This window comes from Jaculus jaculus, unplaced genomic scaffold (genome assembly GCF_020740685.1).
Source record: "Jaculus jaculus isolate mJacJac1 unplaced genomic scaffold, mJacJac1.mat.Y.cur mat_scaffold_35_1_3033546_arrow_ctg1, whole genome shotgun sequence".
NCBI classification, from domain to species: domain Eukaryota; kingdom Metazoa; phylum Chordata; class Mammalia; order Rodentia; family Dipodidae; genus Jaculus; species Jaculus jaculus.
This window is the reverse complement of record NW_025423491.1, coordinates 838,473-1,075,963: the sequence shown is the minus strand read 5'-3', so window position 1 is coordinate 1,075,963 and position 237,491 is coordinate 838,473. Positions and strand designations below refer to the sequence as shown.

The 237,491-nt window shown below is 40.7% G+C and overlaps 1 protein-coding gene, 1 non-coding gene and 1 pseudogene across 23 annotated transcripts; 2 read left to right on the top strand and 1 right to left on the bottom strand.

Moving 5' to 3' along the window:
- Positions 1 to 114,211: 114,211 nt before the first annotated feature.
- On the top strand, positions 114,212 to 115,734 carry LOC123457308 (annotated as a pseudogene).
- Positions 115,735 to 116,021: 287 nt separating this feature from the next.
- On the top strand, positions 116,022 to 116,125 carry LOC123457316. Its single transcript, XR_006634993.1, has one exon. It is a non-coding gene; the product is annotated as a U6 spliceosomal RNA (small nuclear RNA).
- Positions 116,126 to 126,687: 10,562 nt separating this feature from the next.
- On the bottom strand, positions 126,688 to 220,165 carry LOC123457310 (zinc finger protein 809-like). Of its 22 annotated transcripts, none has more exons than XR_006634985.1 (7): positions 219,906 to 220,157; positions 205,393 to 205,459; positions 197,563 to 197,719; positions 170,040 to 170,166; positions 168,820 to 168,925; positions 166,296 to 166,481; positions 161,752 to 164,452 (listed from the first exon to the last, which is right to left on the bottom strand). XR_006634985.1 is itself a non-coding variant. In XM_045141283.1 (6 exons), the coding sequence occupies exons 2-6, from the start codon at positions 197,623 to 197,625 to the stop codon at positions 164,418 to 164,420; spliced, it is 519 nt and encodes a 172-aa protein (XP_044997218.1). In that variant the 5' UTR covers positions 197,626 to 197,719; positions 219,780 to 220,165; the 3' UTR covers positions 161,752 to 164,417. The 22 variants fall into 22 exon arrangements, 4 of the variants coding, with proteins under 4 accessions (XP_044997218.1, XP_044997220.1, XP_044997221.1 ...); XR_006634973.1 differs by lacking the exons at positions 166,296 to 166,481; positions 219,906 to 220,157 and adding exons at positions 164,895 to 165,373; positions 217,283 to 217,388 and having other exon boundaries at positions 168,833 to 168,925; positions 170,025 to 170,166; XR_006634972.1 differs by lacking the exons at positions 166,296 to 166,481; positions 205,393 to 205,459 and adding an exon at positions 164,895 to 165,373 and having other exon boundaries at positions 168,833 to 168,925; positions 170,025 to 170,166; positions 219,906 to 220,164.
- Positions 220,166 to 237,491: the final 17,326 nt, after the last annotated feature.

Below are 237,491 nucleotides of genomic sequence, written 5' to 3'. Positions count from 1 at the left end.
CAGAGAGACATGATCATCATTGTACTGCAGATGAGCCTTGAGGAGACATGATCATCAAGTTTTAGAAAAGATGCCAGGGTGATCATGAATATCATTGTGCAAAAGATGAGCCTGTGGACATGACTTAATCATCATTTCGTTGCAGATGAGCTCTACATAACATCATTGTGCAAAAGACAAGGCCAGGGGAGAATTTATCATCACTGTGTTACCAACAAGGTCTGGGGAGACTTTATCATCATTATACTACAGATGAGGGCTGGGGAGACATGATCATCACATCATTTCGCTAAAGAAATGATATGGTGTGAGGAATTTATCATCATTATTTTACAGATGCAGCTTGGGGACATGACAATCATTGTGTTACAGATGAGGCCTGGGGAAACATGACCATCATAGTGTTACAGATGTGGCCTGGGGAGACGTGACCAACATCATGTTACAAAAGAGGCCTGTGGAGACTTGATCATCATTGTGTTACAGAAGAAGCCTGAGAAAACATGATTATCATTGTGTCACAGTTGACACCTGGGAAGTCATGATAATGATTGTGTTACTGATGTATGGTGTCAACTGTGACACAATTATTTTTTGGAGAAGAGGCCAAGGGAGACATGAACATCATCTGTGTTACAGATGAGGCCTGGAGGAACTTGATCATCATTTTTTTGCAGATAAGGCCTGTGAACATGACTTGATTATCACTGTGTTACAAATGAGGCCTGAGAAGACATGATCATCACTATGTTATAGTTAGAGGACTGGGGAGACATGATCAACTTTTTGCTACAGAAATAGTATGGTGAAACAAATTTATCATTATTATTTTACAGATGTGGCCTGGGGGACATGATCTTCAGTACAGATGAGGCCTGGGGAGACATGATGTTCATTGGTTTACCGATGAGGCCTGGGGTATGACATGATCACCTATGTTTTTCAGATAATGCCTAGGGAGACATGATAATCATCATAGTGTTATAGATGAGGCTAGGGAGGCATGAACATCATGCTGTTACAGATGAGGCCTGATGACACATGATCATCATCATGGTAAAGATGAGGCCTGGGGAGACATGACTATCATTGGGTTACAGATGAGGCTTGGGGCATGATATGATCATCTTAGTGTTTCATATGAGGACTAGGGAGACATGATCATCACTGTGTTATGGATGAGGTCTGGGGAGTCATGATCATGATTGTGTTAAAGTTGAGGCCTGAGACATTCAAGGCTCTTTCAAGTTACTTGGAAATCAGGTGGGTTTAAAAAAAAAATTTTAGGGGGGTGGACATGGGGTAGGGGAGATATGAGTGTGTAGAAGGTTCACACAAAATGAGCTCTGTAGAATATTTGTGAATCTGTTTTTTTTTTTTTTTTAACGTTTCATTTCTTTATGTAATGTCTGGTTCCTAGGCAGGAGTGTGGAGATACAGAGATATTTTTATTGGAAGCATTTCCACTGCACCTGCTAAGATTGTATTAAATGTTTTGTTGGTTGTTGTTGCTGTTTGGTGGGTGTGTTTGTGTTGACAATGAAGAGAAAAGATGGGCAATAGATGATTATTATATTTTTAATGGTCATTTTTATTTATTTACTTTATTTGAGGGTGACAGACAGAGAGAGAAAGAAGCCAGATAAATAGACAGAATGATGCACCAGGGCCTCCAGCCACTGCAAACAAAACTCCAGACATGAGCACCCCTTTGTGCATCTGGTTAACATGGGTCCCTGGGGAATCGAAGCTTCGAACTCGGGGTCCCTTAGGCTTTCACAGGCAGGCACTTAAACCATTAAGCCATCTCTCCAGCCCTGATTATTTTTTATTAATTTTTAATTTTTTACTATTTTATCTTCATACAGGCTTCCTCGCTCTTCCACATTTTTTCAACTTTATTTTCAGTTTTCTTTAAAACCCCCTTTCCATTTTTTTAAAGTACTTCATCCCACTCCCTTTTATATGATATTGGCCATTTCTGAAGCTGCTTTGGCTAAGAAATAGTTTCTGATGAAACAGTTTTCTAGAAAAGTGCAAAATATAATGTATGGGGATGGTGGTGTATTTGTGTAAGTACATGTGGTTATAATATATGTTTCTTACTTGGCTCTAGAAAAAAAAATATATATATATTTAGGATGTAGTGTGATATTTTGAGGTTCTTGTTGGCTGGGCAGCTAAGTGATTTTCCAGATGGCTGGGTCTGTCCTTGTCCCCTTTAATGCCCTGTTCCTGATGCTTTCTCCTGACTGAGCTGAAATAGTTGATGGTTGTAGCTGACTCTCACCCACTTTGTGGCCCAGCGGAGGGGTTGCTGGGTACCCTTTCTCCCATTTCTCAATCTGTACTCCAGTACAAGAAGCAATGTAGGCCAATTCACATCTAAGAAGTTAGAAATTCTTGTCTCAATTGTCCTGGCTGTATTGAGAGTGTTTGGTCACCACCTATTAGGTTTACTGCTGACAGTTCTAAACTGGCTTAGAGTTGCCATGATAATTCCATCCTGCCTCGCTTTCCCCTTCACAACTCCACTCTCCATCATGTCACTTTCTTTTTAAAGGTGGATGATTGCATTGAATTTTATATCATGCATGGTTATTAGTTTGTGGGAGCCATGGGTGGAATGTGGTGGTTTCATTCAGGTGTCCCTCATAAACTTTGGTGTTCTGAATGAAAGAGTCCAAACTGATAGTGATGTGGGAATTAATGCCTCCTTGAGGTAGTGTATTGGTGGAGGTGGACTTATGGGTTTTATAATCAGTTTCACTATGGCAGTGTTTGGCACACTCTTCTGTTGCTATGGTCCATCTTATGTTGTCCAGGGGTGATGTCCAACCTCTGCTCATGTCTTCATTTTTCTTGCCATTATGGAACTTCCCCCTGAGCCTATAAACCAAAATAAACCTCTTTTGCCAATATAAACAAAAAAAAGATGAGGCCTGGGAGACAAGATCATCATTGTGCAACAGATGAGGCATGAGGAGACATGATCATCAATGTTTCATAGGAGAGGCCAGAAGAGACATGTACATCAATGTGTTGCAGATGAGGTCTGGGGAGATGTGATCATCATTATATTAGACATCAGGTCTGAGAGACTTGATCATTGTGGTGGTTTGATTCAGGTGTCCCCCTTAAACTTGGGTGTTCTGAATGCTAGGTTCCCAGATGATGGAGATTTGAGAATTAACACCTCCTGGAGGCAGTGTATTGTTGGGAGTGGGCTTACGGATATTATAGCCAGTTTCCCCATGCCATTGTTTGGCACACTCTCCTGTTGCCATGGTCCACCTTTTCCTGGCCAGGAGGTAATTTTCATCCTCTGCTCATGCCATAGTTTTCCCTGCCATCATGGAGCTCCCCCCTCGAGCCTGTAAGCTAAGATAAACCTCTTTATTCCCCACAAGCTGTTTTTGGTTGGGTGATTTATACCAGCAATGTGAACCTGACTATTGCAATCATCATATCATCATTGTGTAAGAGATGAGACCTGGTGAGACATGATCTTCACTATGTTACAGATGAGTCCTGGGGAGACTTGATTGTCATCGTATTACAGAAGAAGTATGGGAAGACATGATCATCACTGTGTTACTGATGAGTCCTGAGGAGACATCATTTTGTTACAAATGAGGCCTGAAATGATAGGATCATCACTGTGTTACAGATAAGACATGAGGAGTCATGATTATGATTGTGTTGTGGATGAGGCCCAGGGAGACATGATCATCATCATGTTACAGATAAGGCCTGGGAAGACATGACCAACATGTTGTTATAGAGAGGCCTGTGGAGACATGATCATCAATATGTGAAAGGTGAGGCCTGGGGGCACATGATCATCACTGTGTTAGACATGAGGTCTGTGAAGGCTTGATCATCATTGTGTTAGAGATTAGACCCTGGGAAACATGATTTTCATTGTGTTAGAGATGCATCCTGGGGAGAAATGATCATTATTTTAGAGTTCAGGCCTGAAAAGTCTTGATCATAATTTTGTTACAGATGAGGCCAGAAGAGACATGATCATCACTGTTTTACAAATGAGGCCTGGGGAGACATGATCATCATTGTATTACAGAAGAACCCTGGGCAGACATTATCATCACTGTGTTACAGATGAGGCCTGCAGAGTCATTATCATGATTGTGTTATAGTTAATGCCTGGGGAGACATGATCATCATTGTACTACAGATCAGGAATGAGGAGACAGATCATCAGTGTTTTACAGAAGGTTTCAGGGGAGACATGAACATCTATGTGTTGCAGATGAAGCCTGGGAGACTTGATCATCATATTTTTACAGATGAAGCCTGGGAAACATGATCTTCATTGTGCAACAGACAAGACCTAGGGAGGCTTGATCATTATTGTATTAACAGACAATGCCTGGGGAGACATGATCATCTTTGTATTAAAAATGAGGGCTGAGGAAACATGATCTTCACTGTGTTAGAGATGAGGCCTGATGAGTTATGATCATCACTGTGTGACAGAAGTGGTAGGGCTTTATCCTCATTATTTTACAGATGTGATCTGGGGAGACATGATCATCATTGGGTTACAGATAAGGCCTAGGGTATGACATGATTTCCTTTGTGTTTCATATGAGGCCTAGGGAGACATTATCATCAATGTGTTACAGATGAGGCCTGGAGATACATGACTAACATGTTACAGATGAGGTCTGGGGAGACTTGATCATCACTGTGTTAGAGATGAGGCCTGGAGAGACATGATCATCATTGGGTTACAGATGTAGCCTGGGGAAATATGATCATCACCATGTTAGAGTTCAGGGCTGGAGAGACTTGATCTTCATTTTGTTACAGATGAGACCTAAAGAGATATGATCTTCAATGTGTTACAAATGAGGTCTAGGGAGACATGACTGTCATGATGTTACAGATGAGGTCTGGTAAGACATGGTCATCATTGTGTTAGAGATAAGACCTGGGGAATCATTATCATGATTGTGTTACAGATTACATCTGGGGACACATGATCATCACTGTACTACAGATGAGGCATGAGGAGACATGATCATCAATGTTTTAGACAATAGGCCAGGGTAAACATGAACATCAATGTGTTAGAGATGAGGCCTGGGGAGTCTTGGTCATCATTTTGTTCCAGATGAGGCCTGTGGAGATGACTGGATCTTCATTGTATAGAAGATTATGTCTGGGGATATTTTTTATCATTGTATTACAAATGAGGAATGGGGAGGCATGATCATCATCATGTTAGAGGTGAGGCCTGGGAAGACATGATTATCAATGTGTTAGACATGGGGCCTAGAGAGAAATGATCATCACTATGTTAGACTTCAGGCCTGGAGAGACTTGATCATCATTTTATTACATATGAGGCCTGAATGATTACCACTGTTTTACAAATGAGGCCTGGGGAGACATGAACATCACTGTGCTACACATGAGACCTGGGAAAATGATCTTTAAGGTGATACAGATGAGGTCTACTGAGACATAATCATATTGTATTACAGATAAGACCTGGGGAATCATGATGATGATTGTGGTACAGATGATACCTGGAGATACATGATCATCATTGTACTACAGATGAGGTATGAGGAGATATGATCATCAATGTTTTAGAGATGAGGCATGGGGAGACTTGATCATCACTGTGTTACAGATGAGGCCTGAAGAGATATGTTCATCACTGTGTTACATATTAGACCTGGGGAGACATGATCATCTTGTTACAAATGAGACATATAGAGATGACTTAATCATCATTGTGTTGCAGATGAGGCCTGAGTAACATGATCATTATTGTGCTACAGAGAAGACCTGGGGCAATTTGATCATCATTGTGTTATCGATGAGGTGTGGGGTAACCTGGCATGGTGGTGCATGCCTTTAATCCCAGCACTCAGAAGACAGAGGTAGGAGGATCATCATGAGTTTCAGGCCACACCAAGACTGTAGTGAATTTCAGGACAGCCTGAGCTAGAGTAAAACCATACCTAAAAAAAAAAAAAAAAAAAAGAGCTGATATAGATGATATAGGCCTCATCTGAAATACAATGATAGTCAGGCCCTCCCCCCCAGTCTCATCTCTAATACGATGATAACCAAGTCTCCCCAGGCCGCATCTGTAACACAATGATGATCAAGTCTCCCCAGGCATAATCTGTAACACAATGATGTTCATGACTTCTCAGGCCTCATCTGTAACACAATGATGATCAACCTCCCCAGGTCTCAAACTTAACATATTGATAATCAAGTCTTCCCTGTCCTCACCTCTAATACAATCATAATCAAGTCTCCCCAGACCTCATCTGTTACACAATTATGATTAAGACTCCCCAGGCCTTGTCTGTAGTACAATGATGATCATGTTGCCTAGACCTCATCTGCAACACAGTGATGATCAAATAACCTCCACAGGCCTCATTTGTAAGCAAATTATGATCAAATCTTCCCAGAGCTCATCTGTAACACAATGATGTTCATGTTTCCCCCTGACTCTTCTCTAAAACATCGACAATGGTCATGCCGTCTCAGGCCTCATCTGTAACACAGTGATGATCACGTCTCCCCAGGCTTTAACATGATGATGATCATGATTCTCCAGCCCTAATCTGTAAAACCATGATGCTCATGTCTTTCCATATATGCCTCATCTGTAACAAGATCATGATCATGTTCTCCAGGCCTCATCTGTAACAACATGATGGTCATAATGCTGTTTTCTCTCAATAAACAGTCTTGTCTGTAGAGATCAAGTCTGGTGTTCTCTTTTGCTTTTCTGTTACACTTTCCTTACATTTCTGCTGTGGTGATTTGGATACCCCTCCAGGGCTTTGGGGACACACACCCTCTCCCTTCCCTTCTCCTTCTCTCTACTTCTCTGCCAATGTTTCTCTTTCTCTCAGAAATAGAAAAACTCACTGTGCTCACTACTCTGAACTAACCAGTTACATGAGACCTGAAACCTTCAGTCTTTCCAGCTTGACACCTGGAGCTTCTTCCTTTTCTTCTTTTCACCCTCTCCCACTGGGCTTTTGAACTCCAGACTTAGACATCTCTCTCCATACTGCATCCACACATCATCAAATTACAACTTCAAGACAAGGTATTCGTTCTCAGTCTGTGGCAGAGGTGCCCTGTATCAGATCTTAGAAACTCTGTGCATTTCTCATATTTTGGTCCATGGAAGATCGCAGCCTCCAGGTGTTGTGCCAAGACTCCTGACCAGGAGCCAAGTCCCTCCGTCACCCAGGAGTCACCCAGAGAACCGCCACAGAAGCTGAGACACTAGAATGTAAAAGCAGCAGTTTTCCTAATTGCAAGCCTAGGCCTGGGATCTGTCCACACAGTCTGGCACAGTGGTAGTGAGGGAGAGAGCCCTGACCCTCAGAGGAAAGGGGTTTATAAAGGAAAGGTTACATCATAGTGTGACTTTTAAAATGATTGGGTCTAAGAGGGTGTACGCGGGAATTTCAGAGAGGGTGCACGTGGGAAATCCAGCCTACTTATCTTAGGTAGTAACTTGTTTGCAGAACCTATTGCAAGAGCTGTTTGCAGAACTTTTGCAAGAGGCCGGAGCCTCCATGGCTAGGTATCTCTGGAATGTCCTTGAAGTGGAGGCTTCCCAGGAATCAAGGAGTGGGGGAGGGATATAGCTAAACAAGCATGGATACAGAAGCAAAAATAGCACATTAGTCAGCTAGTTCCTCATCTGAGTCAAAATGGCTATCTTATTTTATTTTATTTATTTATTTATTTGGTTTTTCTAGGTAAGGTCTCACTCTAGCCCAGGCTGACCTGGAATTCACTATGGAGTCTCATGGTGGCCTCGAACTCACAGCAATCCTCCTACCTCTGCCTCCCGAGTGCTGGGATTAAAGGCGTGCGCCACCATGCCCGGCGGCTATCTTATTTTAAATGGCAGCACCACTGTCCAGGCACTAAGCGAGGTCACAGAAGCCAGATGCAGCACATTACTTCACCTTGGTCTCTCATTTCCTCCTCTTTATGTACCATGAGGAGCCAATCTTGGATCCCAATTGTGTTAGTGAGTGGAGTCTAATGGTATATACTGTGGTCTTAAAACTATAAGCTGTACTGCATTAATGTGTTCCCTGACAGAAGTAACTAATCTATTAATAATGTAAGGTCCTATTGTGATTAGCAACAAAAATAAAAGTAATGGCCCTGCAAATGCAGACAGCAGAGTTGTTAACCATGGGGAATGACTTAACCATGACTTAAACCATGCCCTATCACCTTTTAATTTTTTTTCATTTTTCCAAATTCTCTCGTACCTTTGCCATTGAGTCTCTAATTATACCTGATTGGTTGATATAAAAACAACATTATTTTCTAAGGCCACATATAGTCCCCCTTAGTAGATGGGTTTCAATATACCCTTCCGGTAGACCACATTGTCAGCCAGCACAGTAGAAGGCTTCAGGTTCCCCATAGCCCCCCTTTGATTCTTGCTTTCCCTAAGTGCCCAGGGCATACGTAGAAATAAGAAATTTCCTGATTTGCCAGAGTCCCATAAGTTAACCATTAGTTGATGGAGGTCGAAGATCAAAGCAGGAAACCAGGTTCTCCATGGGGCAAGATGTAATTTGGAGTAAGCAATCTCCTCTGAGGCAGGGTTGGTTATTATCCAGGTCAGATTATAAATTTGGTGGGGAGTAGCTGCCACAATACATACAATTAGGAGCACAGTCAGGATCAGAAATGTTTGAGTTGAAGCTTGAGTGGGGTGCTACATTTCCGTTGTGGCTGGTAGCCCTCAGGTTCAACCAGTGGATCTGTCAGTTGGATGTGGGTGTGATGAATCCAAGTGGCAATTCCATCCATCTTTACAGCAGTAGGTGTGGGCAGGAGGAAGACTTAGGGTCCCTTCCAGTGGGGTTCCAGTGTCTCACGGCGATGGCGACACCCAGTCTCCCAGATTATTTACATATTTTAGGTTTGAAAATAATCCTTTGAACATATATATTTGTTTTTATTATTATTATAGAATTAAATATATGGGAAAAAGATGTCTTAATGTTTGTTTCCCCTCTTGGAAAACTCTTGTGTCACTTAATAGGCCATTCATATATGTAAGGTATATTTTATCTTTGGTTATATATTTCTCTCTGAGTGTTTAAGACCATGCAGATAGCCAAATTTAATTAAGGATTAGTTTTGGAGGTCACTAATGGCTATCCAAAGAGACTATAGGGACACAGGAGTAGCTCCATAGCTTACTGGTGTCTTCTGTCTGCTAGGATGACTCAGGGCCGTGCTGACCAAGTAGTTTTCCCTTCTTTGGGAAGTCAGGAGGACTGATTGCTCCTCAATTTGTGACTCTCCTGCTGTTTCAGACTGTACACCAATATTTTTGGGTCTCCACATCCTCCCGGCTCAAGAAGATAGGTGACTTACCAAGGGGCCAGGGTAGAAGTGTCCCATCACCTCCAGTGGCCTCATGACCTGGGATCACAGGCCCAAATATTGGCACCTCTTGCTTTGATGATTCCAATTGGCTTTGGCTTCTATGTAGGTAATTAACACACTTAGAAAGGAAGTTACACCAGCCTGTATGTATGTACATATAGAGCATATTTGATTACTGAAGTAGACTTAATTAAAGAATGGCACAAGGGCTTCTAAAATCATTTTGTCCTATCTTTAAAATTTTAGTTGTACTATGGCAGCATAAGCCATATATATGAGGTATAGAAAGTAGGGATATCTCATATGTTAAATATCTAATATTTATAAATATAGGCAGACCTGTTACCAGTCTTGAAAACAGTACCAAATGATTTACAGAATAACTCATTTAACCTAGAAATTGTCAGAAAAGGACAAGTTAGGCAGTGTAAAGTCTTAGCACCTATGTTTGAAAACATCTTTGATTAGTTCAGATACCTGTGTTGGTACAAATTACCCAGAGAACATTGGAATCAGAACCACAGAGCTTGAATTTTTTTTTTTAAACCAAAACACCTATCTAAATTCTAATATAACCCTTGATAAATCTTTTTGAAAGAAAAAAACATTATTTGACAACCAATGATTTTGGCTTAAACTTGATAGCTATTGATTTTATGTACCACAAAAATTTTTATGAACATAAAACAATTTTATGTTTTATCCATGACTTAAATTTGATAAAGCTAAAGCAAGCTATCCCAACATATCCCAGGAAGATGAAAGTTATCATTGAAATTAAATCACTTAAACCTAGGTGAGTAAATCTAGTTATGCCCATTCTGTATAATTAGAATAAATAAGACAGAAGCTATCTTTAAAGTCACAATGTCTTTAGGTATGAGTAGTTCACCTTTGGAAATTAACCACTTCTGTGTGAGCCTTTATCTTAAAAATAGTTAAAACCTTGATGAAAGGAGGAACCTAATTTACTTTACTGAGAGAGTCTTAAAGCCAGCTTTATAATCCTTAAATCATAACAAATTAGCATCAGTGACCTGTTAATGAGTGAGGCCTTATCATAAGACTGAGTTTCTCCACTGACTAAAACCTTGGCATCAGGTAAGCATTACATTTAATCCAATTAAATGTTTCAGTGAAAGGGCCCATAACCTGATATACACATTAGATAAGCCTGATGCTTATCTTATGTAAGGAGTTTGTAACCTGATCAAACACCTTGACTCAGTTTACCTATTTAACATTTTGTCTAGTGAGAAACTTTATCTAACAGATGTGACTCTAGGTGTTCCAAAGAGAAGAACTAAAGAGAACCACAGTTATATGCTGTACTCCTTTTTGTCAGAGACAATTGGCCACTTTGTCTCTAGTCAGAGTATGGGGGACACATGGCTTAAACTTGCATGGGGTCTGAGATAAAGGGGGTTCCATCTGTTTTTTTTTTTTTCAGAGTCCAGCTTTTCATGAATTTAAGTAGCATATGTTGGAAAGCAAGAACAAAATGAAATTACAGAGCAGAGAGATAAGTATCCTGACATTCTTATCCTATTCTGAATTTGTTTTTACATAGCAAATTTACCCATTTGCAGAACAAAAGGTGATAGACTTTTGCCTATGTTTAGCCTGGTTAAACCTCTAATTACATCTGTGCTTATGACTTTGTGACCCACCTAGCATAGGCATCACCTGTGTCTAATATAAGATGAATTTAGATTAAGACTATGTCCCTATATAAAACTTTTAGAGTATCCTTAAGAGTGTAAACAGTTGAAAAATCTCTAACTTTAGGTTTAGGTTTAGCCTGAAAATTCTTTCCTATATACGCACATCTTTATTCACCTACTTTAACATTTTTATCTAAGTACTACTCAAAAGATATTTTTAATGAGCATTCTATGTCCCAACATTGAATTTTTTTTTCCAGTTCCTTTAATCAATTTATCTTATCCCATTATTAACCATCTTTTTTATAAGGCTATTATGAAAAACTACACCAAATTAATTAATCCCATTATTCACTAATAAGTGAGTAGTCTAAAGACAATTTTATGTCATTAATACCAATAAGACATTAAACTATGGCAAATATTGTTGCTATCTTGAGGCAGGTTGGCCTAGAAGTCAGGTCAGTTGCCTCCTCCTTTTAAGTACATTACAATATTTTTTTTAAATTTTTTTTGTTGTTTATTTTCATTTATTTATTTGAGAGTGACAGTCAGAGAGAAAGAGGCAGAGAGAGAGAGAGAGAGAGAGAGAATGGGCACTCCAGGGCCTCTAGCCGCTGCGAACGAACTCCAGACGCGTGCGCCCCCTTGTGCATCTGGCTAACGTGGGTCCTGGGGAATCCAGCCTCGAACCGGGGTCCTTAGGCTTCGTAGGCAAGCGCTCAACTGCTAAGCCATCTCTCCAGCCCACATTACAATATTTTTTAATACCTGATAAATTACAACTTTTGAGAGAATTCTGTTGTTTTTAATAATCCTCTATGAAAGTTGAAGTTGACCTAGAACATAAATTCAGTGACTATATTTATAATATCATGTAGCAAAGTAGACTTTTTTTTTTTTTTACATAAAACTTTAGTTCTTTATAGGCTGCAATTAAATGTGACCTTTTTTTTCTTGCTGCTTTTTGGTGCGCTGTTGCGGCTGGGTGGAGCTTGTATCACCTTAGATCAGCCCTGCCTTACTCCCGGCACTCCCCAGGGGTCCAGTCCAGTACATGTGGAGGTAAAGAAGACTGCTGGGGGGGGGGGCAAGGATTCTGACTACCTGAAGGGGACAGGTGGGGGGGGAGATGGGCCTCCAGGACTGCCAGGAGGCCTCTGAAGAAGGCAGCCACTGAAGCTGCTGAAGAAGGAGTGGGCCCGCTGGGGGCCACTGGGAGAGGAGGTGGAGACATGGCACCTGCATGGGCAGAGGGGCCATTGTCTGTCTGCCACCTGACTCTGACCCAAGCTGTTTTGGAGAGCTTGCAAAGCTGGCTTGTAGTTTTGCTGCTTAAAGGGAGTGAGGGGAAATTTCCTTCCTGAACTTTTCATTTCCTAGCCAGATAAGCTATGTAGGTCCACATCATTGCCCAGAAATCCAGAAATGACCTGGACGACTTATTTGCAAAAGGAACCTGCCTCCCTCTGGGAGAGCTAATTCCCTTAACTTTCAGAAGAGCTCTTATTCCATGAATCTGATATATATATATTTATATTTTGGCAGGAGGCAATGTTACCCATGACACAGAAAGATTAGAAATGCCAAGACCAGAGGGAACTGATTAGCACATGGGGGATTCCCCAAAGCTCTGGGCATGAGCCTGTCCACAAGTTTAAGAGGCCAGCAAACTGCCCTACAGGCTTTTAAGAGGTTGATGTGTTACCGGGTTTTTTTTGTGTGTGTCAGAGAGAAATAGATAGAGGGTTTTTGCCAATACCCAATGGGCTGTTGGAGTCCAGGCAGATGACAGCTGGCCTCAGTCAACACCAAAGAGTGGCCTCGGCCAAGAGACATCAGTTGCCAGTTCATCATGTCTGGTCCCACGTCATGGCATGAACCAAAAATAAAGGAGGAGAAAGAGAAACCTGCCAGCCCTCAAAAACATGGAGGCAAGGCCGCATGGGCTGATGTCTCCCAGTCCCTCTGGGAGAGCACTCACCCACCCTGTCCATCTCATCAGTGCCCCCTCAAGAATTGGGGCTGAGGCTTCAGCAGTGGGCTTGGTGTCTCTTCTGGGTGTAACTGCTGGCACCTGTAAAGGAGGGGGCAACGAAGGGAGGAAAGACTTCACCCAGGGGAGAGGCTCTTCTATCACATTCCTCCAGGTCACAATGTAAGGGATTTGATCAGGGTGTCCACTCCTAGGGAGAAAAACATTTTTTTTTCAACCTCAAGTTTAGTATTTAGATGAAAGGTCCCCTCTGGTGGCCATCCTACATTGAAGGTAGGCCATTCAGAGGAACAAAATGTAAATGTAATCCATCTGTCTTTTTTTTAATATTTATCCTGTTGTTATGGGCAACTGCTTTGACATCCTTCCAGTACACAGGGCAGAGTCCTAAAGGGGAGGAAGGAATCTGTCCCATGTTATTGAGTCAGGGGAGGAATGCCTGTAGGATTAGGGCAATGACAAGACACACAGGACACAAGACACAGACACACATGGCCCCCAAAACAGATGCACGCTTCAGATTCAGATCCGTGGTGGCCAGAAGAGTCTGAGTCCTTAGGGGATGGCAGAATAATGCCAAACACAGTACAGATGGGAGCAGGTCTCCCCAGCAGGTTTGCTCTGTCAGAGACAGAGCCCCCACTCAGATGAGGGGGGAGGACATCTCTTGCCTCCTCCAGGTCTGTCCTTATGGCACATCCACCAGGATGTATGACCTGATCAGAAAACAGATGCAGCTAGCCTACAGAGTGAAAGGAAAAAGCGCTCAAGTGGAAAACTTACAGACCGGTCAGAGAAGAAACAGTGGGGGTCTTGGGTTCATTGGGGGAGTATCTGGGGATCCCAGATGAGCCCCCAAGATGTTGTGACAAGACCCCTGACCAGGAGCCAAGTCCCCCCCGTCACCCAGGAGTCACCCAGACACTAGAATGTAAAAGCAGCAGATTTCTTTATTGCAAGCCTGTTGGCCTGGGCTCCATCCACACAGTCTGGCACAGCGGTAGTGAGGGAGAGAGCCCTGACCCTCAGAGGAGAGGGATTTATAAAGGAAAGGTTACATCATAGTGTGACTTTTAAAATGATTGGTTCTGACAGGGTGTGTGTGGGAATTTCAGAGAGGGCGCACGTGGGAACTCCAGCCTACTTATCTTAGGTAGTAACTTGTTTGCAGAACCTATTGCAAGAGCTGTTTGCAGAACTTATCTTTTGCAAGAGGCCGGAGCCTCCATGGCCATGTATCTCTGGAATGTCCTTGAAGTGGAGGCTTCCCAGGAATCAAGGCGGGGGGGGGGGGGGGCATAGCTAAACAAGCACAGATACAGAAGCAAAAATAGCACATTAGTCAGCTAGTTCCTCATCTGAGTCAAAATGGCTATCTGATTTTAAATGACAGCACCATTGTCCAGCCACTAAGCAAGGTCACAGAAGCCAGATGCAGAACATTACTTCTTGGTCTCTCATAGGAGCCTCCTACATGTCATTCCTTGGGGCACCCCAAGCTGTATGAGTATGAAGACACTCCCTCCTAAACCTTGGATTTTGTTTTCCCTTCCTAAGCCTGAGAGGCATCCCTGGTGGCAGAAATGGCCACTCTAGTCCTTGTCCTAGAAAATGGGCTCTAAATTATCTTTTCCAAATAACACTCCATTGACATGTCTTAAGGCTAATTTAAAGGAGCTTGAACTTTCTGAACTCCTGCCTGCCAAATTACTCCAATTTTCTATTCAAATTTGGCCACAATATGCCTTAGGAAATGGTCACCACTGGTCTAAATTTGCTACTTTTGATTTTAGTATTCTTATTGATCTTTATAACTTCCTCATAAGATATGGCAAGTGGTCTGAGTTTCCTTACCTTCAGGGCTTCTTTCTTTCACTTCCCACTCTTCCTTTTGTACTTCTTGTTCTACCTACCAAATTCTCCCTTGTCACCAAAAACCTTCTAAAATCCCACCCCTTCGAAAACTCTACCTCTCACACACAGTTCTCCCATAAGGCTATGACTTTCCAGGGTGCCTCACTCCAAATTCAAACCATCTCACTAAATCAAATACAAATTCTACTCTCTTAAAGAAGCTCCTGTCTTGGGCTGGAGAGATGGCTTAGCGGTTAAGCGCTTGCCTGTGAAGCCTAAGGACCCCGGTTCAAGGCTCGGTTCCCCAGGTCCCACGTTAGCCAGATGCACAAGGGGGCGCACGCGTCTGGAGTTCGTTTGCAGAGGCTGGAAGCCCTGGCGCGCCCATTCTCTCTCTCTCCCTCTCTCTGTCCTTCTCTCTGTGTCTGTCGCTCTCAAATAAATAAATAAAAATTAAAAAAAAAAAAAAGAAGCTCCTGTCTTTACTGGACCTCTTTAACTTCTTGTACATATGGATATCTAATTTTTCTCTCTTTGCTAAAAGTTAAAGTCATTCAATAGCTTTTAGGGTATTTCCTTCCTTTTCTCTTTCCTCCTTTTTTTCATTGCAAGCCACCAAAAAAAAAAAAGAAAGAAAGAAAGAAAAAAAAAAGAAAGTCAAAAAATCAAACCACTGGCTATTGCTCTGTTAAGATTAACTCCTCACCAATTTAAAGTGTAACTATAATCTCTTTGTTGTTGTTGTTAATTTTTATTTATTTATTTGAGAGAGACAGACAGAGAAAGAGGCAGATGGAGAGAGAGAAAGAGAATGGGTGTGCCAGGGCCTCCAGCCACTGCTGAAAAAACTCCAGATGCGTGCACCCCCTTGTGCATCTGGCTAATGTGGGCCCTGGGAAATCGAGCCTTGAACTGGGGTCCTTAGGCTTCACAGGCAAGCGCTTAACCACTAAGCCATCTCTCCAGCCCATAACTATAATCTTAAAAGGATGTCTCTCCATGTTTCATGTTGTTATGTCTAATGTTGGCTAACCATCTCATGTCATGTGTTCTATGTTTTATGTAGTCTGTACTTCTGTATGATTAAATTTATGCTTATAAATTGTTCCAATAGTTATGGTCATTAAATGGTCTGATGCTCATATATTTTAAGATGATGCTTAAATTATTAAAACCAGGCTTGCAATATATTTAAAATAATTAACTGCTATGTTTTTGACAACATGCTTGTTCATGCTTACTACAACAATAGACATATTTATACCCTAAATTCTAATCTTACTTCTAGAAAGAGAAATGTGTTTTTGGAACAAAAAGGATTTTGTAAGGTAAAAAAAAATGTTGTAACTTATGTTATCAAAAGGACATAAATATTATATATGTTATGTGACTTAAACTAAAAAAACTTTGGGTTGCCTATGATAAAATGGGTTAACTTAAAAGTTTTCATTATTCAATTTTTTTCTCACCTTAATTGTTCATATAGCTCAGACTTTACTCTTTGTAATAAGTTGATAAGTCTCAAATCAAAATTAAATTAAACCATATCTATATTTCCTACTCTTAAAACTCTGACTACTAAAAAAAAATCAAAATGTGTAACAAAATCAAAATTCACTTTTAATGAGTTCATTTGTTTATTTAAACCTCATCCAAATGTAACATAAAAATAAAAAATATAAAATCAATATAACTAACCTTCTAAATATTTAAAAAAGGGGAGACCAGGGTGACTAATGACCCAGGGAGATAGGAAGACAGACAATCAGAATACAGTCTATTTATAATTAACCACTAAAAAGAAAAATAATAGAAACAGAAGTTAGAAAAAGACCTGAAATGGTAATATTAAAAGTCTTATGGTAAGAAAGTTTTTGTTGATAGTTATGAGATGAACTGACTAAGGAAGATAAACTGGATAGAAAACTTTAAATGTGGGCTGGAGAGATGACTTAGTGGTTAAGCGCTTGCCTGTGAAGCCTAAGGACCCCGGTTCAAGGCTCGGTTCTCCAGGTCCCACGTTAGCCAGATGCACAAGGGGGCGCACGCGTCTGGAGTTCATTTGCAAAGGCTGGAAGCCCTGGCACGCCCATTCTCTCTCTCTCCCTCTATCTGTCTTTCTCTCTGTGTCTGTCATTCTCAAATAAATAAATAAAATAAAATAAAATAAATAAAAAAAGAAAACTTTAAATGTTAATAAATATTTGATGAAAAAGATTGTTAGAAAGTGATTACCTAGATTGTAGGGTAAAAGTATGTAGATGAATGTATGAATAAAGTATATAGATAAAAATATGAATAAGCTTAAACAGAAGGTTAAAGACAAATTTGACTAAATCTTAATGTACTTGATCTGATTACAGACTCTTTGAGATATATAAGATGACCATTAACCTAAGGCTAACAAAGGATGGCCTTGGCTGGTAACAAGATGCTATGGTATTCAGATGGTAAACTTAAAATCTAACTCACTTATATTAATCTGGTCATGATAATGGTTGTAAAAGACTGGCTTTGAAGTTCTCAACCAAATTTACTATGTTCCTCTTTTTGTCAACCTCCTTCTATTTAATAAGATTATTATATCTAAAATAAACAAACAAACAAAAACCAGTAACCTTAAGATGGTTCTTGTCTTTTTCATGTTATTTTATTGGGTGATTATCACTGAAATTATTGTCTAAATCTTATAAAAGTTGATTTAATCATTGTATCTTTATCTTAGGGAAACTAAACAAAAACTCCTCCTGTCCCAGGAAAGCCTACATACCAACAATGTTAATATAGTTTCCCTAGGCTTCATATATTCTACCATCCACAAATATTGCTTTATGTTAATTTTAAAAGTGGTTTAATGATTAAAGGTAATTGATGAAAAAAATCACTTTATGTCTATCATAATGTCTCTAATGTATGTTACAATCAGATTAATTTAGCTCAACAATGACCAAGATTAGCTTTATTCTTTTTTTTTCCAATTTTTTTAACAACTTCCATGATTTTAAAAAATATCCCATGTTAATACCTTCTCTCCTCCCACTTTCCCCTTTGAAACTCCATTATCCATCATATCCCCTCCCCTTCTCAATCAGTCTCTCTTTTATTTTTATGTCATGATCTTTTTCTCCTCTTATGATGGTCTTGTGTAGGAAGTGTCAGGCACTGTGAGGTCATGGATATCTAGGCCATTTTGTGTTTGGGGGAAGCACATTGTAAGGAGTCCTACCCTTCCCTTGGCTCTTACATTCTTTCCACCACCTCTTCTGCATTAGTCCCTGTGCCTTGGAAGGTGTGATAGAGTTATTACAGTACTGAGCACTCTGATCACTTCTTTCTAGCACCCATGATACCTTCTGAGTCATCCCAAGGTCATTGCCATCTGAAAAAAGATTCTCTACCAAAAGTGAGAGTAGCATTAATATAAGGGTATGAACATTAAGAGAAGTGCTTACTGGGAAGTTTGATAAGTCCAATATATCTACATTTAGCCAGACAGCAGAAAACCTTACACCCCTAGGTCTCATGACTACCCCTGTTTCAAGTTTTCAGTATTAGGGATGTATTCCCTCCCATGGAGTGGACCTCCAGTCCAATTACAGGGCAGTTGGTTTCCACCATGATAGATGTGCCACTATTGCACCCATTGGCTCATTTGGCCTGGATGGCCAATTATAAGGCTTGCAGTGTCCACTGTTGAGTATCTTCACTGGTGATCTCTCTTTCTCTCATTGAACTGCATGCACAATAGCTTCTTCCCATTTTCTATCAGTTGGTCTACATGGAGGAGTTTATCATTTCAGTTCCAGAAGAATTACTCAGCCCAAGTATGTGGAGTCTTCAGCAAAATGGTCTTACCATCTATTCCTGGTGGGAAACCAAGGGCCTTGGCAAGGGCCTATAATGTTTTGGGGGCATCAGGGACCTCCATGGCCAACAACTCACTGGAAGGTAACCCAACCCTGGCATTGAAAATTTTCTAAAGATTAGCTTTATTCTTAAGCTATGTATACTCATTCTCAATCAAGGTTTTACTTCAATAATTGTCTCATTTCTTGTTTCTTAAGTTCATTGCTTAAAGATATATTAATACTTAAGACATGTTCCCTTCTCTAGAAAAATGATCTTAATTGCTTCTGTTCTGCTTCCAGTCTTTTGTACTGACATGGTAGTTTTTGTACTGTTTCAAGGCCATAGTTTGTATTACAGCTTCTTACCAGTACTAAAATTTTCTTATGTTTTTTTCTTTTCTTTTTTTTTTTTAAGAAAGCCCTTATTTTATTTTAATTTTTTAAAATTTATTTATTTGAGAGCGACAGACAGAAAGAAAAAGGCAGATATATATGTAAAGAGAGAATGGGCATGCCAGGGCCTCCAGCCACTGCAAATGAACTCCAGACACGTGCGCCCCCTTGTGCATCTGGCTAACGTGGGTCCTGGGGAATCAAGCCTCGAACCGGGGTCCTTAGGCTTCACAGGCAAGCACTTAACCACTAAGCCATCTCTCTTGCCCTTATGTTTTCTTCTTAACTCCACAACACAGCTACAGATTTCTCTCTACTAATTAACCATTTTCTTAGGCTCTTGAAGAGATTCCCATGGATTCACACTGATGTGAAATTAGACTGACTCTTCACTCCACCTCTGGTGCTAGTTGTGTAAGTTTTAGTTTCCTATATCAATATCAAAGTTGACAAGATCAAGATATTTTAACTAGTTTTGTTTGTTTTTTAGAGCCCTATATGAATGTGACCTAAAAATCAAAACTAAGTCTTTATTTTGTTACATAGGACATCTGTTTACAAAAATAGGTTTCTTAATTGTTGTACTTTTTATGTTTTCTATTGGGTAAGATCTTTATTTAATTGTTATAAACTTATTCTAATAAATAATACTGAGTCTAATCATATAAAATATATTTCATTGTATTATATAACCAGTATAATTCTATAAAACACAATTTCATTATGCTTATAAAATGAACACAGTGGGCTGGAGAGATGGCTTAGCGGTTAAGCGCTTGCCTGTGAAGTCTAAGGACCCGGTTCGAGGCTCGGTTCCCCAGGTCCCACGTTAGCCAGATGCACAAGGGGGCGCACGCATCTGGAGTCGTTTGCAGAGGCTGGAAGCCCTGGCACGCCCATTCTCTCTCTTCCTCTATCTGTCTTTCTCTCTGTGTCTGACACTCTCAAATAAATAAATTTTTAAAAAAATTAAAAAAAACGAACACATAATAATAACAAATTATCAAGACTAATAAAAGTTTTATACTTTCAGCTTAACATACTTTCATCAGTTCTCCTAAAGATGAGACTTTTTAATCTTTGGGCCAAGTAAGTAAAGACTATAAACCTTCTCTATTAAAGACTTCACACACATGCATGCACGCACACACACATGCATGCATGCACGCACCCTTTAAACCAAAATTTCAAAATTAGTTAATTTCTTAATCTCTATAATATCTAAATTCAAAATAATTTAAGATATTTCAAATATTGTTTAAATAACAATCTCTTATACTTCCTACCATACCTAAACCAAACTTTTATGTTTCCGCAAATTCCAATTAACCTCCCCACCAAGTTAACAATTCCTTCTTCCATACCCAACTCCTAATTGTTATTATTTTCCACATTAAATATAATGTCCATGTCACCTTAAATGTCATGACACATGCAAGAAAAATCATACATTCTTACAGGAGAGAGATAGAATCTCAATGTATTTTTATTTGCATTTCTCTGATAGCTAAGGATGTACAATACTTTTTAGATGTTTATATGCCATCTGTATTTCTTCCAGTGAGAACTCTCTATTTAGTTCCATGGCCCATTTTTTTGACTGGGTTGTTTGATTTCTTATTGTTCTGTTTTCTGAGTTCTTTGTATATTCTGGATATTAATCCTCTGTCAGGTGTTTAACTGGCAAAGATTATCTCCCATTCTGTAGGTTGTCTCTTGGCTCTATTCACAGTGTCGTTTGCCATACAAAAGCTTTGTAATTGCATGAGATACCAGTAGTTGATTAGTTGATTTATTTTCTGGGCAATGGGGTTATATTCAAAAAGTCATTACCTATGCCAATATGTTTAAGGGTTTCCCCTACCTTTTCCTCTAGCAATTTCAGAATTTCAGATCTGATATTAAGGTCTCTGATCCACTTGGATTTGATTCTTGTGCATGGGCAAAGACAAGGATCTATCTTTTTACATCTAGATATCCAGTTTTCCCAGCACCACTTGTTGAAGAGGCTGTCTTTTCTCCATTGGATATTTTTGGCAATTTTGTCAAAAATCAGATGGCTGTAGCTGCCTGGATTAACATCTGGGTCCTCTATTCTTTTCCATTGATCTACATATCTGTCTTTGTGCCAATATCATGCTGTTTTTGTTCATGGCTTTGTAATATAGCTTAAAATTGGGTATGGTGATACCATCAGCCTTATTTTTGTTCCTCAAAATCATTTTGGCTATTCGAGGCTTTTTGTGCTTCCAAATGAAATTTTGGATATTTTTCTATTTATGTGAAGAATGCCACTGGAATTTTAATGGGGATTGCATTAAATATGTAAATTGATTTTGGTAAGATTGACATTTTCACAATATTGATTCTTCCAACCCAAGAACATGGGATATCTTTCCATTTCCTGGTGTCTTCTGCAATTTCTCGCTTGAGTGTTTTAAAGTTCTCACTGTAGAGCTCCTTCACTTCCTTAATTAAGTTTATTCCAAGGTACCATATTTTTTTGAGGCAATTGTGAATGAGAGAGATTCCCTGATTTTATCCTCCATAAGTTTGTTGTTAGTATATAGGAAAGTTACTGATTTCTGTGTATTTATTTTGTATCCTTCTACATTGATAAAAGTGGGAACACTTCTGAACTGTTGGTGGGAATGTAATCTGGTACAGCCATTGTGGAAATCAGTGTGCAGGTTCTTGAGACAGCTAAAAATAGATTTGCCATATGATCCAGCTATAGCTCTCCTAGGCATTTATCCTAATAACTCTTCTCACTACCTTAGAGATACTTGCACAACCATGTTTACTGCTGCTCTATTCACAATAGCTAGAAAATGGAACCATCCACAGATGAATGAATAATCAAGATGTGGTACATCTACACAATAGAGTTCTATTTAGTGGTAAAGAAAAATGAAATTGTAAAATTTGCAGGGAAATGGATGGATCTGGAAAGGATTCTACGAAGTGAGGTAACCCTGGCCAGAATGACAAATGTCACATGTTTTCTCTTATTTGTGGATCCTGGCTACAAAGGTATAGACTTGTGTGTGATCTGGAACCTATAATAAGTAGCAAAGGCCCATGAGCTAGAAAAAGGCTATCAGGGAGAGAGGAGAGGGAAGGTCTTAAGAGGATGGTATTGTATATATGTAAGTAGAAGAACAGGGATGGGAAAGGCCTAAGCAAGGTCAGGGGAAGAGATTGTTTAAAAGAATGATTGAGGGAGCATCAATAAAAATGCAAGATATTCTGAATAAGACATATGAAAATCTACTTTTTGAAATAATGGCACATCCAAAAGCCATAGATTTTCACTGGAATATTTTCAGTGCCTGGGATGGCATACCCCCCAGTGAGTCATTGGCCAGGGAGGTCTATGTTTCCTCCAAAATATTACATGGTATTGCCAAGGCCCTTGTTTCCCCATAAGAAAGAGATGGTAAGACCCTATTTCTGAAGATGTCACATGCCTAAGCAGCAAAGTCACTGAGAAATCAAGGTGGTACTGAGCAGAAAACCTTCTCCCTGTAGCCCAGAAAGCTGAAAGCTGGAAAAAGCTGCACTGTATGCAGTCTTATGGGAGACGGAAATTATCAGTGTGAAAACAGTGGACACTGGAAACCTCAAGTTTGGCCAGACAGGCCAAATGTCTGAACAAGTGCAATAGTGGCACGTCTGCTCTGGGGAAACCAACTGTTCTCTAATTGGACTGAAGGCCCACTCTATGGGAGGGAATACATGCCTGGCACTGAAAACCTAATGAAAAGCCTGTGGCAGGAGAGGTCATGAGCCTTAGGGGTATAAAGCCTGCTCTTGTCTGGATAAATGCATATATTACTGTCAACAAATTGCCCTGAAATCACTACACTTAATGTTTGTACTCATATATTTATGTTACTTTCATTTCTGGTTAGAGAAGCTTCTCTTTTCAGATGGTGATTCCCCCCTTGGATGGCCCAAAAGGCAACATAGTGCTGAGAAGAAGGGATGGAGGAGTGTTCAGAACTCACACCCCCCAAGATTCAGGGTCCATTGTGGAAGAGGTGGTGGAAAGAATGTAAGAGCCAAAGGAAGGGTATCACTCCCTATATACAACTGTCTGGACAGAATTTGGCCTCAATATACAAGACCTTGCAGTGCCTAGCAATACCCACACAAGACTCTCATAATAGAAGATAAAGATGATGACATCAAATTAAAAGAGAAACTGATGGACAGAGGGAGGGGAAAAAAAGAAGACTCATACATGAATAACCAGATCATAATGGCTAATAGATTTGATACGATCTAGTCATTTCTTTCCTAATAGCTCTGATAACTATCATTCTCCTGAAGACCTGCCTCCTTGCCTATTCATAAGATTGAGAAGAGATAATATCCTACCATGTACACAAAACTACAAGATAAAGTTTAACAAATAAAAAACTAAAACTCCCAAAAGCCACATCCATGTTACTAAGACTTAAATGATGAATTACAATGATTGTCGAGAGGTAAATGTTACCAATTCAGAGCCAATAGTATTTTGGGCTGTGTTAGCCTTTTTAATGGCCAATAATATTATTTTTTTTTCATGTGACCTGACATCTGTCTGTGACCAACTAAGATATCTGTTGCTATAATTTAAAAAAATCTCACATTCTACTCCCTTCAAGTTGAACCTATCCTGTCTCTGACATATACTTTCTTCCACTGATAATGTTCACCCTCTCTTTTTGTCCTTGCATATTCAAATACCTCCTTTACAGAATACATCCTTCACTGCACAGCAAGTCACTAAATTCTTCATGGTTACAAAATATCAGCCACTAAACATTCAATTGCCACAGGATTTCATAGGACACCTGGAGAGATCTACTGCTCCTCACCCCTCAGTTTAAAACAGTTGGAATGTGAGTCTTCACCCCGAGTCCTGGCCAATGCAGTCCTACCCAAAATGTCCCACTCACTACCAGTACTCCACAATTTCTTTTTTGTTTGTTTGTTTGTTTGCTTTTATTTGAGTGACAGATAGAGAAAGAAGCAGATAGAAAATGGACACACCAGAACCTCCAGACACTGAAACAAACTCCAGATGCATGTGCCACCTTGTGCATCTAGCTTATGTGGGTCCTGGGGAAATGACCCCTAAACCAGGGTCCTTTGGCTTCACAGGCAAGCACTTAACCACTAAGCCATCTCTCCAGCTCCCCAAGAGTCTGGACTAAGGGGTGAATAGCCTTCCCTGAAAACTAAAGGGAACTAAAGAGTTAATAGTTATCCTTAAATGGGATACCTTCCAGTGTGTTGTTGGCCAGGGAGGTCCTTGATGCCCCCAAAACATTATAGGCCATTGCCAAGGCCCTTGGTTTACCACCAGGAATAGATGGTAAGACCCTATGGCTGAAGACTCCACATACTTGGGCTCCAAGGCCACTGAGAAATCCTGCTTGAACCAAGCTGATAACCTCCTCCATGTAGACCAGCTGACAGAAAGCTGGAAGAAGCTATTCTACATGCAATTCATTGGGAGAAAGAGATACTACCAGTGAAGATACTCTACAATGGACACTGCAAGCCTTATAGTGGCCAGCTAGGCCAAATGAGCCAATGGGTGCAATAGTGGCACGTCTATCATGGTAGAAACCAACTACCCTGTAATTGGACTGGAGGCCCACTCCATGGGAGGGAATACGTCCCTGATACTGAAAACTTAAAACAGGGGTAGTCATGAGCCCTAGGGGTGTAACATCTGCTGATGTCTGGTTAAATGTATATACTATGCTTATCAAATTGCCCAGTAAGCACTTCTCTTAATACTCATACCCTTATATTAATGCTACTCTCACTTTTGGTAGAGAATCTTCTCTTTTCAGATGGCAGTGACCTTGGGACAACTCAGAAGGTGTCATAGTGCTGGAAAGAAGTGACTGGAGTACTGAGTAACATCTCAATCACACCTTCCAAGGCTCAGCTTCTAATGTGGAAGAGGTGGCAGAAAGAATGTAAGAGCCAAAGGAAAGGTAGTACTCCTTACAACTTGCTCCCTCCAGACATAAAATGGCCAGGATATCCGTGACCTCACAGTGCCTGACACTACCTACACAAACTCAATTCACCCAAAGATCATTTGAAATTTGGACAATATGCATGAATAGAATTGTCTAATTTTTTAAAATTTCTTTAGAGAGAATGAGAATGAGAGAGAGAAGAGATAAGAATTGGCATGCCAGGGCCTTATCCACTATAATCGAACTTCACATGCTTGTATTACCTAGTGGGCATGTGTAACCCTGTGCTTCTCTCATCTGTGTGCATCTGGCTTATGTGAGATCTGAGGAGTAGAAAAGCAGTCCTTGGGACTCACGAGCAAGTGCCTTAACCTTTAAGCCATCTCTCCAGCCCTAGAAATGTCTATTGTTATGAACTAAAATCTTTGCATAGTTCTAGATGAACTCTTTAGTATTCGGATAGTCCAGCTAGATCACAAAAAAGTAAACTGAAATGTTGGGTGGGACCTAGCCATTGAAATGTTTTATCTCCCTATGAACTTTGGCTAAGAATGTCTAAACATATGATTTCTGTACTATCTACCAATAGTACAACAGTCAAAGCTATTTATCACAAAAATATCTCAGGTGAGAGGTGGTCAATCTCCATGGTAACTGAACCTCAACTTCAATTTCAAAGGAAGCCTCTTATAGTTCTTTTGTCTCATATGCCTGCAATGACATACTGGCTATCTTATTCCTTTCAAAAGTAAACAAGAGTGCATACATTAAAAATAAAGAGATACATTTACTCCTATAATGCTATTTAGCTTCTGACAAACAAATGTCTTCAACCAGTCAGTGTAATGAGTTCCTTCATCCACAATCCTTAGACATGCCAATGACTCCCAAGGACTGCATTCTAAAGCACAAAGAAGATTGTGTTTTCATCCAACTTGGTATAACACTGCTGTGATTTTTTTCTAGGCTAAATTCTACAGCAAATATGCACACACACACACACACACACACACACACACACACACACACACACACACGAGCTAATATGCAGATATGACAATAAAAGTGAGACTTGATGACCTTAATTACTCTGGCCATGTCATTATCTCCAACAACTGAGTATTGGGGCCTAGGAACTTGCATATGTATGTGTTTTTTACACTGACCACAAGAAGTGAGGTCTTGAGAAGGCATCAGGGGTCACTGGCAATGCCAAGAAGGGTTGAGCACTGGGACACCAACTGCCACTTGGATAAGGAACCTCAACAGATGCTGTGGATGGACATGGGTTCATGGCCTCTGTCTGGATTGATGATTGTGGCCTTTAGGCATTAGGAAGGCCAGGGTCACCAGCTAATGTGTCTGTGGAGCGAATTTCAGTGTAGTGGTGAGTGGTTTCTCTGCCTGCCAGTGAAATGGCTAGTCCACATAACACAGTCACCTCAGTACTGACACTGAGGTTACAGTGAGCATTCCAAATCCCATATGAGCTATCTAGCTATCCCTGCTCTTCTCTATGGTGATAGTCTCCTGAATACTCCACTGGGAACTCTTTTCCTGCAGCCTTTGTTGCATACTGCAACTGGGAAGTCCCCTATTCAACTCATATTTGATAATGCTCTTCTCTGTTCAAAAATTCTGTACTGCCTCCCAACTACCTGTCACAAAACAGGAGGATGTGTCTGTTTCTCCTCCCAGGAAAAACCCAAGGACACATCAGGTTTTGGTAGGAACACCAGCAGATCTTTCCATGATGATCTTGAAGCTCTACTTCAGTCAGCAGGTTCTTATCATCTGCTTCTTACTCCTGACCAGGTGGGAAGGCGCACATTGATAGCAAATGATAAGGAAAATGGCAACTGTAATTCTCTTAATCATTTGAAAAAGAAAGTCAACTGTTAGAGATGCGACCATGAAGATCACAGGAGAAAACAATTTCTACTTGCTATAAAAATTGTTTTTCAGAGGTATGTCCAAATGTATGAGGGGAGGTTTAATTAAGAAGCTTCACAGCAAAACATTTTGTCAGAAACCAAGAAAAGTGGGTCACATTGGTGCCAAGGGTAATGATAAGTGGATATGATGCCTGAAGGGGCTGGACAACCATTATCTCTAGTGACCTAGGTTCTGATGTGGAATCAGAGCATCAAAACCTCCATGAAACATTTTTGTTACTGGGGATACTAAAGTCCTGTATTCTAGAAATAACCTGGTACAACAACTACTTCTGGAAGAGGAGATGGACTGCAACTGTGCAGCTGAGTCTGGAAAGGTGAGCAGAGCCTTCTGTCAGAGATTTGAGGGGCTTCCCTTTCTACCAGGGCCAAGGGTCATGTGAGCAAAAGAAAATACATTTGAGTGTGCCTTGACCCACATGTAGAGCTTAGGTAGATCATAACTCAGGAAGTACAGGAGCAATATTCAACACAGTTCAGACCTTCTAGTCTATTCCTGGAAGAAGAGCAACATCATGTGCAGCAGCATCCCCAAGGAGGGAGAGAGCGGTCCAAGGAGGAGAGAGAGGGGTTGTGAGTGAGCAGAGTATAGGATGAGTCAGGGAAGGAAGAAAATGGGAGCTGGTGAGGGGCTATGGAGGAACAGAGAGGGGGAAACTGGAAATTAGAAGGTAGGACAGGGGTGGAATGAGAGGTACACACAGTCATAAAGAGTTAACTCCAAAACCATCCAACACCTGAAGGATTATAGGATAGATTTGTGGTGTTTCCAATGATGACTTAGAAGGAGTTCAGCTCTCAAAATTAGGGTCAAGGACTCTGAGATCAGGTGTCAATTTTAAAATTATTTTTAATATTTTATTTTTATTTATTTATTTGAGAGAGAGATAATGGAATGCTAGGGTCTCTCAATGCTGGCAACAAACTCCAGATGCATGCACCACCTTCTGCATCTGGTTTATATGGGTTGTGAGGAATCAAACTTGGGTACTTTGGCTTTGTACACAAAGGTCTTAACCATTAATCCATCTCTTCAGCCCCATTTTTCAAATTCTTAAATTTTTCCAGTGATAAAATGTGAAAATAGTAGACAAATAACAACATCCACAATGTACATGATAACTTTTCAAATAAAACAGGACAAAACACAAATGGGAAAACTATCAGTATCTCTGAATTAAGTTTGCCAGGACTAAGGTAACAAGTAGTCAATATGGAAGTTTAAACAACTGCTATTGCAGTCTCGTGATTTTGGAGGTTGCAAGTATAGTATGAAGGTGCTGATAGCCCTGGGCCTCCTCATGCTTCCAGAAGGTCACCTTCTCCCTGGGTGGTCATGTGACTTTCCCTCCATACTTCTCCATATACAAGTGTCTCCTCTAGTCATGGCACACTTTTAACTTATTTACCTGCGCATTAACTCCATATAAAAATAAAACCACATTCTAAGGTACTGAAGGTGAGGACTTCAGATTATCACTTCAGTCTATAATAGTATATTAGTGTAAAATCCTCCAAGAAAACAATTTAAGGGACCAATAAAAAAATCAACTAAGCCGGGCGTGGTGGTGCACGCCTTTAATCCTAGCACTCGGAGGCAGAGGTAGGAGGATTGCTGTGAGTTCGAGGCCACCCTGAGACTACAGAGTGAATTTCAGGTCAGCCTGAGCTAGAGTGAGACCCTACCTCGAAAAAACAAAACAAAACAAAAAATCAACTAAACTTGTGTATTTTCATGTCATTTTGTAGTTATCAGATTAGAACCAATAAAGAGAAGGAAAACCTGCATTCTTGATATTCAAGAGGCTGTTGGAACTGACTCCCAGAACTATTAAAGGGAGTTGAAAATGATGAAAACATTCTGATGAAGAGCCACTCTGTGCCCTTATCTCTGACCTAGGCATGGACTCTTCAAAGAGAGAAGTTGGACACATGCTCTGAGATGTGTGTGAAAAGATGTTAGCATCCTTGGCAGGCAGTGGCTATTGGAAGCAATGTGAGTCAATCAGAGCGTGTGTATATTTAGTGATGTAGTTCCCTTTGGTCCCAACCCAGAGATCCCACAGTTCTGGAAAGTTATTGTATGAATTGTTGATCTGGTGGTTCCTTGCCCACCGGAGGCATTTGCACAAGTAAACCCTCAGCTTTGGGACAAGCTCCAGGGTAGATGCCATATCCCAAAAAGTAAGAAGTACTTTTTCTTCTTGAAAACTTAGCTCATTAGAAGACCAGTCACCACACTTGGACAGGTTAGAAATGATATAGTTCTCATTACGTGAGTCTGTGGACTGAAATTTTTACCAGATTCTATAGGCTGGACACTTGTGTCTCTCCAAATCTATGTGTGGAATTCTAGTGCATGATTTCAGTCTTGGGGTTGATGGTATCATGAAGATACTCTTGGTCTTTACATGAAATTTCCAGAGAGCATGAGACTTGGGTTCTGTCATGTGAGGCTACAGAGAAAAATAGCTATCCATGAGGAAGCACCTTCACTATAGTCCACATCTATTAGAGCTTTTATCTTGGTCTTACTAGCTTCTAGAACAATGAGATATAAATGTCTGTCCTTCAGAAGTCATCCTTACATGTATTCTGTTAAAAAAAAAAAAAAAAAAAAAAAAAAAAAACCTCCAAGGTAGTAGGACAGGTGACATTTCCTAAACTCAAGGGGTAGGTGACATTGGAATCATCACACAAGAAAGCTGCCTCATGGGTTAGATTCACAGACTGACAAGAGAAGAACTGTGAGAAGAAACCAAGACATTTACACAATAATAATTAGATAAATGGGTGGCTCATTAGATCGGTCTCCACTTTCTACAAATGAAAGTCTATTCAGAAACATGTACGTGAGGTCTGGAAAGGATCATGAAGACAATAAATCAGCCCAAATTCTGACCTCTTAAAAATGTGCTTCCTGGACCATTATCCCAATATCTCCTAGGAGCTCATTGGATGTGCTGAACTGTGGCAAGCTCCTCACAGTTTTGGACTCAGAATGTGCATTTTATACAACTTCCAGGTGATGCCTAAGGCCACACAGGTGGGAGCAGCTTTCGTCTGGGCAACACTTCCTAGCCAGGTGAGAGAAAGATGGCTCGGGGTCATAGAACACCTTTGCTTGAGCCTTGGCATTATAATAGGCAGCAGACCAGGGAATGCAATTTCTTCACTTATAGGAGTTGAACTGTACATGTTGATTCTCAACATTTCCCATACTTTAAAGATACTGTGAGTTTCTATGAAAACATAATATTCAGAGATTTAGAAAAATCCAAATAATCCCAACTTATAATAAATGTTGTAATTTGCTGGACTAAACTGTTTTTCTTTCTCCTGACCAACTTTTAAACTCCCTCATTATAAAATTTCAACTGAAAGGTAAGAAGAATGTAGAGTAGATAAAAGAGCTCATTGGCTCATGATAAAGGTGTAACGATTACTCTACAATGGCCTGTTTAGTGAGGCTGTATTAAACAAATGCATCACCGCACACCATTGCCCCAGAGGTGATGGCTTAGTTGGCACCAAACTCTCCTCCCAAGCTTATGCTCAACTTATTCTATGCTTTCATTGACCTCTGTGCCAGATTCTGAAGTGCTAATTATTGCCCAGACTCTTCTTCACTGCAAAACAAATAAAGTACACAAATGCTACCAGAAATGCCATGGAAGAGGCTTTCATGGTGGGCATGTGTTATAATTTGATTCAAAATATATAAGCAGGGGCTGGAGAGATGGCTTCATGTTTAAGGCGTTTGCCTACAAAGCCAAAGGATCCTGGTTCGATTCTCCAGGACCCATGTAAGGCAGATGTACAAAGGGGCACATGCATCTGGAGTTTATTTTCAGTGGCTGGAGGAACTGGTTTGCCCATTCTCTCTCTCTCTCTTTCTTTCTTTGTCTCTCTCTCTCTCTCCTTGAATGCTTTGCTCAAAATAAATCTAGTAATAGTAAGATTGTATTAAAGTACCATTATATATTAAATCTGATATATATGTGTATATATATATATATATATATATATGTGTGTGTGTGTTTATATATATATATATATGTACATATATATATATACACATATATATATACATATATATGTTATATATACGTATAAAATGCTGCCAATTGGAAATTAAATCCATATAATCTTTCTAAAATATCTTTAGCTGATGATAGAGGTTCAAGATCATGAGTGATGTTAGCTTATTAGTCCAACTACATGCAATTATGATGAGGAATAATTGGAAATCATGTCAAATATTTATTTAAAATATTTTAATCACACCACTATTCATAGATTACAGCTAGGGGAAATCTCAGACTGCTCATTAGGAAAAGGTGGAAGTAAATTATGCTGTAACAGAAATGAAAATCCTCCTCCATAGCCCCATAGAAGATGTGCATAAATGGAAAGGCACTTTGTGTTTATGAGTAAGAAGGTTTATTCACATCAATATGTTTGTTATTTTGAAGTATTCTTTGTGAATAACAAACTCTTCCTCTGCATCTAACACAATATCTTGAAACTTGATGAGATACTCTGAAACATCAATGAATAAATACTTCTTGAAGTATGATATTCTTCAGGATAAGCTGTATATGCACACAAAGTCCCTGTAGTAGCAAGTGACATATCCTATTAGTTAAGATGACATGTGTCACTCATTTATGCCTGTATGTTTTTTTTGTTGTTATTTGTTTGTTTATTGAGGTAGGGTCTCACTCTAGCCCAGGCTGACCTGGAATTCACTATGGAGTCTCAGGGTGGCCTCGAACTCATGGTGATCCTCCTAGCTTTGCCTCCCGAGTGCTGGGATTAAAGGCGTGCACCACCACGCCAGGTCCATTTATGCCTGTATGTATCTTTACATTTTTATCATTTTATGACCCTACTCCTGAAGGGACTTCCTGTGTCTAGAATGCTGACAGTTACAGTGAAAATAGAATGTGGGGAAGACTCCAGTTGCTTAATAAACAAAGCCCAGGAGCACCAGGTCCTCCACCCATTGCAACTGACAAAGAAATTATGCTGTGCTGAATGCTGTGGTTGGTTGTATAAGTGCATTCTAACCAAGGAGCACAGAGTTGCTTGGTATAGAATTGTATCTTTAAGAAGAGAAACAGAGGGAAAAAAATCACCTAGATACTAAGAATATATGAGTTTATACTATTTAGAAAATAAGCAGGATCTCATAAACATATGCATTTATATTATTCCCAAACTATAAATTTCAATAAGTATTTTACAATAATCCATCTAAATCAAATAGATACATGGAATTTCAAATGAATACTGAGGTGGGAAATGGCCAGCTATTCTAAGCTATGTTGCTGGATAAATGTTTCAGTTGTATTCAAAATTTTAATGCAAAATCAATTAATTAATTTGCTAAGAAACCATGCATGTAATTTTTTATAAGTGTGCAGTACTTTATTAGTATGACCGTGAAGATACACACTATATAGTACACCTTTCCTCTCCACAGGCATATTAGATTTCTCCAAATTATTCCCTTTAAAAACTGAAACTTTGCACCTTTGGTTAACATCTTATCATTCCCCCTGCCCTGAAACCCTAAAAACAGTCCACCAATTTTTATGAGCTTGCCTTTTTAAAATTCAACATGAAAAACATGCAGTATTTGTCTTTCTGAATCTGATTCATTTCACATAACAATATCCTCATGGCTCATCAAATTATAGGTTCCTTTCTTTTTAAAGGATAAATAATATTCCAGTACATATAGTTTCTTTCCATGTATAAATGAGAAATTCATTTGCTCTTATACCTTAGCTATTATGGACAGTACTGCTAGTAACATGGAGATTTAAGCATGTATTCAAAATACTGATTCAATTTTCTTTAGGTATGTATCTAAGCATGGGATTGCTTGATGCTGGTAGTCCTGTTTTCAATGTTTGAGGAGCCTCTGTGGTTTCATGTAATATCAGTGTCAATTTGGATTCTGACCTACAGTTTGGAAGAATTTACTCCACTTTCTTCTCATTAACTTTTATCATTTTTTTAAATATTATTTATTTATTTATTTGAGAGTGACAGACACAGAGAGAAAGACAGATAGAGGGAGAGAGAGAATGGGCGTGCCAGGGCTTCCAGCCTCTACAAACGAACTACAGACGCGTGCACCCCCTTGTGCATCTGGCTAACATGGGACCTGGGGAACTGAGCCTCGAACCGGGGTCCTTAGGCTTCACAGGCAAGCGTTTAACCGCTAAGCCATCTCTCCAGCCCAACTTTTATCTTTTTGATCATAGCCATTCTAACATCAGGGAGGTGATATCTCACTGCGGTTCTGACTTTCATTCCCATGCTCATTAATGATGCTGAGTATCCTTTTCTATAGCTCTTGTTCATTTGCATATCATCATTTAAGGTTTCTATTCATGTCCTCCTTCCCATTTCAAAATCGGTTTATTTGCTCATTAGGAATTGTGTTATGTAAATATCTCACGTTTGTACTAATATCCTTTTCTCCATCCCAGGTTCCCATCAATGATAACATGCTACATTTAGTAGCTGGTTCTACTTCCACTCCAGTCAACCTTTATACTTTCTTGGTTTTTCCTACTTATGATGACCTAATCAGTGAGCATATTTTAAGATTTCCTCCCACTGGGGATTGTCTCATACTTTTACATTTGATTAGATTAAGACTAAGACAAAACATGGTGCCATTTCACTACATCATACCTTAGCTGATACTCAGCAGAAATTATTTTTTATTTATATGAACTTTGACCAAATGGATGAGGCGGTGTCTAGCCTATTCATTGTAAAATTTCTCTTTACAGTGACATCCTTGTCTGTAACCCACGTTGATGACATGAGAAGATAAGCTTCTCAAAGTGTCTGTTTTACACATGGATTGAGCCATTGAACTGTGGTATATCCACACTAATAAGTATTTGAAGGAACACAACCATTGAAAGGAATATCACTTCATGTTATATTGATACAAAATCCTGAATAAATATGATAGATGGAATGAGAGAACTATGGCCCCTGATATGTGTGTGTGTGCATAGTAACTTCCACATTCTTACCTAAAAAATTCAGAAAATAGATAGTTTTCCCATGGATTGGGTTGGTGAAAAAAGGAAAGAAATAAAAAGGGCTTGAGGACTTTTGTGAGTAGATGCATGGATTGTGTATCTTGATTGTGGTTATGGCTCTACATGTATCTTTTCTAGTTTCAATATGTATAGCTTATGTTATTCATAACACGGTAACCTTTGAAAAACTCCACTGTTTCCTATATACTGTTTCATATATATTTGAGGATATGAAAATAAAGCATCTTTCTTAATATTCTCATGTTTGACTTGTATAAAAGATGACTGTGATGGGTTTCTAATGAAAGAGGAAAGTTGGAGGGTATACAATTGCTTATAAATATGTGTTCATTTATTTTATTTGGCTTTATGCTTGCTCAGTTGGGCTTCTATCATGGTGGATAGCTCACCATTCAAAGCTGTATGCTGGTGAGGGCAGTGTGATGTCCAATCTGTTGCTTTGTCATCACTAAGGGTGAGTGTTAGTAGTAATTTATTAAATATCGACAGCCTTTGGTTTTAATAGCTTATGGAGTACAGTGACTAAACACTTATGCTTCCACACTATTTAGAAAGAAAATCAAAACTCATAAGTGAAATCTTATCTTTAAAATGTCTGACCAATGGGCTGGTGAGATTGGTTAGTTGGTAAAGTATTTGCCTGCAAAGGCTAACGACCTAGGTTTGATTCCCCAATACTTACGTAAAAGCCAGATGTGCAAAGTGGCACATGCATCTGGAGTTCAATGCATTTGCAGCAGCTGGAGGACCTGGTGCATGCTCTCTCTCTCCCCCCCCCATGTGTGTGTGTGTGTGTGTTTGTGTCTTTCTCTCTTTCTGTCTATGTCTGTCTCTTTGCATTTGAAAAATAAATAAATAAAATAAAATAAAATAAAAGTTTTAAGTCGACCCACTTCATAATCTTTTGGTGACAAAGGTTTTTGATTTTTTGCCTTCTTGTTAGTCATAAACCTTGAGAAATATTAAAGAAATGGTTTGGGAAACCAGACTCCTATAACTGTAGCATTCAAGAAGCTGACGGGAGAGAATCATAAATTCGTGGCCAGCCTGGGCTAAGTAGTGAGACCCTTACCCAGAAAAGCTATAAAATAATGAGCTTGGGGTCTTTCTATGGGAATAACTGATTGACTTTAGGAACTTAAACACTAATGCTGGTGGTCATTGTGAGTTAGATATCTGTATAATGAGCTTTACTTGTATTTCTCAGCTCAAAGATTTAGATTAGAATTTCGTATATTTGATGCCATATTACTGTTGAATACTTTTTTACTTGAATAATCCTACTGGAAAAGATATTGATATTTAGGCGCCATCAGTCACTTCATTTCTAAGGAGATCTAGTTTTTATCAATAGTTAACTTTGTAATAGTTTTAAGTTTACAGGAATGTTGCAAAATAGAGTCCTCAGGTAACTCCCATTCTGTTGGTGTCAACATCCAAATGCCCATGCTGTTCTTGTCAGACCTAATGAACCAGTGCTCATGTGCTCTTGTTAACTTGGATGCATGCAGCATTAGAGAATTTCTCTGCTAGCTGCTTCTTCTGTTTTAGTATCTCTCATTTTAAACAAAACATCAGATTTATGTAATGCATGCATGACAAACTTTTACTTTTTGAAGATGTTCTGAATTTTATGTTATGCAGTGACTATGTGTGTGTATAGATAAGTGCACCCCATGTGCACAGAGGCAATCAGAGGACATTGGAGACATTTATTGCTCATCTACCTTACTTCCTTGAGACAGGGTCTCTAGCTGAACTTGGAGCTCATCATTTTAGGCAGCACTGGCTGGCTGTTCAGTTAGTTCAGTCAACTTTCTGTCTCTGTTCCCTCAGTGCTGGCATTATAGACATGAATGGGCATACGCTTGCTGGGGATACAGCTCTGGTCCCCATGCTTATCCAGCAAGTGGTCTTATACTGAACCCTCTCTCCAGCCCAATGCTCTGACTTTTGAGATATAATTTTCCCTCCAAATGCCAAACATGTCCTGACTTCCTCAATGGAATTACACAGTGGACATTCAGAGATTTGAACTTCAAATGATAATTTTACCAAACTGGAGTTCAGCTGACTGCCCTCCTCTTAACTGTGTGATTGCATGCAAGGCAGGCCAACTTCCTCCAATATTCCATCTTCCTTCAGCCTCACATGGCAGTGCTGTCTACAGATGGTCTCCTGAAGCTACTTCTCAACAAGCTCTTGTCTTTAGCAAAACCAAATAATGGAATGTAAGTTTCTGATTGTGGTCTTGTGTGTCACTGAGCTGGATCAGTGAGGAGGTTGCAATAAATGTGAGATGGGCCATGAGTTACCACTGAGCCCATATTCTCACTAGGGAGTTGGTCAGAGTTGTCCCAGACAGCCTCAGGATTTGAATTCTAACTCTCAGGTCTAATTTATACTTCCCTTTTCAAACATTCCATCTATATTCTGCCTGTAAGGTTGGGCTATTTTATTATCTCTGCATAAATATTGTAATCAAGTGGCATCATAAGACGTTCAGCTTAACTAACACCTACAAAAATAATGTTCTGGAAATATATGTGTGTGTGTGTATTAGAGAAAGAGAGAGAGAGAGAGAGAGGGAGAGAACTGGCATACTAAGGCCTTAGCCACTGCAATCAAACACCAGGTATGTGCACCACATTGTGTGCATGTGGGACTCTGTGTGCTTGCATCACTTTATGCATCTAGCTTAGTTTGGACCTGGAGAGGCAAATATAGATCCTTTGGCTTCACAGGCAAGAACCTTAACCACTAAACCATCTTTCCAGCCACAAATATTAAGAGACAAAGGTTTCTGTATTCAACATTGGTCAGGTCCCTATTCTCTAAACAAGAGTATCACTCAGCAGATCTCCAGCTTCCTACCACAGATACTCACATCTGTAATTCTTTTATCTGTACTGTGAATATAACAGAACCTTGTTACAACTACTCTTAGTACTGAAGTATCTAGCTCTTTCTGTTAATTATGTTACATTTGTCAGTATGCCCCTCATGTGGCAGTTTTGCATTTTGATAATGTTTTAAATTCATCCCTTTATCATTCATTCTCACTACACTACTTCTTCACAAAGAAGGCACAGATGTGGAAGGAACTCTGATGGTTCTTATTGTTGGACTTATTATATGTATTCAGCTACGACCACCTGTAAGACTTCTGAGCATCTATTTGAAGGAGCCGAATAAAATGCTAATAATCTGTGTTGAAAGCCCTGAATGCCTCCTCCACAACACTGAGAGGCAGATTTCACAATCTGAATGCATGTGGGAAGAGAAAGTGGATGAATCATTAAGGAAATAATGAAGAACAACCAAATGAGAAGAGCAAAAGCTATCGAGTCTCTGTTTCAACAGCTACAGCATTCAACATTGTGCTCAGCTGGGAGTCAGTGGGAGTCAGAGGAGAAAGAAAGCTCCATGGTGAAGTACAGGGATAGCTCTGCCAGGACCTGATAAGAGGCTGCAGGTGGACTAGCTAGACCAAGGCATTTTATGGATTGGTGAGAGACATACCTCTGGCTCTCTCATTTGTCCTAATTGCACAAAAGAACAAAAATTGAGGGGACTTTCAATTATTTGTGAAGTCATGCTCATTTATGACCAGTTGTTTCATTTGTTATTGTCTGACATCTTGAGTTTTCTGAAGATAATCGTCTGACTGTCCAAGAGCAGAGGCTGACCTCCTAGGCTACTTACTGTGGACACTGTGTTGGTGTTCTGGACTGGCTGTTCCAGATTGTGGGTCAGATGTCTGTTTCTATCTGGGATCTGATTATTATTCTCTCTTACATTTGATGTCTTGGGTAACTTTTTAGGTCATTTTGCCTTGTGCCCTTCAATTACATCAGAGCTGCAGATCACAGGGATGTCTCTGCAGTGCCCCCATGTGCAGAGTTGACCCACAAGGCATCAACAACAGTCTATAATTCTTTACATTTTGCTTCAGGTTTCATGAAAGATGTGGTTTTAGCTTAAATAGTAGTTAATGTTAAATTAAATGAAGTAGTGTTTGGTGTCACACAGATAAATCTGTGAAATGTCAGACTTCAGTCTATTTTTGCTTTGGAAAATATTTAGTAAATTGGGGCAAAAACATATGACTAAGTAAATTTACAAATACATTTTGCAATGTATAAGCTCTAGTATTTTGCAGAGTACACATTAATCTCCACATGATAAATGAAAGTAAAACAAAAAACATAAATTCTGGCCCCTCAATAGCTGTGGGTGTTTGCAGGATGGACATTAGCAGATATTCCATTAGAAGATATGGAATCTGATTTGTAGCCATGGAAGACATACAGGAGAGAAAACATTTCAATATTATATTTCCATGTCTCTGTTGAGAAATGACTCATGGGTTCCTTCCTGCTTCACGCGGCATTAATAAATACATGCAGCACAGAGCATGGTGAAAAGGTGGTGATCATAGAAATCCTTTGTTCTCTTCTGCAATTGCATCTGAGGTCTTCAGAGGCAGAAACAAACCATGCTTTGTTCTCTATGAGACATCCCTATGAACAAATCTTTAATCTTTCCCTCGGAAGGGGAAAAATGAATCATTTCTGATTCAAGGAAGATCCTCTTAAGTGCTTGTTAGGTGAAAGAAAGTGTGTATACTGCAAGTTCTAATCTTAAAATTGACAACTTGCCTGAATATCAACATCATACACTGCCAGGTATTGACTGAAGACAGTCTATGGTCCTTGCTAGATTTCCATTAGAGCAAGTGCAGGTGGAAGTTGTGCAGGGGAAGTCTGGTGGGAAGTATACACAGCAGGTGTTTATGTGTAATAGCCACCAGTTAGACGTTGTTGACTTCATATGAATTTGCTCCTGAAGGACAATTCTTGTACTAACTTCCACTGGCTAAGTATCTGGTATGCATTTTACTTAACTATTTTACTATTTAAATGTGCTTTCAATTTATGTATGTGAGAACATACATAAATTGTATCAAAGGAAATTAAGACACTTTCTCTTTAAGTGGATATAAGTCTTGCATCTGGTGTCAAGGTAAGTCTCACACTAAAGCTGGTGTGTGAGTGGGAACCTACCCTGATTCTTTTGTTATTGGATACATGTGTCATTAGCATGACCTCTGGTTTCTGTTCTCCCTGGACTTATGCATGTCTGTGAGAACCCAGGAAAAATGTTGGGAGTTGAGAAATGAGTTGCAAATACTCATCTCTTCTCTGGGATATCTGCCAACCAGAATATTACTTCCTTGCTTGTCCCATCCAAGCCCTGTGCAGAAGGAAGGGGAGGTATTGGGTCTCTGGCTCACTAAGGCATCATTTCATTTCTTATAAAATGTGCCTTCCAAGCAGTCCTTTCCAAAAAGAAAAAAAAGAAAAAAAGAGGATTCTTCCCCAGTGAGAACTCTTCCCCTTTCATCCTCAACTGATGCAGAGCCCAAGAGAGGCAATGGTGGCCTCTGTGAGACCTGAAGCCTTGGTCTCTCCATCATCTCTCTGCCTGCTGTGGTGTGGTGAGACCTTCAGGGCAGGCTTCTGTGTCTTCGTTACAGAAAATGATACTGATATGAGAGACAAGTCTTACTTGTCCCTGGGAGATCCTACTGCCCCAGGCCCCAGAACCCTAAACATCACACACTTGGATGACATGGAGAATCCAGGATGAATGGAAACTAGTCACATGCATGATGCCAACCCTGATATAAACTTCAAAGGTAATATCCTCTACTAATGGATATTCCTTTCATTTTTCCCAAGTCTTTAACTCACTTTTAAATTATTAAAGGCTTTTGTAAAACAGTTTTATGAGTGATATTGTAAATGCTATGACATCAAGATATTAGTGTGCAATATTTACAGTAAGTTTTCTTCCATTGAACTTCTATCATTCTATCATCTTCTTGTCACACTTCCTTTTTTTTTTTTTTTTTTTTTTTTTTTTTTTTTTGGTAGGGTCTCACTCTGGCCCAGGATGACCTGGAATTCACTATGTAGTCTTAGGGTGGCCTCTTGGTGATCCTCCTACCTCTGCCTCCTGAGTGCTGGCATTAAAGGCGTGAACCGCCACGCTTGGCTTACACTTCCTTTTTATGTGAGCTTTAGCACTGTAATTTTCTTTTCACAAAATCCTTGTCTCCACTGAGCAATGAATTGAAGGAATATTAATTCAATTTATTTTACTCTGAATTTATATTACATCAGAAGGTGTCTGAGTTCAAGAATATTATTTTAATTAAAATCTTCAAGATGTAGTAAAAACAGATAATTGACTTGTTTAAAGAAGAAGATACAGGCTGGAAAGATGACTTAGCTGTTAAGGAGCTTACCTGTAAGAACTCATGTTCAAATACCCAGGTACCTTGCAGTAATGTGAATTTCCTCAAGGGGGCACACAAGTCTGGAGTTCATTCACAGTGGCTGAAGGTCCTCACACACCCATTCTCTCTCTCTGTCTCTCTCTCTCTCTCTCTATCTCTCAAAATAAAAAAGAGAAAAAATATAGAATACAGCTATTACTGGTAACACAGTGTTCTGATATTCTGTATTTTCTTTAGAAATTAAAACTGACACATTAATAGACAGATTATTAAAATAATGAAAGTTGTTTGGGTTCCTGAAAGATTTTGTTTATTTTCTCTGTGGTGTCCTAAGAACAGCCAAAATCACTCTAAGAAATGTAGGAAGATTGGGATGAAGATGTGTCTGAAACATGGAGGATTCACATATGGCCCTGACTTTGCAGCCATTTGTATATAATACATCCCTTCTCAATATAATTTTTTACATGTGTATATGTATGTGTGTTCATATGTGTGTGGGTACAAATGTACATGTCTGTAGGTTTGCATGTACATGTGTTCACATACATGTGGAGGCCAGAGAATGAGTTCATGTGTGTTCTTACATCGTCCTCCACATTATTTACTGGGGAAGGACCTCACTTGAACTCATGACATGTCAATGTTGTACTTTAGCTAGCCAGTTTGTCCTGGGTATCCTTTTTTTTTTCCACCTCCTGACCACTAGGATTACAGTGGGTGGCCATGCCTACCCAGAATAGCCCCAATGCTGGTAACCCTACACCATGGCACATTAGTATTTTTCATACATTTCAACAATAATTTTTTGACCATGTCAAAATATGCAATTTAAGCAGCTCTAGATTTCCATTAAATCACTTCACTTCCTTTACATTCCATGAGCATGATCTTGGCACTGTGACATATTTTTCTCTACACAATATTTGTTGGTTCATTTTTAGCACTTCATCAGAGTCAACAATCTTGTTTCTAATGAATAAAAATGTGAGAGCGGCTTACACCAAAATATTTCCTCCTGGCTCCATTGATGTAGCTCTGTTTTCAGTAGGTTTACAATGTTGTCACCATAAAGCCTTATCAGAATTTTCACCTCTTGAATATATTTGACCTAACAATGTGACATACTCATGTGCTCAATGTAAGGTCTTGTTATTTTTGTTTCTCCTTTCCTTCCCAATTCTCCTCAGCATCAATGCAACAGTGGAAAGTGTTGGGTGGCCCTTCTGTGGCCAGATGCTACTGCAGGAAGATGTAAACAGGCCAGCACAGGTGACCCAGATTTTCCAGAGGGATCACTGTTATTTAGAAGATAAATTCCACCTTGAGCATATGCTCTTAGTCAAGAAGCTCATAAAAATCCTTGTTCTTTATTTAAAGTCACAGAGAACATCCCAGGCCATGAAACCTCACACAGGTGATGTTGTCTGTGACAATGATAATAATGCCTTCATTCCTAAGATGGAAGAGACTATATCAAATGTCCTTTCTTAATATTATCAGGTGTTTTTTCCTTTTTCCTGTATTAATCTTAAACTATAAATAGCACAAAATTAAAGTTTAACAAATAAATCATGAACAATATATTTTTATGGGAATTACTATATCTATCAAATGAGGAAAAGGTATTACTTGCAATTTTACTGAACAGAAAAGCAACAATAATAACATAATATCCCTGGATGAGCTCTTAGTCTTCATAGGACAATTCTCAACACAAAGCAGAAGTGGTCATGATAAATTGAATTCTGGGGCCTACTATATATCATAGTTAATGTAAGGCAGAGAAATCACACAAAGTCTGCCTTAGTCCACAATGGATTCAAGCAGGGAACAGGTATTGGCAACATAAATGGAAAAGCTCCCAAATGCTTGGAGCTCAAACAAGACACTTACTTCTAAAAAGCAACCAGATCGAAGTTCTGAATACATTTCAAAATATTTAATTGAATTAATGCACATTGATAGAATTTAATATAATTAATGCAACTCTCCAAAATTTATTTATTGCAGTTAAATGGTGTTTAGGGGTTAGAAGGATGGTTCAGTGGTTAAGGAGCTTGCCTGAAAATCGTAAGGACCCAGGCTTGATTCCCCAGTACCCATGTAAGCCAGATGCACAATGTGGCACATACTTTTGGAGTTTGTTTGCAGTGGCTGGAGGTCCTAGCATGCCCATGTTCTCTGTCTGTCTTCTTTCTATTTCTGTCTGTGTCTTTGCTTGAAAATACATAAATAAATATAATTTTAAATGGTATTTAGAAGTAAATTACAGAATTAAAAGCATTTATGTTAACACAAAAAGTCAGTGCTTCAAACTTCTCTTCGGGGCTGGAGGGATGGCTTAGTGGTAAAGGTGTTTGCCTGCAAAGCCAAAGAACCCAGGTTTGATTCCCCAAGACCCACGTTAGCCAGATGTACAAGTGGACACATGTGTCTGGAGTTTGTCTGCAGTGGCTGGAGACCCTGGTACACCCATTCTCTCTCTCTCTCCCTCTCTCTTTCTCTCTCTCCTCCTTTCTCTGTAAAATAATTAATAATTAAAAATAAAATAAAGTATTTTTAAACTTCTGTTAGAAAATTAGGAAAAAAAAAAGAACAAATGCAAACCAAAGTGGGCCAAAAAGAAATAATAAAACATAGAACAGAAATTCAATACAGGAAAATTAATAGAAAAAATAATAAAACTTAAAGTGAATTCTTTATAAAAATAATATCAATGAGTCTTGAATCAGATCAACTGTAATAAAAAGTAAGAAGACACATATTTCTATCATGATTAAAGGAGAAGATGTGACTACAAGTCCCTTAATCATCAATGTAGGGGTATCTAGCCTATGCCCCACACACCATTATGTGTTCCAGGAGAGCTATGAATGGGCTCAGTGAAAAACTTCCTTCAAACAAACTTACTTAAGATAGGAGATTTTTGTAAATCAATTACATGTTTTTCAGGCAGAAACTTTGTAGATTACAGTATTAAAGTTCAATGCCATGCAAAAGAAACATCTGCTTGATCTCACTATCTGTGGCTCTGTGCCTGGCATCTGGGGCTGACAGTTGACTTCTGTGGGCTTCAAAGGGCTTTGGTAGCCCCACCCACTGTCTGTGCTGCCTGCAGGCTCTACTCCATGCATGCAGCTTTTCCTCAGAGGTTCTGCAATCTCCAACATGCTGCTGTCTCTACTGTGACTCAGGCTTCACCTTTACCGCCTCGTGCAGTGGCGTTCCATGGCTTCTCTGCAGGGACACTGACCTCACACATTTCCTGTCTTCAGCAGTCCTTGTAACTGTGATGAAAGCATGCATGACCCTCCCCCCTTATCTGCACATCACTCATGCTTGCAAAACCAGGACTTCGAGGATAATGTTACCAACCCTGCTGTCAGCATGAGATGAAGTCTCATGCCCTTGGACCATGGTGGTATAGCCTCTATGCCAACACAAAGGAAACACTAACATGGGCATTACTTTCTAGGAGCAGAGAGCCCCATCAGTGGCAGTTTCAGTTTCGACTAAATTTAAATTGTTATTTCCATAAATTGAAGCCATTGATGGGCAGAGTCTTGTCCTCAGGGTGCCTTTCCCATTGTACTGATGCAGAAAAAGATGCTTCACTTTAACAATAATAGCCTTGTTTTCAGCTCATAATTTTAAAATTGCTCCAGCTCTTTTCCTAACAAACTGCACATTTTAAGTATCTTTTGTTCTCTCACTCTAAACACAGATAAAAGTGGTAAGTAATAACAATTCCACAGCCTGAATAGTATCCTGCCTTGAAATTTGCTCTACTGAAACACTACTCCATCATATTTGGACATGCCACATGATTTAAAGTCTCAGGATATGAGCAGAATACAGTCAGATGCCTTGCTAGATTATAACCTGAATGGCTCTAACCAAGTTCCTCATACAGCCTGCTGCTCATCTTGAAAATCTCATGAATGGAGCTTCCACAGTTTGTGTTTCTTTTGACCTTCTGGTCTTCCAAACTCTATAAGGGAAATGTTGAAAAATTGAAGAAAGTATTTGAAGACACTAGAAGATAAAAATATGTCCACTGCTAAGCGATTGGTAGAATTGGTTATATTTATATTGGGCTGAAAAGATGGCTCAGAGGTTAAGGTACTTGACTGCAAAGCCTAATGATCTGAGTTTCATCCCCTGGTGCCCACATAAAGACATATGCTTAGTGGCACATGCATCTGGAAGTCATGTGCAGAGGCAGGAGGCCTGGCACATGTGTTCTCCTCTCTCTCTCCCTCCCTCTCTCTTTTTCTCTCTCGTTCTTTTATATTACTTAATCTTTTTCTTCATTCTCTTCATGGGCACTTACCTGTAACTTCCACTACCAGCAGGTGGCTATCATCCACTATGAAATTTTGATCAGAGAGACCTACAAGATTTCCAAAAAACAACAACAACAAAAAAGACAGATTTCTGTCAGAGTACTTGATGACCCACCAAAGGTTAGTGGTAAGACCGTACAGCCAAATACACCATATGCTGTTGGCACATGACATGCCTTGAAGCTGGAAAGGAGTCAGTCCCCAGACAGTCAGCATGTCTAGTGCCAGAAGGTGCTAGATGAGCGGCTGGGGGAAAATGACCAGTATCTGTCTTACCAACTCATGGTCTAACCTACTTTTTTTTTAAATTTAATTTATTAGTTTTCTTTTCAGTAAATAGAGCAGTTTGGTACCATTATTTAGGCTCATCTGTGATCTACCCCCTCCCATTAGACCCTCCTTGTTATTGAAAATGGGTCGTGCATTGTGGAGTTAGCCCCCAGTTATTGGTATGATAAATGTCTCTGCAAATCATGACCCAACATGTGACTCTGACATTCTTTCCGCCCCCTCTTCCGCAAGATTTCCCTGAGCCATGTTGGGTTCATTTTTGGTCTGCTTCAGTGCTGAGGTGTTGGGGGCCTCTGAGGCTCTGGCTCTCTGATTTGGTAGGAGTTGATTTTTCTCTGCATTGACCTCCTTCCCCTTTGTGCTGGTATCCAGTTCACAGGAAAACATCACCCTTGCTTATTTCGCCAGTTGTCCTTAATTTCAGTTGGGCCCCTTTTGAGGTATGTTGGGGCAGCTCTCTTCTTAGGATCTGTATCTATCTGGAAAAGAGAAGCAGATTCTCCAACGGAGAGTAAGTTAGCATCCGGGAAATTGAGATAACACTTACTTTTTTGATAGACAGTATGATAGGTTTAGGCCCTCTTATACCCCATGATTGATGGTAGCTTGATATTGTAGAGTGGGCTTGTGTTTGGGTATGGTTCTGACTTGTTTCCCAGCTCCAGCTATGGGTCTAGTACCACTGAGTGGATCAGTTAGCCAAATCAAGAGCAATTGATTCCTCACCATGGCTGTGTACCACTATTGCACTTGTGTGGGCATCACATCCGGTTATTTGTTGCTAATTAGGTTCAACAATGTGTTGCTTGGACACATCATAGTCATTTCCCCCAGTCGCCTATGTAGAGCCTTCTGGCACTAGACACGCTGACTGTCTGGGGTCTGACTCTCTCTTGGCTTCCAGCCATGTCATTCCATTTTACGCATCAGCTGCGTATGGAGTCTTCAGCAATAGGGTCTTACCACTGGCTTTTGGTGGTTCATCAAGTACTCTGACAGAAGTCTGTCATTGTTTTGGGAAACCTTGTAGGTTTCTCTGATCAAAAGCTCATTGTGGATGGTAGCCCCAAGCTGGAAGTGGGGGTTACAGGTCAGTGTCCACTAAGAAATTGAGGAAAAAGATAACTAATATACAAGAGTTAGAGAGGAGAGAGATAGAGGGGAGAGGAGGAGAGGGAGGGAGGGAAGATGTAGGAGATTTAGGTCAGTCTTGATCTTACCCTCTCCATTGTCTTGTGGTTCAGGTGTTTCCTGTAAGGCTCTAGTGAAGGTTCAGCCATTTGGTCTGTCTTTTAGGAAGTAGAATTTTATGGTGCCATTGCCGTTTGGGTCCGGATTACTGTTTTCCACCCTTTGATTCCCTCCCTCCCCTCCCATCCATCTTGTTGTCTAGTCCATGAGGTGCTTGCTGGGTATGTAAGGCATCTTGGGCAGATTCAAGTTAGGTGTTGCAGATGAGTGAGACTATGTGTCAATTTTTTTTCTGTGATTGGGTAAGTTCGCTGAGAATGATCTGTTCCAGGTTCAACCATTTTTCCTCAGATTTCTTCATGTCGTTTTTTTCTTACTGCTGTATAGAATTCCATTGTGTAGATATACCACATCTTTGTTATCCATTCTTCTAATGATGGACATCTGGGTTGATTCCAGCTTTTAGCTATTACGAATTGAGCTGCTACAAACATGGTTGAGCAAATCTCTCTGGCCTTTGGTTTGAAGGTTTTAGGGTAGATGCCCAGTAATGGTATAACTGGGTCTGTTGGTATTTCTATAGTCAGCTTTTTTAGGAGTCTCCATATTGCTTTCCAAAGTGGTTGTACCATCCTGCATTCCCACCAACAGTGAATGAGTGTCCCTGCTTCTCCACATCCTCGCCAGCATTTATTTTCATTTGACCTTTTGATGTTGGCTATCCTTATTGGGGTTAAGGTAGAATCTCATAGTTGTTTTAATTTGCATTTCTCTGATGATTAGGGATGATGAACATTTTCTTAGGTGTGTGTTTGCCATTTGTATCTCTTCCTCCGTGAATTGCCTGTTTAACTCTGTGCCCCATTTTGTGAGTGGGGTATTTGTCTTCTTATTGTTTAGACTTTTGAGTTCTTTGTAAATTCTAGAGATAAGGCCTCTATCAGTTGGATAACCTGCAAATATTTTCTCCCATTCTGTAGGTATTCTATTGGCTTTGCTTATTATATGCTTGTCTGTAAAGAAACTCTTCAGCTTCATATGATCCCAATGGCTGAGTGACTGTTTAAGAATTTGAGCCACTGGGGTTTTATTCAGGAAATCTTTTTCCATTCCTATATCATGGAAAGTACTTCCTAAATTTTCTTCCCGTAGTTTTCGAGTTTCTGGTCTTATGTTGATGTCTTTGACCCATTTGGATTTGAGTGTTGTGCATGGTGAAATGTGTGGATCTAGTTTTAGTTTCCTGCATGTGGTTATCCAGTTTGTCCAGCACCATTTGTTGAAGATGCTATCTTTTTTCCAGTCTATATTGTTTGGGCCTTTGTCGAATATTAAGTAGCTATAGTTGCTTGGCCCCAAATCCGGGTCCTCAAGTCTATTCCATTGGTCTATTCTCCTGTTTTTATGCCAGTACCATGCTGTTTTTATTACTATGGCTTTGTAATATAGCTTTATATCGGTATGGTGATGCCACCAGAGGCATTTCTTTTGTTGAGTATCTGTTTGGATATGCGAGGCCTTCTGCCTTTCCATATGAAATTTGAGATCATTTTTTCTATCTCTGTGAAGAACACTGTAGGGATTTTAATTGGAATTGCGTTAAATCTATATATTGCCTTTGGTAGGATTGTCATCTTCACAATGTTAATTCTGCCTATCCAGGAGCATGGGAGGTCTTTCCATCTTTTCAAGTCCTCCTCAATTTCTTTTTTGAGAGTTTTTATATTTTCGTTATATAGATCTTTTACTTCCTTGGTTAACGTTATTCCAAGGTATTTTTGTTGTTGTTGTTGCTATTGAAAATGGGACTATGTCCCTTATTTCTTTTTCTGTGTCTTTGTCATTTGCATACAGAAATGCTACCGATTTTTGTGCATTGATTTTTTTATCCTGCTACTTTGCTATAGGAGTTAATCACTTTCAGGAGTTTTGGGATGGAGTGTCTCGGGTCTCTTACATATACAATCATGTTATCAGCAAATAGAGCTAACTTAACTTCTTCCTTTCCAAATTGTATCCCTTTTATTTCCTTCTCCTGTCTTATTGCTTGGGCTAGGACTTCCAGAACTATATTGAAAAGCAGAGGTGAGAGAGGACATCCCTGTCTTGTTCCTGATCTCAATGGGAATTCCTCCAGTCTCTCTCCATTAAGTATTATTTGGGCCTTTGGAGCTTTGTATATTGCCTTTATTATGGTAAGATGTGAACCAGCCATGCTGATTCTCTCCAATGTTTTGATCATGAAGTGATGTTGTATCTTGTCAAAGGCCTTTTCTGCATCTATCGAAATGATCATGTGATTTTTATGTTTAAGCTTGTTTATGTGGTGTATTACATTGACAGATTTTCATATGTTGAACCACCCTTGTGTTCCTGGGATAAATCCCACTCGGTCAAGGTGGATAATGTTTTTGATGTGTTGTTGGATTCGGTTTGCGAGTATTTTGTTGAGGATCTTTGCGTCTATGTTCATTAGGGAAATAGCCCGGTAGTTTTCTTTTCTTGTGGCATCTCTGCCTGGTTTTGGGATTAGGGTGATACTAGCTTCATAGAAGGAGTTGGGTAGCTTTCCCTGTTCTTCAATGGTGTGGCACAGTTTTAGGAAGATTGGTTTGAGATCTTCCATGAAGGTTTGATAAAATTCGGCTGGGAATCCATCTGGTCCTGGACTCTTCTTTTTTTTTGTGAGGTTTTTTATTACTTTTTCAATCTCTATGAGCATGATGGGTTCATTGTGGTGGTTGATCTGCTCTGAGTTTAGCTTTGGTAGATGATATGCATCCAGGAATTTATCCATCTCCTCCACATTTTCCAGTTTTGTGGAGTAGAGGTTTTTGAAATAAGTCCTGATGATTCTGCCCATTTCACTGATGTCTGTTGTGACCTCTCCTTTTTCATTTTGTTAATTTGGAGTCTCTCCTTTTTTTGCTTGATCAAATTGGCCAGAGGTTTGTCAATCTTGTTTATTTTTTCAAAGAACCAGCTCTTTGTTTTGTCAATTGCCTTAATTGTTTCCTTGGTTTCCAATTCATTAATTTCTGCTCTGATTTTAATTATTTCTTTCCTTCTGGAGCTCTTTGGGTTGGATTTTTCTTGTTTTTCCAATGCCTTTAGGTGGATGGTTAGGCTATTGATTTGGGATCTTTCTGTATTTTTTATGAAGGCATTGAGTGCTATGAATTTTCCCCTGAGGACTGCCTTCATTGTGTCCCATAAGTTTTGGTATGATGTGTTCTCATTGTTATTCAATTCCAGGAATTTTGCAATTTCATTTTTTATTTCATCCACTATCCATTTATTGTTTAAGAGTGTGCTATTCAGTTTCCAGTTGCCGTTGGGGTTCTTGTTGGTTTTTGTTGATGATTTCTAGGAATATAGCATTATGATCTGATATCATGCAGGGAATTATGTCGATTTTCCTAAATATGTGGAGGCTATCTTTTTGACCCAGTATATGGTCTATTTTAGAGAATGTTCCATGGGCTGCTGAGAAGAATGTGTAGTTGTGGATTTGGGATGGAAAGTTCTGTAGATGTCTGTTAGGTCTAAGTGCTCTATGGTTTTGTTGAGCTCTCTTACTTCCCTGTTGAGCTTCTGTTTGGATGACCTGTCTATTACTGATAATGGTGTGTTAAAGTCCCCAGCTATGATGGTGTTGGTGGTTATTTCTGTTTTATTGTCAAGTAGGTTTTGTTTTATGAACTGTGGTGCCCCTGTGTTTGGTGCATACAGATTTATGTTTGTAATATCCTCTTGATGGATTGTTCCCTTTATAAGTAGGAAGTAGCCTTCTTTGTCTTTTTTGATTGTTTTTGGTTTGAAGTCAACTTTATCTGATATTAATATAGCTACACCTGCTTGTTTCTTATTCAAATTTGCTTGGAATATTGTTTTCCATCCTTTCACCCTGAGGAGGTTTCTGTCTTTAGTGGTAAGGTGGGTTTCTTGAAGGCAGCAGATTGAGGGGTCTAATTTTTTGATCCACCCTGTTAGCCTGTGTCTCTTGATGGGTGAATTAAGGCCATTAATGTTTAGGGTGATGACTTTGAGATTTGATTTGATCCCTGTCATGTTGTGGTGGTAGAGGTTTGTTGGCATTTATTTGTTTTTTCTATCTACTCTGGGTTTGGTTGCTGTGATCTGCTTCTTGTAGGCATATTTGTTTGGTTATTTGTTTCTTCTCTGTGGAGAATTTCCTGGAGTACTTTCTGTAGGTTTGGTTTTGTGTTCATATAATTGTAAAGCTGAGTTTTGTCATGGAAAGTTTTCCTTTCACCATCTATTATAAGGGAGACTTTTGCCGTGTAGAGTAGTTTGGGTTGGAAGCCATAGTTTCTTAGAGTTTGGAGAGTTTCATTCCAGGCCCTTCTAGCTTTCCGGGTTTCCATTGAGAAGTCTGAAGTAATTCTGATGGGGTTTCCTTTGAAAGTGGTGTGCTGTTTTTCCCTAGCTGCTTTTTGGATTTTTTCCTTGGTGTCAATGTTTAGAGTCTTACTGATAATATGTCTTGGGGAGTTTCTCCTGTGGACTAGTCAGTTAGGAGTTCTGTTTGCTTCTTGAATCTTGATGGGCCTTTCTTTTAAGAGACGGGGGAAGTTTTCCTCAATTATTGTGTTAAATAAGTTTTCCATACCTTTGGTCTGAAATTCTTCTCCTTCTGGTATTCCAATGATTCTGATATTAGGACGTTTAAGTGTATCCCACAATTCTCTCATGTTCTGTTCACAGGAACTTTTGAACTTACTGAAATTTTTGGACTCTTGAACTGTTTCTTCCATCCTGTCTTCCAGATCAGAATTTCTATCTTCAACTTCGCTGACTCTATTCTTGAGAGCCTCTAGTGAGTTTTGGACTTGTTCAATTAAGTTTGCATTTTCTACTACTTTCCTATGTATCACTTCCATCACTTTGTCCAGCTCCCTTTTTGTCTCATTTTCTGATTTTCTTGATGATTCTTGGAAATCATCCTTGCATTTCTTTATGTTTTTTTTTAGTGTGGCCAGCTGATTTTTAAGGTCCTCTTTTTTTTCACTCTCCCTCAACTCTCTTAGCTCTCTTTGAATTCCTTCCAGTGTCTTATCATATTGCTCTAGCTTAGTGATGGTAGCATCCATATGATTATCTATCCTTTGTAGCTTTCCTGTCAGTTCTAGCAGTAGTTTGGTCAGGGTTGCATTGTTCATTGCTTCCTCTTGATGTTCTGATCCTAAACACTCTTCTATGTTTTGGTTAGTTGTGACCCTTGTTGGACTGGGTGATCTGTCTGGATTTTCTTCCATTTTATTTTTCGTGTTATTTCTTTTGCGCTGTGGTCTACCCATGTCAGTGTATGGGCAGGTAGGTGGGTGGAGCAGCCTGGGATCTATCTTAATGCGAGTCCAAGGCAGCCTGGTGCAGTTGCAAGCAGCCTGGGTTTTTGCTCACTCTTGCCAAAACCACCTATCTATAGCCTGACAGGGGCACCAAAGTTGCCTAAATTCTCACCCAATAATGCACCTAAGCTGCCTGCCTTTGAGCTTGAAAGAGGACTGAGGTAGCAAGCCCTGAAGGTGCCCAGACTTTGGCTGGGTACACTGGGGTCTGTAAACATTCTGTGCTCTCCCGCCTCAGGGGAGTGGGAGATGGGTGGCGATGTACAGGTAGGGGATGGCACCTGCACTGGCGCTAGTGACTCAGTGTGGACTTGTGTGGCTCTTGCTGTGGGAGTGGGCCCGCTGCATGTGCAATTGTAGTACAGAGGCAGATGATGTGGGTACGGAATCAGGACACAGCAGAGGCTGACCAGCGGCAAGTGATGTGAGCACAGCAGCAGGGGATCTGGCAGCCACCTATTCACGGCAGGGGTGGCCTCCACAGGCCTGTGAACCGAGCACCACGTGGCTGATCTACTTGCAGGATCAGAGAACAAGAGCGAGGTAGGAGGTCTCAGCTTCCCTGTAGCAGGCTGGCAGGCGTGACTGGTGGGTGCACGATCAGAGCATAGCCACGTGGGACATGCAGAGGGTGCGTGGGCGCATGGGCAGACGGGGAGCGCAGAGTGTGATGGGGTGTATGGAGCGAGTGGGGCACGTGGCGGGGGGGCATGGGGTGTGCCGGGGCACTGGGCAATCTGGGTGGGGCGTGCAGGAGGTGGCAGGTTTCAGGGGCGCGGGGTGGGGTGCCCTGGAGGGGGGGGCGTGGGGCACTCTGGTCGGTCGGGGGGGGCGAGGGGTGCGCCGTGGGCACAGGTGGGCACGCGTGCAGAGGGGGTGTGTGGGGCGCGGGGGGGGCCCAGGGCGCACAGTGGGGCACGGGGGAGCGTGCGGGAGGCGCGGGATGCGTTGGACGCCGCAGTTCCTGGGGGACTAGGGGCGCAGGTGCATGGGGGGGACGCGGGGTGTGGGGGAGGGCACGGGGGGCACGGGGGGAGGTGGTGCGGGGCACACCGGTGTGCGGGACACTGTGGGGTTCTTTGGACCTGTGTGGGGGGCGGGGCACCCGGGGTGGGTGTTGAGGGTGTCGCGCAGGGGGCGCGGGGCGTTGAGGGGGGGCAGAGCACACTGAGGGGCCCCGGACGCACGGGGTGGGTGTGGGGCGCTGGGGGTTTGCGAGGCACACGGGGGTAGGGCACGTGGGTCGCGGGGCATGTGGGTGGGGGGCGAGGGGCACGTGGGGCACACCTGGGCATGCAGGGGTGCACTCGGAACACATGGGGGTGCACGGGCCTTGTGCGGTGGGGGGATGTGGGGCGTGCATGGTGGGGGGGCGGGAGGCGCCTCGGGGCACACGGGGCTCAGGGTGCGCTGGATGCACTGGTGCGTGTGGGGGTGGGGGCGTGGGGTGCACAGGGGTGGGGTGGTGCACAGGGTGGGGACGGTGCGCTGGGGGGCCGCTAGGAGCGCAGGGTGCGCGGTGGGTGGGCACTCGGGCGGGCGCTCGGGTAGGCGCAGGGGGCGCAGGACGCTGCAGGATGCAGCGGGGTGCTCTGGACTCGCAGGGGGTGGGGGTAGGGGGTGGGGGTGGGTCGCGTGGGGGTGGGGGTCACGGGGGTCGCAGGTCGCGCGGGGGCGCGGAGCACGCTGAGGTAAGATGGGGCGCGGAACACCGCGTGGCGCTCTGGACATGCGGGCGGGTCGATTGTGGGGGGAGGATCGAGGAGTACGGGGGTGGGGCGCAGGGGTCTCGGGGTGCAGGGGGGCGTGGGAGGCGGGGCACTTCTGGGCGCTCGGGGTGCAGGATGCTGCGGGGCTCTTGGGTCGTGCATGCCGCGTGTGGGTATGGAGCGTGGGGCACGCGGGGGGGGGGGTTGGGAGGGCGGGGCGCACGGGAGGGGCTGGAGATACGTGGTGGTGGGTCGCAAGGGTCCTGGGGCGCGGGGTAGGCCTGGGTGCCTGGGGCGCGGGATGCCGCGGGGCGCTTGGGGCCGCCTGCCGCGTGTGGATAGGGAGCGTGTGGCACGCGGGGTGGGAGGGGTGGGGGGTGCGTGGGCGTGGGGCGCAGGGGTTGTGGGGCCTCGGGGCCAAGGGGCGCATGGGGCTTGGTGCGCGCGGGGCCGCCAGGGCACCGGGGCGCCGGGCCGTGCCAATTTGGCAGCTCCCGGCATGTCTAGGCTGGCGGTTTCTTGGGGTGGCGGGGTGTGGGTCGCGGGGGTGTGTGTTTCCCTCTTTTACCCCAATCTGTGCCCTCCCTCTTGCAAAAATTTCCTAATTTCCCTTGAGTACTTGCTTTTTTTTTCCTTGTTGTCTGTAGTGCAGCTAGGCGGTCACCATCTTGACCGGAAGTCTAACCTACTTAACAGCAAATAACCTGTTGTGGTGCTCACACAAGTGCAACAGTGGCACACAGCCATGGTGGGAAACCAACTGCTCTTGATAACTGCTCTACTCAGTGAACAGAACCAATACCTGGGAAACAAGTCAGAACCATATCCAAAAATGAGCCCACTCTCCATTATCAAACCACCACTAATCATGGGCTATAAGAGGACTTACACCTATTACAATCTCTCTAAAAAAATCAATGTTTATCTCATTTATCTGGTGCTAACTTTACTCTCCATTTGAGAATTTTTTTCTCTTTTCAAGACAGAAACAGATCCTAAGGAGAGAACCACCCATCATGCCTCAAAAGGGCCCCAGCTGAAGCTAAGACTAATTGGTGGAACCAGCAAGTGTGCAGTCTTCTTGGTGAACCTGGTACCAGCACAAGGGTGACGAAAATAGATACAGAGAACCAAATCCTAGATCCAGAAACACAGAGGCTCCCAAGACCTCATCACTGAAGAGGACCTAAAATGAACCCAACATGGCTCAGGGAAATTTGCAGAAGAGAGGGCGGAAAGAATGTCAGAGCCACACATTGGGTCATGATACACAGAGACATCTCAATGTCAAGGTTTGAAGAAGTTGATTGAGAACTTGGTCCTAGTAGATGTTCATTGCTTGACACTTTCGTGAAGATAGATTACTTTTATCTTTCTTTTCTGTCCTTATACATGCCATCCCCATTTTGATGGCATTCATCATGAGACATCAAAAACAAGGCACCACACCAAAACCTTTGAATTTCCATTTGGATACTTTCACCTAAAACTCTTAGCTTTGTAGCCAAAGTAACATAAAATAGAAATCAAATGTGAGGGTTAGAGATTTATCCATGCACAGAAGTGAGTTCAATGCCTTGCACCTTGAAGCAGAATATGAATTGTTTAAATCACGAGTCCTTTGTTGGGATGATGAAGAGAAAATACAGAGTGCCTGCAGAACTTCTGTGACAATGTTGTTCATGGTCCATGTGAAAGACATCCAGGCATGAGGAATAATCCAAGAGGACAAAATAAGCCTTATCATTAATGTTAGCTTCCTGATAAAAGTGAGATGATGGTTTACCATATCCTCTTGTTTCTCTCCTGAATATTCTGCATTGTTCTTCTTGAAAGAATATAGCAGTATTTTGGTCCTAGGAAACATGAACTGATATGAAGCCTGAATGCCTTTGTGGACAATACAATACAATTTTGAATGTGATATTTAGAGAAGTGTAAATAATAGTGGCCAAGGGAATAGATCCACAGCATTTTATTTTTGCCAATTTTTAGCTTTTGTGACACCCATAGTTCTATCCCACTCTTGCAAAACTAGGAAAAAAAAGAATCGATAATTTATCCATTGCTGGTTTATAAAACTGTGTAAATATTTGTAGTAGAATGCTTCTCCTTTCTGAGAAAGATTAGGAAATACACCCACCAAACTATGGTGAAATAGTAGAAAGAAGACATTCATAGATTATATGTAGAACTAAACAATCTACCACATGCTTCTCTACAATAGGTATGCAATATTACATTTATTCTTCTAGAACTATCTAAACTACACACAACACAATTTGCATCTTGTCAGTGATGGGTTGCACATTTCAGAGGCCTTAACTACATTCACCCACCTCTAGAAATGTTTATCTTTCACAACGGAGTCTCTGCTCACTCAAAGCAATTGAACTGCCTGATCCTTCCTCCAAAAATGGATATGATTATTCCAGGCCAACAAATCAAGGCAATAATATTAGAGCATCAATATTCATTTTTGTGATTTGAATTTTTGAACTGTGGTTCATATTTGATTAGGTAACTGTGAAAATGACTTCCTTTATTGCAGGCAGCACCTTGCAACTTTTAGTGTAAATTAGCTGCAGTATATTTATTTGTAATGGGACAGATGGTAGATCATTTCAGCTTTATGGTCACATGGTCTCTGTGGCTGCTGTGACACTCCAATGCTATAGTGTTAAACAGACATAGGTGATGTGTAATGGATGGATGTGACACATTTTAAACAAAGCTGTAGTGGGCACATTATCATTTGGCTTTAAATAGCATTCACATGTAATGAATTATTTGAATTTCAGAATTTTTCCACACATGAATGTTTATACTCTTACAATACTAGCTGGAGGGTGGAGATAAATAATGTGCTATTTATTTTATAAATAACTCAAATTAGAACGTATAGTCTTCCCACATATTTAAAAAACATGAAAATATTGACATCTGAAATATACAACATTTACACAAATTTTGAGATATCATACTGCAAAATATGGAGAATATTTGTTAATCTTTTAACTGTTTTCAAAATATGTATGTGGTAATTTCATGAATTTGTTTTTACATGTAGATGTGAATAAAGTAATCACAATGTTTTGCATAAAAATGTAAAATGAAAACCATAGAAACCAATTTTATTTTACGAGCTATGTAAAGAAAATGGTCCACAATGCTAAGTTCTGTATTTAATAAAATTCAGAACTCAGAAAATAATATTTGTATAAAACGAAAGAATCCTCCAATAAATAGCGTTTTTGCATTATTGCCCTATTACTCTGTCTTCATACAGGGTTACATAAATCAGTCTAATCAGGCACACATATGGTAGGAAGGGATTTGTTTCAGACTTGCAGGCCCAGGGGAAGTTCCGTATTGGCAGAAGAAGCTGGCCCCTTTTACCAAATGTACCAAGCGAGAAAAAAGACCAGTAGCACCACAAGCAAGCACACTCTGGGAACCCAGGCAGCACTCAAGCACTCTGCATACTTTAGACTGGACACTGATCTGGTTCCAGTGACACCTTAGGGCTGGACTCGAGGATGTGTGCACAGTGACACCTCTTTAGCCAGGCTGGAAATCCAAGGTACAAACTTTAATAAAACATTTGAGTCTACTCAGGGACATAAATTCGAATTACCACAGGGAGGAAGCAGAGAACAATGAACGCTGGTGCTCAGCCCTTCTCTCCTTTGCATGCAGCCCAGGACATCTGCCCATGCCCACAGATAAGATGAGCATTCCCTCCTCACCCAAGTCCAGGTCATCTCTCACAGGTGATTTTTGGTCCCATAAAGTTATCAGTATAAATCATCATCAATTAAAAAAAAAACACTCAGGTTTAAGTGGAGTTGTTGACTGAGAAGGGCATGAGGGATTTTTCTGGAGGGTAGTAGAATGATCCTATATCTTGATCTAAGTGTGTTATGTAGGTCACATAATACATATACACAGAAATATAGGAGTACACCTACATAACTTGATGGGCTGGTTATAAACTGAGTGACCTGCTCTAATTTTAGAGGACAAAGTTAGAAACCTTCCTTATACTTAAGGGATTATTATTATTATTTATTTTATTTATTTGACTCACATGTACAAACCCTTTGGTTCAATCCTCAGCACTGCATGAACTACACATAGTGGTTCAGGTCTGTCATCCCAACATTGAGGAGGTAGAGGCAGGAGTTCAAGGTCATATTATAACTTATTATTTTAATTTTATTATTAAGTTATTTATTTGGGAGGAGGGTGAGAGAGGGATTGAGCAAACACAATCCAGGCCTGCTTTGTGCACATGAACACCACATGCATGTGCCACTTTCTGCCCTTAGCTTTATGCAGATACTGGGGAATTGAACCTGGGTCACAAGGCATTGAAAGAAAGCACTTTAATCCCCCAATAGAAACTTCCTTTTTTGTAGAAATGAGTTTGAGGGAACACCTGGATCTCATGACTAATCACTGCCTGTGTTTCAACTGGACACCTTGGTCAGGCTGTCAGGACCCAGCCGAGGTCTATGTTGCCAAGTCATATCATAATAGCCTGGCTATGATTTATGCACCCTAATTATTAGCTACAGCATGTTGAAAGAATACATGAGGGCTAGGAAATGGTTCTGTGTTCAAAGGTGCTTTATTGCCTGGGTTCAACTCCCAATTATTCACATAAAGCCACATGCAAAAAGTTGCACATGCCTCTTTCTCTCTCTCTCCCCTCTCTCACTCTTGGAAAATAAACACATAACTAAATTTTTTTTAAAAAAAACCTAAAAGATATGTGATAGCTGGGAGGGGTGTCTTGCTCTTATGATTCCATATGAGGGAAGCTAAAGCCCAGCACTAGGGAGGCTGTGGATGGAGGAGTACTGTGAGTCAGAACCCAGCCTGAGCTGTAGCATTACACCTTGTTTCAAAGAAAAACAAACATAAAATTAATAAACTAAAATAAAGAGATGTGATTTGGACTGCTCTTGAATGAAATGTTAGCCTGTGACAAGAAAAAGTTGAATAGATGTGTTTTCTGTTTTCATCCCATCAGGCCAGACTCTGTGTCTCCCTCCCTACTCTTTTAAAAATTTATTTATTTATTTATTTAGGACAGAGAGAAAGACACAGAGTATAGGCATGTCAGAGCTTCTTGCCACCATAAACAAACTGCAGACATATGCACTACTTTGTGCACCTGCGTTTACATGGGTAATGGGGAATTAAACCCAGATCAACAGGCTTTGCAAGCAAGTGACTTTAACTGCTATGCCCTGTCCCCAGCCCCTGACTTTTATTTTATATTATTTTTTTGAGATACTGTTTCATGTATCTCTGGCTGCCAGGAATTTGACATGTAGCCAAGGATGACCTCCTCAGTGTTGGGATGACAGACCTGAACCACTATGTCTGGTTTATGCAGGGCTAAGGATTGAACCAAAGGATTTGTATATGCGAGTCATGCACTTGACACTCTGAGTTACACCCCCAGCCACTTGTAGTAATTACTTTTCCATTTATTTCTAGGCATGTGTGTGCAATGTGTTGTGATGTGTGTATGCACATGTATGTGCCCTTTTGTCACCTGGAGCAGAGGTTGCTCATTTGCAGTGCTTCAGTGGAACACCAAATATCCTGCTCCATCATACTTCTGCCAGGTCTTGTGTTAGGAGTCAGAGTAGCCCTTCCACTGGTTCTTGAGCTTTCAGGTCTCTGCTGATTCTTGGTCTCTGATCAACTGCTGGACTGCAGTGACAAACATATAGGATCACGCTCTACTGTTTCACATGGGATCTGGAGATGTGAACTTCAGCAGTCCCAGGCTCCCTCAGGCCCTTATGCTTGTGCAAGTGTTCACATAACCACCAAATTTCCAGCCCTTCTTCCTCTCTCTTTGTTTTGAGACAGTGTGTCATGTAGCCCTGGAAGGCCTTGAACTTGTTATGTAGCCAAGGCTGGCCTTGAACTCCTCATTCTTCTGTCTATGCCTCTCAAGTGCAGGATAACAGACATGTAACAACACACCTGGATGCATTTTCTATTATTTATTTATTTATTTATTTTGAGGGGAGAGATTTTATGAGGTAGGGTCTCAGTCAAGCCTGGGCTAACAGGGACAACATATTGCAGTCCCAGTCTAGCCTCAAACTCAGAATAATTCTCCTACCTCTGTTTCCCCTGTGCTTAGATTAAAGGCATACATGACTAGAATGAGCCTATTTTCTATTTTTATGATTATTTCATCACATTACTTTAAGAATGTTTGTTCCTTTCTCCCTCATTTCGGTAAGAAGGTAAGAGGGCAGGCATCATTGAGCAAATAAAGTCATGTATACACCATAGACCCTACTAGGATACTCTCAACACGGCCAGTTAAAGAACCTTGCCCTTTGAGGTTAGCTGTGTTGCCCATCAGGATGTCTGGCTTCACTTTGTGAGGGAAATGTGAGGGTCAGAAGCTTGGGCGTCTCTGGCCATGCATGTCTGACCTATGCTGGCTTTTAGAATGTTCCTCTAGTCACATCTAAGGAGAAGTTTCTTCCCAAGATTCAGCTGCTATTCTTATTTCTTCACAGAAAGACCTGTAGCTCCTGGGGTCTCTGGAGCTGATGGTGAGGACAAGCCCTGGTGCAATGCTCCCATGCACTCAGCTGGGTGTGGGTGTGTATGGTTCACTGACAAAAGCAATGACTTTTGGTGTGTGGGATCTTAGAGCAGTGCTGGCCTTAGTCACACAAAACCCTGTGTAAAGTCAGAAATACACTTCATAACCAGAGAATTGTGGATACAAACCACAGGAAGAGTTTGTGTGTGTGTGTGTGTTTATGTGTGTGTACTTGAGCACATATACATACTAATAATTTTGTGCATGTGTGTAGAGGGCCAGAGGGCAACCTTGTGTGTCATTTCTCATAATACTCTCCACCTTTTTGTGAGACAGGTCTCTCAGGGGTTGGCAGCTTGCCATGTAGGCTGGAGTAGTCTGCTAATGAGCTTCTGAGATCTGCCTATTCCTAGCTAGCATTGGGAGTACAATTTTGCACCACCATGCTCAGTTGTTTAAGTGTGTGTGTGTATGTGTGTGTGTGTGTGTGTGTGTGTGTGTAGGAATGTGGTATGTGAGTGTGTGCATGGACACTGTGCATACCACTGCATGGGCATGGAGATTTGGGGTGTTTGACTTCTGCATGCACCATTCTTCCAGTTTAGCTACCCTTTGAGTTTCCAAATTCTCCTGGTTCCACCTCACATTGATGCATGTATGTTGGTATCACAGATATGTGAGACATTTTGAGTTTGGCTTTATGTAGGTGCCAGGGAATCAAAATCAGACCAGCAAGTTTGCAAGCAAGCACTTTGCACTTTACACTGGAGGCATATGCTAAATTCCAGTTTTTTTCTTTTCCTTTTCTTTCTGTGTGTGTGTGTGTGTGTGTGTGTGTGTGTGTGTGTGTGTGTACAGAGGCAAGAGAGTATACCTTTCAGTGTCCATCTTGTATCACTCATCCGTGTATTTCTTTCCTTGATATGGGGTCTTTCCCTCAACCTGGAGCTACAGTCCACCAGCAAACCCCACCCATTCTTGATCTCCACCTTCCTCTCACAATGGACTGGGGTAATAGATATGTGTGGCCATACTCAGCTTTGTACATAGATTCTGAGGAGTCAAAATTTGACATTTCTGGCCTGAAATGTCCTCAGACTCTAGTGGCAAGGGCTTTAGCTCTGAGCCATCTCCTTTCCCCACTTTCTAATGGGGCTTCTGGGTCTTGAACTTCTGCATGCTTATGAGGCACACACATTAAGGATCAAGCTGTCTCCCCAGCCCAGGGAAGTCTTTGGAGGGCCCAATGTTTCTGGTTGGATTCTGCATAACTCATTGAATCCACAGTCCAGGTAACTCCTGTACTTAGCAGTTGAGTAGTGGGTCAGCTCAATAGTAGGAATTCTAGATCAATATGGGCTTAAATATAATATAAACTTACAACTTGGGAGACCTAGGGGAAAAACTTTCATGTGAAGAAAGGGAGAAATCATACATTTCATTTTGAAGAATGTATAGATTGAGCTGGAGAGATGGCTTAGCAGTTACGTGCTTGCCTGTGAAGCCTAAGGACCCTGGTTGAAGGCTCGGTTCCCCAGGACCCATGATAGCCAGATGCACGAGGGGGTGTACGCGTCTGGAGTTCGTTTGCAGTGGCTGGAAGCCCTGGCGCGCCCATTCTCTCTCTCTCTCTCTCTCTCTCTCTCTCTCTCTCTCTCTCTCTCTCTGTATCTTTCTGTGTCTGTCGCTCTCAAATAAATAAATAAAAAATTAACAAAAATTATTTTTTTAAAAAAAGAATGTATAGGGGCTGGAGAGATGGCTTAGCGGTTAAGCGCTTGCCTGTGAAGCCTAAGGACCCCAGTTCAAGGCTCGGTTCCCCAGGTCCCACATTAGCCAGATGCACAAGGGGGCGCATGCGTCTGGAGTTCGTTTGCAGAGGCTGGAAGCCCTGGCGCGCCCATTCTCTCTCTCTCTCTCTCCCTCTATCTGTCTTTCTCTCTGTGTCTGTCGCTCTCAAATAAATAAAAAAAAAAAAAAAGAATGTATAGATCAAAAACACATCAAAGATAATTGCATGGAAAGCTATTGTTTTTGTGTACAGAACATGTCATACCCTTGAGTCCAAGGGCTCATATTATTCAGTTTTATTTAAATTTGAAATGGAGGCATGGAAAGATGGCTAAGCAGTTAAGGCATTATTCTGCAAAGGCAAAAGACCTAGGTTCCATTCCCCAGGGCCCATGTAAGCCATATGCACAAGGTAGCACAAGTACCAAAAGTTTGTCTGCAGTTGCTGGAAGCTCTGGGACACCCATGCCCCCCTTCTCCTCTTTCCGTCTTTCAAGTGAATAAGTCAAATTTAAAAAAATAAAATTAAATATATATGAAATGGGAATTTGTGTCTGGAGATGAGAAATTAGAAAGAAGGATGGGGCATATACATTTCACTTCAGTGTCTTCTTCACAAAACAGTTCTGGAATTCTTCCACTGAATCAGAGTTGAGCCAGCATCTGCCATCAGAGTTCATTAATGAGCTCATGGGCATTTTGGACAGACTGAGAAGTTAGTTCCTTGGGTCATTCACTTATCCCTTTACTTGGACTCATGAAGCAAGTGTAATATACCATGGGCTTGGGGAGGGATCCAACATTTTTGCTTTTTACAAGAAAATAATTTATGGTAGAATGAAATCCATTCCCACTCCACCTTAAAACCAAACAAAGAACTGTTACTGCAGTGTAGGTTGTAACTTCTACATGACCATTCTCAATTACACAATTCCCTGAGGGAGGAAAGAATGGAAAAACAAAACATTCTTTAGGAGGCTAGGAGGAAACCTACCTTGTCTTCTCTTTCCTATAAAGAGATTGGTTTCAGTGATTTGCCTTCTGGGGCCCACCCTCTTGTGTCACATTCTATTTCTGTAGGAAGCTAAGTTTAGAGCTATCCAGATGAATTTGAATGGAAATAGGAATTTGGATAGTTGAAAAACTTAATTTGAATTTTAAACAGGATAGCATCTTTTTCTCCACACTATAATGTGCAAAGTCCACCAAGCACACACCTTCCCATGCCCTTGTCTGCTGCTGTTGGGTATGGGATTTGGAGCTTAGCTATTGTAAATAGAGCAGCAATAAACATGGTTGTGCAAGTATTTCTAAGGTAGTGGGAAGAGTCATTAGGATATATGCTTAGAAGTTCTATAGCTGGGTCATGTGGAAAATACATTTTTAGCTGTCTCAATAACCTCCACACTGATTTCCACAATGGCTGTACCAGAATACATTCCTACCAACAGTGCAGAAGGGTTCCCCTTTTACCACATCCTTGCCAACATTTATTGTCATTTGTTTTCTTCATAGTAACCATTCTGACAGGAGAAAGATGGAATCTCAAGGTAGTTTTAATTTGCATTTCCCTGATGGCTAAGGATATAAAACACTTTTTTAGATGTTTATATGCCATCTGTATTTCTTCTAGTGAGAACTCTCTACTTAGTTTAATAGCCCATTTATTGATTGGGTTGTTTGATTTCTTATTGCTCTGTTTTTTGAGTTCTTTGTATGTTCTGGATACTAATCCTCTCAGATGTGTAACTGGGAAAGATTTTCTCCCATTCTGTAGGTTGTCTCTTTGCTCTATTTACAGGGTTTGCTGTACAAAACTTTGTAATTTCATGAGATCCCAGTAGCTGATCAGTTGTTTTATTTCCTGAGCAATTGACATGATATTCAGAAAGTCATTACCTATGCCAATATTTTGAAGGGTTTCCCCTATCTTTTCCTCTAGAAATTTCAGAGTTTCAGGACTGATATTAAGGTCCATGATCCACTTGGATTTGATTCTTGTGCATGGGTTAAGACAAGGATCTATTTTCATCTTTCTACATATAGATATCCAGTTTTCCCAGTACCACTTGTTGAAAAGGCTGTCTTTTCTCCAATGAATATTTTTGGCATTTTTCTCAAAAATCAGATGGCTGTAGCTGCCTGGATTAACATCTGGGTTCTCTATTCTCTTCCAATGATCTACATGTTTGTCTTTGTGCCAATATCATACTGTTTTTGTTACTATGGCCTTGTAATATAACTTAAAATTGGGTATGGTGATACCACCAGCTTTATTTGTTTAAATATGTTTTGTCACTTTTATTTCTTTATTTGAGAGTGACAGAGAGAGAGAGGGAGAGAAAGAGACAGATAGAGAGGGAATGGGCGTGCCAGGGCTTCCAGCCACTGCAAACGAACTCCAGACACATGCGCCCCCTTGTGCATCTGGCTAACATGGGTCCTGGAGAATTGAGCCTCGAACCGGGGTCCTTAGGCTTCACAGGCAAGAGCTTAACCACTAAGCCATCTCTCCAGCCCAACCAGCCTTATTTTTGTCACTCAAAATTATTTTGGCTATTCGAGGTTTTTTTGTGCTTCCAAATGAAATTTTGAGTTTTTATCCTACTGTGAAAAATGCCATTGGAATTTTAATGGGGATTGCATTAATTGTGTAGATTGCTTTTGGTAAAATTGACATTTTCACAATATTAATTCTTTCAGTCCAAGAACATGGGATATCTTTCCATTTCCTTGTGTCTTCTGCAATTTCTCACTTGAGTGTTTTAGAGTTCTCATTGTAGACTTCCTTCACTTCCATAGTTAAGTTTATTCCAAGGTTTTGTTTTTTTTTTTTTTTTTTGAGGCAATTAAAATGGGAAAGATACCCTGATTTCATTCTCTGCACATTTGTTGTTAGTATACAGGAAGGCTACTGATTTCTGTGCATTTATCTTGTATCCTGCTACTTTGCTAAAACTGTTTATAAGCTCTAACAGTTTCCTGGTAGAGTTTTTAGAGTCTTTTATGTATAGAATCATACCATCTGCAAATAGTAATAATTTGATCTATTCCTTTCCAATTTGTATCCCTTTTATGAGTGCCTCTTGTCTTATTGCTATAGCTAAGACTTCCAGCAGTGTGTTAAATAAAAGTGGGGACAGCAGACACCCTTGCTTTGTTCCCGAATTTAGTGGAAAAGCTTCAAGTTTTTCACCATTTAGTATTATTTTGGCTGTAGGTTTGTCATAGATTTTATTACGTTGAGATATGTTCCTTCCAGTCCCAGTTTCTGTAATACTTTTATCATGAAAGGATGTTGGATTTTGTCAAATGCCTTTTTGGTATCCATTGAGATGATCATGTGATTTTGTTTATTTTTATTTATTTGAGAGCAACAGAGAGAGAAAGAGGAGAGAGAAAGAGATAAAGAGGGAAGGAGGGAGGGAGGGAAGAAGGGAAAGAGTGAGGGAGGGAGAGGGAGGGAGGGAGGGAGGGAGAATGGGTGTTCCAGGGCCCCCAGCCACTAAAAACAAACTCTAGACATGTGTGCGCCCTTGTGCATCTGACTAACGTGGGTCCTGGGGAATCAAGACTCGAACTGGGGTCCTAAGGCTTCACAGGCAAGCACTTAACTGCTAAGCCATCTCAACAGCCCAATCATGTGATTTTTGTACTTCAGACAATTTATAAGATGTATTACATTTATTGGTTTGTGTATGTCGAACCACCCCTGAATCCCTGGGATAAAGCCAACTTGGTGGGGATGAATAATCTTTTTGATATATTCTTGTATTCCGTTTGCCAATATTTTATTCAGAATTTTTGCATCTATGTTCATGAGGGTGATTGGCCTGTAATTTCCTTTTTTGTTCTGTCTTTGCCTTGTTTTGGTATGAGGGTGATGCCGGGTCATAGAAGGAGCTGGGTAGAATTCTTTCATTTTCTGTTTTATGGAAAAGTTTGAGAAGCATTGGTATTAGTTCTTCCATGAAGACCTGGTAAAATTTGCCAGTGAAACCATCTGGACCTGTGCTTTATTAGTGGGGAAACAAACTTTGTTTTTGTTGTTGTTGTTGAAGTTCCTACTATGCCTTTGGAGTGAAATTCTTCTCCTTCTACTATACCCTGAATTCTTATGATTGATCTATTCATAGTGTCCCAAAAATCTTGAAATTCCCATTCATACTTCCCTATTACTTTGTCTTTCTCTTTGTTGAATTGCATTAGATCTGCCACCTGGTCTTCTAGTTTAGATGTTCTGTCTTCTCCTTCATCAAGTCTACTGGTGAGATTTTCTACAGAGTTTTTTTTTTTTTTTTTTTTTTTTTTTTAATTTCATTGACTGTGTTCTTCATTGTGAGTAATTCTGACTGGTTTTTCTTTATTATTTCTCTTTCCTTATTTAGGTCGTGTAGTGACCTCTTTATTTCATTAAATTGGTTTCCTCTGTCTTCTTTGATTTCTTCTTTCATTCCTTTGATTTCCTCTTTGACTTCTTTGAACATATTTATAATCATTCTTTTAAAATCTTTCTCAGGCATTTCCTGTAAATCATTCTCACTGGAGGTAATTTCTGATGCATTAATACTTTTTGGTGGATTTATATTTTCTTGATTTTTTGTGTTTCTTGTGTTATAATATATATATTTTTGCATCGTGGATTCATTTAATGCTTTCATATCCTAATTAGGTATAGTATTATTAGATGTATCAATCAATCTGATGGTATATATTTTCAGCGTAGGAGCTTACGTTCATAAGTGTGGCTCTTATGACTCTCAGAGTATCTACAAAAGTGACTCTTGATGTAGGGTTTGCCTGCTATGAGAGTATTCAAGAAGGCTGAGTGGAACAAAATACAAACACATTCTAAAATTTAAGTAAACAATGTACACATTCAATGAAAATCAGCACAGTGTATTTATGCAAGAATAGGTATCATTAAATCTGTATATTGCCTTTGGTGGGACTGCCATCTTCACAATGTTAATTCTGTCTATACAGGAGCATGGGAGGTCTTTCCATTTTCTCAAGTCCTTCTCAATTTCTTTTTTTGAGTGTTTTTATGTTTTCATTATATAGATCTTTCACTTTCTTGGTTAAAGCTCTTCAAAAGTTTTTTTTGTTGTTGTTGTTGCTATTGAAAATGGGACCATGTCCCTTATTTCTTCTCTGTATCTTTGTCATTTGCATATAGAAAGGCTACTGATTTTTGTGCATTGATTTTGTATCCTGCTACTTTGCTATAGGACCCGAATCCTCTAAGAAAGTCACAGTCCCTTAGGATGTGTGTTGCCCCACATCCTTAATCCTGTCTACTAGTAGGGTAGGATTTCTGGTCTGTTGAGGGTTGCATGTCAGCTTGTGACCAAGTGAGACCCTTCCCTAATGAACAACAGAAGAGGAAACAAAGCCACTATAAATCAGGAAGCAACAAATGACAAGTCCAAAATATAGCTTATTTAAGAATGGTAAATCCAACCATCTATCAGATTTAACATATAATTTATCCTGATATGGGAGGTGCAATTAGCACTTCCAATTCAAGCCTATATACCAGGCTTATTTGGTGGGTGCTGACCTGGTGTAATCCCAGTTACCTTTTGGGATGATTTTGATCTCAGTTATGCTGTGCTCCTGCTTGTGTCCCTCTTTGTTGCACTGTGGGTTTAAGTCAGCTGGCTGGTTCACTGGATCGCTGCTCTGGCCCCCGGTGTTGGGTACTGTGAGCTCCCTTCCCCAGGTCTCTGGTACTTGCTGGCACTTGTGCTGGTGATGGGGGAGGGGAGGCTGTGGATAGTGGCTCTAGTTCTCTCACTGGTCCATGTGATCCTTTACCTCATGAGCTGCTCCTCCATTGGCCACTCTGGGCCTCCATTCACGTTTCTTGAGTTTGCAAGGAGCTCTGGTGTGAGTAGAGAATCCCCTCACCTGGCTTTTCCTGTGGCTCAAGCTGAGCCTTGAAGCTGTGGTCCTGCAGACCTGGTGCCACCACTACTGGACCTGCTTCTGCCTGCCTATGTGGGCTCTAGATGCTCTGGATCTCTTCTACTTCTCTGCTGCCATTGGTAATTTCTTATACACCTCATTTTTTTGTAGAACACTGTATTTTGCTGGGTTCCCCCCCCCCCCCCCCCCCGGCTACTTTGGCATGGTTCCTACAGTGCCATCTTAACTGGAATTCCTGAAATGCTTTTTCAATGAAAATAACAGGAATGCTAATTTCATTTTGTGTGACACATTTAAAATTTTGAGTAGGGATTACCTGTGTGGCAACCCAATGGAGCCATGAGATGAACTGTGGATTGCAGTGGAGACCCAGTGGAGATGCTGGAATTTTGGGATGGCTACCAAGGAGAACTGCCAGAACCAGATGAAGTTTTCCCAAATTGTTAGTAGCCTAGCTAGAGGGGCAGAATTGGAACTCCATATAATCATCATTGGTTAGAATTGACTTGGAGACTCATCACTGTCTAGAGGTGTTGGAGTTGGAGCAATAGAGTTTGATGCTTGCTCTGTTTAAATCTTTTATTGGTTGACTATTTACTTGATATGCCCAGATCCATCTTTTTCGGTGTGAATGTTTATTCTGTACTATTATGGATTTGGGGGCTTCTTTTTGAGTATTGCAACTCAATTAAAAGACCTTGGACTATGGGGATCTATGAACATCATTAGGATTGATAAACACTATGAGGGTTTTTAAGGTTGGATGAATGCATTGCATTTTACCTCATGTATGGTTATCAGTTCGTGGGGACAAGGGGCAGAATGTGGTAGTTTGATACAGATGACCCCATAAAAGATGTTCTGAATACTAGGTCCCCATTAAATTAACTTAAATACTTCTGGATGCAGTGTATTTTGGGGTGTAGCCAGTTTCCCCTTGCCAGTGTTTGGCAACTCTCCTGTTTTCCATCTGATGTTGGACAGGAGGTGATGTCCACCCTCTGCTCATGTTGTTGTTTTACCCTGCCATCATGGTGCTTCTTCACCTCCAGTCTGTAAATGAAAATATGCCCCCCCCCCCACAAGCTGCTCTTGGTTGGGTGATTTATGCCAGCAATATAAACCTGAGTGCAACAGCTTCCTTTTGCTTATTTTTTTAAAAAGCCTTAGGGCTGAAAAGATGTCTTAGCAATTAAGGTGCTTGCCTCCAAAGCCAAAGAAGGCAGATTTGATTCCCCAGGACCCACATAATCCAGATGTACAAGGTGGTGTACGTGTCTGCAGTTAGTTTGCAGTGGCTGGATGCCTTGGCATACCTTTCTTTTTCTCTGTCTCAAACTACCCATTGTCCTCTCTCAGATAATTAAAAAAAAATAAAATCCTTAAATCGATTACCCTTTGATATAATTATGTCTGCTTTTACTTCCAACCAAGTTTTGTAGCCTAGTCTCTTTCTTGAGCCCATCATACCTTTATAGAAGCTCTTTTGTGTTCTCTGTTTCTTGAATGCATCCTTGTATCTTTCCTAGGATGCCTGTCATATCCTGTGCTCACTTGTTGAAAGCAAGTATATTTAAAACTTACATCAGATGTCTTTCCCTGTAGAGATAACTGCCCAGCCACTGTTGAGCTTTCCCTGCGGCCAGACACTTGCTCCCTCTACCACTGAAGAGAAAACTGGGGGATATCTTGTGTCCTGGAAATCTTTTGATTCATATTCCCATGTTTTTTTTATTCTAGTGTGTGTCTGTAGTTTGCTGTGATGCAAATTTCTCTCTGGCATCTGAGTTCTGCTTTAGGTTTGGATTTCCAGTTGTACAGACTCTCCATGGCCTGTGCTGCTCTTGGTGACTGGAGTCCTTCCTGTGCTTCCCTGGTGGGATTCAATTCCTTGACTCGTGTAGCTGCTGCACCCACTGTCTTCTTTGGGCAAGAAGTCTCATCAAGTCATATTTCCATTTTCTATAGATATTTCTCACATTTCTCTTTTGGTATTTCTTTTGTCTTGATCTCTTCCACCTCAACTGTTTCCAGGTTTCAATGGAACTATTTTCTTCCTTCCTTCCTTTCTTTCTTTCTTTCTTTCTTTCTTTCTTTCTTTCTTTCTTTCTTTCTTTCTTTCTTATTTATTTATGTTTTTCAAGTTAGGATTATAATCTGGCCTAGGTTGGCCTCAAAATCATAGCAGTCTTCAGAACTCTGCCGCCCAAGTGCTGAGATTAAAGATATGCACCTCCACAACCACCCATCTCTGGTATTATTTTTGATACACCATATTTGCAGAATCCCTCAGGAGTATGAGGAACCCCAAAGCAGCAGTATCACTTCAGTATCTCATCCCATAGTAGCGAATGACCACATGGAATGGAAGTCACATGGAGTTGTCAAGTGTTTCATTTGCTTTAAAGCAATTTTAATGTATTACATTTTAATTTTGGTTTGCTGAATACTAGAAATTTTATGTTATTACATATAACTAATATATAATCATGTTAAAATACTAAATATATGTTGATTTTATAGCCTACAGGTTTGGAGTCATCCACACAAGTACCTTCTGAGATCAGACAAGATAAAGTGTGTTCAGAGTGGTTTGGCTATAAGTTGTATCCTATACATCTGTTAAACTCAATAGATCAGAAGTATTTTTTTAACATTCCTTGAGAGATGCTAGAATTTATGCATATATGATTGTCATGTATGAGGCATATATTGTTACATTGTGTCTGCATTTTGCTTTGTTTGTTTATTTTTTAAAAAACCTCATTCACTTTACCATCTTTTTAAAATATTTTATTCATTTTTATTTCTTTATTTGAGAGTGACAAAGAGGCAGATAGACACAGACAGAGAATGGGCATGCCAGGGCCTCCAGCAAAAATGAACTATACACGAGTGCGCCTTCTTGTGCATCTAGCTAATGTGCATCCTGGGAATCAGGTCCTTAGGCTTCACAGCAAGTGCTTAACCGCTAAGCCATCTCTCCAGCCCTCTGTTTATTTCTTAATAATTTATTTGGGAGAGAGAAAGAGGGATGTAGGGGATAATGGGCATGCCAGGGCTTCTAACTATGGCAAACAAATTCCAGACCCATGTGCCATCTTGTGCATCTGGCTTACATGGGTATTGAGGAATTGAACCTAGGTCCTTATGCTTCATAGGCTGTGATCTTACCCACTAAGCCACCTCTATAGCCCTCTGTCTGCTTTTGATCATGTTAATACAGACTTCATAAAATAAGTTATCAGCTAGAGAGTAAAGTGCTTGTCTACTCTGCCTGGAGCCTTGGGTCTTATCCACAGTACTACAAAAGATAAGAAATGTTGGGGTTGTTTTCTCTCATATTTACTGGAAGAAGTTGAACAGAATTTCTCCCAATTCTTCCTTAATAATTTGGTAGAATTATGTAGTGAAACCATGTAGACCTGGGGATTTCCTTCTTGGGACTCTGTGTATTATGAATGACATGGTAGGTCTTTGTTTTGTTTTGTGTGTTTTTGTTTATGTTTTTTTAAAACAATATCCTATTTTGCTGTTGATATGACTGTATTAACCAGGGTCCTAAGGAAGGCACCATGTCTGACTGTACATGCAGCTTGTCTCTGGGTGAGTAAACAGTGTCAATGGCAAACTGGCCCATCATTGGGCTGGTGACAAATTGGGGAGCATGTGTACAAACGCATGAACATGTAAGGGAAATTTTAATTTGCTGAGCAAACACTAGAAAGTAGGCAGAGTGTCCAGCCCTCACAGGACAAGTTCATCCTGCCCTGATGCAACGGCTATGCCATCCTTTGGTAATTTCCATTTCAGACCCCATTCCAATTTATATCCATGTGGAGACTAACAGCCATGACCTGTGTCATATGATGTGATCCGAAGCCAGAATGAGTTCCCATTTTTAGCCTTAACCATAAGTAACTGAACATGGGAATAGTTGCTTGGACAGGAATGAGGTGTGGTGACTGGTGGCCTGTGAAGATGATGCAAGATGTCTCAGGAGAAATGCACCATACTGGGAACAGCTTCCCATCAAAGTGAGCTGGGAACCAAGACCTGAGGAGTGTCTAGGAGGAGAAATGTGGGAGTGGATCGCAGACTACATTGAAACTAGCATTATCAAAACTGTGGTAGGTGTGAGCCCATTCCAAAATGAAAGATCAGTGTGTCCAGGGTACAAATAATGTTGGCAGTTATGAGGAAATGTGAGAGGTGGGAGGCCTTATCTTTTCAGGGGTTGGTCAGCTAGTTAGGGTCTTGTAGAAGATTCCTGAAAGATTAAAGTATATCCTTCTAGAAGTTTTCAATCCAAATTGAAGGTGCTGGCAGGCCTGGTCTTCCCAAAGGTTCCAGGGAAGGTCTTTTCTGTCTCTTCCAGGCTTCTCTATCTCCTGGCTCCCCTGGAGTCTGGGATTGTAGATTTGTCATTCCAGTTTCTGTTCAGTCTTCCCTGTCTGTGTTAGTCTGTGCTTCTTTATTATTAGAAAAGGTCTCTTTGTGCATTCCAAGATGGTTTCAAACTTGAATTCTCTTTCTGCAGTGTCCCAAGTGGGATTACAAATGTGTATAGTCAGGGCTAGAGAGATTGCTTAGTGGTTGAGGTGCTTGGCTGCAAACTCATGTTCAACTCTCCAGGTCTCAAGTAAACCAGAAACCACAGTGATTCAAGTGTGCAATGTTGCACATGTGCATAAGGGGGTGTGTGCATCTGGATTTTGACTGCAGTGGCTGAAGGTCCTGGTGTTTCAATTCTGTCCCTTCCTCTCTCTCCCTACTCACATAAAAATATAAAATAAAATAAAATAAAAATGTATAATCAGAACCATCTTCTGGTGTCTTAGGTTGTTGTTGCTGTTTGGAGGTAGGGTACTGCTCTAGCACAGCCTGACCTGGAATTCACTATGTAGTCTCAGGGTGGCTTTGAACTAATGGGGGTCTGCCAATGTATGCCTCCCAAGTGATAGGATTATAGTTATATGCCACCATACCTGTCTTCTGATATCTTTATGTCATAATTTCCTCTTATAATGATGCCAATCATATGGGATTTGGACCCATGGTAATACTTCCTTTTAATTCAGCCATCTTTCTGAAGGAAATGTCTGCAGTGAGTCAGTCCCAGGTGCTGGGTCTCAATGTATGAATTTGGAAGACAGAGACACAGTTTGGCCCCCAACAGAAAACAGAAAGGTGTGAGGGAGAGAGAGAGACAGAGGGATATCTCTGGCCTTCACATTCTCTCTCACCACCTCTAGTAGTGTACAGGCAGGTGACAGCCAGACATGACTCCTGTTTTCTGAGAGGCACATTGATCTACTTGTCTTCACTTAGTGTCCTGTGATGACCTGTGTGTCTTCTTTCTGCTGAGAGAAATATCCTTTCTGAGCGCCCCTCACCCCCTTGAGATCTGAAAAGTGTTCATGTGATATAAAGCTGTGAATTCAGAGTTCTTTTAAGGGACTGGTCTTGGGAGTAGGTTAGCTCACAGACATAATGCTTCTTTTACTACCCAGGATGTCCTCTCTCTTCTACATGGCCTTGATATCCCAAGTATACACCTTTCCTCAATGTTCTGAAAGATCCCAAACTCTGAGTACCCCACATTTTCAGTCTCAAAAAAGTCCCCTTCTTCTTGCAGAATTTGTCCAATGCCTACGAAACCCAGCAGCTCAAATACTTCTGAGAAGTTGTGATGGGGAATGAGTGGCCTGCAGGTGGGCACTATAGTGAGCAGGTAATGAGATGTGATTGAGACAGTGACATTGTGGTACACACATTCCCGGCACACTGCCAGTGCCCTTAAGGGGTTTCAGAATGTCCTAGCATTGCCCATGCACCACCATTGGGAGGATTCTGATTTGGCACATCTTGTACTCTCAGTGGATTTTGTTGTTGAGACATTCTTGGAAAACTCAGTAGGTCAGCCCACTGGAGATAGACAGAGCAGCTTCTGGTTTGAAGAGTTGCTGCATTCTTCATGGTACACCATGGCAAAGGAGGGAGAAAGAAAGTAAATCAGGTGAGATATAGTCCCCTGGGAATTTAGAATTCAAGGGAGAGCCTTGTTCTGGTAGCAGCGAGTTCCCCAATATTGTGGCAGAAAGTAAGGGGGTAACTTAGTTAAATGAGGGATTGGAGGGGGAAGGAGAAAATCACTGGGGCAGTGGGGTTGAAATTTAACACTGGTGGGTTTGCTGAGAGGGGAGAGGACAAAGTTCATGAAGGCTTAGTCACCAAAGCTATGGAAGCCACAGGGACACAGAAGAAGCAGGGCTATCTTCAGAGGCACGAGAGAGCAGCCAACTAACCTCAGCACTTTTATTCTCACAGACCAAATAGAAATGTTATGAGCACAGCAGTTGCTAAAAGTAGGTGTGAGAATATGGCTGGTACAGGGGCTTGTAAGAAAAGTAACTTTACATTGTTTATCAGGACATAAGCATCTGAAGAGGACGGTTTGGTGGCTGAGCAAGCTTATTATATCTCTATTCCTGCTGTCCTATTCATGCCTGCCCTCTATAACCTCTCACATAGTCTTCATTGATGTATCTATTCATGTAACTACTCCCACTTGTCAAGAGCAGGCAGCCCTGAGTCTATGGGATGCACACAGTGTGGGAGAAAGTGGGCTTGGGTAAAAGAGGAGAGAAGAATTGCCTTTGAGTAATAGATCACAGCGTCCTTCCTTCTGCTTTTCTCTGCCAAGTTCTCCAACCTGGAAAAGCAGGAGAGTCAGTCATATGGATTGTAGGTAGACACATACAGATCACAAACAAGTCTCTTTTAGGAAGACACTTAATTTAGGGGAGACTGAAGGCACCGAGAACAAGTGGACAAGGTTAGATGATCCACAATAACATGAAGAATGTCCTCATGGGTGAATAAGGCTTGTATTTCATGTACAAGGTGCCTTAATGTACATTGTCCTATATGACCCTCAACAGTATTTGTGAGTATCAGATGTCAGTGGTTTCTTGTGAGATGATGAACTCCCAGGATAGAAGATGGTCAGGAGACCAAAAGTCTGACTCCAAAGCAACAACACAACTCCTTTTTCTACATCACACATAGGAACTGTGTGAGCAGCACCCACTGCCCAGGTTGGGTGCCACTGCTATTAGTGAGCAGAGCATTAGCTCTGGGAAGTGTCTTAGGTTTCAACGTGTTCTGAGTCTGTCCTCTGAGAGCTATTTCTGAGACAGATTGTCCCCTCATATGACACCTTCATATCATGAACCTTATGCAAATGACAAGAGGGGCAAACCTGGAAAGATCAGGCCCAACAGGCAGGGACCTACCCTTAAATATTTCCTTTCTTCCTCAGCTATGCTCTGCCCCTGTGAACAGAAAGGATAGAATAAGTGGTTGGAGTTTATTTGTATTATTTGTAGATTTTCACTTACCTGGAATGCAGCATCTATTCAATTAAGATTTATTCCTTCATTTTTTTTTATTTATTTATTTATTTATTTATTTATTTATTTTACTTTCAGAGGTGATTGAAGAGGTTCTGTTTACTCTATTTTAACTATGGAGAATCTTGTCTGTTAGGTCCACACTTAGTGTTTTCAGTCAGAAGTCTTGTGCTCAGCCATGGTATCTGAGATCAGTAATCCCACACTGCTCCCTCTGAGGACCCTGGTTCCTCGGGACAAAGCTCAGGCTCAGGCTCTGAAGGGGGCCTCAATTGTCAGCACTGCTCTCCTATCAACAGGAAGGTGGAAATGTGCATGTTCCCAAGTGTCAAGAGATGCTGTTCCCCCTGAGAGGACCTCCACTCTTTAACAAAGGCAGTAAAACCAGGAATCAGTGTTGTTGGCTACATTATCCTGGCCTTTTCATTGACACCAGTAGAGGTAGCTTGTAGGCTCCAGATGAAAAGCTTAGGTCTCCAGTTCCTTCTCACACACATGCATACTTCTAGGCCTCATGTTCCAGGAATATTTCTGTCCTCTTCTCAGTGTCCTGTTTTCAAGGATAGACAAATGTACTCAGTAACAGAACAGAAATGAGAAACATAAACATAAATAAATAAACCTCTGAGAGGGTCATCATACTTCCTTACCTTTCTGATGTCTTTACTTTTGCAGGGTGATGGTAAGAATAGTGTGAGTATCAGGTAGTACAAGGCAATAAAGAAGCAACCCCACTATTCTGAGAAAGGTGCAGTTGGAGTCTGTGTCTGAGAAAGTTGAGCCAAAGTTCAGCCATGATTCAGTATGGCTATTCAGAAAAGAGAAATTTCCCTGTAGTTGGAATCTCAAGGCTGCCTGAGACAACTGGATTCTGAGGTTGCCTGGGCAGCGGGAGGTCTATATCATAGTGCAGGGAGGAGTCACAGAGGGTTTCTCAGGGTGGGGGAAGGGAGATCTCAGCCCCTGCTCCACTCCCACAAGCCCTGCAGAGCCTTCTCCCCAAGGCTCCTGCTCCAGTTTCCATTCACCTGTTCCTCATATCATGTTCCTCAGGAAACTTTTCCATGTACAACTAGATGTTACCTCAGTTCCCTTTTACTTTTTGTAGCTTTTGATTTGTAAGCTACCAATTCCTTTGCTTAGAAAATCTGACATTAAGTCTGGAAGTTTTCATTTTTTGTCATACATTTGAGTCTCAGGAGCAAGCACAAATGTCCTCCAGTGTATTTTACCTACTTCAGGAATGGTTTTCCCTTTCACTAGCTTAAGATGCACAACACAAATTATATTACATTTATATATTTTAGTGACTGTACAATAAGAAATGTGTATGTTTCAGTCACTCTGCTATGGCTTTAGCCAGAAGAATGGACTCAAATCACAAAAGTAAAATAAATACAGAATTAATGTAGCTGATTGAAACTTCAAGCATGCTTATGTATCAAGCTATAGAATTTTTCTTGATTCAGCCAAACTCCAGGCATTGTTCAACACACACAAACACACACACACACACTTCCTTTGACAGATCAGTACAGTATTTTCTTACCTAAGAAAAATAATTCCCCCTTTACTTACATTGTCTCACTTTTTGACCCCAACACTACCTGAACTACAGAGTTCTGGAACAGTTCACTTCAGCAGTTTCTTAAGAGCTATATCATTCCCTTAAGGTATTTTTAACTGACAATAAGCTAAGGGTTACATTCCACAGTCCTGGGTGTCAGAGTTGGGTACAGAAGGGTCAAAGCTCCAGGGAAGACCCATGGGATTGAGAAGTATTCCTTGATAAACCATGTGGGCCATGTAACTCTGATTTTTTCATTAATGTGTGTCACCATGAGAAACTGAGAAGATTTTGTCTGCATAATCATCCGGTTGATGTCTAAAACTGAATAGCCTACCAGTGACAACTTCTTTAAGCAGAGCTCCTCTGACTTACATAAACTCCAAATCCCATACCCAACAGTAGCAAACGGGGGCGTGGGAGGTTGTGTGCTTGGTAGAATTTGTATATTATAGTCAGGAGAAAAGAATATTAGGCTGTTTCAAATTCAAATTAAGTGTTTTTGGTTATCCAAATTCCTATTTCCATTCAAATTCATCTGGATAGCTCTAGACTTAGCCTCCCACAGAAATCAGATGGGATAAAAGAGGGTGGGCCCCAGAAGGCAAATCACTGAAACTAATCTCTTTATAGGAAAGAGAAGACAAGTAGGTTTCCTCCAAGCCTCCTAAAGACTGATTTGATTTTTCCATTCTTTTCCCCTTCAAGGAATTGTGTATTTGAGAATGATCATGTAGAAGTTAGAACCTGCACTGCAATAACAGTTCTTTGTTTGGTTGCAAGGTGGAGTGGGAATGGATTGCATTCTAAAATAACACCTTGTCTTGTAAAAAGCAAAAATGTTTAATGTCTCCCCAAGCCCATGACACTTGCTACATTAGTCCAAATAAAGGGATAAGCCCAAGGAACTAATTACACAATCTGTCCATAATCTCCATGAGCTCATTAATGAACTGTGATGACAGGTGGGGACTCAACTCTGACTCACTGGAAGAATTGCAGAACTGTTTTGTGAAGAAGGCACTGAAGTGAAATGTATGCCCCATCCTTCTTTCTACTTTCTAATCTCCAGACACAAATTCCTATTACAAATTTTTTTATTTACTTTTATTTTTTTAATTTGATTTATTCATTTGAGAGAGAGGGAAAAAGGAGAGAGAGACAGAGAGAGGGAGAGCAAACATGGGTGCCCCAGAACTTCCAACCACTGCAAACAAACTTGAGGCACACACGTAAGCATATGGCTTACATGGACCCTGGGGAATCAAATCTTATCCTTTTGCATTTTCAGAACAATGCCTTAACTGGTAAGCCATCTTTCCATGCCTCCATTTCAAATTTAAAGAAAACTGAATAATATGAGCCCTTGGACTCAAGGGTATATGATCTGTGCACAAAAACTAGCCATGCAATTATCTTTGAATTATTTTTGATCTATACATTCTTCAAAATAAAATCAATGACTTCCCCTTTCTTCACATGAAGAATTTTTTTCCCTTGGTCTCCCAAGTAGTAAATGTATATTAGATTTAAGCCCATGTTAATCCAGCATTCCTACCATTGAGCTGAACCACTATTCAACTGCTAAGTAAAATTACCTGACTGTGGATTCAATGAGGAATGCAGAATCCAGCCAGAAACATTGAGCCTTCCAAAGTATTCCCTGGGCTGGGGAGACAGCTTGATCATTAAGGTGTGTGCCTCATAAGCATGCAGACATAATTTCAAGACCCAGAAGCCCCATGAGAAAGTGGAGCAAGGAGATGGCTCAGAGCTAAGAGCTCCTGCCACTAAAGAACTAAAGAATGAGGACAATTTAGGCCAGAACTTCCATGTTTGACTCCTCAGAAACTATGTACAAATGTGAGTATAGCTACACATATCTGTATCCCTAGTCCATGGTGGGTGGAAGGTGCAGGTCAAGAATAGGTGGGGTTTGCTGGTGGGCTGTAGCTCCATGTTGAGGGAAAGACCCCATCTCAGGGAAAGATATACACGGATGAGGTGATACAAGATGGACACTGAAAGGAATACCCTCTGGCCTCTGTACACACACACACACACACACACACACACACACACACACACATACACACAAGACGTGGGTGGAGCCGGAGTGCAGGTCGCTTGGGGCAGTCTATCCCACTGGCCGTCCTGGTGCCTGTGGAACAGGCGGTGCTGGAGACATTCTCTCACCTAGGTATCTTTTTGTATGACAAGGCCAAGGACAATGTGGAGAAGGAACGGGAGGCCAACAAGGGCGCAGGGGGCAGCTGGCTGTCGCTGCTGGCCGCCCTAGCGCACCTGGCTGCAGCAGAGAAGGTGTACACAGCCTCACCTACCTGGGGCACAAACTATGGAGCCAGTCTTTCTTCAGCAGGAAGGATTCCATCTGGACCATTTATACTTCCGTACATAATGAGCTGAAGAAGGTGGTGACTGGCCGAGGTGCTCCCGGTGGGACCACTCCCCACATGGAAGAAATCCTTTCTCACCTGTCGGAGCAGCTCTGCTTCTTTGTGCAGGCTTGGATGGAGATCGCAGACTTCTATGAGAAGATGTATACCCTCAGCACGCAGAAGTTCATCAATGCCCAAGAGCTTGACGGCCTTTTGGACAACATCCTCAAAAAATATAGCTCCAGGGGCTGGAGAGAAGGCTTAGTGGTTAAGCGCTTGCCTGTGAAGCCTACAGACCCTGGTTCGAGGCTCGATTCCCCAGGTCCCACGTTAGCCAGATGCACAAGGGGGCGCACGCGTCTGGAGTCCGTTTGCATAGGCTGGAAGCCCTGGCGCGCCCATTCTCTCTCTCCCTCTACCTGTCTTTCTCTCTGTATCTGTCATTCTCAAATAAATATTTTAAAAAAAAATCTGATTTATAAAAAAAAAAAATATAGCTCCAGGTCAGCATGGGGAGGAGGTGGAAGAGAGTGACAGCCTTTAATCCCACACTGGTTCTTAGGGTTTTTTTCCTCACTATTAGGAAGATCTCTTGTGAAATAACCAGAGAAATAATGGTATTCCATTTTATACGTACTCATTAATCAATGGGTATTCATGAGGTACCTTTGGGTTTAGTTAACACTATGCTGGATGGATGCTTCTCCAATAGCAAAAGACTTTAAAATAAAGAAATCCTCAAAATTTGTGCATTGGGCTGGGCATGGTGGCACATACCTTTAGTCCCAGCATTTGGGAGACAGAGATAGGAGGATTGTGAGTTCAAGGCCAGCCTGAGCTACTTAGTGAATTCCAGGTCAGCCTGTGCTAACAAGACCATACCTTTAAAAAAAAAGTTGTACATTAGAGGCTCTCTCTGGTGATTAAAAGTGCTTTGCAAGCCTGACACTGGAGCTCAGCTCCTCAGTGCTCATGTCAAGCTGGACACAGATAGCTCAGCCCAGTGCACATATGGAACAGGAATATTGCTAGGAGAATCCTGTAATCAGGCATTACCAGCAGAGAGAACCCGTTTCAGACAGGGAGAAGATGAGGACTCACACCCTAAGTTTGTCCTCTGACCTCCACATGTGTGCCATGGCACATAGGCACCCATACATGCAACTATACACAGAAGCATATATATACAAATGCACACGCACATAGAAGTGTGTGAACTGATTTTACTGCTGGTGAAAGACTTCACACTATAAGACAGCTGTCTATAACATACCGTGACTTTAAGAGACCACTATTCTAGTAAATGCTATCCCTTTCATAGTAATAACAGGTGACTTACCTACTTGTTCTGGTCATGTAGCCATTAACCTGTGCTGGAACTCCCATATGCCAGAGGCTGTGGCATATATTTTGGTTTTGTTTTAAGTTCCTCAGTGAAGGCAGACATCTATCCACTTTTGAAGAGGACATACTTAAGTTTCTTTTTTATTAATTTTTTTTTTTTTTTTTGGTTTTTCGAGTGTCGCGAGCACTCTCAAAGGTGATTGGTTGAGAGGATTCCGCCCATGAAGGTCAATAATACTCAGACGCTGGTGTACTCGCAAAGGAGTTTACTGGGATGAAAGTCACACACAAGCAAGTCCAAACTATCACAACTAATATTATAGCTAATATAATATATATCCAAATTATATTCATCACTACTAACACAATATTTCTAGTGAGTCTAAAATGTATACAACCTGATATCGCGACACTTGGGAGTATCGCGAGACTCGGTCTGTGAGATTTCTGACGTCACAACCTGGCGACGCGGGGTCCGTGCTCCGACTTTCTCTCGGTTCGCAGTTTTCAAGGCGAGTCTCAGTCGTCTCGGTCGTTCGGACAGCGTGTCGGGCAGATGAATTCGGATCAGCGATGCGTCTCACGGAGGTCTCAGTCCGGACCGCTGAGCAGCCGTTCAGTCAGTCATAGTGTCGGGAGGACTGGGACAACGGCTGCTCAGCGGCTGGGTTTTTTGTATTTTCCACTGCTTATCTAGGGTTGCACACACACCTTCTGGTAATCTCTTACTATGTCATTGTACTCAGCTTTTTCTTAGATTTTTGCTTACAAAGGTTGACTTTGCAATTTTGCTCTCACACACAAAGAAAAACAAACTTATTTATCTAAACTGTCCCTGGACCATATGCTGGTCCTTACATGCTCATAACATCGAGGTAGGGTCTCACTCTGGCCCAGACTGACCTGGAATTCAATATAGAGTCTCAGGGTGGCCTTGAACTCATGGCTATCCTCCTACCTCTGCCTCCCGAGTGCTGGGATTAAAGGCGTGCGTCACCACGCCCGGCTTTTTTTAATTTTTAAAAGTCATTTTATTTATTTATTTATTAGATACAGAGGGAGAGAGAGAATGGTCACACCAGGACCTATAGCCACTGCCAACAAACTCCAGACACATGTGCCACGATGTGCATCTGGCTAACGTGGGACCTGGAGAATTGAGCCTGGGTCCTTAGGCTTTGCAGGCAAGTGCTTTAACCACTAAGCCATCTCTCCAGCCCACATACTTAAGATTTTTTGGAGATGAATTCAATTGTCCCCCCATCCCAGGTAGGTTGTCACTCTACCACAGGCTAACCTGGAATTCACTGGGAAGTCTCAGACTGGTCTCAAATTTTCAGCAATCCTCCTACCTCAACCTCCAGAGTACTGGGATTAAAGGTGTTGATACCATGCCCTGCTTGAATTTAATTTTTTTTTTATGATACTGCTCAAGTAGAAAATTGCTTTTATTTTAAGAAAATTGCTATTTATGAAAACTTGAGGCTGCTTATGTTGTGTTGTTCACTGTCTTGACCCTAAAAGCAATACTGAAAGACTTTCAGAAACATTGTGAATATGACTGAAGTGAATGACCTAGTTTTATTTTTGTTTCTTTGGAGCCTGTCATGATGCTTTGCACAAAGTAGATTCTACATAATGTATGTTGAACTGGTTGGGAAGTAATTATTTTGGAAGGATACCACATATTTAGGTATATGAATTCAGATATATTTGCTTAGAAAAAGAGGTAGCAGGCAAGGTGTCACATGCCTATAATCCCAGTTATTTGAGAGGCTGAGGCAGGAAGATTACAAGCTTAGTTGGCTTGGATAATTTAGCTAGCGAGTGTCTCAAAATAAAAATAAATAAATAAATAAAAGAAGTGAGATGATCTCCAGTACTGCAAGAAGAGAGAGAGGTATATGTTCATTTACATCGCCAGTGAAGGATTATATTCATTTTATTGAAATGGGGTTGGTAGCAAAGCAGGTGGATTAAAAGAAAATTCATGGAGGAAGTAGAATCTCAGATAAAGCTTTAAGGGAAGGTAGGGTTTTGAAAGCAAAGGTTGAAAAGAAGGGAATAAATGCTTTGAAACAAGTCTACAAAGTACCACAGAGTTTGGTACTTGTTATTCTCTTTATAACTAACTTTATTTTAATTTTGTTTATTTGTTTGAGAGTCAGATAGAAAAAGAGACAGAATGGGCATGACAGGGCCTCTAGCCACTGCAAACAAACACCAGATGCATGTGCCACTTTGTGCATCTGCCTTATATGGGTAACTGGTGAATCAAACCTGGGTCTGTAGGTTTTGCAGGCAAGGCCTTAACTGCTAAGCCATCTCTCCAGCCCACTAGGCTGTTCTCTATTAAGTTCAAATACTATTGCTCTTTTAACCAACCTTGTAGTTCCCTACTCCATTTTCTTCATGGCACTGTTGCCATCTGAAATTATTTTTATTTGCTTACAGAGTTTTCCCCCCTTTCCTTCTCTTACAAATTTGACTGTGAGCTCCATGATCATTTCTGAGGTGGTAGTGCCCAAAGCAGAGTCTACCACCTAGATGCTCACTAGAGGCTTGCTAAATTAGAAAGTGAGTAGCTGATTTAGGTTGAGAGTTTTGCCCAGTTTAGTAAATAGACAGGAACCAGGAGGTTGAACTTCTGGTTTCCAACTGGAGATTCAGCAGGCTGAGGTCTAGAGCAGCTGAAAATCTAGAAATGAAAAAGAATAAAAAAAAAAAAAAAAACCAAAACACAAAAAGAAACAATCTGAAAGGAAATATTTTTTTTGTTTCAAAACAAAATGTCAGTGTTTAGCAAAGGAGCATTTGATTTTACAGCTTAAAGATTTCAAAAGGGAAAACATGGGCTGGAGAGATGGCTTAGCGGTTAAGCGCTTGCCTGTGAAGCCTAAGGACCCCAGTTCGAGGCTTGGTTCCCCAGGTCCCACGTTGGCCAGATGCACAAGGGGCCGCACGCATCTGGAGTTCATTTGCAGAGGCTGGAAGCCCTGGCGCGCCCATTCTCTCTCTCTCCCTCTATCTGTCTTTCTCTCTGTGTCTGTCGCTCTCAAATAAATAAATAAATAGTGGATAAAAAAAAATAAAAAAAATTTAAAAAAGGGAAAACATATTTACAATTATCTATCTTGAAGTAAACTGACAATGTAGTGAGAAACTACTGTATGCCATGCATTATGCAAGAAACTGGGAGGAGGAAGAACTGTCTCCTTCATAAACTGATGTAATACACATCTTCTCTTGAACACAAGATAATCTGGTTAATATTATTATTTTGTTCTGTTTTGTTAAAATATATTTTATTTATTTATTTGAGAGAGAGAGAATGGGCTCTCCAGAGCCTCTTGCCACTTGCAAACTCCAAACACATGTGTTACTTTATGCATCAGGCTTTATGTGGATACTGGGGAACTGAACCTGGGCCATCTGGCTTTGCAGACAAGTGATTTTAACCACTGAGCCATCTTCCCAGCCATGTTTCTTTGGTTTGTACTTTTTGCTGTTGTTTGATACAGAGTCTCAGTATGTATGCAAGGATGGCCTGGAAGTTATTATGTGACATAGGTGGGCTCCAAATTAATGACAGTCCTCCTTCTGCATCAATCTCCCAAATTCTGGGATTACAGGTGTGAACCACCATGTTTGGGTTTTATTTCTTTTGTTTTCTGAAACAGGATTTCACTATGTAGCTCAAGCCATACTGAAAATCTCCATCCCCTTGCCTCAATCTCCCAAGTGATGAAATTACAGGTATGTGCCTACATACCTGACATATGTTATAAAATAAATTTTTGTCCTAATTTTTAAAAAAAAGAAGGAAAAGAAAAGAACTGGAATTGAGGATATGTCTCAAATCAAAGTGCTTGCTTGCAACCTTGCTTGCCTGAGTTTGACTCCCTGGCACCTACATAAAGCCAAACTCAAAATGGCTCACACATCTGTGATCCCAACATACATATGTCAATGTGAGGTGGATGAGGAGAATCTGGAAACTCAAAGGCCAGCTAAACTGGAGTAGAATAAAACAAGTGAGACCTTGTCTCAAGCATGGTACATGCAGAAGTCAAACACCCCAAACCTCCATGCACATGCAGTGATATGTGCAATGCCCATACACACACCCACATGCCACATGAACACACATACACACATGCACACACACACACATAGACATGCACTTAAACAACTGAGCATGGTGGTGCAAAATTGTACTGCCAGTGCTAGCTAGGAGCAGGCAGATCTCAGAAGCTCATTGGCTGATTACCCTAGCCTACATGGCTAGCTGCCAACCACACAAAGGTGAAGACTATTATAAGAAATGACACCCAGTGTTGCCCTCTGGCCCTGTACACACATGCACAGAATCATTAATATGTATAGGTGCATAAGTACACACACACACGTAAACTCTTCCTGTGGTTTATATTCACAGTTCTCTGATTAGGAAGTGTATTCCTGACTTTACACAGGGACTTATGTGACTAAGGCCAGCACTGCTCTAAACTCCCACACACTAAACATCACTGCATTCATCAGTGAACCATACATACTCACACCCAACTGAATGCATGGTATAATTGTGTCAGGGCTTGTTCTTAAGAACAGCTCCAGAGTCCCCCAGGAGCTACAGGTCTCTCTGTGAAGAAATAAGAATAGCAGCTGAATCTTGGGAAGAAACTTCTCCTTAGATGTGACTAGAGGAACACTAGTGTGTTCCACTAATTAGGTTGCATAAATCATAGCCATGCTGCTTTGACATGACTTGACAACACAGACCTCCACTGGGTCTTGACTGCCTGACCAAGGTGTCCAGGTGAAACTCTGGCAGTGATTAGTCATGAGATCCATGTGTTCCCTCACACTCATTTCCACATAAAAGGAAGTTTTGACTGGGGGATTAAAGTGCTTTCTTTCAATGCCTGGTGGCCCAGGTTCAATTCCCCAGTATCTGCATAAAGCCAGAGGCAGAAAGCGGCAGGTGCATGTGGTGTTCATGTGCAGTGACAAAGCATGCCTGGCTTGTGTTCTCTCTCTCCCTGTCTCTCTCTCTCTCACCCGCTTCCTAAATAAATAATAAAAAGACGTGAAGTATAAGGAAGGTTTCTAACTTTGTCCTTTAAAATTAGAGCAGGTCACTCAGTTTATAACCAGTCCATCAAGTTACATGTGTGTACACGTATATTTCTGTGTATATGTATTATGTGACCTACATAACACACCTAGATCAAGATATAGGATCTTTCTTTTACCCTCCAGAAAAATCCCTTGTGCCCTTCTCAGTCAACAACTCCACCAAAACCTCAGAGTTGTTTTTATTGATGACGGTGTATATTGATTATCAACTTTATAGAACCAAGAATCGCTTGTGAGGGATGACCTGGACTTGGGTGAGGTGGGAATGCTCACCTTAAGTGTGGGCAGAACTTCACCATGGGCAGATATCCTGGACTGTATGAAAAGGAGAGACAGGGCTGTGCACCAGCATTCATTGATCTCTGCTTCCTCACTGTGGTCATTTGAACTTGTGTCCCCCAGTAGACTCAAATGTTTTATTAAAACTTTTGCCTTGGATTTCCAACCACCTAGCTGGAATGGGGGTGTTTCTGTGCACACATCCTCAAGTCCATCCCTAAGGTGTTACTGGGCTAGATAAGTTTCCAGTCTAAAGTATGCAGAGTGCTTGAGTGCTGCCTGGGCTTCCCAGAGTGTGCTTGCTTGTGGTGCTACTGGTCTTTTTTTCTCTCTGGGTACATTTGGTAAAAGGGGCCAGCTTCTTCTGCCAATACGGAACTTCCCCTGGGCCTGCAAGTCTGAAACAAATCCCTTCCTACCATAGGTGTGCCTAATTAGACTGATTTATGTAACCATTTATGAAGACAGAGTAATAGGGCAATAATGCAAAAATCTATTTATTGGAGGATTCTTTCATTTTATACAATATTATGTTCTGAGTTCTGAATTTCATTAAATGCAGAAATTAAAATTGAGGACCATGTGCTTTATATAGCTCATAAAATAAAATTGGTTTTTATAGTTTCTGTTAATTGTGAATTTTTATTGCATATTTTTATGCAAAACATTGTTATTAGTTTATTCACATGTATAAGAAAAAAAATTCATGAAATTATAATATTTATCTTTTGAAAAAAGTTAAAATATTAACAGTTAAATATTCATATTTTGCAATACGATATCTCAAAATTTTCATAAATGTATATTTCAGATTAGTCAATATTTTCATGTTTTTAAAAATATTTTGGAAGGCTATATGTTCTAATTTTAGCTATTCATAAAATAAATACCATGTTATTTAACTCCATCCTCCAATTAGTATTGTAAGATTATAAACATTCATGTGTGAAAAAATTCTGAAATTCAAATAATTCATTACATGTGAATGCTACTTAAAGCCAAATAATAGTGGCCACTAGATATTTGTTCAAAATGTGTCACATTCATCCATTACACATCACCTATGTCTGTTTTTTTTTCTCAATTTTTATTAACATATTCCATGATTATAAAAACTATCCCTTGGTAATACCAACCCTCTCCCCACTTTCCCCTTTGAAATTCCATTATCCATCATATTCCCTCTCCATCTCAATCAGTCTCTCTTTTATTTTGATGTCATGATCTTTTCCTCCTCTAATGATCTTGTGTAGGTAGTGTCAGGCACTGTGAGGTCATGGATATCCAGGCCATTTTATATCTGGAGGGAACATGTTGTAAGGAGTCCTACCCTGCCTTTGGCTCTTACATTCTTTCCACCAGCTCTTCTGCATTAGACCCTGAGCCTTGGAAGGTGTGATAGAGATATTCCTCCAGTCACTTCTTTCCAGCACTATGATACCTTCTGAGTCGTCCTAAGGTCACTGCCATCTGAAAAGAGAAGATTCTTTACCCAAAGTGAGAGTAGCATTAATATAAGGGTATAAATATTAAGAGAAGTGCTTACTGGACAGTTTGATAAGCATAGTATATACATTTTTCCAGACATCAGCAGATGTTACACCCCAAGGGCTCATGACTACCCCTGTTTCAGTATCAGGGATGTATCCCCCCCTCCCCTGTGGAGCGGGCCTCCAGTCCAATTGGAGGGCAGTTGGTTTCCACCATGACATACGTGCCACTATTGCACCCAATTGGCTCATTTGGCCTGGCTGGCTTGCAGTGTCCACTGTTGAGTATCTTCACTGATGGTGTCTCTTTCTCCCATTGAACTACATGTAGAATGGCTTCTTCCAGTTTTCTATCAGCTGGTCTACATGGAGGAGGTTATCAGCTCAGTTCCAGCAGGATTCTCAGTGGCCTGGCAGCCCAAGCATGTGGAGTTTTCAGCAATAGGGTCTTACCATCTATTCCTGGTGGGAAACCAAGGGCCTTGGGAATGGCCTATAATGTTTGGGGGGCTTCAGGGACCTCCCTGGCCAACAACTCACTAGAGGTATCCCATTCCTGGCACTGAAAATTTTCTAACAATGATATATGGCTCCTGAGTGTTCCATTGTCCGAAACCAGAGGATTCCATATGATTTATTTGCATTCTCTTAGATTTTGATTAGCCCTCCCTCCACCTTTCCTTTACTCAATCTCTTCCCCTGACCTCACATTGGGCCTTTTCACCCCCATTAATCTATTCTACTTACATATATATAATACCAACCTATTAAGTACCCTCCTCCCTTCTTTTCTCTTCCCTGTATATCTCCTTTTAACTTACTGGCCTCTGCTACTGAATTTTTTCCTTCTCACACAGTAGCCCAATCATCTGTAGCCAGGTCTGTTTTAATATTATAGCAGTGGAGGGTCACAATTGCCACAGAGACCATATGAACATAAAGCTGAAATGATCTACAATCTCGCCCATTACAAATACATATACTATAGCTAATTTACATTAAAAGTTGCTGACTGCAAAAAAGTAAGTCATTTTCACAGTTACCTATTCAAATAAGAACCACAGTTCAAAAAATTCAAATCACAAAAAATGAATATTATAATAATCATATCCATTTTTGGAGGAAGGATCAGGCAGTTTGATTGCTTTGAGTGAGCAGAGAGTCAGTTGTGAAAGTTAAATATTTCTAGGAGGGGATGAATGTAGCCTCTGAAATGTGTACCCAATCACTGATAAGGTGAGAATTGTGTTTTGTGTAGTTTAGCTAGTTTTAGAAGAATAAATATTATATTGCATACCTATTGTACAGAAGCATTTAGAACACTATTAACTTTTACATATAGTCTATGAATGTCTTCTTCCTACTATTTCATCATAGTTTGGTGGGTGTAGGTCTTAATCTTACTCATAAAGGAGAAGCACCATACCACAAATATATACACAGCTTTATAAACCAGCAATAGATAAATTATTGAATCTTTTTTTATTTTTAAAATACTTTAAATTTTTAATTAATTAGAGACAGAAGGAGAGAGAGAGAGAGTGTGTGTGTGAATGGGCACGCCAGGGTCTCCAGCCACTGCAATCGAACTCCAGACACATGTGCTCCCTTGTGCATCTGGCTTACGTGGGTCCTGGGGAACCTGGGTCCTTCAGCTTCACAGGCATGCGCCTTAATCACTAAGTCATCCCTCCAGCTCAAATTATTGAATCTTCTTTTACTATTTTTGCAAGAGTAGGATAGAACTATGGGTGTCACAAAAGCTAAAAATTGGCAAAAATAAAATGCTGCTGATCTATTCCCTTGGCCACTATTATTTACACTTCTCTAAATATCACATTCAAAATTGTCTTTTCCAGAAAGACATTCAGGCTTGATATCAGTTCATGTTTCCTGGGACCAAAGTACTGCTATATTCCTTCAGGAAAGACAGTGCAGAATATTCAAGGAGGAAAACAAGAGGATATGGTAAATCATCATTTTAGTAGGAAGCTAACACTAATGCCAAAGCTTATCTCATCCTCTTGGATATTCCTCATGCCTGGCTCTCTATCACATAGACCAGGAACAACACTGTCACCGTCACATAAGTTTTGCAGGCACTCTGTGTATTTTCTCTTCATCAGCACAACAAAGGACTGGTAATTTAAACAACTCATATTCTACTTCAAGGTGCAAGGCTTTAAACTTTCTTCTCCTGTGCATGGATAAATCTCTAACCCCCACATTTGATTTCCATTTTATGTTACTTTGGCTAGTAAGCTAAGAGCTTTAGATGAAAGTATCCAAATAGAAGTTCAAAGGTTTGGGTGTGGTGCCTTATTTTTGATGTCTCATGATAAATGCCATCAAAATGAGGATAGCATGTATAAGAACAAAAAAGAGGAATAAAAGTAATCTATCTTCAAGAAAGTGGCAAACAAGGAAAATCTACCAGGACCAAGTTCTTAATCACACTTCTTCAAAACTACAACATTGAGATGTCAGACCCCAATCGTTTAATCCTTGGGAGACAACTGGCATCTGTATACCAAGTAATACTCAGATGTTCCATTAGTTACAATGATACACAAATAACTTTAGTAATTGCTATTTTATAAACTTTTAAATAAGAACCACAAGAGTTTATTTCATGAGAGCTTTTATAAATATCCAAGCTTTCATGATCTGTAATCAATTAAACTAAAAATTTGTTAAGAAATATCATTATAACAACAAATTTATTTACAACTGTGTCAGGTTCCCAATGGTATCCCTTTCTTCTTACATAATAGACAAGAACCTTCCATAGTTCTCATAGTCTTACTTCTAGTTATCATTCTTTGCGTTATCCAGTAGATTCCACACACTTTGGTAACATTAATGTATACTGAAAAAAAGTTAATGTATGACCTCTCCTTTCAAAGTGTAATATTCTTCTCTCTTAATCATACTTACTGTATCTCTGAATATTCTTTGAGCACTCAACTGCAACTTCTTATACTCAAGACATTTGCTCTATTCAGCAATTTATAGTAGGCTTCCATTAAACAGTTTGAAGAATGGATCAGATATATTTCATGCTATCAAGACTGATAGGAACAAAATACACAATACATTAACAGTACTTTTTAGATGTTTATTTACTAATTTGAGACTGAGAAAATGATTATTCTTGATACTGCAAATGAACTCCAGAGGCATTTGCCACTTTGTGAAACTGGAATTCAGTGGGTGAAGTGGAATGGCACCTGGCCTGAAGGCTGTGCAAGGAAGCTGATAAACATTGTCAGAGAACAAATACACATTAAATATATAGTAAATTAAAATATATGAATTAAAATTTAAAAATCAGTTGGTTGGAACAATCTGTCCAAGCAACTCATTATCTAAACTACTCAGTAGCATATAACCTGACATGATTCTCACCCAAGTGCAATAGTGGTGCATAGTCATGGTGGGAAACCAACTGGTCTTGATTTGGCTAACTTATCTGCTCAGTGGAATGGAACCCATAGCTGGAGCTTGGAATCAAGTCAGAACCATATACAAAAACAAGTCTGCTGTCCACTATCAAGCTCCCACCAATTGTGGGCTACAAAAGGGCCTTCACCTATTAAATTCTCCCTAAAAAAACAATGATTATCCCATTATCCGGTGCTAATTTCACTCTTCATTGTAGAATTTGCTTTTGTTTTTCAGATGAACGTAGATACTAAGGAGAAAACCAGCCCATCACACCTCAAAAGGGCCCCAGCTGAAACTAAAAATAATTGGTGGAACCAGCAAGTGTGCTGTTTTCTTGGTGAACCTGGCACAAGCACAAGGGTGAAGGAGATAGACACAGAGAACACTCAACTCCTACCAAACCAGATACCCAGAGACAGAGAGGATCCCAAGACCTCAGTACTGAAGCAGACCTAAAATGAACACAACATGGCCCAGGGAAATTTGTGGATGAGGGGGGTGGAAAGAATGTTAGAGCCACATGTTGGGTCATTATGCACAGAGACATTGCCACTTCTCCATAACCAATGGCTAACCCCAAAATGTATGACCCATATTCCCCAGTAAGGATGGTCCCTGCAGAGGGGGGAGACCAAGGAGGAGGCTAATGATGGTGCCAACATGACTGTATACATTGTGTACATAACTAATAAGAAAAAAACTGAACAATAAGAAATTAAAACAACCCGGGCTGGAGAGATGGCTTAGCGGTTAAGTACTTGCCTGTGAAGCCTAAGGATCCCGGTTCAAGGCTCGGTTCCCCAGGTCCCACATTAGCCAGATGCACAAGGGGGCGCACTTTGTTTGCAGGGGCTGGAAGCCCTGGCGCGCCCATTCTCTATCTCCCTCTGTCTTTCTCTCTGTGTCTGTCGCTCTCAAATAAATAAATAAAAATTTAAAAATAAATAAATAAATAAAAAGAAATCAAACAACCCACTCCAAAAATGGTGCAGAGAAATAAATAGGGAGCTCTCAGAGGAAGAATTACAAATGTCTAACACTTACTTAAGAAAATGTTCAATATCCCTAATCATTAGGGGAATGCAAATTAAAACAACTATGAAGCCAGGTGTGGTGGCACACACCTTTAATCCCAGCACTTGGGAGGCAGAGGTAGGAGGATCGCCATGAGTTCTAGGCTACCCTGAGACTACATAGTGAAGTCCAGGTCAGCCTGGACTAGAGTGAGACCCTACCTTGAAAAACAAAAAGAAACAAAAAACAAAAACCAGAAAACAAACAAACAAAAAAAAATCACAACTATGAGATTCCACCTTACCCCAGTAAGAGTAGTAAACATTAAAAAATCAAATGAAAACAAATGTTGACAAGGATGTGGAGAAATAGGAAAATTCATTCATTGTCAGTGGGAATGTAAGTTGATACAACTACTATGTAAATAAATATGGAGAATCCTGAAAAGGATGAATATAGAATTATCAACACACCCTGTTATTCCCTTCAATGGGCATTTAACTTAAAGCTCCACATCTCAGTTCAGAGATATTTGCTCAACTATGTTTATAGCTTCTCAGTTCACAATAGTTAAAAACTGGAATTAACCCAAGTGCCCATCATTGGTTGATTGGATAACCAAGATGTGGTATATCCACATGGGAATTCTCCTCAGCAGTAAGAAAACAAAATGACAGATTGAAATTTGTAGAAAGTGTCAAACATGGAACAGATCATTCCAACTGAACTCACACAATCACAAGACAACTGTCACATGATCTCACTCATCTGCCATTCCTATCAGCCTTAGTTACTGACATACCTGAATAGCATCTCAAGGTCTGGGCACTAGGGAGGGTAGGGCTTGGGAGAATGGAAAGGTTGGGGGGGGACACAAAACTGAACCCAAATTGGCCTGGTACTATAGAATCCCATATCCTATAAATCAGACCAAAAGGTGGATCCCTCAAGAGGGTCTTAGGGGGAGCATCTGAAGGGCCCTGGAGATATGAAACCTAACCTCAAATTTCTCATGTTTCTCTTCCTTCTCTGTCTTTTTTTTTTTTCTTTTCCCTTGGCTTTGGCCTGTCACCCCCTATACCAGCATGTGGTCTACATCCAAAACAAGCTGTTGATCAGAGAGACCTACTAGATCTCCCAAAACAAGTGAGACAGACTTCTGTCAGTGCATCTGATTACCCACCAGAGGTTAATAGTAAGACCCTACTACTAAAGATACCATACACTGTCATCACAGACAATGGAGAAACCTGATTGGAATCCAGAGGAGAGCTAGTTATCAGACAATTAGCCCATCTAGTGCTGTAAGGTGCTACATGAGCTACTAAGGGAAAGTGGCCAACATCTGTCCAAGCAACTCACAGTCTAAGCGACTCAGAAGCAAACAACTTGATGTGATGCTCACGTGCTCACACAAGTGCAATAGTGACACACAGCCATGGTGGGAAACCACCTGCTCTTGAATTGGATAACAGATCCACTCAGTGGAAAGGAAACCATATCTGGAACTGAGAAACAAGTCAGAAACATATCGAAATGATTCTGCTTTCCATTGTCAAGCTCCCACTAGCTTTAGACAATAAGAGGGTCTACATCCTTTTAATTCTCTCTAAATTAGTAATTTTTATGCCATTTAACTGGTGCTGACTTCATTCTCCATTGGAGAATCTGCTTCTGTTTTTCAGATAGGAGCTGGACCTGAGGAGATACAAGACACATAACCATTGCTCAGAGAATTTTGCAGAAGAGAAAGCAGAGGAACCACAGTTGTAAAGCAATATCCAGAGGCATTGATTCCCCCCACATTGACTGAGAGGTAAAATTATTTGTCCATTACTATAAGTAGTGTAACTTCTGCTGAGTATCAATTGCAATACAGGATGTCATTTGTCTGTTAAGGATTCAACACTCAGGGACTGGCTTTTCATAGTAGCAGTACTGAAAAGGTGTGATTAAGAATTTGTTCCTAGTAGATCTTCATTGATTGCCCCTTTCTTGATCCTGATTACTTTCGTCTCTTCTTTTCTGTCCTTATACATGATACAGCTCACTGTTATGATGTTCATCCTGACACATCACATCCAAGGCACCATGTCAAAATCGTCCATATTACAATTGGATATTTTTATCTAAAATGCTTAGCTTGCTATGCAAAGTAACATAAAATAGAACTCAAATGTGAAAGAGATTTTATCCATGCACAGGAGCAGAGAGTTCAGCACCTGGAACCTTGAAATAGAATATAAATTGCTTAAATCATCAGTCATTTGATGAAATGGTGAAGGGAATAGATACATAGAGTGCCTGCAGAACTTCTGTGACAGTGAAAGTGTCCTTCATGATCCATATGAAAGACAGCCAGGCAGGGGGAATAATCCAAGTGGCAGAGATAAGTCTTTGCATTAACGCGTCATCTTCCTGGAAAAAGTAAGATGATGATTTACTATACCATACAGCTTTTTTTCCTAAATGTTCTTGTCTTTCCTGAAGGAATATATCAGCATTTTGTTCCTATAAAACATGAACTGGGGCTGGAGGGATGGCTTAGCGGTTAAACGCTTGCCTGTGAAGCGTAGGACCCCAGTTGGAGGCTCGGTTCCCCAGGTCCCACGTTAGCCAGATGCACAAGGGGGCGCATGCGTCTGGAGTTCGTTTGCAGAGGCTGGAAGCCCTGGTGCGCCCATTCTCTCTCTCTCCCTCTATATGTCTTTCTCTCTGTGTCTGTCGCTCTCAAATAAATAAATAAATAAAATAAAAAAATAAAAAATAAAAAACAAACCATGAACTGATATCAAACCAGAATATCTTTCTGTACAATACAATTCTGAATATTTGGAGAAGTGTAAATAATAGTGGCCAAGTGACTAGATCAGCAGCTTTACTTTTAATTGGTTTTAGCTTGTGTGTCACCCAGACTTCTATAACCCTCATGCAAAAATAATAAAAAAAAAACTTCAAGCATTTACCCATTGCTTTGTTTATAAGACATTTTATATACTTGTGATAGGATGTTTCTCCTTTATGAGTAAGATTAGGGCCTACATCCCCCAAATTATGATGAAATAGTAAGAAGACATGCACATATAATATGTAAAAGTAAACAATGTATGACATGATTCCACACAATAGGTATGAAATACTATGTTGATTCTTTTAAAATTAGATAGACTACACACAGCACAATTCTTATCTTGTCAGTGACTGGATGAGTTCACATTTGAGAGACTTTAATTACATTCGTCCCTCTCCAGAAATGTTTATCTTCCACAAATGAGTCTCTGCTCTCTCAAAGAAATTAAACTTCTTGATCCTTCCTTCAAAAACATAGATATGATTATTCTAGCCCAACAAATCAAGAGCATAATATTAGAGCTTCAATATTCATTTTTATGATTTGAATTTATTATACTGTGGTTCTTATTTGATTAGGTAACTATTATATTGACTTTACTGAAGGCAGCAACATGCCATTTTTAGTGTAATTTAAGTATAGTATATTTATTTGGAATGGACTAGATAGTAGATCATTTCAGCTTTATGGTCACATGGTCTCTGAGGCTGCTGTTACAATCCACTGCTAGAGTGCAGAAATAGACATTGGTAATTCATAATGGAAGGATATGACACTTTTTGAACAAGTTTCTAGTGGGCATACTATCATGTGGCTTTAAGTAGCATTCACATGTAATGAATTATTTGAATTTCAGATTTTTTTCACATATGAATATTTAGAATCTTACAATACTTATAGGAGGCTGTAGTTCAATGGCCTGTTATCTATTTTGTGAATAAATACAATTAGAACATATAGCCTTCCAAAATACCATAAAATATAAAATTATTGAGTAATCTAAAACATGAACCATTTATACAGATTTTGAAATATCATACTGCAAAATATGGATAATATTTAACTGTTGATTTTTTAAATTCTTTCAAAACATAGATATGATAAATTCATAAATTTTGTTTTGTCACACATACATGAAGAAACTAGTCACAAAGTTTTGCATAAATATGTAAAATGTACTTCAAAACTAATAGAAACATGAAACCATTTCTATGAGCTATTTAAAGCAAATCATCCACAATATTCAGCTCTGCATTCAATGAAATTCAGAATTAAGAAAATAATATTTGTTTAAAATGAAAGACTCAGCCAATAAATAGATTTTTGCATCATTTCTCTATTACTCTGTCTACATAAAGAATTACATAAATCAGCCTAATTATTTCTTAATACAGTGTTTGGTGAATAAAGTAATTATTTAGTAATTATTATAGAGTGAAATTTTATCTCCAAACTTTGATGTTATTAGGAGAGTTTACATTTAAGTGGGGTGCTCTGCTGTCAATACCAAATGACATTTTACTACATTCTTGCATGGAATACTGGCACACAAACTATTCCTCTTCCTCTATACTCTGTGAGAACACATTCTTCCTTATGTTCCACTAAGGATGTGCTGCTGTCTCATCACAATGGCAATTTAGTGAGCATAGAATGAATTTGCTGAAATTGTGAGACAAACATACTCACTGCTTTCTCGAAATCACTAGAGAAGGTTCCATATGCTGCAGAAAGAACGTGCATTGTGCCCCATTTGGATGGGATGTTCTGTGTATGTCTGGTAAATTCATTCATTCTAAGACATCATTTAATCCAGATGGTTCTGTGTTTATATTTTGCCAAATGACATCTCAATTAATATGTGCCTGGTATTAAATTCTCCATTACTAACATGCGTGAGGTTATGTGAAACTTTACATGTAATAATATTTATTTAATGAAATTGGGTGTTCCAAAATTTGGTGTATGTATGTTTAGAATTATTCTCTTCCTGGATTATTTCCTTGATAAGTATAAAATAAACTTTTTATCTCTCCTTTTAAAAAATATTTTACTTTTATTTATTTATTTATTTGAGAGAGAGAGAGAGAGAGAGAGAGAGAGAGAGAGAGAGGGAGAGAAAGGCAGATAGAGATAGAAATAATGAGAGAATGGGACATGCCAGGGCCTCCAGCCACTGCAAACAAACTCCAGATGCATGCGCCACCTTGTGCATCTGGCTTACGTGGATCCTGGGGAATCAAACTGTGGTCCTCTGATTTTTGAAGGCAAGCATCTTAACTGCTAAGCCATGTCTCTAGCTCCTTCTTTATCTCTTCTAATGTTGGTTTGCAGTCTAGTCTCTCAGGTTAGAATAGCAACACCTGCTTGTTTCTAGGCCCATTTTCTTGGAATGTCATTTTGCATACTTTTACCCTAAGGTAGTGTCTATCTTTCATGGAATGCTGAGATTTTTAAGGCCATAAACAAAGAGATTCTGCCTTTTAATTCAGTTTGCCAATCTGTATCTTTTTTTTTTTTAAATTTTTATTAAGGTTTTCCATGATTACAAAATATATCCCATGGTAATTCCCTCCCTCCCCACCCCCACACTTTCCCATTTGAAATTCCATTCTCCATCATATTACCTCCCCATTACAATCATTGTAATTAAATATATACAATGTCAACTTATTAATCTGTATCTTTTTGTTGCAGCATTGAGGCCACTGATATTGAGTTACTGAAATGTCTGTATTTTTCTGTCATTTTTCTCATTTTTTAGCACTCTCTTGCCCTATAATTTTAGCATGGCTTATTCTTTCCTATGGTCTCATGTATGGCTTTTAGTTTGTTGGAATTTACACTCCTTTGCACTGTACCCTTATGCCTAGAAGTATTTATAATATTCAAGTGGAGTTAGGTTGTACTGTGTACTTCATAGTGTAAATGTTCATCTGATGCACATAAGGATCTAGTTTGGCTTCTGATATTGTTCTTAAAGTATAATATTAAATTTAGAAGTAACAAAAACTAATAAGCCTACTATATAAATACCATACTAATAAGTTAAAAACAGTTGCTCATTTAACTTCAATAATGAAAACTCAAGAATGAAGAAGCAAGTATAGTGAGGTGTAGGTTAGGATATTTGTTACTATAATTAGAAATGGAAAGAATGTAGGCTTGGTATAGATTGGTATTATTATTGGATTACATGAGAACATGAAGGTAGGGAACTTATCTGTGAGTGGAACGTTGAGAAACACTTAGGATCGACAAGAGTTTACAGGTTTGTAAAGCTTTGTAAGGTTATAGTTAAGAAATAAAAGTGAAGACTTATCATAAAGTTTAGGTATGCAACCAAGAGCAACAGCCTTAGTATATATTGTTTTGGGGGCCTCTGTCACCTCACTGACCCACAAGTTATTGGTCGTATCTCATCCCTGGCATAGAATATTTGTTAAGATCTTTATTTATAAATCTGGAAGCAGAGAGAGACAGTGAGGAGAGAGACAGAGAGAAAGAGAAAGTGAGATAACGGGTGCACCAGAGCTTCTTGCTGCTGCTGCTGCAAACAAATTCCTGATGCATGTGTCACTTTGTGCAACTGACTTTACATGGGTAAAGGAGAATCAAAAGGTCGTTAGGCTCTGCAGGCAAGCACATTACACACTGAGCCATCTTGGCAGCCCAGAATTTTTTCAATTAATAACCTTTGGTGTCTACAGGCAGTTTTATCTACCTAGGTCATAGCCCTTAATACAAATACTTTTATAAAATTCGTATTTTCAACAAACTTATCAAGTAGTGAGTTTCAAATGAATTGTTTGTATATTTTTAGTTTTGAACATCTTCTATTACAATATGTAAAGAAATCAAGTTGGAACTGAGTTCAAAGCTGCTTACACTTTAAAATAGACTTTGGAGTCTATTTTTAGTTGATTTGTGTTTGTGGAGAGCATTAGTAGGCCATTTGCATTCTTCTTTGAGTGGTTACCCAATTGTCACAGCAACACTTCATGAAATCGCTGTTTCTGTTTCTTTTTTACATTTTAAATTGTGTGCTTATTAAAATCAAAAAGCATTGACCAAGTTCCCAGAAGAAATTTACTTGCTTTTGCAGAAACTGGTAATGTCTAGCTTAAGGAAGCTGACAGACAGATTTCTAATTTCCATTCATCTTTATTAACTCCATGGTAAGCAATTAATGTATTCCACTTGCATTATTTAGAAATCCACAAATTAAATTAAATTTAAGAGACACAAGCTTGCCTCCACAGACAATCAGATTTGTCACTAACAGTACAAAGCTAAAACTAGAAAGTAGGAAATCAAATCTTAGGGACAGGCACAAAAGCAAAGTTACTAGCCCCCAAAGCATTAGTAATACCTGAGGCAGAAAACCAGAGAGGAAACCAACTATAACTGAGTAAATGTTTAAAAATTTTGACAAATTATTAAAGCTAAAAATGAAAAAATTAAAACCTACATGTTTTTTTTTTAAATTTTTATTAACATTTTCCATGATTATAAAATATATCCCATGGTAATTCCCTCCCTCCCCACCCCCACACTTTCCCGTTTGAAATTCCATTCTCAATCATATTACCTCCCCATTACAATCATTGTAATTACATATATACAATATCAACCTATTAAGTATCCTCCTCCCTTCCTTTCTCCACCCTTTATGTCTCCTTTTCAACTTACTGGCCTCTGCTACTAAGTATTTTCATTCTCACGCAGAAGCCCAGTCATCTATAGCTAGGATCCACATATGAGAGAGAACATGTGGCACTTGGCTTTCTGGGCCTGGGTTACCTGACTTAGTATAATCCTTTCCAGGTCCATCCATTTTTCTGCAAATTTCATAACTTCATTTTTCTTTACCGCTGAGTAAAACTCCATTGTATAAATGTACCACATCTTCATTATCCACTCATCTGTTGAGGGACATCTAGGCTGGTTCCATTTCCCAGCTATTATAAATTGAGCAGCAATAAACATGGTTGAGCATGTACTTCTAAGGAAATGAGATGAGTCCTTTGGATATATGCCTAGGAGCGCTATAGCTGGGTCATATGGTAGATCAATCTCTAGCTGCTTTAGGAACCTCCACACTGTTTTCCACAATGGCTGGACCAGATTGCATTCCCACCAGCAGTGCAGAAGGGTTCCTTTTTTCCACATCCCCGCCAACATTTGTGATCATTTGTTTTCATGATGGTGGCCAATCTGACAGGAGTGAGATGGAATCTCAATGTAGTTTTAATCTGCATTTCCCTGATGACTAGTGACGTAGAACATTTTTTTAGGTGCTTATATGCCATTCGTATTTCTTCCTTTGAGAACTCTCTATTTAGCTCCTTAGCCCATTTTTTGATTGGCTTGTTTGATTCCTTATTAGTTAACTTTTTGAGTTCTTTGTATATCCTAGATATTAATCCTCTATCAGATATATAGCTGGCGAAGATTTTTTCCCATTCTGTAGGTTGCCTCTTTGCTTTTTTCACTGTGTCCTTTGCGGTGCAAAATCTTTGTAATTTCATTAGGTCCCAGTGGTTAATCTGTGGTTTTATTGCCTGAGCAATTGGGGTTGTATTCAGAAAGTCTTTGCCAAGACCAATATGTTGAAGGGTTTCCCCTAATTTTTCCTCTAGCAGTTTCAGAGTTTCAGATCTGATGTTAAGGTCTTTAATCCATTTGGACTTAATTCTTGTGCATGGCGAGAGAGAAGAATCTATTTTCATCCTTCTGCAGATATTTATCCAGTTTTCAAAACACCATTTGCTGAACAGGCTGTCTCTTCTCCAATGAGTATTTTTGGCATTTTTATCGAATATCAGGTGGCTATAGCTACTTGGGCTTACATCTGGGTCCTCTATTCTGTTCCACTGATCTACATGTCTGTTTTTGTGCCAGTACCATGCTGTTTTTGTTACTATGGCTCTGTAGTATACGTTAAAATCAGGTATGGTGATACCACCAGCCTCTTTTTTGTTGCTCAGTATTATTTTAGATATTCGAGGTTTTTTGTGATTCCAAATGAATTTTTGGATTGTTTTTTCTATTTCCGTGAAGAAAGCCTTTGGAATTTTGATAGGGATTGCATTAAATTTGTAGATTGCTTTAGGTAAGATTGCCATTTTCACGATATTGATTCTTCCAATCCAGGAACAAGGGATGTTTCTCCACTTTCTAGTGTCTTCTGCAATTTCTCGCTTGAGTGTTTTAAAGTTCTCATTGTATAGATTCTTTACTTCCTTGGTTAGGTTTATTCCAAGGTATTTTATTTTTTTTGATGCAATTGTGAATGGGAGTGATTCTCTGATTTCATCCTCTGTGTGTTTGTTGTTAGCATATATGAAGGCTACTGATTTCTGTGTATTTATTTTGTATCCTGCTACATTGCTGTAGGTTTTGATCAGCTCTAACAGCTTACTAGTAGAGTCTTTAGGGTCCTTTATGTATAGAATCATGTCATCTGCAAATAATGATAACTTGATTTCTTCCTTTCCAATTTGTATCCCTTTTATGTGTGTCTCTTGCCTTATTGCTATGGCTAAGACCTCCAAAACTATATTAAATAGAATTGGGGACAGTGGACACCCTTGTCTTGTTCCTGATTTTAGTGGAAAAGCTTCCAGTTTTTCCCCATTTAGTAATATGTTGGCTGTAGGCTTGTCATAAATAGCCTTTATTATATTGAGATATGTTCCTTCTATTCCCAGTCTCTGTAGGACTTTTATCATGAAGGGATGTTGGATTTTGTCAAATGCTGTCTCTGCATCTAATGAGATGATCATGTGATTTTTGTCCTTCAACCCGTTTATGTAATGTATTACATTTATAGATTTGTGTATGTTGAACCATCTCTGCATCTCTGGGATAAAGCCTACTTGGTCAGGATGAATGATCTTTTTGATATACTCTTGTATTCTGTTTGCCAATATTTTGTTGAGAATTTTTGCATCTATGTTCATGAGGGAGATTGGTCTGTAATTTTCTTTTTTTGTTCTATCTTTGCCTGGTTTTGGTATCAGGGTGATGCTGGCCTCATAGAAGGAGTTTGGTAGAATTCCTTCTTTTTCTCTTTCCTGGAAAAGCTTAAGAAGCAATGGTGTTAGCTCTTCCTTAAAAGTCTGGTAAAATTCAGCAGTGAATCCATCCGGGCCTGGGCTTTTTTTAGTTGGGAGATTATTGATAACTGTTCGGATCTCCATGTTTGTTATAGGTCTATTTAAGTGATTAATCTCATTTTTATTTAATTTAGGTAGGTCATATAGATCAAGGAAATCATCCATTTCTTTCAGATTTTCATACTTTGTGAAGTATATGCTTTTATAGTATGTCCCTATAATTTTTTGAATTCCTCTGGAATCTGTTGTGATGTTACCCTGTTCATCTCTGATTTTATTAATTTGTGTCTCTTCTCTCTTTCTTTTGGTCAGATTTGCTAAGGGTTTATCAATCTTGTTTATCCTTTCAAAGAACCAACTCTTTGTTTCATTAATTCTTTGGATTGTTCTTTTTGTTTCTATTTCATTAATTTCTGCCCTAATCTTTATTATTTCTTCCCATCTACTAATTTTTGGTTTGCCTTATTCTTCTTTTTCCAAGGCTTTAAGGCAAAGCATTAGGTCGTTTACTTGCGACCTTTCTAATTTCTTAATATAGGCACTTAAGGCTACAAATTTACCTCTTAGAACTGCCTTCATTGTGTCCCAGAGATTTTGGTATGTTGTGTTCTCATTATCATTTGACTCTATAAATTTTTTGATTTCCTTTTTGATTTCTTCATTGACCCACTCATCATTTAGTAGTGTATTGTTTAGTTTCCATGATTTTGTGTATGCTCTATAGCCTTTCTTGCTACTGATTTGTAGTTTAATTCCATTGTGGTCAGATAGAATGCAAGGAATTATTTCAATTTTCCTGAATTTGTTATGATTTGCTTTGTGTCCTAATATATGGTCTATTTTAGAGAATGTTCCATGTGCTGCTGAAAAGAATGTATATTCTGCAGCCTTTGGATGAAATGTCCTGTATATATCTGTTAGGTCCATTCCTTCTATGACCTCATTTAGTCCAGATGCCTCTCTGTTTATTCTTTCCCTGGATGACCTGTCAACTGATGAGAGTGGGGTGTTAAAGTCACCCACCACCACTGTGTTTGGTGTTATCTGTGACCTTAGTTCTAATAGTGTTTGTTTGACGAATTTGGGAGCCCCCATGTTAGGTGCATATATGTTTAGGATTGTAATGTCCTCCTGTTGGAGTGTGCCCTTAATCAATATAAAGTGACCTTCCTTATCTTTCTTGACTAACGTCGGACTAAAGTCTACCCTGTCTGATATTAGGATAGCAACCCCTGCTTGTTTTCTAGGCCCATTTGCTTGAAACACCGTCTTCCAACCTTTCACCCTAAGATAATGTCTATCCTTTGTAGAAAGGTGAGTTTCTTGGAGACAACAAATTGTAGGATCCTGCTTTTTAATCCAGTCTGCAAATCTATGTCTTTTCGTTGGGGCATTGAGACCGTTGATATTAAGAGATATTATTGAAAGGTGTGTATTTATGTTTGCCATTTTTGTGTGTGTGTGTGTGTTACTGGTTCTACCTGTGCTCTCTTCTGTTAACTGGTATTAGAGTATAGCTGGTTTTTTCTAGGTTCCTTACATGTGTGCTTTTCCTTTTGTTCAGCATGGAGGATTCTATCAAGTATTTTCTGTAGAGCTGGTTTTGTCTTCAAATACTCCTTTAACCTGCTTTTGTCATGGAATGTCTTTATTTCTCCATCTATTTGAATGGATAACTTTGCAGGATAAAGTAACCTTGGTTGACAGTTGTTATCCTTCAGAACTTGGAATATATCACTCCAAGCCCTTCTGGCTTTAAAAGTTTGTGTTGAATAATCTGCTGTAATCCTGATGGGCTTGCTTTTGTAGGTAACTTGATTTTTCTCTCTAACTGCTTTCAATATTTTTTCTTTGGTTTGTGTGTTTGGAAGTTTGAGTATAATGTGGCGAGGAGAGGTTTTTTCTGGGTTTTGTCTGGCTGGGGTTCTAAAGGCTTCCTGTATCTGTATTGTTACCTCTTTCCCAATTTGGGGGAAATTTTCCTCTATGATTTTGTTGAAGATTCCTACTATGCCTCTGGAGTGGAGTTCTTCTCCTTCTACTATGCCCTGAATTCTTATATTGGATCTTTTCATAGTGTCCCGAATATCTTGAAATTCCCACTCATACTTTTCTATAAGTTTGTCTTTCTCTTTGTTGGACTGCATTAAGTCTGCCACCTGATCTTCTAGCTTAGATATTCTGTCCTCTCCCTCATCCATCCTACTGGTGAGATTTTCTACAGAGTTTTTTATTTCATTAACTGTGTTCTTCATTGCTAGTAATTCTGACTGGTTTTTCTTTATTATTTCTATTTCCCTATTTATGTCTTGTATTGCCTTCTTTATTTCATTAAATTGGTGTCCTGCCTCTTCTTTGATTCCTTTGATTTCCTCTCTGATTTCTTCTTTGATTGTTTTCATGTGTTCTTTGACCTCTTTGAACATATTTATAATTATTCTTTTGAACTCTTTCTCAGGCATTTCCTCTAACTCTTTCTCACTGGAGGACATTTCTGATGCATTAATACTTTTAGGTGGATTTATATCATCTTGCTTTTTAGTGTTTCTTGTGTTATAATGTATATATTTTTGTATCTTGGATTAAGTTAATGCTTGGATTTTCTAGCTAGCTGTGTATTCTTAGCTGTATCAATTGATTTGATGCAATATATTTTCAGGGTAGGACCTTAAGGTATTAGGTGTGGCTCTTAAGACTCTCAGAGTATCTACGAAGATGTTCTTAGGGGTTGAGTTTCCCTGCTATAGGAGTAATCAAGCAGGCTGAGTGGAATAAAATACAGGTAGATTCTAAAATTTAACTAAACACTGTACACATTCAATCAAAAACAGCCCCGAGTATGTATGCAAGAGTAGTTATTATAATGACCAGATCCTCTATCAACAAAGAGGTTTAGAATTCTGGTCTGTTGAGGTATCCAAGTCAGCTTGTGACCAAGTGAGACCCTTCCCTGGTGCAATCCCAGTTACCTTGGGTGATTGTGGTCTCAGTCAAGTTGCTGCCTGGGTCGTCAGGCTGCTGTTCTGATTTCTGGAGCTGGGCACTTGCTTTTCCTACGGGGCAAACTGAGCCGCTGCTGCTGCCTCTGCTGCTGCCGTAGCTGCCACCACCGCTGCTGAAGTTGCCGCTGCAGTGTCCACCGCCGCTGCTCACCCCGAAGCCACTGCTGCGGGATCTGCCGCCACTGCCGCTCCTGGGTCCGCTGCTGCTGGGGCTGCTGGTACCGGTGCTGGAGCCGCTGAAGTTGCTGCCGAACTCTGCTCCTGCTTGGGTCCCGCTGTCAGCCCAAGTTGGCGTGGCCGGTCCCGGGCCGCTGCTGTGTTCGCTGCAGCTGGGTTCAGGTGGTGGGGGAGGGGAGGGAGCCGCGGCTGCTCTGGTTGTCTCGCTGCTCCAGGTGATCTTCTACCTCGCGGTCTGCTTCTCCCTCCGTTGCTCGCTGCCACTCTCCCCTCACGTTTCCCGAGTTGCGGAGAGCGCGGTGTGAGGGGTAAATCCCGCACCTGGCTTTTCCTGCGGCTCAAGCCGAGAGTCTGGCGTCTTTCTGCTGCGCCGCGGCTGCGGCGGTTGGCCGAGCTGCCCCGGAGCCACTGTTCCCGCCTGTGCAGGCTCTGGATGCTCTATAACTCTTCTACTTCTCCGCTGCCACCTCAATTTCCTATACACCTCACTTTTTAGTAAAAGTGTGTATTTTGCTGAGTTTTTTTTGGTCTTTTTCCCCCCTAGGCTGCTTTGGCGTGGTACCTACGTCGCCATCTTAACCGGAAGTCTTCCTAAAACCTACATGTTTATGAGAAATTGGAGAGGAGTTAGCAAAGCCAGAAATTACCAGATTTCATAACTACAAACCTCACTTCATGAGTATCTGATTCACCTTCTAATTTTCAATTTTACCTAATCTCAGATAAAATATTCTCTGATATAGGGCAAATAGAAAATGAAGTTTATCTTTTAACCCTTTCTAACCACTATTACAAAAATAATTTTCTACCATCTTGAAATTTTTCAAAGGTTTTTGAGAAACACACACAAATACTTTGGACATAGTTGATTTTATTTACAGCTTTTTGCTTTTTGTTTTTGTTTTACATTTCACAGCATTATACAATTACATTTCTCATTTTCTGACCTGCAAACAGGTACCTAAAATGGACATCTTTTAAATTATTAAATTAGGTACATCCAAAGTGCAACAATTACATATGACATATCATTTACAAAGTGTAATTTACGAGGACATATCCTAAGAATTTAGGGCTAGCCAGTCAGGAGAAATCTGACCAAATTTAGCAGTGAACTGTTGCCCAAAATAAAACCTATCTAAAATCCCAAACCAAAAGTTTTAAAGTTTGTTATAGGCCATCAGACAAGTGATGACTCAAACCTGTCTTGTCTTGACAGTTTTAATCCTCACTACTGCCCCAACTACCTTTCCTTATTTCCTTTTTTTCCCGTAACAACACTGTTTTTGCACTTGTCACACAGGACTTGCCTGGGTCTTAGTTTGATAGCATTCATTATTAAGTGGGGTCTTCCCTGTACGTCTTTCGCTTGGGTCGCTCCGAGGACGTGGCTGAGGTACTGACTGGTTGTATATGTCCCTGATAAACAAGGGGGGAGGGCAAGGAGCCCCTTCATGGAAGAGGAGGTGGCTTGCAAGTCCACTTTCAACCAGACTCAGCTCTGGACGTGAGACACGACAAGGGTTGTCAGGAAGAGCACCATGCACCTCACGCTTGATTTCTCTTTTCTTGGAATGGATTACTTTGGAGTGGCATGGCTTCCAGCTTAGCCTTGTATTTCCTTTTGGGAAATACCGTCACAGGGATCCCCTGGGGCCCAAACCTTTGGACAGATCCATGAACACCCTGGAGAAGAGCTTGCCCCCGAGCGGAACAACAGGATGAGCGCATCCTCAACGATATGGTCCAGCGAGACCCGCATCTCGGAGCCCGGGAGGAGCAGCGACGCGACGGGCAGCGGCATGGGCGGCGGCAGCGGTGAGGCCGTCTTCTCGGGCTGTGGGTCTGGGGCGCGGCTCGGGCCCCCCACCTGCTTGCCCGCTTCCAGCAGCTCTGGCCCCGCTGCCTCGGGCTGCAGGCGAGCCCCCCGGGTGGCGGCGGCGGCAGGAGCGGCTGCTCGTCGGCCGGCCGAAGTGCGAATGCCTGTTGGCCTCGCTGGCGCTCCCTTCCCCGGGGAACGCCGCGGTCGCCCAGATGTTTCTTCTTAAAAGTGCGTTTGGGCATTTGATTAACTATTTGAAATTTTGAATATAGCCTTTTATTGTATCCATTCTCTTACTATGTGAGAGTTTCACGTTCTGCAACTTATTGCTATGAAGCTAAAAAAATTATATATTAGTTTACTTAATGAATTTTGAAAGTAAATATATCAATTCTTCATAATCTGAAGCCTTGCAAATTAACTCTTGAATGATTATGCTCTGTTAAGTTTACATCTTACCTTGGTATTATTTGAATGTTTTTATCCTGATATACTTCAAATTTTATATTTTTAGAATATTAACGTGTGTGTGTGTGTGTATATATATATATATGCATATATATATATGTATACACACATATATGTACACATACATACATACATACATACACACACACACACACACACATATAGTATAAACTAATTACATTGCATATATATTTGCTTTTGGGAGGCTACACATTAGAGAATGCTATACCACTTGCCTCCTAAAAACATTACTAATTACATTGTTTTGGCACCAAATGAGAAATACCTTAAGAATTCCACACAATGGTCTTTCTGCCCTCACCCCACCCCCACCCCCATGGCGCGCTCTTAAAGCTGGACGGTCGCTATGGAGCTCTCGGCCGAGTACATGGGACCGGGTGGCGAGCCGCGGCAGCTACGGGTGTCCTGTGAGCCGCGGGGGACGCCGACCGCCTGCGGGGCCCGGAGCTTCAACGCCCTGGCTCGGCGGGACGCGCAGGGCGGAGCAGCGGAGCCCGCGGCGACTGCGGACGACACGCTAGACGACCCCGGGCCACGGCGTGCGGACCTGGAAGACTGGCCCCCGCCCGGTGCGAGCCTTGGAAGCACTGCGGATTGCCGCGTTCCCACCTGCTCTGCGGGCCGGTGGAGCCCAGAACAAACCTGCCACCTTGACAGGCCGTCCCGAGACTAGTGTGCTCTGGACCCCAAGGAGATGGCTGCAAAAGGGGGTGTGAGGAGAGTGAGCCATAAGCCACCGGACCCCGATGATGAACTTTTAAGCAGATGAAATGAGTTTTTAGAGGGAGAGGGACAACGTGTGAGTTGATCAGAACTCTCAGGTATGGAAAGAACCCTTCTGACCCAGACCAAGGTATGGTTTTCAGAATGCCGGTTGCCTCAGGTGTTAGATGAACCTCTTCAGCCTACCCTGCCACACCTAAACTGTAAAAGGCTGAGAGTGTTTTCGGGCAGTGATCCCCTTAACCAGGCGAAGAAGAATATGGATTCTGGATGTTTCATACTATTCACACGATTAAGACATGGCAGGTGTCAGATGCAGAGAAGAGACCCACCATTTGGTATTTGCACCCTCAAGATAAACAACCCTTTAGTTATAGTCCCGGAATGCCTGCAGGTTCTTGAGAAGGTGTAGTTACCTTTTCGTTGCTAGGAAAAAGCAGCTGATGGGAGGAACATGTCTTATTTTGGCTTACAGTCCCAAGAGGAAATTTCATGTCAGGGGAATGCATAGCATGAGCAGAGGCTGGACATCACCTCTGCCACAGCAGGAGAATAAGCCAAACCTTAGCAAAGGGGAGATAGCTATAATACCTCAGAAAATACCTCTTCCATCAGGGCTTCACCTCCAAATTACCACCATCTGGACACCCAGCCATCAAAACATCAGTTTATGGAGGATATCGAATTCCAGGCACTATAGGACTATTTGGGATTATTGATAATCCTAGAAGTTGCAGGTCAGATATCTGTCAAGGATCGTGAGAAGTTGTCTGCTTGTGTTCTGAGACTCGTGCATTTATTACAGAAAGTGGTACAGAAAACTACTGAGAGAGAAGTTGTGGATCAGGCCGGATAGACCAAATTGTGTTAGCAGGTTGCAATCAGCTTGTCTGCCAGAGGGTGGCAGCCCTGGGCTTAGAGCAGTTAACTGACCCCGACAAAGGGCAGGAAGAGGCCCTTCTCCAGGCAGGCTGAAGGGGCCTTTGGCGGGGCTTGTGACCAGCAAGGATGCCTGGTCATAAGCAGAGTATGAACTCATGTGCTCCAGTGGTCAATATCCACCAATCTACCTCCTGCTACCAACTCACTCACTGCACTTTTCAGGATAAACCTTTTGTCATGTCTATCAGATGTGTCACTGTCTAGGAAAGATGTTGACCTGCACTAATAATTACTTAAATCCATCCTGTCAATTTTGTTGTTGTCTTTAGCCCATGAACTTGTATAATGTCTGTCGCTCCATCTGTGCAGTGCTCCAAGAGGACAGACAAGGTTCAGTTACCTGTGCTGCCCAGAACTCGCTGAGCTGTCAGCTTGTGTGGCTCAGGTACAGGTTCATCAGTCACACATGACCGTGGTGTCAGAAGTTTTCAGGTGTGCATTGCCTACATTTATGATGAGGACCATGAGCTGTGGTTAACATAGGCTCTGTGTGATTGAAACAAAAGGCACAGTGGAATGCTGAGGTTGATAAGTCTACAGTGGTCATCTTTAGACTTCTGATAAGTGTTAGCAAAGCAACTCGGTTTTGAGTATCATTTTATGGTTATAAGTGTAGACATAAAATAAAGGAATGAAAATTAAAATAAAAAAAGAATTCCACACAATGAATTCAAGGTTATAAATCTATAAAATGAATACAAGAACACAAGAATAAAGGCACAAATGAAATCAAATAGAAATCAAACTGACAATAGGATGTATTCTAAGAGGACATAAATAAGTGTTCAGTGAATTCCAAGGCAGAAGAAACAAAAAAAAAAATCAAGCCGGGCGTGGTGGCGCACGCCTTTAATCCCAGCACTCGGGAGGCAGAGGTAGGAGGATCGCTGTGAGTTCGAGGCCACCCTGAAACTCCATAGTGAATTCCAGGTCAGCCTGGGCTAGAGTAAGACCCTACCTCGAAAAACCAAAAAAAAAAAAAAAAAAAAAAATCAATTAAAAAGAAATTTCAAAACAGGATGTTATAACAGAAGTCTATAAATGATAACATGCCATTGAAATACCAAGCTGAAATGATTCTGGAAATGAAAAATATAATAAGTCAAATAAAAGGCTCAGTGGAAATGCTCTCGAATAGACTGTGTCCTAAAATAGCAGCAGGTAAAGACAAGGAAACAGAATGAATGCTTCAGTCAAAATTAATATGGTCAAAATGCATGAAATAAATAAGTGATATCTGCAACACGACAGAAGGACTAAATTTACAAATTATGGTCATAGAAAGGAAAAAAAACTTTGACTAAAGGTATCAAATTTATTGAAAAAAATTATACAAGAAAAGTTTTCATATCTAGAGGAAAAGATGCTGTCCAGATACAAGAGCATAGAAAAGAAATATGCATGACCCAAAAAGAAACTATCCTGGTCATGTTATAGTAAAAACTGTAAATATACAGAACTAAGAAAAGATACTGAGAGCTCATTGCAGAAACATTCAGTAACATAAAAGCAAGACCACCAGACCTGTGAAACTTCTCCTATCCAACAGGACCAGGGACAAGGTTCAACTGATCCATAACTTGGTAGAGGAGTCAATCTGAATTCGTAAAATTCCATAGAAATTAACATTTTATATTCCTAAAACTTGTTTATTAGGTAAACGTTTAATTTCTTTGTCATTTTGAAATTTAAATCAATGTTTTTCAGTCAGGTAAAACTTTTATTCCTACTTATAGTATTAACTGGCTATGCTTCAAAGACAGGAAGATTTCAAATAAATTAAAGGTGCTGAAAAGACAAGAACAGTCCAAGACCAAAGTAACAAATGGTTAAAAAAAAATCAATAGGGGCTGGAGAGATGGCTTAGCGGTTAAGCGCTTGCCTGTGAAGCCTAAGGACTCCGGTTCGAGGCTCGGTTCCCCAGGTCCCACGTTAGCCAGATGCACAAGGGGGTGCACGCGTCTGGAGTTCGTTTGCAGAGGCTGGAAGCCCTGGCGCGCCCATTCTCTCTCTCTCCCTCTATCTGTCTTTCTCTCTGTGTCTGTTGCTCTCAAATAAATAAATTAAAAATTAAAAAAAATCAATAGCAAAGCAGAAATCAACAAGTTGCAAATAAAAGTAAAAATTAAAAATTGATAAAATGAAGAGCTAGTTCTCTGAGAAATTAAAGAAGATTGATAAACCACTGACTAAATTAATCAAAAGATGAAAAGAATACTCAAATTAACAAATTATAATTGCAAGTGGGACATCACAACTGATATCAATAAAGTTGTAAGAATCACTGGCATATTTCTAAAACTGTATTCTACAAAATGGACAACCTGGAAGGAAGAGATGAATTATTTGACTCATATCACATTCCAGAAGTAAGTACAGAACAGGTAGGCTTCCTAAACAAACCTATTACTTACAAGGAAATTTTAAAAAGTAATTAAGAATCTTCCAACAACAACAAAAATCCAAGCCTTGGTAGAGTACAACCAAACTTTTATTCAACTACTTCTCAAATTATTTCACACAAATGAAAAAGAGGGGATGATCCAAACTCCTTCTCTGATGCCACCATTACTCTGATACTTAAACCAGACAGAGACCCAACAAACATGGAAAATTATACTCATATTACTAATTAAGATAGACGAAAAATTCTCAATAAAATAGAAAACAAATTTAAGTACCCCTCGAAAGCATCATCCACCTTGATCAGGTAGGTTTCATCTCAGGGATATAGGGATGATTCAACATACAGAAGTCAACACATGTAATTTCCTTCCTAAGTAAACTTAAGTACAAGAATGACATGGTTACTTAAGTTGATGTCCCAAAGGACTTTGACAAAATACATGTCTTCATGATCAAAACACTGGAGAGACTAGTAAGGGACCAAATATCAACATAATAAAGGCTATCTAGCCTTGGTGGGTCTTTGAAGGCTTCTAACACCTCTGATCACTCCAACTCATGCCACCAAAGACATCCATATACATAAACCTCCTCATCCGCCGCCTACTTGGACATCCTCCAAGCCTAGTCCCTGAATCCACAAGGCCCATTCACCTCCCCACGACCTTCCAATTTCCTGCCACCAGCATTGGCCTACCAGAAACCCAGACAGGGAGCACAGGAATACCTGGCAACTACTCTTCAGGTGGTAGTGCATCCTCCACAATCTGCTCAGCTGGGCCATAGTGGGATAATGGGCAAGTAGTAATACTATTCCTGAGCCCCACAGGCTCTACTAGGTTGGCAGGCTGAAGAGATTCTGAACCTCCAACCACAGTTACTGTATCAGCCACCAGCACAGAGCTTCTGGCACACTGGCAACCTCCACAACCTGTACATCTCAGGATATAATGCTATCCTACTCCAAGCTGGTTCAAACCAAAAATAATACTCTCATGGAAGATTGTACAAAAGAGCAAATTCTTGCTTCCACCTTGATAAAAAAGACTTTCACTATAGAGATGGACAGACCATAACACAAAAGGAATGCAAAACAATAGAGAGGTCTCCACCAGCATCTGTCATGGAAGTCTCCAGTGAAAACAGAGAGGATAATAAAAACAGAACACCAAAATGAAAACACAATAAGCTGTGTGACCCTGACCAAGAAAATCCCTGAACTGGAAGCAAACTATCAAAATAACAAAACTCACATAAATGAAATGTACACAGATTTCATCATTAGGCTTAACTTAATGGGCAAAACCCAATGAGACCTCCAAATAGAGATAATGAATTGAAGATGAGTCAAGAAATAGCCAAATCTAAACCTGTAATAGACCTCAAGAAAAAAAGAAAGAAAAGGACATGATAATGAAAAACAAAACAGATAACAATCAAATAGAGCTTTCAAAAGCATCTATGGAAGACTTCAATAACAGAGTCAAATATATGGAGGACAGAAACTACAATCTGGAAGCCAAGAGGCATAAAATTGATCAGGAGTCCAAAATCTTTGACACGGTCAAAATATCATGTGAACAAAACAAAATGAAAATGTGGGATACCCTAAAACAACCCAACATCTGGATCATGGATATACCAGAACGAAAGATTTCAGGCCATAGACATAGTGAATATTTTCAACAAAATTGAGGGCAACTTTCCCATCCTCTCAAAAGATAGTCCCTTTTAGATACAGGGAGCTAACAGAACACCAAATAGAGTGGACCAAAGAAGAAACTCTCCAATTCATCATCATTGAAAACCCCAATGATGAAAACAAGGAAAGTGCTAAAGGCAGCAGGAGAGAAACAACTCATTACATACAAAGGCAATCCCATCAGAATTTTTGCTGGAAATCCTTAAAGCCAGTAGAGTTTGGAGTGGAACACTTCAAAACCTAAAAGAAAGAACTATGGATTCAAACACAAGGTAATGTACCCAGTGAAAGTATCCCTCATAAAAGATGGTGAAAATGAAACCTTCCATGGGAAAAAAGCCAGCTCTATGACTATATGAACACAAACAAAAACCTTGAAAGAATGGTTGAAGGAAGACTCAATATAGGAAAGCTGAACAACTAATCTCAAGAGCCTCTAAGAGGAAGAACACAATAACCTAAACTTGAGCAGGCATAAGAATGTATAAAGCCCGGGCTGGAGAGACAGTTTAGCAGTTAAGCGCTTGCCTATGAAGCCTAAGGACCCCGGTTCGAGGCTCGGTTTCCCAGGTCCCACGTTAGCCAGATGCACAAGGGGGCGCACACATCTGGAGTTCGTTTGCAGAGGCTGGAAGCCCTGGTGCGCCCATTCTCTCTCTCCCTCTATCTGTCTTTCTCTCTGTGTCTGTCGCTCTCAAATAAATAAATAAAAAATTTTGCCGGGCGTGGTGGCGCATGCCTTTAATCCCAGCACTCGGGAGGCAGAGGTAGGAGGATCACCATGAGTTCGAGGCCACCCTGAGACTACATAGTGAATTCCAGGTCAGCCTGGGCTAGAGTGAGACCCTACCTTGAAAAACAAACAAACAAAAAAAAAAATTTTAGGGTGGGGGGGGCGTGGCTCCCTCGGGGGCTTCCTCGGGGATGTGGACCCCGGCTCTCACGGTCCCTAGCTCGACCACCTCCTTCCCGCCCACGCTAGTCACTGCCCACTCTACTGGGCTGCTCTTCCCCGAGGGCCCAAGGCCTGGTTCTGGCTCCAGCATGCCGTGGCGGAGTCCTCACGCTAGAACTCTGTCCCTGTGAAGACCCCAGCGGGGACTCCAGCCCTGCCACCATGAACGGGACCCTGATCCCACACACGCCCATTGCCGTGGACTTCTGGAGCCTGTGCCGGCTGGCTCCGCGCGGCTCTTCTTCTTGTCCCACATGCACTCGGACCACACGGTGGGCCTGTCCAGCACGTGGGCGTGGCCCCTCTACTGCTCCCCAATCACCGCCCACCTCCTGCACCGTCACCTACAGGTGATTTTCGATACACGCCATCCATGCTGAAGGAGCCAGCCCTGTCAGTGGGGAAACAGATCCACACTTTATACCTGGACAACACCAATTGCAACCCAGCCCACGTTCTTCCTTCCTGACAGGAAGCTGCACAACAAATTATCCATCTCATCCGAAAGTACCCACAACATCACATAAAGATTGGACTCTACAGCCTGGGAAAGGAATCACTACTGGAGAAACTGGCCCTGGAGTTTCGGACCTGGGTGGTATTGAGTCCTCGGTGTCTGGAGTTGGTACAGCTCCTGGGCCTGGCAGATGTATTCACGGTGGATGAAAGGGCCGGCCGCATCCATGCTGTAGACCATACGGAGATCTGCCATTCTGCCATGCTTCATTGGAACCAGACCCACCCTACCATTGCTATCCTTCCCAGAGCCGGAAGATCCGCAGCCCCCACCCTGACGTCCACATCATCCCTTACTCTGATCATTCCTCCTACCTTGAGCTGTGTGCCTTTGTTGCAGGGCTGAGGCCTTGCCAGGTGGTGCCCATTATCAGTCGACAGCCCTGTGGAAACTACTTCCAGGACAGCTTGAGTCCTAGGCTGCCTGTCCCCCTCATTCCAGACTCTGTGCAGCAATATATGAGAGCTTCTAGGAAGGCGAGCGTGTTCTGGCTGTTAGAAAGGAGGCCAAGGAAGCCAAGGATCCCAGGGGTTGTGTTTGAATCTCCGGAGAAAAGTGCTGATAGAGACACAAAGAAGCACAAGAAAGAAAACTTTTTTCCCTGGCCTGGAGACCTTGAGAAGCTCTCCCTCTGTCCTTGTCCTTTGCAGGCCAAGAAGCAGTTACTCCCAGACTTTGGCTGCAAAGAATGGGATGAGCCAGTCTCTTTCTGTGAGTCTCAGGAGGTAGTGACTACATTGACTTCCCCCTTAGGCTTTTCAGTACAGTTAAAGTCTACAGATGAGGAGTGTATCTCTCCAGAAACCACAGAAGAAATTGGCTTAAAGTCCACTTTGATATCTAGAGATGATGGCTCCCCAGATTTGGGGAACCAAGATGCGCAGGTCAACCAGGATGTCCCCCTATCTCATAGTAGCAAGGCCATTCCTGTTCTAGCTACTGAGTCTGGGGATCTGGCACTCAAATACCTTCTGACTCCAATGAACTTTTTCCAGGCAGGGTTCTCTTCCCGGAGCTTTGATCTACAAGTAGAACAATTCCATAAACTCTTACTGAAGCACAAACCAGAAAGTGCAACCTGACAGTCATGTTGGATCCAGCATTACATTTTGAAGGCAGTGGCTAGTGGCCAGCGGCAAGAGTTTTACACCTTATATATGTTTACAGAAGTCTCACAATCACCTTGACCAGAGCTTGTTCATTGGAGTCCTAGTGCCTGTCAAAAATCTTTAGTTCTATAGTTAACTCTGTTTAAGAAACACACTTCGCCAGGCATGGTGGTGCATGCCTTTAATCCCAGCACTCGTGAGTTTGAGGCTACCCTGAGACTACATCGTGAATTCCAGGTCAGCCTGGGCTAGAGTGAGACCCTTCCTCAAAAAAAATGAAAAAAAGAAACACACTCCATCACTGCATTATAAACTCCTCGGAGTGCACATTAAAAGGTTCAGGTTCGCGCTTGCTTCTGCAGCACACATATTAAGATCGGAACAATGTGGAGATTAGCATGGCCCCTGTGCAAGGATGACACACGAATTTGTGAAGCATTCCAGATTTTTCATAAGAAAGGCCAAGGTTCTTCCCATTGTTACTCTGTGTGTTGTATGCCATGTCCCACATCCCCTTATTTCTCTCCCCCACATCCTCGGGGAGTTGTTTTCAGTTTTCAAACTGGTGCTGGAGGACAAAGTGATGTCCCAATCTTGAATGTCACTGACTTGCTGTGACCCTATCCAAGTGACTGCCCGTTTCAGCCTCTGGGTGGGAACAGGAAATGATGAAGCAGCCTTGGAACAGTGTTGGAAAAATCCCACCTTCTGCCTCACTGAGCAACTGGGGGGCAGTTGGTATCACTGGGAGCCCATTTTGAACAAAGCCATGTGGGGGGGGGTTGGGCACCTCTCACCAAGGCAGTATCTAAACGGATTCTGAACATTAAGGCTTGGAGTGTGACAAGGCTACTGGTTGCTTGAAGGCATTGACTCTTTGGTTAAAATAAAGCTATAAAAGATCAAGTGTGCTGCCAGATACTCCTCTGATTGTTCACATAGCTGGGATATTTTTGCTTCCTCCTCCCCCTTGGTTTGAGTTAGCAAGGCAGAGCACACCGCCTGTTTGTTTTAGTATCCAGGGAAGTGACCAAGAAACCGGCTGGAAGGAGTGGGGGTAAGAAGTTCTGCCCAGGCCTGCTCATAACCTGACAGAATGCCAAAGCAGTAAGCAGGACAGCTGATTCCATGGTCCTAGAAAATGTGCTGTAGAGGGCACAGGCGTGTGGACCTGGGCATGTGGCTCAAACTGCTTCAGTCTGGAGCCCTGAGCCTTAGCAATGAAGGGGAGAAAATTGCTACTTGGTGAGGAAGAAATGAAGAGTTTTTGGAAAGCAAAATAAAGCTTTACTCTTGGACAAAAAAAAAAAAAAAAAAAAAAAAAAAAAAAAAAAAAAAAAAAAATTAAAAAAAAAGAATGTATAAAGCCCAGAAAAGCACCACAAAAACCATAAAGCCTCCAATATCGTAAAGATTAAATGGAACCTCACAAATATAATCTTAAGTATTACTGGTCCTACCTCACCCATGAAAAGACACAGGTTAACAGGGTGGGTCAGAAAAGTGAACTCTTCTATGTGCTGTCTTTAAGAAACATACCTTCCCACTAAGAACAGACATATGCTCAGGGTGAAAGGATGAAACATGATTTTTCCAAGGAAATGGACGTAAAAAACAAGCAGGCATGGTTACATTAATATCTGAAAACAATGGACTTCAAACCAAAATAATTGAAAGGGACAATAAGGCCCAGGTGAATTGACAGCAGAATTGTTAAGATGAGCAAGAGTTTTGCTCCCATGGATCCTGACAACCTAGGCCAGGATGATGCAGACAGACACTGAGGATATTCAAAATGTACCCCCGCCCCCCCCCAAAAAAAAAAAGAAAGAAAAGAAAAGAAAAAAACCAGAATTAAGCTAGGCATGGTGGCGCATGTCTTTAATCCCAGCACTTGAGAGGCAGAGGTAGCAGGATTGCCATAAATTCAAGGCCACCCTGAGACTCCATAGTCAGCCTGGGCTAGAGTGAGACCCTACCTCAAAAAAACAAAACAACAACAACAAAAACCCAGAATCTTCTGAGAGCTCAATATTAAAGTTAAGAGAAAAGACAAAGGGTATGCTTTTTCCGAAGGACTTTAACTCTAACTTTTTTTTTTTTCTCCACACAGAACCATCAATAAAAAAGAGAGATCATGGAACAGAGGACTGTGTATTGTGATTCCTGGCTCAGAGTCAGAAATTTCCACATATTAAGTGGCTATTTGAGACCTGCCCATAAGGTAGAAAGTTTCAGGTCATGTAAGGCTGGTGGTATCACCATACCCAATTTTAAGCTATATTACAAGGCCATAGTAACAAAAACAGCATGGTATTGGCACAAAGTCAGACATGTAGATCATTGGAACAGAATAGAGGACCCAGATGTTAAACCATGCAGCTACAGCCATCTGATTTTTGATAAAAATGCCAAAAATATTCATTGGAGAAAAGACAGCCTCTTCAACAATTGATGCTGGGAAAACTGGATATGTACATATGTAGAGAGATGAAAGTTGATCTTTGTCTTTCTCCATGTATAAGAATAAAATACAAGTGGATCTGGGACCTTAGAAGCAGACCTGAAACTCTGAAATTATTAAAGGAAAAGGTAAGGGAAACCCTTTAACATATTGGCATAGGTAATGACTTTCTGAATACAACCCTATGTGCTCAGAAAATGAAACCAGTAATCAACCACTGAGATCTCATGAAATTACAAAGCTTTTGTAAAGCAGAGGACACTGTGAATAGAGCAAAGGGACAACCCACAGAATGGGAGAAAATCTTTGCCAGCTATACATCTGATAAGGGATTAATATTCAGAATATACAAAGAACACAAAAAACAGAAAATAATAAATCAAACAACCCACTTAAAAAATGGGCTATGGAATTAAATAGAGTTCTCATCAGAAGAAATACAGATGGCATATAAACATTTAAAAAACTGTTCTACATTCTTAGCCATCAGGGAAATGCAAATTTAAACCGCCTTGAGATTCCATTTCTCTTCTGTCAGAATGGTTGCCATCAAATGACAATGAATGTTGGTGAGGATGCAGTAAAAGGGGAACCCTTGTACACTTTTGGTGGGAATGTAATCTGCTACAGCCCCAGTGGAAATCAGTATGGAGGTTCTTGAGACAGCTAAAAATAGATTTGCCATATGATCAAGCTATAGTAGTCCTAGGTATATAATCTAATGACCCTTCTCTTCACTTTGGAGATACTTGAACAACCATATTTATTGCTGCTCTATTCATAATAGCTAGGAAATTAAACCAGCCTAGATGTCCATCCACAGATGAATGGATAGTAAAGATGTGGTACATTTACAAAATGGAGTGATGAAAAATGAAACTATGAAATTTTCAGGGAAATGGGTGGATCTGGAAAGGATTATGCTAAGTGAAGTAACCTAGGCCCAGAAAGCCAAACATCACATGTTGTCTCTCATATGTGGATCGTAGCCAAAAATTTACAGACTTTTGTCTGAGCTGGAACCCAAAATCAGTAGCAGAGGCCTATAAGCTAGAAAAAGGCTATAAGGGAGAAAGAGAGAGAAGGGCTTTAGGTGATGATATTGTATATATGTAAGTAGAAGAACAGATTATAGGGAGGGGAAAGGCCTAAGATAGGTCAGGGAAGAGATTGTATATAAGAAGGGTTGGGGGGGGTCAATCAAAATCCAAGATATTCTGAATAAGACATATGAAAATCTACTTTCTTGAATCATAGCACATCCAGAAGCCATAGATTGTTACTAAAAAATTTTCAGTGCCAGGGATGGGATACCTTTCAGTGAGTTGTTGGCCAGGGACGTTCCTGTTGCCTCCAAAACATTTAGGCTATTGCCAAGGCCTTTGGTTTCCCATAAGAAAGAGATGGTAAGACCTTATTGCTAAAGATTTCATATGCCTGAGTTGCAAAGTCACTGAGAAATCAAGCTAGTGCTGAGCAGAAAACCTTCTCCCTGTAGACCAGCCAACTGAAAGCTAGAAAAATCTGCACTGTATGTAGCCTTATGGGAGGCAGAAGTCATCAGCAGCGAAAACTGTGGACATTGGAAGCTTCATGTTTGGCCAGAGAGGCCAAATGACTGAACCAGTGCAATAGTGGCATGTCTGCTCTGGGGAAAACCAACTGCCTTCTAATTGGACTGAACGCCTGCTCTATGGGAGGGAATACATGCCTGGTACTGAAAACCTAATCAAAAGTTTATGGTTGGGGAAGTCATGAGCCTTAGGAGTATAAAGCCTGATCTTATCTGGATAAATGAATACATTACTTTCATCAATTGCCCTGAAAGCACTACACATAATGTTTATATTCATATGTTAATGCTAACCTCACTTCTGGTTAGAGAAGCTTCTCATTTCAGATGGCGATGACCACCGGGATGACCGAAAAGGCAACAGTGCTGAGAAGAAGGGATGGAGGAGTGTCCAGCACTGAAACATCTCACACCCTCCAAAGCTCAGGGTCCATTGTGGAAGAGGTGGCAGAACGAATGTAAGAGCCAAAGGAAGGGTACCACTCCTTACATACAACTGTGTGGACAGAAATTGGCTTCAAAATTCAAGACCTCATGGTTCCTAACAATGCTTACATTAACCCTCATAATAGAAGAAAAAGATGATGACATCAAATTAAAAGAGGGACTAATGGAGAGAGGGAGGGAATATGACAGAGCAGAATTATGAAGGAGTAACAGGGGGAGGGGAAGGAAATGCCATGGTTTGTTGTCTGTTAGTATAGAAGTTGTCAATCATTAATATATTAACATTAACATATATTAATATAAATAAAATAATAAATTATATGTATGTATGTGCATATATATGTGTATATATATATATGTATATATATATGTATGTATATATACATATATATATATATACACACACATTTTTTTTAAAAGGTCACCCTTAGAGTACTTAGTGGATTCCTGAATGAGAGCAAGACCTTACCTCAAAACAAAACAAACAAAAAAATTAAAAATTGATGGTTGATCTTAATGCAAGGCCTGAAATTTTGAGCTTGAGGAAAATTTAGAAATGATCCTTTAATGCAATTTCATAGACAATAATAGTCTAGAAAAGGTTTCAGTACCTCAAGTAATGAGAGCAATGACTGACAAATGAGAATGTATGGAGTTAAATAGCCTCTGGTCAGAAAGAAAACTCAGTGGCGAAAATAGGCATCCTCAGAAGGAAGAGAATATTTGACATCAATTTAGTGGAAAAGAATATTAACATTCTGAACATTGAAAAGTTGATCAGCAACCCTCCAAACACATCATTCAGTTAATAAATGTTCAAATGAATTGAGCTGACCAATATGAAAATCAGAAAAAAAAAAGTGTCCAAAATGCCTGAAAACATATTCAAAACTTTTTCCACTAGGGAAGTGCAAATAAAAAACTACATAAAATCTTTCCCACTGAGCAGATTGCATATCAAAGCAGAGTACTTGTTTACCCCCATTGCCTGTGTACACTCTTGCGCCCATGAGTACATCTTGCGTGGCTTTCTGATTTTCTAGTTTTCAGGTTCCATTGATTATTTGCCCTGCTGGTTATTCTTCCCTACCCCATCCAGCAGCTTGTATAGCAATTTCCTGCACTTATGAAAACAAGCAGTGAGGAAGTTGGCTTCTTTCTCAGTTCTAACCTGATTTTTTTTTTTTTTTTGGTAGGGTCTCACTCTAGCCCAGGCAGACCAGGAATTCACTATGTAGTCTTAAAGTGGTCTTGATCTCACAATGATCCTCTTACCTCTGCCTCCCAAGTGCTGGGATTAAAGACATGCACTGCCACACCTGGATAATTTTTTGATGTTCAATGGGCACAGATGATGTTCTTTAGCAATAGGCCCCCACTATTTAGATTTGGTGGTAATGGCATGCATTATGTTGGATATCTCGTGGCCCTTCCTGACCAGCAGCTCATTGTGAGGGCAGAGTATCCCAGCACTAGCATTCAGATTCACGAGAAACAGGCTTTGGTTTTAGAGTGAAGCTTTGTCCACTCATACATGGTGCTTCTGCTCAAACTATTCCCTCCTCTCTTATTAGAAAAAAAAGTTTTACCTTTTAATTACATAACCAAGATAACGAAATCTATGGTACTGATTCATTGCATCATTGGTATCATATCTCTTCCCTACCTTCACTAAATCCAGTCTCTCCCCAATGCCTTCCACCCCTGTAATCTAAACTTTCACTTCCTGTCAAATATCCCCTTTTCACAACTCCTTGCCTTGCCTCACTCAAAACTTCATTATAGCTTCGTTACCAATACTACTGATGCTTTCTACAACTTATAAACAAATTAAAATGTTCCATTTTAGGATATGAATAAGACAGACAGCATGTAGGGTTTGTTTTTCTGTGTTTGTGGTATGCAACCTGCCTTCATATGAGTTTTTCAAAGTACATATATTTTCATGTAAGTTTCTTTTTTAAAAAAAATATTTATTTACTTATCTGGATAGAGATAGATAGTAGATAGATGATAGATAAATAGAATGTGTGTACCAGGAACTCTTGCCACAACAAACAAACTCCAGATACATGCACATCTAGTTTTACCTGAATACTACAGAATCAATCCCAGTCTGTCAGGCTATGCAACCAAGTGTCTTTCACCTCGGAGTCATCTCTCAGCCTCTCCTGAAAATTTTATTACTTCATTTTTAATTCCTTCTGAGTAGAATTCCAATGTGTATTTGTATTACATCTTCATTATTCATTCATCAGTGGATTCAGCTTTGCACTGATTCCATTTCCTAGCAATTGTGAATAGAGAAACCACCAAGTGAATCCTAACTTCAGTTTATGCCCAAATTTTCAATAGATCAACTGGACTTTTTAAAGAAAATTTGGCTCATGAATATGTGGTTCATTTATACAATGGAATTATATTCAGTGGTAAAGAAAAATGAAATTAGGAAATTTGCAGGGAAATAGATGGACCTGGAAAGGATTATATTTAGTGACATAACCCAGGCCCCAAAAGCCAAGTGCCACTTGTTCTTTCTCATATATGGATCCTAGCTACAAATGTTTGGACTTGTATGTATATTGAAATAAAACTCAGTAGCAGAGGCCAGTAAACTAGAACGGGGCTATAAGGGAGGGAGGAGAGGAGAGGAATTAAGGGGATGGTATTGTATATATGTAAGTAGAAGAACAGATTACTGTGGGTGGAAAGGCCTAAGTGAAGTTATGAGAAGAGATTGAATACAAAAAGTGTAGAGGAGAGTTAATCAAAATCTAAGAGTGTATGAATAAGTCATATTGAAACCTTTTTATGGTGCACCCAGAAGCCATAGATGGTTACAAGAAAATTTTCAGTGCTAGCAATAGGATACTTCCAGTGAGTTAACCAGGGAGGTCCCTGATGCCCCCCAAACATTACAGGCCACTGATGAGTCTCTTTTTATATTCCTTCCAGAAATATATGGTAAGACCCTTTTGCTGAAGACTCTACATGTTTGGGCTACAAGGTCACTGAGAAATCTTGCTGGAGCTGATCTGAAAGCTTCATTCCTCTGGAGCAGCTGACAGAGTGCTAGAAAAAACCTACACTGCATGCAGCTCCATGGGAGAGAGAAATCAGAGGAGATAAACAACAGTAGACACTGCAAGCTTTAAGTTGGACCAGTCAGGTAAAATGAGTCAATAGATGCAAGAGTGGCATGTATGTTGTGTGGTTTGCTTCAGGTTGTCCCCATAAACTTAGGTATTCTGAATGCTAGTCTCTCCAACTGATGGCAACTGTAAATTAATGCCTCCTGGCAGCAGTGTGCTGTTGGGGTAAGGCTTATGAGTATTACAGCCAGTTTCCTCTTGACAACAAGAAAATCAGACCTCAAACTGAAATCATACATCAAAAGACATGAACATGATGATAATAATACAACAGAAAACAAAAATCAAACAGCTTATAAAATCTCTCTAGAACTCATCATTAACAAAGTTATTCATGTAGAAGATAAAAACTCTCATCTGGAAGATAAGATAGAAGAAATTTATGAGGAAGCCAAAAACTTGGGTAACTTCAAAAAATCAAGTGAACAGAATATGAGGGAACTGTGGGATATCCTAAAAAGACCAAGTATCCAGATCATGGGGACACCAGAAGGAAAGGAAATCCATGCCAAAGGCATAGAGGATATATTCCACAAAAGTATTGAAGAAAATGTGTCAATCTCTCAAAAGAGAGGCTCATGCAGATATAAGTAGCCCAGAGAACACCAAACAGACAGGACTAAAGAAGAAACTCTCCAAGGTACATTATAGTTAAAGCTCTTAACAATGAAAATGACAAGACAGTGTTTAATTGTGCTAGAGAGACACAACTCACTACATACAAAGGCAATGACATCAGAATTGCCTCAAATTAACACATTCACAATATGGAACAGTAAATGATACAGAGCATTGTGAAAGGTGAAAATGCAAATGACCAATACACATCTATAAAGATATTTAACAACTTTTGTATCAAGGAAATGCAAACTAATAGAACTTTGAGGTTCTATCTCAATCCATTCATAATCAAACAAGCAAATGACTATAAATGCTGGTGAGGGAGCAGGGGTGTGGAGCAGAAGAATCCTCATGGCAGAAGAACAAAGTTGCATAACCACTATGGAAACCAGCATGAGGGTTTGCCAAAAATCTAAAACTAGGCTCAGTGGTTAGAGAGTGCATGGCAATGCTGGCTGGACCCCTTTCAGACCAGATTCAAATCTTCAGTACCCACATAAAGCCAGATGCACAAAGCAGGGCACAGATCTGGAGTGTGTTTGCAATAGCAAGAGGCGCTGCCATTCTTTCTTTCACACACTTTCTCCTCTCTCTCACCTTGCAAATAAATAAACTAAAATATTTTTAAAAATCTAAAAGTAGATGTATGATTTTATTTACAAATACCATTCCTGGGCATATACCCTGAAGACTCTCTTCTTTAGAGATACTTGCTCAGCTATGTTTATATCTGTTGTATTTGTAATACCTAGTAAATGTCATTAGCCCAAAAGTCAGCCAATTGATGAATAGATAATGAAGATATGGTACATATACATGAGGGGATTCTACTCAATGATAAGGAAGAACAAAATAATGACATTTGCATAAAAATGAATGGATTTGGAAATAATCATATAAAGTGAGGTTACACAGGTTCAAGAATACAAATGCTCATGTTCTCTAATATACAGCTGACAACCTGGAACAGTTTGATGTGTTTGTAAGTTAGAGTATGCATCAGTATTAAAAAGGAAAATAGAGTGAGGTTGAAGAGAGGGAAAGCAGAGAGGGATGACAGGAAGGAACTTAAAAGGCAAGTGGAGGGAAAATACAGTGGGTGGAAGGATATTGACTGGCAAGTGAGATAAGGGAGTTTGAGGGTGACATACTCAAAACTAATGATGGTCTGAATGAGTACTATAGAAACCTTTCTCTTGGTCAGCTAATAAAGATGTGACTCTGAATGAGAGAGGGTTCATTCTTTGGGAAGAAGCACCTGTAGAGGAGGAGAAAGCTTTATTCTAATGGCACAGGCTCTTGTGACCCCAAGTCCCAAAATGAGACCACCACAGTAAGCTATTTGCTGGTCACGAAGGCCCATGAGGCCACTAAAACAATTCTGTACTCTACAGAGGAGAAGATACCTTCATTCTAAAGCCATACGCACTTGGTGAGCCCTAGTGCAGAACTAGTTACCCCATAGTGGTCTGTTCATTGGACTGGGAGGCACCTGAGGCCTCAAAACACTACTGGTCATTTCCAAAACACTTAGTTAACACACAGGTCAAAATGATAAGACCCTATTGCTGAAGACCCCACAAACTGTGGTTTCAGGACCCTGAGACATCAAACTGGAACTGATATGAAAGCTAGTTACATGCTGGTTAGCCCTCATAATGCTGGAAAGAGTGATACAGGCTGCTAGGGGATGATGGTCACCAACAGCCCAACAGCATGAACAAGCAGGAAGTCCAGGATACAGGATCAAGCAGCCAGGCAGGAAGTGCACTCCAGTGTAATAATGCACACAGGCTATGGGGCTAGCCAACTGCTCTCTGACTGGACTTGAGATTCATATCTGGTACCGAGAACCAAGTCTATCTATGGTTTATAAAGAGGGATGCTCCCAGTGTTCATTGGAATAAAAGGATACAGTATGCCCATCAAAATATCTTTTAAATATGTATGCTTATACCCATTAATCCATGCTGCTCTCACTGCTGATTAGAGAATTGGCTTACACAGATGGTAGACAATATCTGGGAGACCCATGGACCATCATTAGGACAAGAAAATGAAAACAAGTGCATATTAGACAAGACATCTGTACCACAACAGCCAGGGCCAAGCAAACATTACATAGGAAGTTGTCAGATTGTATATCACTGTTGGTCTGAGAAGCTCCTCCTGTGAGATGATGGCAAACACCAGAGTTTCAAAACTCATCAAAGTATAAAATCATCAGGTGCTCTAAACTTACAGCCAGACCCTCAAGACTTAGGAAACATTGTGGAAGAGGAATGGAAAGATGGTAAGAGCCACAGGGTGGGAGGAGTACCCTTAGGCACTGCTGTCCTCACAAACGTTGGTGCATTCAGCACCACACAGTGAATACGCAGCTTCACCTTGATGGGTCCTTGGTATAATTGCGTGAAGGAGATTGAACATAAGAGTATATAACCAGAGGAAGAAGTGATCAATATGGACTGTGCTCATACAGTAACATTATCAACTTAAAAACGGCAAAAAGAAGGGCTGGAGAGATGGTTCAGCAGTTAAAGTAATTGCCTGTGAAACCTGGGTTCAATTGTCCAGTACCCACACAAAACCACATGCACAAAGAGGTGCATGAAACTGGAGTTCATTTACAATGGTTAGACACCCTGGGGTGGCCCTACTCTCTATCTGTGTGTGTGCCTGTTTGCAAATAAATAAACAGACAAATAGTGAACAAATACTTTTTAAATGAAAAAAGCACGTATCTTATGCAAGCTCATAGCAGGGGGATATCTGTCAGGAGTGGATTGGAGGGTAGGGCGTAGGTGGGGATGCACAAGTTCACAGCTCTGGTGCTCCTCATAAAGCAGTGTCTCTACTCACTGCACCAGGAGGATCCATCACAGAGGAGGCTCACAGTTCTGGATCATTCTGGCACTGGATCCATCCACAGAGGAGGTGCCAGGGCTCTTGGTCTTCTGAACACTGGATCTGTCCATGGAGGAGGCACAGAAGTTCTGGGTCTTCCCTGCCCTGGATCCATCCATGGAGACAGCTCAGCTGCTACAGGTTGTTCCAGTGTGTATCTTTCCATAGTGGAGTCACACTGGCTCAGGGTCTTTCCAGGTTGTAGAGAATGAAGCACCAGCCATGCAGGACTGGCACTCATGGACTGAGACATGAGCAGTATTACCATCATCTCTCTCTTTCTGTCTTTCATTCTGAAATAAACAAAAATTTTAAAATATCAAAGAATAAAATGTATCTGATTTGAAATTCTAAGTCTCAATAAACACATTTTTGTTTTCTCAATCATTTTAGCATGCTGAAATTCTATCCAAACAGAAAACTAAAACTTTATTTGTAATATGGCCATACCAAACTTGTAGTTAAAAAATTAAATTTACTTATTGCATTTATTTATTTGAAAAACAAAGGCAGATAGAGACAATGGGTATACTTAGCAGAATCCTATCAGGGGGGTGTGGAGTGGAGGCTCCCTCTAGCAAGAGTCTCATCTTTGAACCTTATGCTTTAGGGACCTTCAAATGAAGTGCTACTGGACTTTTTGTATCTTTTTTCCCAAATTAATTAATTTACAAACAGAGAGTGGTGAAATAAAAATGAGAGAATGATGATGAGAGAGGGAATTGATGTGTCAGGACAAGCTGCTACTGCAAACAAATTTCAGATGCATAAGAAACTTTTTTCATCAGTCTTTTCCTGGGGATGGGAGAATCAAACCCAGACTGTTAGCCTTAATAATCAAGTGCCTTTAACTACTGAGCCATCACTTCATCTCCTGGTGATTGAATCTTCATGCAAATTTTCAGCTAAACTAGAGTCCACCTGGCTGTTAGTTTGGGTGCCACAGTAACTCTTGATCTATTAAACTAAAAAGACTCTTTCCTCTAAAATGACACTTGTCATTTACTCCTTTGCCAAATTTCTTAGGTGTGGGTTCCTGGATCCTCCAGGGCCAGCAGCACTTTCCCTGAAGGTGTCCAGGCAACTATGATGAGTGTGAAAATCAATCACTTTTTGGAAACAGTCTCTGTGAACAGCTCAGTTTAATCAATAGGGAAATGGGTTTATAAGCAACCGAAGGTCCTAAGGATGTACAAGGATGCTTGCTGATGCCTAATCACCGTATGGGACCATACATTCCAGCACTTAAGCAATGGTAGGATACATGGGGATGGGCTGTGCAGAGGTTTCTGGGTGATACCATATAAGGAGTTTCCTAGGCAACTGGCCAAAGGTCACAGGGCAAAGCCTAAGTTCAGGTGTCCCAGGCTTGGACAGGGAGTGGCCTCCTGTAGCCTGGGGGTCCTCAGCCTTGTCTGGAAGCTCAGGCCCGGCTACTAAAGGCACCAGCCTGTGCCTGGCAGTGGCCAACAACTACCCCTTTGTTTTTATAATGGGGCAGGGTCATCCTGAGTGAGTTCTTCATAATTTACTATAGGTCCAGATAGAGCTAGGTGATGCATGAGGACCTGATTAGTAGCAACCTTAGCTATAGAGAAGAGGGATGAAAATGTCTCTTGTTTGACACAGATGGAATTTGTAGAACATTTTTGTGACTGATAGAGATATACCTGTTAAACAAGCAAGACTGGAGAACAAAAAGTGGGAGAGGAAATATTTATGCAAGGGTTGGTTACCCCTTCCCACCATATGAGAGCAGACATCTTGACACAAGTAGTCCTGTTTATGGAAATATTGAACAGGCATTCAGTTCTGGTTGGCTAAGAGCTGGACAGGCAGAGAGGCATAACTTGACTAGAATAAATGAGGGCAAGGCCTGTCCTTTGCAGAGCCAGCACATAGGGAAAAACAGTTCTTTGGAACTGGGCAAGAGATAAGGAAAAACCTTTTACTTGATTTTACCTTCAGAGGTCTAGTCACCCTAACTGTACCCCTCTTTATTTCACCATCTCATAAGAAGACACTCCAACTACTGTAAGGGGCAAGGAACAAAGATGTAAGATTACAACTTCCTGATGACTGGGGCATGAAGTTGTAGCAGCTAGAGAGTGTCTCCCAGACAGAGGAAGTATTTTAACAGACCCCAGAAGTGATGCAGTGTAGGAAGAATTAGAACTACTAGAGATGGGGAAAAAAATGACTTAAGGTCTTGTTTGTTTACCCTCTTGGAAAGCTCTTGTTTTATTATTTAATAGGACATTCATATACCTATGTTTTTTTGTTTTTGTTTTTTTTTTTTTTTTTGGTTATCCATTTCTCTCTGAGTGTTTAAGACCAAGCCGATAGCCAAAATATAATTAAGGATTGAGTTTGGAGGTCACTAATGGCTCTCTGTGGTAGGTTGAATAGAATAGGTGGCCCCCAATATATTCAGTTGTTTATTTGTAGTTTGCATCTGCTGGCTACATTGCTGGAAGCAATGTCACTGGGGGGGATCTTAAGTTGTGGTGGTTGGTTTCCGATTTCAATCTAAAGATATGCAAAGTGTGGCTAGCTGGAGTTCCTGCTGCCAAAAGACTCCTGACTCAGTGTGGTTTTTCTCCTTAACCCCTTGGGAGGAACCAGCAGACCTGGACCTTCCACAGCACTACCTGCTGGGGAGGAGCCTAGCATCTGGAGCCTAACGTGTGGCTCTTGGAGTCTCAATATAATAAAGGCTATTTATGACAAGCCTACACCCAACATATTACAAAATGGTGAAAAACTAGAAACTTTTCCACTAAATTCAGGAACAACACAAGGGTGTCCACTGTCCCCACTTTTACTGAATATACTACTGGAAGTCAAGTCTTAGCCATAGCAATAAAGCAAGAGATGCACATAAAAGGGATACAAATTGGAAAGGAAGAGATCAAGTTATCATTATCTCCAGATGACATGATTCTATATATAAAGGACACTAAAGACTGTGCCAGCAAACTGTTAGAGCTGATAAGCACCTACAGCCATGTAGCAGGATAAAAATAAATACACAGAAATCAGTAGCCTTCATATATGCTAACAACAAACACATAGAGTATGAAATCAGAGAATCACTCCCATTCACAATTGCATCAAAGAAAATAAAGTACCTTGCAATAAACCTAACCAAGGAAGTAAAGGATCGCTACAATGAAAACTATAAAACACTCAAGCGAGAAATTGCAGAAGACACTAGGAAATGGAAAAACATCCCTTGTTGCTGGATTGGAAGAATCAATATTGTGAAAATGGCAATCTTACCAAAAGCAATCTACACATTTAATGCAATATCCATCAAAATTCCAATGACATTCTCCATGGAAATAGAAAAAACAATCCAAAAATTAATGTGGAATCACAAAAAACCTTGAATATCTAAAATAATACTGAGCAACAAAAATAAGGCAGGAGGTATCACCATACCTGATTTTAACCTATACTAACAGAGCCATAGTAACAAAAACAGCATGGTACTGCCATAAAAGTAGATATGTAGATCAATGGAACAGAATAGAGGACCCACATATAAGTCCCCGTAGCTATAGCTACCTGATATTCGATAAATATGCCAATAATACTCATTGGAGAAAAGACAGCCTCTGCAGCAAATGGTGCTGGGAAAACTGGTTATGTATCTGTAGGAGGATGAAAATAGATTCTTCCCTCTCTCCATGTACAAGAATTAAGTCCAAATGGATTAAAGACCTTAACATCAGACCTGAAACTGAAACTTCTAGAGGAAACAGAAGGGGAAATCCTTCACCATACTGGTCTTGGCAAAGACTTTCTGAATATAACCCCAATTGTTCAGGCAATAAAACCACAGATTAACCATTGGAACCTCATGAAATTACAAAGATTTTGTACTGCAAAGTACATTGAATAAAGTAAAGAGGCAATCTACAGAATGTGAAAAAAAACTTTGCCAGCTATATATCTGATAGAGGATTTATATCTAGTATATACAAAGAAATCAAAAAGTTAAATAATAAGAAATCAAACAAGGCAATCAAAAAATGGGCTATGGAACTAAATAGAGAGTTCTCAAAAGAAGAAATACAGATGACGTATAAGCATCTAAAAAAATGTTCTACATCCCTAGTCATCAGGGAAATGCAGATTAAAACTACACTGAGATTACATCTCACTCCTGTCAGATTGGCTACCATTATGAAAACAAATGATCACAAATGCTTGCAGGAATGTGGAAAAAGAGGAGCCCTTCTACATTGTTGGTGGGAATGCAATCTGGTCCAGCCATTGTGAAAATCAGTGTGAAGGTTCTTAAGACAGCTAAAAATTGATCTACCAAATGACCCAGCTATAACACTCCTAGGCATATATCCTAAGGACTCATTCCATTTCCTTAGAAGTACATGCTCAACCATGTTTAGTGCTGCTCAATTCATAATAGCTGGGAAATGGACCAGCCCAGATGTCCCTCAACTGATAGTGGATAATGAAGATGTGGCACATTTATACAATGGAGTTCTACTCAGCAGTAAAGAAAAATGAAGTTGTGAAATTTGCAGGAAAATGGATGGATCTGGAAAGGATTATACTAACCCAGGCCCAGAAAGCCAAGTGCTGCATGTTCTCCCTCATATGTGGATCCTAGCTGCAGATGATTGGGCTTCTGTGTGAGAAGGAAAAAACTCAGGAGCACAGGGCAGTATGTTAAAAAGGAGATATAAAGGGAAGAGAAAGGAAGGGAAGAGGGTACTTAATAGGTTGGTATGTTATATATGTAAGTAGAAGAATAGATTAACGGGGGTGAAAAGGCCCAGAGTGAGGTCAGGGGAAGAGTCGGAGTAAAGGAAAGGTGGAGGGAGTGCTAATCAAAATCTAAGAGGATGCAAATAAATCATATGAAATCCTCTGGTCTTGGACAATGGAACACTCAGGAGCCATAGATCATTGTTAGAAAATTTTCAGTGCCAGGGATGGGATACCTCTAGTGAGTTGTTGGCCAGGGAGGTCTCAGATGCCCCCAAAACATTATAGGCCATTGCCAAGGCCCTTGGATTCCCACCAGGAATCGTTGGTAAGTCCCTATTCCTGAAGACTCTACATACTTGGGCTGCCAGGCCACTGAGAAATCCTGCTGGAACTGAGCTGTTAACCTCCTCCATGTAGACCAGCTGATAGAAAGCTGGAAGAAGCCATTCTACATGTAGTTCAATGAGAGAAAGAGATACCACCAGTGAAGACACTCAAAAGTGGACACTGAAAGCCTTATATAATTGGCCAGCCAGGCCAAATGAGCCAACAGGTATATTAGTGGCATGTCTGTCATGGTGGAAACCAACTGCCCTCCAATTGGACTGGAGGCCCGCTCCATGTGTGTGTGGGCGGGGAATGTATCCCTGATACTGAAAGCTTAAAACAGGGGTAGTCATGAGCCCTAGGGGTGTAACATCTGCTGATGTCTGGAGAAATGTATATACTGTGCTTATCTAATTGCCCAGTAAGCGCTTCTCTTAATATTTATACCCTTATATTAATGCTACTCTCACTTTGGGTAGAGAATCTTCTCTTTTCAGATGGCAGTGACCTTGGGATGACTCAGAAGGTATCATAGTGCTGGAAAGAAGTGACTGCAGTAATGAGTAACATCTTGATCATACCTTCCAAGCCTCAGGATCTAATGTGGAAGAGGTGGCGGAAAGACTGTAAGAGCCAAAGGAAGGGTAGGACTCCTTACAACGTGTTCCCTCCAGACACAAAATGGCCTGGATATCCATGACCTCACTGTGCCTGACACTACCTATACAAGACCACCATAAAAGGAGGAAAAGATCATAACATTAAAATAGAAGATAGACTGATTGAGATGGGGAGGGGATATGATGGAGAATGGAACTTCAAAGGGGAAAGTCTGGGGTGAGGGAGGGTATTACCATGGGATATTTATTACAATCATGGAAAATGTTAATAAAAATAGAGAAAAAAATAAAGCAAAGAAAGTAGACCCATCTTATACTTTAACTGTCTAATACCTATAAATGCAGACAGAACCTGTTATCAGTTCTGAAGACAATACCAATTAATTTACAAACAAATGAAGAAATTTAACCTAGAAAGTGTCAGCAAAGGACAAATAAGATAGTGTAAAGTCTTAGCACCTGTGCTTGAAAACATCTTTGATTGGTTCAGATACCTGTGTGGGTACCAATTACACAGAGACCATTGGAAACAGAACCACAAAGCATGGATTTTTTTTTTTTTTTCAGATGAGGAACACTGTTTGAGCATGAGGCTTTACCCTAAAGCAGGGAATATGTCTTAAGAGTTAATTTTGTTATAAGCACTGGACTTAAGACACCAGAAATGAGACAGTTACTTTACATATAATAAAGTGGAATCTGGTCTTAGTTGAGCCAAAACAGCTAGCTAAATTCTAATAGAAGCCTTGACAAATCTGTTTTGAAAGAAAAAAAAAAATCATTTGACAATCAATGATTTTCCTTAATATTGATAGCTATTGATTTTACGTACAATAGGACTTTTTCCTACTATTTTAAATATATTTTATGTAGTTGAGAAAGTGCCGGAGCTCGCCGGCAGAGTTGAACAGTACCCAAGGGGGGAGTAAGGACTAAGAAAACAAGACGAGAAACAAAAGATGAACTCGGGAGGGCTGTCCGTGAATACTGAAACCCCAACTTTATTTAGTTCTTCTATTTTATACTTCTTCTCAGAGCAACAGAATGTAAGCAGAAAAATGCTAATATTTACACAGGAACTCTTGACAAAGCCACATCCTTCTACATTAGTCAAAGAACAGTACAATCTTAGCCTCCAACTGAAAATGTTACTTCTTTCCCAATTCCCAGAACCTCAGCTGATATCTAATCTCATGCTTGGCAAAACATTCTGTTTCTTTCTGGCCCACCATATAAGGTACACTGATCATAAACAGACGTCCAGGCAAATGGCTCCCGGCAAGAAAGAGATAGAGAGACAATGGGTGCCCTGGGGACCACAGCTCAGGCAAGTGAACTCCAGACTTTTTTTTTAATTAAATTTTTATTAACATTTTCCATGATTATAAAATATATCCCATGGTAATTCCCTCCCTCCCCAGAACTCCAGACTTTTGTGCCACCTTGTGCATCTGGCTTATGTGGGTCCTGGAGAATAGAAGCAGGATCCTTTGGCTTTGCAGGCAAATACCTTAACCATTAAGCCATCTCTCCAACCAACCATAGAAAATTTTATTAACATAAAACAATTTTATATTTACCCATGATTTAAATTTGATAAAGCTTAAGCAAGGTATCCCAACATATTTTTGCCTGAAAATTAGTTTTTTGTTTCTTTTTTTTTTTTAAACATTTTTTATTTATTTATTTGAGAGGGACAGACACAGAGAGAAAGACAGATAGAGGGAGAGAGAAAGAATGGGCGCGCCAGGGCTTCCAGCCTCTGCAAACGAACTCCAGACGCGTGCGCCCCCTTGTGCATCTGGCTAACGTGGGACCTGGGGAACCGAGCCTCGAACCGGGGTCCTTAGGCTTCACAGGCAAGCGCTTAACCACTAAGCCATTTCTCCAGCCCCAGTTTTTTGTTTCTTAAAAGTTTGTAACCAGTTGAAAAATCTTTAACTTTAGGCATGGTGTTTAGGTGTAGCCTGAAAATTCTTTTCTACACATGCATATTTTTATCCACATACTTTAACATTTTCATGTAAGTACCACTCAAAATACATTTTTATCAAGCATTCTATCTCCAACATTGAAAATTTTCTTCCCAGTTCCTTCAATAAACTCATCTCACCCCGTAATTAACCATCTTTCTTATAAGACTATTAAGAGAAACTACACCAAATAGATTAATCCCATTACTGACAAACAAGTAGTCTAGATTAAAGAAAATTTTATGTCACGAATACCTCTAAAACACTTGGAAATGATTGTATTATGAGTAACTAAGGCAAATTTTGTTTGTCTTGAGGCAGGCTGGCCTAAAACTCAGGTCATTAAGTAACAGGACATTGCAATCTTTTTTTTTTTTTTTTAAAAAAAAAAAAACCTGGGAAATTATGACTCACCAACTCAGAGAGAATTCTGTTGTCTTTAATAATCCTCTATGTCAGTTGAAGTTGACCTAGAACATAAACTCAGTAATTATATTTATGTTATCATGTGACAAAGTATGGCATTGTTTATATAAAACTGCAGTTTACCATGGGCTTTATTAAAACTTGACCTTTTATTTCTTCTTGCTGCCTCAAGATGCTGGTGCTTTAAGCAATGGCAGGGCAGGATTTAAGCTCTCATGACTCACCACCTTTGGATCAGCCCCACCCTGCTCCCAGGCACTCCCCCAGGGTCTGGTCTGGTATACATGGATATAATGGCAAAGATGACTGCTGGTCCACTGGCTTGAGTATGGCCAAAGGGCAAAAAAAGGGAGGGGCTCCTGAGAATGCTGGGGGCCACTGGGAAAAGATACAGACACATGGCGCCTGCACAGGCTGAGGCACCATTTTCTTGGTATGGGTGAGCCCGACACCTGACCCGAGCCACGTTGGAGTGCTTGCAAAGATGGCTTGCAGTTTTGCCACTGCCCTAGCAGAGAAATATGAAAGTGGATGAAAAGGGAAGGGACATTTCCTTCCCGAACTTTGCACTTCCTAGCCAGATAAGCTATGCAGGTCCACATGGATCCCCGGAAATCATCCGGGGGGTGACCTGGAGGACTTCTTCCCAACAGGAACTGGCCTCCCTCTGGGATAGCTTAATTCCCCTAATATTCAGGAAATCCCTTAATCTATGAATCTGTGATTTCTTTTGGTGGGAGACAATATTACTCATGATAGAAAAGAGTAGAAATGCCAAGACCAGAGGGCAATGTTCCCAAGGGCTGAATAGCACTGTGGGGGATTCCCCAATAGTCAGGACATAAGCCTACCCACAAGTGTAAGAGAATGGCAACTTGCCCCTTGAGAGGTCGATGTGTTACCAGCTTTTTGTGTTGGAGAGAAGTAGACAGAAGTTCTTTGCCAACACCCAATGGGCTGTCAGGGTCCAGGCAGAGGATGGCTGACCTTCAGTCAATACCGAAGAGTTAGTTACCTTGGCCAAGAGACATCAGTTGCCAGTTCACCATGTCTCATGATGGATGCAAAAAGAAAATAAAGAAGGAAAAAGAGAAACCTGCCAGCCCTCAAAAACATGGAGGCAAGGCCACATGGACCAATATCTCCCAGTCCCTTTGGGAGAGCACTCACCTATCTAGTCCTGTCTCCCTGTTCTAGCACCAGCTCTGGGTTGCTGGTTCCTCCAGGACCAGCTGTGTTTCTCCCAAAGGCATCCAAGTAACTGTAGTGAGTATGCAAAAGAATCACTTTCGAGAGACAGTCTCTGTGAACAGCTCGATTTAATCAATAGGGAAATGGGTTTATAAACAATTGAGGGTTCTAAGGGGTTTGGATGTACAAGGGTGCATGCTGATTCCTAATCAGCATATGGGGACATACATTCCATCACATAAGCAATGGTAAAGGGAAGGTGTAGAGTACAGGGCGATGGGCTGTGCAAAGGGTGCTGGCTGATATCATATAAGGAGTTTCCTAGGCAACTGACCAAAGCCTAAGTTCAATTGTGCTGGGCTTGGAGAGGGACTGGCTTCCTGTGGCCTGGGGGTACTTAGTCTTGCCTGGCAGTTCAGGCCCATCTACAGAAGGCTCCAGCCTGTGCCTAGCAGTGACTGACACCTAGGTAAATACTTAATTTATGGTATGACATAGAAAACTCTTTTTTCTTTCTTTTTTTGTTTGAGGTAGAGTCTCAATCTAGCTCAGGCTGACTTGGAATTCACTATGCAGTCTCAGGGTGGCCTTGAATTCATAGCGATCCTCCTACACCTGCCTCCCAAGTACTGAGATTAAAGGTGTGCACTATCATGCCTGCCCAAAAAAACATTTTTTAAAAAAATTTTAGAGGCAGTGCAAAAGAGAGATGAGGGATGGGAAGAGAATTGGTGCAGCAGGACCTCATCCACTGCAATTGAACTCCAGACACTTGTGCCTCCTAGTGGGTATGTGTGACCTTATGCTTGCCTTACCTTTGTGTGCCTGGCTTATGTAGGATCTGGAAAGTCAAACATGAGTCCTTAGGATTAACAGGTGAACACCTTAAACCACTAAGACATCTCCAACCAAGCCATCTTTAATATTCATGTAACACTTTACTAAATAACTCTGAGGCATATTATTTCAGTTGCCAATGGCAGAGCCCTGGCAAACTGTAGCATAATTCAACAAATATGAAGAGAAAGGGTTGAAAAATGGCTTAGTGGTTAAGATGCTTGCTGTGAAGCTTAAGGACTCAGGTTTAATCCCCAGTACCCACATAAGGCAGATACACAAGGTGGCACATGCATCTGGAATTCATTTGTAGTGGCTAGAGGCCCTGGCGTGCATATTCTATCTCTCTCTAATAATTAAGTAAAATGAAAAAAATGAAAGTAATTTTTCATGGCTTCTAAGAGACAAGGATTCTCACTCCAATATTTGTGTAATCCCTACCTGAGAATGAATGGTTCTGGACAGGCTGCTAAGAGACTGAAAGAGAAACTTCCAGTGAATATAGTGGAACAGGAACTACAGCAAAGAATCTTTGAGAAAAAGAATGTAAGATACTACACACTCTTCTACCAAAAATTTAAGAGTGGGTAAAGAATTATTAACTGAGGAGAAACTGTAGCAAAGAAATATAAGGGAGTTAGAAGCTTCTAACATTCACTCAACTAGTATCTACCATGGTGGCATTAAAGTGCTTCTACTCAGCCAGCAAGTGGAGAAGGACAAGGGAGATAACAGAAAATGGCAAGGAGATCCAAGTCCCATCAATACAGTAAGAAAAAATGAAATAGCCTACTATGTACCAGGAGACATGTTACTTCTACCACATCTTCCAGGTCTCAGGACACATTGCAGAACAAGTGGAGACATGAGTACTGCTCTCATTACTAGCCTGACAACCAGCTCCAAAAAGATAGTGTCAGATACTGTGTTCACTCAAAATTCATCCAGGCAAAATTCCAGAGGGTACAAAGAACTCAACACTAAAATACACTACTAAGACACCCACCAAAGTTCAGAGAACATTGTGGCAGAAGGGGCAGAAATATTATAAAAGGAACATTGTGCACAGGAATGTCCTGAGGCATGCCCCCGACCCCCACCCCAGAGACTGAGGCCTTCTGAAACAAACTGACTACCAATAATACTACTGAGGAGGGTTTTCAGTGGCTTGGGGATGGCAGAGGAGATTTAACAGTATAACATCTTAAAAGATAAAATCAATTTTAAAATAAAATACTCTACATCAACTGTAAGTAGAAATAGTCCTAATATACTTAATCTCCCCAGATTCATCCCCCGGATGAGTTCCCACTTCAGAGATCTATCCATGTTAATGGGTGTTTCCTAGTTTTTAACAATGGTCTCCATTTCAGCAAAAAAGAGACATCAGAGGGGAGAAACATTAACTGTTTTCTACCTTGTTTTAAATCTGTTTGGTTTCATTACTCTTAATAAAACTCTAGAGATGAAGTAATACTATATCACCTTCTAAGTACGCATTACCATGTCAATTACAGATTTTCAGACTCATGTACCGTGTTGTTTTTGATGCTCTTCTCTTTTACTAAGTAACAGAAAACTATTAGAAATGATATTCTGGATGTTTTGAAACATTTAATTCATAGTCATTTTGCACTCTACATTGCATAACCAAGGAAGTAGTTGATAAATATTTTGATTCTATTGGAGGAATACTTCATTTAGAGCTGTGATCATTGCTTTTATTGAATTAAGCAAAGATGTTATTTAAACTTTAAATGAGTAGTATCATTTTATATTGATCTGAAACTGTAAAATTTCTACATTTATAACTTTTAAAAAATTATTTTTATGTACAGTTGTGTGTTTGGGGTGTACTACAGAGCAAATTTTGAAATCAAAGGGTGATTTCAAGGTGCTTGTATTCTGTCTTGTTGGAGACAGTGTCTCTATCACACCATGTAGCGTTCAGGGACCACTGCAGAGAAAGGAATTGGAAGAAGAGAAGAGCTTAAGCATGGGAAGGAGTGCTGTGGAGTGCTGTATTCCATACAAATTGTGGGAATTGCATTCATGTTATCCTAGAGGTTGGCACTATCTACACAAGATTTGTATAATATGATGGAAAATTATTACAACAAAACAGATGGGGGGGGGGCTGGAGAAATGGGTTAGCAGTTAAGGTACTTGCCTGTGAAGCATAAGGACCCAGGTTCAATTCTCCAGATCCCACATAAGCCAGGTGCACATGGTGGCACATGAATCTTTAGTTTGTTTTCAGTGGCTTGAGTCCCTGGTGTGCCCATTCTCACTCTCTCTCTTCCTCCCACCCATCTCTGTCTCTAATAAATAAATAAATTATAGAAGAAGGGGGGGCAGGCATGGTGGCACATGCCTTTAATCCCAGCATTTAGGAGGCAGAGGTAGAAGGATCGCCATGAGTTCAAGGCCACACTATGAATACATAGTGAATTCCAGGTCAGCCTGGGCTGGAATGACACCCTACTTTGAAAAAAGAAAAAAAAATAGAAGAAGGGTTACTTGGAAGGAAAAAGTGTTTAAGTGGAGAGTGTATGGAAGGGGAGAAAAAAGAGGATTTTGAAAGAGGATTATTTCCTGGGTATATTGTTTATATGTATAAAAACTGTGAATGAAAAGGTTAATTAAAAAGAGTTATTGTCACAGCCTGTTGTCAGCTTATGGGTATTTTTTCTGTTTTGCTTTCTCTCATAGATTAATATTTACCTGTAATTGTTAGCTTTTGAGAATTAGGAGTTATATCTGAGAAAAGAAAATTAGTAATTTTACAGTTCAGTGATTGTTGTAATGAGTACATTGAAATTGTTAAGTAGCTTGGAAAATTAAGAAGTGTCTCAACCAATAGTATCTCATAAAATTCAAAAGTTTTTGCACAAACATACTGTAAGTAGAGCAAACAGATTACCCACAGAATGGAAGAAAATTAGCCAGGTGTGGTGGCGCATGCCTTTAATCCCAGCACTCGGGAGGCAGAGGTAGGAGGATCACTGTGAGTTCAAGGCCACCCTGAGACTCCATAGTGAACTCCAGGTCAGCCTGGGCTAGAGTGAGAACGTACCTCAAAAAGCCAAAAAAAAAAAAAAAAAAAAGAATGGAAGAAAACTTTTGCCAGGGATACCACTGACAGAGGCCTAATATCTAGAATCTATACAGAACTCAAAATACCAAACAATAAAACAATCAAACAACCCATTCAAAAAAATGGGGTATGAAACTCAATAAGGAATAGCAAGAGGAAGAAATATAAATAACACACATTTAACATCTCTAACTGTGATGGTTTGATTCAGCTGTCCCTCATAAACTTTGGTTTTCTGAATACTAGGTCCCCATCTGATAGCAATTTGAGAATCAAAACATCGTAGAGCTGGGCAAGGTGATGCATATCTTTAATGTCAGCACTTGGGAGGCAGAGGGAGGAGGATCACTATGAGGTCAAGGCAACCCTGAGACTACATCATGAATTCCAGGTCAGCCTGAGCTGGAGTGAGACCCTGCTTTGAACATCAAGCAAACAAAAAAGAAATGTACAAACAAACAATAAACAACAACAACAAAATCCCTAAACCTTCTGGAGGCAGTGAATTGTTGGGGAGTGGTTATGGGTGTTATAGATAGGTCCTCTTTCCAGTGTTTGGCACACTCTCCTGTTGCTGTTGTCTATCTGATGTTTCTCAGGACAAGGTGTCCACCCTCTGCTCATGCTGTTGTTTTGCCCAGCCATCATTGAGTCTACAAGCCAAAATAAATCCCCTTTTCCCCCACAAGCTATTTCTGGTCAGGTACTTTCTGACACCAATGCATACCTGACTGCAATAGGAAAGTTGGTACCAGAAGTAGGGTCACTGCTGCTAGAAACCTGATGCTGTGGCTTTGGCCTTTTGGAACTGTTTTGAAGGAGGAGTGTGGACAAATTTGAAATCTTAGTCTAAGAGACACCTTGCATTGCTATAAATACAGTTTAATGGATTATTCTGGTCAGAGGTGAAAGACTGAATCCATTAAGAAGTATGGGCTATGAGGTTTGGCTTTTAAAGGCAAGAAATAGCTTTGCCTGAACTGGGCTAGAAGTCATTTGCATGAGTGGTTTGCTATTATGCCTGTGTCCTGAGAACTTATGCAGTGTTTCTTTGGATAGAAATAAACTTCTGTGAGCAGCGGGATATGGCACAGAAAAAAATGAAATCTTTGGGCCAAAACTACTACTTGTATAGCTGCAATTATTTGAGAGTTTACAATCATTGAGAATTGGACTAGCTCATCTGTACTGGGACAAGAGGAAAAATGCAGACTCTTTTGAAAGGGTCTGAATGCTGAGAGACTGTCCCATTCTTCAAAGTCAGCTTTATTACCCCCCGGATTAACAAACTGGTAGCCCACTTGTTATTATGGGGCATAATAAATGCAGGAAAGACAGGGTCATTGAATTTCCAAAACAGTTTTGTATTTTGGAAATGGTCATGGGAAAGAGTGGAGCAGGCTTGCTGGATTGCCTGCATGTAGGCCTAATGGAACCATGGGAATGCACCATTGGTTGCAGTGGCAATCCAATGGATACTCAAGGACTATGAGATGCTCCCAAGGAGCCAGCACAGATGAAGTTTTCTGGGATTATGAGTAGATTAGCTAAAGGGGCTGAATTGGAACCCCAGTCTTGTCATTGCTTAGAATTATTGGACTTGGAGATCTGTCAATGACTAGAGTTGTGGGACTTGGAGGAACAGAGTTTCATGTTTGCCCTGTTTAAATCTTATAATGGGTGGATATTTCTTTGCTTCTCCCAAAGCTATCTTTTAAAGAATGAATGTTTATTCTGTGCTTTTTTTTTTTTTTTTTTTGGTATTATGGATTAGTTAAAAGACCTTGGACTATGAGATGTTTGAACATCATTGGGGCCGATAAAAATTATGGGGGCTTTTAAAGTTTGATTGAATGTATGGCATTTTACATAATGATAGTTTATGGGGCCCAGGGACAGAATGTGGTGGTTTGATTCACATGCCCCCATAAACTTAGGTGTTTTGAATGCTAGATCCTCAGCTGATGGCAATTTGGGAATTCAACAAGTGTACTGTTCGAGGTGGGCTTATGAGTGTCATAGCCAGCTTCCTCTTGTCAGTATTCTGCACACATTCCTGTTGCTGTTGCCCATCTCATGTTGCCTAGGTGATGTCCACCTTCTGCTCATGCCTTCATTTTCCCCTTAAGCCTGTATGCCAAAATAAACTTTCTGTCCCCCACAAGCTGCTCTTGCTTGGGTGTTTTCTGATGGCAATGAGAACCTGACTGCAACACTAACCATCATGGAAATGCAAATTAAAACAACTATGAGATTCCACCTTACTCCAGTTAGGAAGGCAATCATTAAAATTTCAAACAAAAGGGGCTGGAGAGATGGCTTAGTAGTGAAGGCATTTACCTGCAAAGCCAAAGGAGCCTGGTTCAACTCTCCATGGGGGTACATGCATCTGGAGTTCGTTTGCAGTGGCTGGAGGCCCTAGCACACCCACTTTTTCTTTCTCTCTCTGCCTCCTCTCTCTCACATAAATAAATAAAATATATTCAAAAAATTCAAACAAATGTTGGCAAGGATGTGGGGAAAGAGGCATCCTCATTTACCGCTGGCGAGAATGCAAACTTGTACAACCAATGCAGAAATCAACATGAAGTTTCCTGTAAAATAATATAGAACTATCAACAGACCCAGTTATTCCCCTACTGGGTATATATCCTAAACACACTATGCTTCACTACACAGACATTTTCTCAACCATGTTTATAACTGCTCAATTCATCATAGTTAGAAACTGAAACCAAACCAAGTGCCTATCACTGGATGAATATAAAACAAAGTTTTGGAACATATATACAATGGAATTCTACTCAGCAGTAAGAAGAAAAATGACACAATGAAATTTGTTGGAAAATGGGTGGGCATAGAACAGATCATACTCAACATACCATCACAGAAAGACAAATGCCACATGTCCACATGTTCACACTCATCTGTGGTTACTAACCTGGATCAGCCTGAGTTGCCTGGCATTCTGAGTAGGCAAACTGAGGCACAGCAAAAGGGATAGAAGGGTTAGGGGGAGGGGAAAGGGAGGGTGAGGAGAAATCAACACAAAAATAAAGCGAAAATAAATCAGCATCATAGAAACCTTTCTCCTTGAAGGCACACTAAAGGATAAAACAGTAAGCAGAAATATAGGGGGCCCTGGAGAAGGTGGGATGAATCCTAATCTTAAAAAAAAAAAAAATGGCTCTGCCCTTTAATACCTAGTACCAGATGCCCACATTAAGCTGTTGGTTCAAGAAACATAGGAGGTCCCCAAGTCAAGACAGGCTTCTGTCAAAGCACTTGATTATCAACTTGAGATAAAAGGTAAGACCTTACTGCTGAAGACACTATATGCTACCAACACAGATCACAGAGAAACATGGCTGGAATACTGCAGAGAGCCAGTTCCCAGAGAGTTAGCACATCGACTTCTGGAAAGCACTACCTGAGCTACTGGGGGAAAGTGGCCAACAACGGTATGAGCAAGCATGGGTCTAAGCTACACAGAAGTAATGATCCTGACAAGTTGTACGTACCAGTGCAATGGTGGCACACAGCCTTGGTAGGTAACCTATGGATTCTGATTGGTTAAGATCTGCTCAGTGGAAGGGAACCTATATCTGGAACTGGGAAGCAGGTCTGAATCTTATAGAGACGATTATGATCTTCAATGTCAAGCTACTGCTAGACTTTGACTAAAACAGGGAATACATCCATTAAAATCTCCCAAACATGGTGGGGGTGGGAGTGCCTGTGGGTAGTTCAGTGGGTCTGAGTTAGCAGCAGCAGTTGGGGGAACAGAGGAAGGTATGAGGACCACAGATATGGTCAGCAGAGGCCGCAGGTAGCAAAGTAAAGAACCTGATTAGACACAGAGGCTGTGGCTAATGGCTGAGGGGATCCAAGTGCCTACTGGGCTACCTGAGAGGGTGGGGATGAGGAGATTCCCAACTGTTCCACTCTGTGCCCTCCCGCTGTAGGTCTGTTAGGACCTACTTGACCTGGAGCCCCACAGATCATGCCTTATAGTACACTGGGAGATGAAGCACAATTAGGAGGCTGCCACCTTGACCAGAAACCTGGAGGTTCTCTTTTGTGATTGCATTGGTCTGTGAGGAGAGTCAAAATGACCATATTGCTGAGAAGTCACAATTGAAATGTCCTATCATACCCTCCCAGGATCAGGGATTTGGGTAAGGGAAAATAGGGGTGGGTGGGATTAACACAGTTTATTGTCTATGTTTGGAAGCTGTCAATGAAAAGGTTATTTTTTTCCAAGGATTTAATAATTTATAAGTTGTGTCTCTGAAAAGTTGTTCTAGCTTAGTCACAATTTATAGATCATACAGTAAAAATTACTACTTTATACAGATATAAGAATATAACATCTTTAAGTTTAAGCTCACAACATTTTATCATTTTCTACTTTGATGCACTTTGAGATTCCTCAGTGTCTACTGCCATTTCTATAGCAAAACTTAGTTGGCTAGCGATAAAAGAAATACTGTGTCCTTTCCATATCTACCTCACATAGTTGATTAAGAACGATGACTCCTCTACTGGTAAACACTGGGGAATGTCTTCATAGTCTCATTTTGATGAGTTATTTCCCCTGTAACAAGAATGTTTTCTAAACAAAAGTGAGAATAGGATTAATCAAAAGGTTTAAATATGCACATTTCGAACGCTGCTTAAAGGGCATAACTTCTCTTTTTAATCAAAGAACATTCATTGGAAGCTTCCCTTTCAAGGCACCATCTTAGGTCAGCCCAAGCTGACATAAAATTCAATTGATAGCTGCAGACTGACCTTGAACTACCAGCAACTCTTATCTCAGCCTCCTGAGAACTGGGAATAAAGTTTTTTGCCTCCACCAGTTGTTACATGCCATAGATTTTGATTCAATTCTCAGTCATACGTATGGATACCCACACACTGAGAAGGGTCTCTTATTCAATGACCAAGTAGTTAAATACTCATCTCTTATATGTCACTATGCACTGGTGGCAACATCTTGACTAGCTAGTTGATTTTGGAGCTTGGATGTTCCACTGCTTGTACAAAATGTACATGGATTTTCTCCCACAGTAGCTCCCACTGTGCCTTTTATTACTATGGTAAAAGTCTCATAGTGAGATGACTTCAATTTCAGTTTCAACTTTATTTTTTCAGTTCCCTGGGACCACATCCTATACTGTATTCAGCAAAAGGGTCTAACCATTTAGTTCTGGTGGGTAACCAAGCACAGTAGCAATGGCCTACAATGTTTTGTATATGATGACCCTACTGGAACAACAATGTATTTTCCTACCAGTATGAAGAATCCAGGAGTAGATATTGGCAGGAAGATTATGGAAAATGGAAATACTATAAGGTGGAAAGTGACAAATGAGTGTGAGATAAAGAACATGTGCCAGGACTCCATGAGGTAATTTGCTTGGTGCGTATGAGGTAAAGAACCTGTGAACATTCTCCACAAGGGAATACATCTGGTGTGCATGATGCAAAGAACCTGAGCAAAGTTTCCTTAAGGGAATGTGCCTACTGTGTTTGAGGAACAGCCAGGGTGCAAGTGAGTCTGAGAAGAGAGCAGAGAGGCTGAAAAATGCATGGTGGGAGAGGACTGAAGGTTCAGACATAAAAGCCTTTGTAAGGACCAGAACTTATTATTATTGAATCTTGCTAATATTAGGATTGCTGTCATAAGGAGGTCTTTTATTTTAGTCATTGTACCTGTGGCTTAGAAATATACTCATTAAATCCAATTAAGAACAAACCTGTAGCCTGAGAGCATACCTAGTACTCTTTCTAGTCTGCAGTTTTTGGACTGGCCAGCCCACATCCTGTAATGAGTCCTACAAATCCCATTAAGAATATGTATTAATCCTCTCAGTACTGGTGTTCTAGAAAACAATGACCAGTATAAACTAGTGTAGATTTTTAGGACCCCCATGTATGAACTGATAACTTCTGCAAATGACTTCTTGTTTTCCTATTTGCATACTTCTACTGCATTTGTCTTATTTCTCTAGCTAAGGTTTTCCAGCAGTATAGATAATAAGGAGAGGAATTATCATGCTTGTCTTCCTAACTTTATTGAAAATGATTTTAATAACGTCCCCATTTGAAATAATGTCAGCTAATGGTTTGTTATATATAGTCTTCAGCATGTTAAAACAGCAAAATACACTCTTCTACTAAAAAGTGAGGTGCATAAGAAATTATCAATGGCAGCAGAGAAGTAGGAGAGATTCAGAGCTTCTACACAGCAGCATGCAGATGTGGCTCCAGCAGCAGTGGAACCAGGTCTGTGAGGCCACAGCCACAAGGATTGAGCTGAAGTACAGGAAGAACCAGGTGAGGGGATTCTTCACTCACACCAGCCCGCTCACAAACTCAAGAAATGTGAAGGGAGTACAGCAAGGACCAATGGAGTGGCTAGTGAGGAAGAGGATCATGAGGACCAGCAGAACTTCAGCCACAATCCAGATTCCCCATACCCACTGCCAGCCAGCACAAGTACCAGCAAACACCAGAGACCTTGGGAGGGGAGCTCACCTACACAGCATCCGGCGCAGGCAATAGGAGCAGTGACCCAGCAACCCAGCCAGCCTACGTAAGCCCATAGTGCAGCAAAGAGGGACGTAAGCAGGAGTGCAACATAATTGATACCAAAACCATCCCAAAAGGTAACTGTGATTACATCATGACAGAACCCTTCAAATAAGCCAGGTATATAGGATTGAATTGGATATGCTAATTGTACCTTCCATGACACGGTAAATTGTGTGTTAAACCTGAAGGATGGTTGGATTTGCCATTCTTAAATAAGCTATATTTTGGGCTTGTCATTTGTTGTTGCTTCCTGATTTATAATGCCTTTGTAACCACTTGTGTTGTTCATTAAGGAAGGTTATCACTTGGTCACAAGCTGACTTGGAACACACAACAGACCAGAAATCTTAGCTTCCCAGTTGACAGGATTAAGGGTGCCAGGCAACATACATCCTTACAGACTGTGAGTTTGTAAGAGGATTTCATTGCCATAATATCTACTTTGGCATAAATACTCTGCTCCATCTTTCATTGAATGTGTACATTGTTTAGTAAAATTTTAGATGCTGCCTTTATTTTGTCCCACTCAGCCTACTTGAATACTCTCACAGCTGGCAAACCAAATGCCTACTGTCACTTATGTGGTTACTACGAGAGTCTTAAGAATCACACAAAACAACTTAAGCTCTACCATGAAGATATATAACATTAGGTTGCTTAATACATCTAATAATATTGCAAAAAATTAGAAAATCCAAACATAAATTAATCCAAGATACAAAAGTCACTACATTAAATACAAGAAATACAAAAAATTAGGACAATATAAATTCAACAAAAAGTATTAATGCATCAGAAATGATCTCCAGTAAGAATTAGAGGAAATGTCTAAGAAAGATTTCAAAAGAATGATTATAAATATGCTCAAAGAAGTCAAAGAGAAAAAAAAAGGAATGAAAGAGGAAATCAAAGGAATCAAAGAAGACACAGGAAACCAATTTAATGAAATAAAAAGGTCAATAGACACAAATAAGGAAATAAAAATAATAAAGAAAAAACAGACTTGCTAGCAATGTAGAACACAGCCAATGAAATAATAATAATAATAATAATAATAATGATAATAATAATAATAACAACAAAACTCTGTAGAAAATCTTACCAGTAGAATGGATGAGATGACAGAATATCTAAACTAGAAGACAAAGGGATTTCAAAAGATATTTGGGTCACTATGAAAAGATCAAACATAAGCGTTTATGGTATAGTAGAAGGAGAAGAATTTCACACCAAAGGCATAGTAGGAAATTTTCATCAAAATCATAGAAGAAAACTTCCCCCAAACTGGGAAAAAGGTGCCAATGCAGATACAGGAATCCTTAGAACACCAAACAGACAAAACCTGGAAACAACCTCTCCTCGCCATATAATTAAACTACCAAACATACAAATCAAAGAAAAAATATTGAAAGCAGTTAGAGAGAAAAATTCAAGTTACCTACAAAGGCAAGCCAATCAGGATCACAGCAGATAATTCAACACAAACTTTAAAAGCCAGAAGGGCCTGGAGTGGTGAGAATGATTTAGAGAAAGGCCAGAGAAAGATTTCAAAAGAATGATTAAAAATATGTTCAAAGAAATCAAGGAGGTAATCAAATAAATGAAAAAAGACCCCAATAACCAATTTAATGAAATAAGGAGGTCAATACAACCAATAAATAAGGGAAAAGAAAAAAGAAAATAAAACAGGGCTTGAGGAATGGCTTAGCGATTAAGGTACTTGCCTGCAAAGCCAAAGGACCCAGGTTCGATTCCCTAGGACCCACGTTAGCGAGATGCACAAGGGGGCGCACGTGTCTGGAGTTCGTTTGCAGTGGCTGGAGGCCCTGGCATGACCATTCATTGTCTCTCTCTCCCCACCTCTTTCTCTGCTAAATAAATAAAATGAACAGTGAGAATTACTAGCAATGAAGAACACAGTCAATGACATAGAAAGCTCTGTAGAAAATCTTACCAGTAGAATGGATGAAGGAGAGGACATAATATCTAAACTAGAAGATCGGGTGCCAGATCTAATACAGTCCAATAAAGATAAAGAAAAACTAACAGGAAAGTATGAATTTGAATTTCAAGATATTCAGGACACTATGAAAAGATCAAACAAGAACCTCCACACTGAAGACTTCAGGGTATAGTAGAAGGAGAAATATTTCACTCCAAAGGAATAGTAGGTGCTTTCAACAAAATCTTAGCAGGAAACCTCCCCTAAATTGCGAAAGAGATGAAAATGCAGATACAGGAATGCTTTAAAACACCACCCAGACAAAACCTGGAAAGAACCTCTCCTTGCCATATTATAATTAAACTACAAAACATACAAAGCAAAGAAAATATATTGAAAGCAGTTAGAGAGAAAAATCAAGTCACATACAAAGGCAAGCCCATCAGTATCAGATTACTCAACACACACATTAAAAGCCAAAGAGCTTGGAATTATGTATGCTATGTTCTGAAAGACAACAACGATCAATGAAGGTTACTTTATCCTGCAAAGGAACCCATTCAAATAGATAGAGAAATAGGACCATTCCACAACAAAACAGGGTAAAGGAATAGTTGAAGACAAAACCAGCTCTACCTGTAAAAAGCAAACCATACTCAAATACTAGTTAACACAAGAGAGCAATGGTAAAAATGGAAGAACGACAAAAACATGGCAAAAATAAATGAACACCTTTCAAGAATATCTATTAATATCAGTGGCCTCAATGCCCCAAACAAAAGACATAGGTTTGCATACTAGGTTAAAAGCACAATCCTTAATTTGTTGCCTTCAAGAAACTCACCTTTCTACAAAGGATGGACACTATCTATCTTAGGGTGAAAGGTTGGAAAACAGTGTTTCAAGCAAATGGGCGTAGAAAACAACTAGGGATTGGTATCCTAATATCTGACAAGGTAGAATTCCGTCCAACATTAAGGAAGGTCACTTTATATTGATTAAAGGCACACTCCAGCTGGAGGACATTACAATCCTAAACATATATGCACCACATGGGGCTTCCAACATCACCGAACAAATGATATTAGAAGTAAGATCACATACACCACCAAACAAAGGTATAGTGGGTGAATTCAACACTAATCTATTCACAGGTCATCCCAGCCAAAAATAAACAGAGGCATCAGGATTAAATGAGGTCATAGAAGAAATGGACCTAACAGATATATACAGGACATACAGAATTCTTTACAACAACACATGGAACATTGTCTAAAATAGAGCATATATTAGGTCACAAAGCAAATCTTAGCAAATACAGGAAAATTGAAATAATTTCTTGTGTTCTTTCTGAACATAATGGGATCAAACTACAAATCCATAGCAAGAAAAGCTATAGAGTATACACAAAAGCATGAAAAGCAAACAATACACTACTGAATGATGAATTAGTCAAATAAGAAATCAAGAAGGAAATAAAAAAAATTCATAAAGTCAAATGATAACAAGAACACAACATACTAAAACCTTTGGGGCACAATGAAGTCAGTCCTAAGAGCGAAATTTATAACTTTAAGTGTCTATGTTAAGAACTTAGAAAGCAACTAAATGCTTTACCTTAAAGCCTTGGAAAAAGAAGAACAATGTGAACCAAAAATCAGTAGACAGGAAGAAATATAAACATTAGGGCAGAAATTAATGAAATAAAACCCGCCCCCCAAAAATCCAAAGAATCGTATGCTTGTCTGTAAAGAAACTGTTCAGCTTCATATGATCCCATTGGTTGAAGAGTTTCTTTACAGACAAGCATACAGTAAGCAAAGCCACAGAATGGGAGAAAATATTTGTGGATTATCCAACTGATAGAAGCCTAATCTCTAGAATCTACAAAGAACTCAAAAATCTAAACAGTAAGAAGTCAAACACCCCATTCACAAAATGGGGCAAAGAAATGAACAGGCAGTTCACAGAGGAAGAAATACAAAGGGCAAACACACACTTAAGAAAACGATCATCATCCCTAATCATCAGAGAACTGCAAATTAAAACAACTATGAGATTCTACCTTACCCCAATAAGGATAGCAAACATCCAAAAATCAAACAAATATAAATGCTGGCAAGGATGTGGAGAAGCAAGAACACTCATCCACTGTTGGTGGGAATGTAGAATGGTACAACCACTTTGGAAAGCAATATAGAGACTCCTGAAAAACCTGACTATAGAGATACCAACAAACCCAGTTATTCCCTTACTGGGCATCTACCCTAAAACCTTCAAACCACAGGCCAGAGAGATTTGCTCAACCATGTTTGTAGTGGCTCAATTCATAATAGCTAAGAGCTGGAATCAACCCAGATGTCCATCACTAGAAGAATGGATAACTAAGATGTGGTAAACCTATACAATGGAATTCTATACATCAGTAAGAAAAAATGACACAAAGAAATTTGAGGAAAAATGAGTGAACCTGGAACAGATCATTCTCAGTGAACTTACGCAATCACAGAAAAAAAATCGCCACATAGTCTCACTCATCTACAGCACCTAACCTGAATCTACCCAAGATACCTTATACACAGCAAGCATCTCATGGACTAGACACTAGGAGGGATGGGGAGGAACGTGAGGGCATCGAAGGGGTGGGAAACACTAATCTAGACCCAAATAGCAATGGTACCATAAAATTCTACTTCCTAAAAGGCAGACAAAATGGCTGAACCTTCACCAGGCCCTTACAGGAAATACCTAAACCACAAGACACTGGAGAGGGTAGGATCAAGTCTAACCTAAATCCTCTACATCTTCCCTCCCTCCCTCTCCCTTTCTCTCTCCTCTCTAACTCCTATATATTAGTTACCTGTTTTCTTTTTTCCTAATTTTTTTAGGGGACACTGACCTGTAACTCCCAGTACCAGGATGGGGCTATCACCCACAATGAGCTTTTGATCAGAGAAACCTACAAGGTTTCCTAAAAGAAAGATTTCTGTCAGAGTACTTGATGACCCACCAAAGGTTAGTGTAAAGACCCTATTGCTGAAGACACCATATGCAGCTGACATGTAAAATGGAATGGCATGGCTGGAAGCCAGGAGTCACTCAGTCGCCAGTCAGTCAATGTGTCTAGTGCCAGAAGGTGCTACATGGGTGACTGGGGAAACAACCAATATCTGTCCAAGCAACTCATGGTCCAACCTACTTAGCAGCAAATAACCTGGTGTGATGTCCACACAAGTACAATAGTAGCACACAGCCATGGTGGGGAGCCAACTCCTCTTGATTTGGCTAACTGATCCCCTCAGTGGTACAAGACACATAGCTAGAGCTGGGAAACAAGTCAGAACCATATCCAAACATCCAATATCAAGCTACCATTAATCATGGGCTACAAGAGGGCCTACACCTATTAAACTCTCTATAAAAAAAAGGAAGGGCTATCTCATTTGTCCTGGTGCTAACTTACTCTCCATTGGAGAACCTGTTTCTTTTTCAGATAGATACAGATCCTAAGGAGAGAGCCACCCCATTATGCCTCAAAAGGGCCCTGGCTGAATCTAAGGAAAATTGGCAAAACAAGCAAGGGTGCTATTTTCCTGATGAACTGGATAACAGCACAAGGGTGAAGGAGACCAACACAGAGAAAAATCAACACCTACCAAATCAGAGAGCCACAGCCCCAGAGGCCCCCAACATCTCATCACTGAAGCAGACCAAAAATGAACCCAACATGGCTCAGGGACATTTTGCGGAAGAGGGGGCAGAAAGAATGTCAGAGCCCCATGTTGGGTCATGATATACAGAGACATTTACTGTACCAATAACTGTGGGCTTACTCCACAATGCACAACCCATATACCTCAACAAGGAGGGGCCAATGGGGAAGGGGTAGGTCACAGATGAGCCTAATAATGGTACCAAACTGCCTGTACTTGAAGAATAGAAAACTAATTTTAAAAAATCCAAAGAATCAATGAAACAAAGAGTTTGCTCTTTGAAAGGGTAAACAAGATTGATAAACCCTTAGCAAATATGACAAAACAAAAAAAGAGACACCAGTTAAAAAAATTAGAGATGAAAAAGGCACCATCACAACAGAGCAGAGAAACTTATAAAATCATAGGGAAACACTCTAAGAACATATACTCCACTAAGTATGTAAATCTGAAAGAAATGGATAATTTCCTTGATTTATATGACCTACCTAAATTAAATCAAGATGAGATTAACAACTTAAATAGACCCATAACAAGTATGGAGATCCAAGCAGTTATCAAAAATCTCCCAAATAAAAAAGTCCAGGCCCAGATGGATTCACCGGTGGATATTACCAGACCTTCATGGACTAACTTAACACCAATGCTTCTTAAAATTTTCCATAAAATAGGAAAAGAAGGAATTCTACCAAACCCATTCTACAAAGCCAGCATCACCCTGATACCACAACCAGGGGAAAAAAAAAAAAAAAAACGAAGAAGAAGAGGAAAAGAAAACAGAGAATTACAGACCAATCTCCCTCATGAACATAGATACGAAAATAGTTGACAAAATGTTGGCAAACAGAATACAAGAACATATAAAATCCCAGAGATGCAGGGATGATTCAATATTTGCAAACTGATAAATGTAGTACAGTATATAAATGGACTGAAGGAAAAATATCATATGATCATCTCATTATATGCAGAAAAACCATTTGCCAAAACCCAACATCCCTTCATGATAAAAATTCCGATAGAGACTGGGAATAGAAGGAACATAACTCAACATAATAAAGGCTATTTATAAGAAGCCTACTGCTAACATATTACTAAATGGAGAAAAACTTGAAGCTTTTCCACTAAAATCAGGAACACTGCCCCACTTTTAATAAAGGATTGGAAGTCTCAGCCAGAGCAATAAGGCAAGAGACATACATAAAAGGGATGCAAATTAGAAAGGAAGTGGTCAAGTTATCATTATTTGCAGATGATACGATTGTGTACATAAAGGATCTTAAAAACTCTACCAGCAAACTGTCATAGTTGATAAACACCTATAGCCATGTAGCAGGACACAAAATAAACAACAGAAATCAGTAGCCTTTCTATATGCTAACAACAAACAGAATGAAATCAGAGAATCTCTCACATTCATAATTGCATCAAAAGAACACATAAACAAAATACCTTGGAATAAACCTAAGGAAGTGAAGGATCTCTGCAATGAAAGCTATAAAACACTCAAGCAAGAAATTGCAGAAGATATTAGGGAATGGAAAGACATCCCTTGTTCTTGGATCAGAAAAATCAAAATTGTGAAAATCACGATCTTACCAAAAGGAACCTACACATTTAATGCAATCCCCCAAATTACAAAGGCATTGTTCCCGGAAATAGAAAAAAAATCCAAAATTTCATTTGGAAGCACAATATCTTGAACATCCAAACAATTTAGAGCTGCTGGTATCACCATGCCTGATTTTAACCTACACTTCAGAGCCATAGTAACAAAAACAGCATGAGGCTTGCACAAAAACAGACATGCAGAATAATAGAACATAATAGAGGTATCTATATCCACCTGACATTTGACAAAAATGCCAAAAGACAGCCTTTTCAGCAAATCATGCTGAGAAAACTGGATATGTGTCTGAGAAGTATGAAAATAGATATATATCTCCCTCCATGCACAAGAATTAAGTCCAAATGGATCAAATAATTTAATATCAGACCTGAAACTCTGAAACTGCTAGAGGAAATAGTAGGGAAATCCCTCAACATACTGATCTTGGCAAAGACTTTCTGAATATAATCAGAATTGCTCAGGCAATAAAACCACAGATTAACTGATGAAATTACAAAGCTCCTGTATAGAAAAGGACACTGTGAACAGAGCAAAGAGGCGAGCTACACTACATCCTACATTGTTGGTGGGAATGCAATCTGGTCCGGCCATTGTGGAAATCAGTGTGGATGCTCCTGAGACAGCTAAAAATAGGACCACCATATGACCCATGTATATCAATCCTAGGCATATATTCTAAGGATTCATCTCACTACCTTGGAGATATTTGCTCGACCATATTTATTGCCACTCTACTCACAATAGCTAGAAAATGGAAGCAAGCCTAGATGTTCCTCAACTGATAAGTAGAAAATGAAGATGTGGCACATTTACACAATGGGGTTCTCAGCGGTAAAGAAAAATAATGCTATAAAATTTGCAGGAGAATGGATGGATCTAGAAAGTATTACACTTAGTAAGGTAACTCAGGCCCAGAAAGCCAAACTTCATATGTTCTCTTATATAAGGAGCTACAAATGATTGGACTTCTATTTGAGTAGGAAAAAAATTCTATAGGCTCAGGGTCCATTGTGAAAAAGGTAGTACAAATATAAGAACCAAAAGAAGGGTAGAACTCCTTACAACGTGCATCTCCAAACACAAAATGGCCTGATATCCATGACCTCACAGTGTTGATAGTACATACAGAAGACCAGTATAATAGCAGGAAAAGATCATGACACCAAAATAGAAGACAGGCTGATTGAGTGGGAGGGGGCTATGAAGGGGAATGGAGTTTTGAAGGGGAAAGTGTGTGGGGGGGTTACCATTGGATATTGTTTACAATTATGGAAGTTATCAATAAAAAATCTGATAAGTCCTTTAAAACATTGTTCATAAAAAATTTACAGATATTATTCTTACATTCATTACATCTTATATCAATTACTTACATTAAAAACTGAGTAACAGCTGAGCATAGTGGCACATGCCTTTAATTCCAGGAAATACATGGATCACTGTGAGTTAGGGGCCAGCCTGAGATTACATAGTGAATTCCCAGGCAGCATGGGTTGAACAAAAACATGAGGCTACAGGAAAACCTTTGTACTGAAACATTCAGTTTTCCCAACCCACGTAAAAACATGACCATTTTATGATTATGTATCTATTTAGCCTATGTAAAAATGTCCACAGCAAATAGAAATCTGCTCAAAACTCAAAAATCTAGCATCTCAACTGATATGTCAGAATGTCTATTAACTTTGAGCCTTGTTACCTCACACTACAGTGACTTATTTCCAACACATAGACACAGAGTAAACATTTCCATTGCAAAAAGAAGGCATTACAATTTGGAAAACAAACAGGACAAATTTCAAAACTTGCAGCTTTACCTAAGGAACTTGAGAGAGAAAAATCACATGTTCTCCAAGTTTAACCCCTTCAGTCCTGAATGCTAGCTTTATGGAGTAATGAAACTATGCCAGCATGAGGACCATTCCATGGTGCCCATTCCCAGAGAATCCAAGCAGCTACACGGAAACATTTTTCATCTCCACAGCTCTATTTATGACATCATAGAGTGCAATATTCAGGGTTCTCTGGAGGAACAGAGCTACTAAAATGAATTATATTAACAAGGGAATTTATTGAATTTGCTTATGGTAATTCAATAGCAGTTGTATGCCTGAGAATCAAGGAATCCAGTAGCTGGTCAGTCCACGTGGCCAGATGCCTCTGCAGTCCCAATCCAGCACCATAGGCTTATAGGCTTCCTGAGAAACCACCGGTTTTCAATTCATGTGTGTCTTCAGTTGACTCTGGTCATCAGTCCTCACTGGTTTTCAATCCATGCTGGAAAACAGCAAGCAGCTCTGGAGCCAAGTGGAATGATAGGGCTGTTTTCACCCAGAGCTTCCTTATATAATGTCCCCATCTGAAAGGAGCCTCCTGCTCTGGGGGAAGAACTTACTCCTTCAGTTAATCCTTCCTGAAATCAAGCTCAGGAACACACCCAAAAGGGATTTCTTTGGATTACTAAACAGATCAAGTTGAAAACACCTTATCCACAAGTCTACCCCTTGTCATATAGACAACAAACCACATCTCTTTACATAATACTTAATTTCCAAATGAAAACAGTAAAAAGTTCACAATTCCACCTAACATGTTATAATCCCATATACAACAAGAAGTGCAAAATCTTCCCCAAACACAAAGAAAAATTCCTTGAGGAATAATTAGTCTCCAACACACTAAGTCTAATATAAATTCAACAACAATTAGCTAATGATATAATCTTAATGTTGGTGTAGATGTGTACAAAAACTCCCTGCCGGGCTGGAGAGATGGCTTAGCAGTTAAGCGCTTGCCTGTAAAGCCTAAGGACCCCAGTTCGAGGCTCAGTTCCCCAGGTCCCACGTTAGCCAGATGCACAAGGGGGCCATGCATCTGGAGTTCGTTTGCAGTGGCTGGAAGCCCTGGCTCATCCATTCTCTCTCTCTCCCTCTATCTGTCTTTCTGTCTGTCACTCTCAAATAAATAAATAAAAAATGAACAAAAATATTAAAAAAAAAAAAACCTCCCTGCCAAGGTAGGACAGAAACATTAGAATTACAGTCTTTGTTTTTGTAACTGCTAACATTATCTGGTATTTGTAGCTATCTTCTTCTGCTACCCATTCTGTATCCACCCCCCCACCACCACCTGCAGCAAGCACCTCAAGAGATCTTACTTCATTACCTGGAGGGACGACCCACACTTTCATTTCTGAAGATCTGGGACATTTATCACACTACCTCTATTGGTTTGTTGGATTTGTCCATTGACTGTGATATCAGGGCATGGTAACACTAAGAGATACCTTAAAGGATCTCCTACATGCCAGACATACTCTTCCTTACCTTTATTGTGGAGGAGTCCAATTTCCCCAATAGTCTGGATCAATCACACCTGCTAAAACTGTAACTCCTTTATTAGACTGATGACTGGAGGGCTTCAGAAATCCAAAATGGCTGGGGGTGGGGGTGGGGGAGTCTCAGCTTCCAGTTCAATGGAATGTTCTTTGTGTATCCTGCCAAAAGCACTACCCCCTCTGGCATAAAGCCCTCTAGGCTAGAAGAGTGCAAAGGTGGTGGGAACAGGAAGCAAAAATTAGCTAATGAGTCACTTGAGGTGATGGTTAGTGGGAATGTTACTATTTCCACCCCTTGGTTCCTGGACCTGTGAATCTGGGCTATAGGAGAAATAGTACCATATATAGAATGCTGATTCCGATCATATACATCCTACTGCAGGACATACCCTCAGCCATCCAAGTTATTGGCACCTCATTGGCACTGTAGCTGTTAGGTGAAAAAGACATTCTACCATTCTATCAAACCAGCTGCTTCAATGTGGTTTGGCACATGGTAAGACCAGTGAATTCTATGGTCATGAGCCCGACTCTGTTCATCTTTGGCTGTGAAGTGAGTTCCTTGGTCAGAAGCAATGCTGTGTGGAAAACCATGATGGGAGATTAGGCATTCTGTAAGCCCATGAATGGTAGTTTGGGCAGAAGCACTACATGCAGGAAAGGCAAATATATACCCAGAATAAGTGTCCATTCCAGTAAGGAATAAAAACTGCCCTTTCTATAATGGAAGTGGTCCAATGTAGTCAACTGCCACCAAGTTGCTGGCTGGTCACCCTGAGGAATACTACCATATCACAGGTTCATAGTTAGTCTCCATTGCTGGCAAATTTGGCACTCAACAGCAGCTGTAACCAGGTCAGCCTCAGTTATGGGAAATCTATGTTGTTGGGCCCATGCATAGCCTACATCCCTGCCACCACGGTCACTTTGTTCATGGGCCCATTGTGCAATGACAAGGATGGCTGAGGAAGAGGTTGACCACTATCCACAAAATGGAACAGCTTATATATTTGATTAAGGTCATACTCTGATAAGCATTAACATGGGGCACGAGTATCTTTATATCCTTTGCCATTCAGAGAGTTCTATCCATATACACCTTCCCCAAATGCCTTTGTCACCAATTTTCCAATTGTGCCCCTTCTAGGTCCCAGATCACCCACCTAAACCACCTATTTTTCTTCCAAAGCAAAATGCAGAACCATGTGTACTTCCCATAGTTCTGCCCATTGTGAAGACTTCCCATCACCACCGTCTTTCAGAGTTGTACCAGAGAGGGGCTATAATGATGGAGTTGTCCACTTCTGTGAGGTGCCCACATATTGTGCTGAACATCTGTGAACCATACCCTAGTCCTCTCCTCCTCAGTAAATTGATGATAGAGCACACCCTGATGCCACAGGTGCATGCTTGGGAAAAGAAGGCATTGTTATAGAAGCAGAAACCATAGGCATTTGGGTAACTGCCTCAACAACCTATTTGTGCCTTCAGGGCCTGCTTGGACCCAATCATGTATATACCACTCCTATATGATAATGAACTGCTGTGCACATCCAACTATATGGCCTAGTGTGTCAGAAATCACCCAGCTCATAAGTGGGTCAGGTCACATAGTAACTTGATGGCCCATTGTCAAATGTTCAGTTTCCACTAAAGCCCAATATCAGGACAAGAGCTGTTTCTCTAAGGGAGACTAATTGTAGATGATGGCAGTGCCTTGCTCCAAAATTCCAAGGGCCTCTGCTGTGATTCACCTATGGGAGCCTGCCAAAGGCTCCCAAAGTTGCCACTATCTGCTGCCAACACCTCAAGTACCAACAGTATTTTATGGCCCCGCCTGGATCTGTTGAAGAGCCTTCTCTTGTTGAGCTCCACTGAAAACTAGTAGCTTTCCAAGGTTGGTATATGGGATGGAGTAACACACCCAAGTGAGGAATGTGCTCACTCCAAAATCCAAATAAGCCCACCAGATATTGTGCTTCTTTCTTAAAAGTAGGAGTTGCCACATGCAACAACTATTCTCATTAGAAGGAATATCCCTACACGCCCCACACCACTGAACTAGTAGAAATTTCACTGATGTGGAAGGTCCTTGAATTTCTGATGGACTTATTTCCCCTCCTTTATGTGCCTATGCTGTACCAGCAACTCCAGAATGGTTACCACCTCCTGTTCAATCAGCATAATGTCACCAATACAATGGATCAACATGACAACCTTGTGGAAGGAAAAGGTGATAAGATCCCTTCAAATTAAGCTATGACACAGGGCTTAAGGGTTAATATACCTTTGAGGTAAAACAGTAAAGGTAGCCGGGCATGGTAGTGCATGCCTTTAATCCCAGCACTCGGGAGGCAGGGGTAGGAGGATTGCCATGAGTTCAAGGCCACTCTGAGATGACAGAGTTAATTCCAGGTCAGCCTGGACCAGAGTGAGACCCTACCTCAAAAAACAAAACAAACAAACAAACAAAAACCAGTAAAGGTGTACTGCTGACTTTGCCAGCTGAAGGCAAATTGCTTCTAATGGTACTTATGGACAGTTATGGAGACGAAAGCATTCACAAGATCAATGGCTGCATACCAGGTACCAGAAGATGAGTTAATCTACTCAGGCAAAGAAATCACATCTAGTACAGCAGCTGAAAATGGAGGAACCACCAGATTAAGTTTCCCATAATCTACTGTCTCCATGATCCATCTGTATTCTGAATGGGACAAAAATACAAGAGAGAAAGGGAAAGGTGGTAGGAACAACCAACCCATAATCCTTCAATTCCTTTAGAGTGGCATTAATTTCTGCAATACCTCCAGGGATGCAATACTGTTTTTGTTTGATTAGCTATTTCTCCAGTAGTGGGAGCCTCAATGGCTTCCATTTGGCCTTTCCAACCACAATAGCCCTCACTCCACAAGTCAGGGAAACAATGTGGGAGTTCTGCCAACTCCTAAGTTTATATATCTCAAATATGCATTCTGGAACTGAGGAAATAAACACAGGGTAAGTTCAGGGACCTGCTGGACTCACTGGCAGTCTAACATTTGCCAAAACTCCATTAATTACATGACCTCCACAAGCACCTATTTTAACTGGAGGGCCATGATGCTTTTTATGGTCTCCTGGAATCAATTTCAATTCAGAGCTAGTCACCAGAAAAGTTTTGATTATTTCCTTTCCCCCACTGTACAATTACCATAGGAAAAGACTGTAGGTCCCTCTGAGGAAGTAAAGGAGTAAGGTTAACATTAAAACTTTTGGGGGTTGTAGGAGGGTCCTTCCTTGAGGTGACACAGGCAACCCTTCAATCAAGGGGCTCAGAATCTGTAAACTGGTTCAAGTCCGGAAACTGATTATGAGACCTAGATTCTCTGTTGCTATGATTCAAAGTGGCTTTATGTGACTCAGCGCTGCTACTTGGAACTTGTTACCCTGAGGTCCACTTAGGCACATTGCATCTATGTCAACTAATGCAGGAACTGCAACTCCCACTGTGATGTCTCCTTTACATAAATGACCAATGGTGGAGGACTTTAAATATGCTCATGCCCCTCTTGCAAATTTGTTTCTTACAGTCTTAGTAAAGGACACATCTTCTGGAAACTCCCATTGTGCGAGCAAAGATGAGTTTATCTGGCAAATCCTTTCTGACATTCTATGCTCTCTGACCCTTTAATCCCTTCATCAACTTTAAGCCAAGGGATATGAAGCAGTTCCAGATCATTCTCAGTAAGCCACCTTTGGATGCATTATTCATCCAACCTATCAAACTCTTGACACATCTTCCAACTACATGAGATGCAGTGTTAAATCTAAAATGTCTGCTCAATGGGCCCATTTCAATAAATTCAGCCTGATCTAATCTTATGTTCCTGCCTACATTACCCCACACCATAAATATCTATTCCCAAACATACTCCCTGTGCTTCTGCCTGTACAAGTTAAAATACTCCTGAAGAGTTTACATTGGAAGTTAGCCAATTTTATAATGAGAGCTTGGGATTGGTTTTCTGCAATTTGAGCCCTATTCTGGCTAGAGAAATTACTCTTCTTCAGGGAACCCATAGAAAATTTTAGTTCGTGAATGGGGGTCTTAAGCTTAGAAATTTCTTTTCTGACCTTCTGCTGTTGCCCCAATAATTTGACCAAGAGATGCTAGAGGCAAACAACCAGCCTCATATTTTGTCTTACTTTTCTACAAATATTCAAGTGTCGTAAATAGAGTCAATAAATTTCTTGCTCTTCACTCAGGATAAAAAATACATCTATTTCACAGAGGTCTTTATATAGTTCTCCTTATTTTCAATAAAAGTGCTCTTATTACCAGTAGGGCCTTTAGTATTACTGAAGTGGAAAAGCCAACTTCACATAGTACCAAGCCCACTAAAAAAAAAATCTATCTTTACAATGCTGTTTCTCTAGAATCACTTCTGGTACCAAAATGTACACTAATCAGGGTTCTCTAGAGGAGAACTGCTAGAATGAATTATAATAAAAAGGGAATTTATTGGATTATCTTATGGGTAGTACAACAGCAGATGCAGGCATGAGAACAAAAGTAACTGGTAGCTGCTCAGTCCACATGGCCAGATGCCTCAGCAGTCCCAATCCCACACTGAAAGCTTGTATGCTTTCTGAGGAGCTTCTGGTTTTCAATCCACATGGATCTTCACTTTAAGTTGGTCTTCAGTCCATACTGGTCTTCAATCTACACTGGAAGGCAGCAAGCAGCTACACTGGCCAAATGGAAGGAAGAAGCTCTTTTAACCAAGAGCTTTCTGATACAAAATTCTGTGGTGGTTTGATTCAGGTGTCTACCATAAACTTAGGTGTTCTAAATGCTAGGTTCACAGCTGATGGAGATTTAAAACTTAACCCCTCCTGGACGCAGTGTATTGATGGGGGTGGTACTATAGGTATTATACCCAGTGTCCCCTTGAAAGTGTTTGGCATACTCTCCTGCTCCTGTTGTCTACCTGATGTTGGCCAGGTGATGCCCACCCTCTGCTCATGTAATAATTTCCCCTACCATCGTGGAGCTTCCTTTTAATTCTGTAAGCCAAAATAGACCATTTTGCCCCACAAGATGGTCTTTGTTGGGTGATTTCTACCAGCAATGCGATCCTGAGTGCAACAATAAAATGTGACCAAGGAGTGGGATTGCTGCTAAAGACCTGAATGTGTGGCTTTGGCCTTTTGGAGCTGCTTTTCAAGAGAAATATGGAAGGATTAGAAACCTTGGCCTAAGAGATGCCTTGCAATGTTGTAGGTACAGCATGATGGACTATTCTGGTCAAAATTGAAAGACCTAAATGCAGTAAGAACTATGGACTGTGAGGTTTGGCTTTTGGGTGTGAGAGTGAGTTTTGCTTGGCCTTGGCTAATAGAATATGTGAGAAAATTGCTGTTATGTCTGTGTCCTGGGAATTTGTACAGGGTTGCTTTGCATAGAAATGAACTGGTGTGAGCAGAGGGACATGCAACAGAAAAAAAAGAAATATTTGGGTGAACCACTGCTTATTCAGCTGCAATTGAGAGACAACGTTTGCAACATGGCCAGTTGGCCTGCACTGGAACAACAGGAAGAATATAGACTCTTTTGAAGGGGCCTGAGTGCTCAAAGAGTGTTCTGCTCTTAAGGTTTGCTGAATGGCTGCATGGAGACTCCCATGGAGCCATGAGGATGAGCCATGGATTGCAGTGGAGACACCAGAACCACGAGATGGCTGCTAAGGAAAACTACTGGCCCCAATGAAGTTTTCCAAGAATGTGAATGGCCTAGATGGAGAGGTGGAATTGTAACTCCAGATACTTGTTGCTGTTTAGAATTATCAGACTTGGAAATTTGTCCCTGGCTACCGTTGTTGGATTTGACACTTCAGAGTTTGATGTTTGCCCTGGTTGTTTTAAATCTTGTATTGGCTGAATATTTCTTTGCTATACCCAGTGCCATCTTTTGCAGTGTGCATGTTTATTCTGTGCCATTAAAGGTTTTGAGGAAATTTTTTTGGTATTATGACTCAGTTAAAAGACCGTGGGTTATGGGGAGGTTTGATCATCATTAGGAATGGTTTAAAAAAATGGAAATTTTAAAGTTACATGAGTGCATTACATTTTACATCACGTATGGTTATGAATTTATGGGGGTGGAATGTGGTTTGATTCGGGTCTCCCCCATGAACTTAGGGGTTCTGAATGCTAGATTCCCCGATGAGCAAGATTTGGGACTTACTGCCTCTTGGAGGCAGTGTACTGTTGGGAGCAGGGTTGTGGGTATTATACCCAGTGTAGCTTTGCCAGTGTTTGATATACTCTTCTGTTCCTGTTGTACACCTGATGTTGGCCAGAATATGATATCCACCCTCTGCTCATGACGTTGTATTCCCATGCCATTGTGAAGGTTCTACTCGAGTCTGTATGCCAAAATAAACGGTTTTATTTCCCCAACAAGCTGCTCGTTGATGGGTGATTTCTACAAGCAATGCGAACCTTACTGCAACAGACGTCATCTGCTCTAGGGAAAGGGCTCACTATGGAGGAAGGACTGCCTCCTTCAGTTAATCCTACCTGCAAGAAACCTCATACACCAACATGAAATGGATTTCTGTAGATTACTAAACAGATCAAGTTGATGACACCTTAACAATCAGAACAAGAACTTCAAGATGTCCCTTAGTTGCAAAGTAGCAATCTGACATCTTTCTGTACTTCTAGATCTCTCTTTTCTATCTTTCTTATTACAAAAGCAATATAAGGTGAGTGACCAATGCAGAATAATAATATGCTTTAGTGTTGTTATCACAGAATTCTCCTATTTTCAGACTAACATGCAATAATCATACTGTTCTAATACACAGCAGGTTTCTCATCCGCAAACATGGAAATTGCTTACGGAATTACACTTAAGAGAGCAAATGATGCTCATATGTTGTTGAATTCAAAACTTCTCTGTCAGACAACAAAATTTTTAAATTTTAAATTTAAATTTTTAAATTTTAAATTCTTCCAGTTACCAGGAAGTGACCAGGAAAGCAAGTGGTCATCATACAAAATACTACTATCAAAATTTCTTATACCCCACACTTCATTTTGCTTTTCCAAACATTACACTGGCACAATAAGCATTGGTTATATCACTGCATGGATCCTCAAGTGGAAATTCCTATGTAAATCCATATACTTCCTGCAAACCAAATGCAAAAGAAGAAAATCAACACATTTTCAGAAATTAACTAATCTATGACTTAATGAATAAAGTTTATATTTTTTTCAGAATAATGAAAATTATCTGCAAGGTTTCAACATTTATTATATTTATATGATTTTAAGTTATACAATTCCATCATACATAGCAGGCTGTGACTGAGAGATAAAAACTTTTAAACTTTCTTTACATTTATGAATCCTCACCTGGATGAGTTCTCTGATGTACAGTGACATGTGACTGGAAAATAAATGTATTTCTACATTTACATTCATATGGTTTCTATCCTATGTGAATTCTCTAAAATTTGGTTTGACTTCCCCATGAAACTATTCTCAAATTTACCATATTGAACTATAGAAGCTATCTTATAATTTGTGACACATGACTTCAGTTAAAAAAAAAAAAAAAACTTTCTCACCATTAGTATGTTCATGTGGCTTTTCACCTGTCGAAGATGTACAGTTCTGACTTCGGGCAGAAAGCTTTCTTGCATTCATCACATAAACAATCAATGGGAAATGGATGTGTTCCAATAGTCATATTGACATGCTTTCTTTCCTATGTGAGTGAGTCCTATGATGTTTAGTTGAGACTTTACGTGGGGAAAAAGCCTTTACCTCATTTAGTAGTCATCTGGCTTCTCAGGTATATGAATTCTCTGATGTTTCTTAAGATACGACTTAACAAAGAAACTTCTTCCACACTCATTACATTGATATGGCTTCTCACCTGTGTGAGTTCTCTGGTATACAGTAAGATGTGATTTGCAAATGAATGCTTTCCCACATTCAGTACATTCAAATGGCTTCTCACCTGTGTGAGTTCTCTGATGCACAGTGAGATGGGACATGGCAATGAATCCTTTCCCACATTCAGTACATTCATATGGCATCTCTCCTGTGTGAGATTTATGATGCTTAGTGAGATTTGACTTAGAGATGAAGCCTTTCCCACATGAAGTACATTCATATGGTTTCTCCCCTGTGTGAGTCTTCTGATGAATAGTAAGAAAAGAGTTTGTGGTGAAATTTTTTCCACATTCACTACATTTGTATGGCTTCTCACCTTTGTGAGTTCTCTCATGAGTAATGAGATGTGACTTGGCAATGAAGGCTTTCACACATTCAGTACATTCATATGGCTTCTCACTCGTGTGACTTCTCTGATGTTTAGTGAGACATGACTTGGAGATGAAGCCTTTACCACATTCAGTACATTCATACGGCTTCTTACTTGTGTGAGTTCTCTGATGAATAATGAGACTTGACTTGGTGGTGAAAGCTTTCCCACATTCAGTACATTCATATGGTTTCTCACCTGTGTGAGTTCTCTGATGGTTAGTGAGATTTGACTTGGAAGTGAATCCTTTCCCACATTCAGTACATTTATATGGCTTCTCACCTGTGTGAGTTCTCCGATGATTACTGAGACTTGAATTGGAAATGAAGCCTTTCCCACAATCAGTACATTCATATGGTTTCTCACCTGTGTGAGTTTTCTGATGTGCAATGAGATATGACTGGAAGATGAATGCTACTGCACATTCAGTACATTCATATGGCTTCTCACCTGTGTGAGTTCTGAGATGTACACTGAGATGTGACTGAGAGATGAAAGCTTTCCCACATTTAGTACATTCATATGGTTTCTCACCTGTGAGTTTTCTGATGTGCAGTGAGATATGACTAGGAGATGAATGCTTTTGCACATTCAGTACATTCATATGGCTTCTCACCTGTGTGAGTTCTGAGATGTACACTGAGATGTGACTGAGAGATGAAAGCTTTCCCACATTCAGTACATTCATATGGCTTCTCACCTGTGTGAGTTCTCTGACAGTGACTGAGATGTGATTTGGACGACAAGGTGGTCCTACATTCATACAGCTTCAACCCTGTGTTTGCTCCTTGATGACAAGTTTGATGTACATTCTGGTAAACTGCATTATGACATTGCTTAAAATCATGAGTCTTTGTCCAGTAAAAGTTCTGTTGAGATTTAAATTCTGAGAAATACAAAAAAACTTATTACACTGCAAATACTAAACAAAAATTTGACTCACAAGGGCTTGGTAGTACTTGGTAGGGTATTATTTTTTACAAAAAGATATGTCCCAATAACTATATTAAAACTACTTTTCAACTGACTTCTCTATGGTGGGATTCAGGACATGATGCATGTCTTACACAACAAAGTGCAAGCTCAGTAAAAGCAGAATTTATTAGAGACTTCTATGCAAGACCACTCTTTGGTGTTTGGTTGGTTTTCTTGCCTCCTCAATAAATTCTGGTCTAATGTTTCTGAAGACAGCAATTCTCACTTGGGTTAGGTTTATATAAGAACTTAATTTTCAGCAAATAACTCTATTGGGTATGAAGAAAAGTTTTATTTTCCACTTGCTGTTACTTGACTAAGTGTTTACACATCATTTTAGCACATGTTGACTGGATGTTTTCCTCTATAGATCTTTGTCTTATGTACAAAGATTAGTGCAGAATTCTACTACAACAACAGGACATGTTGTACTTTTGCTTTTAGTATCTCACTACTACTTTTCTCCACAGAATGAATTCATGATAGTTTTTTAGTTTTATATGTTTATATGCACATCCTTGTTTCAAATGCTTGTTTGCTAATAATAATTTGGTTATAAATCAGCCATTGCCTTTAACCTTGTTTGACATTGTCTCCTGTTGTAAACCACTGTATATGCAATGGGATTGTCAGTGTTCTGGTTGAGTCTTGGGATCTTAACTCAAGATTATACAAAAAGCATAATGTTGAGTTTCATAATGACTGGACATGATATATGTTTTTAAATTGCTGACATTATTATTATTCTGAATGAAGGAGAAAAGGTGAAAAATATGGCAAAGAAAGAGGCTATATGAATGAAAAGCAAACACAAACATTACACTATGAAAGAAAATAATAGTAAATAAAGACAAGAAGAGTAAAATATGAACATGAAAAAGATCAATAAATGGAAAAGGTGAAAATAAAGCTATTATTGCAGAAAAATAGATGACAAATACACATTTGAAAACACCTATATACTATCTCCAAGTTGTTGTTGACAGATGTAATGGTGTTTTATCTGCAGACTGATATAGTCATTCCTTGTTCACTATTGAAGTTGGTGTTGTATGTGCACTGATAGATGAATCCACAAGCAAGGTAAATGGCAGGTATGCACTAAAATAAAATTGTATTTTCATACAAAAAGTCACTAGAAACCCTTGAAATTGACATAAAGGCAGAATGCCACATTTATTCCGCATGCAAGCAACATTGCAAGGCCCTAGCATTTCCCTCATGTAAGGCTACTGTGACAGTTTAAGTGACAACCATACTCACCTGAATATGTGGAATTAGTCCCAGCAAGAGACTCCTATTTCTAAGAACACTACAAGTACCACACTTTTTGTATAACAGCTCTCCGTACTGTCTGGTCTTATGCTTTACCTGTGGCTTTACGTTGTTATTTTCTTCTAAAACATTAGAGCGGATTACTTCTTACTTTTCATTGCACTGTCATTCAGATTTTCCTTTCTTCAATGTATGTACCAAATGTTCTTTTGAAATCCCTGATACACTTCCTAGATTTCACAAATCATACTTTTGTCACCTACATTCTTCTTATGCATGTTGCACAGAAGTGTTCTAGTCCCGTATAATGGAATCTCTGATGCTCTCTTTTCTCAATCACTTCTAAATTTCACAGGTGATTGTAAAAATAATTATGTTGAGTACTTTCTTTGTGTGTGCATTTAAAGCATAATCACTATTATAGAGTAGTATATACTTGAATAAATATTTTTCTTCCTTAATATGTTTCTGCAAGGGATAATGTCAGCTAAAGCAGCTGATGGAATTGTTATACGGAAATACCCAGAAAATGGTCAAGTAAGAATTACAATACCTAACACAATATTTTCCAAGACCACCTATATAGGGAATTAAATCTTAGAATGCATAAGAAAACATTCTTCAATATCAAAAACAAGATAGTGCTTTCTCCATGCCATAAGAGGTAGGTGTTTAACAGTAATAGCATTTATCATAACAATTTTTTTTTTAATTTTTTTTTTTTTGTTTATTTGAGAGCGACAGACACAGAGAGAAAGACAGAGGGAGAGAGAGAGAGAATGGGCGCGCCAGGGCTTCCAGCCTCTGCAAACGAACTCCAGACGCGTGCGCCCCCTTGTGCATCTGGCTAACGTGGGACCTGGGGAACCGAGCCTCGAACCGGGGTCCTTAGGCTTCACAGGCAAGCGCTTAACCGCTAAGCCGTCTCCTCAGCCCTATCATAACAATTTTTGATGAGTTCTCATTGCATTTACCTTTGCTAATTGCCTGGAAGCCTCTGAATTGAGCCTTCTACTACACTCCATGGTGCAAATCCATGCTCCAACTTGAAGATCAAATCTGGTTTGGTCATACATCTCCCTGTAATTGAAAAATTTTATATGTCAAGTGGACTCCTGTAAGATAACAGCTGCATTTCAACAACTGATCTCTACTAAGCAAACTGTAAAGTTAGCTTACAGAAAGTTTATACTCCTGGTGTTCATGAACTAGAATATTTCTCTGAAGTGATATTTAACAGCATGATATATAATACAATATATATTTTTTAACAAGATATGGACTCACTTTAGTCCAAGTTGACCAAAACCAGATACTGTAGTCCCAGGCTGTTTCTTATACTCATGGAGGTTCTTTTACCTCAGCCTCATACTTTCTAGGACAAAACGCTTAAACAATGACTTTAAAAGAACATTAAATGAATAGAGCATAACAGAAGGGGTATATAATAAAACTAGAAAGACAATAAATGAAATTAATGAGAGGTGGAATAAAGAGAGAGTGGTCATAAGAAAAAGAAGAGAAAGATTGTGGGACAAGAGTTCAACAAAAGAAATGAATAAAAAGGTAAAATGGGGTCTGGAGAGATGGCTTACTGGTTAAGATACTAGCCTACAAAGCCAAAACAACTAAATTTGATTCTCCTGTACCCACAAAAGCCAGATTCCCAAAATGGTGCATGCATCTTGAGTTTGTTTGCAGTGGCTGAAGGTCCTGGCACACTCATTCTTTCACTCTATCTGCCTCTTCCTCTTCCTCCTTCTTCTCTCTCTCTCTCTAAAAATTTTTAAAAAGTAAAACAGGAAAGAGGATTGAAAATTAGAATATGGAAAATGAATAGCAGAAAAGGAATAGAATGAGGATGTTGTAATTAACTGTGCATTTGGAAGAAATAACTTATGTTGTATAGCACAGTAGTAAGTTAGTATGCATCTGGTAACAGTTACATTAATACTTCAAAATATCTACAAGAATTTTTAAATGTTCCCCATATAAGTAATGCTTGATCTGACAGACTCTTGTCATTATATATGTGTGTACTGTAAAGCTACTTTGTTGTACATAATATGGTCTATTAAGTATCTCAGTTTAAGAATACCATATCAAAACAATGCTAAACATTAGTAATGATAACTATATTTAATCACCAAAAGAAAGGAATTGCTACTCAGAAACTCACGGGAGTTTAGCTCACCCAAGAACATCAGGCTGCTGTAGTTCTCCAGCATCACATCTCTGTAGAGGTTTTGCTGAACAACATCCAGGTGCTGCCATTCTTGCCAGGTGAAATCCACAGCGACGTCTTCAAATGACATCACCTCCTATAATGAGATATTTGTCTACAACCTAAAACTACAAAAGAGGGACTAAAAAATTGGACTTCACTGTAATTTAATATATTATTCCAAAAAGCTGCCCTCTAAATAAGTTCATGCCCATATATTACTAGTACTCTCACTGTTTGCTAGAGAGGCCTTCCTTTTCATATGGCAGTTACCATTGGATTGATTCAAAACACAACAAATTGCTGAAAATTGACAGTAGAATATTTAATACTAAATGAGACATCTCTATCACATACTCCAAGGCTCAGCAACCATTGTAGAAGAGGTGAATAAAGAATTGCGAGAGCTGGGCATGGTGGTATATGCCTTCATTCTCAACACTAGGGAGGCAAATGTATGAGGATCACTATGAGTTAGAGGGTACCCTGAGACTACATAGTGAATTCCAGACCAACATGGGCTACAGTGAGACCCTACATCTAACATTAAAAAGAAAAAAAAAAAAGAATTAGAAGCTGAAAAATTGCCCTTCATATTAACCTCACTGTGGCCGATGCTATCCACATGAATACTGCTTAATAGGTGGGAAGTAAATAACATCAAAATAGGAAAGAGACTAATAGGAAAAAACAAAGAAATCAGTGTAAATTGAATTTTGGAGGAAGAAAATAGAGGATGGTGGGAGAGGATAAGGAAGTTTTTAGAAGGTAGTTCTTTCCCCATTACTACTCAGCACTTAAATATCAAATGTTATATAGTTGGAAGTGTGGATTATTTGTCCCATGGTGGCAGACAATGGAAGACTCATCCACCAGTTTCCCAAACCTGTAACAAAAGCTTCCCTTACTATGCATCAAGCCAAGCTCCATACCCAAATGATCTCCCAGGTATCAGGGTCTAAATGGAGGACTGATAGATTTTAAAGCAGCCCGGGCCTCCCTAAAGCAATTGCTTACTCTTGACATGCTGTGATTCACCACTATGGAGAGCAGGCAGCAACAACACTCAATTCTCTAGAAGAAAAAGAAGTCAAGGGTAGGAACTGGGTTATCTAGGTGGTACTAATGGAAAGTGATTGGGCCTTTTGTCTTTCATTATAAGTGTTGCTTTACCTCTCTCTGCATTCATTTTTTGTGTTCTTCATCACTGCAATCACTCATATTTTCATATCCTGCACTTTTGTTTTCTTATCTAGTTCAGTTTTTCACTTATTTTTTAGTAATTAATCACTAACACATTTTAATAAGTTTAGCTTATTCATTATACCATTAATATCTTAATTAATTAATATCTTAATTGTGAACTTAATTGTATCTGGAATCATCTAGAAGGCCAATGCCCTGGTGTGTCTGTGAGGCAGTTCCTACTTTATATCAACTGAGGAAGGAACATCCATCTTAATTGTGGGAAGCATGCACCATAAGATGGTTATAGCAACCTGGATTAACACATCCTTCACGTCCTTAGGGTAATTCCAAGGTTCGTTCATTCATTCCCTCCCTCCCTCCCTCCCTCCCTCCCTCCCTCCCTCCCTAACTCCCTTCCTTCCTTCCTAACTTCCTTCCTTCCTTCCTTCTTTGAGGAGACTCCCTGATTTTACCCTCTGCATGTTTGTTGTTAGTTTATAGGAAAGCTACTGGTTTCTGTGTGTTTATATTGTATCCTGCTATGTTGCTAAAAGTGGTTATCAGCTCGGATAGTTTCATGGTAGACTTTGTAGGGCCTTTCATGTATAGAAACATATTATCTGCAAATAATAATTTGATTTCTTCCTTTTCAATTTGTATCCTTATTATGAGTGTCTCCTGCCTGATTTCTATAGTTAGGACTTGCAGTACTATCTTAAGTAAAAGTGGGGAAAGTGGACACCATTGTCTTCTTGCTGAATTTAGTAGAAAGGCTTCAAGGTTTTCCCTATTTAGCATTATGCTGTCTGCAATTTGGTCATAAATAGCTTTTATTACGTTGAGACACATTTCTTCTATTCCAGGTTTCTGTAAGACATTTATGATGAAGGGATGATGGATTTTGTCAAATGCCTTTTCTGTATCTATTGAGATGATCGTGTGATTTTTGTTCTTTAGTCCATTTATAGAGTGTATTACATTTATCATTTTGCATTTGTTAAATGACCCTGCATCTCTGCGAAAAGCATACTTGGTCGGCATAAATAACATTTTATGCTTTGTTTTTATTTATTTATTTATTTGAGAGCAACATACAGAGAGAGGAAGAGACAAAATAGGCATGCCACGGCCTCCAGCCACTGCAAACAAATTCCACATGCATGCGCCACCTTATGCATCTGGCTTACATGGGTCTTGGAGAATTGAGCCATGAAACAGGGTCCTTAGGCTTTGCAAGCAGCACTTAACCACTAAGCCATCTCCCCAGCCCATGAATGTTTTGATATATTCTTGTATTCTGTTTCCCAATATTTTGTTGAGTTTTTCATCTGTGTTTATGAAGGAAGGAGATTGGTCTGTAATTTCCTCGTTTTTATTTTTTATTTTTATTTTTTTTTTATTTTTCGAGGTAGGGTCTCACTCTAGCCCAGGCTGACCTGGAATTCACTATGGAGTCTCAGGGTGGCCTTGAACTCACAGTGATCCTCCTACCTCCACCTCCCAAGTGCTGGGATTAAAGGCGTGCGCCACCACGCCCGGCCTGTAATTTCCTCATTTTTTGTTGAGACTTTGTCTGGATTTGATATCAGGGTGATGATAGTTTATTAGAAAGAGTTTGGTAGAATCCCTTCCTTTTCTATTTTATGTAAAATTTTGAGAATAAGTGCTATTAGTTTGTCCATGAAGGTCTACTAAAAATCACCAGTAAATCCATCTGAACCTGGACTGTAATTGGGAGACATTTTATAACTGCTTGGACCTCCGTACTTGTAACAGGTCTATTAAAATAGTTATCTTATCATGATTTAGTTTTGGTAGGTAATGTGATTCAACAAAATCATCCATTTCTTTCAGATTTTCCAATTCAGAGATGTATGTATATGTTCTTAAAGTTTATCCTTAAGATTTTTTGAATAATTTCGGTATCTGTTGTAATGGTGCCTTTTTCATCTTTCATTTCACTAATTTTTGTCTCTTCATTATTCTGCTCAGATTTATTACGGGTTTTTCCATTCAAAGAACTATTTCTTTGTTTCATTGATTATTTGGATTGTCATAATTATTTTTTTTGTTCATTAACGTCTGCCCTACTCCTTATCATTTCATCCTGTCTACTGATTTTTGGTTTGCCTTGTTCTTCTTTTGCAAAGGCCTTATGGAGAATCAAATTGTTTATTGGGAACTCTCTAATTTCTTTTTTTTGTTGTTGTTGTTTCTTTGTTTACTTTTTGGTTTTTTGAGGTACGGTCTCACTTTGGCCCAGGCTGACCTGGAATTAACAATGTAGTCTTAGGATGGCCTTATACTCACGGCAATCTTCCTACCTCTGCCTCCTGAGTGCTGGGATTAAAGGTGTATGCCACCACACCCAGCTCCCTAATTTCTTAATAGAGGCACATAGAGCTATATATTTCCATCGTAGGACTGCCTTCATTTTGTCCCAAAGGTTTTGTTTGTTGTGTTCTCATTATCATTTGGTTCTATGAATTTATGGATTTCCTTTTTGATCTATTCAGTGACCCATTTATCATTCAATAGGGAGTACTGTTTAGTCTCCATGAATTTGTGTATGTTCTGTAGTTTTTCTTGTTGCTGATTTGTAGTTTAATCCCATTGTGGTGAGATAGAGTATAAGGGATTATTTCAATTTTCCTGTATTTGTTAAGATTTGCTTTGTGTCCTAATATATCAAGTATTTTGGAGACTGTTCCATGTGCTACTAAGAAAAATGTATATTCTGCAGCATTTGGATGAAATGATCTGTAGATATCTGTTAGGTCCTTTTGTTCCATGATATCATTTAATCCAGATGTGTCTCTGATTTTTTGTTGTTGTTTTGTAGGGATGACTTGTCAATTGATGACAGTGGGGTATTGAAGTCACCCACTACAACTGTGTTTGGTGTTATCTGTGACCTTAAGTATAATAGTGTTTGATGAAATTGGGAGCCACCATGTTAGGTGCATATACCTTTAGGACTGTGATGTTGTTAAGTGTGTTGCTTTAATGAGTATAAAATGGTCTTCTTTTTTCTTATTTTTTGTTTATTTTTATTTATTTGAAAGCAAGTAAGCGAGCAAGAGAGAGTGCCAGCGCCTCCAGTCACTGCAAACGAACTCCAGATACATGTGCCTCCTTGTGCATCTGGCTAACGTGAGTCCTGGGGAACTGAGCCCCTAACCAGGGTCCTTAGGCTTCACAGGCAAGCACTTACCTGCTAAGCCATCTCTCCAGCCCTAAAATGATCTTCTTTATCTTTCCTCATATCTTGGTTTGAAATATATCCTCTCAGATATTCAGATAGCAAACCCTCCTTGTTTGCTAGACCAGTTTGCTTGAAATAGCATTTTTCATCCTTTCATCCTATGACAGTGTCTATCTTTTATTGAGAGATGAGTTTTCTGGAGGCAACGAACAGCAGGATCCTATTTTTTTTATTCAGTCTTTTGGTTGGGGCATTGAGGCCATTGATATTATGAGTTACTATTGATTGAAAGGTACATGTTTATTCTCATTAGTATTATAGTTTTATAGTGATTCCTGTTTCCCTTTACTCTCTTGCTTTAACTGTTATTTGAAGATGGTTTATATTTTCCTGTTTCCTCATGTGTGTGCTTTACTTTCTCTCCAGCATGAAGGATTCTTACAAGTATTTTCTATAGAGCTGGCTTAGTTGTCATAAATTCTTTTAGCCTGTTTTTGTTGTAGAATGTCCTTATTTCTTCTTCAATTTGGATAGACAGATTTGGAGGATCAAGTATTCTTGGTTGACAGTTGTTATCTTTCAGAACTTGCAATACAGTATTCCAAGCCCTTCTGGCTTTTAAAGTTTTGTTGAGTAATGTGCTGTAATCCTGATGGGCTTGCCCTTACAGGTGATTTGCTTTATCTGTCTAACTGCTTTCAATGTATTTTCTTTGGTTTGCGTGTTTAGTAGTTTAATTATATCATGGTGAGCAGAGGTTCTTTCCAGATTTTGTCTGTATGGTGTTCAAAAAGCTTCTTGTATCTGCAGTGGCATATCTTTCCCAATTTAGGGAAAATTTCCTTCTATGATTTTGTTGACAACACTTACAAAGCCTGTGGATTGAAATTCTTCTTCTTCTACTACACCCTGAATTCTTATGTTTGATCTTTTCACAGTGGTCCAGATATCTTTAATTTACCATTCATACCTTCCTGTTAGCTTTTCTTTCTCGTTGTTGGACTGTATTAGATCTGCCACCTGGTCTTCTACATTAGATATCCTGTTCTCTCCTTCATACTTCTACTGGTGAGCCTTTCCAGAGTTTTTCATTTGATAGTGTTGTTTAGTGCTAGTATTTCTTCCTGGTTTCACTTTAGTATTTTTATTTTCTTACTCATATCCTGTGATGACCTCCCTATTTCATTAACCTTATTTCCTGTGTTCTCTTGGAATTCCTTCAGGAGTTTGTTCTCTTCTTTAATTCCTTGATTCCTTTGATTTATTCTTTATTTTTCATGGGATTGTGTTGTCTTGATTCTCTGTATATGTTGTATTATAATGCAGTGATGATTTTTGCTTCCTGAGTTGATTTGATGTTTGGGTTTTCTAATTATCTGTGGATCTTTAAGGCTTAGCAATCCAATTTTATGTACCTTCAAAGTACAAGTTTAAGGTGCCAAGTGCAGCTCCTGTACTCCTAGGTGTTGAGTTTGCCTACTATTCAACTATTCTAGTGAGCTGGGTGGAGAAATTTACTGGCAAACTATTAAAAAAAAAATCAAGTGAGCAATATACACATTCAATAAAAACCAGAACAGAGTACGCAAGTATGTAGAATGAAACAGATAACCTTATAAAGCCAAAATTCTAAGGGTGTGTGTTCTGCATTCTTAATCCTGTCAGCTGGGAGGTTTATATTACTGTTCTCAAATGGGTTACAAGTCAGACTGGGTCTGAATAGGACCCTGACCCCAATAATGACAAAAGAAAAAGACAACAGCCTTATGGATCTGAAAGTGTCAAAGGCTACAATAGTCAAGCCCCAAATACAGTTGAATTGAAAATGGTAAAGCAACCAAGAATAAGTAACCCATAACCTGCCCTGACATGGAAAGGGAGATGAGCATTTCCTGTGCAGGCCTATGCACCTGCTTATTTTCAGTCTGCATCATTTCCTTTTGGAATGGCTTCAAATCTCACCAATATTGAGTGCCCCCCCAACCCTCCATGTTGTGCTGTGGAGCTGGTGCTCTGATCAACTGTGCTGGATGCCCTGCTTCTGGGGTCTGAACGTGTTCCCTGGAGTGTCACAGTGTTGTCAATTGGGGGATGGGAGAGTGCAGGAAGCCTGGCATTGCACTGTAACTGCTGAGCTGGCCCCATCGGTATCTGTTGAAGGAGCTCCTGAGCTGATCTATGCTGTCCTCCTTTCAGGTTCATTGACTTTGCAACGAGGCTAAAGATGCTGGAAAATCCCCTTGCTTGATCTCTGCTCCTACAACTGGGTGTGGGCTATGTCTCAATCCACAAGCACCTCAGTGGGAGTCAAGCTGGTTTCCTCCTTTCTAGTAGATCCTAGTCTGTCTTGGTTCTCTGCTGGGACAATAAAACCTATACACATTCACTTTTCAGACAAAGAGTGTATTTTGCTGTGGTTCTGTTTAAATTGCTCCCTAACCTAGACTGCTGTGACTCCTATGCAGCCATCTTACCTGGAAGCTGAATTCCTATATTTTTTATATTTTTACTTATTTCCAAGCAGATACAGAATTAGTGTTACGAAAGTGATACACCAGGACCTCATGCCACTGAAAACAAATGCAGATTCTTATGCCACTTTGCAATCTGGACTTTGGAATTGAACCCTGACCATCAGGCTTTGCAAGTGAATGCCTTCAATCAATAAGCCATATCTCTGGTCAATATTCCATATTTTTAAACATTGCCACATACATACTCTCAGTCATTTCTTAGTGTTTTTCACTCAAGCATTATCTTTTTCCAATTCTGTGAATTGTGGATGCATTCAAAGTTTCTTTAAAGGTCTTCTTACACAATTGATCTCATATAACCTAGGTTGGCATTGAAATAATTATGTAACTGAGGACAACTTTGGCTTTCTTATCCACTGTGGACACAGGCATATGCTATCATGACCAGTTGTATCACTCAAATCTTGAAGTTTTGCCAGAGCATCTTCACTTTTTTCACAAAGTCAATTTCCATGGCAATATCTTCTATATCTAGCCCTCTAGTAGTTCTGACATTTATAACTTCTTTGTTTGTTTTTGAGGAATAATCTAATACAAGCACAGGTTAGCCTTGAATTCACAGTGATCCCCCACCTTCAGCCTCCTCAGTGCTAGCATGGAAGGGATGCATCACCATGTCTAATACTTAAGGTTCTTTTTCTGATTATTATTTTTAATTAGTTTTGTACTCAGTGAATACAGTCACCTTGGTACCATTGTTAGAGTCCACCCTGTCTTCCTCCCTCCCCCTGACCCATATTTTGGGGTTATATGGGTCATGAATTGTGGGGTTAGCCCTCAGTTATGGGGAGGAGAAAATTTCTCTGTATATCATGACCCAACGCATGGCTCTGACAGTCTTTCTACACCCTCTTCCACAAAGTTCCCTGAGCCATGTTGGGTTCATTTTAGGTCTGCTTCAGTGATGAGGTCTTGGGAGCCTCTGTGTCTCTGGAAATCTCTGGCTTGGAGGTCTTAGGGTACATGCCTACTAAAGGAATAACTGGGTCTGTTGGAAACTCTATAGTCAGCTCTTTTAAGAGTCCCCATATTGCTTTCCAAAGTGGTCGTACCATCTTACATTACCACCAACAGTGGATGAGGGTTCCTATTTCTACCACATCCTCACCAGCATTTATTCTCATTGAATTTTTTAATGTTTGCTATCCCTACTGGTGTAAGGTGGAATCTCGTGGTTGTTTTCATTTGCATTTCCCTGATGATTAGGGATGGTGAACATTTCCTTAAGTGTGTGTTTGCCATCTGTATTTCTTTCTCTGTGAACTGCCTGTCCAGTTATTTCCTTTTTTTTTTTTACTTTTTATTGTCTAGGTTTTTGAGTTCTTTGTAGATTCTAGAGATGAGGCTTCTGTCAGTTGGGTATTCAACAAGTATTTTCTCCCACTTGGTGGGTAATCAAATGGCTTTGTTTATTGTATGTTTGCAAAGAAACTCTTCAGCTTCATGTGACCCCATTGGTTGAGTGATTGTTTAAGATCCTGTGCTACTTGGGTTTTGTTCAGGAAGTGTTTTTCCATTCCTATATCATGGAAAGTTCCTCCTTCAATTCCTTCCGATAGTCCTGCAGTAGTTCTGACATTTACAATCTTTACTTTTGTTTTTAAGAAATCACCTAAAACAAGCACAGGTTAGCCTTGAATTCAGTGATCCTTTGACTTCACCCTCCTCAGTACTAGCATGAGGGGCATGTACCAGCATGTCTGACAAACACTATTAAACACTATTAAAAATATTCAGTTCTCCAACCAGATGCACAAGGTGATGCATGAATCTGGAGTTCATTTGCAGTGGCTGGCAGCCCTGGTGCCCCATTCTCTATCTATCAGACTCTTTCTGTTTGTCACTCTTAAATAAATAAATAATAATAAATGAAAATGTATTAAAAATAGTTTAGGGCTGGAGAGATGGCTTAGTGGTTAGGCGCTTGCCTGTGAAGCCTAAGGACCCCGGTTCAAGGCTCAATTCCCCAGGACCCATGTTAGCCAGATGCACAAGGGGGCACACGCATCTGGAGTTCGTTTGCAGTGGCTGGAAGCCCTGGTGTGCCCATTGTCTCTCTATCTCTCTAACTGCCTCTTTCTCTGTCTGTCATTCTCAAATAAATAAATAAACAAAAAATTTAAAAAAATAGTTTAAATTATTTTCAGTTCTTTGATCCACTCATACTGAGTGAGAGATAGGGATGTACACTTAGACTTACACGTGGAAAATTTCAGTCTTATGAAGACCCTGTCTTTCTTCAAAATATATCACTTGTGACTTCTGGTTAAGATGGTGGCGAAGGAACCATGCCAAAGCAGCCTAGGGGGGGAAAAGCCAAAACAAACAAACAAAACAATAAAACAGCAAAATACACACTTTTACTAAAAGGTGAGGTGCATAGGAAAGTGAAACAGCAGCAGAGAAATAGGAGAGATCCAGAGCATCCGGAGCCCACACAGGCTGGCAGAAGCTGCTCTGGCGGGGTGGGTCTGCATACGAGGCTGAACTTGAGCGGCAGGAAAAGCCAGGCAAGGGGATATCCCACTCACACCAGAGCTCTCCACAAACTCAAGAAACGTGAAGTGAGAACGGCAGTGAACAATGGAGGAGCAGATCACAAAGTAGAAGAACACATAAAACAGTGGGCAAACTAGAGCAGCATCGGCACTCTCCCTTTCCCCACAGCCAGTGCCCGGCCTTCAGGAAGAGAGCAGCGGTCCAGGGACCCAGCCACGCCTACTTGAACTGACAGAGCATAAAAGAGGGACCCAATCAAGAGGGCAGGTGAGACCAAAATCACCCCAAAAGGTAACTGGGATTACACCAGGTCAGTACCCACCTAATAAACCTGGTATATATGCCTGAACCAGAAGTGCTAATTCAGCCCTCTATATCAGGATAAATGATATGTTAAATCGGATGGATGGTCAAATTTCCCATTCTGAAATACGCTGTATTTTGGGCTTGTTATTCGTTGGTTCTTGAATTATAGTAGCATTGTTTACTCTTCTGTTATACATTAGGGAAGGGTGTCACTTGGTCACAAGATGACTAGGAACCCTCTACAGACTAGAAATCTTAACCACCTTGTTGTCAGGATTAAGGGAATGGGTGAAGCACCATACAGCCTAAGGTCCAGAGAGAGGATCTGGTTGTCATAATACCTACTCTTGCATAAATTCTCTGTACTGTTTTTCATTGAAAGTGTACATTGTTCAGTGAAATTTTAGAATCTGTCTGTATTTTGTTCCACTTAGCCTACTTGAATACTCTCATAGCAGGCATACCCAACACCTAGAGTCACTTTTGTAGATACTCTGAGTCTTCAGAGCCACATCTAGGACCTTAAGCTCCTATCCTGAAGATATATAACATCTGATTGATTGATACATCTCCTAATACCCAGGTAACTGGAAAATCCAATCATTAACTAATCCAAGATACAAAACTATATACAATATAACAGAAGAAACACCAAAAATCAAGACAATATAAATCCACCAAAATGACCTTCAGTGAGAACGAGTTAGAGGAAATGCCTGAGAAAGATTTCAAGAGAATGATTATAAGTATGTTCAAAGAACTCAAAGAAGAAACCAAAGGAAGCAAAGAAGCCACAGGATGGTATTTTAATGAAATAAAGAAGTCAATACTAGGCAAAAATAAGGAAATTGAAATAATAAAGAAAAACCAGTTAGAATTACTAGCAATGAAGAACACAGTTAATGAAATGAACAACTCTAGAAAATCTCACCAGCAGAATGGATGAAGGAGAGGACAGAATATCTAAGCTAGAAGACCAGGTGGCAAATCTAATAGAGTCCAACAAAGAGAAAGACAAACTAATAGAAAAGTATGAGTGGGAAATTCAAGATATTCAGGACATTATGAAAAGATCAAACACAAGAATTCAGAGCATAGTAGAAGGGGAAGAAATTCACTCCAAAGGCATAGTTGGCATTTTCAACAAAATCATAAAAGAAAACTTCCCCCAAATTGTGAAAGAGGTGCCAATGCAGATACAGGAATCCTTAGAACACCAGCCAGACAAAACCTGGAAAGAACCTCTCCTTGCCTTATTATAATCAAGCTAAACACACATACTAACCAAAGAAAAAATATTGAAAGGATTCAGAAATAAAAATCAAGTTACCTACAAAGGCAAGACTATGAGGATTACGGCAGATTACTCAACACAAACTTTAAAAGCCAGAAGGGTGTGGAGTGATGTATTCCAAGTCCTGAAAGATAACAACTGTCAACCAAGGTTTCTTTATCCTGCAAAGCTATCCATGGAAAGAGACGGAGAAATAAGGACATTCCATGACAATAGTAGGCTAAAGGACGATTTGAAGACAAAACCAGCTCTACAGAAAATACTTGAAAGAATCCTCCATGCTGAAGAAAAAGGAAAGCACACATATAAGGAACCAGGAAAAAGTAAACAATACTCAAATATTAGTTAACACAAGAGAGCAAAGGTAAAACCCAAAGAACTACAAAAAAAATGGCAAAAATAAATACACACCATTCAATAATATCTCTTAATATCAATGGCCTCAATGCCCCAACCAAAAATCATAGGTTTGCAGACTGGGTTAAAAAGCAGGATCCTTCAATTTGTTGCCTCCAAGAAACCCACCTTTCTACAAAGGATGGATACTATCTTAGGATGAAAGGTTGGAAAACAGTGTTTCAAGCAAATGAACCTGAAAACATATATTAGGACACAAAGCAAATCTTAACAAACACTGGAAAATTGAAATAATCTCTTGCATTCTATCTGACCACAATGGAATCAAACTACAAATCAACAGCAAGAAAGGCTGTAGAGCATACACGAAATCATGGAAATTAAACAACACATTACTAAATGATGAATGGGTCAATGAGAAATCAAGAGGGAAATCAAAATATTTATAGAGTCAAATGATAATGAGAACACAACATACAAAAATCTCTGGGACACAATGAAGGCAGTCCTAAGAGGTAAATTTATAGCCTTAAGTGCCTATATTAAGAAATTAGAAAGGTCACAAATAAATGACCTAATGCTCCACTGTAAAGCCTTTGAAAAAAAGAACAAGGCAATCCAAAATCAGCAGACAGGAAGAAATAATAAAGATTAGGGCAGAAATTAATGAAATAGAAACTGAAAAACCAATCCAAAGAATCAATGAAACAAAGAGTTGGTTCTTTGAAAGAATAAACAAGATTGATCAACCATTAGCAAATCTGGCCAAAAGAAAGAGAGAAGAGACACAAATTAATAAAATTAGAGATGACTTTCCAATCAGGTGCTGAGCGGTTCATCGGATCATGTCTGGTGGCTCCAATGATTATAACAGAGAACATGGCAGCCCAGAGGGAATGGAACCTGATGGTGTCATCGAGAGCAACTCCAATGAGATTGTTGAAAACTTTGATGATATGAATTTAAAGGAGTCTCTTCTTTGTGGAATTTATGCTTACAGTTTTGAGAAGCCTTCAGCTTTCAGCAGAGAGCCATATTCCTTGTATTAAAGGGTATGATGTGATTGCTCAAGCTCAGTCAGGTACTGGCAAGACAGCCACATTTGCTATTTCCATCCTGCAACAATTGGAGATTGAATTCAAGGAGACCCAAGTACTAGTATTGGACCCACCAGAGAACGGCCTCAACAGATCCAGAAGGCAATTTTAGCTCTTGGCGACTACATGGGAGCAACATGTCATGCTTGCATTGGCGAAACAAATAAAATTGGAGATGAAAAAGGTAACATCACAATAGATGCCAGAGAAATCCAAAAACTCATAGGGACATACTATAAAAGCATATATCCCACAAAGTATGAAAATCTGAAAGAAATGGATGACTTCCTTGATTTACATGATCTACCTAAATTAAATCAAGATGAGATTAGTCACTTAAATAGACCTATACCAAGCATGGAGATCCGAACAGTTATCAAAAATCTCCCAACTAAAAAAAAAAAAAAAAAACCCAGGCCCAGATGGGTTCACTGCTTAAATTTACCAGACTTCAGGGAAGAGCTAACACCATTGCTTCTTAAGCTTTTCTATAAAATAGAAAAAGAAGGAATTCTACCAAACTCCTTCTATGAAGCCAGCATCACCCTGATACCAAAACCAGGCAAAGATAGAACAAAAAAGAAAATTGCAGACCAATCTCCCTCATGAACATAGATGCAAAAATTCTCAACAAAATATTGGCAAACAGAATACAAGAATATATCAGAAAGATCATTCACCCTGAGCAAGTAGGCTTTATCCCAGAGATGCAGGGAGGGCTAATCAAAATCTAAGAGGATATAAATAAATCATAAGGAATCCTCTGGTTTTGGACAATGGAATACTCAGGAATCATAGATTGTTCCTAGAAAATTTTCAGTGCCAGGCATGGGATACCTTCCAGTGAGTTGTTGGCCAGGGTGGTCTCAGATGCCCCCAAAACATTAGGCCAATGCCAAGGCCCTTGGTTTCCCACCAGGAACATATGTTAAGACCCTATTGCTGAAGACTCCACATACTTGGGCTGCAAGGCCACTGAGAATTCCTGCTGGAACTGAGCTGATAACCTCCTCCATGTAGACCAGTTGACAGAAAGCTGTAATAAGCCATTCTACATGTAGTTCAATGGGAGAACGAGATACCACCAGAGAAGATACTCAACAGTGGAAACTCCAAGCCTTATACTTGGCCACCCATGCCAAATGAGCCAACAGGTGCAATATTGGCACATCTGTCATGGTGGAAACCAACTTCCCTCTAATTGGACTGGAGGCCCGCTCCAAGGGAGGGAATACATCCCTGATACTGAAAACTAAAAACAGGGGTAGTCATGAGCCCTAGGGGTGCAACATCTGTTGATGTCTGGATAAGTGTATATACTATGCTTATCAAACTGCCCAGTAAGCACTTCTCTTAATATTCATACCCTTATATTAATGCTACTCTCACTTTGGGCAGAGAATCTTCTTTTTTCAGATGGAAGTGATCTTGGGACAACTCAGAATGTATCATGGTGCTGTCAAAAATTGACTAGAGTACTGAGTAACATCTCGATCACACCTTCCAAGGCTCAGGGTCTAATGTGGAAGAGGTAGCGGAAAGAATGTGAGAGCAAAAGGAAGGGTAGGACTCCTTACAATGTTCTCCCTCCAGACATAAAATGGCCTCAGTATCCATGACCTCATAGTGCCTGATACTACCTACACAAGACCATCATAAGAGAAGGGAAAGATCATGACATCAAAATAAAAGAGAGTTATTGCGACAGGGAAGGGACATGATGGAAAATGGAATTTCAAAGGGGAAAATGGGGAGGGGTATTACAATAGGATATATTTTTATAATCATGGAAAATGTTTTAAAAATTTGAGAAAAAATTAAATTAAAAACAAAACAAAACACAATAGATTACTTGTAATTTTGTTTTCTTCATATGACTATTTGAGTGCACTTTTGGGTCACAGTAATTATAGCCTATGTGACTGTGTGACTACCTTGGATCCAATATCTTGCTGTTTTATTATTGTTCTGCTGCATAATTTACACCTACTTATGGTGATAATTCTAACATTACCATTTTTCTCTGGTTACTGCTTAATCAAGGTCACCAAGCCAGGAAGTGGTAATCCTGATTTCAGCCACTGACCAGGTGTTTTGAGGAATTTTAAGGAAAGTCCTCAAAACTAATAGGTACTGAGATACTAGAGACAGATGGGTCAGTGAGAGTACATAGTGCAGTCACATCCACATGCCTGCATGAGGATAGTTAAAGAGACCCAAAAGAGATCCAGAACTATGGAGATTATAACTCTAGAGGTAAATGGCCCCTAATGAAGCAGAAGCACATACAAAGCTTCTGACTGGGCTGGGGCCTTGAGCCCAGGCTGTGTGTCCCTGAGAGAATGCAAGTGGTTCAGGAAACAGAAGAAGGGTTAGCTTCCCTGTGGAGAAGACTTCATGACCCAGGCTAACCAAAGTCCCTTCCATTCCACTCTTACAGGGTTTATGGTTAAAGCAACTTACCAAACCATCCTACACTTCTGCTGCATTCACCATCTCCCAAAGGCCCTGTGACCAGATACTAAGTCACTGTCCTATAACCATGGACATGAGTTACAAGAACCTATGAATCTGGATCCATAATACCATTGACTCCACCACTAAGTGTCACCCTGAAGCCTTCCTACACCTCTGTCAGATGGCTGAACATGCCCCCAGACCAATGACAGATTAGCCAGGGCATGGTGAGTGGCATCCTCATAGTTAGTGGCAGATATAGAGTTTAAGGTAAGCAATGTTGCAAATAACTTAGGTTGAAATCATTACAGTACTTAAGTGCTACTTAGAGAGGCCAGAGAACTCAGATATATTATGTATGTGTGGAGGAGAGCTAATACTCCAGAATTCCTCATCACCAAGCTCTAGTGGTGAAGTTGTTTTTTGTTGTTGTTGTTGTTGTGTTTTATGGTTTGTTTGGTTTGGTTTTTTGATGTAGGGTTTCACTAGCCCAGGCTGACCTGGAATTCACTATGAAGTCTCAGGGTGGCCTTGAGCTCACAGCTAACCACCTACCTCTGCCTCCCGAGTGCTGGAATTAAAGGTGTGCACCACCACGTCTGGAGGATGTGAGTTTGTATAGTCCTCTTAGTGGGCACTCTGACATCATTTTGAGTTCTTTACATTATGGGTAGGCTTTAAATTTTAAAGCTTTATGACTAAAGACACATGGGAAATTCTTCAAATATGCAGATTAAAAAGGAAAGCAAAAGCTGTTAGCTTAACAGGGGGGTTATAATCATAGACTGGCTTGGGAAAATATCTAACTGTAGTACAGGATGCAGTAGTGCTGGGTCAAGACAAAAGCAGGGTATCATGATTGATTAGTCCCAGCAGATATCCTGTCCAGCTTGAATTTTGGCCATTTGACACAGGATAGGATCTAGGGGTCTCAGAAGAAGTCCTTCAGAACAGCACTGTTAAAATTTCAATCACAAGCACACAAAAGAGAAGAATTCTGAGTTAATAAGAGATATAATAAAACTTCATATCCCAGGAAAAGAAATAAGATTGTCTATTTGTACAATTTCACAGGCATAAAGTCACAATAGATGGGAAATTAGATATGAAAGTTACAGGAGGGAAGATGATAGAAGATACTAGGGCACTGAACCTAGAAGCCAAATGACACAGACAGTGGGAAGGGGCAGTGTTTTATAGTTATATTGGTTATATTCCTTCCTCTGTCATAGAAAGCCAAGCACAAACCCACAGTTTCAAATCATAAAGTGTACTCCCATGAACACCATGGGCCATGTTTCACAGAAAAGTCTAAAAACTTTAAGTGTATATCTAGAAAATTAATAAGGTCACATCTGAATGTCATGTAAGCTTAAGCCTTAAGCAAAAATTATTACTAGAGCAACATTGTTACTTAAAATATTCAGAAGGAATTTTCTCTATACAAGTAACCTCCATAGCAAATGTTTCCAATAATGCTGGAATTCCTGATTTTCAGCTCACAAGAAACTTTAAGCAGACCCCAGACTGAGGGTCTCCTTTCCCTTCCCATGTCCTCATAATTTTCCCTTGTTCCATTCTTCTTACCCTTTCATGGGCTATAACTTCACCCTTTCTATCTTAAAACAACCCTGCATCCTAAGATAGTGTCCATCCTTTGTAGAAAGGCGAGTTTCATGGAGGCAACAATGTTTAACCCAGTCTGCAAACCTATGACTTTTGGTTGGGGCATTGAGGCCATTGATATTAAGAGATATTAATGAATGGTGTATATTTATTTTTGCCATTTTTTTTTGTAGTTCTTCCAGTTTACCTTTGCACTCTTGTAATAACTAGTATTTGAGTATTGTTTGTTTTTTCCAGGTTCCTTATATGTGTGCTTTTCTTTCTCTTAAGCATGAAGGATTCTTTCAAGTATTTTCTGTAGAGCTGGTTTTCTCTTCAGATATTCCTTTAGCCTCCTTTTGTTGTGGAATATCCTTATTTCTCTATTTGAATGGATAGCTTTGCAGGATGAAGTAACCTTAGTAGACAGTTGCTGTCTTTCAGAACTTGGAATACATTACTCCAACCCCTTCTGCCTTTTTAAAGTTTGTGTTGAGTAATCTGCTGTGAAACTGATGGGCTTGCCTTTGTAGGTAATGTGATTTTTTTTTACTCTAACCGCTTTCAATATATTTTCTTTGGTTTGTATGTTTGGTAGTTTAATTATAAGATGAGGAGAGATTCTTTCCAGGTTTTGTCTGCTTGGTGTTCTAAAGGATACCTGTATCTGCATTAGCACTTCTTTCCCAGTTTGGAGGAAGTTTTCTTCTACAATTTTGATGAAAATACCTACTATGCCTTTGGAGTGAAATTCTACTCTTTCTATTATATCCTTAATTCTTATGTTTGATATTTTCATAGTGCACAAATATCTTGAATTTCCCATTCATACTTTCCTATTAGTTTGTCATTCTCTTTGTTGGACTGTATTAGATTTGCCACCTTGTCTTCTAGTTTATATATTCTGTCTTCTCTTCCATCTATTCTACTGGTGAGATTTTTGTACAGTTTTTTTTTTTTTAATTTCATTGGCTGTGTTCTTCATTGCTAGTAATTCTGATTGGTTTTTCTTTATTATTTCTATTTCCTTATTTGTGTCTTGTATTGACCTCTTTATTTCATTAAATTGGTTTCCTGTGTTTTCTTTGATTCCTTTGATTTCCTCTTTCATTCCTTTGATTTCTTCTTTGACTTCTTTGAACATATTTATAATCATTCTTTTGAAATCTTTCTCAGGCATTTCCTCTAAATCATTCTCACTGGAGGTCATTTCTGATGCATTATTACTTTTGGGGGGATTTTTATTGTCTTGATTTTGGGTGTTTCTTGTGTTATCATGTATATATTCTTGCATCTTGGATTAATTTAATGCTTGGATTTTCTAGTTAGCTGCCGTATTATTAGATGTATCAACCAATCTGATGTTATATATCTTCGGGGTAGGAGCTTAATGTGCTAGGTGTGGCTCTGAAGATTCTCAGAGTATCTACAAAAGTGACCCTAGGTATTGGGTTTGCCTGCTATGAGAGTATTCAAGTAGGCTGAGTGGAACAAAATACAGGCAGATTCTGAAATTTAACTAAACAATATACACATTCAATGAGAAACAACACAGACCATTTATGCAAGAGTAGGTATTATGACAACCAGATCCACTAACAAAGCCACTGTCCCTTAGGGTGTGTGGTGTCCCACACTCTTAATCCTGTCAACTAGGAGGTTAAGATTTCTGGTATGTTGAGGGTTCCAAGTCAGTTTGTGACCAAGTGAGACCCTTCCCAATGTATAACAGAAGAGGAAACAAAGCCACTATAAAACAAGAAGCAACAAATAACAAGCCCAAAATATAGCTTATGTAAGAATGACAAATCTGACCATCCATCTCATTTAACATATAATGTATCCTCAAATGGAAGGTGCAATTAGCACTTCCAGTTCAGGCCTATATACCAGGCTTACTCGGCGGGTAGTGAGCTGGTGTAATCCCAGTTACCTTTTGGGATGATTTTGGTCTCAGTTATGCTGTGCTCCTGCTTGGGTCCCTCTTTAGTGCACTGTGGATTCAGGTAGGCTAGCTGGGTGGTTGGATCACTGCTCTGGTAACCAGTGCTGGGTGCTGGGTGCTGTGAGCTCCCTTCCCCAGGTCGCTGGTGCTTTTGCTGGTGGTGGGATAGGGGAGGCTGTGGATGGTGGCTCTAGTTCTCCCATTGGTCCATGTGATCCTCTACCTTGTGATCGCCTCCTCTGTTGTTCGCTGCAGTTCTCCCTTCATGTTTCTTCAGTTTGCCAGGAGCTCCGGTGTGAGTGGCATTTCCTGTGACTCCAGCTGAGCCTTGTAGCTGTGGCCCCACGGACCTGGTGCTGCCACTGCTGGAGTCGCTTCTGCTTTCCTATGTGGGCTCTGGATGCTGTGGATCTCTACTACTTCTCTGTTGCCATTGGTAATTTCTCATGCACCTCACATTTTAGTAGAAGAGTGTATTTTCCTTGGGGATTTTTTGCTTTTTCTCCCCTAGGCTGCTTTGGCATGGTTCCTTATCTGCCATCTTAACCAGAAGCCCTTGTATTTTTTTTTTTTTTAACTGAGGACACAGCCTTCTGAAACCTGTGATAATCAGGCCACTTGTATATTTTCCCATAGTGTCTAGCAATGGGAAACTCACCCAACACATAACCAGCCCCTGGCATCAGCTTCTTTTACTGTATAGCAAGCTAACACCCCACATTCCATTCTTATTCTAGGTTTCTGAGTCTTACAGGAGGGTTGGGGGGGGGGGGACTAAAGAAGCTGTGCTGTTTACAAAGAAACTCCTTACACTTGTCATGCTGCTATTCACACACTGCCATAGGTACAAGCATCACTCTAATTATGAGACAAAAAAAAAAAAAAAAAGCAAGGGCTGGAGAGATGGCTTACCTGTAAAAGCACTTGCCTGCAAAGCTAAAGGACCAAGGTTTGATTCCCCAGGACCCAGGTAAGCCAGATGCACAAAGTGGCACACACATCTGGAGTTCACTGGCAAAGGCTAGAGGCCCTGACATGCCCACTCTGTCTCTCTCTCTTCCTCTCTCTCTCTCAAATAAATAAAAATTTTTAAAATGGCTGGATGTGGTGGTGCATGCCTTTAATCCCAGCACTTGGGAGGCAGAAGTAGGACTGCCATGAGTTCGAGCCTACCCTGAGACTCCATAGTGAATTCCAGGTTAGCCTGGACTAGAGTGAGACCCTATGTCAAAAAACCAAAAAAAAAAAAAAAAAAAAAATTAAAAACTGTTTAAAAAGAGGAAAAAAAATGAATTTAAAAGTGACAATTGCATTGTCTGAGATAACATAAAGACTTGATGGGAATAAACACAAGGAAAAGGCCATGCCAAATATGTGCTCTGTAGTAGGATGTTAGGGATCCATTCAAGTCCTTGAACCCCAACCCCTAGGTTCATTTCAAATTGTAATCAAAGAATTAAACTAAAATGATGGAAGGGCTGGAGAGATGGCTTAGCCTTTAAGGCATTTCCTGTGAAGCCTAAGGAACCATGTTCAGCTCTCCAGCTCCCACGGCAGAAGCACAAGGTGACACAAGTGTGCAAATTTGCACTTACACACAAGGTAACAGAAGTATCTGCAATTTGAGTACACTGCCTGGAGGCCCTGGCATGCCTACACTCTATTTCTCTCACTCTTCATCTCTAGCAAAACAAAGGGCCAGTCTTAGACTAGCCACAAAACTAAAAAAGATGGGCTGGATGGATGGCTTAGCCATTAAGGCATTTGCCTGCAGAGCCAAAGGACCCAGGTTCAACTCCCCAGGATCCATGTAAGCCCGATGCAAAAGGAGCACATGCATCTGGTGTTTGTTTGCAGTAGCTGAAGGCTACTCTCTATCTGCCTCTTTCTCCTCTCCTCTCTCTTTCTCTCTCACATAAATATAAATAAAAGTATTTTTTAGAACAGAGTGAGAAAGATAAATTATTAAATTATTATATATATTATGTGAAGTATGGAGCCAAGGAAAGGCACCCACATGGCTAGAGATCCTATGTAGGGCGTGGAAAAACCACTGAAAGAAATGAGAGAAAAGAAAGTTCAAGGAGCTCCTGCCATGTGGGGAGCTGGAAGGGGTAAATGAACCCATGTGAGGTGTGAGGGCTAAGGTGCTGGGCTGTCTTCCAGCTCAGATAAATGAGAGAGACAGCTGGTATATTAGAGCTAGGGGCTGTTTCAGGAAGAGGCTACCCCTGACACCAAGTTCTGGGCACTGAACTTGACTAACCACAATGTTTAAATCCTGTGAAAGACCTAACTCGCAAGAGGGGGCCTGGTTACTAGTGGAAAAACAGGTCTAGAACACTAGGCAAGAATAAGAAGTAAGATCATCCCTGATTTCTATAAAGTGCAGACTTTCCTGACCCCCCCACCATCACCCTTTACTTTCAGAGATCAGGACACCCTAACTATAACCCTTTCAGTTATACCAGTGAAATTTATATAATTGTTTTTACTTGAGAGAAGAGTTTCACTAGGTGCCCAGGTTGGCTTGAAAATAGACCAGGGTTGGTCTGTAACTTGTGGTTCTCTCTCCTTAACTTGCAGAGGGTCTGGGTTATGGAACCTGCAGAACCATGCCTAGTTTCCAAGTCAGATTGAACCAAGGTCTTGGTCCTCTCCCCATCACCTTAACAGGGCATGGATGGGGGAACATCCTGGAAGATCAGGAAGGAGGCAGGAAGAGGTGAGACATATAAGCACACATGAGTTTCTTGCATTCAGTATTAATCATATATTTGGGTGGGGTCCTAACCAGCAAAAGTACATTCCCAAACAGGGCTCCACACTGATTTTCACTGTCATACATGTAAGCCACAGAGAACAGAGAGACAGAGATATGAGGAACAAAAAGGGTCAGGTAGATGGACCATGTATATAAATCTCAGTACATGGAAAGCAGAGGTAATAGGATTGCTGCATTCCTCATGCAAATCTGGGCTGAGCTGCAGATAATCTTGGCTACAGAATGAGACACTGACCCCCTCCCCCCACAACACACAAACAGGGAAAGGATGGGGGAAGAGGAAAACAGGGAAAGGATTGAGGGACTAATATCTAGAAGCACAGAAATACCCCAAGAATGAGGGACGGTCATACGCCCCTGGGAAGGTGTGGGTTGAATGCCTTATTCCTCTGTCCCTGAGTATCCAAAGCCTTCCAATCTGACCTCTGTCACTCTGTGAAAAGCATTCAACCCCAGTGTCAGTCCTGTCCACAGGGAAAACCAGGAAATCCCCAAAGCGTAGGCCTATGCTTCAGGAAGGGTAAGATCAGAACCCAGTTTCATTTAACGGGTTTGCTTTGTAAGTTAAGGCATGAGTGTTTGCTTCAGCAGCACAAACACTGAAATTGGACGGGAACAAACAAACAAAAAGATTAGAAGGGCTCCTCCACAAAAATGACAGAGTGCTGGTATTAAAGGCATGCACCACCATGCTTGACTAACATTTAAGGTCTTTTAAAAAGTTCAGGGGGCCGGGTGTGGTGGCGCACGCCTTTAATCCCAGCACTCGGAAGGCAGAGGTAGGAGGATCGCCATGAGTTCGAGGCCACCCTGAGACTCCATAGTGAATTCCAGGTCAGCCTGGGCTAGAGTGAGACCCTACCTCGAAAAACCAAAAAAAAAAAAAAAAAAAAAGTTCAGGACTTTGATCCACTTATATGGCATGAGATAGGGATCATGTTTCAGACTTGTATGTTTCAATGAATAATCATTTTTCAAAGGACAGTCTTTTGAAGAGCCTTTCATTATTTCAAAATAGATGGTTCATAATTTTGCCTATACTTATATGGCATTATTAGTGTTCCTCAAGTTCACTGTAATTCTAGCCTATGTGACTGTATGACTGACTATCTTGGTGCTAGCATCTTTCTCTTTGTTAATATTGTTCTGTTGCATAGTTTGCACCTAGCTGTAGTGATAATTCTAGCATTACACATCTTACACAACATCTTTTTTGAAAGTAGATCATCTATAAGCTTTATAAGCATACTTTCACTTTTACATAATAGAACAGATGCTTTGTAAATATTCATCTTTATACCAATAAGTTAATGCTGCTCTCAGGCTTGGTTAAATAACTTTCTTCTTACAGGGAGCAGATTTACTACAGAGACTGATAACTTTTCAAAATTCTGGGAATAGGTGACTACTGTGACCTCAGCTCTAAATGGGACATGTATATCACTCCCTCAAAGAAATGGGACACATAATGGAAGAGGGAAGGGAAAGAAATTGAGAGTCAAAGGATGAGGAGGAGTCCTATAAAACACTGTCATCTGGACAAGACAATCCATGATACTCATGAACACACATCTATGGAAACATGAACAAGATTAGCTCATCAATATTCCATCACAGGGAGAGAGGGAGTCAAGTATCCCCAAACCTTCCTGGGGAGCTACTGGCAATCAATGGGTAAGGGGGAGGAATTGTTTTCTGTAGTAGTTGCCATGGTAAGCTGCCCATGCTCCAGTATGCACTCCACCATCTACACTCATGAAAACAACTCTAATCAAATACAGTGTGTCACACAAAATATATAACATAAGGACAAAGGTTTGGTGGGAAGGAAAAGGTGTTCAGCAAGGGAGGGAAGATAGAGAATAATTGGGGGTAATTTGATTTAAATATTCTGTATACATGTATGAAATTTTAAAAACTTAAAAAACAGTATATTGCAGTTGGAGAGATGGCTTAGCTATTAAGACACTTGCCTGAAAAACCTAAGTACCCCAGTTCGATCCTCCAGTACAAGCCACATGTAAATGCTGGCACATGAATTTGGAGTTTGTTCACAGTGGCTAAAGGCCCTGGCATGCCCATACTCTCTTTCTCTCTGCCTAATAAATAAATATTAAAAAAAACAATGTTTTAGAATTTCCTTCAGATTGTAGTGTATGTGTAGATTCATTTTACTAAGAAGACATTTTCATCATTAATTCTATTGTTCTATGCATATAGGCAGTCCAATATTTTAGTGTCCTTCTCAGTTACATTTGTCATTATTTTACAGTTTTATTGTACAGTCCATTCACCTCCTAGGTTAGGAGTATTTCCAGGTGGCTTATTACTCTTGGGACTATTACTCTCCCCTGGCATCTGCAGATGTGAGCATATTTGCACACTTATGTGCATATACACATATGCATATATATGCATGTGTGTGTATGTATGTATGTGTGTGTATATATAAATATATATATATATGTGTGTATATATATATATATCTCCACACACACATACACATACACACACACACACACACACACACACACATACACACACAAACACACACACACAGTTACTGGGCACTGAAAATGTAGCTCCTTAGAATACTTCCTTAGTATGCATGGGTCCCTGGGTTCAATACCCAGCACCACATAAAACTGAGTGTAGTGGGGCATGTCCATTGATTCTCCAGATGTGACTCCCCCTACAGGACTGGGGTTACAGGCAAACATAATCACACTTAACTGCTTACTTGACTGGAATGGAACTCAGGGAGAATCAGTTGCCCATGCTTTTGTAGTAAGCACTTTTACCCTCTTAGTCCCCTGCCTAAAGCCCCGCTGCTTGACTCTACTTGTCTTTCTGTGTAGTGGGCAGTGTTCCACCACTAGTCTCCTGTGTTTCAGGGTCCCAGAGGAGAAGGTGGGTGTGTTCTAAGGCACCCACTGGCCTTTCCAAGGCAACTCTTTGCTCTAGTCTTTCTGTGGCCCCCACAACACTGGCAGTGAGTATATTGCAGTGCCCCATTTTCTAGAAGAGAGATCAGTCTTAAGACAGGGATTCAGTTCTATCAGGTCCTGCAGGGTGAAGGGGTTGGAATAGAACAGAGAACCGTGTGCTTGTCAGAAAAGGGCTTCACCAAACTTCCCATTGATACCATTTGTTTTTTAATTTATTGAATGAGAGGCCAGTCTCTCTCTACCCCAGAAAGATGCTAAATTCATGGCAATCCTCCTACCTCAGCTTTCTGAGAATAAGAATGAAAGGAGTGTGCCACCACACCCAGCTTTTCCATCCCCACACTCATTTTATTGAGATTGTGTTTCACCAAATAACCCAGGTTAACATAAATTAACTGTTCAGCTCAAAATGGTCTCACATTTTTCAGTTCTTCCAGCTTGACACTCTTCAGTAACTAAGATTACAGTCCTGTGCCACCATGCTTAACTTGGGACGCGAGATTCGAAACCAAACACATCTATGCCTCCTGCCTTGTTGCACATTAATGCTACTGAGAGATTATCAAGAGAGGGCTGGCAGAAGGGGAAAAGGGGTGAGGCCTCGGTGCACAGCTGTTCCTGCAATTCTGCATCCTGGATTAACCATGTCCTTGATAAAGACCCAGGGGCAAAGTCTTTTCCCAGACTAGGACTCAACACTGCCTTTAAAGGTGTCCAAGCAGGCACAAAGGCAAAGATGGGGACACAAAAAGTGGGAGGCAGCCAAAGGTTGCTATAAACTCCAGTTATTTTGGAGGCTGAGACGAGGATTACTGTAAACTTAAGGATACATATGGCTTACATCCTGAGTTTCAGGCCAGCCTTTTCTACAGAGTAAGATAGTGTCTCAAAAGCAAAACAAAAAAAGGGTTGGCAAGGTATAAAGGAACAAATTTGCAAAGATACAGGAAACTCCCCAAGAACCTGGAGCTACATTTTCCCCTAGCCAGGCTTGATGTGAAGTCCCCACTGCCTTATCTCCTAGATTCTCTAAGCCTATGGCTTTCCCCCACTGCTACTAAGTGACCTGGACTCAACACCAGCAGTGGACATATTGTCAAATCCAGCAATGGTCTTGTCCTCACACAAATCTAGGACAGCCCCTTGTACCAGGGCCAAGCCCAAGAGTTAGTTAGGGCAGGGGCTGAAGGAGGTAGCCTCAGTCTAATCTTCGCAGCTTCTGAGCCATGTCTCCAAATGAACCTGGTATGTTCTCTACATACCTGACTGAAGATGTGAAAGAAAGCACCCTAGAAATTACCCAGACTGATGAAAACTATAAAAACATATCTGATACCTGGAACTGAGATAAGTAGGGGAGGAGATGGAGTCCACCCTCCCTGCATAAAGTGATTTGAAGCCTACCTGTAGCATGCATGTTTATCAAGTGTGACTTATTGTCTGTATCTCTCACCAACTCTGAACCTCAGTCTGTAAGTTTTTCTTTCTTTCTTTCTCCCCCCTCCCCCCCGGAAATTCCTCATTTCTGTTCTAGGGCTCTGGATGCACGCAAGGACCCTAAAATGAGAGACCCACTGAGCAATACTGTGCATGCTCCCAAGATCTGTCACTAAGTTATATGCAAGAGGGCAAGGTAGAGTAAGAAAGGCAGAACTGCAGCCACCTCTTTGGCTCATGCCAAGTGCCAGCCTTGGCCTGAGCTTGTCAGTTCACTTCCGCAAAGGTTACAGAGCTGGCACTGATAGTACAGGACTATAAATCATGATACTTACAGTTCACACTGGGATACCAAGTGAAATTCTGCCTGAAAAAAGACATGTAAGAAATAGTAACACTGGCCTAAGGCAAAGTGCTTGTATAATATGCAAAAATCCCCAGGTTCCATCCCCAGTATCCTTGACACACACAGGGAGTGGGTGAGAAAGACAAGTGCCTGTCAAGGTGTGAAATGAAAGTTCCCAGAAAAACACTGAATCTGCTACATCTACTTCCAACAAGGCTGAAAGGACTGATGAAACTACTGTGATCACAGAGAAATGGAATGTTACAAGTCAGAGCCAGATTACCTTGGGCTACCTTTATTTAACCATTCCTTGCCAACCTCTGCATCTGAACTAATACCCTGGTGACTATCACTTGACCAGGTGTAGTCATTTTGGGAATGTAAGAACAGACCCCATCTTCTACCAACCCATGATCCCTGACTCCACTCTCAGGGCTTCAGTCCAGGGAACACTGGGGCAGATGGCAGAGGGCCCTCGTAACAGTTGGACAAAAGTCTCTTCACTTCAACTGGCCTTGGTATACCTGGAGAAATCACCTCCTTGTGCCCAACATTCTATGTCCACAGTCTCCATCTACAATCACACCTGACTCTAAACTCCACATGGACGATGTACACGCACTCCAGTGCCTGCCCACCCAGACAACACCACAGCTCCCAGTATGACATTGCTGCTCCTTCAGTGCTTGATTGTGCCCAGCCTCAATTAAGCCAACAGACAACCATGACAGTAATCACCCTGCTGTCTTCCTAAACTTCCCTCTAGCAACTACAACTTGCTGATGTGCTTAGGTTGAAGACAGTTAAGACTGTGCCCTCCTTAGATTCAGGAGATAAATAAGAACACCAAAGTCCACAGACAGGGCTCAGAACACAACTAGATGAATACTGTGGGGAGCTGGCAGACTGAATAGAACATATTGTCAAAAGGACAGACATGATTAAACACACCCTTTTGAAAATATTTTATTTTTATTTATTTATTCATTTGACAGTGAAAGAGGGAGAGAGAGAGAATGAATGTGCCAGGGCCTCCAGCCACTGTAAATGAACTCCAGACACATGAGCCCCCTTGTATATCTGGCTAACATGGGTCCTGGGGAATCAAACCTGGATCCTTTGGCTTTGCAGGCAAATGACTTAACTGCTAAACCATCCCTCCAGCCTTCAACAGCCCCTTTTAATGCTAGACCATTATAGACATAGAAACAGTGACAAAGAGACAAAAGTGCACACACGTCTGCAGGTAAGTGGTCAATGTGTATCAATCCCCATGTTAACAGGCTCAGGCAGGAGGGAGTCTTTAGTAGCATTACAGTTGGACAGCCAGATACAGTTAATACTGAGACCACTCATGAACTTCAAGCTTGAAATTGTTTCCTAGAACCACTCCTGGCACCACAGTCAGTATTAGTTTGAGTTCTGGATGGAAGTGAATCCATAGAATGAGTATACATTACAAGGAGGATTTATGTGTGGAATTGGCTTACAGGAAGTCCAGCAATGACTGTCTGCACACTGGAGAGTCTGAGAACTCTGCTGCTGCTCATCATGCCTCAGCAGTCCCAGTCTGGCACTGGAGGTCTAGAGGATTCCTGGGGAACTGCTGGTCTTCAATCCATGCTGGAAGGCTCATGAAGGAGGGTTCTGATGCCCATGAAGTATAGCAGCAACAAAGTAGGTAATGTAAAGAGAGCAAGATGTTATATTTCTGTACATTTCTCTACACCGAGCCTAGAGAAATATAAGTCACTTCATTGTAGGAAGTAAATGGCAAATGACTTCCAGACAAGCATACAAAATGTATAGAAGTCCAGACTACCAAGGCCATTGTTCACCTGGCTGACCCAAATCCCTTTAATTCAGCCAGGGATACAGCCCAATCACCCTTTCTGGCAGCTGCATGTCCCCAGTGTCCTCCAGGATCCATGAGCATGCTCCTGTGACCCTGAGCACCCTACCCAACACACAGCAGCACAGGCTCTAGGGTGCCCCTGCACAAGCATCCAGGAGGCCTTCTCTTGAGCCTGACAGCTCAGCAACACTGCAAAGCTGCCAGCCCCAGGGCACCCACATGAAGCTGGCTGCACACCAGTGGGTCATAGAATGGGAACAAATATGGTACAGATAGATACAGGGTGAACGCTTCCCTCCCTCGGTTCAAAGGCCTGCACACCATTTCAGGACAAAGCTCCCAGTGGGTGCTGCAATCAGGGCTGGGGTCTACACACAGGGTGCCCAGGTTATTGGCCCATCCAGCCCCTCTGCCATAGCCAGAGAGACAAGGCCAGCGTGGCCCTAATGGAGTACTTGGGCCTGGAGACTCACAAGTCGAAGATGGGGAGCTGAGGCCGCTCATCCTGATCAGCCACTCAGATTCCCTGCCCTGAATCATGATGTTACACTTACCATTTCTGGCTTCCTGAAAATCTTTCTGCTATCCCTGCAGCAAGGTGGCACAGGTCACCGAATCACCAAAGTCACCAAACTCCAGGGAAGTAAATGATCCCAGAGGTGCTAAACAGATAGTGTGCTCAGACACAGAGGTCCTGGACTGCAGAAGCCCTCCTCCTGCTCTGAGTGCCTGACTGGACAGTGCATGTCAATGAGCAGTGCTCATCTATCTACTCAGGCCCCGACAGACAGCAGAGAGGAGGAGATGATGAGTGAATGAACCCACCACAACTTCGTTAGCCACAGGGACAAACTTACTGCTAAAATAGCATTTGGTAGGCTGAGGCAGAAAAGTCAGCACTTCAAAACCAGCCTGGGCTGTATGAGACCCTAGCTACAAAACTATAGCAAATATAGGGCTGGAGAGATGGCTTAGCGGTTAAGCGCTTGCCTGTGAAGCCTAAGGACCCCAGTTCTAGGCTCAGTTCCCCAGGTCCCACGTTAGCCAGATGCAAAAGGGGGCGCACGCATCTGGAGTTCGTTTGCAGAGGCTGGAAGCCCTGGCACGCCCATTCTCTCTCTCTTCCTCTATCTCTTTCTCTCTGTGTCTGCCGCTCTCAAATAAATAAATAAATAAATTAATTAATTAATTAAAAAACTACAGCAAATATAAATATAAATGTATATAAAATAATGCATTTTACTGGGCATGATGGCTCATGCCTTTAATCCCAGCTTTTCAGTGGCTAAAGAAGGAGGACTGCTGTGAGTTAGAGGACAGCCTGAGACTATACAGCAAAACAAGATCCTACCATATAAAAAATAAAATTAAAACAATAAACCCATAATTTTCAATGTCATTATGTTAAAGCAATGCTTTCTGTGGGAGATCCTAACCCTCACCAAAATTTGCACTTATCTTTGTATCATCATAGAAATTACATATATCTTGTTTACAAATGGGATAGCTATGAAAATCTTCCTTGAAAATTTTCCCAGTTATATTTTTTGTTTATTTATTTTTTTGTCAAGGCAGAGTCTCACTCTAGCCAATGCTGATCAGGAACAACTCACTCTGCAGTCCTAGTCTGGCCTTGAACTTACGCTACTCCTACCTCTGCATCCCATGTGCTGAGATTAAAGGCATGTACCACCATGCCTGGTTTTCCAGCTACTGTTTTGAGCAAGAAATCTAAGCGTTGAAATGAAATGTCCCCAAACAAGTGAAATTGTAATCACAACTTTCAAATATTTTAAAGGTAATAGAACCTCTCTAACCAATCTATACCTCAACATAAGGCCCTTGCACAATGATGACAGAAAATATTAGGAAATACTCCATATTTTATATTCACACATACATACAAACAAACATTTCTTCAATAACACTTTTCACTCAAGTGTTGTCTCTCTTATCCTATAAGAATATTATTTCCTTATGGAAATAACACCTAATCTTGTATGAACATAGTAATACTGACTCAAAATAACATGCTTAACTAGAAAAATACAATCTGAAAATCCATAATTGCAATGGAGAAATTGAGTATATACTTATTTTTATTTATCCTCATTTCTTCATGAACAAATTTATTATTTATTCATGATACCCACTTAGATTACCTCCAAAGTACTGGGACAAAGGACCCAACCAAAAGCTGCTTGTGGGAGGAAAATATTTATTTTGGCTTGCAGACTTGAGGGGCAGCATCATGATGGCAAAGGAAAGAATGGCATGGGCAGAGGCAAATGCCAGCCACAGCAGGTGGAACAGCGCAGCATGACAGTAAGCTGAACACTGGCAAGGCAAAGCTGGCTGTTACACCCATAAGCTTTCTCCCAAGCACACACCTCTCCTCTAGGAAGTCTTCACTTCCCAAATTGCCACCAGCTGGGTACAAAGCGTTCAGAACACATGAGTTTATGAGGGACACCTATTTCAACTCAAAACAGCACACCATACTAGTAATTACCTACTGCATTACAAAAGGATGAGAACTGGGGGAAAAAACATAGAGGGACAAAGGATCCTGCAGAATCTAGGATGGGAAAATTGCCATTTTACACAGGGGCTCGTTGAGAAAAAGATTTTCCATAAACACGTGGACAACTTGAGGAAATGGCCAAGAAGATGGCTTCCAGAAAAAAAGAACCTGTAGGGAAGACAACACAAAAGTGGCCAGGAGGAGCTTGAGATCCTGGGAGCTCAGTGGACAGAGTTTGGGCCTGCGGCCAGAAGGCAAGGACTCCTTAGTGTCTAAACCTCGTCCCTTTGCTCTAGCCTACAGGAAACATCGCTGGTACTTGAGAGGCCCTCGGGAACACTTTTCTCAAAAGCCAGGGATTCTACCTGGCAAATGTCCAAAACCCCTTAAAAGATTAGCCAGACCCCTGACAGCCCTTTTCAGGGTAGCACACAGGATCAAACTCTCCTTTACTTTCTCCTCTTCCTCATTTCTCCCTTTTCATACTGCACACCTTCTAGAGCTCGAATGTTCTCTGTGCTTACTACTAAAGACTAAACAGCTGCGAGTATGTGACCGGAAGCCTCTGGCTTTTGCAGTCTGTCTCTGCAAATAGTGCAAGCCCAGTTCTGGGAACATTATTGACACTTTTGACTATTGAGTAAATTCAGTTTCCAGTCTTTAGTTCACTCATTTCCCCCTTTATTCACTTCCCAATTCCTACCTCCAGCACAGACATTTCTTGCTATTTGATCCTCCCATTCAGTCAACACCTCACCAAATGCCATTAAGGTAAGGCTCAAATGCAGACTGGAGTTGCCTGACACTTTTGTCCTCCCACACCCCAGGAGTTCTCTGGATCTCTTACCTCCAGCTTTTGCCCCCCCCACCACCACCACCAGTAGGTGAAGACTTGGGGACACCCTTCTCCACTCTTGTGATCTCTGTTTGCAGTAGACAGCCTCAGATCACTGAGATGAACTTCCAAATCAGGCACAGTTTTGGAGGAAGAGATATTTATTGAAGCTTACAGATCCAACAGAAGTTCCATAATGGCAGAAGTTGGCAACCTCTTGCAGGACCAAGCAGAGAGAGAGAGAGAAAAGCCACAAGCCAAAAACCCAAAAGACACAACACCACTATATGCAAGCACATTTAAGAACCCAGGCAGAACTCAGGCACTCTGCATATCTTTAAACTGAAATTCCAAATCTACAACCACATCTTAGGCTGGACCCTAAAATCTGCCTAGTGACTATCCTTGGGTAAAATGTCTGCAGATCTGCATTACAAACTTAAATAAACTCCTGATTATATTAGGGGCCAAAGGAGACCACAGCCCAACATGTGTATCATTTAAAAGTGGTATTGGGGGCTGGAGAGATGGCTTAGTGGTTAAGCACATGCCTGTGAAGCCTAGGGAACCTGGTTCGAGGCTCAATTCCCCAGGACCCACGTTAGCCAGATGCACAAGGGGGCGCATGCGTCTGGAGTTCGTGTGCAGTGGCTGGAAGCCCTGGCGCACCCATTCTCTCTCTCTGCCTCTTTCTCTCTCCCTGTCTGTTGCTGTCAAATAAATAAATAAACAAAAAAATTTTTTTTTAAATGTGGTACTGGGCCAACTGGTTTGAACTCCTTTCTTCTGAGATAGCCACCCAGGTACCTGGCTCTCCTGGGATTATGTAGACTTCAAACCAGTTGCCCCAATAGCACCACTGGAGGACCCCTTCTTTGCCCCTCACCCATCATAAGACTGACCATACGAAAAAGCCACACCAAAAACACCAGGATGCTCAACAAACATCAACCCAACCTGGACTTCTTCTCACTCTGGACTCTGGGGAAATACCTCTACCACATGTCTTCTTATCCTCGGGGTCTGGAAAGAAAGGTTAATGAACCACTGATCTCAAACCACTGTCCTCAGCAGACCATAAAACTTTCAAGGAACTTGGCATAAGGATCATCTGTTGCAAAGCAAGTTCATAACTGAAAGAGTAGCCAGGTTAGACTTCAAGAACTATCAGGCCCCCTGAGCACAATGGTCCTAATCCGCTCTGCTCTTAGCAGGTGATTAGCAAATAAAAGGAAAAAAAAAAAACTTCTTTTAACTCTCCCCCCATCCCTGGCCCTTTAAATCTCAAATCCCCACACTCAAGGGTGGCCTCAGTTCTAATTCCTGAGGGAGAATGGATGTGGTCCCTTAGTATTCAGAATAAAGAATAGTCTGTGTTGTTGAAGCTGGCTTTACTTCTGTTGCATTCAGGTTCACAATGCTGGCAGAAATCACCTGACCAAGCTTTGGGGGGAAAGAGGAGTTATTTTGATACAGACTTGAGGGGAAGCTCCATGATGGCAGGGAAAAATAATGGCATGAGCAGAGGGTGGACATCACCCCCTGGCCAACATAAGGTGGACAGTAGCAACAGGAGAGTGTGCAAACACTTGCAAGGGGAAGTTGGCTCTAATACTCATAAACCCACCCCTAACCATACACTGCCTCCAAGAGGCATTAATTCCCAAATCTCCATCATCTGCGAACCTAGCATTCAGAAAGCCTGAATTTATGAGGGACACCTGAATCAAACCACACCTTCTCTTCTGTAATTCTCACATGGCTCTAGTCAATCCTGAATTTCAAAAGAGTGAAATACGGAGCAGCAGACTTTATTGCAAGCAGAAAGCTCCCTTCCAGGTGGGAGAAGACTAAAAGCTGGGAGGGGTCATCTGAATGGCCTCTGGGATAGGGTTCTTATTGGTCCAGACAACATTACATCATTGCCCCAGATGTAAATGAGTGATGGACGCACAGATTTCTCATTAGTCCACTGGCATACATAGAACTTATGTTCTTTTAAGGACACCTTAAGGAACTTCCTTCTCTGGTTATTGTTGGTGGCTAACATTTTGAGGGTGGCCCCACTTGTCACCATTGACTCATACAACCAGCTTTTCCCTACAGAAATTGGCAGCATGACAACAGGAACACCCTGATCTGACAGAACAGTGCCCTACAGTGCAACCTGCCTGGGTGCTCCGATGACCGTCTGTCCTACCCTTGGCCCCAACACAAAAACAAGGCTGAAGATGCATTGGTGGAAGAGCAGTCAAACACTTCGAGGGGTATCCTTGCCATCATATCTCTGACCTGCCTGTGTCTCACTAACTCCTGTAATTACTAAAGGCCATCCTGACCAAAGTGACAGGGAAAAATCAATGTAGGTTTGATTTGTATTTCTGGGATGGCTAAGCATGCTATTTCCTTATCCCCAAATTTGTTTGTAGTTGGCCAGTACCTTCTTTTCAATGGGCTCGTCAATCAGTTGTGTTTTATTCCTTGAATGGTGTGGGAAATTGTGCCTGGTGAACTGAGCATGTGGCTGAAGGATTATTTACTGAGCTATTGCAAGTTCCTCTAGTGGGGATAAACCATACACCTCTACCTCACTTCTACATAGTTCTATTTGAACTTAGGAAGTAATTGGGGTAAGTTAAAACACAGGAACAAAGACCTAATCCCAGATGCAAATGTCCCAATACAGAAATGTGAGAAAACATAAAAACACATGGCAACTTGTTTTGAAATGAGTTCTCAGGCTGTTCTGAAACTCATGGCTCATGTGATCCTGTGCCTTGGTCTCTACAGCATGTGATATTAAAGGCACATGTCACCACAACCTGATTATTTTAAAACTTATATGACTTGATAGCAGTTTAGATGATTTTAATTTGCAAACTCGATTTTTGTCTCAATTTCGTGGCATGGAGGCATTCAAGTAGGTGGAAATTCAAATACTGCTTGCCTTCCAGGATTGCTTTAAATCTTTCCTTCTCACAGGCTGTGTAAAGGAAGATGTAATGGTCTGAGATTACACCAAGAATGACTTAATGGTGGCTGTATTGCAGTTCATATTTTTCATTATGTCAGTATTTTCCTTTGCCATCATTTTTTATTTAGCATTCCTGCTTCTGATTCATTATGAGCTAGGTATAGTATTAGAAATTCGAAATAGTTTCTAAGGCCTTATCATTTGCTGTTTACTTTGCATACATAAGTGTGGTATGAATGATATGTGTATGTATAGTGCATGCACATTTATGTTCAAATGCTCATTGTCTGCCTGGATTCATAGAGGCCAGAGAATGACAGATGCTCCCCCCAATAGTACACATCTATTTCTTTGCAATGAACTTTGTCACTGAACCCAGAGCTAGTATTTTTTGTTAAGATTGTCTGACTAGTGAGCTTTAGTAGCTGTGGCTTCTGCTCCCACAAGGGCAGGATACATGCTTGTTGGTGTTATAGGCATCTATGCCCACCTTCCACTGTTTATGTGGGTGCCAAGGAATCAAACTCAAGGTGAATCAGGCCCATTCAGGCTTTCACAGCATGCACTCTTACCCCTGTCTACTGTCTTGCTTTTCTACCCTTTGGGTTGTGGCAAAACCTTCAAACTGAAAATTTCCAGTCATCTGAAATTTATTTTCGAGGTTTGCAGAAACTGGAAATGTCCATGGCTATAGTGCTCAGATATCCAGTCTCTTAATAGCCAGCTGTCTGTTATTTCATTACATAGTTGAAGGGCAAATGAAAAAAGTACCAACATCCTCTGGACCTCATTGGGCACTACTTCAAATTACATGCTTACGTATTTAAATTCACAACAAAATATATTGGTGAATTGAAAAGTATGTTAAAACAACATTTGGAGGTGAAACAATATTTATTTGAGTATAAATATCTTTTGGCTCTTTCTATAGTTGTCTCATGTATATTAAAACTGTATATGAGTTTTACAACTCCTACCTAGTCATCTGACATCTCTACCCTGAGCTGAGACTTAGCAACTATCAAAGCAAGCTTAGGAGAAACCAAGATCACAGGGCCTGCTGTTACCATGGGGAGATTCTATAAATGTAGCTTTAAAATTAGCTACTTTGGGCTTCATGCCTTTTCCATACCTGCAAGCCCTTCCATTTCCATGCTCCAGAAAGCTCCACCCAGAAACCTTGATCATAAGGGAATCACCTAGGAACAGATAACAGATACTAGGGTTAAAAATGTCCTAGAGGAAAGTTGATCTGTCCTTTCTTTCTGTGTTGCTGCCCTGCTGGGGCGAGAGCTGCCTCAGAAAGCAAGTGGAACTCCATGACAGACATATATGAATCTCTCCAAAGCCACACTCATCTCTCATTGTTTCCTCAACAGCTGTAGTCCTGGTGGCATATTAATCTGCATATAGAGTGTTCTTTGGCTCGCCAGGGATTCATGACCTCAGTATATCTGCATCTATCACATCTGAAGACTCTCCCTGTGGCACCATTTCATTTAATTTCTGGCTTCATCTAATATTCTTATTGAGCCAATCTATGGACAGAAACCAGGCCTCTAATAGCTTCTCACATGGAAAATCAAACTTACTTGTCAGGAAACTTACTTAGAACTAACTTACTTACAGGCAACAAGAAACTGTGGAGAATTAAATGTGACAAATCTGGAGGAAAAAATTATACTGCATTATATTTTCTTTCTTTCCTTTTTTGGGGGGGTACTTATTTTTGTTTTCTGAGGTAGAGTCTAACTCTAGCCCAAGTTGACCTCAAATTCACTAGGTAGACTAAGGCTGACCTTGGACTCTCAGTGAACCTCCTACCTCAGTCTCCCATGTGCTGGGATTAAAGGTGTGTGCTACCATTCTTGGCTTTATGTTTGCTTCCTTTAAAATTTATTCCTTTGAAAGCCAGGTGTGGTGGTGCACACCTTTAATCCCAGGACTTGGGAGGCAGAAGTAGGAGGATCGCTGTACATTCAAGGCCACCCTGAGACTACATAGTGAATTCCAGGTCAGCCTAGCCCAGAATGAGATCCTACCTTGAACCCCCCCCCCAAAAAAAAAACCCAAAAATTATTCCTTTGAAAGAGAGAGAGAACGAAGCAGAGAGAAAAAGAGAGGGAGGGAGGATATGAGTACCAGGGCATCTAGCTGGTGCAAACACACTCCAGATACACACAATGCCTTGTGCATCTGGCTTACATGGGTCCTGGAGAATCAAGCCTGGGACCTTTGGTTTTGCAGGCAAGTGCCTTAACTACTAAGCCATCTCTCCAGTCCTGTGTTTGCTTTTTTAAAATGGCCTATTTATAATATTTTTCTGTGTACGAATTGACAGCTTGTGGTCATCTGAGACAGACCCTGTTCTAGATAATAGTTGTTCTATGTGTATTCCTATTTAAGCTAGACTAACTCATGAGACATTGCATCTTTCCTCTGAGGTAAGTTCATTTGTACATCACAATTCACATTTAGTGAATGAAATATTATGGACACTCCTCTGAACATGCCAGTTCAGTCTTAAACTTGACCACTTAGCTTATATAGGTTATTTTAGAATATCCAAATACAAATGGTTTCAAAAACTCCTGTTTCCTTAGTAACTATTTCTATTTTTATATCAATGGCACCCCTCTCTACACCTCTGTAAACTTGATTCATCCAGACCATCCACCCCAGCATTCCATTCAGACTTCCACATCCATATGATGCAAGAATACAGCTAGGATTTCTGATATCGATTATGCTCTCCATTACCCCCAAGAGGCTTCCCCTCCTCCATCCCCCTTCTTTATAAAAGTTTCTCTGTGGAATCAGAACTGTTGGTTCAACCCAACAAGTCTGGAAAGTAACACCACCACAGCTTTCTGCAGCAACTTGGGTATGCTGAGAGAAAGTCAGGGATCTAGGGCCAACCTCCTGTTGTGGAAATTAAGATATCTTTGCACTGAGATGAGGGAATGGCCTCTTCCTGCAGACCTTCCTCAGCACATCACTCCAGGCTCCTTTCTCAGGACAGTTTTCCTTTTCTTCCCATAAAGCCCTCTCTAACTATCCTGCACCATCTTGTTCTTTCTCTGGCTCATGCCTCCCTCCCCACTTCCATTGATTTTTTCCAGGATCCAATGCCTTTCTCTCTATGTCTTCAGATATCTCCTGTCTTTTCTGGTATTAAAATAAAGTATTGGGGCTGGAGAGATGGCTTAGCGGTTAAGCGCTTGCCTGTGAAGCCTAAGGACCCCGGTTCGAGGCTCGGTTCCCCAGGTCCCACGTTAGCCAGATGCACAAGGGGGCGCACGCGTCTGGAGTTCGTTTGCAGAGGCTGGAAGCCCTGGCACGCCCATTCTCTCTCTCTCCCTCTGTCTTTCTCTCTGTGTCTGTCGCTCTCAAATAAATAAATTAAAAACTAAAATAAAATAAAGTATTGGAGTCAAGAAATAAGTGGTCTCAGGGTCTCCATCTTTACTCCAAATTCTCACATTGAGCCCTGTCTCTTGGCTCTGAGGACCCTGGGTGACTCCCACCTGGCCCTGACCCTCAGGAGGCTACAAAATCGGACCATCCAAGGTGGATCCAAGGACCACCAGCACGTTTCAGCTACCAGGAAGTCTTGAAGATCTTCAGAGACTTAAAGGCCTCCTAGGCCATAGAGAACAGTAAATTGGTTCCAGCTCAGTAGATACAAAAGCCAGTGTATCTGGACCCTGTAGAGTCTGAGGCATGGATAGGAACACTGCAGCCATAGTGTGGTGTAGAAATGTGGTTTCATCAGATGTATTCTACCAGATGGACTAATGGGACTTTTGTTAACTTGTGCAATGAGGCCCACTTCCCAGCCTCATCAGGGTTGCCTGAATTAAAGCACTGAGAAGTAGAATCAGGACTCCTGATTCCACCCAAACACAGTCCACCTGTGCAGCATCTCTGTGTGTGCCTCTGTTTGTGTCAGTGGGTATGTTTATCTGACTGTGATCTGTCTGTGTGTCTCTGTGACTATCGTTTTCACTGTTTAAATCTGGTGTATGATTGCCACCCCCTCTTGGTCTCTGCTGTCCCAGACCATCTTTCCCTTCTGTCTCTGCATCTCACCACCCCAAGGTTGCTACCACCTGGACAGCACTGAAGATTCCCACTTTCTGGCAAGAAGACTGTTGTTAGACAATTCCTCTCCTTCAGCCAGTGTATGTCTGTGTATGTGTACCTAGAGCTTCCTGCATGCTAGGAAAAGTATCTGCCACTTAGCCACATCCTCAGTGCATTATTTAAATTTTTGTTTGGAGACATGGTCTCACTCTAAACCAGGCTGGCCCTAAATATGGAATACTCTTCTATGTCCTGCCCAACTAGCTGTAATTTCAGGCTTGCATCTTCAGGACCAACTATGTGTCCTTGAAAAAAGAAGAGCCTAGGGCATGCACTAACTACCCTTCAGCCTCCTAGGCTCAAATTAAGCCTCCCCCTGCTCAAGCCCCCTAGTGGCAGGTTTGGAGGTGGGTCTTCTGCACAAGTCCTGAATGTGTGTCTCCTTGCACTATCCCTTCTCTACACCAGAATCCTGAAGCACCACGTGGTGCCCCAAGAATGCCAGATACTCAAAGCAAAGGAGACTTGGAGAAAGGGGTTCAGAGATGGTGGGACCTATTAACTGACAGTGCAACAGGATCAGAAAATGAGCACACTACAGCCAGGACCCTACAAAGGAAGTTGCTTTCTGTGTGATCACTTCTTCCTGCTCAACTTGGCAGCAAATCCTACTTCAGAGAGAGAACGCGCAGTTAGATCACAGAAGAAGCTCATGAATCCCTGACTCTACCCCTCCATTCCTCAGTTTCCCCATCCAAACCATTCCTTCTCAGGAAGGAGACAGAATTAGAGCTGGTTGTAGGCACTGAACCCATACATTAGTCTACTGGTTGGATGCTGGAGCCAAATCTGTCTGCTCCCTCTTCATACCCAAGTGTTCAGAGACTCAAGTTCTGATAAAAATTTGAATTAAAGTTTTATACAAGGTTGAGAAGTGATTACATGGTCCAATTCCTGGATGGAACGTGTTCCACAGTTTATGGTCCTATCCTGTCTCATCTGTGTGCTAAGGAAGGCTATGAGGAATTATAAACTGATAGTTAAGGTGAGGGTTAAGATGAACAATGAAGCTAGGAATGGTACTGCCTGTATGTAATCCTGGCGCTATGGAGGCTGAGACAGGAGGACTGCCATGAGTCAGAAGCCAATCTACACAGGGAATTCCACGACAGCCTGACTTCATAGTGAGACCCTAGATCAAACACAGAACAAAAAGCCTGTTGAGGTAGCACAGCCTTTAATCTCAGCTACTAGAAGGCCACAGCTGCATTCCTACAAGTTCAATTCCAGCCTGGCATAGAGAAAAAGACCTTATGTCAAAAAAATAAAAAATAAAAAGGCCTTAAAAATGTTATAAAGGGATGAGTGATCCTGCTTCTTCCTTCATTCCTAAAACTGCAGAGGAGCTGGGGACATGTAACAGCTGCAGAGCATATAGCTTCTCATTTCGCTTCCCTGCCCTGTCATGTCCTCCTCCAAGTGCCTCTGTTGAGCTTTCGGGCACTGCTCCTTATTCCTCCAAAGTCCTCAAACACTGTTCCTCCTCTCAAGTTTAAATCTGGAGAAAAAAAAAAAAGTCATACTCCAAGTTTATGTACACTTAGTAGGCATTAAGCATTGTTCATTACTATATTTTCTCATTATTTTTATTTTGTTTTCTTTTCTTTTCTAGGCAAGCAATAACTGTAGCCCAGGCTGACCTGGAACACACTCTGCAGCCCTAAGCAGGTGTCAAACTCAGTGGCATCCACTCTTAGGCCATCACCTCTTCCCTCATACTTGTCTTCTTATATCTTCTTACTTTCTTGCCACACCCATTCTCTATCTTTTTCTTTCTTTCTTTTTCTGAAATAAATAAATAAAATATAATTTAAAGGTTTAAAAACAATCAATTTCACGTATTTCATTTTTGTTTGCAAAAAACTGAAAATCTACTCCTATTAAACTATTAAAAAAAAAGTAAGGGTTATTTCATTTGCCCTGGTGGTAACTTACTCTCTGTTGGAGAATCTGCTTCTCTTTTTCAGATAGATGCAGATCCTAAGGAGAGAGCCACCCCATCATACCTCAAAAGAGCCCCGGCTGAAACTAAAGAAGATTAGCGAAACAAGCAATGGTGCTCTTTTCCTGATGAACCAGATACCAGCACAAGGGGGAAGGAGACCAACACAGAGAAAAATCAACGCCTACCAAATCAGAGAGCCAGAACCTCAGAGGCCCCCAACACCTCATCACTGAAACAGACCAAAAATGAACCCAACATGGCTCAGGGATATTTTGTGGAAGAGGGGGTGGAAAGAATGTCAGAGCCACATGTTGGGTCATGATATGCAGAGACATTCATCGTACCAATAACTGTGGGCTAACTCCACAAGGCATGACCCATATACCTCAACAAGGAGGGGCCAAAGGGAAGGGGGTAGGTCATGGATGAGCCTAATAATGGTGCCAAACTGCCTGTATTTGCTGAATACAAAACTAATTTTAAAAAATTTTTTAAGTAGTTAATGGTGAAGATAGAATTTGGACACACATTGCCTGTTTCCTTTCAAAGCCCTTCATCTCTCCGATTATTTCCAGTCTCATGTATGCATTATCTCTCCATTCCACTAGCCCCAGATGTCATATCTTGTTGAAGCATACTCAAAAATAAAATTAACTTATAAAGCTAAAAAAAATAATTGAAAATCTTATATAATAACCCCCATATAAATATAAATTATGTCTACTCCTGTTGGTACTTATACATTGTTTATGATTTCAAATATAAACAAAACCAAATTATAGTATGTGAAAAATCTATGAAAAGAAGCAGCATTAATTTAGGCTTAGTGTCCATGAGGAATTCATTTTCATCTTGTAACAACTTAGCTATACAAGGAAGACATCTAGACTTTATTCTTTGACTATTGCCACACAACGTAGTTTTCTAATATTTATAAGTGAAATACTGCAAATGGCTAACCACATAGTGCACATGGCTATCATGCTCCAGTCATCACCCCAGACCCTGGAACTTATGACTAACCTGTTACTGGAAACTGAGTCACAAAGACATATCACCAGAGATACAGAGAATAGAAAATTTATTCATGTTGACATGGACTAAGGAGAATAACTTCCAAAGACTGAGTACTGAGCTCTGACATCACAGGAGTTTTATAGACAGTATGGCAAACAGTCTGACATCATTATGGATTCTTTACAATGGTGGGTTACAAGTTTCCAAGGTTTGTGAGCACAAACAGAAGATTCCCTAGCAATAAATCAGTGGAAAAGTACAAGAGTAGAACAGAAAGTTGTTTGTTCAGGGGTGTTTGTGCCAATGGCTACACTAACCAGATAATACAAGCAGGGTGCAGTTACATGGATAGGAAAGAGACATGGGGTCATGCTGTCTCTCTGGTATAAGCTAATGAAAACTTGTGTTTTAAAGTACTATCTGAGTCTGGTTTCCTTGTTAAATTTCTTCTGCCACAGAACTGCTGGCTGCACATCAGACTTTCATAGAAGGACATTAAAAACCTTCCAACCTCATGTTACGTGGACCAATAAAATCAGAAATTTTGAGATGTGTTTAAATGTTTCTAGGAGAATTTAGTATGAATGCAAGATCCAAAACTACTACTTTGAAACATTACTACATGCAAGTATCATCTTAAATTTATGACACAGTTTGCTGCGATGTTGTGGGATGTCATTCTTACCTAACTACCATCATTAGCTCAACTCAACATCTGCTCATTTTGTTCTTGATTGAACACAGTCCTGCAAGTGCCCTATGATGTGCTGGGAACTGCAAAACATTACTTTCTGAAGCTGCCTTATTGTACAGAGAAACTGAGCCTATAGTACACGTTCTTCCATATTCTGACATCACAAATTCATGTACTCAATGTATTATTACGTCATGAACCTGTATATTTGATGGTGGTAAGAAATAATAAACAAATGTTAAATTGGTCACTAAGTCCAAAATTTACAGTAGGGATCATTCTTCTCTCCACATACTTGGTAGCTTTTGACATATAAATGTCATATATCTGGCATCCCAGTGTTAATAGACCAGTGTCACTGCCCCAAAATTTACCTGTCATCTACTTACTGGTCATCCTTCTCTTTCCATACCCACTGCAAACAGATACCTTGGCAGCCACTGATTATTAAATGTCTCTGTACTGCCTCATTTTTTTTTTCACAATCTTATATCTTTGGAATGATGCTTCCATGTTGGATGTCCTTCTTCTCTTGGGGAGTTCTAGTCCTGTGACATGAGAATCAATCTCTCACAACCCTGCTCCCCCTCCTCATTATTTCAAACGCAGACAGAATGAGAGGCACGAGCAACTCATTAAATCACCTGCCCCCACCCATTATGTCTCCCTTTCCACCATTTTATTTACCATCCTTGTTGTCTTGTTTCTCTTTGTCTCTCTCACAACCCTGCCCTCTCTCCTTTTTCTTTTTTCATTTTGAAATGGCAACTTACTGTAAAGTCAAAATGGCCCTTGAAATCACAATTCTCATGCATCATCCTCCCAAGTGCTGGGATGAGAGGCATGAACCTTGTCTTTCTGTTCTCTTTTACTTCCTCACTCACCCCATGATTTCTTACATGTAGCACAGGCTGGCCTCAAACTAACAACCCTCCTGTCTCAGCCTGCAAAGTGCTGAGGTTGCAGATGTGCTCCCATGCCCTTCTCAGAACTTATACGAGGGAGGAGTGTAAGACTGGCACTTGCCATGCAGTTCAGCTGGTTCCGTACACTGTAACCAACACTGTCATCAAACTCACAAAAGCAATCCCACTGCCTCAGTAATAAAAAGAGAAAGGTATGTCAACGTGCCTTAATAGGCCCTTGTTATGGCCTCTTATCCCTCTACACTGGCTGACTGAATGACCATGGTCATTGACATCCCTTATTCACCTTTCTGGTGAATCCTGCAAGCAGGACCATCTATGAGGACACAGCATGTTTCCCAGGCTGAGATTTCCCTTAATCATCTCTGAGCCTCCCAGAACCAAGAAATGCCCAGTGGGGAGGGGGTCCTTGCTTTCCTTTCAGTCCAGAGGCACCATGAAACCAAATGCTTACTAAGTGTTCCTGGGAGGAGTGTGCTAAGATCCTTGAGAGATGTCTATGCCAGACCATAGTATTCTACATTCAGGGAAAAAAGGTCACAGGACAGGACAGGGGACTGTGGAAGTCACGCTGCCATAATCCTACACAGCAAGGAACAGACACAGCAGGTGAATGTTAAATCAGCTTCATCTCCAAGGCAATTCCTATACACTTGCCTTGCTGTAGCCTCAATACCCTGACAGGTAGCCAGTGACTGCACCCCATTGTTCAGTACAAACTGAGTCTTAAAAGTGGAGATTGGCTCTTCTAAGATAGCATGCAGAGAACGTGATTGGAATGACACCCAGAGCCGGTGAATGCCAGCAAGTGCACTACTACTGAACTGTATGCCTTAGTTTTTTTTGTTGTTGTTGTTATTTTTTGTTTGTTTGTTTGTTTGTTTGTTTGAGAGATCACTTCATTGCCCAGCTTTATTTGCAAGATGTTTGGTATTACAGCATGCCCCAAACTTTGTCTAGTTTCTCCTGCAGGTCTCCTCATCAACAAGATATACAGGCCTGGGCTGGAGAGATGGCTTAGCGGTTAAGCGCTTGCCTGTGAAGCCTAAGGACCCCGGTTTGAGGCTTGGTTCCCCAGGTCCCACGTTAGCCAGATGCACAAGGGGGCACATGCGTCTGGAGTTCGTTTGTAGAGGCTAGAAGCCCTGGCGCGCCCATTCTCTCTCTCTCCCTCTATCTGTCTTTCTCTTTGTATCTGTCGCTCTCAAATAAATAAATAAAAAATTAAAAAAAAAAAAGATATACAGGCCTATACTGTCTGTGTTTAATGGGAGATTTGAACTAAGGGATAGGCCACCTTAGCACTTCACCTTAACTGGGCACTGAAGAGGACATATAAGTATAGGCAGAAGGAGATGGAAGGGATAAAGCCTCTGCACACAGCTGCTCCTCAAATCTTGCATCCTTCATTAATTATCCCAGCTACACAGTCAGTTCTCTGCACTGCTAAAACCAAGACCACACACAGACACATGCATAAATAGCTCTGAGAGGGAAATTGCATAATCACAGTCACCAAGCCAGGAAGTGAGAATCCTCATCCCCGCTCATGACCTAGTGACTCCAGTACCCGGAGGAGAGGCTTCATAAGAAACATGTACTGAGCTACAGAGACTACAGACAGATGGGCCAGTGACAGTACAATTCACATGCCTAGATTAGGACAGTCAGAGAGTCACAGAGGTTCAGAGACAGGGAGATTATAGGTTCAGAGGTAAAAAACTAAAATACAAACTCAGAAGCAAATACAAAGCTTCACAGGTGAGCTATAACCTTGACCCTTGACTGTGGGGTGTAAGGAGGGGGAGGAGGGGGAGTGGGGGAGGAAAAGGGAAGGGAAGGGAAGGAAAAGGGAGAAAGAAAATGTAAAATCAGCACATACTCTCCCCTGAGAATTTCAGGTTCTTTCATATGCCCATACCAGTGCACTTGGCATTCTCTTTGCTCTATTGACAATTTATGTCAGATAGATTTTGTTTTGGGAATGGCCTGCCAATTTTGGGGTGCTCAGCAACACCCCTACCCCCACCTACAAGATGAGGTGCAGCACTGCATGTCTAACCCTCAATGAAATAACAAAAAATGACCCCTGACATGACAAAATATCTGTTGACTGGTTAAAGCAAACTCATTCCTCCTGAGAACAACCCTAGCAACACAGTCTATAGCATTTTTCTGGAAATACCAGACCAGTTGAGGAAGAAGCACAGGGGCTACTGAAGGAACCCCAAGATGGGGACCCCACGCTCTGCCCAGATATGGCGACACCCCAAATCACTCACGAGAAGCGGTCTTGATGCAAACTGCAAGAGGATTTTATTCCAAGCGCGCTGGGGCCCACCGTCGTACACCGCACAGGGGTAGAGGACTGCAGAACCCCGAATGCAGGAACAGGACAGTTTTTATAGGGTTTCTAACAAAGCCTGTGCATTAGACCAATCATTTTTTTAATATCAGGAGCCCGCAGGGTGCGAGCCAGTCAGTTTGTGCCCCCCCATAGTTTCTAAGCCAATTAGTTTAATTTGTTCAAGCCCCTCGTGGACCAATCAGTCTCTTATGACCTTGGTGGGCAGCATTTACGCAGGTCCTTGGGTGGGAGTAGCAGAGTGTGGTACCAGTCTCCTATGACCTTGGAGGTCAGCATTTGCTCAGGTCCTTGGGTGGGGGTAGCAGAGTGTGGTATCAGTCTCCTATGACCTTGGTGGTCTGAGGCAGGCTGCTACAGCTTATGGTGCAGGCTACTAAGGCTTACAGAGTGGCTATTAAGGCTTATGGTGCAGGCTATTTACAGAAACCAAATAAGTGGTTCACTTTATTACTCATTTCCTATCCTTGAGGGCTATCTCATGCCTTTTTACCTAGTTTTATATTAGGAGCGGGCTCTGATATGAGAAGAGGGATTCTTTACTTGCTTCCAACAGAGAGTAAAGCCTGGAGTTTGAGGTATGCAGGGGCCCGCTTAAGCTCCCTTTGGAGCATGATAGTATTTCTGGGCTTCTGAATTCTTGGGCCTTTCACTACATGTGTGACATGCTGTGACTTTGGTTGGATTATGGCAGGGAAGAAGCTGAACAATTCTAAGTGGCCACCAAGTGAACCACCTCAATCTGATGGAATGGGCAAGAGAATACAGGCCAGAATGGGGAAGAATTTCTGGATTCCGAATAGGCTGGACTACCCACTTCCTGGAACCATACTGATAAGAGTGATAAGGGGAAAATACAGACATATTGGTTTTTATAAAGGAATCTAAGCAAATGCTGTTCATGGTTTATATGGTCTTTATTTTATAATTTTTAAAAATATTTCCTCCTTTCTTTTTTTAAGTATTTTTAATTTTTACTTTATTTATTTATTTGAAAGCAGAAAGAGACAGAGAAAACAGGCACAGAGAGAATGGGCTTCAGGGCTTCCAGCCACTGCAAATGAACTCCAGATGCATGCACCCCCTTGTGCATCTGGCTTATATGGGTGATGGGGAATCCTAATCTAGGTCCTTTGGCTTCACAGGCAAGTGCCTTAACTGCTAAGCCAAGTCTCCAGCCCCTGTCTTAACTTTTGATCTAGATATAATCTAAATGGAGATTCAGAGGAATGTAAGGGCTACTAGCTTTGGTTTATATGAAACCCTCACTACAAGGAGAGAAGAGACCGTAAGTCCACAAGGAGACATACAGAACCAGTAACACCATAAATCTCAAGGTCATGACTGATTACTTGTCAAAAAAAAAAATTGAAATGACTGCCTTTATCTCCCCTCCTATATTTGCTGTTAGCTATAGATGAAACAAATATATCTCTAAGAAAAGAATCCTTTCTTGTCCCAAATTGCCAGCTCTCTCAATAGAACACAAGTTTAAAGTTGAATTCCTCCTGTCTTTGCTCACTTGTCACTGAAAGTACAAGGATGAATTCTGGTTTCAGGAACACAGGATCACTGATATAGATGACAGTTGTGGGAAGAAAGTCAGGATATTCTGAAATCACCAATCAGTGCGGTGAGAGAAAAATGATGGAACAAAGATTTCATACACAAGGCCAACTTCTCATACTTTAGACCCTAAAGAGATAGATGCATCAGAGCCCTGAACAATGTCCCAGCTTCACAGGCAGTCTGAACTTGACTTCCTGTTTCTCCTTCTGGTTACTCTTTCCTCCACATCACCTTGATGACCAGACCACAGTAGAGGAGAACCCAGCACCAAATTCCAGAACGGGGAAGTTGAGATGAGAATGGTAACTCATCCTGCACAAGGCATGTGTCTCTCCTCCCTGTAAGGAAGACCATACCTACCTACTTCTGTCCTGGTGGTCTGAATTCCACAAACTCCAGGTCCAACATCTGGTCTTTCAGATCTTATTGCCAACTCAAAGTGCCATCTCCAAAGTAGAAACCCAGGGCCCAGCTTCCCAGGATGTCCTCACTGTGAGAAACGGGGTGATGGGTTTGTTTGTCTTTGGAGCTCTACCCACTGTCTGTCTCTTTTCTCCTGTCCAGGTGGCTAGGAAGACACACCATGCATGTAATTTTAATGAAGGTCCCATTGTATACTGCCTGTTGTCTCATATTTGAGCTGTGTGATTCAGGCCACTTTGTTTATTATATCACAGAAAACATCCTTGTTCTGGGAGGTTTGATATATGCCATTGCAGGAAGGTCTTACACATCCACGTATCAAAGGAGGACTCTAGGGAGATGGATAAAGCTATTTCCTTGCAAGATTGACAGCTCCACTTCAATTCGCCACCATGCACATGCACACAGCAAACCCACTCCAAGGCAATGAGAAGTTGAGCCAGGAGAACCCAGAAGCTCGCAGGCCAGCGTGAACGGTACACATGAAGCACCAAAACCAAATAATTCACCCCGTAAAACAAGTGAGACCTTGTGTCAAGCAAAGTGGAAATTGCCCTCAGACCTCCATATATACTCTATGGCATGCACATTCACACACAAGATACTTGAATCACATCAGTAATGTCATCTTCCTCTAAATTCCCATATACACCCTTAGTATCACATTAACCAAGCAATCTGAAGATCTCATCCAAATAAGAGGTTAGGCATCTCTGTGCCTGAAATACACTGATGTTTCTTTCCATTAAGTCCCTAACCTATTCTTCCCTTCATGAAGTGTCAGGAATTTCCTGACACCAGTCTGCCCCTCCCAAACTGTCATCTCTTCAAAGGTCTAATGACTTCTCTAACATTCTCTATCTGCCCATCACCACCATGTGTACTTTAGCTAGACACCTTTTCCCAAATTAGAGTGAGCTTATTAAACTTAGGACATTCCCAATTTTCGTAATCACACTCAGTAGTGTTGGATATTCATTTCTCACACCCCAAAGGCTTTTAGAGTTTTGGGTTTAGGCCAGAGACTAGTAAAGCCAAGACTTCACTTACTCTCCTTCCTGCTTCTCCTTATAGCATTTAGTACCTCACACTGCTGGTTTTATTTTCTATTCATATACATAGGAAAATGAAGGCAATGCCTGTAAGCACAACACACTTACAAAATTGGGATGGAGAGGTGAAGATACTTGTGAGTGGCATGCTGGAGCTGGCTTTGGGCTGTGGCCAGGCCTATCACCAGCGGTCCTGGCAGCACCACCTGGTGAGTTCACATGGCCCCTCTACCCTGCCTGACCCTCCTACCTGATGCTGAGAGGTCTCACTTATAAGCAGATCACCAGGGTTGCTGCCTTCTTCACCATCTCACTAGATAGAGGCCCAGGAAAATGAATTCTGCTGCTACCTTCTTATCATTTGCACCTCCCTGCCTTTAAGTTTACAGTTTCTACAGTATTCTGATAGATCTTCAGCATTGTGATGTCACAGGCTATCTCACCTGCCCCTAGCATGGAGGAAGGCAGAGCCATCCACCATTCCTGACTGGAGGGCGGCTTCCAGAGGGGAGTGGGCTGCAGCTGTACTGAAGCAGGGACTTTGCAGCTCACAGAGCAGTTGCAGGACTCCTGGGGCCTGAGGAGGCTTCATGCCTTCCGCATGCTTACTGCGTGTGCCTGACAGCACCGTGGTCAACCCACAGGGACAGACTGAACTCAGGCCTGGGCTTGGCAGCCCTGCCCTGCTTCCCTTGCTCTTCCTCCCTTTTGTCCTCTCTTTCTCTTCTTCTATTTCCCTTTTTTCTCCCTCCTTTCTCTCCCAGTCTGCCTCCTTCCTTCCCTCTCCCTCCTTCACTCCCTCCTTTCTTCTTTTCTTACTTCTTTCCATTCTCCCTTGCCCCCTTTTCCTTTCTTCCTTTTATTCTCCTCCTCTTTCCCCTCTTTCCTTCCGTCTTTCTCTCCCTCCCCCCTCTTTTTCCATCCCACGCTCATTCTTTCCCTCCATTCTTCACCCTCTTCCCCTCTTTTCTCCCTTTCTTCCTTCCTTTTCATCTTCTTTTCTCCCTTTATTTCCTCTTTCCTGTCTCCCTTTTTTTCTCCCTGTCTCCCTTTCCTCTTTCCTCCCCTTCCTCCCTTTATCTTCCCCTCTCCTTTCCTTTTTGCTCTTGAGTGTTCACACCGGGTCATTTATATACTCCAGACTTGCCCTCAACCTTTGACCCTCCTACCTCAGCCTCCCACCGCGGTTCCCGGAGCGCACCGCACCCAGCTTTCGCGGGCCGGGGTTCGGCATGAGCGTGTGGGCGTGTCTGTGGTCTGTGTGGATGGATTCATGTTCCAGGGCGCAGCTCTGGAGCTCGGTGCGGGTCCCGACCAGCCCATCCCCTGGGCTCCTCGCAGCGCCTCCCGGGGAGCCCCGCGGCCCTGCGCCATCCTCCCACCTGCTGCGGGGCGCTCCCGCTCGTGCACAGACCGCCACGGCCGCCGCCTCCGCCATTCCCCAGAACAGCCTCAGGAAAAGGCACGCCGCCGCTTCCTCCGCACCGCTCACGCCCTCGCCCTCTCACTTTACTGTTTGCTGAGCGCTTTCCCTGGCTTCGTACACGCCACCGCCGCCTCCTCCGCCCGGCCAGGCTGCTGGACAGAGGCTGAGGAGAAAGAAGCCCGGGCTCCCGCCTTTTACAAGTTCACAAGTTCTCTCAGGAGGCGCGGCTTGTGGCGCAGCATTGTGACGTCACGGAAAGTTCCACCTGCCTGTGAGGCGGGGGAGACCGGAGCCGCCCACGGGGGGACGGGCAGCAGATGAGTGGGGTGCAGCTGTCATGGCGCGGGGACTTTGCAGCTACCAGAGCTTGTGCGCCCCACCAGGCACTCCGACAGCAGATGCAGGAGCTCCTGAGACCTGAGGTGCAACTGTGTGGAAGTAGCGACTTCGCAGCTCAAAAAATCCTGTGTGTCCTTCACATATCCAGAGAGCAGATGAAGGGGTTCCTGGGGTGCATGCGTGTTGAAGCAGGAATATTTTTCTTTCTTTCTTTTTTTTTCTTTTTTTGATTTTTCCAGGTAGGGTCTCACTCTAGCCCACGCTGACCTGGAATTCACTATTTAGTCTCAGGGTGACCTCAAACTCACAGCGACCCTCCCACCTCTGCCTCCCATGTACTGGGATTAAAGGTGCCCCCCACCATGCCCGGCCCTGAACCAGGAGCTTTGTTATTCTCAAAGTCTGTCTGCCCACTGACCCAGAGAGCAGATGTAGGGGTTCCTAGCACCTGGGGTGCAGCTGTACTGAAGCAGGTTTGCAGCTCACAGAGCTTGTGCTCCTTCCGCAACCTGGGGCCTGGAGGCCTGGTGTGATGGTGTGACTCGGGGGGCAGAAGTTCCCACAAGGCAAACTCTGTGTGCCTGACAGCACTATGGTCAACCTACAGGTATTGACTGTGCTAAGGCAAGATTCTGCAGCCTGCACTCCTTTCCTTGTCCTTCCTTCCTTCTTTCTTTCCTTCCTTTCTGTCATTTTTCTCCCTCCCCCTCCTTTTTCTCCCATTCTTTCTTCTCTCCCTTACTCCCTCCTTCCTTTCTTTCCTTCTTTCCATTTTTATTCTCACCTATTTCTTCACCCTTTCTTCCTGCCACCCTTTCCCCTTCTTTTTCGCCCTTTCTTCATATTATTCTCCTTTCCTTTCCTTACTTCCTTTCTTCTCTTCCTTCATCCCTTTATCTCTGGATTGCTGGGAGCCCAGAGGCCTGGTGAGAACTCCATCTCATGTCTCCTCTGTGCAGTCAGGATCAAGATGTTGCCTTCCTCTCTTGCAAAGTTATGGCACACAGAAGGCAAGTGATAGACATGAAAAACTGGAATGGAGAAGCAAATAGAGGGTGTGTGTGTGTGTGTGTGTGTGTGTGTGTGTGTGTGTTGACAGTGATGTGATGGAAAGCAACCCTGAGAATGGGCAGTATATCTCACCAACTGAAGTGATCACTGTTTATGTTGAATGTATATGTAATTGCAAGAGAGGAATCCCACAGGGAAGTTCCTGTCTTTATGATGTCTGAAGGGATTTATAACTAGTACTAAGCTTTTACAGCATCCTAATGCAGAGACAAAGCACCAAGTAAAGGCTAATTACAAATAGCTAGGCACTGCTGCTCCTGCCAGGCCCAGGAGTCAGGCAAGTGAAAGGGAGAGAAGGGCCTGGGTAGACCACACAGGTGCTTAGGTGATGGTGGGGAATTTGGGGAAGCCACTACTGGAAAACTAGATTGGACTTGGCCAGGAAGGGTGTTGTTGGCTGGAATGAGGTGCTGATCACAGACATTCCTCTCTCACTGTTTAAGGTTGTGGGCTGGAATAATGACTTCTAGTGAAAAGTCCCTCAGTAGGCTGTGGAGACAATGCATTTGGTGAATGTCTAGTGTGGGGGAGAAAAGTGGCTCCTGGACACTAGTATAATATATAAAAAGCATCTAGAAGCAGGAAATCAGGCTAGAGACATGGGATGAATAGTATAATGTGTGGGGAAGATGAAACCAGGATTTTCAGCAGCTGCTTGAAAACTCGAGCTGATCCCAGCTTAGAGATAATTTCCAAACACAGTGGATCTTGCTCTTTAGGTCTCTAAATCTGGAGGCAGGCATGTGGAAGCAAGACAGGCAGAGGGGTATGGGCTATGGTGGTGATGGTCCAAAAATGGGAAAAGATCTGTGATCCAGAAAGACTTCTTGGAAGAGGGAGTTGGGAAGCTGAAAGGATGAGCATAGTGATATTAACCTGTCATGCCAGCACTCATGAAGCAAAGGCAGGAGAATCATGAGTTCAAAGCCAGCTTGAAATATGTATAGCAAGACCTAGTCTCAAAAAATATTCTGGGGGATTAGGGTGATATCTCGCTGGGTAGCATTGCCCTTACAAGCCTAAGCACCTGAGTTTGATCCCTAGAACCCATATAAGAGTCAGGTGTGGTGGTACAGGTTTGTAATTCTAGCACTGAGGAAGTGAGATAGGAGGGTCTCTGGAGCTGAGTGTTCACCCAGTCTAGCCTATTTTGTAAGTTCCAGGCCAGTGAACAGCTCTATCTCAAAAAATACTTATGGTGCTCCTGGAAATAACACACAAAATTTCCTTTTATCCCCACTGCCTGTGTGCACACATACTTGCATACACACAGGCACTGCACACACATGAATATACAAATACACATCCGCACACATGTCACATTTTTTAATTTTTAATTTTTTTTTTATTTGCAAGCAGAGAGAGGTAGAAAGAGGAGAGACAGGCAGATAGGATAAGCATTCCAGGGCTTCTGTCCACTATAAATGAACTCCAGACATGTACACCATCACTTTGTGCAACTGGTTTTAGGTGGGTGTGAGAAAATCGAACTTGGGTTGTTAGGCTTTGCAAGCAAGTACCTTAACCAGCAAGCCATTTCTCCAGCCCATATGTCACATTCTAAACTCTCTCTCTCTGTCTCTCTGTCTCTCTGTCTCTCTCCATATATGTGTGTGTGTGTGTGTATACATATATATGTATGTATGTATGTATGTATGTATGTATGTATGTATGTATGTATATATATCTCCTTGGGTGAGTGAAGCAGATGTTGGGAGAGAACTCTGGTTAAAGCAGGTTTAGGATGAGTAGGGGACCCAGGAAGGCACAAAGAGTAGCCCTGTGATCCTGTCTGTAGAAGAAAGCTTCAGGTTTGCTGAGATGAACTTCCAGACCAGGCACAGTTATGGAGGAAGGGTTATATTGAAGCTTACAGATCCAGGGGAAGTTCCATAACAGCAGAAGAGGCTGGCATGCTTAGACAGGACCAAGGAGAGAGAAAGAGAGAGAGAGAGAGAGAGAGAGAGAGAGAGAGAGAGAGAGAGAGAGAGAAGCCCCCAGCCAAAAGTCACACAGAACACTCCAGTAACTCCAGGCAGGCACACTTTGCACATCTTTAGATTGAAATCTGAAACCCACCACTACACCTTAAGATCCACCCAGTGAAACTACCTCCAGCCAAGTGGCTACAGATGCAAACTATAAATTAATAAAACACTGAATACATTGTGGGCCATCTGTTCAAACTACCACATTCCGCCACTGTCCCCCAATAGATTTATAATCATCACATGTTGTAACTTGCACTCAGTTCAATTTCAAAGGTCCCCACAGTCTTGAACAATTTAAGATAGTGAGTTCTATAAAATCAAGTAAGTTAAATACTTCCAGCATATAAAGGCGCAGGGTAAACAGTTTCAACTGGCAAGGAAAGACTAAACAATGCATACGTAACCACTATCAAACAAAGATCAAACTTCTGCAGTTCAAGTTCAATATAACCAGAGACTGATAGTCTCTAGATTTTCAAATTCTGCCCCTCCAGCTGCATAGAGTATCCAGGAAATACTTCCATCCTAGACCAACAGTGTACTTTATGATAGTCCTGGTATATACAAAATATCTTCAGGTATTCATGCAAACCATGGTCCATCTTCCAAAGGCTCTTTCAGCCTGTCAGGGCATCAGGCCCTGCCTCATGCCACATCTCCGCAGTGGCTCTTGGAACTGTCTGCAATTCCTAACCGCCCTTCACATTTTTCACATCTCTGAAACCAATGCCATGTGTGCAGGACATAGCCATATTCTTAATTCAGGGATGAAATAAATTGTAACCTTGAAAGGCATGTTCTTTCTCCAGTCAACTCTTTCCAAAAGAGTTTGCATTTCTAAGAGTCTTTCCTTGGGCATGTTCTCCATTGTTTTAATAATGTAAATCAGTTGGACCATCTTCCTTAAGATTGCTAATGTGTTTGACAATAGCAGGTTCAGTAACCTAAGACCAGTCTTATTGCTGGTAATTTTAACTTGCTTCAAGTTTTCCAGTTTAAAAATCTTAAATCTGAGCTGGGCATGGTGGCTGACGCCTTTACTCCCAGCACTCGGGAGGCAGAGGTAGGAGGATCGCCATGAGTTCAAGGCCACCCTGAGACTACAGAGTTAATTCCAGGTCAGCCTGGACCAGAGTGAGACCCTACCTCAAAAAAACAAACAAAAAAAAAAATCTTAAATCTCTCAGTCCAATATCATTAGCCAAGCACATCAGTCCACTACATATTTAACCTTGATGAAACACTCTGGGCCTGGGCCACAGAATGCAGCCAGCCCTTATGTCAGTAGCCCAGTTCCAACAAAGTCCTCTGCAGTCTTTCCTTCCCCCTAGAAAGTTCATAAGTCAGGCCTCGAAGTTCAATACTGTCTGCATTTAGCATTCTCAAACTCTCATCAGAATAGTCCAAAAAACTTGGCTTACCACTCCAGAAGGCATCTTCAGTTGCAAGCACAAAGTCCATGTCCATTCCTCCAAAAAAACGTTCCAAAAGACCAACATCTATATGGTCAGGTTCATCTCAGCCCACTCCTCAGTATCAACTTGTGTAGCAGACAGCTTCAGGTTTGCTGAGATGAACTTCCAGACCAGGCACAGTTACGGAGGAAAGGATATATTGAAACTTGCAGATCCAAAGGCAGTTCCATAATGGCAGAAGAAGTTGGCCTGCTTTCACAGGCCCAAGGAGAGAGAGAAGCCCCCAGCCAAAAGCCACACAGAAGATTTCAGGAACTCCAGGCAGGCAAACTTTGCACATCTTCAGATTGAATTGTGAAACCCACCACCACACCTTAAGATCCACCCAGTGACACCACCTCCAGTGAAGTGGCTGCAGATACAAACTACAAATTAAGAAAACACTGAGTATATTGGGGGCCATCTATTCAAACTACCACACTGTCCACAGACAAATCTCATAGAACAAAAATCCCAAAGATTATGCTGAGAAGAGTCTAGAAACTTTTAGCAGCTGAGCAGGCCTGATTCCAGTTGAGCAGAGGATAGCAGAAGTGCTGACAAGAAACCACCCATGGAGGCCAAAATCAGAAGTGGCCTAGACTGGAGTGAAATGACCAGGCCTGCACATCAGACACTCAGCAGACTTCTTGCCTGGGTGAGAAATGTCCTGACTAATTATCCTGACTTTGCTATAGGTACTAGGAGGTGGGGCTGTCAGTGAACATCATGATGCTTTGGAACTTGAGTCCTATCTCTGGTTCCGGCTCACCTTTTGATAAAGTGGCAACTGGTCCTGTCCAGGTAATGAGCAGAGCCTAGAAGACAGCAGAAGGTGGACCCAGCTCCAATGTCTTCTCAATGTTCAATAACACTCAGAACCAGGAGTTTAAAGAGATTTAGAGGATCTTTGGTATTAACAGAACACATAAAAATTATTCAAGGATGTCTGGAGAGATGGCCCAGCAGTGAAGGTGCTTGCTTGCAAGGCCGAATGGTATGGGTTCAATTCCTGAGTACCACATGAAGCCAGATGTGCAAAGTGGCTTGTATGTCTGGAGTTTGTTTACAGTGACAAGAGGTCCTCATGCATCCTGCTACACCCATTTTCTCTCTTCCTTGTAAATAAATGAATAAAAATATTTTTAAAAGGAAATTATTCAAGTAGACTTCACAGGCTGCACATGTTGACATCATTCTCCATGGCCAACATGGCATGTTACCTTGCTTGGAGTTGTGATATGCTGTCCCCTCTATCTATACCTGAGTGTTTATAGTGTGACCTCAGGTAAGGCCTTTCCCTCTCTGGGCCTCAGCTTCCTTCTCTGGGTTGGTATGGTCATGAAATGAGGAAGTGAGTGTGGAGCTTCCTAGCATGCTGAATTACAGTAAGCATTCAGAGAAAATGGACCACAGAGCTAGGGGTTTGAGGAATCCCAAATAGAGTTCCTTTGGCAGCAGATGTCAGGAAAACACGAAAACACCCTTGTGGAAGGAAGTGTGGCTATCTGGACTGGGTTATCAAGGCTTCATAGGGTTCATGTCTCTGTCAGTTCTTCACCAGCATGGACTAGAATTGGGACGGCTTCATTAACAAGGAGGACCTGAGGGACACCATTGCTGCACTGGCTGGATGATGTAGTAATGGGGAAAACTTGGAGCTGGGTGGGGGTGGTGTTACTATGTGCAGGCCACCAATCATGAATAAGTGACTGGGGATAAGCCAACATAAGGACATTGATTGATGGGCTTGTGAGCTGAATGTTCCTCTGTTCTCATTAGAGGTCTTCTGTATTTTGACTTCATAGTTAAAATATTTCTTCATAATCATTTATTCTATGTTGTCCTTTTATGAACACTAAATATCTGATTAGTTCAAGTGATTACAGCAATATACATTAGATAAAACATAACATCCTCAACAATTGTTGCTGGAATTTTTGGTAACCACATATAGAAAATCAAACCAGACCCACTCCTCTTCCCTTCCAAAAAAATCAACTCCAAATGGATGAAAACCCTCAAGAAAAGATGTCAAAGTCTAAAAGTACTGGATGAAAAATAGGGGGAACTCTCCACAATATGGGACTGGGAAAATACTTCTGGAACAATACTCCAGTAACAAGGAAATTAAACAATCACTTATCCAATGGCACCTAATGAAGATAAAATGCTTTTCTACAGACAACATACCTAAACATGGCCAACAAACTACCTACAGATTGAGAGAAAATCTTTGCCATCAATACCACTTACACAGGCCTAATATCCAGAATCTACAAAGAATTCAAAAAACTAAGCAAGAAAGAAATCAAACAATCCAGTCAAAAAGTGGGGCAGGGGCCCTTCCTTCCACTTGGCTGCTGGAGATTCTTGCTGCTTTCCAGCATGGATTGAAGACCAGCACAGACTGAAGACCAGCATCAACTGAAGTCCTGTGTGGATTGAAAACAAGTGGCTCCTCAGGAATCCTCCAGGCCTTCATGCTGGATTGGGATTGCTAAGGCATCTAGCCATGTTGACTGAGGAGCTACCAGTTCCTTGATTCTTGGGCCTGCAACTGCTATTGGACTACCAACACTAAGAAATCAAGCTGGAACTGAGCAGGAAGATGTTTCCCTGCTATCTAGCTAGCTGTCAAAATGCTGGGAAATGTTATGCAGGATACTGAAAATTCAACAATCTTATCCAGCAGGGGACCCTGAAAACTACACAACTGGCCAGTGAGGCAAGATGTGCCCACTGGTGCAATAGTGGCCAGACTGTTATGGTGGTAACCAGCTGCTCTCTGGAACTGAGGTCCACTCATGGGAGGAAATTCATGCTTTTTAGTACTGAAAACTTAATCAAAAGCATATTTTAGCTAAACAGATGTACTGTAGCCCTCTGAATATTTGTGTTCATGCTCACAGATTAGTGCTGCTCTCAGCTTCGGTCATAGAAGGTCGTTTTTGCAGTTGGTGCAGCAGGAGAGACTCAAAACTCATTGAAATGCTGAGAATAAGTGACTGCTAAGTACTCAATGCTAAATGAGATATCTCTATCACACCCATCGAGGTTCACTGAATGTTGCAAAATTGGAATGGAAGAATTTAAGAGCCAGAGGATGGGGAAGAATGCTTTGGAATTGTCTTCTAGATATGAAGTGGTCATGACATTTATCATCTCACAGTGACTGCCATTATGTGTTCAAGACCTTTACAATATTGGACCCATCAACATTATGTCAATGATGGTGGAGGAAAACAAAAAATATGACAAAGTATAAGAGGATAATAGGGACTAGTTGGAAAGAAAAAAAAAAGGCTCAGTGGAAAGAAATTAGGGGGGGGCAGGCAAGGGAAGGTAAAGGGAGCAGGTTATGAACAATATGCATGTATGAAAACTATCAAATAAAAAATTGAAAAGAGGGCTGGAGAAATGGCTTAGCAGTTAAGGCACTTGCCTGAAAAACCTAAGGACCCATACTCGATTACTCAGATCCCATGTAAGCCAGATGCACAAGGTGATGCATGTCCAAGGTCACACATGTACAAAGTGGTGCACACATCTGAAGTGCAGTTACAGTGGCTGGCATGCCAATACCCCCTCATTTAAAAAAAAAAAAAGTCCAGTCTATTGGGTGTGCCTTAAAAAAACTAAAAAGAAAAACACACTCAGCATACAAGAACATCTCCCAAATTCCTTTCCAGTAAGAAGGCATACATTGTATGTATATAATAACGTATATATATGTATACATGTATGTGTCCAATAGTGTACAATTCTTAGTAAACATGATGATCTTATGCCATTCTACTCTCCTCCGTGGGATGTAAATTGCTCCTTTGCCCTGCCTGTTAAGCACTTTGTCATCATATTGTGTGTCACAGTATCACAGTGCTTGTGGTGTTTTAGTAACTTATTTTACTTCAAGAATAAGACTACCAAAAACAAGTGAGGCAAGAAACTCAATAGGAAATTCTCAAAGGAAGAAAAATGGCTAATATTGATCTAAGAACATGTTCAACATACTTAACCATTGGGGAAATGCAAATTAAAACTACTATAGGATTCCACCTTACTCCAGAAAGGGTGGCAATCTTTAAAACATCAAAGGAGAGTGAATGTAAGGGGGCGCACATGTCTGGAGTTCGTTCGCAGTGGCTGGAGGCCCCGGCACGCCCATTCTTTCTCTCTCTCTCTGCCTTTCTCTCTGTGTCTGTCTCTCTCAAATAGATAAATAATTTTTTTTTTAAAAAAAAAGGAGAGTGAATGTTGGCAAGCATTCAGAGAAAGAGGATTCTTCATTTACTGCTGGTGGGAATACAAGCTTGCACAAACAATATGGAAATCAGTAAGGAAACTCTGGAAAAGGATGAAAATAGTGCTACCAACTTACGCAAACATTCCTCTACTGGGCATCTACCCTAAAAACTCTACTCTTTACCTCAGATAAATTTGCTCAATCATGATTGTAGCTGCTCAATACACAATGGCTAAGAGCTGGAAGCAACCCAGATGCCTATCACTTGACAAATGGGTAATGAAGATGTGGTATATATACACAGTGGAATTCTATTCAGCCCTAAGAAAAAATGATATAACCAAATTGATAGGAAAATGGACTGATTTGGAACAGATTATACTAATAAAACAACCCAAGTATAGAAGGACAAATGTCGCATGGTCTCCCTCCTATGTGGTTTCCAAACGGGAACAGCTTAAATTGCTGTCATACCCCCAAATCAACGTGAGAGTTAAATAAGAGGGTTGGAAGGGATTGGGAGAAGGGAAATGGGAAGGGATAGGGGAATGGAGATATTAAAAAAAAATTCCAAAATGTATTGGTCCCATAGATAACTTTCTCCTGGATAGCAAACTAAAAGTTATAACCCTCAACAGTAGCATGGAGGGATCCTCTAATAAGATAGGCCCTGGAGAGAGTGGGTTGAAGGCTTACACTAAGATATTTGGCACTGGCTGGCAAATCCCAGTACCAGAAATTTGTTACAACCCACATTGAGCTGTTGGCTGAAGAGACCTATGACTTCCCTAAAACAAGACAAGTTTCTGTCAACACACTTGGTTAATCATCTAAGGGAAATAGGGAGACCCTATTGATGAAGAAATCATACATGGCCAATGAAGAATATCACAGAACATCAAGAGATCAGGCTAAATTTTGAAGGAAGTCAGCTCCCAGATGGTTAACCCATATAGTGCTGAAAACACAACAGGAGATCCTGGACACAAGCAGCCAACAGTACTGTGAGCAATCAGGTACCCTGCTATATGAAATCAACCATCCTGACAAGATGTACACAGCTGTGCAATAGTGACACCCACCCTAGGTAAGTAACCAGTGGTTTTCTGATTGGCTAAATGATCTGCTCAGTGGAAAGGAAACCACAGCTAGAATTAGGAACCAATTCAGAATCCTTTAATGATAAAGATTATAGACCCCAATGACAACCCTCTACTAGTCTTTGGCCAAAAGTGAGGCTACAGCCATCAACATCTCTCTAAATTATCAACTCTTATACACTTTAACCTATCCTGATCTTACTCTTTATTGGAGAATCTGTGTGTGTGTGTGTGTGTGTGTGTGTGTGTGTGTGTGTGTGTGTGTGTATTTCCCTGAAATCAGCGAGAACAAAGACAAGCCAAATCTGATATCAGAACAAGGATCACTGACTCCATGTGAGCTAGTGTACCATCCCAAGCACAGAAGCTAGAGTACAGATGAAAACACAAAGGAATTGGTAAGATGAGCAAGAATGCTTCCTCCATGGAAAGCCTGACAACAAGAGCCAGGGTGATGGAGACAGACACTGAGAATAGTTAAAATGCACTAAAGCAGAAATCCAGAATGCTGAGAGTTCCACACTGAAGTGTACATAAAGCACACATAAAGTATACATAAAAACCAAGTTTCAGGAAAATTTGTGGAAGAATGGGCAGAAAGCATGTAAGAGCCACAGGGTGGGAGGGAATATCCTGGAGTATTGCATTCCCCCACAATGATGCACTTCTGTTTTCACAACCCTGTTACCCACTACATAATGAATACCAGCAATACCAGTAAAGAGGGCCCTCACTGGAATAGGAGCAGGAAGGAGGGGAAAGATGGTGCCAACACTTCATTTATCAATACAAAGTACCAAAATAATTAAAAGAAAGTATTAAAGAGAAGTGGAAAAAAAGAAATTCTGCTTGTATCATGTCAATTCTGCTATTATATAGTAGCAACTACCACTTGTAACAGTAACACTTGCCAGTTTAGGATCTCAGAAGGGATTTAAGTAGTCACAACATTGAGTGATATCTTCTATTTAACTAGGAGTACAAATGATCTACAGATCTTTCTTAACTGTGTGCTCATTCATGTATTAGCTGGACTATTGACTAAATACCTGATTGATCATATTTCAAATACTTGATATTCTTATGTCCAAATAAATCACAGTAATATAGGAAACCAATCAATAGTTGGCACCTTACTTCATTCTGTACCCAACTTCAAAAGGAAGAAAATATCATGAAATTTTATGTACACATTATCTGAGAGATTAGTATCTATGAGAAAAATCTGTCCAGGTTTTGGCACACAAAGAAAATCCTTCCCTTTACACAGACTTTAGGAATTCTGTGCTCATGGATGGAAGTTGAGCAGATACTTGAAGGAACACTTTATCTCAGCCACTTAATATTGAACAAATGCCAGTGGTGTTTATTGTCAGGAAAAGGAGGATGTAATGTGAAGCAAGGTAGAAAGCACGGTGTCCCCCAAATTCTAGCTTTGTACATTGTAGTATCAAAAAGTCAGATACATTTGACTGTGGGAAAATAATGCTCAGTAAAAGATAAAATAAATTTGGTTCATTCATCAGTGATATGCTTGAGAAGAAAAGAACAAGGGAAAGGAAAGTGTTTAGTGCACCCATCTACAGACTTACACAGGATTCATGACTTTCAAATAGAAAATTAAGGAACAAAACTGACACCAGTAAGGCCAGCTTATTAAATGTTTTAATTTTTTTAATCTCCTAGGTTTCCATAATATCCCAATTTCAAAAATACAATCTTTCCATATATCTCCATCATTCTCTGTGTTTTGCTGTAGTCTCCAAAGGCAGCTTGTTTCTGTCAAGCTGCAGAAGAGGACAGAAAGCTTCACAAGCAATAACACAAAAATGAAACTGAAGAGCTTCCCCATGTCTCCACACTCTCAGCCTGAGCTCAGATGTAATGTGCAGCTCCCAGACAATAAACACAACACATATGCATGCTTATGTTTGTACCTACCCTTAACTACTGTTGCTGACTAGAAATATTTATATCACTAATATTTTTTTCTATCTTGTGCCTCCCTCCCTTGAGGCATAAAGACCACAGCCCCAGGGCTCTGCATCTGAGGTTTACATCAAGGTCAAAACCAAAAGTTTAAAAACATGTGAGGATCGTCTCTTGTTTTAGGTGCTATGAGTTCATGCATGTAGAGGCACAAATGTCTCTGGGATAATCTCCTGAGCATGATTGGTCCCATATTAATGTCAACAAGCCATTTGGATGAATAGCACCTGAGATCATATAAGTGGATTTCATCAGAGTTTCCAACTCAAGACATGAGGTGAATAGATCTGGAAGGTTTCTTGCCCACAATAGCTCAAACAGACACCTGCAGAATTATTTCTTTCCTTGTTCAAGCAATGGAGAGAACCCTCACATATCAGTTCTATCAGCATCATAGCATTTACTGCGTGGTCCATGCACTGCTCAGAGCAGTTTCATACTTGCAGTATCCCATAACTCCATGTTTCCCATTGTCTGAGTACACAAAAAAGAAAACAATCATGGTAAGTCTAGCAATCACCAGACAGTCTATCAATATCAATGCAGACACTAAACTTCATACTTTTGTTCTAAAACATGACCTTCATTCATGTTCCTCAGTTCCCACAGACCAATACCCCTGTGACTTCCAAGTTTCTCACCTTTTTTGTTTGTTTGTTCATGTTTTTGTTTTGTTTTCTTTTTCGAGGTAGGGTTTTGTTCTAGTTCAGACTGACCTGGAATTCACTATGTAGTCTCAGGGTGGCCTCAAACTCATGGTGATCCTCCTACCTCTGCTTACCAAGTGCTGGGATTAAAGGTGTGCTCCACCACACCCGGCTTACTTTCTCATCTTTAACATTGATTTTCTCCTTTGTTTGTTCTTACTTTATTACAGGATTCCAGTTAGAATTTAACCTTATATTTTATGTGTAAATTCTGCACTTCTACCATGAGTAAGGAATTATGTTTTCTTGTTGCTTTCACGTTAATGTTCCTAGTTGGACAGTAAATGACTGTGGGATGAGGAGTCTACTGTTATTAATACTGCAAAGAAAGTTGTACACATTTAGGGCAACTTATTTTATGCTAGTTGAGATAGATCTTGGAGCTCAAAGCAAGGCTCAAATGTCCAGACATATTTCCTTATTTCAAATCTGATTAATATTTTAAAATCATTGCTCACTGGTTATGAATCTGGGAAGAATCATCCTGGACGATTCTAAGGGGCAGTGCAGAGAAAATAGGGAATATCAGCCATGAAAGGGGGAGAAAATTCATCCTGGAGAATAGAAAATAAAATTTCAGTGCACAGTGTTGTTATTAGTATTTACTGGCATTATTTCCTTCTTTTATTTTCACCTAACATGTAACAGGATGTATTTCTATATGAAATGATAACTTGTATGGCTTTGAAATTTGAGCATATTGCTCTTACATCACCCATGTTTATCCCTCACCCAATTCTCACTTTACCTTTTCTGTACTTCAAATATTAACCTAGTGTTTCATGTCACTTATATATATATTTTTAAATATTTTTTGTTCATTATTTATTTATTTATTTGAGAGCGACAGACACAGAGAGAAAGACAGATAGAGGGAGAGAGAGAGAATGGGCTTGCCAGGGCTTCCAGCCACTGCAAACGAACTCCAGACGTGTGCGCCCCCTTGTGCATCTGGCTAACGTGGGACCTGTGGAACCGAGCCTCGAACCGGGGTCCTTAGGCTTCACAGGCAAGCGCTTAACCGCTAAGCCATCTCTCCAGCCCTCATGTCACTTATATTTTGCATGTAAGAGTGAAAATATTTGTCGTCTTGTTTTTTATCAATTATTTTCATGGTAGTTTCCTTCTCCCAGCTATTTTTAGACTAATTATTTGCCACAAATGGCTATTCTTCTCTTACCATTAGTACATATGTAAAAATTTAAATATATAAATGAGTGAAAACATATTTTTTTCTGAATCTGATTCATTTACTGTAACATAACAAAGCTCTGCTTCATGCACTTTGCTAATATCTTTCAAAGATTGTTTCTTAAGTCTAAATAAAATTCCACTGTACATGTTCATATGTATGTGTATATGTTATGTAGGTTTGTAATTTTCACTACTCATTCATGAGAAAATTGGCATGCAATCCTATTCCAAGTCTTGATTATTCTGAATAATGAAGTGGCAAACTCGTGTTTGTCTGATATGCTTACTTAGATAACTTAGGTATTTACCCAAGAGTGAAACAGATGAATCATCTTTCTGTTTCTACTTTTAGATTTGATTAGCTTCATATTCATGTACACAGTGGCTGCACCAGTTTCTATTCTCATTGGAAATTGTGTGGGTTATTTTCCCCTCAATTCCTTTTCAGAGGTGTGATTTCTTTTTATAAACATATTCTCTCTGACATGGACGATGGAAACTAATTTCCTTTTAATTTGCATTATTCTAGTAGCAACATATTTTGAATATATTTTCATGCATTTTTTCATTTTCAATATTTATTATATTCTGCTCAATACATTTGACTCTTTATCAATTCAATGATGTCTGGGAAGACTAGAGCTCAGCTTTTAAATATTATTTGTATATTTATAATTAATTATAATTAATTATCTTCCAAATGAATTGATGAGAAATATTGCCTCCCTACTGAGGATGTCTGGTTTCTCTTCTGACTGTTTTGTTTCTCCCTTTGTGCATTTTAACATCATTTGTTCACACTTGTCCTTTCTTGCTATAATTACTTGAGCCATTGGAGCCCTTTCAGGAATGTCCTTTTCCATAAAAATATATTGAAGACTCTTTTCTACATATACCTCAGTTTCAAAGTATCATGTCTTACATTAAAATCTTTCATTAATTTTCAGTCTATTTTTTCCTATGTTGAGAAATATGATTCTTGTTTTTTTATCCATGTGTGGCCATATCCATTTTCCCCATCATCATTTCTTATGAAAACACTTAATTTCAATACATGATTTTGGAACATGTAATAGCTTTTAATTGTTGTTAACACATACCATACCAGAAGCAACTTATGGATGGAAAAGGGCTTCATTCTGTTCATATCATGGTGGGGAAGGCAGGAAAGGCAAGAGTGGGAAGGGGAGTCACATTGGCATGCAGGACTCGGAAGAAAAACTAGATTATGAAACTTCGAGGTTTTGAGTGACAAATTTCTCCCGTGTGGCTCCCCCTCCTAAAGGTTTCATTTAACTTCTGAAACAGTAGCACCTGCATGCAGCCCTGTTTTTCTCCTGCTTTATTGCTCCACATAAGACAATTAGATATTTTGGCATTGTTATGACCAAATACCTGACATATTTGAGGAGGTTTATTTTGGTTTAAAGTTGAGAGAGAAATGACCATCATGATTGGAAAGGCATTGTGGCAGGAAATGTGAGATTGCTTTCAAACATCTGGGGTAATAAGAGAGAGGTAAATTCTGGCACTCTGCTGCATTTCCCTTTCTATTGAGTTCAGGACTACAGCTCAAATGATGGGCACACCTTTATTCAAGGTGAGTATCCTACCTCTTGTATATCCTTTCAAGGAAAGAGCCATTATTGACACAGTATGAGGTGGGCCTCATAAGTGCCATATATGTATACAAATACAACCAAGTTGACAATGTAACTAGCTATCACTAAGTGTTCTGCATTGTGTTTAATAAAACTGAAGAGGATGCACATTCTTATTTCATTTCAAACCTCATAGATGATTTGATTTTTTACAATTGAGTTTTTGGATATTTTGTACACATCTTTACCTATTTATTTTAGAGAGAAAGAAGAGACAGAGAAAGAGGGGGGGCAAAAGGGCTTTCAGCCACTTGACTGCTGTGTTTATATGGGGGTACAAGAGAATCAATCCTTTCTCATCGGACTATGCTAGCAGGGACCTATAGTATGTGCAAACAAATGTATATAGTTGTAGTTATAATACACTATTTTAGTCTGATCATGTGTCATGTCAAATTTTACAGGAATTATTGCATTTCTCTAAATTTACCATAGTTTAGGAATATAAGCTTTCACATTAGTCCAACATGTATGTAGCTCTGGATTTCAGTTATATCTGTTTTAATTCTTTACATGTCTACTTTAATTTTAATATTCTGAGATTTCCCCCTGTCTGGACATTAGTTTAAAGAATGTGGTTCTAGCACATCTTCAAGAAAACACCTCCATCATTTACTTGCATATTATGTTGTGTCTTTAATTGTTTCATTAATTTCTGCTTTGATGCTGACCCTGAATATCATTACATGCACAGTCGATTAGTGTGGTGTCATTCTCTCAAGATTTTGAGATTTCTTGTTAAGTTACTTATGTTTAATACTTGAGTTTTTTCAATTCTATAAATCTATTGTTAAGTTCTATTGTACATGGGTTACTATATTAACTTTAGTAGGTTGAAAATTACTAAAGAAGGTCTAAGATATAATGCACATCAGCTTGGTAAGATTGGGTCCTATTTAGTAGAAAACCAATTGCAACCTTCATCGTTCTGTCAGCTTTACAGGTAGATCCACCTGAGCCTGAGCAGTAGCTCTCCTTGGAAGCCATTCCATAGCCATGGCATCTCCAAAATCATGGTATCTCTACCGCAATCCATGGTTTTCTTTCACAAACCCAAGAGTTACCTTACAGGACCTTCTTGCAGGGACTATGACCCAGCTTCACATTGCCACATTTCAGCAACTCCTGGAACTATGGTAACACTTCATTATCCTATTTTCTTCATGTGTCATGCTTTCCAGGATCAAATAGACTTTACTATCAAATGTGTAAAACCAGAGAGAATTAAACTTGAGAAAGCCTAAGCACTTAAACTGGATTAAAGAAAGTTGAGTTTTTGGAGGGAAACTCAATATCCCTTAGATTCAAAAAAGTTAAGAAGTTTGGGGGTATGTAGTTTAGACACAGGGAGGGTGAGCAGAACAAATGCTCATCTACATATTGTTTAAGTGTGCTGGGCAACAGAGACAGGAACAAAAGGCCAGTGAAGAGAGCTTGAACAAGTAGGTGGGGGCTGTCTGTAACACCCTGGGGAAGGACAGTCCAGGTGAGTTAGAGGCAGTATGAGTATGGGAGTCCTCACAGGTGAAAGCTAAGAGACTGTAGGAAACTGGGTGTGAAGAGGGGATGGAGAAGATGGCATCTTTAAGGTCCAAGAACTGAAAAATGAGTAGTGGAGGAGGGGCTGTAAGAGAGGAGAATATAGGGGTGGGGACTACTGAATGAATAGACATAACAATGGCACTGACTAGGTGCAAGTCTTGAACTAAGTGGCAGGTCTCAAGAGGTTTGATATCAGGCAAGATCAGGGTATTGCAAGGGGAATATGTGGGGCAAAGGAGGTTGACTTTAAGCAAGCAAGAAATAATAGATTTGAGTCCTTGGTAATGTTTAAGTGAGATTGGGTATTGAGGATGGCGGGGGGAAAAGACATGGGGTCTTCGAGTCTGATGAGAACAGGAATGTGAGAAGCTAGT

Bases quoted from the DNA above. Each gene is read 5' to 3' on its own strand.
- LOC123457310 (XM_045141283.1), bottom strand. From the start codon at position 197,625: ATGATGAGCAGCAGCAGAGTTCTCAGACTCTCCAGTGTGCAGACAGTC. The intron at 166,482-168,832 runs GCAATTAGCAAA...TGTATTTCTCAG, and splicing joins CTCAATTCAGAGGCTTCCAG to AATTTAAATCTCAACAGAAC. The intron at 164,453-166,295 runs GTGAGAAGCCAT...TTTGGTTTGCAG, and splicing joins CTGTCAGAGAACTCACACAG to GAAGTATATGGATTTACATA.